The 256,283-nt window shown below is 37.2% G+C and overlaps 7 protein-coding genes and 1 long non-coding RNA gene across 12 annotated transcripts in view; 5 read left to right on the top strand and 3 right to left on the bottom strand.

Annotated features, from left to right (window-relative positions):
* Window positions 1-39,917: 39,917 nt before the first annotated feature.
* Window positions 39,918-44,999, bottom strand: calca (calcitonin/calcitonin-related polypeptide, alpha). 3 transcript variants are annotated; one of them, XM_066700896.1, is made up of 5 exons: window positions 44,904-44,999; window positions 43,898-43,989; window positions 43,025-43,159; window positions 41,017-41,204; window positions 39,918-40,454 (listed from the first exon to the last, which is right to left on the bottom strand). In XM_066700896.1, the coding sequence occupies exons 2-4, from the start codon at window positions 43,981-43,983 to the stop codon at window positions 41,042-41,044; spliced, it is 384 nt and encodes a 127-aa protein (XP_066556993.1). In that variant the 5' UTR covers window positions 43,984-43,989; window positions 44,904-44,999; the 3' UTR covers window positions 39,918-40,454; window positions 41,017-41,041. The 3 variants fall into 3 exon arrangements, with proteins under 3 accessions (XP_066556993.1, XP_066556994.1, XP_066556992.1); XM_066700897.1 differs by having other exon boundaries at window positions 41,017-41,201; XM_066700895.1 differs by lacking the exons at window positions 39,918-40,454; window positions 41,017-41,204 and adding an exon at window positions 41,716-42,334.
* Window positions 45,000-51,431: 6,432 nt separating this feature from the next.
* cyp2r1 (cytochrome P450, family 2, subfamily R, polypeptide 1) lies at window positions 51,432-56,279 on the top strand. Its single transcript, XM_066700894.1, has 5 exons — window positions 51,432-51,729; window positions 52,244-52,385; window positions 52,919-53,551; window positions 53,847-54,176; window positions 54,663-56,279. Exons 1-5 carry the CDS (start codon window positions 51,493-51,495, stop codon window positions 54,842-54,844), a joined length of 1,524 nt encoding a protein of 507 aa, XP_066556991.1. The 5' UTR covers window positions 51,432-51,492; the 3' UTR covers window positions 54,845-56,279.
* Window positions 56,280-61,786: 5,507 nt separating this feature from the next.
* pde3b (phosphodiesterase 3B) lies at window positions 61,787-124,182 on the bottom strand. Of its 3 annotated transcripts, none has more exons than XM_066700890.1 (16): window positions 123,111-124,182; window positions 78,362-78,412; window positions 74,229-74,477; window positions 73,659-73,804; window positions 71,906-72,012; window positions 70,827-71,040; window positions 70,443-70,534; window positions 69,618-69,769; window positions 68,832-68,966; window positions 68,244-68,355; window positions 68,007-68,120; window positions 65,309-65,508; window positions 64,426-64,629; window positions 64,095-64,256; window positions 63,648-63,885; window positions 61,787-62,483 (listed from the first exon to the last, which is right to left on the bottom strand). In XM_066700890.1, the coding sequence occupies exons 1-16, from the start codon at window positions 124,011-124,013 to the stop codon at window positions 62,278-62,280; spliced, it is 3,285 nt and encodes a 1,094-aa protein (XP_066556987.1). In that variant the 5' UTR covers window positions 124,014-124,182; the 3' UTR covers window positions 61,787-62,277. The 3 variants fall into 3 exon arrangements, with proteins under 3 accessions (XP_066556987.1, XP_066556988.1, XP_066556989.1); XM_066700891.1 differs by having other exon boundaries at window positions 70,485-70,534; XM_066700892.1 differs by having other exon boundaries at window positions 123,498-124,182.
* An 866-nt stretch (window positions 124,183-125,048) lies between these two features.
* psma1 (proteasome 20S subunit alpha 1) lies at window positions 125,049-130,613 on the top strand. Its single transcript, XM_066700893.1, has 10 exons — window positions 125,049-125,162; window positions 127,131-127,175; window positions 127,535-127,636; window positions 127,987-128,090; window positions 128,195-128,283; window positions 128,627-128,697; window positions 129,079-129,208; window positions 129,300-129,379; window positions 129,715-129,819; window positions 130,300-130,613. Exons 1-10 carry the CDS (start codon window positions 125,160-125,162, stop codon window positions 130,357-130,359), a joined length of 789 nt encoding a protein of 262 aa, XP_066556990.1. The 5' UTR covers window positions 125,049-125,159; the 3' UTR covers window positions 130,360-130,613.
* Window positions 130,614-133,900: 3,287 nt separating this feature from the next.
* copb1 (COPI coat complex subunit beta 1) lies at window positions 133,901-147,961 on the top strand. The gene is made up of 22 exons (XM_066700888.1): window positions 133,901-134,046; window positions 135,232-135,384; window positions 135,640-135,869; window positions 136,191-136,360; window positions 137,856-137,970; window positions 138,194-138,286; window positions 138,412-138,549; window positions 138,778-138,897; window positions 139,292-139,399; window positions 139,493-139,639; window positions 141,496-141,641; window positions 141,789-141,885; window positions 142,086-142,246; window positions 142,715-142,835; window positions 143,321-143,548; window positions 143,742-143,921; window positions 144,662-144,806; window positions 144,963-145,082; window positions 145,211-145,356; window positions 145,846-145,935; window positions 147,127-147,282; window positions 147,608-147,961. Exons 2-22 carry the CDS (start codon window positions 135,294-135,296, stop codon window positions 147,665-147,667), a joined length of 2,862 nt encoding a protein of 953 aa, XP_066556985.1. The 5' UTR covers window positions 133,901-134,046; window positions 135,232-135,293; the 3' UTR covers window positions 147,668-147,961.
* An 8,850-nt stretch (window positions 147,962-156,811) lies between these two features.
* Window positions 156,812-199,177, top strand: rras2 (RAS related 2). The gene is made up of 6 exons (XM_066700887.1): window positions 156,812-157,206; window positions 191,834-191,921; window positions 192,349-192,451; window positions 194,573-194,681; window positions 196,049-196,167; window positions 196,859-199,177. Exons 1-6 carry the CDS (start codon window positions 157,105-157,107, stop codon window positions 196,944-196,946), a joined length of 609 nt encoding a protein of 202 aa, XP_066556984.1. The 5' UTR covers window positions 156,812-157,104; the 3' UTR covers window positions 196,947-199,177.
* Window positions 199,178-202,597: 3,420 nt separating this feature from the next.
* Window positions 202,598-203,994, bottom strand: LOC136747745 (uncharacterized). The gene is made up of 2 exons (XR_010816539.1): window positions 203,604-203,994; window positions 202,598-202,797 (listed from the first exon to the last, which is right to left on the bottom strand). It is a non-coding gene; the product is annotated as an uncharacterized LOC136747745 (long non-coding RNA).
* An 18,763-nt stretch (window positions 203,995-222,757) lies between these two features.
* The window catches only part of tub (TUB bipartite transcription factor), a 91,762-nt gene continuing 58,236 nt past the window's right edge, over window positions 222,758-256,283 (top strand). The window contains exon 1 of the mRNA XM_066700884.1: window positions 222,758-223,227. Coding sequence (XP_066556981.1) covers window positions 223,172-223,227 — 56 coding nt within the window. The 5' untranslated portion in view covers window positions 222,758-223,171. The remainder of the gene's footprint in view (window positions 223,228-256,283) is intronic.

The following is a 256,283-nucleotide window of genomic DNA, read 5'->3' as shown; positions in this document are numbered from 1 at the left end:
TTAAAAGAACATATTTCTCACTTTGCTTATAATTTGGGCTGCTAGTCTTATAACAAGGCATTTTAAACTCCAACACACAAAAATGTCTGCTTCAATACTTCAAACTATATTTTGCATAGATGCATAGAAGGCAGTATTATATAGACAACAATCATTTCTAGTTGAAATTTTCCAACCTTATTATGAGAATGGGAAATGGTGTCAATCAAAACAGATTTTTGCATTTCATCAAGATTCAAGAAAACATGACATGTTTGTTTTTGGTAGCTTAGACACACACAAGGCACAGTAAGAATACACTTTTAAAATGATCTTGTCTAGAGAACACAAGGCAATATAAAAAAACACATGACGGCAAATGTGGACAGTGTTTTTTCTATGATTTGGTTTTCAATGAAAACCAGAAAATACTAAATCCCATTCATAATTGAATTAAAGAGACTGAGAAAAAATATTGAAAAAGGGACTTTCCAGCCTTATAACCACAATAAGGTACCACATTCATTTCAAACAAGTAGAAGTTCAAATAAAAACATGTACAAAGGTCTCGAGCAATTTTCTTTCAACTGCGTAGGTATCTCCAATTTCCCTAAATTACCTGGAAATGCTAACTCTACAGGGCCTGTTGCTTTCATTTGTATTGTTTCATGCAACACCTCCATGACCGCACAGCAGAGAAGTGGTAAACAAACACACACAGCAAAATGAAATTGACCAGACATTAGTCAAGAGAACCATCTCAAAGCTTCTCTTTTACCTTTAGTGAATAGGATGACAGCCTGGGCTGCTATTCATTGCTATCATTTACCAAGAGCTGAGTGGGGATGGCACTCGGAGCACATCTGATATAAATGGCGATGGGAAATATCCCATGCATAATTCATGAGGGCATTCAGGTTCACAGGTTCAAATACCTATTGCAGAATCTCCTACTCTATGTTTTTGGTTGTGAAATATCAAATTAAAAAAGAACAATGGCACAAGTGGAATATTCTGGTAATGAGTCCTATTGATGAGGAAGTCATGTATCCTATGTTAATTGTGATGCTTCTAAAACAAAAGGAAAATATATATTTTCTAAATGTCATGCTGGACTAATTATACCAAATTGCTTTTGTTCAGATCTGAGCGTGTTAAGTTTATTGGAAACTTGTCTTTGAAGAGGATATGGTATTCTGCACAAGCCCACATCATTTGTACATGATTTTGTTATTAAATTCAGAAAAGTACAGCACTGAAGTATCAGTGATTTTCAATCAATTTCTCTCTCTAACATTATTTATAGTTAGTAGAAATTGCATTTCAAGCACCCTGTTTACATTCGTATCTTAGTTCTTTCCCAAGCTGAATGATGATAAAGATATAAAATTATGCAATAACGATAATCGTTATAAAAACATATTTAGTACATTGTGCCAGCATTAACACTTCATCAACCGTTTGACTTCAATTATGTCACTTTTTTATCAATTAACATCCTAAAGCTTTCACTTGTACAACTATATAGGTTTGACTGCATGTCTTAGTTGAAAAATAATTTGCATTACATATTAAAATTAAAACAAAACAGTCAAAAAAACATTTAACTAAATTAAATCTTTGATTACAAAAGATCCTCTCTAGGAATAAAAGTTTATTGGTAAAGTAGTATAACATCCCTGTTGTTCATTGAAAATTGTTATCAAGCAATCTGAGAATGTAGTTTCAGTTATTTATTTTACAAATTGTATGGTTGGCTATGTTATGTTACGTTTTGTTTAAGAAATGTGTACTGAATAACTGTTAAACAGCTTTTACATAGCTTATAACAGTTACAAAACATGTTAAATTGCTATAGATAGTATGTGGTTGTTTTAATGAGAAACATGAGTCCCACTCAACAATGCCAGAGAAAGACAACATATTCCCCAACATATTACCACACAACTGTTCAAAATACTTTATTTTGATGGAAGTTTATTTATTTTCTTAAAAAGCAGGTAATGACTTTGGAAAAGAACACATCAATGTAGAGAAGACTTAAGAATATTAAAACAAGGCAATACATGCTGATAGAACTGCTGACAAGTGCTTGCCAATTAATTCCCAAGAGGCCGATGATGCAGCAGCCAGAGTGATTATAATTGTCTCTTGCTCTGCTAGCGCTGACTGTTTCGAAAAAGAGCCACAGAACAGTAATTGCTAAAAGACAACTACCTAGGTCTGCCTCCGGTGCCCAAGCGATAGGGGCCACTGCATCTCACCCCGGATTGAAAATTAATTACTTTATTATCCAGGCGGATGGAGGATGTTAAAGTTCATGTGTCTTAATTGCCCATCGTTTGTTGCACAAGCCCTAGCAAGGGCTCATTCTGTCCTATGATTTCTCCCGATAACGAACCACGCTACAGTCATTTGTAATGGAGAATGGCGTATCCAATGCAAAACAGAGGTTAGGATTTTCTTGTTTCTAATGTCACTGAACAGCACCTATTGCAGATAACATCTTTGGGTTTGTTTGATGGTTAAAAATGCATGCATAAATAAATAAATAAATAAATACCTTGAATAAGTTTTAAATTAATTTTTAAATATATAGCTAATTGTTTTTATTCTAGAAGACAGCGAGTTTTCCTATACCTTTAAACATTTCACATCACGAAAGCATTGCTCTGTACTACAGAAACTATTTTTATTCACGAGCCACAGAATAGTGTTTTCAAACAGTGGACAGGATACATATTTTTATATTCATCAATTCAAAAAGACAACAGCTGGGCTTATTATTGTAAACTGAGACGTGAAGACGTGCTGTTTCTCACCTCTTATATTCTGCAGAATTACAATCTATACAAGCTATTACTGCATAAAGTGTTAACACTAGAGTTCAACAGTGAAAGAATCAGCGCCATAATTTATGAAATCAATGCCAGGACACTTTGCCTGTTGCAGTTCAGGCTTTTGCTAAATTATATAAAATAAATGTGAAGAACAGAGGAATGTACCAATCGTTATACTTTCTCAAATATATTAAATATAAACCTACTGTACTGCAAAACATGGTAAACATTTGCAAATTAATGTTATCCTTCCTCTTCATAGGAGGCAATGATGCTATCCCATCCCACCCCACCCTGCCTTGGAATTTTAATTGCTTGTTTAATTTAAATCACATTTGCATTAAATCAAATGTGAAATTCATAGAAGCCTTTATGAAATTAAATTAATAAATATACTCTGCATTGAGCCTTGAGGAGTTTATATTAAGGGAAGATATGGAATATTTATATTCCCATAGACAGGATCAAAGACAGTTCAGTTTTAAAAACTGAGCTGAAGTCACTAAGGATAAACACAAATGCAATACGGAGCACACAGAACTGGATGTATTACACTTAACCAGGCCTGTTTGAGGATGACACTGTGCCACAACATCTGTTAAAACAGTAATACAATTCACCACTTGTTAGAACATGTAATTCCATTCCATGAAACGAGGCAGCGCTCCAGAGATATTGATTTTACATTTGGAGGACATGCCTGCACTACAGATTCAGGAAAAACCACATGGGAAACCAGTCAGCACAGAGCTGCAGAATTGGAGTTTGGTCATAAATTAGTAATAATTGTACTAATTAAAATAAAAACATACATACATAAACAAGAAAAGGACACAGTCAACTTGTTTAATGAGGTCTGCTTGCTTTGCACATGAACTGTGCTATGCACTGGATAGGAAGCATCACAAAAGCCACTGCTTAGGAGAGCACATATTTAGGTCATATTAGGGACCAAGCGTGACAGCATAAAACTGCTGACGTGTCATTTACTCACCTGTACCAGAGTCAACAGGTGTGGGCAGCAATGTAATGCTATCCCTTAGTATGAATAAGATATGTTGCCAGGCAATGCCTTGTGTCACATGGAAAAAGACTAGACTACAGATGGAAACTGCCATGTGTTTCACTCCCCATTCAAACCTTTTTAAATGTGAGCTCACATGAAATCAAAGAGTTTGGTGGGAATGCAGAAATTTGTATCCAGCAGGGGGTAGTGTCTCCTGCATTACTATGATGCTGGATGAATGATCCCTCAACCACAGTTACCAGATAAACTCTCTTTTCACTTGCAGAATGTTTAAAAGTAAGAAATTCTATGCATGAAAATGCTCCAGACCTTTAGGCATGTACAAAAAGTATATAAACTGGAACTGATTCATTTTGAGCATTATCATTTACAAAAAGTCAAAGGCAGAATACAAATTCCTGTTGTCAGCATGCCAGATGCCCATTTAGCTGCTTTTCTCAAAATAGTAAATGCCCATTCACTACTAACAGAAATTGAACAAGTAATATAGTCTAAGCAACCTTTAAAAAAACATGTAGTTTCAGAAGTTGTCCAAAGTTTTATTCCCAATATTGTCATCACATTAAGAAGCAGAAAGAAATCAGGATCAGTAATGGAGAAGCAAGGTTTTTTAATTTTTCTGTCAGAATAAGGAATACGCTGACAGTAACTAAGATGGCTTCTTATTCTAAAATGTTTAAAGGGGAGCAGCTGAAAAAAGCTTTTGCCTTCTACATAAAAACCCTTCCCTCAAATGTATCTTACAGGGACTCACAAAATTGCTGCTGAAGAACCCTATTATGTCCTGCACTAGGATATATGCTTATTGTATTTTGCACTTTTTGTATTTTATAACTCTTTGGAAATTATTCTTGTGAAAAACGTATTCTTGTGAATCCTGGTTAAGGCTCTCTACCAAAGAAATAAATAACAATAATTACAAAGTAAAATGAAGTATTTTAAAAAGAAAACCCTGCAATATAAGAACATCAAAAAATAGTTTCTTTGGTGGAGTTGATATGCAACACACTTTTGGATCAAGAACTGAACCTGAGAGTTGTTAACCTCCAATAAAGGCACATTCAATAGTCAAAATTACATATTTGTGGATAAGAAAAGTATGTTGTATATACAGATGTTAATATACTGTTGCTTGTGTACAAAAACATACAACATACTTGTCTTATCCATAAAGGCTGATGATGATGATAGTGAGATATATATGATATATAAATATAGATAACCAGGGCAGGTAAAGTCAAGAGAGCAAAAAATCCCTGACAGAAGATAAACATGTATGCTTCAGAGTGTGTGTGGACAGATGTACAGTGACCACCTGGTCCCACTCATGCAAAAAAAGTGCTGTTTACACTGGGAATCCTAATTGTTCTTTATGTTTGGGGGTAAATTTGTATTTCATCATGAGCGCAAATAAAAGTTCATTTTGATTTTCCCTGAAGAGCAAAAGATGAATTATTTCCAAAGAAAGTACAGTTTATATTTACAGGCGATAGTGCTCATTTTATATGTTACACGCCAACTGAATTATTTTTCGATAAAATATAGTGAGAGGGGACAAATTATTTTAAACATGCCTTTCAGAAGAAATATTTAAAACATCCAATCAATAATAGTGATCAAAACTCTCTGAAAGGCACAGTTTTCTGTATAGAAATGTAAAGGGTATGAGATCAGCCCCTGGTTCAATCAATAAAAAAGGCTTCTTTGAATACTCTCTTTATGACTGTGTAACATTTTTATTTCCAACTGAAAAAGTCAGGTCCTTGGAGAGAATCTAAAATTAGGCTTTTGCTTGCATGCATTAAGCAACAATTACGAGTATTTGTCTAAGTATAAGCAAATGTATTCATCATTCTAGCCTTTGTTACAGGTAAAACTTGAAATCAATTCAATTTTAAATTTCTACATTTTATAAGGTCAGGCTGACATCTATTATCTGGTATCATGCCAAAGCATCCATTTAATTTACTATAAACAACCAAGTAGGAGAAAAAAGACCAATGTGAAAAATTGATTTTAGGACCTGGGTACGTCTTGTTTAAGGAAAAATTATTTGTAAAAATAATGTTTTATTTTATGCTGCTGATCTCAACAAGACTGTGGCACTAAAATAACTCCACCATTAACAGAAACTGAAGCAATCTGAAGGCTGCAGAGGTGCCATGAAAGCAGATACAGGAAATACTTACAGTCACTTTATTTAACTCTACCCACATTATTAAATTATTATTTCACTGGACCCATATTCTCATCAAATACATCAATAGTGGTTGCTTTGCTAACAGTAGTTACTTTACATTCTGTTCTGTTTTTCCACAATAATAATCATCATGTTAACTATAAAAGCATATTTAATCTTTATTTATTTTATATTTCTAAATGAATGGCAGATGTACCTAGGAGAAAACACACCTTACAACACTCTATTGAGGGATGCACACTTCACATAACCCTGAACATTTGATAAACAACAGAATAACAGGAGCGCGCCCCAGGCTTAATGAAAACCATATAGAAGGGTTGTGATTTCTCAGAGTTGGAAAATGAAATCCTTTGAAAACAGCTTGCAGGGAAATATGTACAACTTTATTAAAACAGGAGTTCAGTGGGAAAAACTAGAGCCAACCCTAATTGACTGAATTCAACATCCTGAAAGTACTCCTATTTGAGCCCCTTATCACACCGAAAGTATGCCATAATACTTACACAATTTGCTTAACAGAAAAAGCTTAACTTTGAACAGTTACATTCTTCAACAATTATATTAAGGGAGATTTTTTTTCCTTCCTTCTTTTAAAATTAATAAAAATAAATGTGTTAATGAAAGGTGGTGTTGTGTGTGTGAAAATGGAGAAGTAATTTATTGGTGAGATACCTACTGCATACCTACTGATCCTTCATTGACCTGAATTGTGATGCATGTTTCTTAAACAAAGTGAGATATATCATTCTAGAAATACATATATTTATGAATTATCCCCAAGCTGAAATACCAAAATTACTATTTATAAAGAAAAAGTTGTCCCCTGTCATACAGATATAAAACCATAATCTGTGTCTAGCAGGTATGGAGACTTGATACTTATTAATGTCACTTAAGTAAATAGCAAAATGAAGCCAGCCCAGTACTTAGCCACATGAAAATACTGCAGCAAAATAATGAGTCCAATTTAATTAATGGAAAGAATGATTCCTGAAAAAATATCAAAATTAATTAAATGCTCAGCTGTCTGTAAATAGACATTTGAAAATACAGGGTTAGTACAGGAAAGTCAGCTAATACATTAATTACACCAAATTAAAGACTATATCCATATGAAAAAATCTCTTATTTGCATTACTATTACAGACTTATTGCTAACAGAAGAATATTTCTGACATATTTTGCCTTTAAGCTTTCACTTAAAGTTAATCAGATCAAGACCTCTGAGTTTACAAAATTGATTTTGTAAGTGAAGTAATGAAAGGAGTTACATGAGTAGACACCTCCATACTCAGTCTGTAGGCCGTCTATAATGCACCTCGTATTCAAAAGAAAAGTACATTGGCTTGTTGACTTTAGTGGGTAATAAAGAAGGTCTATAAGATTCTGCAATCATTTCATTCACTTGGGTGTCTGCTGGGTCTAGTAAATACAAAATAAATGGTCTGACACCCACTTAATGACAACTACGTGCAAAACATGACATCAAGTAGGCCTCTTAAGGCACCTGAACGTACCATGAGAGAGGGAGAGTGGACTTATCTAATGACTGAATTCATTAAAAATCACAAAACAAGATGGATGTTCCCTTGAGAAACACTGCTGGATAGTACATTCCTGTGTATTCCTGTAATGGAAGCTGCTGCAATACTGCTTAATGGGAATCCACATGGGCTGTTTTGGACCTGAGATGCTGTGGCAATGTTGCAGGACTATCAATGTTAACAGGCCATTAGTAGTGAATTAATCTCCAACCATTTCACAGTATAGTGTCACACCTTAAAATAAAAGTAGTGTCATCAGTCTAGCTAAAGCACAAGTATCAAAAATCTGCCAAAAAAATTTAAGCAAGAAATAACAAATGCCTTTTCCCCCATCACTGCATTTAATTGCAAAGCACCAGGTTACTGATCTAAACAGCATACGCAATTTCTACTTTGCATATGTTCGCATTTTCTCATTCTCTGCTGTATTTCCTGAGTTCCTGAAGTACATATGATTATAGCACATCAGATCCAATCAAAGCCCTTACACAATTTTATCCTTAACCTCCTAATCAACAATATCTGTCAGCCCCATTCACAATAACAGCAGTGTTAACCATAAGGCATGTTAAGATACATAGAAGGGAGTTCTTGGAGGATATTACTTGCTTGGCATTTCAATGCAAATAAATATACCATGTAATGTAGTAGCCCATTCAAAAGGGTATTACCCCCACCTCTACAGATCCTAAACACTCAGACAATTATTTCCTCTGCTGATCATGAAGGGTGAAAAAGTGTAGTTTGATCTTTAAAGGAAGTTGACTTTCCCCACCACAGTTTAATTTGTCCTGCCACAGTTTCAGAATGAAGCCGAAATATGTTTGTACTCTTTGTAATAAACATCAAAGATCACTATGTTTTGCACAGATATGCATGACAGATATTTTGATTTGATAATTCCACAGCTCTTGTCCATGACTATTTAAATATTCATCCACCCCCCCATTCAAAATATGACATACATTAAATGCAAAATAATGCAATGTGACATTTGTTGCAATTGCAAAAAGTTCTGAACTTCATTTTTAAATACTTACCTAACACAACAAAACTTTGTTAAATAAACATTAGTCTATGTAAAAATACCATCCTATTAGAAGACGTATGGAAATGGCATAATAGCAGCAGCAATGCAGTCCTGTCAACTCGCACGCATCTCGTGTCAGACTCTCATATTATTATTGTTTCCTGACATTATCACAACATTTTATTGTCATGATTTCAAATAGTCACTAATAGTAACTATAAAGGATGTGACTATTTGTTTATAAATATTTTGCAATTACAGCTGAAACTGACCGACAAAAAAGTTTTTCGTTCATTTTTTATTAATTAAATTTTCATTCAAAATAGCAATGTGAGCTGCAACAAAAATGCCTTAACATTAGCATCCTGGTGTCAATGTTTTCTGGTCATAACAGCGAAATACAAAATGTATTAATCTATCTATCTAGCTAATGTATACAATCTACTTAAGTAAACAATTTACTTTTCCACGTTTCCAAAGCACACTCAACATAGCGCCTATAGACTCAGACTGCTGGTCTATGTTCAAAAACATAGCTGTGTGTTCGAGTGCCAGTCAATACAAAATAAATAGCAATAGTTGGCTGTGTGTGTAACTCAATAATATTAATGTGTTTGTTCCTCTTTCCTTTTAGGTGGGAAAACATACCAGCTGTAGATTTGTGGTAGTTTAATTGCACTGCATATATTGTACACTAAACAGTGTTTTCATTTTCAGTTTCAATACTTGGTTGCAAATCCTTTGCAGTCAACGACTGCCTGAAGTCTGGAACCCATAGACTGCAGCTGTCTTTAGCTCCTGCTTGTTCTTGGGGTGTTTTGCCTTAGAAATCAAAACAGACCAATCAGAGAGATAGCAAAAGCATTAGGTGTGACCAAATCAAGTATTTGGTACATTCTTAAAAAGAAAGAATGCACTGGTGAGCTCAGGAACACCAAAAGGCCTGGAAGACCACAGAAAAACAACTGTGGTGGATGACAGAAGAATTAGTTCCCTGGTGAAGAAAAACCCCTTCACAACAGTTGGCCAGATCAAGAACACCCTCCAGGAGGTAGGTGTATCTGTGTCAAAGTCAACAATCAAGAGAAGACTTCACCAGAGTAAATTCAGATGTAAGATGTAAAAAGGGAAACAGGAAGACCAGATTAGAGTTGGCCAAAAAACATCTAAAAAGCCCTGTACAGTACAGATGAGACAAAGATCAACTTGTATCAGAATGATGGGAAGAGAAGAGTATGGAGAAGGGAAGGAACTGCTCATAATCCGATCCATGTTATGGCATGGGCATGTATGGCTGCCAAGGGAACTGGTTCCCTTGTATTTATTGATGTGACTGCTGACAAAAGCAGCAGGATGAATTCTGAATTCTATATTTTCTGCTCAGATTCAGCCAAAGGCTTCAAAACTCATTGGACGGCACTTCACAGTGCAGATGGACAATGACCCGACCATACTGTGGAAGCAACCCAAAACTTTTTTAAGGCGAAGAAGTAGAATGTTCTGCAATAGCCAAGTCAATCACCTGACCTGAATCCAGTTGAGCATGCATTTCAAAACGCCCCCCGGAAAAAAACAGGAACTAAAGACAGCTGCAGTGCAGGCCTGGCAGAGCATCACCAGGGAAGAAACCCAGCATTTGGTGATGTCTATGGGTTCCAGACTTCAGGCAGTCATTGACTGCTAAGGATTTGCAACCAAGTATTGAAACTCACAATTTAATTCATGATTATGTTTGTTTGTCCAATTACTTTTGAGCCCTTTAAATTGGGGGGACCACATATAAAAATTGGTGAAATTCCTATACCATTCACCCAATTTGGATGTAACTAACCTCAAATTAAAGATGAAAGTCTTAAAGCACATCTTGATTGTTTCCTTTCAAATCCATTGTGGTGGCATACAGAGCCAAAATGATGACAATTGTGTCACTTTCCAAATATTTATGGACCTAACTGTATCTGTGTAAGCATTACTGTGAATCTCCTTTTCAATCCCCAGGATAATTAAGTGTTCAAATGCAGGATGCAAACTTTGCCACTGATGTGTGTGCCCACCCCAGATATTTTTGTTTTCTTCTTCTCATTAATTTACTGCAATGGAATGAAAACACTTTAAACAAAACAGTACAACACATGACAGCTTTTACTTCAGTGGCTCAAGCATCTTAAAGTTGATACAATTGCATGGGTTTATGATTGGATTGTTTACAAACATTCTTCACGGATCTAGCCTATTTTCCTCTCCAAGTGCACCAGATTGATGCATTTTACTGTTAAAATGTACAACATTTTCTAATGGGGGGGCATGCCCCCGGACCCCCCCTAGAGGGTTCAGGTTCCCCCACCACAGTTTTCCAAAATCCTGTGGGAAACACTAATACAAACATTTCCAGCAAAGCGGTTACAAATCTCTGATCAAAGCAGAAAGGGCCAACATTTTAGCAGGAACAGCAGTCCTGTAGGTTTTCTTTTGTTCAACTTTGAAAGACAGAAAGGAATAGAAATGAACCCTGCACACTTTAACCATATGGCTTGCTTGTAAAATATTCCAGCATGATATATTGAGAGCAGTGCAGCCACGCACCTGCATTCGGTCTCTCACAATACTGATGTTTTTCACACTACAGAGTTGTTTCTCCTGGAGGAGCACGTTGTCTTTCAATTCTCAGTATCTAGCTGTGACTTGTATACTCTTGTATACTCTAAATATATGTCAAAAAATTGATCAGCTACCAAACTGTATATTACAAATGTGAGGTAACCAAAAACAAACAAAACAAAAAAACACATCTAACCACAAGGATTAACACCGAATTACTCATATTTTGTAGATTTTTATATTCAAAACCTACTTTTGTGTTATTGTACTATCTAACAGTTCTGAGTGATAAAAATGGGAAAATGTTAACATACATACTGCACATTTTGCAAATAAGGGGAATGACATGCCTTCTCCCTAACAGTTTTGGATGTCAGATTTGGAGGTTCAAAAACATCTGTCTTCCAGATGTTCTTTCATCCTTCAGGAGGACCCAACAGGTCTACCACACATGAATCAGTGTCTGTCTTTGTTCCACTTTATTCTCTGGCTTCATCTTGGAATGTGTATTCTTAGCTTCTGTAATTGTCTGTGTAGCTTTACTTCTTTAATGTCAGCTCAGTCAGTTATACAGAATAACAAGGAGGAGGAAAAAAAGTCTCTTTCTCCCATGATCTACCATAAACTGATCTGTGCCTAGTGTGAATCACATAAAAGAAAAGGAGAATCCATTAGCTCACATCTCCCAGATAAAAGTGAAATCCACAGTAAGATTTTGAATGTTCAGGCTTTCAGCTATGCCTTTTAAAGACGTGTGAACTCTTTCAAAGATATGATTTTGGGCTTCTATCGATGGCAAAATCGAGAAAAAGCCATCATCACATAGATAACAATCTGCAACATAGTTACCATTTTCATGCATTATCATGAAGACACAAAATGTGTTGCTACTGTTTTCCCATTTTATTAGACAAAGCTTCCAAACAAAACAAATAAAAAAACAAAATCAGTACAGCTTTTTCCTGTACCTATTCTTAGATAGCATTGGTCTTGATCTATGTGCTGTCTCTAGCTGTGAGGTACATGACATTATCTAGCCTCCTTGTAATAAATCACTGCCTGTCAATAAACTGTGCATAAATGTGCGCTATTTCTATATTAATAAGCTGGGAGTCATCCCTTAATGTTGCTCAGGTATTACTGTATACAGAAATGATTAAATAGGATATTACTTACCGTTGAGGTGGTTTTGCCACAAAATTAATACGGCTGCTGTTCTGAGAGGCTGCCATGATTTCTAGGTGTAGACCACTTTGACATAGTACCTACAAATTCAAAGAAACAGCATATCAATAATATCAGTGACAGACTGGTATACTACAGACTGAACAGAACAGTCTCTGGTATACCCAGTCAAATACGTACCTTCTTGTTGTTGAGATTTATTTCCGCAACAATTCATAATTCGTTGTCTTACATGCTTTCAATATGAAAGATTAAATTCCTTTCTTGTAAGATAATACTTAAAAGACATTTTTCAAAGGTACATTTATGCGTCTCCACTTTAATTAAAAACTGTAACAAATAGCACTTAAATGGTTTATGTGTGTGCTTGTAATCAGTGAACTGTTCCAGCTTTAATTAAGATCCTTTCTTGTTTTGGGTTTTCTTTTGGGGGAAATTGGGAGGGGAGTTACTAAAGACATTTATGTTTCAGATCCCTAACGCTGCCATTTTTAACAAAGGACAACCAGAAAAAATAGAATATCTTATTACTAAAAGACTCTCTACTGCCCAGCTAATCATGCACCTAAAGTTTGAATGAAAACATAATTAATACTATTACTACTACTAATAATAATAATAACACAATAATTTGAAAAGATTTGTGTATCATCAATCTCAAATTTTGACTGTCTTGTTTAAAATGGATGTCATTGCACAATTATCATTCCTAAGAATAATAATAAAACACAATATAAACTACTGCTCAAAAGTTTGGGGTCCTTGTTTTTGAAAGAAAAGCATATTTTTTGTCCATTAAAATAACATAAAATTGATCAGAAATACAGTGTAGACATTGTTAATGTTGTAAATGACTGTTGCGAACGGCTAATTTGTAATGGAATATCTACATAGGCGTACAGAGGCCCATTATCAGCTACCTTCAGTCCTGTGTTCCAATGGCACGTTGTGTTTGCTAATCCAAGTTTATCATTTTAAAAGGTTAACTGATCATTAGAAAACCCAATTGCAATTATGTTAGCACAGATGAAAACTGTTGTGCTCATTAAAGAAGCAATAAAACTGGCCTTCTTTAGACTAGAGCATCAGCAATTGTGGGTTAGATTACAGGCTCAAAATGGCCAGAAACAAAGAACTTTCTTCTGAAACTCATCAGTCTATTCTTGTTCTGAGAAATGGAGGCTATTCCATGCAAGAAACTGAAGATCTCGTACAGCGGTGTGTACTACTCCCTTCACAGAACAGCACAGACTGGCTCTAACCAGAATAGAAAGAGGAGTGGGAGGCCCCGGTGCACAACTGAGCAAGAAGACAAAAACATTAGAGTGTCTAGTTTGAGAAACAGTCGTCTCACAGGTCCTCAACTGGCAGCTTCATTAAATAGTACCTGCAAAACACCAGTCTCAATAAAAAGAAAAGATTAAGATGGGCAAAATAAAAGTTTGAGGTGTTCGGATCACAAAGAAGAAAATTCGGATCCTTTCTGATTGGAGACAATTTCCTCCTACAACAGGACAGTGACCCAAAGCACAGCTCCAAACTATGCAAAAACTATTTAGGGAAGAAGCAGTCAGCTGGTATTCTGTCTATAATGGAGTGGCCAGCACAGTCACCGGATCTCAACCCTATTGAGCTGTTGTGGGAGCAGCTTGACCGTATGGTACGTAAGAAGTGCCCATGAAGCCAATCCAACTTATGGGAGGTGCTTCAGGAAGCATGGGGTGAAATCTCTTCAGAATTACCTCAACAAATTGACAACTATAATGCCAAAGGTCTACAAGGCTGTAATTACTGCAAATGGAGGATTCTTTGACGAAAGCAAAGCTTGAAGGACACAATTATTATTTCAATTAAAAATCATTATTTCTAACCTTGTCAATTACTATATTTCCTATTAATTTCTAAGTGACCCCAAACTTTACAGTAGTATATATTTACTGGAACCACATTGTGATACTGTAATTTAGAAGAGTAAAACAGGAAATTTAGCAAAACAATTTAAGAATACTGAAAGCTCTCCAAAAAAACCATAAAACCATACTCTACTGCAGTGCGATACATGCAACATTTAAACGTGATGTCTGCTAATGGCACTAATGCTTTCAAACATTATGTTAGTGTATCTTCATGTAAAAGATGCTTCCTCTTGCATTCCACAATGCACTGGCCGGACATGTTCACAAACAGATCAGTCACAGGTTATAGTATTAAAAATGTATAAACTGAACGCGGGAAAAAAAATGTAATCAGCTAGAGTATATGGACATTTTTTAATGTGTTTTAATTCCAGACTATAAGGCAACAACATTTTGAAAGTTGTAGGCCTAGACTTTCTACAGGCACACACATACATGTATATATTATAATGCTCATTTGCTTGTAATTGGTTTGTAATTACCCTTTTCCCTCCTCATAAATTCTACAGCATGATAGTAGATCAAGCTGTTAATGGTTTAGGCATATCTTACACTGCAGCTTGATACTACAGTGCTACTCAGGAAGCCACACAACCGCCACACAAGTGCAGTTTTATAAAGGATGTGTTACAGATGAATTGGTGAATATATTCAAGGATGATTACAAACACAAACTTGGCATCTTTATTTCTTTAGTGTGTACATGCACCGGCCTTTCCAGATTCATGCATTTTTATCCAATTTGTTCTAATAATAAGGAATGCTGAGCAAGCAATTTATGACGTGTGCATACAGTCCTTCACGATTTATTAGTGTCAGAAAATTGTCTTGTTTGGTTGTTGTTTTTTTTTACCCCTCTTGTAATTCAATTATTAAAAAACATTATTTTAAAATAGTTGCAGCAAGTGTCTTGTAAGCCAGTAGAATAATATTTCTTATCTTCTACATTTTTTTGGCCAGCTGCCATTCAATGACTGCACACTTTGAAAAAAGAAAATAAAAAAAAGCTTGACGCTCTTAAGTGCCGGTGACTTTATTCAGCATTCTTTATTGATGGGTCCCATTTAGATTATTCCATTTTAAAACCTCCAAAGCATTAGGGTTGTGACTTATTCACATCCATTTAGCTAATGATTCCCTGCTGTGGTGAAACTAAATGATTGCTATTTACAGTAAATTATTCAATTAGTATTGGCAAGTACAGAAGCTAACTTTTACTGCCCAAGTGTGATGAAATAAAACTTTTCCCCCATTTTTGTAAGATGGTATCATTTGCTATGCCAAGTGTACAACTGAATATATAATTAAAAACAATACAGTTTCTGATACACACAGTACTGTATATATAAAAGGCAGCACAGAGAGTAAGTTAATGCCCATCCTAACTGAGGTGGTGGAAGGCTGTAATGTATACATTGATCTCCCTACATTGTGTACATTAGTTTAATAGTGCAAGTGACTGGATATATATCTATACTGGCTAGCTAGTGTGATAATAACTTCTATAGCACTGTGTATCCACAACACAATGCTCATTCACATTATTCACGTTGTCATTGCCATAGATTGACTCCCACGCTGCGTGTGTTTGTTATGCTGTAGTTATAATTTTCGCCCTTTTAAACTGCATTGACTTCAGTGCTTCTCAGCTGTCCTCATTTTGGTTCAATACGCTATGTATTGCATTGGCCCAGTGTGACATATCTAAGATAACGTAGGTGGGGAAACGGGAGCCACTGTATCACCTGCATCACAGCTCCAATGTACCTCAGTAATAAGTGGCTTCAGGAGGCGTTTCACAAAAATCAACTGTATTGTACTGGGAAAAGTGGAATTTAAAACTCAGTACTGTGATACAGTGTTCGTCAAGTCTTCATTACTGGAAATCTTTAGCTAACTATAATAAATATGAAGGGAAATACAGGAGCATTGTATGTACACACCATTTTCGTAAGATTACCAAGATATTTAAAACATTGCTCATGAATCACAATTCAATTAATAATTTCCTTTAAAAACAAGCACACAATGTAGAAACTGTACATGTTGTGAAGGCTGATTCTACTGCTGTGGTGGTGAAATTAAGGAAGACAGCTGTCGTAGGTTTACCGAGGCCCATTAGACTTTGGCTGCATAGCTGTCAAGACTGATCTTTGCCATTAAAGATACAAAGCTCACGAAACCTTTTCTAAAAACAAAATTTGAAATCAAGATGGGTATTAAGATTTGCTATTAAATCTCTCCTATATATTTATGCTGTTGTTTGATTATTTTATTACCGAAAGCAATAGACATACTGCTGATAGTTTTAATTGAATAGTATTTTCTATGTCATGTACTACACCTTTCCATGCTGGATTAAAAAGGAGATACAAAAACTTAAGCAGAAGACCCAGTGCTAAATTAAACCTGAGAAAAGGCCCTTAACAAGTAAGTGGAATTACTGCTCTCCCAGTCAGCTTTTTGCCCACCATGTTATATTCAAGTATTTGCCAATACCTTGATTCACAATGTATTTTAATAGCAGGAGTATTGTGTCCGTTGGAATGATGTCAGTGCTGGAACTCAAAAATGTCTCTATCTTTCATTATCTTTATTTCAGACCAAACTGATAAACCTCTTTATACTAATTAATTTGTGTAAACTATTTTCCATCCTGAAATTTCAAAATTGTGAATGGATGTCTGGTAAGTTTAAATCAAAGCATGATGTATTCCATTTTAAGTTGAGGGGTCCAATATTTCCTGTACTAGGCAGGGTATTTGACCTCACATTAGTGGGTTAGATGTTGGTGTCTTTACATAAACACACATGATAGGCCTTTGTGGCCAGAAGGGATCTCCATTACAAGATAATGATAAAATGATATGACTGCCACCAGAATTCACTATTATCTGACTCTGAAGACAATGGAATATGTAGTGTCCCCCTGCACTACTGTCTGGTTAAGGAAATGCCCATTGATCTGCACCCATAATAGCACATTCATATAGGGAAAGTCCAGTTCACAACATAAGGAAAATTTAGTCAGATACAAGAACACGTCAACTTCAAAAACCGAGAAATATTTCTATTAAGACTAACTTCAATTCTAAAGAGACATGTCGTTCCAATACAACTTTCAAAAGTCCACCTGGAGTTCTTGCACATTTAAAACCTTCATGAACGGGGAGCACATTGTTGTATGGATTAAACAGTTTTGTAAATCTATCTCCAACTAAGTCTTTCAAGTTACATTTCCTTGCTGCCAATGAATGTGGCTTGTATCCATTTGTTTTTATTTTTTTGGGGGGAGGGGGATATATTCTGTTGAGGAGCCACAGAAGCCATTTCAACTGATTAAGAAAGGATTACACTTCTGGCTTTTATCCACAGGTGGTCCAGTGCATGGCTGGTTGTATTGGATTTGGCCGAGTAACTCAAAACCTTTTTGTGCCTAACTGACACTACTAAAAATGCTGTAAGTGGTGAAACACACAAAGGACCTCTTTCTGTCCCCTGATAAAGTGCATCTTGTTTGTAGCTTTATGGTTATACAATTGCAGTACACATATGATGTGTTTTTAACATAATAAACATATTTTTTCATTATGACTTGAGTTTTTGGATTCGAACCAGGTCAGTCTGTCAGCTCTATAAATCTCTGTGGTCTAATATCTTTCAGGTCCCTGATGTAATGCATCTCACAATCAGTCTGACGCCTCTTGTACCATTCATCAGTGGAGCTATCAAGCAGTGATAACTAATTCACTGTAATGTGAAGTCTTTGATTGCAAAGGGTCCTGAACCACATAGCAAATTGTTTTTGAATAACCTTTATGAGCTTCCACTCATAATGAAAAGTTATGCTTCTAAACACAAACTTGCACATAGATACTTTAAATAATCCTCCTGTTCAGATGACATAACTGTAGTCAAAAGTATTCATGCCCATGATTTGAAATAATTGTATTCAGTGATACATTTAATCAACATTGTTATTTAAATTAAGCTTCTGTATATATAATTTATTATCAGCATTTCTAGACTTCATCTGAAAACTATTTTCTAGACAGAATAAGGGTTCTACATATAGTTTAATTAAGGGTGCGAATATGATCTGTTTATCTGTATAGAAGCAACTGATGCAACTGATGCAACTTACATAGTTATTTCATGAAAAATTGTATTAAGCACTAAAACTTATGCCAGGATATAAGAAAAACCATTGAACTTGAATCGATAGAGGAAGGATGTACTTATTTCAGATTTATTGTGTTATAAACCAAGTTTAGAGCAACTAGCAACTTTCTTTTGAAAGACAAACATTTTTTCTCTCCCTACATTACACTATGTGCAGCTGGTTTAATAAAATAAATACTATCTATAGCCCAGCAGGTTTTAATCATCCTAGTGAAAGCCAGCATGTTTAAAAAATAAAAAGTCTCCCTTTACTAGCCCTAATCTGGAAAAGACAATATGCTCAGGATCGGACCAGAAGTAGGACACATGTTTTCTGCTCCTCTGAAATGTGTTCCAGTTCACATGGCAGGACTAGTCTCACTCAATAACAAACCTATGGAAAACAGTGACGGCTGCAAAACCAAACCATGTTAATATTACCCACTAAACCTTATAGGTTAGGTCTTTCTTCTTAATGTAATCTTCTTGATGTATTTAAATTAATAAGATCTTATTTACATACAGAGTTCATAAGATGCCCTTAGAGTATCCATGAAATTGAAAGCACATTCAGTAGTACACACAATAACCAGACTGCCAGGAAGAAGAGATTGAACGCAGAGATCTCACTGACCGTCTGTACACAAGATGAAAAGTTCTTCATTTTGCCAAAGAAGATAGCTTTGAAACAGACTGGAGATCTACTGGATGTACCATGTTCATACCGGCACACAAACACCAATTGTCCATGTCAGTCAATGTAGTAGTAAGTAGTCATCAACTCACACTGTAACTACACTGTTGATGCACAAACCCTGAATGCATTTCCAGACAATGCTCGAGACGTTATACTGTCTATGGAGAAAGTAATTGCTCACACCACACAACATGGTTAATAATAATACATTTTTTAAGACTTGGTGGGGGGAAATAAAATAATTTTAAGGATCCTTATAAAGCTGCTGCCTAGACACAGATCTTGAAGGCTGAAGCTAAAATTACAAGGGAATTCTGCCTTCATAAAAATGTTTGCTTCTCCCTATTGGGTTGTCAAGCACAATAAAGTAACAGTTTACCAAATAAGCACAACTCGATATCACAGAAGGTAGAAAGCACGAGGCAAGTTACCATGTTGCAATAGCACAATTTCTCCCTCTTTTCCATGGGTACTTTCATGTTCAATACTAGGTACTTAACACAATCTGGCCTTTCCCAGACCTGACGAGTCTTGGCACCCCTTGGTTGTAGCACAGAAAGAAGCCACCTGATAAAGCATTCTCATAGCACAGATAAAAACTGAATCAGCGTGTATGATAAGGCAACCAGACTGTATCAATTACAAACATATCTCATATATAAAACTGCAATAGCCCTTGTAATGGTGTAATTCTGAACTGCAATCTAACCAGCTACCTATACATTCCCTATATTTTCTGACATACATCCTAAAGTTTTTGCTGTCATGTGGTTTTAATAAATTTATCCTTTTAAATGTAAAAGTTATTAATTATTATTAACCAGAATATGTAGCTTTCATTTTAAATGTCATTAAATCAGGGTGGTGTCTGTAAACAGTCAATACACAATAAACAGTGTGTTATAACTAAACGCACTCCTACATGGAAAATGAGTCATTTACTGTGATAGAGAATGTGTTCGATGCAAAACTACCAGATATTTCATTTAATTAGTTTGATTTTATGTGAGCACACATGCACCTATAGATTGAGTTTGTCGGACTATATATTTGGTAATATTATATAGGCCCTACTGATTTTGTTTTAATCAAAGAAATTGAACTCTCACATTTGTTACTCAATGCAATAGTATGTCTTTATGCTTGTATATTTATAATGTATACATTTCATTCACTCTTCTCTTCGATTGCACTGCTATTCAGTGTCACAATTAAATGAAATATTCAATTCTGAATACCAGCCTTTTCTAGTCACTGATGAACTGCCCACCTTTAACATTGCTAGAAAGCATAACTCACCATTTCCTCAATGCTCCAGATGTTTTCAGTTGGGTTCTAGGTCTACCTAGCACATTGAGTAGAAGCAGAATGCCGTCACTTGGATGTTCAAGAGATTAGAGGACACTACTGTCACTGTGTTGAAGCACAGGTTATGTTTGATTATTTTTGCCTCTGTGATAACAGAATATAAGACCTGATCCCAAGGTTGCTGTAGCACTGTAATGTTCGTCCACAGGCAAGAACATTTCATAGCCAGATCAGACCAACAATAGTTATGTTTAACGGAAGAAGTCAAGGGAACACATAAGGCAATTTTCATATTCCACATTCCACTCCTACACAACACAGGCCGCCTGAATATGCCCACTGTGTTCACTGAAAGAAACAGGACAGCAGTTCCACATATTAGTTGTTATGAGGGGAAAAAGACTCAAGTGAAAAGAAAAAGAAAATCTAAAAAAGCAATTTTTCAATAGTGTTCCATAAAATAATAAGAACATTCTAACCAAAATGCTCAGCTTTGTTTTAAGATGCTCAAAATCTACACATGGTACATTCAGACATCGCAAAACCAAGCATCATCTTCAATTTCTTTGGTTTCCTTTAAATATATGTTAATTTTTTTATAGGATGAGTCCCACTAATGACCTTTACCAGTTTGTTGAGCTAGCAAAGCTTCAATCACACACTGGCCTGAGAAAATCTTTAGAACAGTTCTTGAGTGACATGAAAATGAAAAACACATATGTTAAATCTAACAGTGTAAAGAAGCTTTTAAAACCTGTTCAACCAAACAACAACAGTCTGCAACAGTCAGATGAAGAGGCAAAGATTCACATGATAATGGAGGAGCTACAATAAACAATATCTTGTTCCTTTTCAAATCAATAAGGATTTTTTAGATATGCATCATGCATCTGGTGATAACCGTTGCACAGGAGGAGAGTGTAAATAAAATGATTAAGTATGCTTCTTAGTTATTTGTATAAAATAACTATGTAACTACAGTTATATACAAACTTGCATATTATATTTATACAGTATGTCCTTTACATTTACAATGAATATGAATAGATTTCCACACAAAGTACCTGGTGTTGCTAACAATATTTAAAAAACAACATTAAAATAGCAGCATGGCATGTTTTATTTATTTTTTAACCACCCACCATTTGGCTTGAAGCTGGCCTGTCATATACTTAATAATAAAAGAATCTCCTCAATCATTTTAGACATTTCTGTGGAAGAGAGAGAATGCACTTTGGAAAAGATGACAGCATATAGAAATCCTGAGTTATATATATATATATATATATATATATATATATATATATATATATATATATATATATATATAATCTTTACAAACAAGTATTGATAGCACAATAACAATTCTGGTATACACAGCAACCACACATTTGAAATATGTATTTTGTTAATAGTAATCAAGGTTCTCTCTGAGCCCTTTCGTTTCAATAGTATAATGGTTGATCCTGCTGGAAATTATACAAGCCCCTTCTGAGTATTTTGGGGCAAAGAGGTTTACATCAAATAAGTTTCCGAGAATCCAGGACCTGTCACAGGCTGTTCTAGTTCAGACTAGAAATTAGTCAAACAATGACACATTGTGCACAGCATTGATGGTGGTTAGAAATTAACAGTGATGTATGTTTATCACCCTGCAGCTACAGCTGTTAAGCAGCAAAAAGACTAGAAACACAACCTTAAAAGAAAAAAAAAGAAAAAGGGACAAAGTAACATGAAATGACTCATTACAATGAGTGCAGAGAGGTTAATTAACAAATCCTCTTACATGATGAGATACATTTCACCCATATGAAAGAAGGACATAGAGCGAGGTAGCAATCATCAGGGATAGGTGCTTTAGAAATGACATTGGTGGATTTGAAAGGTAAAAGAAAAATGCGAGACAGAAGTGAGAACGTCAGGAGGAGAGAATGAGTGGGGAGATGGTGTAAGGGAATGACTTACATGAGGTACAGAGTGGGAGTTGAACAGGGACTGAAGTGTCAAATATAAGGGGATAGAAAATTCATAAAACACAGAGGGAAAGGAAGAAAAAGGAAGGAGAGCAAGGCAGGAAGAATGAACAATGGGGGAGATGGAAGGGCTGTGAAGAGACAGGTGAGAGAAGCTGACAAAGAGAAGGAGATGGAAGGGGCAATTAGCAATGACTTAGCGAAACAGGTGAAAAGGTTGAGTGACAAAAGGAAAACTGTGGGCCCAATTCAATTCTCTGGCAGAACATAGCCATGGTGTAGGTAGCTGTAGGTGGGTGTAGGTATAGGTAGCACTGTGTAGTAGTGGTTAGGGCTCTGGACTCATGACTGGAAGGTTGTGGGTTCAAATCCTAGAACAGTGCTGTTGTATCCTTGAGCAAGGTACTTCACTTAGATTGCTCCAGTAAAATGCCCAGCTGTATAAATGGGTACAAACGTAAGTTTCCCTGGATAAGAGTGTCAGCTAAATGACAAACATAATAATGGTGTGGTGAAAAGACTGCAGGATGTCTAGGAGATTCACTTGGGCCACAAGTGGCCAGAGAAGCCTTTAAATACTCAGAAATATAAATGCTGTTATTATTATTTTGGGAGGCAACTGTGTCTCTGATATAAAAGATAATGAGTAAATAGATTACCTTCCATATAAAATGCCTATAAAATGCCTGTGGAATACTTTTTTCCAATAACCAGACAATGTTCCTACTGTACTTTCTTCCAGCATTTATTCACTTCTTGAGGCCAAGGACTGTTATGTTATGGATGACTCCCAGCAAGAAGATCCTGCTACTTGTTACTAGCAATTTGATATCCCTTAGATGGATGACATTTTCCAACCTAATTTAATAAAAACAACTTTGATAATATGCTTCTCATTCTTCATTAATGTCATACATTAAAGTAACTACCTCTTCAGATCCTGAACACATTGTTTATATATTTTTACCAAAGGGGCACTGAAGTAAATCTGTCTGACCTGTCTTTTCTGTGATCTCATTTTTAGACTGAAATTTTTCCAAATCCCCTTTCAAAAGGGTCTCCATCCATCCGCTAATTGATAACTTGTGGTTCACTCTCTAGCAAACCACAAATGGAAAGATTCACTTGTATGGTCACGCCAGCGAGATGGTGGTGTACCAGAAATGTGAAACATCCCAGCCTGTGTAGATTAGGTTCCTTCCAAAATTCATGTCTGCAAATATTCAACATTCCTTTGCATAGGCTAGGCTATATGTTATTACTTTATGTATGCAATACATCAGACAACTTTGACTGGGAAAGTGTACTGCCAAAGACCTAATGAGTGGCCAGAGCTGTGCATTCATTCACAGCTTTAATGATGAGGCCAATACAACATAACATAATTTACCAATCCCATGATTCCCCTGTTGCAAGAACTCTTGCCGCCCACAACTGGGTCATCAATATATCCTCACCAGTTTCGTAAAGTTGGCAACCTTTAACAAACCACCTTCACTCCTCTCACATCAGACAAACTACACAATTAACAGAACTGGGAATTCCAGTACATATCACAATCAATTGTATATGTCAAGAAACACTCTGCTTTTGAAACAGTTAACACATTGTCAGAAAAGAGAGTAAATACTCTGCTTCCTAATGTGCTGCCATCTCTGACACATTGCAGACATGTGGTTAATTGTTTAATACATGAGAGGAGAGCCGAAGAGCAAAATAAAGTATATACAAGCTAACCATCTAAAAGCAACAAGCTTCTTTCTTAGTTAAAAGCAACAACATAACGTTTAGATTATGAAGGGTTTTATAAACCAGCAAGATCTTAAAATACAACAAATATACAACTGACAAAGGGAAGCTGATCACAAACCTCAGAGCTGGCTTACATACATTTCATAGAACTACTCTGGTTGCAAATGACACAATGTAAATCATATATCTCTGAGAAACAAGACAAACCACCCCTTTCACTTTCAACATTTTATCAATGTATAATATTAGTTGAGGAAACAGAGAATGCACATAACCTGTAAAGCACAGACGGTTCCAAACTTTTATGTCAACTTTCAGTCATCAGTGCTCATAAGAATATCCTAATTGTCCAATTGCAGCATGGATGCACATCAGTTTGAAGCCCTGGGCTCCTCATAAGAGTTTTGTGATGCTGAGTAACAGAAAAAAGCATTTACAAGATCTCACTATCTTACTATGGTAGTGTTATAGACTGATGTGACTTAAGTCTCTCTTAGAATTGTTATACCAACTCCCAACTGAGCAATAATATAAGGAGAAGAAAAAGTGCTCCTCACATGTTGTAAGGTTCCTTGTCATGTCCATCAAAGAAGAAAACATACTGAATACAATTCATATTTGAATCCTCCCCGGAAAAAATGAAACAAACCAACCTCGAGCTCAGAGTCTGCAGCTGGGCAGTACTGATGTCAAAGAAAGGTAAGGTAGTTGTACCTTACTTTACAAATTAATCAGAAGGCTGTCCTGCCTTGTAAAGTGATAGTAGGTTTACCTGACACCGACCCCCCCCGGGAATTCTACTAATGTATGCAAGGAGTTGCTGAATAATGAAGGAGGAGAAAGAAAATCGCCTTGCAGATGGTCAGTCTTATCCAAATATTCAAATAAATGAAATGTCTACAATTAGTAAAACAATGGTAGTGGGTGCTCTTGAAAGGTGAAAAACAAAACCACAAATAACAAAACACTGCAATATTTTAATGGCCCAGGGGCAGGTGTGGGCAGCTGCAGGAACAACTGTTGAAAGTTCTCTCAACAATTACTTGAAATTGATGTATTCCCTTACACATATCTTGCACATTCAGTAGTTATTAAATTTGACATTTGCATGTGTAACAGTTGGGCACATTGCAAGGAGGAAATTAAAAAGCCCACGGGATTGGAAATAAAAACTGTTTTCACTAAACCACAGTGCACCTTTCTAAACCTTGCCTGATTTTTTCATATACTGCAATATAAGCAATACAGATATGACCAATATGCATCTAAGATTTAACTCAACAAGTTAGGAATTTATAGGTCACTAAATCTGCAATGGTAATTTTCGAAATGTTGACATAGTGCTGTAGTATTTGCACATATTAACAATATCACTTAGCCCGGCTTCCAAGCCATTTTCGAAGGACTGAGATGCCTTTGCCCATGTGAAAATGCCCTAGAATCCTAACAATGCTGGTATTTATAGGTTGTTATGTACATATAAAATGTTCAAATGCCCAAAAAGGACATTTTCTTAGAATTCTACCTGATGTACTAGAAAGAACCATCAGGGTACCATCAGATCGAGAATAGACGAGAAGGTTAAAATTAAACTGCAGAATTGGGTCATTGCAGAACTTCTGGGAATTGTATTCCCATTTTGGTAGGTCTTTCACATTGAAAAAAAATAAAATCTTTACAGCTAGAGTACCAAATACAATAAATAGAGAAAGTACATTTGGTAAATATGAGGGTTTTATATTTTCCAAAATCTAGGAATGAATTAATCCAATAGCTTTCACAATTATAGGTTTTATCCTTAAAAATCATCTTAATTAAGACATCTGTTTGCAGCCTATAACTTAACAAAATCTAGTTTTTTTCAAATTACTTGAAAATGGCAATCTTACATAGCCTACACAGTAGGAATATATACCTGACCTAAAAAGAAAGCATTCTAAATACATAACTCAGAGAAGCTACAGTGTTTACTTAGAGATACATAGATTTATTTGTGTGTTGATGTAGTATGCCAAACCTACTTTCTAATCGCTTTATATCTCTTATTATCACTTATTAACTATTAACTTTATCACCCTGGTATGCACATATCTATATACTATGTATCATTTGAATTATGTTTTTTGGTTTTACAGATTTAAACTCTTTGTTATCAGTTCCAATCAAATCCATATACTGACATGGACTACTAGGCTAACATACATTTGATTGAAATGATGACTGAAATCAAGAAAGTCAATTTATTATAGTGTATAAAGAAACATAGAATATTAATTAGGAATTAATTAAACTGCCGCTGTGACTGACTAATCAAGGAATGAAAGTACTTTAAATATTTAAATATACTTTTGACTACCTCTGGAAACAAACTGAAGTTGCACACCAAGCGCATCTGGAGCATATCAAATATAAAACTTCAGCACTTCAGTATTGCTGTTTGGCAAGCTGCAATTGAATGGGGGCGACTTCAAATAACTTTCAACCAACTCTCAGAAGTCAGTGAAAACAAAGACACTGGAAGCTGAGGAAGAAAGGTCAAACAAACGAGAACTGCTAACATGGCAATTAGTAGATATAAGAGCCCCTGTGAAGTATTGAGGCACATGACACATATCCCAAAGGCACTGGGAAGTGGCTATGCCACATTTCTAATACATTTCAAAGCACACATATAGCAGGATGCAAAGCAGGTAACCTTGAGAAATAAGATGTTTAACAGCTTATCAATTAATACCTTTTCATTTCTGCAATGTCTCATCACAGTCCTCTAAATATACAGGTGAAAAAATATATCATCCAAATTGTAGTCTAGAGAAACCAAATTTGTGTACAGTATATTTAGATTTGTCTGGCAAACTCAGTAAATAAAAGAAGACGTCTAGATAGATAAAATATTAGGTCTGTAATATATTTTCTTCGGCATTGATTATTTTGGTCTATCCACTGCCATTTTAGTTCATATCAAAATGTAACTTTACACTGTAAAGTTAAATGGCTGGGCCACTGACTAGCTGGCTGCCTCGTTATTTGTATCATTATGTCCACTGGCCAACATTTCTATTCTGGGTCGGCAGATAAACCTCAGCAATTTGCATGAAAAACATGTATATCACTTGTCTTTCCAGTCTAAGCATTGACTAGATCAGAGACACCGCACTCAGTATAATCCAAAGAGTGCAACACTAATGGTATTTACCCGTAATGTTTAAATTACTTTGGTATCTAACTGCCTTTTAACTGCACTTTCTTTGTGTCAGAACTGCACTGATAAAGTACTTCCTGGACACCACTCTTTCACCCTAATAGAGTAAGGTCATGACGGCAAATTAGAATAGAGAAATCACTTAGTGCATTTGTGTACTTGAGAAGCTTCTGCCTGAAAGTACCAAATTAAGCACACAGAGACCAATTAATAACTATAAGGCTCAAAAAGACATGATATTACCTGTTTCTGATTTTGACAAAATTAACACAATCGTGCAAAAGAGTTTTGGAATGTTACAACATACCATTTTGACATGGTGGAAGAAATGAATGCTAAACCACTACATCTTTTATTAGTGAAAATATCAGAACTCCATGATCTACCTCCAAAAAATAAGTTAAAAGGTCAAGCTTTGAAGGCTTAAAATATTCAGCATGAGAGGAATACTGCTGCATATCTAGCCAAAGCCATGTTTTAAGGCCTGGCCCAACTTTGTTTCATATATCATTAGCTGAATTATAATGCACCTCTGTTCTCAACTATTATGTTACATATATAACCCCTTCCTGTAATGAGGGTCAACAGCTGTAAGTCTGAGTACAGCGACTGCTGGCAGTGCAGGTTGCTATGGAAATACAGAAAGGAATGTTTTGGAAACTGTCGCAGAACGTGTTATTAATCTTTTGAAGCCGGCTCAAAGTTGCCATCATGAAATTCTGACAAGTTCAGTCAGCATGAATTTGAAAGTTTTTCATAGGAACTATTTTTTGCAGTTTTAGCTTTTTCATAACTTACTGAACAATGACCTTTTTATTCTGAACCTAATGAGGCAGTGTAAACTGAGAAAAGTGTTGAATTTGTAAATGTTGTAAAGGAGGACAATAAGGTAAAATTAATTTTGAAGCAGATTTAAAAAAAGAGATTTGTTTTAATATTTATTTTAATGATAAACAATACTTAATGCAATTTGATCAGATTCAATATTTACTTGATTAACCTCTTTTTTTATTCAACATACATAACCTGGAAATTTAAGAGCACTAAATGTTTTTCTGAGAAGAAGAATGGATATTCCATAGTCCTCTCTGTGTCAACAGACATCAAACCACTACAAAGAGGAGGGGAAAATAATACAAATGATCTGTATAATAGATACTCCTACTGCTGAAGGAAGAGCTAACTCATATGTGTAGAGAACTGCAGTACATGTACAAAGCCATGGGGACACGCCTTTTGGTGAAAGATGGTTTGGTTGCTCATAATTATCCTAAGCTATAAAAACATGCATCAGCCCTTAGGCCACTACTGCTGCCAAAGCAACTTGTGGTTCAGCCCTGACAGTCTAATAACTTAGAGTGGCTGCTGGGGTGTCGCATTATCTTGTGAAAATGCAGAACTAAATGATGCACACTATTTAAATCATATTGACATGCCTGGGTCTGGAGCCAGCCTGGTGAAGGAAATTAAACTGATTGCTCAGTTCCATGACCAAAAAGGGACTCCTTGGAATCCAAGGGGATTGAGCCCATAGCCTGTTGCTTTTAATTAGGGCTTATATTCTCAATCAAAATACACACGTCCTCAGCCTAGCGGAGATGTACAGGTGAGTAAAAACATTAGCAGTGTCACAGAGGAACTCCCTAATTAAAGAGCTGCACAATTAAAACAGCAGTGGAATGCAAAGATGCGCAGCCTATAATAGTTCCTGTTTAGCCTTTAGCCATCTGCCTGTCATATGTTACACATATATAAATAAGAAACAGAGCATTTATGGTTACACTGTCATACAGGTTAGATATTCTGTAGTGTTAGTAGCTTACAAGCACAGGGATGTGCACAGGGATACCTGGCTGAAGAGATTAAAAAAAAAACACAAAATATTATGTTCCTTGCCAGCAGACAATATCAAGCACAGCACTGTAATCGGCAGCTAAAAAAAAATGTATTCGGCTGCAATATAAAAAACAAAGAGTCTTTTTGGAGAACACAAAAGAGAAATCAGATACCAAGAGCTCTTTTCATGCATATGCTCAGCTGTAAGTCCTAAACAGTGCCACATTCACAGTGGAGCAGCTCCCTTTCCATCTGCGTCTCACCCACTGCAGCACATATCATTAGTGGTGGATCTCTATTCCAAGACATTTACTGAAAGGGAGTGCCACATACACAAACAACTTTACAGGCCAGGCTAGCATCTGCGACTCCATTCAGCAATAACAAAATTAAAGTCTTGCTCATAACGTAATCAGATGCATCATTGATTGGATACTGATGCATAACATTTTGCAACCTGTGCAGATAAACACTGATAAACACTGATGTCATAATACAGAAGATTATAGGTATCTGGACAACTGTAGTCACAACAACGACAAAATGCTGCAGTCATTTCTCTGTGAATAGAGCAGTAATGGACTCTGGGCTTTGTGCAGCACATGCATCACGTTCATGAACTCAAAGAAGCAAACATGTTTACAAAACCTACTGCAAAAGGAGGCTAGTATTGTATAGCACTCATGGTTATTGTTTATGATTACATGTAAAGTATACTCGCATTATAGAAATAAGGTATATGAAAGGCTATTACAATTTTGCTTCCTGTATATTAGTCACCTGTACTTTGTTAACAGTGTTTAATGGGGGTTATCAGAAATGTAGTTATTCTAGGCTACAGTATATATTATTTCCACTCTCGTACAAGAACAGAGTATTTAGTGAAAGCAGTCCTTTAAAATTATCCTAAAAGTTCAAACAATGTGCTGACACATAGCATACAACATTTACAAAACTCAACAATGTAATTACAGTTACTGTAAATCAAGTTAACATGAGGCATAAGATTGATTTACAGGAAATCTTCAATTAATAAGCAATTCTAGTAAAGTGCTACAAAGAACAATACTGTTGTAAACTGACATAATTCTACAAATTCTGAGCACTTTCAGTGGACTCTTAATAAGTATGAGCACCTGATGTATATACCGTGCGCACAACAGATTAGGAAACTGCGCCTGTACTGATGACACACACGTCCAAAAGTGTACTTCAGCAACACATTACAAGTTCTAAAAGAACACAGAGTTTTCAGCCTACATCAGATAAAATAGCAACATTTGGTAAACTCACCCAAAGATTTGCCTTGGTTTCATAGATTAAAAGTTCCCACAGATTTCATTAGAGCCACGGAAACCTAGCATAGTGTTGTAATGTTTCTACAGATCCGTCTGATTTCTCTAACACACTGGAGTTTACTTAAAGTCTAAAATGACCTTAGGATTTTTTCTTTTGAGTAAAGACCACATCCTTCTGTCAGTCAAGCAGTGCATAGTTTCAGCTGGGCTACAGTCCAAACAGACATGAAACTATTCTATTTTTGTCTACCATCTGAGCAGAAAGACTGTATTTTTAAGGATTCTGTGGTCAAGCATGTAATTGCACAGTGACCAGTTATGGTCAAATGTAATTGTAGACTTCATTGAATCTTAGTAAATTGCCAACAGTACAAGGTAAATAACTTTTAAGTGCAAGAAAAAAAGTACAAACCACATAAATAAATGTGGAACTAAAATCCAGATGTGTAACAGAAGGCGGGGGGGGGGCAGCATTAAACACAGAACTGCCACCACAGCAGATCTACTGCCTACACTCGGCTGCAGTGAAAACATACATTAGCCTTTGCAAGAATACAAATAATAGTTAAAAAAATAAGTTTTAAGAAGTTTAAAGATTGTTTTAAGTTTTATTATTTGTGGATGATTTTTACCACGTGAGTATCATGGTGTCTTATTTCAGTGCAGCCCTGGAAACACTATCTTCTGGAAAAATGAAACAGCGCAAACCACTATGGGTGGTTTGAATTACTGAGAAACACATGGAGCACTTAAGTGGGCTTTATTGTGCTTACTCCACACAGTCATCCGACAAATTATTTAGTTAGAAAAAGCATACATGTAAACACTTTTTTCCTAAATAGATAGTGGGAAAGAGATGCACCTTGATGTTGTAAGTAAGGAAAAGCAACCGGAACGAACACAACATCCCGAACTCTCAGCTATGACGCAGGGAATCAAAACGTTGAGGTCTAATTTAAATGGACAGGCTGAGAACTGGGCAATGTAATTCACTACAGGGTTTAATATAGTGCATATCCCCTCCTCTGGTAAAAGAAAAGTTTGCGGTCAGTAATTCTCATACAGTTTTATTTCCGATTTAAATTAACCCCTAGTATGCAGACAGAATTCACGGCTCTTCAACGTGATCTAATGGTTTGTGGCAGATGCATATGAAAACATATGCAAGATACCAATTCTTAACAATAAACCATTTTGTTCCCCTGAAGACCAAGGTATCATTTTAATTTCTGCATGGTCTCATGGTCTTCTGGAGATCATGAAGCAGCCAATTCTGTTCTGCTCCCCCACATTTTGTTCATCATATTCTAGTTTACTTATTAGATAATGTGCATAGAACTAGAAACACAAAGGGTATTATATCATGCTAATAGTTTCTGCTTATACATGTGTTCAGAAACTGCATCTTAAACAGCATATACAATCATTTTGTGTCACATTAAAAAAAAGTAATTGATTAAATTAACAAGCCTACATTTTAGAGGACAAAGAAGAAGAAAAAGGCAAAAGAATATATGTACGGCAAGTAGGATTATTTTCACACTGCCATCTAATGGATGGTTGATATAACACTTTAAGCACTGTTAATAACACACATTCCACCGAATTAAAGACTGGACAACCCAGGAGGGCCCAAATCCTTCAGGTTTCATAGACGTTTTCATTCAACAAAGACCACTCCATTAATTTTGATTATTTCAGGTGATGATTGGTTCACTAAAGTAACCACAGAACGACTGAACCAGAAGATTTTTATATAAGGGAAATTAAAAGCATTTTAAAGGGGTACAATTTTGTGAAACCAAGTGCTTTAAGTTAATTGGCAAAGTATACCACTTTGCAGTTGTATTCTAGGGTCCTTTCCCATTCATTGTCATACTGATTTGCTAAAGCATGCACTTCAGTGGAGTGCTGAAGTACAAGTTCAAGTATATTGTTAAAATAAATGCATTACTTACATGTAGAGTGAATATTACCTGCTGACCTTTAATATGTATGAATTACAATTACCATTAATAAACTCGCTGCATTTGTCAATTACCTCTTTAAAAGCATCAGAACTTAACATTTCTATATTACTCATGGGAAAACAAAATGTAAAAGGATAACTGATTATACGAAGAAGTGTTTTTTTAATGCATAATGATGTCAACCATTGTCAACCATGTACAAATATGGAAGATAAACACTATTTAAAATAAACCCAAAGTGGCTCCCAAATGTATGTTTATATTACAAACGTATGATGCACCTTTTTTAGATATACAGCTATATTTGAATATAATATATGCCAAAGGAAATGTACCTCTTCAGCTCAAATTATGTTTGTTTTCATATACTGAGATTCCTCAGTACCAAATTAAAAAAAGATTTGGGATATATGCTTACCATACCATAAAGCTTATCATACCGTCAATATGTACCAAAACATGCATGTTTTTCTTGGGACCCTGGAACCATTGTCTGCTGGAATCCTTACTTTCCAATTACACACCTGGTATAAAATAAGAAAAACATTACAGGAACTAATTTGTTATAGGTGTGTCAAATCCTTTTTAAAATGGTACATTTCCTCTATCATAGTGAAGAAATTCCATAAAAATGAGTAGTGTGCTTGAATCCAGGAATCTGGACCTACAAAGGTGTTGTATGTTTTACATTGTTGTACTGCAAGATTATTTTTTTTTCTAAATGTGCTATTAACTCATATCCAACACAGAGCCCTGCAGCTTTAAAAGAAGCAGCCCCTAACACAGTAGAATCATGGTCCAGTTTTCCAGCAACACATCCAGATCTATAGGCTTAATATCATCCCGTGGAATTAATGTTTTCCTATAGCCTTGCTTTACCTATTATTATTTATTTATTTATTTATTTATTAGCAGACACCCTTGTCTAGGGTGACCTACAAAATATAAGAGCAATACAAAGTGCAATAATACAGTACAGTTACCTACCACACACCACTATGTTTGTAACTGTTCTGCTTTGAGCTGGGTTTTATGTTGCACACATTATTTACATATCAAGCTGTCTCATTTCAATATGGCAGAGTTCTGCCTAACATAGGGCTTCTCAGTGGGGAAAATCCTATTAAACACTACTACCATTGCTGATGCACTATATTCATTACATTGTCTCTCATATGTTCTGTTTAAATGAACATCAATACTATGGTTAAACCATTTAAGCCTCCAACAATCTATTCAATATTTTCCTCATGCCACTTGTAGTTTAAATTTGATAGTTTACAAATGTTCCCTCATCTACCAAGAGTTCCCCACATATGATCCATTGTACAATCCATCCAATTTCCACCTGTAGTTCAGAGCAAAACTGGAACAGGTAGGGTTAACATTCGTAGCTGGCCTGGTAGTTTAGATCATGAAAAAATTACAGCACACGCTATAACAATGCTCTTGTTAACTTTGCCTGCAGTTTAACTGTGATTGAATCCACCCACAAGTCTCAAGCAGAGCAGTGGCTTATCAGCAGTGAAGAGAAAGACTGGGAAATGTGCACCATTTATGAATGACTGTTTTCACATTCGTTGTGTATGACCATGTAAAGCAAAGGTTATACTAGAACACCTACTTCCCACGTTATCTAAAGAGACATTATCAGTTTTGCCTGTACAAATAATGGTGTGTAGGATAATTACATTAATTACATGAGCACACATACCCAGGTTTAAAGGATGCATTTACAGGCTGCTTATTTTCATGCAAGTGGTCTTTTCTGGACATTTATTCGAAAACAACAAACAAACAAAACAGCCAGTGTAATTCCAGGCCCAATTATTTTGCAGGAGAGAAGCAATCCCCTTCATGATTGCCTTGTTCAACAAAACAAGACATTGTTTTAAGTACACCCTAACATTTAACTTTACAAAATCTATTATTCAAAATTTCAGATTTTGTATTTCATTTTATTCTGGACAAAATAATAATAAAAAAAGAATTTCTCTCTCCTTAATGTGTCTTTGTGAATACTTACACAATTTGACGTTTCGTTAACGACGTACAATGAGGGAAAAAAGTATTTGATCCCCTGCTGATTTTGTACGTTTGCCCACTGACAAAGAAATGATCAGTCTATAATTGTAATGGTAGGTGTATTTTAACAGTGAGAGACAGAATAACAACAAAAAAATCCAGAAAAATGCATTTCAAAAAAGTTATAAATTGATTTGCATGTTAATGAGGGAAATAAGTATCTGACCCCTTTGACTTAGTACTTGGTGGCAAAACCCTTGTTGGCAATCACAGAGGTCAGACGTTTCTTGTAGTTGGCCACCAGGTTTGCACACATCTCAGGAGGGATTTTGTCCCACTCCTCTTTGCAGCTCGATTTTGGTCTCATCTGACCACAACACTTTCACCCAGTTCTCCTCTGAATCATTCAGATGTTCATTGGCAAACTTCAGACGGGCCTGTACATGTGCTTTCTTGAGCAGGGGGACCTTGCAGGCGCTGCAGGATTTCAGTCCTTCACGGCATAGTGTTACCAATTGTTTTCTTGGTGACTATGGTCCCAGCTGCCTTGAGATCATTAACAAGATCCTCCCGTGTAGTTCTGGGCTGATTCCTCACCGTTCTCATAATCATTGAAACTCCACGAGGTGAGATCTTGCATGGAGCCCCAGACAGAGGGAGACTGACAGTTATTTTGCGTTTCTTCCATTTGCGAATAATCGCACCAACTGTTGTCACCTTCTCACCAAGCTGCTTGGCGATGGTCTTGTAGCCCATTCCAGCCTTGTGTAGGTCTACAATCTTGTCCCTGACATCCTTGGACAGCTCTTTGGTCTTGGTCATGGTGGAGAGTTTGGAATCTGATTGATTGATTGCTTCTGTGGACAGGTGTCTTTTATACAGGTAACGAGCTGAGATTAGGAGCTCTCCCTTTAAGAAAGTGCTCCTAATCTCAGCTCGTTACCTGTATAAAAGACACCTGGGAGCCAGAAATCTTGCTGATTGATAGGGGATCAAATACTTATTTCCCTCATTAACATGCAAATCAATTTATAACTTTTTTGAAATGCGTTTTTCTGGATTGTTTTGTTGTTATTATGACTCTCACTGTTAAAATACACCTACCATTAAAATTATAGACTGATCATTTCTTTGTCAGTGGGCAAACGTACAAAATCAGCAGGGGATCAAATTCTTTTTTCCCTCACTGTATTTGGAAAATGTTGTGTTGTTGTTATTAAAGTTTCTGCAGAAAAGGTGCAGTGATAAGCGGTTTCCTCATTAGACGATTGATGATGACATATGCCAATAAATCGATCAGCCAGAGAGACCATTATTGGGTCCTATTGACAGTCACTGGGGAAGCGATCTGAGTCGTTAATTGCATTATTAGTTGATTGATTACAAAATTAAACAATACCGTATTGGTACAAAAACGTATTACAGAAATATGGATAAATACAATATTGTGAGATTATATACACTTATCTAAAGGATTATTAGGAACACCGTACTAATACTGTGTTTGACCCCCTTTCGCCTTCAGAACTGCCTTAATTCCACTTGGCATTGATTCAACAAGGTGCTGAAAGCATTCTTTAGAAATGTTGGCCCATATTGATAGGATAGCATCTTGCAGTTGATGGAGATTTGTGGGATGCACATCCAGGGCACGAAGCTCCCGTTCCACCACATCCCAAAGATGCTCTATTGGGTTGAGTACTGGTGACTGTGTGGGGCCAGTTTAGTACAGTGAACTCATTGTCATGTTCAAGAAACCAATTTGAAATGATTCGACCTTTGTGACATGGTGCATTATCCTGCTGGAAGTAGCCATCAGAGGATGGGAACATGGTGGTCATAAAGGGATGGACATGGTCAGAAACAATGCTCAGGTAGGCCGTGGCATTTAAACGCTGCCCAATTGGCACTAAGGGGCCTAAAGTGTGCCAAGAAAACATCCCCCACACCATTACACCACCACCACCAGCCTGCACAGTGGTAACAAGGCATGATGGATCCATGTTCTCATTCTGTTTATGCCAAATTCTGACTCTACCATCTGAATGTCTCAACAGAAATCGAGACTCATCAGACCAGGCAACATTTTTCCAGTCTTCAACTGTCCAATTTTGGTGAGCTTGTGCAAATTGTAGCCTCTTTTTCCTATTTGTAGTGGAGATGAGTGGTACCCGGTGGGGTCTTCTGCTGTTGTAGCCCATCCGCCTCAAGGTTGTACGTGTTGTGGCTTCACAAATGCTTTGCTGCATACCTCGGTTGTAACGAGTGGTTATTTCAGTCAAAGTTGCTCTTCTATCAGCTTGAATCAGTCGGCCCATTCTCCTCTGACCTCTAGCATCAACAAGGCATTTTCGCCCACAGGACTGCTGCATACTGGATGTTTTTCCCTTTTCACACCATTCTTTGTAAACCCTAGAAATGGTTGTGCGTGAAAATCCCAGTAACTGAGCAGATTGTGAAATACTCAGACCGGCCCGTCTGGCACCAACAACCATGCCACGCTCAAAATTGCTTAAATCACCTTTCTTTCCCATTCAGACATTCAGTTTGGAGTTCAGGAGATTGTCTTGACCAGGACCACACCCCTAAATGCACTGAAGCAACTGCCATGTGATTGGTTGGTTAGATAATTGCATTAATGAGAAATTGAACAGGTGTTCCTAATAATCCTTTAGGCGAGTGTATATATATATATATATATATATATATATATATGTCCTATAGCATATACGATTACAAAATACTTTGATTTCTGTTCGTTAGCTGGGTTCATTGGCTGTGTGGGTGAGTTTGTGCTGGTACACTGAACACACTATTCATATGTATAATTTGCATTAATTAGGCTAAATGCTAAGAAGCTAAAAACATACAGACTTCCATTAAAGAAAATCTTAACAATTGCGCAGTCAGCATAAACATCAGTGTAAATGTTTCCAGTAGCCTAGGCCGGTGTTTGAGGTGTTTTTGATCATTGTTAAGTATCAAAATATTTCTGTTTGGTGGTAGTGCAAAAAAGGCACAAGAACTGTCTGAACTGTATTGATATCCCCATCACCTTAACCCTACTTGGTGCACTTCGCTTTGTCAGCATATATTATGCACCCATGAGAGGGGTTCACTCTGAGACCTGCTGCCATAGAGTGACATACATATAAATACATGCATGAACTTACATGGCCCTCTCTGCTCATTTAAATGTCTCGTCTCATAGTCTCCAGAATTTGCGAGTAAGCACGTCATTTGGGAAACAGCCAATGAACTTCCACCCTCAGCAGTGATACGTTTTTGCCATCATTGATATGTGTATTTGCTGATTAAAGTACAGTAGTCCTGAATCCTACTACCGTTATTAGGTTTATAAAGCAATGCAGATATAGTTGTAGTGCTTGTGTGTGGGTGTGGGTGTGTTTTCATGGGGGTGGAAGCAACTATGTCTAAGTTTCACATTTCATAATAATATTGTTTCATTTATCTGTACACTTCTAACACAACCCAAACTGCACCACTTGAAATGAAAATGTAAGGATCAAATCTCAATTTCTCATCTTTAAATCTATCTTTGGTGATGTAATTAGGCAAGCAGCTATCCGAGGTTACAGGACAATGTATTACCTCATTATTTCAGCTTGGAGAAAATATGTTCTAATGTACTCAATTAAAATGTGATTCATTATATATCTAGTTTAATAGTCTACACTCAAAAAAACATTTTAGAGAATTGATTTACTTTCATAGGCTATATTTAGTAAATAACAATGTAACATTTAAACAGATAAAAAACATCAACAACAACACACACACAGATACCATTTTCATTTTGCTTCATCCATTTTTCATAATGTAATTTACTTCATACCAACTTCATAGACAAGGTGTATGAAAAAGAGAGCATGTATATATATGAGTGGATTTAACTGACCTTTTGATAAGGCTATAGATATGAAGGAAAACATGTATATGTTTATCAAGTGATTTGAAATAATCACTAACTTGGATAAAATGAAATCTTTCCAACATTTTATTCTGAAATTAGTAGAGGTATCTTTCAGTCAGTTTCTTCAGGGAACTATGCTGCAATGTGTCTGGGCATGAGGATTTCACATTTTCTTTTGTAAAGGTACTTATACTTGGTGCAGACTGCACAACCAGACCACATTATCCCTGTGGTATGCCATGAGTGTATTTGAATCTGCAAATATGAATGTAAGAAGTCGAAAAACAACTCAAACTGTTTCTGAACCTGCAGTGTAAAGTTGCTTGCATATTTGTCCACTGTAAACATTACACCTCTCCATCATCTTAAGCAGGGCAGGGGGATATTGTGTATTAATGGAATCTTTTGTTCTTTGGTTTTCTGTAACTAGAATATCTAGCTGTCTTGTTTTTGCCGTATGACTACTTCGCAGTTAAGTCGCAGTTAAAGTGTTTAAGGGATATATTGACCATAACCTAATCATTTTCTTGCATTGGTGCATCATTTAAAAATTACCTGAAATGTAATAATAATAATAATAATAATAATAATAATAATAATAATAATAATAATAATAATAATAATAATAAATTAGCTGCATTTTTACAATGCTTTTCATCCTGAAATCACTTTAAAATGAAAAGTTGTAATGTGGTATCAGAATTTGGCTGGCACACAACAGAACAGTCTTTCTTTCTTTCTTTCTTGCTAGCTTTTTGCTGCATTCTGTAGCATGCCATACACATATTAATCTGCTCCAGTCTGAATCGAACTACAAGTCATTTTAATCACCAGTCTCAGCCAATACAGTATATTAGCAATGACAATGAGAAACAGTAAAGATCTGGGCCAATAACTTAATGTTTTGTTGAAGGCTTTTAAATTAGCATTAGTTCCAGGACATTTGACATTCTCATATTTTTGTGTTTTGTCTGCTAAAAGTTATTAAACCAATGAATCAGGCTAAGTGAATTATGGAGTTAGAGAGGCACTTTGTGGACGTGCAGAAACTTTAATGGTCATATAGTGCCAAAGAGTTCAAGTCTAGTCTGCTAGCACCCCTACAAAGCAAAATCATTCCAGATTGCTTTCAGTTTGGATTAGGGCACCAAGTGTTACTGTAGGCATTTCAATTTTTCAAGGGGTGCACCAGGAAACAGTCATTGTGTGGACTGTGATCTATCCAGATTGGTGTTGCAATAAACCCACAGCTGCAAAAGTTGAGGGGAATAGTTACATTTCCTTCAGTTCACAATGACCCTTCAATTTGATTTGACACCAAGATGCTTACTAGAGAATTAGACCACGTGTCTGAATGCAAGTCACTTCAATCACACAACACTTCACTGCAGCTCTACTGCCATCCTTCTCTAAATAAAACAAGTATCCCAACCCAAATGTATCTAAAATACATTTTAATCTTGCTGAAATTCACAATTGTTACAATATTGAGTTGTCGATTATTTTTTCTTTTTTCTTTTAACATACTGTACAATCATGTTATGTAAAGTGTTTTACATCAAGGCACAAGACACAGCCATAAACAGGGAAGCCTTGAGGCAGAATTTTAATGTACTCCCCGAGGTTCTGCAGAGCGCTGTTGAGACAAATTTGAGTAGCGTGGATCACATTGTACATATGTACTCTATGCCAAAGGATAAATAAATAACCAGTGCTATTTTGTTTTTATTTGAAATAGATTTGCATATAAAAATTAATAGATTTTTGAATTCAGGATTTTTCTTTGTCATATACACAACAGAGGTGCTCTATGTTTCTCTTCGCCAAAAGCAAAATAAATATTAATAACATCAGGAAGATGAGAAGTCAATCCTATGGTCTGTAGGCCATTCTTCTATTAAGTACGAGAGTCTGGAGACATGAGTTTCATTTTCCCAAAAGAAATGTAATGCGGCGTTGTGGAGTAGTGTCATTCTCTGCAAGAGAAAGAAATACACAACAATCAATCCGATGAACATTCCTGGCACCTCACCTGCCTTTTATATTTAAAGCAGGGATAAAAGAAATAACAGCCCTGTTACAAGCCATAGCAAAAACACTATCATGTTGTCTGTTTAATTGCTACTTTTGATAAATTGTATGTCTCTTTTATAATAATTATGTGAGGTTCTGTGTTCTATTTAAAAAAAATAACATCGGTTACAGAAAAACAGGTCTGTCTGCATACTGCTCATATTTATTTATGAATTTGTAATGTAGTACCTGAAGTAGGAACATTAGCACCTGTATTTTTTTTTTTTTCCTTTGGTTTATCTATGATGCCATAGTGGCCACAAAAACCCTCACAGACACACACTCACTGAGGAGGAGGGAGAGAGAGGGATTGAGAAAGGGTGCAGGCAAAAAGACAAGCAGAGTGGAGAGACAATGAGTGACGAAGAAACGGTTACAGGATATGGGAGAGAAACAGTGTGTGTTTGAGAGAGAGAAAGAGAGAAACATCAAGAGATAGAGAGAACAATCCATTGATCAATTCACCGTATCCCTGAAGGTCATTCAAAATTTACAGCTGAATGTTTCTCCTTCGTCTTCCAAACGCCTTGGAGCCCACGTTGGTTGGTACGAAGTTGCTGTTGCCAATGCCTCCTGATCTGCTTAAGAAATCTGCCAGGCGGTGAGTGACACATGTAGCTGTGTTGCAGGCTCGTTTCTGTGCTGTAACGCTGCTTTAGAAAAGGCAAAAGAGGAATTAATTGTGTACACTGTAGTATCATATTCAAATACTACATCTAAAGCATGTATGCAATCCAATACAGATGTATTTTTTATTATTATAATATTAATGTTTTACATTTCCTTGTTTAAACTACAGAGGAATACAGCAAAATAGGACATGATTATAGATTAAAATGCAATGCTATAAATCACATTAAATTACATTTTTAAATAAAAGGCATTGCTCATGTTAAATTGAATGATAACAATATAAGTAATAAATCTTACCTTTACCATGATGATTTAGATTATCTATTTTGTAAATCTAGTCTGAAATGTAACTATTTGCTACACCAACTGAATCAAATTAAGGCAGAGGATAAAGCATCTGACTGATTTTTAAAAAAGATTTTAAAGAAAAGTAGCTTGATTTTATTTTACTGCTAATGCATAGAATTAGAACAGTTTGTTTTTCAGAAAAGTCTGCATATTGTCTTTTTACTCAAATAAAAGAGAAAGAAGTTTCCTGGTAGAAAAATAAGTTTATTAAACAAGAAACATAGTCACGCATGAAAGAAGCATTTATTATTATTTATATTGTAATTCATATTATTATTATTACTATAATTGTTGTTATTACCAGAGAAGTCAAGCTATATTAAGGTATCTGAGAAAGAAAAAAAAACATATCCCCTGAAAAAAACAATTATTTGAAATTAAACTTAATGTTATATGTTATTATCTTTTTCATTTAATGTTATATATGACCAGTATCATTCTCTGCCAGAAAAGGGATTAAATAGAAAAGAAAGCCAAATAAGATCTGCAATCAGGGTTTATATAAATTCAATCAAGCAAGGTAATTCCACATGCAATCAAGATGGGAAAAAACAAACAAATGGGAGGGGGGGTTTAGGAGAGAGAGGAAGGAAGGTAGGTTTCTTAGATGCTTTCAAAAGTTTCTCCATAGTTTGCATAGCGTTCACTTTCCAGCCCATTCGCAATGCTTCTCTTCTTGCCCGGTGTGCCTGCTCCAACATCAGTGCGGGGGAAAGTTTGCAATTTGTGCAATTCCTGCGATAGTTTGCCAAGGACACAAGTACTCAGATTGGAGCAGCGCTTGGAAATAGGTCTATCCAGGCTGTAGAAAAAGACATGCAGAAACAAACTCATAACAATAATGACATGCAAACACGTGCTTCCTCAGTTTTCCTGTCAGAAAAAAACTCTACCCCTTATCCCAGGCATAAACCATGCATCATTTTCCTTGTAAAACTACACATTTTTACATATCATTTAAAAAATGCATGTCTAACAACAAAAGGAAAGGAAGGTTCAACAATCATGCCTTTTTCCACCTCAAACTCAAAGTTTGAGTACAATAAACATAACATTTCTTCCATCATGCACACCATTCACCTTGGAATAAGTAAGATCATGCATCCATGCCCTCTGGCATTCTCTACTTAATGCTTTCCACAGGCAAACAGGCTCTGCTACATTTGCTGGTTAAATAAATAAATAAAAATATAACTATTCCATGCAAAAAGTAAATTGGCACAGAGAAATGAACTGCATTAATTTTATCCCATCCATTTACATCATTAAATTGTCTTGGTTGTGATCACATACCTCTGTCTCTTGAATATTTTTATGAAAAACCTGTAGAACTGACTGCTTTAGGCTGTTTTGCAGGACTGCACATAATAGCAAAGAATAACGGTGAACAAGTTCACTTGTTAATCAAATATTGACCTCACTGGGGTTTAAGCTTTAAGAAAAACAAGAATGTCTTCAAATTGTTAGAAAAGACCTATAAAGTGGTATGTACCTATTTCCATCATTCACTTGTTGCTCCAGTTCTTCTGCTGTCATTTGCACAAACTCTTTTACTAAAGCATTGAGTAACCTCCGGGCTTCATAGTCGCTGAGAGTGACATGATCTGTCATTGACTCTAACCCAGGTCTGTAGGCAAAGAGTTAACAATAATGATTAGAATTGTGGAGCATTATCACCTTAAGGTTAAAAATAGCACTTTCATGGATAATGTTGTTAATGCTAAAAAGCACTGACTCCAACTAAAAGGGACATCAGCCAACATCACAACAATCTGCTAAAAGTGTTCCTTTTAAATAGTTGAAAGGTAGCCAAGTTACAATTTATGGGAAAATCAATACTGTAGTAAGAACTTTTTTTATATATATAAATAACCTCACTGAATTAAATTCCATAAATGCCATTCCAAGCTTTTTTATGCTTTAGCAAAGTGCACTCGCCTCAAATTGGCTTAAAAGAAAAACACACACACACACACACACACACACACACACACACACTTATATAAGGCTACGACATAAGGCTAAGACATTTCAATATAAACGTTTTTTTATACAATTTTTTGGCTGGATGGCAGTTGCTAATCTGTAGAGTGTGAATTTAAAACACATAAGATACATAATATATCTGCCTCTTTCTGGGGGTGGGGGGCAGGATTATCAATATATTTTATACCTCTCACTGCTACATTTGTAAGGGCTTGGAATTACAAGCAGGCTCAAATATAAGTAGCTATTGTATTCTCTTGACAAATAATAGGTTATGCAAATGGTAGCATCTTAGCCTTGGAAGAAGAAAGATTCTAGAGGTGAGGAAATCGAGTGTTTTTTTGTCTACTTCAATAGCATAGCATATACTGCCTCTCACCTGGCTGGAGCTGCTTGCGAGCTGTACATCTGACATATGACCAAGGCGTATGCGACAAGGAAAGCAGAGATCTTCAACATAACCATGGTCCCCTAAAGAGGAGATATAGTCACATGCATTTCATAGGAAAATACCACAATTGAATCATCAGATCCTAAATCACAAATCAGAAAGGCTTCTGAGCGGCTCTTTAAAAGCTCTGTTGACAAACTATCAAACATTTGAAATCACACATTATTATGCTTTATATTAAGTTGAATATTATGTCTGCATTTTCAATGGTAAGTCTAAGGAAAACATAAAACCATAATAAGGAAGCTGGCTTAAATTTAAAATGTGAGTAAGAATATCCTTCCGATAACTTACTGTTCATCCATTAATCTGTAGCTTTTCAGATGGTTTGCAAACAAATGGCACTTAAAAATGTAATGGTCTTCATATTATTTGAAGACGTCCCTTTCATATGAGCTGTGGACACTTTATAGCTGTAAAACATAGCAATGTGTCTTTTGCTGTTCCCCCAAATTCACTGAGAAAGAGGGGGATTCTAACAGTCCCTTGCATTTTATGATGCTAACAAGAATAGTACATTACATTAGTAGTATCATCAAGATTATTGATTGCTGAAAGCCTCCCCCAGGGATTATGTGCATTACTTTAATGAACTGCAGGCAGCTTTCTCAGGAAGTGAAGACTATCTGAAATATCTCTCCTTGACAATCCACCCAAATATGCTTCTCTTCTATAGATACACAAGAACTGACCATACACTGCCACACCAAATGGATAGACCTTTCTCTCCATAACATAATCTCATAATTTGAGTAATACATCGCACATGAACCTAACCTGCAGTTTTTAAATAACACGGTTGACAATATAAGATGGGTTTGTCAAACAACATCTTATCAGGTTAGATATAAAGAGCAAGGAACTGCGAATTGATACAGTACATCTAATAGACAACAACAGTTTATAAAAAGCTCAAACAAAATGCTGATCTTACCTTTAGTGTTGGATCTTTCTCTGAACAAACGGGTGAAGTTGACTTCTTTCAACTGGTAGACCAACTCTTGATTCTGTTGTATGGAGCTTAGGTGCACATCCCTATATATCTACCACTAGGGTTTGTGTATCCTCTGTGTAGGTGTTTAATTATCATTGGCCAGCCAACCACAGCCATCAGCTGTAGAAGCCAGCCAATCAGCAAACGTCCCTTGGATCTGGCACTCTAATAAGGGATATGGCACTCCAATTACGTCATTCTTTAGTCACTAAGTGCTCCATTCACAAAATCTGCCAGTCATTTGGACCATTTGATATCTAAATTTGCATTGAGGTCATTAATTAAACAAGAGCAAATCAAATGAACGGCCATGGAAATCATCCCGGGCAATAAATATTTTATAAGCTTCCAAAAAAGTAACATTGTATGCTATTTTTCAAATGCCAAATCAATACGCACTGGCTGCAGAACTTGCTAGTAGAGCCATCTGCTGTGGAGAGTAGCACATTGCACAACCTACTAGTCTTACACTTTCTTACTCGCAGCAGGTACCGGCAGGCTGGTTTGTTTGAAGCCACAGTATTTTAGTATCACTATAAAAAATACTGTTCAGTATATTATATATAAATGTATGAAATATCTGTAATTAAAACCAGCAAAAAGAAGAGAAATGTAATTTGCTTTGTTTCCCCTTTATCTGGCTGAGATAAAAAGTATAGAGCAATATTAGGCTGCATTTTGGCAATTACAAAAATGTAAATGTAAATGTAAATATTTTACATAAAGGTGATGCTGTTTTGCTGTAAAGAGGAAATAAATTGATTGTTATTTGTGCTTAAGTAACAGCTGAAAACTGAGACAGAAAAAACAGAGAAATTTGAAATACATTAAAAGTATTATTAAAATTAATAATAATAACAGTAATATCTTCACTTTCTAATCCTGACCAACCCCAAAAGCACATCAAAAAAACAAGCCTGTGATAATATCAAAACCAATTACAAAACTCTTTGTCGTGTGGTATCATCTAATTCCCTTTACTTTTCATTATTGGGAAGAGTATCATAAAGCATTCCAGGAGAAAGGCTTCCTCTGCGTCACAGAAAAACCCCATTAGTGTGGATGAGCCTTTTAGTGCTATTGAACTAAGCAGTAGGCAGATGACAGAACTAGTAAATCACATGAACTGGACAAAGGCAGACTTCCAGGCTCTGCACTGGGAGAGATGTAAACTGCGGAGGTGTATACCAATTAGTTCCTTTATTTTTATTTACATGCAGTCAAGCTGTACCTATGTTTTTCCTCCGGGAACTGCCGCAGGGAGTAAATACCAGCCCAGATTTGGTAGGATTTTATTTCCCCCCCCCCCCCGCCCAAATGTTCTGGTAGGCAATGCACAGTGGGCTGTAATACATTAAGCAATGTTAGCATTTCTTTTTTTAAATTCAGTTGTAAATCAGCAAGTGTTCCTGGAAAAACTGAGTAATTAAAATTACAGGACATTGGAATAAAGTCTACTCATAACTGTGAATGAGGTGGGAGCTAATAACTAGTCTTCTTCAGAGTTACAGCAGAATTAATGGCAAAACGTGACAGTCCATACACCACTTAAAGGCTTTATAAATATGTTTCTGTCAATTAAAAATAATGAATCAACACATATATTGTATTATTTAATCAAATGCTGAAGACTTCATAGAGTAATTTTAATATATACAGTATATATTCTTAGTATAAAATTAGATATATGTATTGAGGGGAAAAGTCCCAATATTCCTATTTCTTTTATTTTTGTGGGTGGGCAGGGAGAACAGTGAGAAGGCTGTATATCTCAATGAAACATATTACATCTGGGACATTTTAAAGATGATATTGATATGATATAAGGATGGTAAGTCAATACTGTAACCTTTAGAAACTATTCTTGTTGAGTTACCTTCTGCCCACCCACCCTTGTGTAAATTATTGCATAGGACAGTTAAAGATTTTCCAATTGCAATTTGCTGTCAGAGGGTTATGAACTGACAAACAAATATGCAGAGAGAATTTGGATGTTAAAATCTATAGTTGTACAATACAAACATACATACAAGAGAAAAGGAAATAATTAATTAATGAAATAGACAGTATATAAAAATAAGGAATGCAAGTATAGCAGTTATAATTATACAGACTCCTTTGACTTTAATTTTAACAAATGAGTACTTTTTGTCTCTAAAATTGTCTCTAAAGTCTTGAGACGCTCAGTAGTCTACGCACTATTTTGTCATTGCTGACACTGCTATAGTATTTGAAATATCTTTTAAAACAAATATTACCATTATGTATAGATAATATAGTAAATAAATAAATACAATTAAAATATATTATTAAATGCTATGCTATAGTATCATCAATCTGAAGTGCATTATTGTCAGAAAGTTATTAAATTGCTAACCTTCTTCAAAGATTGCCAGTTGTTTAATTACTTTATAAACTCCTGGTCTTTTAAAAAATACAAGAAATTCAAATGATTGATTTGTACCTATTGGTATTCGTCAAAATTACTAATCAGTCCAGTGTGCACATATGCTTTGTGTATTGTATTTCTTCCATCAGTTGAAAGTGTTTAACATGTGTGCACCTGCAGACTGGAGCTCCACTGGGATTAATTTTCTCTTAACCCAAACACACAGCTTAAATGGAGAAAAATGTCTTACTAAACCTGTTCTTTAACACAAGAGATCATTAGACATTTGTCTACGTTTCTCTGATAAACACAACTCACTTCGAATACAAAAAGTTGTATTTGCTTAGTCTCAATTTATCCATGTGCTGGGAAACATGAAGAGGATTTGATTTTAGATTCTGGTATAACACATCATAGGTCTATCTAAGTAAATGTTAATACTAATTTAAACAGTCAACATTTAATATTCCCTTTATATAAACTGCAGTGTACGACTGTTGTCTCCTTTATTTTATAGTTGTGGGATAGTCTTTCTCTCTGGAACAAAAGGTTGCGAGTCCAGTTTAGCAGACATTGTGAACAATGAAGTAACTATTAGCTTAGTTTAAATTAAATCAAAACAATCTCAAAACTAAAAATTACAAACACAAATTCTTTGGAAATAATGTAATACAAAATATACTAATACTAAATAATATTGATATACATTTGGCAGAAACAAAATTGTCAGTAAAAGATAGCCTTTTCAAATCAGTGTCTTTCTTGAGGCAAAGCATTTCAAGTAACTGATTTCCCCATTCCTCTGTGTAACCCAAACTGTGCTTTCTTACTTAAACCTGGGACTAGGGAACCCTCTTAGGGAATATTGGAGATATGTTGAATCAATGCATTTCTCAGGTTAATCATTTTGTTTCTAAACCTAAGTTAAGGGGCATTTGCAACTCACCTGAAGTAGGACTTCATAAGTGCCCTCCTGGAAGCAAGGGTATGGAAAATGTAGCACTATGGTTTCAGAGATCCATTTATCACCATTAGTGCTCTCTATTTGTCTGGAAATTGAATCTGGAGCCAGGGCAGCTACATAGCTGTATCGTTATTTAGGCAGCAGGATAAGTGTAGCCACAGTAAGCAAATGTTATTGTTTATGATTTATAGTAAATAAAACAATAGGCAATGAAGTCATAGTGAACCAATAACCATTTCTCTACTTTCATTTATGTGATATCAATCTATTTTCAAATTGCAGGTGGATAGTTCTTACTCATTGCACTTCACTTCTTTGTAGTTAAAATGCCATCATTTCCTTTTGCTGTGTAGACATGCTGGGAAATGTATTGCTTTTTCAAAATAATATACTTCCTGTAAACATTACAAGAACTGAGTCTTGGATCTGAGGTTGGCTAGCAACGTCTCCTTTGAAACTTGTGGATCTCTTTAAAGCTCTTCTATTTTCCTTTAACTATGCACTATTAGCATTATGCTTTGAAGTAGCGACATCTGTTAATAAAAAAATCTCTAAAGTAAACAATTCTGAATGGATGCATTTATTTCTAGTAAAAGTGATCAAGTACCTTGGGACCTACTTTATTTCTTAGTAAAAATACAGTCCTAGGTTATGCAGACTTTAAATCGAATTTAAACATAAGAAAAATATAAGTAAGAAAAAAGAACACTGTTTGTTAAAGTTATAAAAGCTAAATGCCAGCTGGCTTGGCGTTAAAGATATGCAGCACAGTAAATAGTTATCTGTGCTAATGAGGAACAATCTCAAAGAAAGTCAGTGAACAGGAAATTTAACAAAATCTGTTTGCATGCCAAAGGGAACGCGATAAAGCTTACTTTCACCAGGGGGGTTCGTTAACATTTCCACCGTCCTGCCCAGGAGAATAGTGAATCAATCAAAAACAATAGGTCAGGATTTTGAGAGGAAGGGAAGTAGGGTGAAACAAGAGGGGGGGGGAAAGTACTTTTACTAAACTCTGTCTTCACATTTTGGCATAATTTCAGGGATTCAATAGTAGTTTATTAATGCTGTTCAAATCTAGCGGTATTTTTAGAAGGTTAAGTGGGATGCAATTAAGACAAGTGGCCTGCTGCCAGCCACTGCAATTACTTACATGTTTCAGCTAACAAGGCTTGAGAAATCCAGCTATAAATTTAAGTTTTAGTGCATTGAGTGACCAGTAAAAGACACTGTACACACATGGACAAAATTAAAGTTTTGTAGTCTATGTTAAGTAGATAAATCAGTAGACTTGTTTGCCTGCCTTAAAACAGAGACCATATAATGATACCCTTGGGGCTAAAAGACACTGCAGTCCTTACATTCTACCAATAATATGTCACAGCCAGTTGGCAGTGAAGAATATATCTGAATGTCAAGAAAAAAAAATGCAGTGTGGAAGAAATTGAAATACTATTTCAATAAGATGTTCTATGGGCTGTACTGTGAGAAATGGTTTATGAGTTCCTAGACTTGGTTTCATACTTGTAAAGTCAGTTGTACGATCAGACTTGCCAAAGATCTCAAAATAACCTATTAAACCAAATAAATGGACTAAAACCTGCAGGGATTTTTTTCCAGCAGATCCTAGTCCTGTCAAATATATTTTCTACTTAACTGCAGACAAAGAGAGGTACTTTAACATATACTGCAATCTGAATAAGGAAGACATATGGCCGTTTTGTAGACACTGAAATGAAGCCATATCGTAAATGCTTGGTTTGTACTGAGTCACTGAAAATTGAGTCGATTCCAAAGCATACTCTTGTCAGTCATTTAACCATCCTTTATAGGGAAATTGAAAACAGAAAATCATCTTTATTTAAATAACACATTCAATCATTCAGCACTATTCATCACTGACCCTGGCTATGGGAGTTGAGCGTTGGATGGCCAATGGACTGACCTACAGTTTTTCAAAACAGGTCAGAAAACACCATCATGTGAACATGAAGGAAGTGCGCTTCTCTCAATTTTACCCTTTATTTTACCCAATATATGTATCCGGTTCATCATATTTGTACATCAGTGGATGAAAAGCCCTAGGCCTATAAATAAGGTTCATTTAAATGACATCCAAGCTAGCTATTCCCCCTTCAAAATCCATCACTTCTCATTGACAATTACATTTTTCTCATAAGATCTCAATCAATTGAAAAGAAGAAGAAAACACCATACTGAAGAATCCTTTTATTTTCTCAGCTCCATAAGGAAATTAAAGTAAAGCCAAAAGACTGCACTGAAATATGGAGGAGGTGTTGGTATTTCGATGGGAAATGTTTACAGTAAAATTATGGAAACATGTTTTGTTAAATCATATTTGGAAAAAATGTAAATGATTTGTTAACATTGCGAAGTCTGCAAATACATAATTGTAAACAGGTTTATGACAGCATGTTAACACCTTATGGAGGTTAATATCAATTATTATTCTTTAGGCTGTACATTAAATATTTAGCAGAATATTAAAAAATAAAATAAAAAATAAAAAAACGTTTTATTGATGTGTTTAATAATGATATATGTATAGATATTACTCTTGTGTATGAACAAATAGGCTACAAAGATATCTGGCTAAATATCAACAAATAAACGTATTTTTAAATGTATAATAATACATTTCCGATTGAACAGTTAGAAAAAATGTATTTGAACAACGGCAGTTTGGTTACTCTTACGTACGTTTAACGGTTGCAGAAAAAAATAATGTATATGGTCATGATTACATCCAGAAAAAGGTGTGGCATAACGTTTAGCACCAGTAGCGCACCAGTAGCGCGTCCTGATCCTATACAGGACTATGAAGAAAACACCGACAATTGTTTTCATAATTCATATTCATAAAACACAACATATGTGACTCTTTACAAATGAATGTCATTATTACAGTTTCGTAGTCCAGCCGTTTAAGCAGCAGCTCTTTCTCAAAGCTCCCTCCCGGAACGGGCTGCGCTGGGCTGCGCTGGGCTGCGCTGGGCTGCGCTGGGCTGCGCTGGGCTGCGCTGGGCTGCGCTGGGCTGCGCTGGGCTGCGCTGGGCTGCGCTGGGCTGCGGCCTGTAGGCGGCTCCGCGCAATAATGTCACCTTTTGTTTTGTGAAGGGAGCGAAGTTGCGCTTTGAGTGCACAGCACGTTGAACATGATGCCCAGCGGGTTGGCAGCTGTCCTGCCACTGTCACCCCACCAGGTTTGCGCCGCTTTAGGCAGTTCGGTCATTACTTTTGTCTCTTTCCTGCTGATCCGGCAACTTGTGAAGCAGAGGAGACCCAGAGGTTTCCCCCCGGGGCCGACGCCGCTGCCTCTCATTGGGAATATCCTGTCTCTGGCCTCGGAGCCGCATGTCTACATGAAGAAACAAAGTGAAACCTACGGACAGGTAGAGCTTTAGACACGGCAACCATGAATGTACTGCACATTATGCTTTCATCTAGCAAGACAGTAGCACGGGCACGTCCAGGGGAAGTGTTGCATTAATCTCACACACAGTCCTTCTACCACGCAATATTGAGAAAGAAGGACATGCATAGTATGTGCTTTTGGTTCCATATTGAGGTTCTCGTTTCTGACACACAATTGAAAAGTTATTTGTTGTAATGTTCCCGGAGCTACAGCGTGGACACAACACACATTTTCTTTCTAAAGTGTGTCAAAGGTTAACCCAAAGGCGATCAAATTCATTTGTGTTCTCAAATTGCACCATCTTACTAATACTTAGTAACACAGCAGTTTTGGCATGTGAAATGCGCCCAGGCACTCTGAAATTAGAAGTGCTGAGTCTGCTCCTAACTTGGCTGTGTCACTGCAAGCTCTTAAAACTCTTCATAGAACAGCAGTCATTTCCCTTCATTCATTCTGGCATTTATTGATTGTTATTATTTTCTTTATTTCAGATTTTTAGTCTTGATCTGGGTGGCATATCAACAGTTATACTTAATGGTTATGATGCCATTAAAGAGTGTCTTTTACACCAGAGTGAAGTTTTTGCTGATAGGCCCTCACTGCCCTTATTTATAAAGATGACAAAAATGGGAGGTATGTGGGAATTGTTCTGTTTTCTGGTCCAATACACATTTTTGTGACATTTCTCTCTGTCTATTAAAAAAATTAACTTACATGGAACCCTCTGCTGTTTGTAAGCACTAACATTGTCCTTATTTGAGTGTTATTTCAAACCAGCTGTTTTCGAGACACATAAAACATGATTTGAACTGTTACACTTGTGTTCTATTTCTAAAACTGACCTATTGGTACAAAGGTTAGAATTGATTCCTGTTAAAAAATACGGTGCTATTTAAGAGTGAACAGGTGACATTTTAAATTAAGCTTACAAAAATAAATCAATGCATGTAATAATGATTAACTCAGAGTGCTGCTCTTTCCTTATGCAATCAGATCAGTGTTACTTTAGATCTAAAGGAATGATATACATATCTGTGAAGCCTCTTTTGTTTTATAACAAACTTTGCACTACCTTAATAATTGAAATTGCTCCATTGGGCTAACAGTGGTAATAGTTACCGCTATTAAAGTTAAATTATTGATTCATGCCTCTTTGTGTGTTGTAGGTCTTCTTAATTGTAAATATGGTCGGGGTTGGATTGAACATCGCAAGCTGGCCGTCAACAGTCTACGATACTTCGGCTACGGCCAAAAGACTTTTGAGAACAAAATCTCTGAAGAGTGTATGGTTTTTGTCGATGCTATCGACAAACACAAAGGAAAGCCTTTCAACCCGAAGCACCTGGTGACCAATGCAGTGTCCAACATAACCAACCTCATCATCTTTGGAGAACGCTTCACGTACGATGACACAGAGTTTCAGCAGATGATTGAAATATTTAGTGAGAACATAGAACTGGCAGCTAGCGGCTGGGCCTTTCTCTACAATGCGTTTCCTTGGATCAGGATTCTCCCCTTCGGAAAGCATCAGAAGTTGTTCCGCAACGCTGCCGAGGTGTATGACTTTCTGCTGCGGATAATCGAGCGCTTCTCTCAGAACAGAGTGAGTCAGTCACCGCGACACTACATCGACGTCTATTTTGATGAGATGGAGCAGAACGCGAGCGATACGGCGGCCTCATACTCAAAGGAAAATTTAATATTCTCAGTGGGTGAACTCATTATTGCCGGAACAGAAACGACAACGAACGCAATACGCTGGGCGATGCTCTACATGGCTCTTTACCCAAACATCCAAGGTGAGCGATGGCTGTCTGACAACCCACACTATGGAAGGAAAACAACCACATGATTTGATGAGAAGCTGCTGTGCAGGTTTTCAGCAACACAGAATGATGTTACCTACAAGTGTATAAATTGCAACATATTTTAATTATTTCTATCTAAATGAGTAAGATCATTAATCTCTTACAACAGTTCAGAAAGCAAATGGAGTTGTGATGGGTATTACATGCATTATTCATGACATACCAATTACAGTGGGCTAAGAGCAACTAGTAACCCGATTGTTTTTCCTTGTGTCTCTCTTTCCAGATAAGGTGCAGAAAGAAATAGACAGTGTTGTTGGCAACAACAAGCCTCCTTCTTTGGAAGACAAGCCCAGGATGCCGTATACTGAAGCCGTGCTGCACGAGGTCTTGCGCCTCTGTAACATCGCTCCTCTGGGCATCTTCCGCGCCACTTCTGAAGATGCTGTGGTTAGAGGATACTCCATTCCTCGGGGGACCACTGTGATAACCAATCTGTACTCTGTTCACTTTGATGAAAAATACTGGAGCAGTCCCGAGCAGTTCAGTCCGGAGAGATTCTTGGACTGTCATGGACACTTCATGAAGAGAGAGGCATTTGTACCATTTTCATTAGGCAAGTGTACCTTTAGATATTGATTAATATTGTTGAAAATCACCCTCCTGCCTCCCAAATCATGTTTTATAATAACAAAGCTTGACTTGAAAACATCAACCCAGAATAATGACAGTTATGGGATGAAAGCATATTCAAACACCCCTTTTATGCTTTTGTACTAACTTAATGTTATTACAAAATGATCAAATGTATTAAAAGAGCATCCAGCTAAAAACACTTACTACAGTATGAGATGTAGTAATTTAAAAGTCAATTACATGAATTTCCTGGGGAGAGAGTTTAATTCACAGAGCAAGTAACCAGAGCTAGCATACATCAAACTATACGGCCTTGTGCTCTACTGCAGCAAGTTGGAAATCCCTTCCAACAGTAGGCTCCCAGCCAGCGACTGCTTTGGTATTTTTATCCCATACTGTTTTTGTGTGCCTCTCGGGAATATTGGTGTCTTTAAATATTTTTTGTTGTGTGTGTTTTCATTTCCAGGAAGAAGGCACTGTCTCGGGGAACAACTTGCTAAGATGGAGATGTTCCTTTTCTTCACAACATTGCTTCAAAGGTTTTACCTTCAGTTTCCACAAGGATCTGTGCCCAACCTCACACCTAAACTGGGCATGACATTACAGCCTCACCCGTATCTCATCTGTGCCCTCAGAAGGTGGAAATAAAGAAAATATCTCCATGTGAAAAACGATTGCAGTTACAAATAAACTGCATGAAAAAGAAACTAACTAAATGAGACCATTTTCAACTTAGCCAGATGTGCCTTTCAGAGGACTCTCTCAGAGGTGTTTGTATAGTACTTTAAAAACAAAACTTTACACAAGCTAACAGCAGCACAACAGCCTCTCTTATGGAGAAGCAAAACAAGCCATTCCAAGCTAGTTGCACTTCCAAGGCCTTATAAGGAAAAATAAAAAGGTTTTGAGTAGATACTGAAAGAAACTGATACAATGAAAATGATTGATACCAGGTTCAGATAAGTTTGTAAGGTCCTTTAAAACAGAATACTTCAGTAAACTCATTCAGATGTTTGTGCTGTAAGGAAAAGGAAGTGTTCAGGTTCACAAGGAGGAGACTCTTCCATTGGCTGTGTCACTTCATGTTACATTGGACTGCTTGTCATCCATCAGTTAAATGTTAACTGGAATGTAAATTACTGCACAAAGTCAGGTCCGCACGAGGGTTAACTGGCAATAAACAGGATTTTGAACAGTTTAGTAGGCCATAGACTTTAGTCCATTTCAGAGACTACAGTTTTGTTGATGTATAGGCAGACTTGAAAATGCTGTGTATGTAACTGTTATGTTAATTCCTTTAATATATTTGTATAAATATTTTTGTATTAAGAATAGTAGCTTTAGAAACACTAATGTTAGAACAATGTAAAGATGTCCTCAGTACTGTGGTCACTCAGAACTGTCTTTATGTTCAACTTTTTTATTAGAATTTGCTAGTGTTGTAAATGGTTATTCTCTGGGCACAAATAAGAAAGCAGTGTCCCTAAAAAATAAGTGTGCTTTGTTTCATTTTTTAAATGATGTTTGAACAAGTCGCACCCAAAGTAGACACTTAATGACTTAATTGTTGATTTCACTGTATGGTGTATTTGAGACCACTCTTGTCATCTACCATTAAATGTATTCGCATTTTATAATGCATCAGGGCATTGATGTCAATTAAAATCACCAATACTTTCTCTATTCACATTATGCTGTAGTTTGTCTCTAAGTGCATTGCTGATATTAACATATATAACAGGCACCTCATGAAAATTTCCAGTAAAGCCTCTGTATTCATTTTTTATTGAGCATCAAGAGCATAACTAACATAAAAAACCTAATAAATTGTCCAGTAATTTTATAAACGTTTGCCTAATAATGGATGACACTCTGTAATGGGAATGAATTAGTAGTCTGTCTAACACACCCTTCCAATTGAAAGTCAGACTATTGAATATATCTGTGGAGGCACAGAGGATTAAATTGACTTAGTTGATTTCTATATCAATACAAGTATTTTAACTAAGTTCCTGGTCGTTTTCTTGAAAAATCATCCCGGTTTAATTTCTTAGGTCATTTGTGGAGAGCCAAAAAGTGCAAATTGATCAAAATATTGAAAAGGTAACAGAAACACATTAAAAACCTGTGACTTACTGCATTAAGACTGAGTTGTGCAACAGGAGTGAATTCAAAGGCATGCACACAAGTGTTATATAAGATCACCTATACCTAGATTAACAGGTTTGGTCAGAAGCACAGAGCAGATGAACAAGATTAATAATCCTGGGGTGTGGTCAGTATTTCTCTCTCCTGTTGGCTTGCTTCATGGTCCTGTGGGTCAGTTTTAATTTCAGATTTGACAAATTATCAAAGGAAGCCAAAATGATCAACAACAGGTGCACTCCAAAAAGCAGTTTTAATACTTGTTTGGAAACCAGCAGCATGTTTCCCAATTAAATCTTTATTTAGGTTTGTTCTGTTGAAATGTCTTGAAACTTGTGTGTATGGTTTTATTTATGTATTACAGAAACCATGTTCACCTAAGATATTGCTCCAAAGAAATGTAAAATGCAGAGCAGACCAGGTGGAAGAATGAATGAGTACTGACCTTCTTAAATTCCCCAAGGTGCTTCTGTTGCGTCTTTCACTTTTCCTCAGGTTTCAAGACCTATATGATAAACTGAGTATGCGATCGGGGAGTCTCATCCGTTTTATGTCATTTTGAGCAGGCACCGCAAAAGAAAGAGACGACTAATTAGAGAAACATTATTTATCGTTCCACAAAATGGAAAAACGTTTGAAATATATAGCGCAAATTTGAATTAGAGTTAAAAAAAAAAAAGTTCATAAGATTATTGTTAATGAATGTTCACAGAGTCTTGCATACTTTGATTATCCAGCTGGAGTTAAGCACCAGACAGTCGGACAGGATTCTATCTTGAATGCCTAGAATCATCAGACAAAGATGTTTCTTGTCAATACTGTTACTAATCATAATTTGTAACATATTGGGCCTCTATGTTCTCCTTGGGGGAGATGTAACTGTTGACAGGAAAGTCTCAAAGGAAGCCTTTCCTTATGAAAGAATATGTAAAAGCTAAAGTATGAGATCATCCTTTTATGTTTGCAAAATTAAATGCTTTATATACCGGATATACACCATACACTAAAAGTTCTGAAGGTATTCAATCCAAAAATGGAAATGTCGGCTTATAAACAAAATATATTTGTAAAAAATATATATATATTTGTACAAATTTGTTCACCAAAATAAATAAATGTGTGTATTTAGTAATCATTGCTTTAATTTGCAAATCCTTTAAGTTTCACACATCTTTAAAGGATATTATCAGGGGCTAAAAATAAAAGCATTATTCCTTTTCATGTCCTTTGAATTTGTCTGGTCTGCCAATTTACCTAGGTTTCTCTGTCCAATAGCAGGGCCAAGTGATTGTAATAGGCTATGGCACTTGCCTGTGATCAATACGAAAACATTCTAGTTGTTAGACACTGTGGTTAGTAAATTAGAAGTTATTTAATATGACATTGTATCAGGATTCATATCAAACAAAATGCACCCCACCCCCCTAAGTAGTCTAGGTTTCATGTCACAATACAAATGTTCACTAGTGGCACTGCAAGAGCCTTTTAATGGCCTGTATCAAAATCCTCATCTTGATTAAAGGGGATTTCAGGTAAACAATTAAGAATAGAGGCCAGATTTATGGACACACTCCCACAATCCTATCTTCCACACAATGTAAAGCAATGGTATCAGGATTATAGTCTCTGCATGCGACTACAGGGTAGAAGTCTGTTACATAGGATTACACTAGGTACTTTGAGATAAAAGACTTAAGTTAAAATCTTAAAAATCTGTGTTTTATTCTAGACTATTGTGGGTGAAGACAACTGTTAATGATTATCGATATTGAATTTGAACTAAACTGCCAATAAATTTATAGTTTCTATAATGTTTTGAATTATAATCTTAATATTTCTTCAAAAACATGTTCTGGGCAGACAATTGTTATAGGTTGTTTTCAGGTTTTCTTTTCCCCACTCCACCTCACCCCCATTTAACACAAAGTGAAAATGTCTATTAGTAAAGAGCAAGAAATAGCAAACAAACAAACAGAAAACCAGCACGTTGTTTATCCAGGTGAAAGCAAATGTAACGAAAACCCTTGCATATACAGCATGTTACTCTGAGAAGATAAAAATAAATAAATGATAAAACCTGGGCGACTGATTTTGTTGTATCACACAACTTGGAAACAAGGCAATTTTGGGAAATTATTGCAATAAGCAGCCATGTAAACTGAATCATCATCATTCATTCTCAAATCTAGATCACTTTGAAATGTAAACTGTAAAGAGAAAAATGGAAACATCATCCAAACTACATGAAAAAAATATTATTTTTGTAAAAAACAAAACAAAGTTGATTACTCAATAACTACTCCCTTTTGAGTTCATCCACAGGAAGCAGGATGTGCGTAAACCCAACTGCACAGTGAATCACTTACTCTCAAAAAGTGGAATCACCCATAATACTGCATACTGTAACAACCCCAGCTCATATATATATATGTGTGTGTGTGTGTGTGTGTGATTCTCAGTTACCCTAATATATTAGGTGCAGGAAATCAATGTATTTTCAATCATGTGATGAGTAATACATATTGATTGCCGTACTGTTGTTTAAGATTGCTGATGAAATTCTTGGCTCTTCTCCAGGAAATCTGCTTCTCCAATAGACAAGAAATACTTAAGCTGCAGCATTAAGTATTGCAATGCACAGTCAATCATGTCCTACTCACTGCCTTTAAAATATAGGGTCGCACAAAACAAAGGGAAAAAACTAATTGCAACTGAAATATAAATATTTGTTGTTTGTTTCTCAGTGGCTGGGTGGAAAATGTAATCATGGTCAACACTTTATTACTTCGAGAGGTTTCTGTGAAAGGTTCGAGTCAACTTGACTTTTCTAAACATGCAGGGCTTTTGAGGGGGGGTTCATTCAGTGCAATCTAGCTTACAGTTAACAGAATCAGCGTTATCAGTTCCAGTTGCTGATATCAAATCTGGAGAGTGGAATGGTGATTCAATGGATAATAGGTATTACCCCCATGTGCCTTGGACTGCAGTTTTTATTACACTGTGTTTGGGTACTCTGGGCTCAGACCTGCATTTTGGTTCATCCTGTAACTACCTTGTCAGAATTATGAGGGGTGGCTAATGTCTGATAACCAATAACATTACCACACACGCAAACACAGATACACACACATGCGCATATTCACAAAATAAAAACAAACCAAAAAAAGTTTAAGGGTGGTTCACAAAGAAATGTAATCTGAGAAAGTATAGGTATTTTAGGGATGGTGTTTTATGACAACTATAAATAACAATAAAACTGTAAAAATGATTTTCCCCACACATTTCATAAGATTGAATGGTTACAACTGACATACATATCTAGATGCTACATAAAAGGTGACAACCATTCATAAATGTATTCATGACAAGAACATTCGAGAAGACTGTGGTATATGATACTGCACAGTGATTAGTCAATAAACAATTAGCCTTACGATATAACGAGCAAGAGAACTGGAAAACAGGAAATAGCTGAGGGTTCAGAAATGTACTGTGTCGTACTCAATAAGCCAAACTGCAGCAGAAAGGTTGTGTTATACAAAGTAAAAGTGTAACACTAAATTCTCCTTACTGCCAAGTGAACTAAATCTGCACTGGTCAAATTTGCAATTGATACATTTAATTTATGTATTAGACATTTTTCAAGTGTTTTTTGTTTTTTCCATTTCGCTAAATAGCTTGAATTTATTACTGAGAAATGCAACATGGGAGCACAACCAGGCTTTGTTATGTACTCTGGGGGGGAAATGTTTGGCACCAAGAGTGTGTATTAAATAAGTGGTTATGATTAGGGATGTGAAGACGTTGTACCCAGACAAAAACAGAAAAAAAGATCCCACAGCTCCTGTTATGCAGATTTTACATCTGTAAATAGTATTAGATAAAAACTCTGGAAATTGGAGGATAATTAACATTTTTCTATGTACAATATATGTCAGCCACATGTATAAAACAGATGAATTCTGATACAGTTGATTATTTAAAAAAATATGCAGATATTTTTCTGTGCAGAGATTAAACACTTGTTTGGTAGTAAAAGGTGCACATTATATATGTGTATGTGTGTGTGTATATATATGTGTGTGTATATATATGTGTGTGTATATATATATATATATATATATATATATATATATATATACACACATATATATGTATATATCCACATATATACGTAAATACATACACAATAGCTTGATTTAGACTGCCTGCATGAGAACTTTCATATCTCCAGACTGGATTAAAATTATGTGAAAGAGCTGTGCATGCACTAATGTTGCAAACTCCTGCACAAAGATAAGTCTCACTGTTTTCTGTGGAATGTCTAGAGTTCCTACTTTTGAGAAAAATATAACTATTTATTATTTGTTCTGCCAAAATGTGATATGATGAAAACGTAACCACGCATATGTTGATTTCCTGGGGAAAGGCTAGAAAGCTACTGAATACATAGGTTGGCCTTGGTGTATGTTTGGCAAATAATATATTTGTGAAAATACTGGTGCTTGTAGAATAAGAAACAAAATCAGTGGGTTTTTAAGAATGTGTCTGTTAAAATAATGATAAACACAACTGAAAATATCTAATCCTATTCCAATACATGAACAACCTTGTTTATTCAATGTACGCTTTTATTTTTGCTACATTGCAACATACTGTATCAAAATATCACTTTCAGTAATGTTCCTCTGTTTGGGATTCTCTCAGAAAATAAATACAAAACTCTTAAAATACAGCTTTGGGGGGTGGAGGGTGGGGGGGATCAACACTAGTTAAATCCACCTCTTGATTTATTCAATAATTTAATGGAGGTGAATTTGGATATGTAGAACTGTTTGTTGCAAATGTTCCGTACAAAGAATAAAAACGGTTATTATTAGTTTTTCTTTTAACTTTACAAGAGTATAAGAAATCATTATGACTTCATGAGTTTAACTCTTGCAAAAAAGCTATTAATCTAAATGTGAATCCTGAGTAACAGTGAAAAAATATATATATTAAAATAAAAAAGGAAAAACATCCCTTCATTGGAACAGTTTTCCTGTTCTGTATGCTATGTGGTAAACAACAATGGATATTTCCCAGTTGATTTAGTTGATTGGCCACTGTGCATTCCTGAAAAAAATACAGAAAATAAAAAACAAACAAGGCAGGTTTTACACAACAATAAAAGGCATCAAAAATGATGCAGGTGAAATCTTTTGTTTTCAGTCAAAACGTCAGAACGTGAACATGTTCTAATGATGCTGTCTGCTTTTACAGTCACCAGCGTTCAGGAAAAATCTGTGCAGATACTGTTTCTGTTGTCATTTGTTAGAGAAACCAAGGTTCATATACACTCTGCAGTGCAGTGTTCAGTACTAGTTTCAGACAGGCACATATATATATATATATATATATATATATATATATATATATATATATATATATATATAATGATTCTGTAATGATGGTGAGTCTGAATGAGTCTCAGAATCACGTACATTTCCATATTTGAACTGTTCACTTTGGTAACTGGTGTTGAAGGGCTTCATTTTTTTATATATATATAATTTATAGTACCTCATGGAAAGTAAGCGCTCTGTGTTCAACAAGGCAGCATCACAGCTAGGTAACTTTATATCATGGAAGGCATTCCTGCCCTTACTTCATGTTATACAAGCTTTTATAATAATTAATATTATTCTTTTAAAGTATGTTTTCGGGTTGTTGTTTTTTTTACGTTTTTTTTTTTATTATTATTTCCATGGGGTGAAAGTGCATAGGAGTGGGGTTCCCACTGTACCAGTGAGAATCCGCTCACAGTATTAAGGCCTTTTCAATGTGACATGAAATGCATCAGTGTCTGGTGCCGGCACAGTGACAATTCAGTGTGTGTCACAGGGGGGCCAGCGGGGCTCCCCCGGGCAGGAGACGTCGCTCTGGTCTTCTGCCGGCTACTGTCTCTCCTCCTCCTCCGCCTCCTCCTCGATCACCTGGATCTCATCGGACGTCTGAGGTAAAGATGAGCTCTCTGTCTGTTGCTTATTCAGTTCTGCTTTGCTTTTCTCCTCCTCCTCGATGGTCTTCTTCCACACTTTGTGGTTTTCCGTCAAGTGGTGCATGATGTTACAGAACAGCCGTCGCCTGGTCTTTCTCCTTTCTGCATCAAAGCATCACACAGGAAAAGGTTAATTAATAGCGGAGTGACTGACCGTCATGCAAACTGGCTAACACTTCAGGAGCATGTCTTATTTTTAGCTTCTGAATATTTTCTACACATCTTCCAGAAAGGGAGCAAGTTTGAAACAAATCAGAAGCACATTTCCGTTTGTTCTTCTTGGAAATACATAGCCTAATATATTATCCTTAAACATATTCTTAATTTGTATTATTTTAATCTTATTGTGCCAGGTTTTTAATACTTATATATATATATATATATATATAATACAGCATTCTTTTACACATTGTATAATTAACAGTGTAGTAGACATTTAAAAAAAAACTTGCATTTAATGGTTGATTTAAAGCATTGAGAATTTGGTCTTGAAGAGGTTAGTAAAAGGGATTCTCTTTCTGTCTTTCGATTTGCAATTGAAAACAAATGCAGTGAAAGTATGGTATCTGTAGAAATAGAAATACTGGGAACAAATGAATGTACACAACTTTTGTTTCAATCCACAAGTGGGATTCGCACAAAAAAATCTTATAGTTTTAAAACCAGATTACTTATTAAACTCTGTACTAAGCCATGAGCTCATTATGGGGATCACTTACAATGCAATTAAACCTTAACTTGGAACCAAGAAGTCAGCTCCCAGCCAAATCTCCCAGTGTTAATGATTTAGCTTGTTAGACCACATATTTTGCTGGCTAGATACAAACAGTACTTAATTTGTAAATCCGAAGGTGCCGGAACGCAAAGTGTATCACGATCAAAAAACTTGACGGGGGGAGGGGGGGATGCGACGGTAAATAAAACATAAGAGGGGGTTTGCGGCAGGATCGGCGTAAATACGTACTGGAACACAGACACTCAAAACCCAAGATCCGGAAAGATCCGGCACAAATTAAGCACTGAATACAAATTACATTATACCTAATCACACAAATCAGACCTGCAATTGTTAATGGCTTTACAGTGCTTTACATTTAGCAAAATGCAACAAAAATGCAATAATGCAAGAGTGTAAAGTGTTTTTGTTTTTAGAAACCAAGCACGGCATCTTGCATCGTGGAAAGTTCAACTGCCTCAACGGTCTCAACTGCAGGGTGAGAAACACTGCGTCAGTTTACTTGGGACAGATTTACTAATCACTCGTACTTGGTTCTAGATCATCTTCCAGGTCATCATCTTCAGTTTCAGTATCTTCTCCGTCTTCGTCCTCCTCGGAGCACTCTTCGTCAATCCAGTGTCCTGGCAGGAGGCCTGCAGCGTCGTAGGAGTTGCAGAGCGGGCCCACGATGTGAGTGATGAACGACTCCTGCAGCTTGGCCAGCTGGGGCGAGGAGCGGTCCATGAATGGGCTGATCGGTAAGCCAAGGTTTGCCTCTTCATCACCCTGAAACAATGTCCAGAAGGAAGTGACTCGAGCAGTTTAGAAACTGACAAACCACCCAGCGAGTACAACAGATGTCTGTTCATGGGCTCAAGCCATTTCTTTGAATCAATTTAATCAATTTTTGAGATAACTATATGGACTATGTTACAAAAGTCAGAGAACATGTTACATTCATAGTTTTTTCTTAATTTGAACAGTTTTACACACACCTGCTCATAAAATTCATTGACGATGCCTTCTGTCCATTTCAAGTGTAATTCCCGACCTTTCGCTGGACCATTGATGTCGGCCAGTTTAATGCACACTTGGCAGACAAGTAGGCGGTCGTTTTCATTTGTCCAGTCAATCCCTGGACTGTTCACATCATTAACCTATTTCATGCAGGAAAAAACAAAAACATGCATTTACACATCTATGTATGTACCTAACTCTGTACTCTTAATCACATTTGTTTCTACACCTATTCAGGTACAACTTCTGTTTTCAATAGCATTTTGATAATTGCTGAGAAGTTGTGCCCTTCTTGCTGTCATCACCTACCTTAGCGTTGAATTCTGCCAGGAAATCAAAATGCTTCTTTAGATCTGTGGCTAAGATGGCTTCAATCACAAGGAAACGAAAGCGTTTAAACTCCACGTGATCCAGGTTTGAAAGGAAGTTGAACTCAGGCTGGGACAGATAGAGGCTCCAAGCCGAAGCTGCGTGATGATTTTCCAGGACTGACCTGTCATTGTATAGAACAGCCTGGTGGAAAGACAATAACAAACAAAAAAACAGGTCTGAGGTTTCATCTCCAACCACTAAATCTAGCTTTTATTATTCACAACAAGGATCCAAAAGCAAGTTAAAGGAACACCACAGATGAACCAAGAAATGCCATTCACTGAAATGCTGATCACTATACCTGTATATTTTCCAAAATATTCTAATAATAAAAAAATGGCCTTACAAATTAGGGTTCAAGAGACTTCATAGAAAATGTCTACGCCCTTTTATCAGAGGATAAATACTTCTGTTTGTTCTATCTCTCTCTCAAAGAAGATCAAATGAATATACACTTTCTTCATGAATAAAATATGCTTTTAGCTGTTTGTTATTTCTGCCAGGCCTGAAATTAAACATGTCTACCAAGTTAATTAAGGTACTATGTGTATGCATGTGCATGTCTTTCAAAAGAGTTTCCGCGAAAGGTTTCATATACATTTTAAAATATATTTTTCAAAAAAATACCTTATGATTTAATGCCTGGTCAGTGAGTTACCAAACCCAAAGCCACTCGAATTAAAGCAGTTATTAAATCAAGTAAAAGTTTAAATTCACTAAACAGTAACTTCAGAACGAAAGATGGATACTTTCCACTGTTGGTGATTATAATTGCAGCTGACTGTACTGTGCATTTCAGCATGTGGTTACAAACACATACCTGGGGTGCATTAGTGGCTACAAGGAAAGCGTTGGTACGCCCAGGGTGATCGTAATCATGCATCGCAGCTGCTACATATAGTGCCATGAGTTCAAGAGCAGGAATATTCCACGAAAGGCAGCCATAGTTGTCGTCTGAGACAGAACAGCTTTTAGAAGACGCGTAGGCCACTCTGCCCGGCGAAATCCCACTGTCCGAGTCTAGCAAAATACAAAAGCGTTAATCTCATCCACACTCATATGTTTGTAATTTGAGAACAAATGCTAAAACAGAAACACAATACATATTTCAAATTTAAAAAAAAATAAGAAATGCACACACGTATATATATTTATAAATTTAGACATACACACACACACTCACACATGTGTGCACAGTAATTTTAACCTGAAAACTCCCCTAAAACTGCTTAATGGATAACACTATATTCCTGCTGTACAGAGATGATTGCTTTCAGTGCAGGATTTGGAATCCATAAATATACTGTATTCGCTCTTCCTTAAAATGGCCCGGGGCACTACACCTTTAAACTACTTATCATCTCAATAGATCGCACTGCAGCTTGAATTAGTCAAGGAGTGACTCAGGCAGGGCTCCATTAAAAAAATTAAAATAGCCATCCGCAGAGTTAAAATAAGCCTGAAACATGCTGAGCTCAGCAGCAACAACAGATCTCAATCACAATGGAGGATTTCTTATCTAATGGCAGCTACTCCTTTGGCACAAGAGGTAGATCAGTCAGCAGAGGTTTTTAAATTAATTTTCTATGGATCAAGGGTACATCAAATATCATTAACAAAAACAGACTTAGAATTTTCCGTTCTTAACCAAACTGAGCCAGCCAGACTGCATACTGCGTAACACAAGTGTCTAAAACCAAACCATGATACAAACAGGAAAATACATGAATTAAAACCCACAGGAATACGATGTATGTTTATATATGTATGCTCACATATCTTTTCAGAGTCCAGCTTAGGAGAAAAAAAACTGTATTATGGGTAATTAGTTCATTTTTTATGATGCCAACGTCAATGGTGGCAATATACACTACCGTTCAAGTTTGGGGTCACTTAGAATTTTTTTTTTTTTCATGAAAACATACATGAAATTAGTTTGAATAGGAAATACAGTCATTGAGAAGGTTAGAAATAATGATTTTTCATTTAAATAATAATTATGTCCTTCAAACTTTGCTTTCGTCAAAGAATGCTCCATTTGCAGCAATTACAGCCTTGCAGACCTTTGGCATTCTAGTTGTCAAGTTGTTGAGGTAATTCTGAAGAGATTTCACCCCATGCTTCCTGAAGCACCTCCCACTAGTTGGATTGGCTTGATGGGCACTTCTTATGTACCATACGGTCAAGCTGCTCCCACAACAGCTCAATAGGGTTGAGATCGGGTGACTGTGCTGGCCACTTATAGAGAGAATACCAGCTGACTGCTTCTTCCCTAAATAGTTCTTGCATAGTTTTGAGCTGTGCTTTGGGTCATTGTCCTGTTGTAGAAGGAAATTGGCTCCAATCAAGCTCCGTCCACAGGGTATGGCATGGCATTGCAAAATGGAGTGATAGCCTTCCTTCTTCAAGATCCCTTTTACCCTGTACAAATCTCCCACTTTACCAGCACCAAAGCACCCCCAGACCATCACATTGCCTCCACCATGCTTGACAGATGGTGTCAAGCACTCCTCCAGCATCTTTTCATTTGGTTTGCATCTCACGAATGTTCTTCTTTGTGATCCGAACACCTCAAACTTAGATTCGTCTGTACATAACACTTTTTTCCAATCTTCCTCTGTCCAGTGTCAGTGTTCTTTTGCCTTAATCTTTTTCTTCTTAATCTTAATCTTTTCTTTTTATAGGCCAGTCTGAGATATGGCTTTTTCTTTGCAACTCTGCCTAGAAGGACAGCATGCCAGAGTCGCCTCTTCACTGTTGATGTTGAGACTGGTGTTTTGCAGGTACTATTTAATGAAGCTGCCAGTTGAGGACCTGTGAGGCGTCCGTTTCTCAAACTAGACACTCTAATGTTTTTGTCTTCTTGCTCAGTTGTGCACCGGGGCCTCCCACTCCTCTTTCTATTCTGGTTAGAGCCAGTTTGCATGTTCTGTGAAGGGAGTAGTACACAACACTCTACGAGATCTTCAGTTTCAGAAGAAAGTTCTTTGTTTCTGGCCATTTTGGGCCTGTAATCGAACCCACAATTGCTGATGCTCCAGATACTCAACTAGTCTAAAGAAGGCCAGTTTTATTGCTTCATTAATCAGCACAACAGTTTTCAGCTGTGCTAACATAATTGCAAAAGGATTTTCTAATGATCAATTAGCCTTTTAAAATGACAAACACAACGTGCCATTGGAACACAGGACTGATGGTTGCTGATAATGGGCCTCTGTACGCCTTTGTAGATATTCTATTACAAATCAGCCGTTTCCAGCTGCAACAGTCATTTACAACATTAACAATGTCTACACAATCTGATGTTATTTTAATGGACAAAAAAATGCTTTTCTTTTGCAAACAAGGACATTTCTGAGTGACCCCAAACTTTTGAACGGTAGTGTATGTAATGTGCCAGCTTGTCAAATACAGAAAGCAACAAAAGCACAGCTGGAAAGAAACGTAAAAATTAATGTACAATTTGAAAGCCCAGCCCTATCAATGGTGTAGAAGGGGGCCACAAACTGAGAGGTTACCTGTGTCACTCCCAGTCACATGCTCATTGTGGATTTGCTGGAATCCAGGGATGGGCCGCGTGGTCAGGTACCACACCGCATGGAGAACGTCCGTGGCGTGAACGCGATTGTGATCTGTGTAGGGATGACATTATTCACAGCCTCAGAAACCTTGGATTTCTCCAGAGAGTCATCTTGACCAAATTACAAAGAAATGTGTCAAATATGCATGTATATGTATATGAAAATAAAACTCACAAGGAATGTCCCGGTAGCCATTCTCAAGTGCACAGAAGTAGGACATGAACTCGTGGACAGGAATCTTAAAGATTTCAAATAAACCTGTGTCCTGGAACAAGGTGTAACTAACCTGGAAATGTACACGATAAAACTGATTTTATTACATTTATATACAATTATAAACACACACACACATATATAGCTTTATAATTAAACACAAAGAGCATTCTAAATTCCTGATTCTAGTGCCCATACCAAAACAAAAACTGAATAATTGACATGACACCTAACATTGCAGTCATTGTACAGTAGTAGTAAACGCCTACATATTAAAATATCTGCAACACTGAAAAACATACACCTTTAAATTAATGTATATTCCTGCAAGAATCAACGGTTATGGAATTGGGTCACTGCTTTATCCCCTTTACATAATACTTTTTGTTTTTTTAAATTAACAAATCTAGGGCAGAGCACATGTGATGACAAGCGATATGCTGACCGTTGAATCTGACCCAAATTTCATGCTGTGAGTAAAGAACTACAGGTCATTACCCTTGATTCAAAACTACACAAAACCGAGAATGTATCTGGTATTGAACTTACAAAGCTGAGGATTCTCCCCGTTTTTCCTCCGGTTTTGTCTACCAGGTCGAAGATGGGAAAATTCCAATTGTTGATTCTCTCCATTAGAGCATCATGGTCCTCGAGCAAAGGATCCAACACAAGGTCCTGGCCAGCCTGAGGAACACAACACAAGATCTGACATTTAAGGATTCTGCAAAGCCAGGCTAAAAATGAGTACAATGAAAAAGATGATCCAGCTGCATCTACAGCCCACCACAGTGGTCTCCAGACTTAGGACAAATACTAACTACTGATATGCTGCATTTCCCAGACAAATAAAATCCTATTAATATAATGAACAAGCCCATTAATAAATCATCTTCAAAGATAAACACTTCAAAAAATAGATATATATTTGTCTCAACAATGAAAGATTGTGCCTCCTCTCCCGGGATGGGACCTTAGTGCAGGCACATCTGTGAAAAGGATTAAACAAAATAACTTCATAATGTACATCATTGAATGTACAACATAGCTCGGCTGTGCAATGTTATGACACAACTCAGCTTCCCCCCCCCACTGAACTTGTGAAAATCAAGTGCTATCTTATTCCGCTAAGCATATTTGCAATTATAATATGTAGCACAAAACTCAGCGCCCTCTGTCATTTTTATATAGAAAGTAGATGCATTAAAATAAAAGAGAATGCTTATGTTATCCACTTCACCTGGAGTGATTTTGATTAAAGTGCCTTGTTTAACAGCCCAGGGGCAAAAAAAAAAAGAAAAAAAGGCCATCGAGCAGTGTAACCCGTTATTATCCTACCTCGGTCTCCTGACACAGCTGGGCCTGAGTTGGCTGTTGCTCTGTGTCAGTGTCGTTCGTGTTGCCCGGCTCTCTTATGACCGGACACTGTTCCCGCTGCGTTTCTCCGTCTCTCTCGAGAGCAACATCTCTTGTGCTGTCAGTTACTTCAGCTGTGCAAAGAAAGACATGTGGCCTTGGAACTTGGGCTGAAACGTTAATTCATGTATTTATTTATATATTAATATATTAATTGTACCATAAGGATATGCTGCCCAGTCCGTCAGAGATCCCCAGTTTTCTACTACTTGGTGCCTCTAACCCAACCAATTTAGTCATTTGTTACAGTGATAGATTTCACACGTCCCCTCAAAACCTTTTAAAACATTACTGTGGAAATCACTACTTCAAAATATTCAGTTTGCATTACAGAAGAATCTGACCCCACCAAATACGTAATTTATATACTGTATGTTATTGATATTCTCTATAGCACTCAGGTCTCAAATGCACACAACAGAGGAATTATAAAAACAGTGGTCTGTGTTTTATATAAACAGAAACTAAATCACAAAATATACATTACCAGTGCAAAAGCACTAAGAAACTATAGCACGGCCTCTTTAACTTTGACCAGCCTTTGCATGATTTAGCTGCCTCCCACAGTACACTGCTCCCAGTCCCAGACTGTGTTAAACTCCTGCTCCTGATCAGTTTCCAAGACCCGCAGTTTGGCCATTCAGGCACTTTCATATGTCATGTTTAATTTCAGGTCAAGATTAAACTTGTCCTTTTCAGGAAATGGCTGGTCTGAGATCATAGTATTAATGGGCCTTGAAACCTTACCTGGTCGCCTGCGCTGAAATTCTGCAGTAGACAGTAAATTACCTTCTGCGCACTCGGCACTGGGAATTGTTTTCAAGATCTGACGCCCACAACTGAAACATAATAGAATTAAAGATGTGAGAAAGCAGATACAGAATACATCTGGTGGTTACAATAAATGTACCAAGGAGGTGAATTTCACATCAAAAAGGTATAAAAGAGTATATATAATTGTTAATCTCCATTTGTCAGCTGTTTGGGGGGTGAAAACCTGACAACACATCTCAGGGTAAAAACACCCAGCTAAGAAGAGTGAATTTCTCTGGAAGGGACGGTCTTTGATCAGCTTGTCCCGAGTGTTGAGGGCCACAGTTGAGGTTGTGAGGGCCACAATGGAGGTCGTACCTGGTGCAGACAGGAATGCTGGAAGTCCTGATCTGCGGCTGGAAGTCTGGGGAGCTCAGTGTGTATCCCAGGGGCTTGTGCAGGTTGACACTGGGCTTGGTGAGAAAATCGGCCGTGTCGGGGAACTCCACAGGGGAGCGCATCACCGAGGGCCCAACGCCTGCAGTTGGGCTGTGGCTCGGGGAGTTCACTGGGCTCAGGCTGGGGGATGTGCCTGAAAGCACAGATACAGAAGTGTAAAAATCCTCTCTGCATACATATCAATGCATATCGACCAGTTTAGGCATTTGTGATAACAGGAAGATGTTATCAATCATATATATTTTATTTATGTGTGACATCAAGTGAAAATGTTAAAATGGCAATGGACCAGACACACTGCAAAAATAACAGACCAAAGACAGATAAAAGAAGCTAAAGACTGGATCCCAAGAGAGGAAAAAAGACCTAGAAGATGGCCACATAAAAGATCGGAAGATCAAATAAGCAGAATTGCTGGTGTGACCTGGAAAAGGCCTTCATCCAGTCGATCAATAAAGGCTGATGATGATGATACATAGGCTATATATATATATATACACACATATATATATATATATATATATATATATATATATATATATATATATATATATATATATATACACACACACACACATAGTTATCTGTCTGAGCCTCAGTGTAATATCTCTTAAATTGTGCTGAACACCTCTGTGAAGACTAGGTACAATGTCTATGTCAGATTATTTCCCATGTTGGTCAAGGAAGAAAGTACAGTACAGATATTGTGCAGCTGGCAGTGAAGAAGAGTCTCTCTGGAGTCATTCCTATAGTCAGGACAGCACACCATTAATTAGAACATCTCCTCTTCTCAAGAGCGAATCAAATCATTCATAAGGCCTGTTCTTTGGTCTACATTACATATTTACAGCTATTTTTCAGTCACTTTTCAACTAAAGCAGCAGCATTCAAACAGATATTGTTTGGCAAGAGTTTCACTGCTGTGGAGGGAGGGACCACAAAGCCTACTGTGTGCCCGGCTGTAGGACTGTCGATTGAAATGGCGGTCCTGTCCATACCTGCTCTCCGGGGACCCATATGATATGTCAGCGTCACAGAGGAGGATCTCTGCTTTGGGATTGTCAGGAGATTTGCATTTGAAGGTCCATTTGGCTGGGACCCTTGGCTTAAAAAAACAACAACAAAACAAAACACAAAAAGAAGGAAATCAGTTTATGCAATTCCTTAAGTTGGACTCAGTTAAACATAACCATGTACACTGATCATTCCTAGAGTTCAACCACCATCTTGCTCTGGTCTTATCACTTTATTGAAGCCTACATTGGAACAATGCAAGAGACCACTTCCAATTCATACATCAGAAAAATAATTTAATGAAGTTGGCCTGAGCAAGGCCCTTAACTCTGTGTCCTTTAATTAAGACTGGTTTATTTTTTAATGGGTTTCAACATAAAGAGACTGATAATTTAAATTACATTTCAGGCCCTATTTTGGTCCACATAAAAGCATATAAGGAAATGGTCAGTCAAAAGCACAAATGGATCTAAAGCTATTAGAATATGTTAGTAAGAGGCTGATAACTATATTAAATTACATATCCAAACAATATATATATCATACATGTAAAGGAAATACTTTTCATGTCATCAACAGTGGGACCAGGTATTAACTAATTGAATCAAGTTTCATAAACTAAGAGAATAGTAATACAAATACCTTGATTCAATTCTGATAATTAGAACACATTAAGGAGAAGCAGAATATTTTTTCACTGCATGAATAGTGTTCTTTAATTATTATTATTATTATTATCACTGAATTTACAAATACTGCATTCGGTATGAATTATGTGAGATTATACTGAATATCAAACATTATCCAATAAAAATATACTGCTAGAAATAATGACATCAACAGAATTACCTTTATAACAGATTCTCAGCATGTGTAAACAAGGAAGAGCTTCAGACGTCATGCAAAATCAGCTCTTATGCTTCATAATAAAATACAAGTTATGGAAAATCTCCTAACTGAAAAGTTTTCAATCCATTTCATCAAAGTAATTGCTTTAAAAAAACACAAATGTACAAGAGCTGCCTAACCATCCCTCCAGAGACTAAGAATCATAGAACATTATTTTTAGAGAAGGCCAAGTGAGTCATCTAAGCATTTTGCAGCCACTAAGGTATTTTATGATCATGGTTTGTGAAGCATTACTTTTTTCTTCTGTTAAAAGTCTGCCATCTAGTGGGAGAATGAAGCATTGCGTATTGTGTTGCAAAAGAGGAATCTCGAGATCACTCCTGTGATTTAATTCAAACATATACGAATGCCTGGAGTGTATAGTTATCCTTCGAGATACGCCAGGGTTGCGTTCCTGGGAAACGTGAATATGAGAACCACACAACTCGAGGAGCATTATTACATAGCAAACAATATGTGTTACTCTGACACCATATTTTATACACCCCTATTACACTAATAGGTAACAAAATGAAAGAGTTACAAACTCATATACAGTGAATATTTATTCAACAATATAACATAAAAAGACGTATTAAATATATTTATGTATTAGAACAAACGCGTGGTGGCATATATATGCGAATGTCACACATTTCAAAATTAATTCTCCTGCTTGGATGTCCATTTATAATTCACGTTGAAGTGAAAATGTCATATCTCGAATCTGTGTATCTCGAGGGATTGCTGTATCTATAAATTGTTCTTTCCATATCTATTTGAAACCCACTGAGACAGTGTACGTATTCAGAACCCCCTCACAGTTCAGGTAGTGAATATGTTGCTCACCTTGTAGTAGTAAATTCTTGATGAGGTCTTTTTCCATTATTGCGTTCCCACCGGGATGTTGTGGACTCCAGAGGTGGTAAGGTGGAGGAGGTCGCCGAGCTCCGGCGCAGCTGTGGGGTGGGCAGACTGTTCCTGCTGCTCATCCCCTGAGTCGAGGAAACAACAACAAACCCCTGACCTTATTAACCCGCAAACACCAGCCAACTAAAAAGCTTAAAAAGCTTGTGGCCAGAGCTAAGAACACAAATGGATCTTCTCCCAGTGGTTTGAACCTGCAAATTAAACTACAGCACTTACAAGAAACCTTAATGTATTCACTGGATTTTCTGCAAACAATTTATAATAATGGACTGCCAGTTAGTTCTGTCTGCCCTGCTAATTCACGTACGTCAGGCAACTTATAACAATAGTTTCAGATATTATTCTTTAACAGTAGAACTTTCACCCAATGGTGCACAACCTCAAGACCTCTAATGCACAACACAGGTATGTGAGAATATAGTATAAACAAAGTGACAACCACTCTGGTTCGGGCAGGACTCGGCTCTGAATGGCAGCATGACCTCCCACCTTATGAAGCTTCCTTTCTCCTTTCTCTGAGGGATCGTCCATTTCGGTGCATGGGTAGAACCCCGGGAAGGGTGTGAATGGGTTGACGCGGGGCCGACATGACCCCGAGAACGTCCCCATCAAGCTGCTGACGCTGCGCAGTGAAGAGATGACTTGAGGAGACAGAGAGGAGTCCATTAGCAAGTCTGACACCAGATTACGAGCTTCATTGATGACCGAGAGATCCACTCCATTCCCACTCCCAGCACCCTGCCATAAAACAGACAAAACAAAAAAAAAAAAACTGTTAGTTAATAATTTTGTATATACACACAATAGCTCATCAGTAGCTAAAATAACATCAGGCAGTCTAAGATTAGTAAAGACAGACTGTGAAACTAGGCAATAGCTTCTCTGTATATTCATTTACTTTAACAACCACAGAATATTAGTTTGAAATTGCAAAGGAAAAATTTAACACAATGCAACCTATAAATAGGGCATACGTCTCTGAGAGATGGCCCCTTTTCAGATCTGTTTTATGGAATCTGAAGATAATGCTACTTCAAGCAAGTTGCTCAATTCATGAGGTGATATGATATCTCACAGGTCAGTAAATTAAAGCAAAGAGAAGTGCTTCAGCTGCTGTTTTGTCCCATTTGGTGTGTGATTCATAGCAATCAATCCAGGCACAGGCAAGGCTTAATGAAGAATATGTAAGTATTCCTGCAAACTACCTTCCCCCAATTGTATAGGTAAGTGTGTGGATATTCATGCCTCCCTGTGTGCGACACGGGCTAGTGCAGGCTGACTTGTGAAACTGCTTCTTACAAGACACTTGAGCAAATAGAGATATTGGTTAATTGCTCAGGATGTGTGACACTATCACACGGAGAAGGACATCATATTTTGTAGATTTTCAGTTTCCACTGGAGTTGGGACACATAAGAGCTGTCAAAGACCTAGCTTAAAAGCTAACACGGAGCATGCGAGTGCAGGGCTGCCCGGACCTTTTAAGAGAAAAGTCTTTGTCTTTTTTGGTTTTTGGTTGTTGTTTATTCCAGTATTAATCTACACTCACCTAAAGGATTATTAGGAACACCTGTTCAATTTCTCATTAATGCAATTATCTAACCAACCAATCACATGGCAGTTGCTTCAATGCATTTAGGGGTGTGGTCCTGGTCAAGACAATCTCCTGAACTCCAAACTGAATGGCTGAATGGGAAAGAAAGGTGATTTAAGCAATTTTGAGCGTGGCATGGTTGTTGGTGCCAGACAGGCCGGTCTGAGTATTTCACAATCTGCTCACTTACTGGGATTTTCACGCACAACCATTTCTAGGGTTTACAAAGAATGGTGTGAAAAGGGAAAAACATCCAGTATGCGGCAGTCCTGTGGGCGAAAATGCCTTGTTGATGCTAGAGGTCAGAGGAGAATGGGCCGACTGATTCAAGCTGATAGAAGAGCAACTTTGACTGAAATAACCACTCGTTACAACCGAGGTATGCAGCAAAGCATTTGTGAAGCCACAACACGTACAACCTTGAGGCGGATGGGCTACAACAGCAGAAGACCCCACCGGGTACCACTCATCTCCACTACAAATAGGAAAAAGAGGCTACAATTTGCACAAGCTCACCAAAATTGGACAGTTGAAGACTGGAAAAATGTTGCCTGGTCTGATGAGTCTCGATTTCTGTTGAGACATTCAGATGGTAGAGTCAGAATTTGGCGTAAACAGAATGAGAACATGGATCCATCATGCCTTGTTACCACTGTGCAGGCTGGTGGTGGTGGTGTAATGGTGTGGGGGATGTTTTCTTGGCACACTTTAGGCCCCTTAGTGCCAATTGGGCATTGTTTAAATGCCACGGCCTACCTGAGCATTGTTTCTGACCATGTCCATCCCTTTATGACCACCATGTACCCATCCTCTGATGGCTACTTCCAGCAGGATAATGCACCATGTCACAAAGGTCGAATCATTTCAAATTGGTTTCTTGAACATGACAATGAGTTCACTGTACTAAACTGGCCCCCACAGTCACCAGATCTCAACCCAATAGAGCATCTTTGGGATGTGGTGGAACGGGAGCTTCGTGCCCTGGATGTGCATCCCACAAATCTCCATCAACTGCAAGATGCTATCCTATCAATATGGGCCAACATTTCTAAAGAATGCTTTCAGCACCTTGTTGAATCAATGCCACGTACAATTAAGGCAGTTCTGAAGGCGAAAGGGGGTCAAACACAGTATTAGTATGGTGTTCCTAATAATCCTTTAGGTGAGTGTATATCAGATCGTTCAACCAACAAATTAAGAAGCTTGCGGCATTAAAGAATTATAATCTGTGACAAATGTTTGACTTTGTGATCTTGTTGCTGAGTTTTGGATCACTTAAAAGCACAATATCTACATTCATCTAGCATTTTAGTGTCCATTATTTATTTATTTATTTATTTATTTCTTGGCAGATGCCCTTATCCAGGGTGACTTACAATCCATCTGTGGTGTCTCATCTGTGACACAATCAACACAAAGCTTGATCCTGGGAGGTTGGTGATAATTGTGTGCTCTGACTGTCCATTTTTGTGACGATTGTGATAATTGTTAGACTGCTCTGGCCATTCACACTGAGCAACTGAGTACAGGCAGACAGGATTAATCTAGGGGGGTGTCATTTTTATCTCAATCTTGAACCTTTTTCTTTGTTAAAACACACACAGAGGTTCAACCAATTTATATAGATGATCCTAGAAAATGCAGCCTCTAACCTCCTTTTAAAAACAATATCAAATAAACTGTACAACAAAAACTAGAAAAGAAACATACACACACTTTAATTCATTCCATTTCATTAAAAAATAAATCCGCTGAGTCTCTCATCTCCTATTTTATAAAAGGGGAAGTGTTTATTTATTACGGCCCCATATTAAACATTCAAAGCATGCAGTTCCCCAGAACGTGATCTCACAAAGTGTGCTCATAAAAATAAAGCAGGCAATAGTTTTACAGCCAGCATTTAGATTGATCAGTTTGTGACAGATCGGAGGCGTCACGCGTCGCAGCCCGCGCTACCAAGTGACGCTGCCTTTACGCACGGTCTCCAGTGCCCTGCTAATTAATTTAACCACTTCCGAGATGCTCCCATGTCAGACTTTAAACCTGGATTTGTCAAAGATGAGGAGGAAAGTACACAGTGCTGTTCATTAAAAAAGGCTATAAAAATGACCTGAGCTGCAGATGATTGCACATGCATTACAGTTCGTCCTGTTTTTGTTTCACCTACATTGTTAACACAGTGCTTACTGGATGTCTGAGGTGTTAATTTTATAGCTATGATGTCAGTAGATGGATCCAGAATCATGTCCAGCTGTAGATTATGTAAAAAATCACCTGTACAAAATGGTAGTTATTTTAAGGAGTACCTTTGTGTAATTATTTATGAAAAAAATATTTTACATATTAAAATGGTTGAAGCATCCTTATACTACTCATTGTGTACAGATACACACACAGACATACTTACATACATAAACACACACACATATATATAATGCATTTTTAAATTGTGAATATTTGAGCATTCTGTTGGAAATGGAGACATCTAGGGTTCTTACAAAGCTATAGCAAATAAAAGTTCTATACACTAGTAAGACGAGTCCAAGTGGTTTGTTGATCTTGAAAATGTTTCTACATGCATTAGTTAAAAAAAGTTTGGGATTCGTTCTGCAGTTTCTAAATTGTGTGCTTATCTGCAATGTGGTCATTTGCTGCCTGTAAATGATCTGCAAGTGTACTTCGATTTTAGCTGTCTTGACCACAGTTCAAGGACGGTTTTGCCAGTTTGTCAGTTGGCTAGTTTGGAATTTCACGTTATAATTGTTCAAGCACATTACTGCCTGAACAGCCATGTGTGTGATACTGTTAGCAATGTGGTCATAGTTTGGTTCAAAGACCAAATATAGACAGTTGCACCTAATTTGTGAGCTTGTTTGCGAGCGGAGATGTGTGACACAAAACCAAATGTAAGAACAAATGTGTTTCTTGGTTACCTACATTATGTTTCACAATTTCAAAGAGGTTCAGACTGTGAAAAACAAATGCTTAAGAGTTTATAGTGGGGATGCAAACTCACAGCTGAACTTACCTGATACTGAGGTTTATACCATTGCTTCAGGTCCCAGTCCCAAAGAATCATCTGTCAAAGAGAAAGGCAGATAATTGAGGTAAAGCCTAACATACTATGGGCCTCCATTATGGACTTGAGCTTGCTAGGATTGTGTGATGGAATAGGATGTAATTGTTCAGCATTGTGTCATTGCCATGTCTTTAACAGGGTGTACAAGTTGGGCAGTGTGAAAGAGGAAGCTAATCCTCTCTTACATTGTTTACAGTGCAAGGCTGATACTATGCTATAGAAAAGTACATGGTGTAATAAATATCTGTACACTATATATAGCCACACAGAAACCAACACACTTTCAAAAATTACAACACTCCCCTCTCCCCAACCTAATTTGCATAATTCCATTTTCTATATTTGATGGTGCCATAATTCATAATTTCTAATTATTTTTCCTTTAATATTCCAGGATTTCTACCAAAAGATATTTAGTGAAAACAAATGGAACTTGCAGATTTTTGCATTTATATTGACTTTCTGGCAGAGAATTCAATATGTAATTTATTTATTATTTTGTTTTAAAGTTTAAACAAAAAAAACAAAAACAAAATCAGCTTTATATAGCTTAATTTCTCTGATAATACAGCAGCAAATATAAAAAATCTAAATAGAGGCACATAGAAAAACATATAGGCCTAAATTACAAAGCAGTAACAGACAAAAAAAAAAAGTAGTAGAAATAATTGATATACTGGTATATATAAATTATTTTAGTCTGAATGTATTATGATTTGTCACTGTGACATTCACTGTGCTACACACGTTAATGGCTGTTGTACATATTAAGGAACTTTCCAGCAAACCGCAATGTTTATAGCATAGAATTGTAATTTTACAGAACAATAGATCAAGATCAAGGTCTCTAAGTTTATGATGGAAGCTGAACACACAGCGGCGGAAGGTGGAATGCCGTACAGTAAGGAACAGTTCATCTATGTGTTTTCACACTCGCTCTTTCACTTCGATTTTGCTTGGCAGAGGCATGTGTAAAGTGAGTGACAGACTGCGAGGGAGCAAAGATCTCTTATCTATCACGCGACCAAACGAAAAGCAAACCAAACAGCAGACAGATTCTCCCACGCTGACAGCACGCCTGCTTGTGCTAAGTCCAGCTTTTCCAGGCAAACATCAAAGAACTTTACTGACCAGCAGCCAAATGTACATCTGCTAAGTCTGAGCATGGACACTTTTAACTGGTTGGAAGTCCAAAGGTCAGTTAGGTCATATTTCTAAACACCACAGTGAGTGACTGCTATAATCCTTTTTTATTCTTGCCATAAAAAATGAAGACCTGGTTAAAATTGTTTGACCTCACTGATACACAGTAGCTTTGTCACAATTCCCTTCTACAGTGCACATATTAATGCGTATCTGTCTTTTGAAATAACAATTACCTGTTTTTTAACCTGTTCAGTATGCTGATTAATGAAAGTGAATAAAAGGAAATGGAAATATAAACATACATACTTGTGTTGTGGGCAGCAGCATTTAGAAGGAAGGGAGTTCAAGGAAAGAAACAGCTCTGAGGAGAACATTTGTTTTCCTTCCATCCAGAGTAGAGCACAGGATATATCAGACAAGTCAACTAAGGCCAACACAAATATTAATGATCTGTTTGTATTTATATGTTGAACTTTCTAGGATTTCATTGGTACCATGATAATTTCTGCATCATGACAAGCACAGAATTAAAAACAGAAACTGAAGAAAGTTTGGTCATGATACATTTTTGGGAGAAATTCTGTTTTGATCACTATAATGTAAGCTGTCTTGTGCATGCACTACAGGGAGATGAAAAGTCGGAGTCTCACAATGTGAAACATGCCATGATTCAGGTTTAGGGCTATAAGCTAGAAGTTCATACTTCAAATGAATTTCTACAATTACATGCCGTTTCATATGTGGCAAAAAAGCTGAAAAGTGCTTTCTAACTATTCAATAAGCTTTGTGGTGAATACTGGATGAGTGACTCTCCATTACAAGGCGTTGTGCCACGGGGAGGAGTGAAGCCAGGACACAGACCTAAAGAGCAAAGGTCAAACCTGGACTTGAGTTCAGTCGATTGTCACCCATCTGCTATTGATTACTATAGTGTATGGTTTATTATTTTTCTTAAAAATAAAAAAGACTCAGGCTGAATCAGCAAACATTGATACATAAGTATAGTCTAATAAAGAAAATGTATGAATTGTTTTGTTTACGAATCCTTGTTTTTTTTATTTCAATTGAAGGGTGTTCATATTTGAACTATTACTGTGTGTTCTTTGCTTCTCTACCTCCATACATCTGTCCATGACCCAAATAGTACAGTGAAACGCACATAACAATATTTCACTATACACTATATTCAAGTGAGTTATCTCCAGAACTTTCCTTGCATGTATTAAGCTAAACTTTCAAAAGACTACATTCTATTTCTTTTCACATTGACTACTGCGCTAAACTTTTTAGTTGAACAAGATGAAAAGCCACACTTACGCTTTTGCACAAAAAACATAGAAAACCACGGAAACCACACTGAAACGTCAACAACAGGGTTGTGAGATCTTATCAGGCATAATTACGTCAATTGGGTTTATTTTCACGTTATCTGTGCAGACAGAAAACTCTCAAAACATGAGGCCTCTCAAACAGTGCTGGTATTATGCTTCACAAAAGAAAGGCCAAATGCTTTGACTTTTTTAACATGCTTTTTTTTTTATATACTTTTGATGTCTGAAATTTAAAAGATTCTCATTGAAGGCTGCAGAAACGGACGTCCTCGTGAATTAATGTGAAGAATAATTCAAGACTTTGTGTATCGAGCAGTTTCACACTCATGAGACTATGTTTTATTGATGTATTTTTCTAAATGTTACAGAAACATACGAGACAGAAATGTACACTGTGAACTGTACTAAACTAAAGCATATCAGCTTTAAGAAATGGATTAGGCCTATAATGTATATGACTAATTATACAGAACAGCATTTTTTTTTCTTCACACAGGATTTATTTAATTTTGTAAAAACACAGGACGATTGTAAGGCACATAAATATTTTAACCTACTAATGAAAGTCTTTTAAAACAAGTCTTATGCAACAAGGTATTTTATTCTAAACACTACCACAAGATGGCATACAATGTCTAAAGGGAAATGGAGATACGGTACTATGTTCTGTCTCCATCCCGACAGCCTTTTCAAACGAAAAGCATTAAAACATAACAGCTTCAAAGAACACCTATCATCATGTTTTTGCTGTTTCTGCATATTTATTAATTGCATTGATTTATTTTTGTCAAAACATCATCAAATCATATTTTATTTTTGTAAATTCAGTAGTGTCTTTAAAAAAAAACATCCCTGTACCCTGTCTTGTGAGACCATTCATTCTGCTTGTTCTAATTTTCCATAAACATTAAATTAAATACATTTTAAGAATAACAAAAAAACTGAAAATTCCAAATACAAAAAAAAAGGACTTAATGGTGAATTTCTGTTTAGACACTGAGTTTTTAATTTGCAGATTGCTACGGTCTGTCATTTAGGAGATGGTCATTTAGCATGTAAACTCCTTAGCCTCCCTAATATTTACAGTATGTTAATTGTGCATCATTACATAACTATAGGAGTATAAAATAAATATTCCAGTAAATTATATGTATGATTGAAATGGAGGATTTCAATCTATAGCCTACAATTAGTCTCAACGACATGGATCTAATGTCCATATCCAAAACATATGTTCCTGTTCTACATAAACTGTAGCCACTCACTGCCCACTTGTGGCAAAGCTCCATACATATGAAAAATTAATTCAAGAAAATGTTTATATATTTTTTCCCTCTTCTTACTGATAAACATCCCAAATACACTGTCCAGAATATGTCTCATCTTACAATTGTCTCTAAAGCAGTGAGTCAAGTGCAAGTTAATGCACAGAATAAAGCTCTTGAACAATGTGTTCCCTTGAATGAAAAGCACACACTTCATTTGTTAGATTTCTTTCTGTCCTGATCATTCATGTAACTTTTACAAAATATGCACACTTACATGCATACTTAGACAATGATGAAATACAACAACTGTTGTGTTGAATGAACAACATACCTCGAATTACACCCTAAACAGTTTGACCACCCACTGTTTATGCTTGTCCTTTTATTTTTCAAAGTGAATCAAAAGTCAGTTAAAACATTTGTCATGTGCTATTTCAGTTGTGTAGATCCATAAAAAAGCAGTCGTTTTTTTTTTGTTTTTTTTTAGATTAGATGAGGTTTCATTGATCAAATGAAAATGATTGGTTTTGCGATCAGCATTAATTTGACACTGCTAGGCATTAGTTCAGTAAATAAGCATTTCCATGACAACCCAGCATAGAATTAAGCAATGATACAAACACCATGGCAACTTGATGCCAGGATTGAGGGGGTGGATGCAAGGAGCTCTCCTGGTTGTGGTGCTCACCACACATTTGACATATGATTATTTTACTTTCTAAACTAGCTTACATCATAGCATAAACACAATTCAGTTGTAATGAAGTAAAAATAAATCTATAACCGGAGACATTATGAGAGACTGTGCTATCCTACAATAATTATATAAGTTGTTACAAAGTCAATAAAGTATGTGTCGCTATTATTATAATAGTTGTAAAATTACTGCTACTACAACTTCAGTATGTGTAGATGCTTGCTGTTCTTAAACTGCTGCAAGAACAATTTAGTTCACTTTGCATTCTCTTTGCCGGGTAAACAAAATCTCTTGAGAAGGTTAAGTCTCCTGCGTAATGGGAAACATTCTTCAAATTCCTGTAGAGGTTACTGCAAGTGGATCCCTCTGGATCCTATTTGAGATTTGTTACCTCACTCGGTGTTCAGCCGCAACACTGAAACATTTGCAAAGCCCAGGCGTCACGTCGGGCAGCGTCGAGTGCAGAGGATATATCTTATTCTTTCTGGGAATGATTACCTCAGGGAGCATAATGGGAAAGCGAATTCCTGGGAACACACACACAAATACATTCTTCAGCTGAGCATGGCCAGGACAACACAAATGGCTGACCACTCAATGTACATTTTCTAAACAGCCAGAGTTCAGTCCTTTCACACACAACGATTTAGGATTTGTAAATCACTATTTATAATTTTCTTATCACAACTGGGTAATAGACAACACTAAACAGCACTTGCCAAGACAAGACAGATGATGGTGAAATACACATATACAATACTTCTATCTGTTCATCACCTGCAACCCATTAAACAGCCCTTAAAATCTGTCACGTCTCATCTTCGCTGTGTCCAGATCAAACCCTTCCCCCCTTTCACTGAATAGTGAAATATTTACTAACAGAGTGAGTATTGTTTTTTACATTTATTTTTAAAGAAAATCACATTCAGTATTCCGTACTAATAAATTACATAATGCTGTGAAATGACTGATTCTTTTGAGCTTCTTCCTTAGTCCGAGAGCTGTACTTACACTTTCTGTAAAAAGAGTGCTGTACCAGGCTAGATAAATTACTTCCATTCACGCCCAGAACAGGATCAAACTTAATGCCAGGTCTGCCTTTGCCATGTTCTTTCATGACAACACAGAAAGACAAGCTGACTCGCACTGTCCTGGGCTATTATGTTATCCCAGACACACAGATTACTCACAGATATAACTTATTAGCATATTTGAAAGAAACCTATTGATGAATGGACACATTTAAGATCTGCAAAGTGCCGTCATTTTCAATTTTGTTTTCCAAGCAAAACCAAACATGAGACATTTTCTTAAATCACCAGTTCAGTGGAAGAACATGTAGCTCATCTTACCACGGTTTAATAATGAACCGAACATACTGAACACATTTGTCTGCTGTCCATCAGTAGCACTGTGCTCAGTGTGTTTGACGCTTGAAATGTGCCGACACTTCGGTTTGCAAAGGATGCCGTCTACTAGTCTTAATGCAGGTATAAGGTTTTCTTTTCTGAAACTGACCCCTTATGTTTTAAGGTTATATTTCCACAGTTGTAAAGCTTCTGTGTGGAGAGGAATATGCCAGAGGTTTTCATCAATTAGTGACCAGGGCTGAGTGTGTGTTTCATTGCTGTTTCAAACAGGTTGCAGTATGTGGGTCTAATTACAGGCTAGCCAAGAAAAAGGGGAACTTGACCAAAGCATCCACTGTAAACAAGCACAATATAATAATAAGATTTTATATATATATAATTTTTTTTGCAAGCAGATTTGTGGGCAAATATGTAATTTTTTTAACAAGGAAACATCAATGTCTGTAATTTTATCTTACATAACATGATTCACTTATCAGCTGTATAAACAAAATATATATGACAGTGATAAAATGTTTACAGCATGGGTGTTTGAAAAAGGCAGTACTATCTGCAAAGCACTGTTCAAATAAATCTGGACCTTGGGAGTGGTCCGAGCAATGCAAACTCTTCACTGATGTTCAGAGTTTCCCATCAAGTTTAATGAGCCACTGTGATACGATAGCGTGTACATAGAGGAGGATTACACAGCTCTATTCACTATCGTGTCATGAAAAAGCAACCAAAGATAAGCAAGCAAAAACACTGTTGTAAAGAACTAAACAAGGCCATCCAAAGCTGTAATAGTAACAAAACAAATGACAGCTGAGCTTTACCATAACATTGCTATGGTACTTTCCTTCACAGTTTACAGTGAACACTGGCTTGTCTAAACAAATGTTTTGGATTTATATTTGATTAAATACAAGTATATTCAATTGCAAGAAAAAGTCAAAACACAGTACTACACTTATTAGACATGTCCCTGCCACCTCAGCCTGATTACCTATTTTAAACCTCTATCTGACACAATTTATTGCATTCTGCCAACATACTGTTCACTACACCTGATTAACTGGTTCTGGTATAAAAGAAAATGAAAACTGTGTGGAAACTAATGATCAGCACGATTCCATGGATGAAATACAAGAAGACTGCATCTTTCAATTTAAGTCAATCTATTTCCCCAACAGTTGTCACAAAAGTGAACTTTAGTTGTAATGACCAGGTCTCAGAGCCATAAGCGAACACTGGTAGATTGTATTTATCAAATACGTTTCTCTTCAGGCAAATGGGTAGATTTGCTTTCAGTAGCATGCTGTTTCTTCCAAGTGTACTTCATCCCATTTTCACTCTTCTTATGATGTCATCCATTAGATCTCCATCTGCATTGATTTGACATAACTTTTGACTTCATCAAGTATCTTTAGATCTACTTATATTTTGGTCTTGTTCAAGTTAATTTTGAGTGCAGTTTTCTTACTTGCATCCAAGAGTTCTTGGATTTGAAGCTGCAAGTCTTCAGGAATTTTTGCAAAGATGACGATATCATCTGCAAATCTTAGGTTGTTCACGTAAGCTCTGTTTATCTCGATTCCTTTTTCTTTGCAGTTCAAAGCCTTAAACATGTCTTCAAGTGTCACCTTGAAGAGTTTTGGAAAGATTGTGTCTCCTTTACGTACTCCTTTTCAGATCTTGATCAGTGTCTTGGTGGAGTCGGATTGTTGATGTTGCATGGTTGTAGATATATCTAATAAGATTTATGTACGTTTCATCAATGTTTAGATTTCTTACAGCCCTGATGACTTAGTTTGTATATGAGTAAGGGGCCTCCATTTAACAATCTGTTTTGCAGCTCTGGTAATCAAATGCAGAAATGGTGATTTCAAGGAATTATAAAGTCATTTGAATGTTTAAAGTAACTTCCGATAATATTTTCCAGCCCGGATGTGCGTTCACAATGACCGATGATGATGATGATGATGATGATGATGATGATGGTGCAGGAGTATCAGAAACACTTTTTGGTGGTGGTGTAGTATGTTTGTTTTAGTTTCCCAGATGTCAAGCAGTTCTTTGCATGAGAAACAGATGCTTCATTTTCCATGAGAGAGGCACGGAATATGGGTCTCTTGGCAAACACTTAACCTAGACAGCGTGCCGTTTGGCACATCTGAACCCTGATTTGACTTAACACAAAGCCCCACCTGTGCTTTAGTGACAAAATACCAAAATACCATAATGCTCCTGTGGGATAGTTATGAACATTATCAAGCACATGGAAAAATTCTTGGAGCAGAACAGTGGACATCTTGTGGACCCATGTGTCTTTTCACACCTACTCTTCAGTTTTCTATTCAGGTGTTACTGAGGGCACTGTATTTTAAAATCCAAAACATTCACTTAGTCATTCGTCGGTCGGTTTGTTTCAGTGGCCTTTTTAGTAAGGCTGTACAGAGCTATGAGAAAACAAAATAAAATGTAGATGTTTCCCTTTCAGGTTTGTATAATTTGCTTTGTGATTCTTATAGTTGCACTTTATCATCAGGAAATACTTTGGCTTTGGAAACTTAAATAACAAAGGCTTTACAATTTGTAAAAGAAGATATATACACAAGAGCTGAAGAACGACCTTTCCTCTTCCCCTCTGTGGTAAACCACAACATTTGTGAAATGAAGACATTAGGGCAGTGTGCTTAATATACGTTAAATGGAAACAGGCAAGTTATATGTAGTTTCTGTTCTGGTTTCAATAAAGGAAAGGGTCACTCTCAAAACCAATGGAAATATTAGAACCTGTGTGAAGAGTTTAGTGCTACAATAATTTCCCCTTGAATGTTAATGTCCTCTAAGGACATAAAGTTCATAGCCCACACATGCCCAGAATGATCACAATAACTATATCATAACTATGATCAAATACTTCAGAATACAGACATTTGTAAGAAAATCCTAGGCACAGGAAATGTATAATTTAGAGAATTCAGTCCTCTGGATAAGAGTATGTGTCATCTTGACTTTATGCTTCCAACTTCTTCTCAAAGCATTTTACACCCATAGAACACCCAAAGAAAACACAAAACAATATAGTAGCACTACATAATGCATTTAATCTCTTCTGTGTCTTCGGCTCCTCAACAGCCATTGTTCGATTTTTTGAACGCCACATTCCAAAATCATGAGTTATACAAAAATGCCAGCATTTTGTCACTGTGCCAGTAAAGGCCCTGATTAGAGATAGAAAATAAAAAAAACATGGTATTTGTTAAGTAAAATATAAAGCAGGCTATGTTTCAGAGGCAGAGAGGAACATGGAACTGTAAATTCTGTTTTGATTCTGTTTATACTGTACAAAAAGTTTCAAAGCCTGTAGGCGTACATTTACTTTGGGGGGGGGGGGGGTTGTTTGGGTCAAAGTTTCTCCTAGATGAAAGAAAGTATCTGTGTGTTTTTAATCACATCTTGATATAGCTATCCATAGTTGTCTCACATGGTGGTGTGGAGTCATATGCATAACTCACAAAAAGAGTCATGTGAACGAGTCCCAAAACTCTAATGGAAAAAATTGGATGAAGCCAAGTGTTTGCTGACCAGGCCGAGGGTCCCTGCTGACTACCGAGAGGACATAGACAGGTGTGGATACAGTCACTGCTGCCCCTGGGGCACACCAGCACCGCCTCCTACACAGGGATCACTGGCTATACACGTCCATTCTTACTGCCAATAAAACTATTCCTTTGTGTTTAATTCAAGGATTTTTTTTTTTTGTACTATATAAAAACAGGTTAAACATCCTTTACAACTTGTTTTCAAGTTAGAAACATACTACAATTAAAAGAAACATATAACATTCCGACACTAAATGTATAATAAGAACATAGCATGGCAGGATATGGTTCGGTAATATTTCCTTGAAAAGACACACAACAAAGTTTTTATTTTTTTTTAATATATGTATATATAGATACAAACATATACACACACTCCATCCTTTGGAGTAATATGATGAATAAAAACAGAGAGCGATAAAATTCCTACAGGACTGTAGACTTAGTCAGACTTCACTCATCTAGAGAGTACAACAGTTAAACAACAAGACTGCGAGCCAAAACAGCTCCTCGGTCTGTACGGAGCGGGTCAGACCGGAGGTATGCAGAGTGCTGTAAAAATGAAGGTCTAAAAGTCTGCCGTAAGGAGAGCAGCAGCAACATTCAAATTTATGGCTCATCTCCTTCAGGCCACCTGCCTCAAACCAAAACAGCTGCTAATGACGCAAGCCGGGATGACAGCCAACCTGGCGCGCATACAGCTGAATACCCTGGAGGGTAATTAATAAGTCACAAAGAGTTCTCAATTATACAAGCATCTCTGAAGCCTTGACCAGGACGACGAATATAGCTTTTTTCTTTTCATTTCTTTTTTCCTCATCCCCCTCCCAACATATTATTTTTAAGATCCAAACTGAGGGCACACATAAACACAGAGCCAACTACAACAGCTCTGACGCAGTGGGAGGCTTCCTCTTTCTAGTGACTTCCTCTGAATAAAGATGAACACATGAAATACTTTTTTTTTGGGGGGGTGCTTCATAACCTGAATTCGATCTGGTAATGCAGTAAATCCATACTGGAAATGTTGTGCTGTATTGTGGAGGAAGTACAATTCCTATTTTATTATACATATAATTTTCCCCTTCCTAGAACAAACCCACTTCCTCATGTTTAACTTTGCGCCTAATGAAAACAAATATGACTGGGGTTCTAGAATATAATTAAGTAATTGAAACCTAGTATTCCAATATTATCAGTTTTGAATCAGTTTTAAAGTAAACTTTGTTCTTGGTGCTAGCCCTAGAAAAACTGTCCCATAGTTCCAATATATTTCATTTTTTTTTAACTGAGTGATTAATAGGAATATCACTACAAGGGTCTTATTGTGGAGGCTGAGAGATGCTGAAAAACAATACAGAACTGAAACCCAAGGTTTGGCCAAATAGCTGTCATCTTTCACTGCAGTAAATGCAAGAACAGAGACAACACCTGAAAGACAAATTCTCAGAGGTCCCCTCACTATTCACATATATTAATTTGCATGTTTATGTGGTTATCAAGATTGAGATTGAGAAAGTTATAATAAGCACAGGTGACACAGGATATGAAAACAAAAGAGGACAGTGAAATGCAAATATTTGCATCTCATTTCTGTTAGGTAGCTTATAGAGAAGATTTACCAGATTTCAAGAATGGAAATTATGGCCAGGTGAACTGTAATGACGAATGTGTGAAACTGCAACGTGTTTGCAACTGTTTGCTTGTAGCGTAGCATGAGTGATGTCCTTGCTACTGCTTCATGTCTTCCAGTAGTCATATTTATTCAACAACAGCACAGCATCGGTCTTTTCTTGGCTTGACTGGAGTGCAATGTTTATATCAGATCAGAGGATCAGACCACGGGCTCTAATAGTTTTACGTCATGCTCACTATTCACACAGTATACAGTATTGCAACACTCTGCCCATTTGCATCAGCTGCTGTTGGATTCACTATATAATGGCATTATATCTTTCTACTTTTTCTTGTTAAACTATAAATTACATTGAGACATTTCCAGTTCCATGTATTCTCATGAAAACAAGTTGTTGCATGTTAGTCAAATTGGAAAAAACCATAAGTCATATAAATAATAATAATATTAATAATAACAACTTTTCAAAAGACTGAAGCAATAACATTACTGTAAGAATTATGTGACAGTTTATTAAAATCAGTTTAGAAACACACAAAGGTACTTCTGTATTTTATAAGTGACCTTTGTGACTGTAAACAGAAGCTGTAACATTTAAGACCATCAGAATAGTTTTGGAGATTTAATGAATTCCAACAACAGCCCCTTCACTGGCAACACGCAGCACATTAAAAAAAAAAAAAGGTAGCTGTGAACTGACTGACGTTAAACATGCTGTAATAAGAATGTGGAGCACTTTCTTTAAATCACTTCACAAACTGTCAGTCTTGCTTCTTGTGCTCGGTGTTACTTTTCCTGGCGTGGTGCCAGACTGAAAAGAGCTAGCATAATGACAAACACGTGTTTGCAGGAAAAACAAAAATGCCACAAGCTGAGGAAGGTCAACACTATTACGTCAGAAATGAACTTTATCCCACAATGGCACATGTCAAACTCAGACGCCCTGAGTTACCATTCCGCAGCTTTCAGGCCACAATATTCAAAGAAGAGCATCACCAAGGGCTGCAAGTTACAGCTACAAACAAAACAAAACAGGAGATGTGTGTATTGAAATTTTGCATATTTGTTTAAAAATAGATTACAGAGGAAGTTCGTGCATAAAAAATAAAGCAAACTGAAATGTTGTGTAATTTAGTGCTGCTACCTTTAATTTTTCTAATGGGGGAGGGTTTAAAAATAAAAAAAAGGTTACAGAAAAAGCTTAAACATTTACACTTTTAAGTCTGTGTACCTAAATGCCTCAGACAAATGCCCTGAAAAGTCTAGCTCCAACAATCCAGTGTCAGTACAATAAAAACAAAGTCTCCTTTATGTGACACACACAAGTGCACACCATATCTACTTCCGTAACTGGACATCCACATCCAAGTGTGTGATGAATCAGTTTAAAGCTTTTAAATACAGTGAACAAGCTTTACTGCAGTTTTGTTCCAGTGCAAAGCCATGCACACAGATGTTTCCTTATGTGATAGATAAGTCTTCTCATGTTTCAGAGGCAAAAACGTTACTTCACTCCAGAGTGTAGGGGAAATATAGTCACTTTTATTTGTCGATTGAAGTGCATTAATTGTTTTTAAAACCCTCTTCTGTACAAGCATGTTGAGTATAATTCATATCAACGCAGCTGTACATTAAAGAAAGAAAGTCTCTAAGCCTTATCAGCAATGGGATCAGTTTTGTTTAACAACCTTATCAATTATATATGTGTTGAAAAAGGCTTTGCTTAATAGTATGCACCTTGCCAGTTAGCTTATGTTTATGGTAAAGCGCACAAACTGCAGTGTAATTTATTTGACAGAGAAAAGACATCGCAGTAAATGGTAAATCATCTTCTATATAATTGCAAGTTGCAAACTGTTTTTCATAAATGTTAAGTTTTATGCATTCTTTAAATGTAAAAGATGATATGCACAGTACTGTTATGGACAATATCATTATTATATAAACTAGACTAATTGTGGGTTAGATACCAATCTTGATAAGGAAAAAATATATATGATTATTGCTCTCTAACCTGTCAATATTATTCTAAGAATAAGTCAGACTTTTTTCATAAGCTGAAATTTATATGGAGATAATTTATGAGCAGGGGGAAAAACAACAACAAAAAAACAAATGTTAAGTTCCTCTTCAGAGGGGCTCCTTAAAGGCTGCAATATGAACTTACTCCTACCCAATTGTGAAATTTTTCTAGTACAATCTGATTAATCTACCTTTCTTGTTCTTGTGCCAGTGCAAGCAAATCCAAAGAGGAGCTCATCATAACGTAACCACATTTTTATGTTAAAACAGCGATGAACTAGCAAAAAAAATAAAACAGGATGAATTACACAGATTAGTTTCAGTGTCCTTACAGTTTAAAATCATCCATGTTGGAAGGAGACCAATTACTTGGGTATTTAGGAAACCAACATGGGGGTGGGGTGCAAGTACAGATCATCCAAACACAACTCCAAAGGGTCAACAAACGTCAGGCTTTTTCGTTTCAGAATTTAAAGCATCCGTAAATTTCCCAAACCCTAATTACTTTGAAGTAGTTATGGATATTCTATTTTTAGCTTTTTTTAGTTTTTTCCTTTACTATTTTGGGAGATTTTCGTGACTGTAGTGAAGTAAGTAATATTTTATAATCCATTTAATGGAGAGAGACTTGTCAATACATTCTACAAACGGGATTTCTATAACGGTTTCAGTTTCCTGCACATGGTACCAGCTCTGAGGAGTGCCATGGGCCTTTAACAGTACACAACAGTGTATACCTGATATGGATACTCTTTGAGATCCTGGAAATTTGCAGCCTTGTAAGGGAACATCTGGCATTATCAAGGAATCGGAGCTGTCACTTCATATAAACAGACCAGTGCTGTGCAGCCCACGAACTCCAGCCAATAACAAGTATGTGAATAGCTTTAGAGAGGGAGCACAACTGCCATTCACCAGGAAAGCTCTGAAAAATAGCCTGTTGACAAGTAAATCATTTACAAACAAATGCCCAACACTGGCCCCAGGCATAACATATTCTAATACAATTATTTAAACTGTCACTTGTTTTAAGCTCCAGTATGCTACATTTGGCATTGAGCCTAATGCATTCGGATTTTGCATTTTATAATTGTATAGTGATTGTGAAGCCACCTGCAATGGTGATACACACATTTAAAAAGTCATATGAAAAAGTGACGTCATGCCTTGATTTAAAAAACAAAAAATTATTTTACTACAAGTCATACTCTGGCATCCCTGGCGTTAGTTGCTTTTTAAACTTGCTACATTTTTGGCCTTGCTACAGTAAATAGAAAATGACGTCAGGATGTTTGAAACTAGATCTGGTTTCAAACACATCATTGAAAGATCCTTCCAGTCTCAGAATCTCAGCATTACAACCTCCATTCATATCCTGACCAATCATTAAACATGTCTAAGACATCCCATAACACTACACCTAGAAGCTACATTATTGTCTGATGTCACCGAAGAGTCAAACCACGCCACTAAGTAGCAAAGGAAGCCTCCATAAGCTTCATGGTCTCTTATAAACTGCCAACAGCAACAACACTCTGTCCACCTGGTTTTTACTATGTACCATAATTTCCAGCAATGTTCGCTGGCCAACATGCCCAGCCTCAAAGGGAAAAAAAATACCCTTTTGCCAACTAGCTTGCGGTCACAAGTAGGTTTGAATTATAAACTGCATCTACATTTATTTTTTCCAGAAAGTTACACATTGAAAGATTAATTCACATTCCAAAATGCAGGATTTCATCAGCTATATGGTTTATAATGAATAAATAATTTGAACCGATTAAGTATAGATGTACAGTTCAAAATGTACAGTTCATGGTAGTAGCATTGGGCTCCCGATGTCAAACACATAATCTGAACATGACAGTGTAGAGAGGTGGGGGGGGACAAACATAAATGCTTGCAGGATCTAGGTGGGGAGTTTCCAGAGGGGACATTCTTGGGTTGGTCTGCTTCAGATTGGTTGCCTTGCTTTGCATAGATTAAACTACAAGGGAGGCCAAAATTATATCACAATATTGCAAATGTGCTGACCTACATGAAAGCTTGCTAGAGCAATATTTAAATGTTAAATTCTGTATTGAAACCATATGAATTGACACTGATGTGCATTAAGGGTGGGCTTTTATTTCAGGAATGCAATGTCTAAATGTTTTTATAAGTATTCCACTGTGATATACTGTACCATATTCCCCATACCTTAGGACAGTCAGATGAAAATGTCCTAAAATAACTGACCACAGCTAGCACCATGAAATTGACATAGAAGATAGTCACCAGATGGTAACAGCCATTGACAGACACAGGCTGTTTAATCATTAATCATGTTAATCTCAATGCTGTTCAATGGTGGGTAGGTTTCAATTCTGCTTTCCAACACAACTTTCTATGAAACTTAAGTTTTATATTTTATATACAATTTTATATTTTTATTATTTTATTATTCATTAGTATATGTATTCTAAAATAAATGTTTAATGGTGTGATTATCAGTGGGTGCTGATGTTCTGTGGAAGCAAAATAAGCTGATCCCCAGAGCCAGCATTACACTTCAGCCATCAGCACCAGGCCGAAGGGTATCTACATCATCAGACGGGAGGACACTTAAGAGGTTGGAGATACAGATGGATTTCTCACATTCAGATGGATCACATTAGGTTACTGTAAAGGTAAGTAATTAGTTATCTTGGGGAACACTGGGTTAAAGTCAGCATTATGTTTTAATATCTAGTCTCATTATGGAAATCATTAAGCAGCTTTAAATATTTTTTGGACTTTTGTTTTCCAGCAAAATCAAAATAATTTGATCAAAAATGTCACACTGGAAATATTGATCTGGATGGTGTTACGCAGGGCTCTCTACTTTCTTTAATCTAGATACATGAATATTAACATGGAAAACAAAGACTTGCCTGCATTCCTTACCTTTTGGAAGGCAATCAATCTAACTTCCAGGAACACAAGCTTAACTACACCAGCAAAAATTATCGTCAGAAAGATTTAGGGCCAGACCACATGTTCTTGTCGGTCATCACACCAGCACTGCGGCATGAGATGCAAGCGTTAACGTTTTTTCCTGTGAAATTAATAAGATCGCTTAGATAATGCTGACCTACATTTGCTCACATTAGAGTTATTGAATTAGTACATCAGAAGTGGTGGCAGAATATGGTGCAGAATACTGTTTGGAAGAACTCAAACGTTTGAGTAAGAGATTTCTCAAGGCCGGTTTCATTTTAAAAAAAAATAGGTTGTTCAGTACTATAGTCTTGGCAAAAGCAAATCTTTAAGTTACTCTAGAGATGGTTTTCTTCCTAAAGATGCAGGAAATATGAAAGGGAAAAATGCTATCGTACATGGCTGATTTAGTCAGATTTGTTTTGAGCATTACAAAATAATTTAAAAATGTAAATCTGATGCCAGTTTAAAGCACAATAAGTTATTTTTATGTAACGTCATAAAAAAGTATTTGTCTGGCAGCTAACATTTTGATATCGGTGTTGTTCCGTTATTTCAATGTTTACTGCATCTAATGAACAGGACACAGTACTGCTATTTTTCCGTTCCGTGCTACCAAAAGGAAAACGGAAACATATACAGAATTTCACACGGAAATTAAAATTACACCTCATCAATAGAAATTAAATTAAGTCTAGAGAGAAATAAGACATGTTAATTTGCAAATAATCAGTTTGATTGTTCGGGAGTAATTCCACCTCAAAACATTCACACACTATGATAGTCCTCCACTGCCAAATCTAAGAACATGGGAGAAGCCAGACATTCACTCAGAGCAGTAATTGAGAACTTGGAAACTCTCTTTTTAAAAGGCGCCCAAAATAATGTATGAAATGCACAGGTAGAACGCCTCTAGACAAGTTTTAATGCTTGTATAGCAGACATGTCCCCTGTGCCCTCATCAGGATTACATAATATTAAAGTGACAGTCAAGTCTTTCAATTTCACAACAGTGTCTAGCAGTGTTTTATGGACACAATCCATTACTCTACCTCATCTTTTCCCTTTGCTAATAATGTTGTTCTAGTTCTGCACTGAATTAATCATAAATAGGTTGTGGGAAGAATACATTAATTTTGATATGATTCAAATTTACCAACATAACATCACATTCATACCTGCTGTATAACCACTGTGACTAATCACTCCTATAAATGTATTCATACACCAGCCTCACTTAAAACAGAAAGTATTAGGATCCTTATCATTTTAATATACTACAAAACCAATGAGGTGTCTGCAGGACAAAAAAGTAACCAGTGTTGCAATAAAGAATCAAATAAACTTGCCACGGACACAAATTAATTCACAGAATGCATGAGCTACTCTTGTGACCAAGTGTCTGGAGGCAGAACAGAAGTATTTAATAAGGAATGCAACATTTACAAAATGTAAATGCCGTAAGGAAAGAAAGGAAAAAATAACTGAATACACAAACATAAATAAAATGTTGAAAATGGGACAAAAAACATGTTTTCTATTTTTTTCCCCAGAGAAAGGGGGTGGGACTAGGCATTTTGTCAAGTACTCCCATGGGGACAGTAATTATCATCATTCAGGAAAGAGAAATATGACTTAGAAAACAAAGAACCTATTTGCTCTTCCTTACCACAACAGAAGTAATTTAGGTGTTTATATTTTTCACTGAAAGCCTTCACATGCTTTAACTAATAGCACTGGTAACTGGCCCACCTCATGCTAATGACATAAAGGCTACATAATGGATTTTCCAGCCTCAACTTGGATTGAATGCGTCCTTCATTTATACAAACAGCCACCTAGTCTCAGCTGTTTGTATACTCACTGTGCAATCTAATCACAAAGCAATCTAAAGAAGAGCATAAACAAAATTTACACAACAAAAATATTTTGTTTCTTTTCTGGACTTAGAGCAGGAGGGACAAACCTTTCCAATAAATGTATTTGCTTTGTTTTTGTTTGCGTTTTCTTAGACTGTTTTGCACTACTTTTTGCTTATAAAAATACCAATAAGCTCCTTCAGAGATCTTGGGTGTTTCTGCAGTTTTAACATTATACATAATCAGTGATTTAACTTGTAATTTTGCACTGTAATAATAATTGCACTGTAATTTGTAAATTGGAATTTGTAATGTTTTATGCCTTGAACTTCACTGTATTGTGCTTATATTTTGTAAGTTGCCCTGGATAAGGGCGTCTGCTAAGACATAAATAATAATAATAATAATAATAATAATAATAATAATAATAATAATATTTTAAAGTACCTTTTACAAAATAATAATCAATCCCAAAGAAAGCTGCAGTAGCTTTTAAGGCTAAATTAAATTAAAGACAAGAAAGAAAATGCCTTGGGTGGAGAGGATTTTATTAGCATACAAGGGCACTAGTCATTATCACATCATGTCAACACTGGAGACGATTCCATTACTAGTTATAAAAAATTCAATACCACATCATCTCAAGCTAAAAAAAAAAAAAAAAAAAGAATGCCCAAGATGCAAGATGGCGGTGGGTAAAAACAATACTACCTCAGAAAGTACAGGAGAGCTGTATTGAAAGCTGATACTGATGTTAATCATGCTTAAAATGTAGCACAAAGCATGAAGAAATGCTTTTGCAAACAGGATTTAAATGTATGTACTGGAGGCCTAATTTGCTGTTGTATAAAGAAAAAAATGAAGAATCCCCTTGCATCTCTCCCATCCGATTCCTCTCGTTTGTTCGTTTCTACCCCACAGATTGTTTTAGTTTTTCTCCTTTGATGCAAAAAGGGTGCTGATGGCACCTCAGAGTAAATGTCACAGTGTATAGTCGCCTTTTGCTCTTTCCCATCATGCTTTTATAAACACACACATGCCCCATTTATCTTATCTCCATTTGGGAGCACTAGTTAAACATATGCTGACAATTTGTGCTCTTTATATACTTACCAACCATCTACTCAGAAAGGGGGGGGGGATGTCAAGAATGCTCTTGGATAACTTCAGCTTCTCTGTATCACTTTGGATACATAAACCAAAGATTTTCATTATGCCATTATCAAATGTTATCATAATTTAAATATAAAAGCACAAGCCCAAAGATATTACCCAGGCAGTCTTTTCTAACAAAAGGAAAAATCCAACTATATTTGCCAAAAAGTAACAATATTTGTATATTCTTCAGCGCTGGAAGGTACAATAGCTGGCAGCCACCCATGTACTGGCAATTAAATAATGTTAAGTGGAGCACGACCTTGATTTAAAGGTCAATGCAAATATAAATAAAACAAAATTGACATTTGCATCTCTTTTTATAGCTCTTTAATTCTGTTAAACTGAAAGGGGGTTATTGGATCAGAAGTTACATAAACACAGATTATAAGAATCTATTTGAAAGAAACCAAGAGCAGAACAGGTGTTCTCCACAAATCTGTTACAGATAAACACTGCTTAAATCATTCTGCTTGATTTCATGTGACATACAAGCCTCTTGTAAGCAAAATCAAAAGCACACTGATAATCACGTTAACTTTGGGAACTCTAAAAACACAGACACTATAAATGTAAGGTTTTCATCCAACTTCAGGTCATTTTTCTTATTTTTTTTTCTATTTGCTCACCTTGGTGAAGATTGGACGTGCACTGAAACTGCAATTTTTTGGGGTGTGTTTTCACATCAGTCATTTGTAACAAAAAACAAATCTTTGTAGAAAAAAATCAAAAAGCTGTCAGAGCGATCTGTATAAGAGGTGTATAAAAGATGATTCAAGTTCAATACGTCTTTCCGCTTTCTTTGTTTTTCGGTATTGAGACAGATCAAAGTTTCAACAAGGTCATTTTTCTGAGAAAGACAGACAATGGTTTAAATATTTCTTATTACCTTTCTCGTGTTTCACTTGCTTTGTGTGCATCAAACCATAAATAAGCAAAAATGCATATTAAATCACGGCTTTACTGAGGTGGTTTATAATGACAATGATGAACTGATGCATTTTGTAAACTGCAGCTTATGCTAATGAAACTTGGTGCAAACCTGTGCTATGGGAGGGGGGGTAAGCTCTCCAGCAGTGAAAAGGAAATGGAGTTAGTTAGCTGGTTTTTTTAAGGTAGGCTGAAATTAAGCATCTGTCAACATTGTTCAGAACATTTAGTGTGCATTTATAGGTGTATGGTTCAAAGTGCACAGGGCATGTGTTTTATTTCTCTCCATTTTAATTCCCACTCCCTCCAGTGTCAGGGGTGATTTCAGTGAATGGCTGGACTTATCCTTTTTATATTTAGTTACTTAGTTAGTTATTGGGGGGTCAGCTTGGAGGTGCGCCCACAGTGAATGCACTCCTCGAAGAGCATTGGAAACGCACTGCCCTGAACACAAGTTGCCAAAATCAAATGGCTGAGAGCTTGCCAAGCTCCCTGATTGATCGCATCAGGTGTGGGACTCCAGGTTCAGCACTCTCTCTGGCCATATTCGATGTCAGTGTCTTGATGGGAGAACTCCAGTTAATCAAGTCAGAGGAAGTGTGGTAGAGTACTCCTAATCCACCAGACCGCAATCACATGATTCACACACAGTACAGCACATTGCATTGCACATTGTTTTATACTTTTTTCAGCGCATACTATTCAAACATTTTTATATGCCGATTCACCTCCCAGGTTTGACTGATAGATCTTAGATCCCAACTAGAAGCAAACTGATCACCAAATAATCTGAAAACGTTAAGACACAGAAATAATACTCCTGCTAGATAACGGGTTGATCCACGTCAGGTTTTATGACCAGCAGGCTCTTATACAAATTGTACTGGCGGAGCATGAAAAGCAATATTTTATATTTTTTCTGCAGCAATGAGAGAAATCTTCTCTCAAGCTCTAATCCTGTAAGAGCTATCAACATTTCACACAACAGCTGGTACTACTCTACGTGTACCAGAAAATGTAGACACATGGCATTATAGTACATTTAAGTGCATGCTAATGGATCAAACCAATGATTACAAATGATACAAACATGATTCGGGGGACAAGTTTTTGCATCCATCTTTAGCTCCATTCAAGCATGTGAAAGAGAGGCCATCTGACATATTATAATGAGTGACAGTAAAACCTGCAGTCATAACCAGCACATTTTAACTGCAGCTTGAAACTGGGCTCCTACGTTAAATGTTGTTATATAAGTCTACTCTGTAGAAGACCAATTGTTACCAGACAAAACATATTTCAAAAGTTTTTGCGACCACGCTCTTTTTTCCCCTTAATGTAAATTAGTATGTTTATATTTGTCGTATCTTTGATAATCTGTAGACACATTTTTTCCAACTTGACCAAGAAAAACATGCTGATTTAAAAGCAGCATGTGACATAATAATGTAGCAACTTAGACTAGGATTTAACCTCTTAGGAATGATCTTGCAGGGAAACATTACATGTATGACTGTCTCTTTATATTGACATTGGAGCAATGATTACATATTATATATGTAGTTGTTGTAAATGTAAGTATGTTGTAGAAGTTGAATAAAAAGATGCCTGGAATTAATTTATTACACACACACTTATAAACCTGATGTGAACATTATAAATATCACACACAAAATAAATGTGTGTGTGTATATATATATATAGATTATAACATTTAAATATTCAACTCATTCAAAAATATTTAGTTTGCTTTTTCACGAAGTCTGCAAATTAGAAGATACATATTCAAATAAAAACAGATGCATTAAGAATAAGCCCTAATGTAAAACTTTCATACAGGAAGCACTACCTCACTATACTTCATACAATATAACACTAATAGAAAATTACATAATATGGTCACTGTAATTTTTCTATCTTGATATATACATTTACAGTATATCAAGAACATATATAAATACCCTAGTTTTTATACATGAAGTATCATAGCTTTATATATAAGGTATACAATATGCACTCAAATTTACATGGCCCACTGCAAAATGAATGTATCACCACATAATCTAATAATAAACAAAACCACTGAATGATGTGCTATTCCTAAAAAATGTGTAATAAAAGTATACATAGACCTATAACACAAAAATCCAGTAGTTTCTTTCTGTTAAATAGTTTCTTTACTACTTTATCAATTACATAGATATATTTTCTAGATGCGTCTTTGAACATTTCAACAGCAAAAGAAGCAAGGTGACCGTGAACTGTTTTCATTACACAACAGTTAGAAGAATTCGGAGCTAAAATACAGCGTCTATGAGCCGCATATTCAGACGAGTGATTGATTTTTTTCCCTTCTGCAAAATCTCACTTACGTCATAGATTTTGAAGAAGGGGGGAGGGATTACGGTGGGGGAGTGTGTGTGTGTGTGGAAAAGGGGGGTTGTGGGGGTTGTTGGTTGGCAAGGTTGATTAGAGAGCACTTTTGCAAGATTTAAACCTAGTAACTCTTGATCGGGCGTAAGAAGGGTAAAATTGTGCATGTTTCTAGAGACAACACCTTTCAAGATTATTTAGAGAGCAGCTATCCTTGGACACTGAAGTTTAGGTTTTCATGGCAATGACTAATAGTGCTTCATAGTTTTGCCCTTTTCAGTGGGGTCTGCCCTTAGCAGCTAAACACACAAACCTTCTTCTGTAGCAGGGACTGACGTCAGCAGTTGCCTAGTAACAGACTTTTGGTGTAAAAGTGGTGGTGCCGACACTGTTTTAAATTGAGAGAGAGAGACAGTAGGCAAGCGTGAAAGCTTTAAAGGAACAAAAGTTTCTTCAGTATCTCACACTATCGTTTAAAAAAGTATCCCAAAAAAGCATGAGCGGGACTAAGAGTCTATCCAGGCATTAACATTAAAAAAAGCAAATCTAAAGAATGTATGAACAAATAATAAACTTTTAACCTTTTAGAGATCCTTCAACAGAAGAAGAAAATCCCCTTCAGACAACACTGAAAATCTTGGCAGGGAGCTCAAATGCACATAATGCAGGTAAAAGTCAAGAATTAACATTACAAAAATGATAAACAAATTATAAACAAATAAGAGGTTGAAGGGAACTGCCAGCTGCTGTACTACCAAAGGAAACAAACAGATATTTTGTAATTCCACATCAAATGCATTGTTGAAACATATACTTGAATAAGAAAATAAATCAGTTTAAAATGCTACAAAATAATATTTCTTGTGAGAAAAATGCCCAAAGTCACTAATAGCTAAATACTGAAAACCTGTTAATATATGAAAATAATGCTTGTGTGTGTGTGGGTGGAGGCTAATTTAGAAAAATAGAAATAAGAAAAAGTAAAATAACAACAGAAATTACCAGTTACCTCCAGGAAAAAAAAAAAAGTCTGCACAGTATACTCAGGTTGTGCAATAAGACAACGTATTAGGCAACAGGCAGCAATGTGCTTTAAATGTCAGAGATAAATCTAAAACTGCTTTTCACCTTTGCAGTGTATACAAACACTGGTCTAAATATTGTTTCTGTAGTATCATGGCTACACATAAAGTTTAACTGCAGTGTGGGGATCTGATTCCAGCAAAGAAATATCCTCTACCGTTCTAACTGCACATTTCAGCACCTGGGAATTGTGAAACAATAAGTATGTTTTCAGAAAACTGGTCTTTTACCCTTGAGAGTCGAATTTGTCATAATAATAATACAAAACATAAGAATTCACCTTTTTAAATTGTCTGTTAGCTTATATATAGCTTCAGTAAAAACAATGCTACAAACAAAATGTGTATGAACCTTCTTTTCCCCAGAAGAAAAATCCTGAAACCGAAAACTCTAACTCAATAGCTTGGGCTATTTTCTGCGTGATTCTTAACAATTAACAAAAACAATAGTTAATGCAATAGGTTATACATGACATGAGCAAAGGTCATGCACAATATTTAATCACAGCTGTGGCCAATTCAAGCACTAACTCTGCTCTGGTATACATTAATCTATCCAAATCCTGTGTAATGTTAGATTTTAAGGTTCCACTGCAATGTGTTCAAAAGCAGGAACTGTGCAGCAATTACACTTGAACAGCCACTGTGTAACTAAGAAGAAACAAACACTGTAGGACTTTTCTGAAAAAGGATTGGAGTTTAAAAACAGATAGGTTAGTCAGTCTATTATAGAAAAATTGACATCTTATCCATGTATTCTAATGTTGATATGTTGGCTCTATGATCTTTTAATAAAATAAACTGATAAGAGCTGTTAAAACTACAATTCAGTTTTTTTAATTTGTCAGCAAATTACATTTAATATGTAACCTCTTTTCTAAATCGCTGAAGTTATGTAGTGCTTCAAAGTTAATTAGATGGCAGTTTTTTTTGTAATCTCAGTAGGGGATTCTTGTAATGAGTCATAATTGTTTTACTAGCAAAGGGTTTCAAAGAGACAGGATGACAAAGTATACAATCCAATAAATAGAAAGTCCTTAAACCCATGTAAATTGAAATATATGTAAATTTAAAAATACAATTAAATGTATGTACATACATACATTATATACAGCTCTGGGAAACGTTAAGAGACCACTTAACATTGATTTCTGAACTTGGAGTGGTCTCTTAATTTTTTCCAGAGCTGTATAATATATATATATATATGCACACATATATATATACATACACATAATTTCTTAATTATAATGATAGTTTATTAGGTTTAAATTATTTCAAACTTTATTTTTCAATTATTCGATTTTAAAATGTTATTGTTATGTTATGTTATTTTTTTAATGAACACAGTTGTGGCTGTGAATACAAAGCTGGGCTCCATGTGAAAGTTTGCACAGCTATTAATCAAACATTAAATTGTGAACATAATATAAAATAAAGTGAATAAAATAAAATGAAAATTATCACTGTAAATGCTTTTTAGAACAAAACAAAAATGAAAAAACACAAGAGTTAACAAGAGTTATATATATATATATATATACACATATACATATATTTTATCTATGAAGGTGAAGAAATACTTGTTATAGACCCCATATAATCTTCTGGATGCGATCAGATCCAAAGAATAAGCTGTGTATATTACGTAATACTGACATATGTTCCTGAATGATTTTTCATCCGTTTGCCTTGTTCATTAGGGATGGGGAATAAATGTTTTCGAAATACTATCCTAACTGACCATCTGTTTTTTAGCACCTGCTGAAAAAAAACATTATGACCTAAACGTATTGAAAAAAAATTAAATACAAAAAAGGTAGATGATCGCCTAAGACCACCGTAAGATTTCAGGAATCAAACACACATTCTTACTAAGCCTGCCTCTAGTAATAATAATAATAATAATAATAATAATAATAATAATAATAATTAAATAACATGATATTCTCACTCTCTAGAACAGCTATGCATTTACATAATCAAAGCTGAGCCTTATAAAAGTGAAAGATCACTCCTTTCCACCCCCACCCTAAGACAAACTTTGTTAAACAGACAATATATTACTTAATACGTACATAGAGGTAATAGTTTCAACATGGACTTAAAAGGTAGCAGCTTTCTTGAATGTTTAAACTGTTCAGAACCTTATGGAGCAATAATCCTTTGAGATAAGCCATGCAGAAAATCTGTGCTGTGCTTAAATGAATGAAATGTGCTGATTCGACAGCAGGAGAGCAGACCTGGGGGGCCTCCAACAGCTGCCAGGCTGATACCTCCATGTCAGTGAGTGTCCTCTCTTTGCAATATGACTCCAAAAACGCACATCCACTGCATGTGCTGCAAAGAACGGCACATTGGGAAACCTGAGAATGTATATATGCAATCCAATAAGCATTGCCTTCATGCCTTTTTAAATGCAATCAATTAAATATTGAATAGAATACTCTGTGTCCCATAATTTTATATATAAGAAAATGTGTATGAATATATACAAATATTATATATTTTTACTGTAAAATTAAAAAGCTACTATTGCCATGTTTTAATGTAAACATTAATATTACAGACAAATAGACACTTCTATCACAATAGCACATGCACATCCTCCAGTTATGTGATACCAGCCTCCATGAAATGTTAATTTAAAGCAAAAATGCAAACCCATCACAGCGATGCATAAGAAACGCTGATGCTGATGGATAAGGGGAAAAAAAACAATTTCAGCTGAGTTCTGAGTGCTTTTCAAAGGACAGCAAGTGGCAGCTTTGTCTGACTTTTCCCCACTTCGCCTGCACACTCCTTATTAACAAAAAATAGCATTACCTATAGGTGTAAACAGAACGATTTTAATTAAAATACATACGATTTTTTGATGATGCATTATATCTTCAGTTATTTTTGTATATGGTCTAAATCATCTACCACTAGGTTACATAAACAAAAGTCTTAATATTGGAAAATTTTTACAATACAGTGTGTTTCCTACATGGACCAAAAACAAGTTCTATTAACAAACCATCAAGCACTACTGTAGTAATGTTAAAATTGAATATCATCACTCCAGAGATTATGAAATGCTCTCATTAGTAAGATGTAAATGAAACTCATCACCTATGGTGTAAGGTTGTTAATGATGCATGGGAAAAGGCTTATACATTTCCGTTAAGAACTTTTCAGAGACAAAACCAGTTTTGCCAGCAAATTGATTGGTCACAGCATAACCCAATAGCTGCCTTCAAGTTAAGTTCCTAAATGCTTGATACAAGTACAAACACTTTCCCACAAATTCAACAACCTACACCCAGAAAACGTATTACTCCATTCCTACAGCACGTTATATGAAAAATAATATAAATAAGTTAAGAACACACTCACATATATGATGTAGGCTACTAATACTGATTTACAGAACCAATCACACAATTTTTCACTCATGTAACCATTATTTACTCTTGCATTACTCAATTTAGTCACAGAATTGAGTTTTAATACTGCACAAGAACAGCTGATTAGCAAATGTACAGCCATCTCACTGATTTTAATTGAAATCACAAAAGAAAAATGTTGCATCAAGAGAAACATTACCTGAATTGAATGGGGGGGGGGGGGGAATACTGTGTCACACAACACAACAATAACGCAATAAATATCTGTGCATATGAAATAGAATATCTTAAGCCGCTACAGTGGCCAGCCTTGAATTTCTTGTCTGCAAGTCTGTAAGGGTCCTGTTTGAGGTCACTTTTCTTTGCTGTCAGCTACTGCAGTTGAGCTTAGCCCTGCAAAGCTATCATCAAAAATAAAGAGCTGCAAGCTAATTGCTGGTGATCATGACGCAAACAGTTTCCAAGGCAACAGCCAGAGTTCTGGAGTGCTCGCTCCAGCATTTCCTCATCTGTTTGCACTCACACCAGCAGTCTGACAATGCAGTCACTGCATCCTGTTTCAGTCTGTAGCCAGCCAAACACAAAACACACTGCACAGCTTAACCCCTTCCACAACTGCTGCCTCCACAACAACTTGCAGAACAAGGACCCAAAGCAAGGGGATGCGATGAGAATCAGTTTGTCAACAGCAGGAACTTTTGATATATTTAAACAAACACACACACACACAAACATATGCATATATGTGTTACCATTTTACATTAGTGCAGTATGTTTCTTATTAAGCCAATGGAATATTGGAATTTTAAGGCACACTAGCAAGAGGGTTTCTAGTCATCTTCAAAGCTGACTAGACACAGGTGTATACAAACCACATTTTTTCTTTCTTTTTAACTTTATATATATATATATATATATATATATATATATATATATATATATATATATATCCTTAGTGCATGGTGAAATATATTGCAGTAAAATAAATGGACACATGTATAGAGAAATGTAACACCATTATTATGCATAAGAATACAGCAAAGTATGGCATATTGTGAACACCTCAAATAAAGCCAAGTGTTAATGCATTCATACACATTTAATCCTGCAGGGAACTAGAGAAGACCTTCCTAACTAAAACTGATTGTACACAGTGCAATAGATGCCCATCTTCTTTTTTTCTGTCAGCCCTTTCCTGTTTACACTTAAATAATCCTCATAAATTGAATTAATTTCATAAACTCCTAAGAAAAAAATATCTAGTCCTGTTTCTACCTTCATAGTCAATCCGATCCAATCCCTAAATTAGAAATGAATGTCAACAAAAAAGTACTTTGATGTTCTTAGTTTCTTCATTATAATAATTAATTTATTGGTCATAGATCATATTATTTGACTATATGTACAGTTTACTTCCAAGACTTAAACTATACCAATAATTCTTATTAATCGGTAATGCCTTTATTCAAAAAGTAAATATATTTGATCCTACTTCTAACAATTCTAGTCTAATTTATATGTGTGTGTGTGTGTGTGTGTGTGTGTGTGTGTGTGTATTAGTATATTTGATATATTATACAGGCATAGCACCATACAATTAATTAAAAATGTACAAATATGAAATGAAATACCAGGATGCATTGAAGCTGGAGTCAGAACAATATACAATTTTAAACTATGATATCATAATATGATATTTACATATTTAAATTATATTTAAATCATAATAAAAATTGCACAGTGCATCTCTGTATGGCAGACAATGAGACATTTGTTTACGAGTTAGATTCATTCCAGAGTTTGACAATAAAACATTAATGCCAGCCTGGGTAAGATAATCTGTTAAGAAATAAAATATAATAATTAAATTGTAAAAAGAATGTCAGAAACAAGAGTTTTCTATAAAAAAAAATAGATCAACGGATAATGTAATATCAATAGAAAGGAACACACATCAAAATGTATTCGAATAATCTATTAATTTAACTATGGGCACCACTGTAACAGTACTGTACAACTGGTGAATTTAAGGAGGAAGGGATGCAGTCTGTGAATGTACTTTTATGTTCCAGCTTTTTTCATCTGAGTAGAGCTGAAGGCAGTCACCAAATTCTACAGGGCAATAAGTAAAATCTAGGTTTTTTTTTTTTTTCCGTTTTTTTTGCAGTCACACTCATGCACGTCACTATTAAGTGACGTCAATGTTATATCATTCCACATGGCTTTACAGCAGGAGAACGTGACAACTGAAGGTTTCTCGGCTTACACTGCAGCCGAGTGCTGAAACCACATATTTATTAGTTAGTTAAGAGCATTAGTTACCCCTGGTTGCTTCACCAAACACCAGAGAGAATGCATCCATAAGACAAGGTTTAGTTTCAATGGTTTAACACTTGCCTACCAAAATTACACTAGAAATCCCTAATGGATTGAGAATGTGTAGGAGTATGCAGCTCAATATTCTTCAATAGACAGATTCTGTCAAATATTTTACTGCAGCTGATTTTCACTAACAAATTGACCAAATGCAAAAATATATTTTATAGCAATGGATAAGTACAACATATATTTAACAGTTACTACAGTAGCTGGGAAACCTTTAATATACTTTTACCTAGTTAAGACTGCATATCACAATTAATCATAGTTGAAGACTAGTTACTGGAAGGCAGTTACACCTACATAGTAATTTTAATTGTCAGGCAAGTAACATATAATTTAACAATGCATGGATTGTGAAAATAATGTAGTTTTTCCAGTTTCCAGAATATTGTCAGTCAATATAGTCAGAGAATATGAATAAATCATACGTTGACTGAGTGCAATAGACATACCATTAACACGTTACACAATTGCATTTTGAAATATTTTAAAAAGTCAGTTTCAGAAACCTTTTGTGAGCTGATTTAGATTATATATATATATATATATATATATATATACACTCACCTAAAGGATTATTAGGAACACCATACTAATACTGTGTTTGACCCCCTTTCGCCTTCAGAACTGCCTTAATTCTACGTGGCATTGATTCAACAAGGTGCTGAAAGCATTCTTTAGAAATGTTGGCCCATATTGATAGGATAGCATCTTGCAGTTGATGGAGATTTGTGGGATGCACATCCAGGGCACGAAGCTCCCGTTCCACCACATCCCAAAGATGCTCTATTGGGTTGAGATCTGGTGACTGTGGGGGCCAGTTTAGTACAGTGAACTCATTGTCATGTTCAAGAAACCAATTTGAAATGATTCGACCTTTGTGACATGGTGCATTATCCTGCTGGAAGTAGCCATCAGAGGATGGGTACATGGTGGTCATAAAGGGATGGACATGGTCAGAAACAATGCTCAGGTAGGCCGTGGCATTTAAACGATGCCCAATTGGCACTAAGGGGCCTAAAGTGTGCCAAGAAAACATCCCCCACACCATTACACCACCACCACCAGCCTGCACAGTGGTAACAAGGCATGATGGATCCATGTTCTCATTCTGTTTACGCCAAATTCTGACTCTACCATCTGAATGTCTCAACAGAAATCGAGACTCATCAGACCAGGCAACATTTTTCCAGTCTTCAACTGTCCAATTTTGGTGAGCTTGTGCAAATTGTAGCCTCTTCTTCCTATTTGTAGTGGAGATGAGTGGTACCCGGTTGGGTCTTCTGCTGCTGTGGCTTCACAAATGCTTTGCTGCATACCTCGGTTGTAACGAGTGGTTATTTCAGTCAAAGTTGCTCTTCTATCAGCTTGAATCAGTCGGTCCATTCTCCTCTGACCTCTAGCATCAACAAGGCATTTTCGCCCACAGGACTGCCGCATACTGGATGTTTTTCCCTTTTCACACCATTCTTTGTAAACCCTAGAAATGGTTGTGCGTGAAAATCCCAGTAACTGAGCAGATTGTGAAATACTCAGACCGGCCCGTCTGGCACCAACAACCATGCCACGCTCAAAATTGCTTAAATCACCTTTCTTTCCCATTCAGACATTCAGTTTGGAGTTCAGGAGATTGTCTTGACCAGGACCACACCCCTAAATGCATTGAAGCAACTGCCATGTGATTGGTTGGTTAGATAATTGCATTAATGAGAAATTGAACAGGTGTTCCTAATAATCCTTTAGGTGAGTGTATATATATATATATATTTTCAGTCACAACCCAAGGTATATAGTTTCTGTTAGATATTTTTAACACTTTTGTCCTATTACTTTCATTTTGCATGTGGTCCACAAAGATTAGGTGAAAAAATACCTTTTAAAAAGGGGCAGGGCCCCCTGTCATGAGACAAATTGCACAATATACCACAGAGATGCAAGTTCCCAAACGATCCCTTTAAAGGTTACATGCTGTGGGCTGGTCTCATCACTCAAACAGCACTTTCTCCAGAGTACTTCCTCCATTTTTTTAATTTGCATTTTTTCCCTTCCACATTTGTCAATCCAGGAATATTATTATTCTATTCAGGATTACAATTCCAGGAAACATTAAAAGAGTATTTTATAATTGTTGTTTTTTTAATTAAATGTAATGTAATGAAAAATTGATTTTGTTTACTCAGGTGTCTGGTGTATTTATTGTATAGCTCAAAGCTGACATGGGGTTTGCTGCTCTTACTGACCATTTTAAAATATTTTATACTCTCCCAGTAGTGATTAAAAGCAAATAAGTCCAAGTGTAGCCTAACTAGACATGATCAAACCTTTTGACAGAACCTTGTTATAAGATTTAATGGCTATCAGCATAATCATAAACTTTATGATAAAGTGTCTGTTTCAAAACAAGATTGGGTTTGGAGCCACCAAGTGCAACAGGGATATCTCTCTCCAGCACTGTAACACATACACTACACCAGTATGGGCTGAAGACGTCTACCCGAGAATAGTCAAATCCTTCCATGTTCCTTTATTCAGGGCCCATTACTGCTTAAGCTCATCAGAGTAAAAGAGAATCAGAACTAACAGTGGGAACATTTTAATACTAAATTAATTAGGGATCAAGGTTCATCAGAGACACTTTTCTCGGGCTGTTAAGCAGGTCACAGGCACATCCCCACCAGCAGTGGGGAAGCATCAGTTTACACACCAGCAAGATCCAAGAGAGTACTTGAACTGTATGAAGAATTTAATTACAGGATATTTTTATATTAGCGAGATGTTAACAATTCAGATCTTTTTCATATGGGCAAAGAGTGCATTCTCCTCCATAAGAAAATTAAATCATGACATGACAGTCTCAGTAGTAGTTTATTAATGTATTTTTTTATACTGTAAACTTAGTGCAATGTATTCATTGCTCAGTACTGTTTTCAGGCAAACATTTAGAATGGTAATATGAGCAAAATTATTTTTAAGACAAATGTTTGTATCATTAGTTTTTATTAAGCTCCTTTTTTGGTGCTTCTATTATTTAAGATTCTTTTCCAGTGCCAAGCAATGATTTAAACTTATCAGAGAGACTTTGAATCCTGTCTGTGTGTGGATGAGGGTTTGCAAGTTACAGTCACTGCATGTTCCCAGATTAGGAGTATACATTTTTATGAGCATCATGGGAAAATGAAAAGGAGAAAAACATTAGAAAGCTTTTTTTTTTTTTTTTTTTTTATTGTTCTCCCATAACATTTCCATTTTGGGGCTGAACTGTGCTGTTGCCACTTCCTGCTCCAACTAGAGTGTATCTTTTGATTATCAAGTCTTCATTAATCTCCCCTTGTCTCTTTCTTCCTGTTGTGAAGTTATGATTCAAAAGGGTAACCAAAAAAAGGCTAAATTCCTTGCTGAAGTTATAACCCACTATTTTCTACTTCCTCCAATCAGTAAGCATAATTATTGTTTTCCCCAACACAAAGTGCAAAGTGTTCTGAACATTAAAATGACCCAACTGCCAATGGATAACCACATATTTTCAGACATACACATGCAATACACATACAATGGCTCCCATGAGTAGATCTGTATAAATTCCAAATCTATGGAAACCAAATTTATTTGATATGCAAGATCTGATGTATTAAAAGAATGGGAACAATATTTGCTGTTTAATGGTTTGCTTGTGTTTTTGACTATATAGAGGAAGACTAATTTGTGGTAATTGCTTTCACCTATGTTTGTGGTTCCAGACCATTTTTATTAAACAGATGCTTAGGTTTTCAAGTGTCTACTAGCAGTAGTAGTAGTAATAGCAGGTAGCCGAATTATACAAAAAAATATTTGTATGCAATTGTATGTTGTCGTCCATCAATATGTTGGGTTGTTGTATTTTTTTACCTTTATTAACTAAAATGCACTGATCATAACCATGCACTTTTATTTTTTATATTGTTTATTTCACTCAAGTAAGCTTGTGAATGAAAAGGCAACTTCAAAAAAATGTCCCTCAAAAATATGAAGGGTTTAGTTTAACACTTTTCAAGTAAAATTTCTACTTTCAAACAAGCTAATTAATTCCCATTAATCAAATTACACTGCAGGTCTAGCGCCTGGAAAACCTATAAATATTAATTCAGCAGCAGTTACATTCTCTGAATTATGGGATTCCATCTCAGTCATTTATTTATTTAAACCAAAGCTTTAAAAATCCTAGTCCATTTTCAGCTATAAAAGGCTTTTTATGGTTCAACGCTTTCTAAAAAAAAGGTAGTGATAGGTTCTGTAAAGCATGCGTGTTCTATCATTTGTTTATAAAAACAGAACTTTACCAGTGCTCTGTACTCTGGGGACTAAGGAACACATCTAGCATAGTATGTATGGATAGCACAATAGAAACTTCCTGGAAAGGTGCTCTACAAGTAGCAATTAAAAACAGTTGTTTATTTACAAACCCTAACTTAACTTAGGGCCGGATTAAATCAAAACTTTGACCCACCCGCTAATAGAAAACTACAGAACTGTACTCATTTTTAGTAAGATGGCAATTTCCTCTAATCATAAATGTAACCGCTATGATGTACAGGTTTGTAGTTTGCTATTAGCGGGTGGATCAAAGTTTTGGTTTAATCCAGCCCTTAGTCTAGATGTCCCAGAACTTCCAAACATGTGAAAAGAAACAAGACACAGCTAGCAAACTTAAGACAAAAATTCCATCAGTTGTAAAAGACAGCTACAGCAACATTAGCATGACACATGCAGAGATTAGGAGAAATCTATAGTAGGACCAATATATAGCATATATGCCTACTGTGTATATTTCAAATAATTTTACATGTATCTGTAGATTTACATCTCCATATTTTTCCAGATTATGTGTATGAACATACTTAATAAACTGTTTAAATTTTAAGGAGCTGCCGAACTGTGCTAATTCGTTAAGAATATAAACTGAGTTCAATAGGCTGCTTTCTTGTGGTTCAGATCACTTGAAACCATGAGGATCCAGGTTCAAAACCTGGCTAAGCCACCAACTCACTCCATGACCCTGAGCAAGTCACTTAACCTCTATGTGATTTGTTCCGTTACAGAACGTGAAAACACAGCTCCTATTTTAAGTGGCTCTTCTGATGGATAGATTCACTCACTCTGTAAAGGGCTGTGCAAATGGAGACATTATCATTATTAAAACCTAACATCCATATTTTTAAAGTCTCACATATGTTACACCATTTTAATTTTAAATTTATTTTGAAAAGTCTATTTTGTATATTGCTTTGGCTTAGGGACTATTTTTGGTGTTGTAATTAATAATTTACAGGATCCAGATTGATAGTTCTCATGGACTAGTTTGAGGAACATCATATTGTGAGATGCATTTATTAAAAAGTTATTTTGAGTATCAGAAATGCCTGCTGTTTCTTTTAGTGAGCCTTTATTAAGATTAAAAGTAAAACACAGCATATAATGGACACACAAGGAAGTATTTAGAAAATTGAAATTGTTAAACAAATATCCATGCACGCTTATAAGTTTGTTTTCTCTCCTGTAATGACTTATGCTGGAAATATCTGAATCACTATTTTGTAACTTCAAGTCACTGCAAACAGAAAGAAGACAATATATGGCTCTAATGTCCATTGAAAGAAGACAACACCATCAACACTACTTTGAGACAAGAGATAAAGGAATCACTTTCAGCAGTGAAAGTCAACAGGAGCTTGAGGATGTATTAGAAGCCAAATGTCCCATACAGCACTTTGGTTTTCTTTTCCTTGTTTGACTAGTACTTACATATGAAAGATGTTATGATGTTAAAACTGCTTAATTAGTCTTGAGGCCTATTTCCACAATGATTAGTTCAGTTGTAGAAGGGATTCTCATATCAGGTCAGAGAGATTTTGATTGGAATCAGGGATGTTAAAGATGTGTTCCCATACAACACATCCCAGTTTTATTAATTTACATTAACAAGGCAACCAATGTTGCCATTTACCTAAAGTAAAATTAAAGTTTTTAGGAATGCTAATGCGATTCTGTTTGTTGCAAAGAAATTAACAAACCTGCTGTGTGGCCCATACCACACTCCATAAATGTAGATTTATGCATATTATGCAATTGCTTTGTTTAAAAAAAAAAGTTGTATAATACAGACCTGTTTAAAGTAAAATTAAAAGTATATTATTGAGAACTATTAGCTATATATAGGTTTGAAATTCAATTATGCTGAAAAATATTATGTTGGACATTCTAATATTTCAGCAAGATATATTCTATATGGTAATCTGAAACTCAAATCACAGTATGAGCAGTAAGCAACACATAAAGGGTTAATTTTTAGAGGGTTATCAGATATTTTTATAAAATGTGTTGTCTGTCACATAAATGGACAGAAATACAAACTGATGCAAAATTGCTGATTACCTGACAACATAGTTCAACATATTCAATAAACTCTTTCTCAGCTAGTACCACAAACACAATATATGCGTAAGAACTGTGGAACAACAGTAGTTTCTGGCTAGATTCCAAGTCATGAATAAGACTGTATTTTAGCTCATAAATCAGTCTGGTGTTTATGTCTGCAGCAGTTGTAAGGGTTATAATTCTGAGCAGAGAAGGAAAAACAGGTCTACAGGTGAGAAAAAGTATTCAGATTTGAAAGTTTCTGGAACATTGTTTATACAGCTATGATGACTGATAACTTTTTTCTTTTTAAACAATGTCCAGTCAATGCTTATTTTTTACTGTAAGTTTTAGCAGGTTTTGTAGCAGATTTAGGTGTAAGTGCTTGTAACATGGGTCCTTAAAGGCTGAATCCAAATGTGTGCATTGCATACTGTAATGCAGCTATTCAGTGAAGCATGTTCATTGAACTGGCCAATAGTAAATATCCTCTAAAACAAAAGGACTTCACAAGCAAATGGAACTGGTCCCTGACATCAATGTGGCACTGACGTGTGAGAACGTATTTGCCATTAGTTGCTAGGATTTAATCTGCCCGTTTGCCTTATAACCTGTTATATTTACAAACTTTCAGTGTAATGTCAACTACCTTTCATTTTAAACAAAAAACAGTTAATGAGCATGATTCAGTCAAGTTCTGTATGTATGGTATCCATCAAAAAAACTGAACAAGATAGTACTGCCTATCATAATCACTATTAACCAGATATTTTCAGACTCGCTTTTACTGTGAAGCAAATAAGATTAAAGGTTTATTTGTTTTGTTTGGGTTTCAACCACTTGCATGATAAATGTCTATAAATATTTCAAACCACAAGCACACTGAACAGGGATTACTATGATTTGCAATCAAGCATTAGTTAAAATATTGCACAGTGCAGTAATCTGTCTGTTGTCCTGCATTCTGACAAACGTATTACATACAGATGCTAGAAAATAAAATATATATATAGCTCTACATCAATGCATTAAAGCAAAGATAAAAAGCCTAACATACAAGACTGCCTGATGTACTCTGTCATGCTGTAAAGGAGCTGAAATCTTTATTAACTGCATTTTTTCAATGCGATCTTCAGCTGAACTGTGTATCAAGCAAAGGAACCTCTACAGGTCAGTGTGAAAGTTTGGAAAGGGGGAGTATTCTGGTACACACAACAGTGTTCATACAGTAATACATTTAAATAGAAGAGAGCTTTGCCCTGGCTACCTTATAATGCTAAACCATTTCTGTACCCTTGCCCTTTGAGTAGTGGCCTCCTGTACTGTGGGGAGACAATTATCTGAGAAACAGGTTCAATGTACTTTCACCTATCAATCACAGAGTAGGACCATATTATCACATGACTGGTCAAAACAGTGCAACAACACAGCAAAGTCTTTAATTTGATTGTTCAGCATAAAGATGCATTCTTATTTAAAGTATGTTGTAATTCTCTACAAAGGTATACACAGGCAAAATGTTTTTTTTTTTCTATTTTAATTGTATATGTCCTTGCTTGTGCACACTTATATCCAACTAATTTTTTGCTTCAAAATATTCAGGTAGATCACCATACAATACCAAGCTTGCAGTGGACACATACAAGCGCATTTACTCTAATAATCATGTGATTGGTCAACTTCACTCCTTTCAAAATTATAGCTTGTTTACTAAATTTACATCAAATATAATTTTAGTAGAGGATGATTATATATCAATCTAATAAAATCAACTTGTTAACAAAAACAGAGAAAATAAAAAAGATGACAATAATTGGATAATAGAGTAGCCTGGATAATAATACAAAATAGTCCTGAAACATTGTATACATTTGTTCTAAGTATAACATACTATCCTTTCCTTAATTACATTTCTGTATAGAAACATTAGGTAGAATTTCAGCAACTGAATTTATTAATTATATGTATCACTCATTAAACTAAATGAGTTTTGCAAGTTTCTGGTTTTGCCAAACCAATAGTTAGGGTGAAACAGAGGTGTGGAGGGGTAGAGCTGTTGCATTACTTATTACATGTAACACATTACTGACTTTGTATTAAGAGGTTTGTATTCAGACACTGTTTACATGTTATGAAATAAAACTGTTCTACTTTTATTATTAAATTCAATTACAAGATTCTCTAATCTGAAATATTAAATATGAATCCATGTTAAGTAGAAAGTTAGTGTGGATAGTTGTTAAACTTTTGTAGGCCTGCTAACTGATTTCCCTGTTCAAATGTGTTGATGTAATGTTTCACATTGTCGGATTTTAATTACCTGTCAATGTTAGTTTGATGTACTAACAAGTACATTTGCCTTTAAGGAAGGTTAAGCAGCATTTGGCCTTAACTATATATTATATATTATACAAATATATATATACACTCACCTAAAGGATTATTAGGAACACCTGTTCAATTTCTCATTAATGCAGTTATCTAACCAACCAATCACATGGCAGTTGCTTCAATGCATTTAGGGGTGTGGTCCTGGTCAAGACAATCTCCTGAACTCCAAACTGAATGTCTGAATGGGAAAGAGAGGTGATTTAAGCAATTTTGAGCGTGGCATGGTTGTTGGTGCCAGACGGGCCGGTCTGAGTATTTCACAATCTGCTCAGTTACTGGGATTTTCACGCACAACCATTTCTAGGGTTTACAAAGAATGGTGTGAAAAGGGAAAAACATCCAGTATGCGGCAGTCCTGTGGGCAAAAATGCCTTGTTGATGCTAGAGGTCAGAGGAGAATGGACCGACTGATTCAAGCTGATAGAAGAGCAACTTTGACTGAAATAACCACTCGTTACAACCGAGGTATGCAGCAAAGCATTTGTGAAGCCACAACACGTACAACCTTGAGGCGGATGGGCTACAACAGCAGAAGACCCCACCGGGTACCACTCATCTCCACTACAAATAGGAAAAAGAGGCTACAATTTGCACAAGCTCACCAAAATTGGACAGTTGAAGACTGTAAAAATGTTGCCTGGTCTGATGAGTCTCGATTTCTGTTGAGACATTCAAATGGTAGAGTCAGAATTTGGCGTAAACAGAATGAGAACATGGATCCATCATGCCTTGTTACCACTGTGCAGGCTGGTGGTGGTGGTGTAATGGTGTGGGGGATGTTTTCTTGGCACACTTTAGGCCCAACTGGGCATCGTTTAAATGCCACGGCCTACCTGAGCATTGTTTCTGACCATGTCCATCCCTTTATGACCACCATGTACCCATCCTCTGATGGCTACTTCCAGCAGGATAATGCACCATGTCACAAAGGTCGAATCATTTCAAATTGGTTTCTTGAACATGACAATGAGTTCACTGTACTAAACTGGCCCCCACAGTCACCAGATCTCAACCCAATAGAGCATCTTTGGGATGTGGTGGAACGGGAGCTTCGTGCCCTGGATGTGCATCCCACAAATCTCCATCAACTGCAAGATGCTATCCTATCAATATGGGCCAACATTTCTAAAGAATGCTTTCAGCACCTTGTTGAATCAATGCCACGTAGAATTAAGGCAGTTCTGAAGGCGAAAGGGGGTCAAACACAGTATTAGTACGGTGTTCCTAATAATCCTTTAGGTGAGTGTATATTATATATTATACATATATATATATATATATATATATATATATATATAAGCTATGCATTATGTGTTTGATACCATTCTTGATACCATTATCTTGGTCTTCTGGTAGAACAGTTGTACTCCTTTCTTTAAGTAATTATTTGAGAATGCAAAATGAAGCATGCTTTTTCACAATAATGCTATTCTTACAAACATTAAATGTTCAGTGCTCTCCTTACACTCAGGTCTGAGAAAAAAATAGGTCTATACTGCCTTGAAAATGGAAAGCAAACACCTTACTAGGTTAGAAGTACAATGAAGCCATATTTCCGTTAAAGAAATAAGAACATTCTACATTAGTTTTCTTTATTTTTTTTCCTAAAATCAGAAAACGCAAAAAAAACTTTCCTTCAAACAATTCTGAGACACTAATTAAAATATTACATTAAAAGCAACAAACAGTTTCACAAACAAAGCAAATGTATATGTCAGCACATACACAAAACACCTTTCATAAGAATCTCCATGCATTGGTCATCCCCATTATAAAAAGAAGGTGTGGTATAATCATTTAAAAAGGTTACAAAATTCCTGAAGAAGAAAAGAAAAACCAAATGCTGCATAGGCGCTAGACATATAGCCCAGACTCAAAGGGATTAATGTTATCTCCTCTTTAATCACCTATAGTAGTGGTTTTTGTGCATATACCGTCATTCAAATCACAACTCTCAAAAGCAGGTTGTGTTCTCCTAGTGCTGAAAACACTACAGTAGTCGATGAGAGAAACAGCCCACAGAAGGAAATGTGTTGGCATCTGAAACCTCAGCTGTGCTTCTCAATGCATTACTCACCTGAATAAAAAGGTCAAAATCACTAATCAAGCATGTAGTAGGGCGTTAAAAAAAATTCCAGCTTCTCATTCATAACTAAAGTAAATTACCTTGGTCTGTTGTTACTTTCTGTACCAAGTGTTTCTGCCCCAAAGGCAGTGGGAGCTCTGAATGAATATAAAAATATATTTCAGACCTATGCAATACAATGGAACTCATGAATTACTTTAAAGACGTATTTTAAACTGCACATCAAAATAAAACAAATGCATACATCCCTTGCTTGAATTTTACAAAGGAGAACAAGTGTGTGTATGTGTCTGTTATGAACAGGAACAGTTGAGATATATTAAAATATACATGTTTATGTGAAGTCTTATTTATACAAAAATATATATTGTACCTCACCTTTTGCAGAAAGGGATTAGTAATATGTGATAGATACACCAATACCACAATATCCTTTTACAACCATTTTGATTAAATATTGTGTTCTTCTGTAATTATAAGTAATATGTAGAAGCTGCTAACAGTTTACATGTGTATACAACATTTCAGTCGAACCTGGACTATAAGTAGCCCTCAATGACAAGGATGAGTACAACCATATTGAAAGAGGGCTTACATGCTCTTAAAGGAACTCGGACTGTAATCATCACTTGAATTGCACAAACACTGATGTAAACAAAAGCAATGGTTTAAACTACATAAATTAAGTGATATATATATATATAAAACAAAAGGAACTCAGAACTACAGTACAATGAAACACTGCTTGGTGTAGAAAGTAAGCTGCGATCACAGGTTATAATCCTTGACCCCAAAGGCTACCAGTTCTGTTTAGGAACCACAGGGGAGCTTACCACTGTCACACTGCTCCCACTGGTTAAGGAAACAAAATTGGATGATAGGGAGGAACATCCTCCTGAGATCAATAACTGTGCAATATCAATATCTTTCATTGGCTGACAGAGCAGATCTGTTTAGACAGCAAAATCCAAGAATGTTCTTCCCATCTTTGCTGTTCCACCGCAAAGGTACAATTTACAGACAAAAGGAGCTCAGTCTATGAAATAGTCAGGTAACCCAGTTAAATTGTAAAGAAATATATATTTTAAAATAGGCATTTGCAGAAACTAAAATATATCACTTTCTTCACTATGCATTACAACTGTTTGATATATTCTACAGTTATGAAGGCACTCTTAGCAATGTTAAAAGGCACTAATGACTTTGATCTACATTTCAAACAGTTTTAAACCTTAGGTTGTTCTACAGATTTTCATTTTCACAAAACGCAGTAATTGCCTCTGGTACTAGCAAATGCAGTCATGGATTATTTTAAAATAACGTGATCTAGCCAGGAGCCTATTTGTGTACTTGATTCCACAACAGAATTCAGACAGCTAAGGATTATTTGGTAAACCAGTTAAAGACATAAGAGCTGTATATTGTATTGTATAGGAAGGTACCAGATAACAAGTTTATGCCACTGGGGAAACATTGTTAAGACTACAGAAAACAAAAAATACTATCTGAGTTTTTAATTGAAAGAAAAACAAACTGAAATAAGTACAGCAAGTCCTGTCAAAAGGTTTACAAAAAATGTTGAATAGATGCAGCTTTGCAATACTTTGTCATGTCTTAAAGGTAAGCCAGGTTAAACCAAACAAGTCCATCACCAGGTGATATGCAATAAAAGTTTTGTGAGTATAGAGCAGTAGCTTAGATAAAGTGCTATTTTACTTCATACGAACATATCCCTGTCACACTTGCCTGCTAATCCAAATTTCCCATGTCTCCAACACACAAGAAAGAAATTGCAATATTAAAAATAATTTACCTAGGCATAGTCATAGCAACAGCTCTGTGCAATATGTTTCAACTGAAGTATTACTGTGACCTTTGGGGTGACAATGAGGAGTAAACCACAAAAGTTGCAATTCTGACAGTGACTAGAATCAGCCATCAGGTCTAGAACTAATCAAACGCAGTAATTCCTGGGCATTTCTACACATTATGTTTTACGGAAAAGTTATAACTGAAACGACCTGGTGTTTCAAATGATAAAAACAAGAACAAATATAAGTTAAATCATTGCTAGTCTTTTTGTGTTTATGTAGTTTTGTTCTGTTTGTTTTAATACTGATGTGTTAATAATTTTCATACAACAGATTTCTTATTTTAAGAAACAGTGAAGTTTCTTTTAAAGGTCAAACCAAGGCCAAAATCCTTCTTTAGAGATTTTTTTATTTTTTATCAAATTGTCTATGTTTTTTTGGTCTTTGTATTATTGTAAACAACATTTTTTTTTAATTTAGTAAAGTGCATCTAAAAACAACCAAGGTACATATCACATTATGAATATAAAATAAAATATCTCCACAGAATTACTCCAAAAAAATGTATGTTCACGTTCTCATGCAAACAAAACTCTGATTTAAAATGCATAGCCCACTGATTCACTCACTTCAAACTTTTTCAATATGTTGTTTTTGCAAAATGCACAAGCAAACTAAATGTATTTCCTATGTTAAAAAGGTTTTACTCTCTGTGGAAAAGGGGACACTTGGTGGGTGATGTTTCAAATAAGAATAGTAAGATTAGTACATATGTATTTAATATGCTACACAAAAGAGCAGATATGAAGGGGCCTGACAAATTCACAACCTGAACTATCAATATGTATAATATTAATTCAATATTTGTAATCTAACATAAGTTAATACTAATGTTTTTTGGCACAATGTTAAAATAAATGACCACAGTGCAAATCCACCACCCGAGCCATTTACTTTCAATAAGTATTACTGATACACTCCCTTACCCCCTTCCCTGCTCATAATTTTTGCAATAAAACTAGTGCACTAGCTCAGTCCCTTTTGAAGGCTTATGACAGGGACTTCAAACAGAGACCTTGTCCCAAGATTATACCAACTTATTATTTCACATAAAAAAGTAATCTAAAAGGTAGAACATGAATTATAAAATACAAATTGTAAATCCTAACAATAAATACACTGCACTGGAGATGGGCAGATAAATTAATGTGTCTAGTACATGATAACCTCTACTTGAGTCAAATAAAACGTTTTATTTATAACTTTTTAATATTGTAATTGTTGGAAGATAAGATGATGGACTCGGGATAAATCTTTATCAAGCCATGTGATCAAAAATAAAAGGCAAAATTATAGAAACATAAAATTGACTTTCCTCGACATTTCTCACTTACTGTGACCTCAAATAAAACTGTATAAATGGAGCTCTTAAACAGGTACAGTACAGACTGAATGTAAAAAGCAGATCTAGCATTGAAATATTGATTTTGACGAGATTGTATATATATTGTATCATATGAATATATATAATATTGTTCTTTTCTTGGGGTGTTTTTTTTCTCTTCATATCTTATAAAGTTACTTTTGCTGACGAGGTTTTACGTGCATCAGTATATGTCATAATTATAATAATAATAATAATAATAATAATAATAATAATAATAATAATAATGTGATTCAAAAATAATACATTCAGAGGTTCAATCTTACCAATTAAAACAAAACAAATAATACGTGTATATGGAAAACTAACCATGTTTTAATGCGCCAAAGCATTCAAAGTAAATTATAATACCGGTACAAAATGTGTTTAAAAATACATTAATAAATAAAGTGAACAGCATGAAAGGCCAAGCTGCAATTTAAAAAACTAAATAAATAATGCTAATGACAATAACCACGCTCCGCATTTAGCAATTTCATTAAACTGAATTTGTATTTATGTATTGCAAATATCAGCGACCTCATGTTATTATACGTATTAGATTATTGCCATTATTATTAATGTTTAACATATAAAGCACAGTATTCATGATTTGTTGACGACACCTTATTCATAGCTCAACAATGCAAAATATCCCCCGACAGCGGGATAACAATGTTGGACATTGTATCATTAAAATGTTTCCCCATTTGAAAATCGTCAGGCTACAATGTGACCTAAACTTAAAGAATTGTAATGTATGTATTCAAATTAAGGATAAATCAAATGTAACTTTGTACTAAACACGTAAATAAATTCGATAAAGCTGTAAAACTGAAAAGTTTTTAGAAATTACATGTGCATGGCTGTATCTTCTGTCATAGAAAAAGACATAATTGTATTCAGCTGGAAGATGGAACACCTCTGTTTATTTCACAATAAATCTAGCAAACTAACTGCTGTTTCAACACAAGATAAAGTCTGATCATATTACATGAGAAACACAAACAAACACTGTAACATCACAATTATGTGTTTGAGATAGAAAACTCTTACCCTTAGGCCTAAATTGTACAGCTAAACACCATACAACTTGCGGTGAAGTAAACAAGCTCATCCTTTCCAGTGTGGAGTAAACTTTAAAGTGGGCTGCAGATATTAAGGTTAGAGGGGCAATGTGTAAACGTGTGAGTTTGTAAACTATATTACATGTTCTCTTACAAATGCATGTAACGGTTACTAAAACCTCGGTGTCCTGTGTTTATACAGCACGGCACAATACAGGACGTCCTACAGATTCATATTGTGTTTCCTATAAGCCTCCCATCGTGGCCCTGATGCACACTCGTGTGTCCAGCCGCTGTGTTGTGTTTGGAAGCACTGGCATGGCATGGCTATCTTTGGTGACCTACCTGTTCCCTGGAAATACAAGGCAATGAGGGTCTCCTGGGCATTTTACAACTGCCATAATAACTTGTTGAGGTTTCTCCCAATGAAACACAACTGGACCTTCTCCTGGGTCTGATCACAGGCACTTTCTCCTCAACGTTTGGGATCCTGTGTGGCGTTTCCCTGGGTGGGTAATAATGATCAAAACAGAGCGCCAGGAGAGAGCCAGCTACCCCTGCCAAGCCAGCCAACAGTGGTCTCAGAGCCGGGGGCAGGCAGCCCAGGCTGGTGAAGGAAACGACCCAGACCAGGCTCGCGAAAACCAAGATCAGGACACTGTATTTCAGTTTCAAAGTGGGGATCAGTGTCAGTAAGCCCACACAGCCCAACACAAAGAGCAATCTGCCCACCATTTGCATCTGGTGCTGATCGTCTTCCCATTGCAACAACTGCAACACCAAGAAATCCCCCAGGTAGCATGATGCTGGCAGCGACACCAGCCAGCATCTGTAACTTTCCCTCTTTTTCCTCCTCAGGTAAAATGTTAAAAAGAAGAATGCACAGCCTATGCTAAACAGGGGACTGACGGATTGTGAAAAGCCCAGCAAAAACGACTGCAAAGTCCGCAGAAGCAGCAAAGAGCTCAGTCCACTTTGCAGGCTTCTGGAGATCAGTAGAGAAACCGCAAAAACTGCGAATGCACCAAAGTAAAGAGCCGAGGCTCGAAATCGTTTTGAACCTATTAAATCCGCATTGCAAAACCTGCAGACGTTAAATAAAAAGCCCCTTTGGTGGTCCTGTTTTAAAGGGGTGACGCAGCTCTTCACATAGCCGTTCCTGAAGCTCTCTGTGCTGTTTGCATTACCAACCCCTTCGTGGTGTTTGATTTTACTGTGCAAAACCTCTCCTTCTTCCCTCACAGCCATGTTTTCAACTGTATATCCTTTTATTCCGTTAAAAGTTGGCTTTCCCCCCCTTTTTTCTCTCGCCGTATTATTGTATTATTACATGACAGCAAACGCGGTCCATGGTCACTCAAACGTACTCGAGCATTTTGGGTAAAAGGAAAAGAAGGTAAAAATGTTGTTTTTTTTCACGAAGTTGGACTCAATGTCGCCTCCCAGATGTCACAACCTGCAGTACTGGTTAGTAATTCGGAGTGGAGGAAGCTCTGCAGCCCCGGGAACAACATGGCTCGTAATGCAGGGCAACTAGATCAGATACAACACGCGTACAGCTGCATAGAAGACATGCATGCAAATATACACCAAGTTTAAACTCAGTCAGAGCGAAAATAAACACGTTTTTGCAATTGGCTGCTGACTGGTAAACGTTTTGCAGTGTTTTAATTGTGTCTTTCAGCACATTTGGGAACCGGATACTACAGACTGACTTTATTTCGATGTAACAACAGGGGAAATCAAAAATAAAAATACATAGCCAGGTCTTCCTTTTGGTTATGCAGCAGCCAACAATTACAATCGGAAGGGAATGTACAATAAAATAACGCACTGATCACTTGTGTGTTACTAAGTGAAACGATGGTCTGTACAAGGGAGATATTTTTTATTTTTAAGGTTTTTAGGTATGTCTTTATGGTGATTAGTTTTGTGTACGTGAGAGCACTTTCGATATGACACTTTGCAACAGCCGATTAACTTTTTGCTTCCCCCCCTCTACCAATTATTATTTTTTCTTTCAAATTAAATTATTCTAAAGAATAATTAAAATTAAATTATGAATTATCCTTAGAGATCCTGCTGTATTCCCTGGAACTCCTTCAATCGATGCAATCCAGTCTCCTTATTCAAATCCTCGATGTGAAAAAGCATAATGAATAACAGAACAAAAGAGTGTAACGCAATATATGTGTTAAAGAACAGACCTTACGGCCTCTGCAGACAGTGGGGGCTGTTCCCCAGTTTATCGATGCTCTTTCTTTTGACATAAACGTGCAGCACATTTCTGCGATCCATTGCTTTTCCTTACGCGTCCCGCCGCTCAAGGGAAAAGCAAACGATCGTCCGAATCATTGTTTAGTGTTGCAGAGCAAGCAGCGGCAAGAATAGGAGATGGTGAGAATGAAATACAATTACCTTCTTCTGTCTTTTTAATTTTGTATATGTGTGTATTTTACAAATATAGATATGTATAATACTGAATCTGGTGAAATATCGACTGAGATATTGATATGGTATGTTACAAATAAGTTACTCGTTGAGACGGACAACATGGGGGATGGGAGAGTGAGTAAGCGTTTACTACACAGACCGGGTGGAAATTCAAATAATTAATATTTATATTTAACTGCGTTTCTGTTACACATTATGTATTTTTGTGCGGGGATATTATATAACGAATCCTAACCTATAAAGACATAAGGTCTGGAGTTTATTTGATTATAGGCCTATATGTAATGTGTACCAGTATCCACCGGGCTGTACCTATTTAGGCCTTTGCCAATGTGATGATGGTTTATAACTTTTGGCTGTCATACAGTACTTTAAATTGTTTGCATTCACGGCCAGTTTTAAGGTTTAAATACACATAGTTTTAAGTGATGTCTTAGCGCTAAGTTGTAAAATATTTTATTGAAATATTTCGTATGGCTGAACGTTTTACTTTCGTTTTCATTCTAGTATAGTTTTAAGATGCGTTCGCTGGTTTATTAATTCCTATAACAAAAGCAAACCATACTTTTGAAGAAAAAATCCAGTTTCACATCGTGGATGATCAATGTTTGTTTCTCATCAAATTGGAGAAGGTTCAATAAGTTGCAATTTCTGAACTTAAATACAGATATTAGTTAACCAATTGTTTTGAAGTCCTCACCGTGGGATAGTAATTGAACAACACATTTGCCTGCATCTCATTTTATATAGAAGACAAACATGGCACAAAATAATGGTTCAGTCTTATTAGAGAGGCATTTTAGTTCTCCCTTATAACAAAAATAAAACAATGGAGACGTATTCCCTTATGCAAAGTGCATTATGCAGAAATGTTAAAAATCAAGTGTGTACTCCCTCTTTTCAGCCACTACCTAAATAATAAGACTTGAATTAAAAGTAATGCCAGCCATGTTTAAAAGAACCCCTGTTTTGTTTCTGTAGCTGTGCATAGCACTGGCAGAACATGAGCAGGGGGGATACTTCGTGATGGGAGCCTTTGACAGCATCCCAGAGGTGCATGGTCACATCTGTGCTGCCCACTGTAGTTGATGACTGATGTTGAGGAGCATGACAAGTGCCTCTCAGTACTCCTCTGTAATAGATGTACACCATGCTTTGGAGGAAACATGCGACGGTCATCACCATGCTGTATTTGTGCCCCATTGTCAGGGTTCAGTGTCCAAACACTTATTAGCATTCTGTTGGTTTTTGATATAGAACACATATATGAGGTTGTTTCAGCTTCTCTTAAACTAGCATTAATTTCTAAAAGAATGCCAGCAGATTTAACCAGTATTTTGTAGAATTAACATTGCCTTCTTCCTGTATCCCTTTTGCATCTTAATCTGCCCCCCCCCCCCCCCCCCAAGAGATTCAATTTAAGGCTCTACCTGTTAATGTGGGTCATGCCTCCTCTTGTGTATGTGTGCACTTTTCTGCAGCTACTGCTAGTCCATTGCAAGAAAACTATAGGATACATATTATTAACCATGCATCTTGGCCATAGTAAATAATTTGTACCTGAGAAGTGGCATATGAGATGCAACTTAGTAAAAAGAAAACCATCAGAACAGCTGATGACCGACAAGACTGGTCATTATTTATGCATGAGAAATGTTATACTTTGCTGAATATAGCAAAGGTTGCATGCAGTCACAGTGTTTTGGAGAGTTAACACAGTGAGTTCCTGTTGAGTTCTAAGACTGATTTCATACTTCTCACCATCTGCGGCTACATAATGCAGAGTGCAGAAAATGCAGTAAGTAATTCAAACAGCGATGTGATGGTCTGTATACTGTTACAGCATTAAATTGTTAGTCAAAAGTAGTGGAACAAGTGATTTACTTCCAAATGCATTTTGTTTTCTTCTAGTTCCGTAACCAGTATGACAATGATGTCACTGTTTGGAGTCCTCAGGTAAGAGCTTTGTTTTCAGCTATATGTTATTATGTATTTGGTGTTCAAATCTGCACCAGGAAAAGTAAAGTAAGCTTTATTCCTCACTTTTTTTTTATCTGTATAGGTATTGTCAGATATGCATGACATATCCAAAATTTGAAGATGTAAACCTAGTCCTTGTTTTGTTTTTCAGCTTGCCTTTCTGAAATCAACTTTTTATTTTTATTTTCAAGTTCAAGCTAGAGAATGTTTGTCATGCCTGGACTGCTTTGGTTGTTTTGCAAGGCTGTCAGTGTTGTTATAAAGGCATTGTAAAAGATGTTCATAATGTCTGCTAAAGAGTGAATAAATATGCTGTGGTTCTGTTTGCTACGCAGGGACGTATCCATCAGATTGAATATGCTATGGAGGCAGTGAAACAGGGATCAGCCACTGTGGGGCTTAAGTCAAAGTCCCATGCTGTCCTTGTGGCTTTAAAGGTATGGGTTTATGCACTGATGGTTGGCTTGAAATGATGGCTTGTCAATGCTGTTACAATGGAAAAGCTTTTAATAACTTTGCCATAAGAGAACCTTTGTTGCAGATGGTAGGAAATAGTTGTATAGATGGAAATGTTAAACACCTGTCGCTAGTTATGAAACCTAGACCTGTTTATTGTTACCCCAAGTAAGGTTAACCAAGAGGCATTTAAAATGGGGATATATTGCAGGGGATTTGTTTAGAACTGGTATGATTTCAAAACGTATTGTACATGTGTAAAAATGACTTGTCTCAAGGTTATATAGTACTGTTCATTATAGACCACTGACATTGTATTTGTCTGTTGCAGAGAGCACAGTCTGAGCTAGCTGCGCACCAGAAGAAAATTCTTCACGTTGACAGCCATGTGGGCATTTCCATCGCAGGTCTCACTGCTGATGCAAGACTTCTTTGGTTTGTTCAGATTAGTAGAATACCTATTTTATGTAGTTATACATTTAAAAAATAATATATTATTCTGATTGTCTTATGTCTTCCCTCTTATTTGGTTTAATCAGTAACTTCATGCGTCAAGAGTGTCTGGATTCGAGGTTTGTGTTTGACCGGCCTCTTCCTGTCTCTCGCCTGGTGTCTCTGATTGGAAGCAGTATCCTTTCCAGATAATGCAGGTCTATTTCTAAAGCCAAAGTGAATTGCTGTCTGTCAAACAGGGATTTTTTTGAAATTGTTGAAGATAGTATGTAAGTTTTCTGATGTCACTGAGCATTTGTAAGTATTTTAAAATAATACAAAAATAAAGGAAGACTTATTGCTGTGAAAAGTGTATCCACATGTGAGTGTTTACCTAAGTATATTGTAGATCTTTTTTCCCTAGTGTTTATCTGAAATTAGCCCAATTTGTAATGATTACATACTGCATTGTTCTACGGCACTGGTTAGTTGTTTTGTCATTTAAAACCAAAAGGAGCCTTTCCTGACCTGCTTCTCAGAAACCCAGATTCCCACTCAGCGATATGGCAGGAGACCATATGGTGTGGGATTGCTCATCGCTGGCTTTGATGTAAGTTCTCAAGAAAAATGTGCAGTCAACATTAAACCAGTGGCCTGTAAAGTAAAATACAACAATTGAACTATAAAAGGATAAAACACAACATTTGTATTTAAATAGTTTTTTAAGATCCCTTTGGAAGTATAAAGTGTGCTCCTCTGTTTTATACATATATTTAAAGTTTTAGACAATGTGCTTGATTTATTATTAAGGCTGAGTGGAAATCTCAGTTCATCTGAATGACTTATCCTAATATCTTTAGGGGATTCACCAGGGTGATCCCACTATCTAACAACTGACATCTAGAATGTGTTAGATATGTGTGTCCTGTTAATGTAAGGAGCATTACAGAAGGTCACCTACCAGTCCTGGCATTTGATTTGTGTTTTCCAGGACATGGGCCCTCACATATTCCAGACATGTCCTTCAGCCAACTATTTTGACTGTAAAGCCATGTCCATTGGAGCCCGATCCCAGTCAGCTCGCACTTACCTGGAGAGACACATGGAGAAATTCCTTGACTGTGAGTGTGAAAAGGAAATTCGACTAGATTTTTATTATTTATTTATTGTTTAAACCTCACTGTAATAACATTTTATTTATTTATTTTGAAGGCAATTTGAATGAGTTGGTCCAGCATGGTCTGCGAGCTTTAAGAGAGACCCTACCTGCTGAACAGGACCTAACAACCAAGGTAAAGGCTTTCTATAAAGATTTGTCAAACCTAAATTAGAATCTGGTGCTTCAGATTATGAAAGTCCTGATCAATCCTGAAACCACTTATGATTTGGGACATAATGCATGCATATGAAATTGTCACATGTTTTTTAGCAATTTTAGCAGAGGGTTATTTCATGAATTGTAGGATTGTGCAGCTTGAATCTCAACTTGGTGTTGGATTCTAAATGTGAGTAAGTTGGACCAAATGCCCACTTTTACAAGTCCCCGAAATGTTACTGTGAATTGAATGCTATTCGTGTAGGAATTCTGTACTCCAAGACGGTGATCACATGGCCTTTTCCTTTGTAGAATGTGTCCATTGGCATCGTTGGCAAGGAAATGGAGTTCACTATCTACGATGACGATGATGTTGCCCCATTCCTTGAGGGCCTTGAAGAGAGACCCCAGAGAAAGGTAGACTTACACACATGGGGAAAATCAACAAATACAGTAACAGTCGCATGAAAACCATTCCTGGGCTGTGGTTAAGCTCTTCCTTTTCCGAGCTAAAAAGGCCTTCTTTCCCTCTTTGTGTCCTAAAGTTTCAGTTTAATGCAAGACATCTATGTCACTGTTGCCATGTCAGTTTTATAGTAGTGGTGAATGTCTATGAAAAACGGTAAATATACACATATAGCTATTGAACAGGTCTTATTGAGTCAGACCAATTGAAGGTATTACACATTGGTCAGGATTGGTTTCTTTAAGGCAGAATGAGAACTTGTATTGCAGTTTAAAAAAATCTATGCAATTATTCTGTAGTAAAAAATACCTTTATTTTGTCAAGTTGATTTTATGTATTTATTTCCAATGTTTAAATATTTTGAAAAGGTTATTTCATGTAAATCTTTTTTTGTTGTATCACCAACACTTGAACTTGCTGTGATTTTGTAGATTGCACCACCTGCTGAAGAACCTGCTGTAGAGAAAGCTGAGGAGCCCATGGAGCACTGATCTGGGGACATGTCTGCCAAACAGCTGATGATGAAAAGCTCTTAATCTGTGACATACCTATTGTCAGTCTTTGACAAATGCATCCTGAAACCATAACAAAACCTTTAGGTGGGCAAAAAGAAGTTGTAAGAAAGCCATTTACCATGATATTTACTTTTTGTTTTCTACAAGGACTGTAGTTATATTCTGCTTTTCTATATGAACCAACTTTAGAATGAATAAAAAAATAATAAAAATGTGTTTTCCCTAAATGATTCAGATTGTAATGTTTTTTGTTTGTTTTTTTACACTTAAGTGTTCAGTTTAAAAAGAGCTGCTTTCAATACAAATAAAGGAAGTGTTGTACCTGTGAACAGCTTATTTCTAAGAGAATACTCTGAAGAGCTCTTTCAACTTCACTATCGATGTAAGGGTCTTGTGTAAAAGGTGCATTTTGTGCTGCATTAAGCACTGAAGGATCCTGAAATCTTTTCAAGAGCTACTGGACAGCACTTTGTTTTTGAAAGAATAGTGCTAGCAACTGACGAAATGGAACCCAGAAGCCACAGCTCTTGTATGTTAAAGTAAAAACTAGTTTTTGATTTAACTAATACTGTGAGGATATATTGCTTTGAGATTATGTCAAAGGGAAATTTCATGGTTTTAATGAAACAGTCTCCTGGTATATTACAACTAGAGGCCAGGTAAGGAATCTGGTTTTGCAGTGTTTTAGATAATCATTGAGAGATCTCGCTGAGGGGAGTATTATAGTAATTCCCATAGAATGGGGTGTATAGCTGTGTATTAATTACTTGGGACATTCTAAAGAAGACTGGAATTAAAATGAAGGTAAGATTAACCATGACCAGATTTTTTTTGTAATGTTGAATTAACAGCTATGAATAAAATGTATACACTGCACTAAGGTATTTCTTTAGGCATGTTAATGTTCTGCAGTGTATTGTAATGTGCTATTAGATCACTTTTTCTTTCCACAACTGCACTGCATAAGGCTTTACCTGTATAGTGAACTCTTATCAATTAATTAGAGGAATCCACATTTGTTGGAGATCATCGTTTTGAAATTAACACAATGACTTGCTGAAGAATGCAAATTTGAAATGCCAGCTAAGTTGTATTATTTATTGAAATGGGATTTGTCAGTAACTGCCTGAGCAGGCCCTGCACTTAGAGTATACATGTCTGTTTTGCTATGGAAAGCTAAACTTTGGGATATTGATTTTGAGTGTTACTAAGTCAAGGCTGCAGTGCATTGAAGGACACAGCGGCAAGAAGGTGTAATCAGATAGCCTGAGATTGAACTTTCAGCCACGGTTAATGTTAATTTAGGTGAGATCTCAAAAGAGCTGATGCTGCATACAGGGGTCATGCTGTATAAGTGCTTAGGCAAACTCTCCAAAGATCATACCTTTATATACATAACAAAAATGTATGGTTCCTTGAAAACCATTCTCATTTTATTTTAAAATGTAAACGTTTGTAGGATTAAAGTTAGGGTATAAAAATACTTCCGATTCCAGTGTGTGCAGCACCATTTTTAATACTTTTTTCTGAAGTTCCAACCCATCTCTGTTATGCACAATGTTCATAAAACAATTAATTATAATACTATTCTAATTGAAACTATATGCTGATAATTCATTTAAGCTATAAGAAGGAGAACAAACCCCTATTACTAAATTGTATATTTTACATTAACCAAAATGCTACCTCATTTTAAACAGAATGCTAAGATGAAATGCACATGAAGTAACTAAATCTATTACACTGAAAGTATTTAATATTTAGTATTTAATATACCCAAGTGCTTGCATTTTACCTTACTATTCAAGACACTGTGTGTATATTGGACACAATCACTACATTAGACTTTGGTAGAGTATGTGAGTAAACAAGATGCTTATGTAACGGGGGACAATAAATCTTTGACATTCAGTAATTTTCTAGGATAATTTATCAGTTGCCCTGTCTTAAATTGTATATATTGCACTTTTTGTATTATCTCATATTTTTTCAGTGTCTGCCTGTATAATTTTCTTTCATTAGAGTTGGTTTCTTAGAGCTTTATTTCCACAGCTGGAAAAGTAGTTTGAACCCTGGCAAAAGACATAACAAATGTCACTATGAAATGTCTCTTGTAACTTACAGATCAAGGCACCAAATGACACTTCAGAAAACTAATAATAATAATGATTATTATGAAGCACCCAAGCTATTGTTGCCATATACACAGTGTCTCTCAGCTCAGCTGTGGAAGACTAACTCCTTTAGATTTGTCATAGCCCTCTTGGTGGCCTCCCTGTCTGGTACCCTTCTCACCCGAATACTCAATTTTTGAAGACCGCCTGATCTAGGCAGATTCACAGTTGTACCATATTCTCTCAATTTCTTAATAATGGACTTTACTGTGCTCTGGGGGATATTCAATGCCTTGGAAATGTTCTTTTATCCTACCCACTTGGTGCTTTTGAAGAACCTGATTCTGGATTTGCATTACCTGTTCCTTCAACTTCACGATGTAGTTTTTGGTAGGAATTGTACTAACCAACTGTGGGACCTCCTAGAGACAGATGTATTTAACCTGAAGTCATGTGACACACCTTAATTGCACAGAGGTGGACTCCATTTGACTAATTACGTGACTGCTAAAGACAATTGGTTTCACCACAGCTCAATCAGGTGTGTCATAGAAAAGGGGGTGAATACTTATGCATTAAAGTATTTTCTGTTTTGTATTTGTAATTAATTTAGAACAATTTGCAGATTATATTTTTCACTTTGATATTATGGACATTTTCTGTGTTGATCAGTTGCAAAAACTCCTGATTAAATCCATTCTGATGTCATGTTGTAACAATGAAATGTGGAAAAGTCCAAGGGGGGTGAATACTTTTGAGAGCCACTGTAACTAGTGCAGGTAATCCTATCTTCTGTGAGGTAATTTTAAAAATATATGCACATTTTTTAAATTATTATTATTATTATTATTATTATTATTATTATTATATAAAATGATGGTAACATTGGTCATCCCACTTGTAATATACAGTATGTTATTAAGCCAATATACTGTAGACTACAAAATGAATGGTAAAACTACAGTCCCCTTTGCAATAGCTCCCTATTGTTGAAGCAGTATTCTACTACACTTCATTGCTAGCCCCTTCAGTAACATTCATAATAATAATAATAATAATAATAATAATAATAATAATAATAATAATAATAATAATGTTTATATTATTATGTCCAGTTATTAACTGACGCCACAGTTCTTACGGGACACATACCTAACTTGGTACAGCAGTGTGTGCTTTTAACGTATATGATCAATACTTAATTATCTATAATCGATTAAAATAATAGTTAAACATGTAATTGACACAGAAAGTGGACAGAAAGCGCTTCAGTTCAAATTTTCCATCGTGTTCCACTTCTGCTCAGCTCATACAACACGGTCTGCAGGACTTACACCAGACTACTGCAGATCAAAACGAGTTAGTATGTACCCTCGCCTTAGTTCGTCGTGTTTGTCCCTCTTCGCTTCCCGTAGTATTGATGTGGCTCGCAGACTGGAGTTCCACGTCACCGGGCTGTTCCAGCGTTCAGCAGCTGGGGAGCCGGAGTAAGGCTGAGGCACAGAGGCAAAGACAGCGGACACAACGGGATATAAACCTAAACTGAAAGGTAATACATATTTCATCATATAAATATTTTGCATACGTTATCTAATACAACCTTTCTAATGGCCATAGCTATAAATGTTAAAACAAATCATCTTATGCCGTTTAGATGTTTTAATTGACGCTCTGCTAGGAGGCTCGCTGAAGTTCCGACAGGCACAAGAGAACAGGACAACAATACCCGGGCGAGCCGTGTGGGCATTAGGAAAGCTGGGTATATCAAAAACCAGACAGTGTGTGCATGTATCAGTTCACATCTCCGCGCTTCTTTCGTAATCCCAAGTTGTTTCTGTATTGAACGATTTTGAGAGCTGTTGAGGTGGCTACTTCCTGAGGCCTGTTGATTAGGCCAGACCTCTAGATTTTGAGGTAAAATGTACTGATAGATCAAGCAACCGTAGACATACTTCATTATCTAATTCGCAACCATATCAAGTGTCAAATTAAGTAAAATGTTCGTTTTCGACCAATCATAACGTTGCGGTGCAGCGGTTACTGTACTACTTCAATGGATTTGTGTTTAACATGGGTTGTGCTTCAGCTGGACAAATAAGTTACTAACACCTTTTGTGTAAGTACTGGTTCAGCAACTTAATTTGTTGTCATCACACCATTATTTTTTGTATTAGGTGATCATCTCTTTGTTTTATATAACTAGTTGGCTGCCTAGCTCGCGTACTGAAATATGAATGGCACAAAATTAAATTTGTTTATACATTTGTGTTAGAATTATATATATGTATATGAAGTCGTTTTGTGACGTCCTAAGTCTATGCATCTGGCTTTGACATGATCAAGTCTCCGACCTGTAGTCTACACAGTGATGTCCTTGTCATTACTTAGACATCCACCTGCCAACGTGGATGGACGTAAGGTTACGTTATTGATGTACAGTGCAGTCATTGTTGTACGTTGAGACATACACTTCGAAGTTTTTCAGGCATAGTTTGCATCTCCTTTAAAATGTCATTCAGTACATGTATGATTTATGATTTAGACTTTAAGTCATCGGGTTCATTTGCAATAAATCTTACAGGTGCTTGGTATTCTCTTCTCTGAGACACAATGATTTTTGCTTGTCTGTCTTAATTTTTTTCCAGTGTAAACATATATTTGTGCATCTTTGTAATTATTTTATGTATGTATGTGTATGTATTTATTCATCGATTATTTTGTTTAATTGTTATAGAGTTTCATCAAAACCAGATTCTCATTGGAGGTACCTGCTGGGTAATATTAACAGCTGGCACAATGACCGCTGCAGAAAATGTGTGTTATACCCTGATTAATGTTCCGATGGACTCGGAACCTCCATCAGAAATAAGTCTGAAAACAGACCTAGGTGAGTACTATTAGACTTATTTTATTGAAAGGTAAATGTAAAAAATGTCAACATGCCATCTGATATCCAAAATGATTTGCTAAACATTATATAGGCCTATTGGTTTTACCGGTGGAAGTAAAGCACACCTCTAAATCATACTATTATTTTTTGTTACCCGGCCACTGATATTTTGTCAGCAGCGATCTGTTTGTGATCTGTGCTTTGGTGAAAGAAGTTCTATTTAATGTTGATGTGTGGGGCTTTTTTCCTTAGAAAAAGGAGATATCAAGGCCAAGACTGAGGCCTTGAAGAAGGTCATCATTATGATTTTGAATGGTGAGAAGCTGCCTGGCCTGCTGATGACCATCATTCGCTTCGTGCTGCCTCTGCAAGACCACACCATTAAGAAGCTGCTGCTTGTCTTCTGGGAGATCGTTCCCAAGACCACACCAGATGGCAAACTGCTGCAGGAGATGATCCTCGTCTGTGATGCTTACAGGAAGGTAGTGCTTTGACCTTCTTATAAGCCATGCACTAGATATGTGAGATGTAGGCATTTTTTTCTTTTTGGTTATAGAATAGAATAAGGTTTGCTTTGTTGGATCATTAGGATGTGTGAGAATTGCCATAGAAACTTTGCATACCCACACATCCTTGAATTTTTTTAGGCACATTGCAGAAAATGTGTTATATTTTAACCAATAAAATGTGATTAATATTTCTTCCATGTAGTTCCACAACCCATTTGAATCACATCTTATTCAAAAGTTTTTAGGTGTTTTTGGGTCATCCACAATACTGATTGGACTGATTGGTGTTTATAGGACTTGCAGCATCCCAATGAATTCATCCGGGGGTCCACGCTGCGTTTCCTTTGTAAGCTGAAGGAGTCTGAGCTGCTCGAGCCATTGATGCCAGCGATTCGCGCATGCCTGGAGCACCGGCATAGCTACGTGCGCAGAAATGCCGTCTTGGCCATTTACACCATTTACAGGTATGCAGGTCTGACGGGTTTTCATGCCGGGACCTCTGTCAATATAGTGTGTGTGTTTGTGTAGGGGGTTGTTCATTAAATGAAATCTAGGAGAAGTGCATGTTCTTTAACACTAGAAGCGCCAACATTTCGAACTACCTACAAGCGCCAAAGCCGGTCATTGTAACCGATAGCTCTTTAACAGCTGTGATATGACAATCAAAGGCAAACCATCATATAAAACTCAGAAGTTTTATTCATGAACTTCAAATCCAACATTTACATAGCACAAGTGTAGTATTTAAATTGAAATATGATCATAAAACATAAAACATGCTATAAATAACGCACTTTTTTCTAAATGCACACACTGCAGTCAAAAAATGAATAACTATATAGCCTCCAATAAGCAAAAAGCTCAAAAATGGCATACAATAAGAGAATGAAACAAGTGTAAACGTAAATATTGGGATAATACTCAAAAGCAATATCTTATAGTTCAAAAATAACTATTGCATTTATCAAAACATAATTGTACACAAGTAAACATTTTCAACGTCGTGTAAACTTTGTTTTCAACATACACTGCTTTTATTCACTGTAGCTTTGTATTTCAAGAAGGAATTTCCTATATATGTATATAGCCTGACAGCTCGTTACAGTCCACACAGGACTTTCTCCACTTTCTCCAAGTTTCTCCACTTTCCCTGCATGAGCATGAACCTCACACTGCATTTTGACAGCCCTCTCCAGGTGAACACTTTTACTCCACGAATATATAGAATCGCAATAAATGCTCCTCCACTGATAATGTCCGTGAATCATTATTTTGCATGCAATGTGCCCGTGCTATTGCACTCTGTACTGCAGTAGCAATCGCGTATTGATCAGTAGAGTAAAAGCACTTGGTGCCATTTGGACCTGGCGTTTCACTCAAAGCGTTTTCACACCACTGGCACAAACCCACGAATGATCTGTCATTCGCAGTATTGCTGATGCCCCTGAATCAGTCATGTTCATATACACGGCATTTCCAAAACGAGCTCTCTTCAATCTCCGTTTCCAATCCATGTTTAGCTGACTACAGCTGTAAGAAAACGCCTGTAATGCTGTACAATGTGTGTGTTTTTCAAGCACATGAAAGACTGTAGACAGGTAGAGATCGCCAGACTGACTCTATTGTAAAGGACAGGCAGGATTATATATTATATTTGAGTTATAATGTATTTAAATGACCGGTCAAAATTACACGATTTTGGCTATTCTAGGTAAATGTGTTTATAACTTATTTATTTTCGTGTTTATCCAGCTAAAACACTGTAGGCATGTTTAATACATATATTTAGGAAAAGTCACGAACGGGTATGCGCAGTGTATTTAGGAACACAGAATAATTCAAATTTTAATAACCAAATCGGTCAAATTGAACGGCTTGGTGCTTCTAGTGTTAATAAAGTGAGGTGTTGTGCCCTTTATGGAATTGGCCTGCATTTACTGTGATTTTCAATTCCTGTAGAAACTTTGAAAATTTGATTCCTGATGCCCCTGAGCTGATCCATGATTTCTTGGTAAACGAGAAAGATGCCAGCTGTAAGAGAAATGCTTTCATGATGCTTATCCATGCTGACCAGGTACATTTTCATTATTTTAATCTTTTAAAATGTAGCTGATTGATTAACCTATGTGGTGATTTCTCAGCCATGTTAAGTGTGAGAGAAGGTAATGCAGAAAAAACAAATGCACACTGACTATTTAATGTTACATTAAGGTAAATCATATATAGCTGACCAAAACTCATGAAACTGCTAGTAATTAATTAATTATATAATAATTTAAAAATTCTTTCTTCTTTAGGACAGAGCCTTGGATTATCTCAGTACGTGCATTGATCAGGTTCAGACATTTGGAGACATTCTTCAGCTGGTGATTGTGGAGCTCATTTACAAGGTAAAGATGTTACAACTGCTCGAGTCATCATTTCACTTGCACCCTCACGCTCTGTTGCTTTGTGATCACCCCCTGGTTCCAGACATTTCTTTCTGACTGCAGTGTCGTGTGTGTTCTCTGTGCAGGTGTGCCATGCCAACCCCTCGGAGCGAGCGCGATTCATCCGCTGTATTTACAACCTCCTGCAGTCCTCAAGTCCGGCAGTAAAATACGAGGCAGCAGGCACATTAGTGACACTCTCCAGTGCACCGACTGCTATTAAGGTATGGTTTCATAAGCACTACAGTAAAATTTAAAATTTGCAAGAAATGTTCATTGTCGGTGAGACCCTGGAGGTTAGCAGAAGTGTCAGTGTTTCTTTGTATGAATTTGATAACCAGTCTTCCATATCTCTTTGTTTTAACCTTGAAGCCTTCATTCTGTTGAGTATGTTTTAAATGCAAGCTTTAATATAGGAAGTTTATTTAATTGTGTGCGGTTGTATTTTCCAGGCTGCTGCTCAGTGCTATATCGATCTGATCATTAAGGAGAGCGATAACAATGTGAAACTGATTGTGTTGGATCGTCTTATTGAGCTTAAGGAACACCCTACCCATGAGCGAGTACTTCAGGTAAAACGTTTTAACTTGGATCCCATATTAAATTGTCATTCTTTCTTAAATTCTTTCAATGAATTTTTATAATCAGACCTTGGGAGTCAGACCTTACAGCTGTTTAATCCCTATGTGTCTGCTAAACCACGTTATTCTGGCAACAAGTGTTGGTGCATCTAGAACGGTTTCATGGTGAGATTATGAACATCCTCACACTGGGAAGAAAAAGTGGTGCAGTAATTAGTGTATATTAAAATATTTAAATCACTCTTTATGCACAAATGAAGTAACACTTTTTCACCACACAATACTTAAAATACAAAAGACCATTTCTCCTATAGCAATGGTATGAAATGCACATGTCCTTGATTAATCCAGTTTTATTTATTTCTTGTCGATTGATCTTTTTCAGGATCTTGTTATGGACATCCTCCGTGTGCTGGCTACTCCAGACTTAGAAGTGCGCAAGAAGACCCTGCAGCTTGCGTTGGATCTGGTTTCCTCCCGTAATGTAGAAGAGGTCCGAGTCCTCATTTGCCTTAATTGTTTTCTGCCCTTCTGTAATTACACCTGATTTCCAGGTTCTAACTGTCTGTATTCATGCCCATTGCAGCTTGTGATCGTTCTAAAGAAGGAGGTGATCAAAACCAATAACGTAACTGAACATGAAGATACTGACAAGTACCGACAGCTCCTCGTTCGGACCCTACACTCCTGTAGTGTCCGCTTCCCAGATATGGCCGCAAACGTTATTCCTGTTGTGAGTAGTTTCCTTTTTCTTTTCTGGAACCTTGCAGAACACAAAGCCGGCTTTCATAAAGGACGTATAAATCTCAATAAATAAATAATTCCCCCCATTGATAATGTTTAACGATCGTTATTCTTATGTTTGGTTATTGTTAGTGTAAGTCTTGCCATTAGGTTTAATCTGTATTTTTTTGTATGTATAATGGTTCATTCTAGCTATATGAATATTATACAGTGAGGGATAAAAGTATTTGATCCCCTGCTGATTTTGTATGTTTGCCCACTGAAAAAGAAATGATCAGTCTATAATTTTAATGGTAGGTGTATTTTAACAGTGAGAGACAGAATAACAACAAACAAAAATCCAGAAAAACGCATTTCAAAAAAGTTATAAATTGATTTGCATGTTAATGAGGGAAATAAGTATTTGATCCCCTATCAATCAGCAAGATTTCTGGCTCCCAGGTGTCTTTTATACAGGTAACGAGCTGAGATTAGGAGCACTCTCTTAAAGGGATCAATCAATCGGATTCCAAACTCTCCACCATGGCCAAGACTAAAGAGCTGTCCAAGGATGTCAGGGACAAGATTGTAGACCTACACAAGGCTGGAATGGGCTACAAGACCATCGCCAAGCAGCTTGGTGAGAAGGTGACAACAGCTGGTGCAATTATTCGCAAATGGAAGAAACACAAAATAACTGTCAGTCTCCCTCAGTCTGGGGCTCCATGCAAGATTTCACCTCGTGGAGTTTCAATGATCATGAGAACGGTGAGGAATCAGCCCAGAACTACACGAGAGGATCTTGTTAATGATCTCAAGGCAGCTGGGACCATAGTCACCAAGAAAACAATTGGTAACACACTACGCCGTTACGGACTGAAATCTTGCAGCGCCCGCAAGGTCCCCCTGCTCAAGAAAGCACATGTACAGGCCCGTCTGAAGTTTGCCAACATCTGAATGATTCAGAGGAGAACTGGGTGAAAGTGTTGTGGTCAGATGATACCAAAATCGAGCTCTTTGGCATCAACTCAACTCGCCGTGTTTGGAGGAGGAGGAATGACCCCAAGAACACCATCCCCACCATCAAACATGGAGGTGGAAACATTATGCTTTGGGGGTGTTTTTCTGCTAAGGGGACAGGACAACTGCACCGCATCAAAGGGACGATGGACGGGGCCATGTACCGTCAAATCTTGGGTGAGAACCTCTTTCCCTCAGCCAGGGCATTGAAAATGGGTCGTGGATGGGTATTCCAACATGACAATGACCCAAAACACACAGCCAAGGCAACAAAGGAGTGGCTCAAGAAGAAGCACATTAAGGTCCTGGAGTGGCCTAGCCAGTCTCCAGACCTTAATCCCATAGAAAATCTTTGGAGGGAGCTGAAGGTTCGAGTTGCCAAACGTCAGCCTCGAAACCTTAATGACTTGGAGAGGATCTGCAAAGAGGAGTGGGACAAAATCCCTCCTGAGATGTGTGCAAACCTGGTGGCCAACTACAAGAAACGTCTGACCTCTGTGATTGCCAACAAGGGTTTTGCCACCAAGTACTAAGTCGAAGGGGTCAAATACTTATTTCCCTCATTAACATGCAAATCAATTTATAACTTTTTTGAAATGCGTTTTTCTGTATTTTTTTGCTGTTATTCTGTCTCTCACTGTTAAAATACACCTACCATTAAAATTATAGACTGATCATTTCTTTGTCAGTGGGCAAACGTACAAAATCAGCAGGGGATCAAATTCTTTTTTCCCTCACTGTAAATGGCTGTGCAGTTTTTGATCTTCATTTTGACAGGTTAAGCAGCTGCCCTATTGAAATGGAATATACAGCTGTGTGACCCTCATCTCTTCCTCTGTGTGTTAGTTGATGGAGTTTCTGAGCGACAACAACGAGGCGGCCGCAGCAGACGTGCTGGAGTTTGTACGAGAGGCTGTCCAGAGGTTTGAGAATCTGAGACCGCTGATCACCGAGAAGATGCTGGAAGTCTTTCACGCGATCAAGGCCGTCAAGTAAGAATCTGCAGTTTGGCTTTGCGAGGATGCACTGCCTCTGTAGGCCGACTGGTGTTTGCGTTTTGTCTATTTATATCGCTATATCGAACACCCCGCTCTTATTCGTTGTATGTGTTTGAATGCGTTTCTTCTTGCTCTCCCCAGGATTTACAGGGGTGCTCTTTGGATTCTTGGAGAATACTGCTGCACCAAGGAAGACATTCAGAATGTGATGACAGAGGTGCGGAGGTCTTTGGGAGAGGTAGGTCTGAGGTTCTTCGTTTTACTCTTGCCATCTGAATGTAGTGCTGTGCTGGCGGATGGTAGCAGTAATCTGAGTGTTGATAATCATTAGCTATTACAGAAATTGGTTATACAAAGTGAAAATAATGGCAGATTTCAGCTAATAATTATAATCGTAAACTAGATGGTAACTATACCTGGTCTGTTCATTTGCTACAGATCCCAATAGTGGAGAATGAGATCAAGAAAGAAACTGGTGAAGTCAAAGCAGAAGAGGAAGTTACAGCAGCGCCCACTCAGAAGCTGGTGACAGAGATGGGCACCTACGCCACCCAGAGTGCCCTCAGCACCTCCCGACCATCCAAAAAGGAAGAGGACAGGTACAGAAACGTCAGAAACCGTGCAATAAGGGAATCTTCTCCAGTCTGTAACGGGGATGTTTTTTTAGAGTCTTAAACCTGAGGTTTGGGTGGAGGACAACCACATTCACGCACAACCCAACTTCCGCATACCCAAGCATGAGTTTCCGGCAATACACACACATTCCCAGCATTCATTGCTTTGCATCCCTCTTCCACTCCAAACACCACCTTTGCAGCAGCTCCTTAGCTCATTCAATCAAGTCGTGCATTGTCCTCATGGCCAGGTCATTGTTTCCTTAGTCAAGCGAGTCTAGACCAAAATACACTATTTAACTTTAACTACATAGGTCCCTTGGGGTTGTTTAAACTCCTGAACAAGAAGGCTGGTGTTTCATGTTGCTCGCCATGTGAGACGATTAATTATATGTTTTGAATCCTAATTTTGTCAAAACATATGGAGTACTCATTGTTGTTTTTGTTTTGTAGACCACCTTTGCGGGGATTTTTAATGGACGGAGATTTCTTTGTTGCCGCCTCCTTGGCAACAACTCTCACGAAGCTGGCTCTGCGATACGTTGCCATTGTGACAGATAAACGGAAGCAAAACGTAAGTGTGACTGCACCTGTGGTTACAATCGTCAAGACTAAGGTTCCATTACGTTTAAGATGGTACGCCACATGGGATACAGACCCATGTCTTGGGGTATGGATGCATTTCCTGAATAGGATTTTGACAAGATCTGATCTGTGCTCCTCTGTACAGAAAGCTGTGGAAATGTTATTGGTCATTTTATTTGTGATGTCTTTGTGAGTCATTTCTATTTCTTCTTTAGCCTTTTGGGGAAAATACAAAAAAACAGCTACCTAGACCTTGGTGTTCTTGTTTTTGTTTGGAAGATGTGCAATGATTGTGAAACTGAAGAGAAGGTTAAAGGAGTGGTACAAAGTTAAAACTGCAAGGTGTTTACATAGTTGCGAACCATTGTTTAGTTGTGCCTATGACCGTGCCTTATCCCCTCTTCTTTTCCCAAGGTGTTGCTGTGAACCTTATAATTATTCTTCCCCGATCTAACACAAGCCGTGTCTTTCCAGTCCTTTGTTGCCGAGGCGATGCTGATCATGGCCACAGTACTGCATCTGGGCAAGTCCTCTCTCCCCAAGAAGCCCATCACCGATGATGACGTGGACCGGATCTCTCTGTGCCTCAAGGTCTTATCCGAGTGCTCCCCCCTCATGAACGACATCTTCAATAAAGAGTGCAGGAAATCCCTGTCCCACATGCTGTCCGCTAAAATGGAGGAGGAGAAGCTTTCTCAGAAGGTGAGGGCGACCGTTCCCTCCCCACTTGACCGCCAGTCAGTGTTAGAGCTCTCAAACTGCATGTCTATATTCTACATGAAATAAAGTACAGAATGAGGTTAATGTTGCAATTTTGATGAAATGTACTATTTGCGTGTCTAGAGAGAGAGGGAGCGCAAGTGTATATATATCATTTATTTTATTAACCCCACAGAAAGAGTCCGAGAAGCGAAACGTGACCGTGCAGGCCGACGACCCCATCTCCTTCATGCAGCTCACACCCAAGAACGAGATGACGTCCAAAGAGGACCAGTTCCAGCTCAGCCTGCTGGCAGCCATGGGCAACACGCAGAGGAAAGAGGCAGCTGACCCCCTGTCATCCAAACTCAATAAGGTACTGCTGTGGCCTGGCACCATGTCACACCATTTTCTACTGTGTACCTAGATTTGTGCATTGGAGAGATACAGTATTTCCTCTTACGAGATTTGTACAGGAAGTTGGGCAATTGACATTTCCATTGTTGCCATTAGATGGTGCTTTTGGATAATAATTGCTCCACATTGGAGTTTTAAGGCTCTTATCAGTGTCTCAGGACTGGAGGAGAGTACTATGACTTGCATTTTGTATTGTTTTGGTAAAAACGAAAATAAAAATATAATGATGTGACACCTTGTTTTGGTAAACACTGGTTTTATTATTTAAAAATAAAATAAAAAGCAAGACATGACATTTGCAAAATATCTGTTCATTTTTAATTTCTACACATTTCTGATGGGATTTTCTTTTTAAATCAAAGCTAGCTGTGCAGTGTTTTTAATTGGCTTGAAAGAGAGCGCATGAAAATTATGACCCAATAAATAAATAAAAGGATTAAGTTATAAAAAATGTAATCAAGCATCTGCTGGAATCTGTGAGTTCTGTTTTGTAGATCCTTTCATTGTCTGCTATGTCAAAAGAGAAATTGTCAGAGCAGCAACTGTAGGTATATAGGTATGGATGGCCATCTTCAAACAGACAGACCATTACCAAACTCGGTCTACGTCAGCGTTTGTGACTAGAGTGTGTTTGAGGTGTGTGCCGTCCTCCCAGGAGAGTGTGCTGCTAATGAGATCATGTTGTCTGTTGTGTTGCAGGTCACCCAGCTGACAGGCTTCTCTGACCCAGTCTATGCGGAAGCCTATGTCCATGTTAATCAGTATGACATTGTACTGGACGTGCTTGTTGTCAACCAGACCAATGACACTCTACAGAACTGCACTCTAGAATTAGCTACACTGGGTAAAGTAATTTTATTGCATCGCAGCTTTTTATGTTATGTCTTTAAATGATTCCAGCTAAGAAAAGCAAATCCTTTCAATACTGAACTAAAGTGTGTATTTGTAGATGGGTCTGCTGTGTTATACTGATCATCTCCACATTTAATTAACCCGATAGGTGACTTGAAGCTAGTGGAAAAACCTTCGCCTCTCACACTGGCGCCACACGATTTTGCAAACATTAAGGCCAACGTGAAGGTGGCTTCAACAGAGAATGGCATCATTTTCGGTAACATAGGTAAGAATGTTTTGTAGAAGACGGTTGCTGCTGAAGTTCCTTTATCTTCGGACTTCAATTTAAAAATATATTTACAAGGGGGTTTTAAACTGACAAGTTTCTCCTTCCCCTCCCTTCTCTGTTTTTAGTTTATGATGTTTCTGGAGCTGCCAGTGACCGAAACTGTGTTGTCCTGAGTGATATTCACATAGACATCATGGACTATATTCAGCCGGCCTCATGCACAGATGCTGAGTTCCGACAGATGTGGGCAGAGTTTGAATGGGAGAACAAGGTAAGAAGGAACTGCTTTAGGGACAGACAGGGTTTTGTCTGGATGGGCCTTCATATCCCATGTCTGAGTGTCTCATCCTTGACCACAATTGCTTTTGTTATGCTGACATATATCTTTACCAGGAGCTTCTCGTTAACCTATAGAGGACTAAACAGCATGTGAAACCACATATTAATTGAATGTGTGCCTGGATAAATGCTCTTCTCAAGAACAAAGAGTCTGCTGGAGAAGATTGTGTGATGGAGTCAGTGTTCATGGTTGTAACTGATAATTCATAGCCATACCAGATGACAAAGCTTGGCTTGCAAGGCACGGCCAGAATAAAATGCCCAGTTTTTGTTACTTAAATCCTGCAAGAGAATATGATTCTTGAGGGGTGTGTTATTATATTTGGCCAGCATGTTTAGATTTTCAGCATTATTTCTATTTGTATGTCATTTGAAATTGTATATGTACTTATGAAAGTTTAGTAACAGTCATCCCTTTTAGGTGACGGTTAACACAAACATCATAGATCTGAACGAGTATCTGCATCATATCCTGAAATCGACCAATATGAAATGTCTGACTCCAGAAAAGGTAATGTATTAATATCCATATCAACCTTTTTTTTTTTTTTTTTTTAAACACGTTTTGTTTCTTAAATACTGTTAAACTTTCAATACTCACCGGGTCTCAAATAGCAGCCGGTCTCCAATACTCGCTGGGTTGATTTGCATAATAATGTAAATAAAAGCTGGTCTTTAATAAATGCTGTGTGTCACTATTTGGTGCGTTAGGTACGACGCAGTATGTACGTGCAACCAACCAAGCAGTGACAATATCCACAATAAACCATGCCGTCTCGTGCTTTACTGCTGTTACAAAACAGACTTCACAGTGTTTTATAAATAAAGGAAAAGGAAATCGATATAGTTTTTAAGATGCATTAACACACTTGAAAGGACCTCCCACAACATATTTACGTGAACTGTTGTTTAGTTTTTGCATCTTTCTTGTTTTCAGTAAATCTATATACCGTATATTAATTAAAACACCATCACGTGTTTTTATTAATTTCTCGCTTATATATGTGTGTGTATGTATGTATGTATGTGTATAGTGAGAAATTAATAAAAACACATATATTGTTGTATATTTGTATTGCTATGAATTGTAGTGATTGAACTTACTGTCAGTTGTGACATAAACAATGCATTAATTAAGTATGATGTTGATGGTTTAAAGTGTATTTCCACAGTTTTGTTGAAGTGCTTTTTGTTTATTTAGCGAGAGTTCACAGTGTATCACAGTGTAGACTGCTAACAGAATTACCTGTATCTTGTTTTCAATCCAGTGTATAGTTCACCATACATTGAATGTGATGTGTTTGCATCTTTGGAAGCAAATTATTAAAAAATAATAATGAAAAAAAGAAATACATAAAAGCCTGGCCTATTAGTACTTCTACAATGAAGCAATGTTTCCAGGCTCTTCTTACCCTGCATGAGTCCGCAGTGTCTTTTTGTTTAATATAAATGCCGGTCTCCGATTGACGCCGGGGCCTCTTGCAGTTATTTGGAATAAATGTCAGGGGCGTTTAATTGAGGTTTTACGGTATATTCAATTTTACAGCATAGTTTCAGCACAATGACGAATAATTAAATGATGATGATGATCTATGTATACGCATGACAGACTGATTTTTACCTTCTCAGTGTATATGTAATGACGGTGTAAATGTCAGTTATGCACACAGAGCCTTAATTTGTGTTGACACTCTCTTGTCAGGCTCTCTCTGGGTTCTGTGGCTTCATGGCTGCCAATCTGTATGCCCGCTCCATCTTTGGAGAGGATGCACTCGCCAACGTCAGCATTGAGAAACCCATCCACCTGGGCCCAGACGCTCCAGTCAGTGGGCACATCCGCATCCGGGCTAAGAGCCAGGTAGGAATTGTATGTCCCGGCAGGTGTTCAGACCTTAAAATGTTGTTGACACTAAATGCGTTGTTGGTCAATGTCTGAACAGGACCCTGTGACACTCTGAGAGTATTTTTTGGTGATTATGAATGCAAGATGCATGAAGATCCTCCTGTGTCCCATTTAATTTCTACATTATAGTAACACTGTGTAAGGTTGGATGTATTCTAGAGGTGACCAGGAATCCAGCTGTTTGACTGAAGAAGAGTAATATCTTGAAGTTTGAGAAGGTTTAGTAGGGTGCTGCTTTTAATTAGTGTTTTCTAAACAGTGTCTCATTTTTTCATTGCAGGGAATGGCGCTCAGTCTGGGAGACAAGATCAACCTTTCTCAGAAAAAAAGTAATGCATAAATAAAAATATTAAATAAATGCAACTTTTTCAGCTGATAGGCAAGATTCACCTATACCTGTTGTGGCTAGTCAATTTTAAGCGTCTTTTCTATTGCTTGTCCTCCACTGATATTAGGAAAGAGAGTGCGTTGTTGCTGAAGACTCCAGTGCTGTTTAATGTTTCAGTCCGGGATTTCACACTTTCATTGTGAGGCCCCGTCCTCAGCAGCCTGTTTGTCATGTAAAGGATGTTTATGGTTCATCTCTAATTTACACTAAGCATTTAACCATATAATAAAGATATATAACATTTGATTGTGTTGTCACTGTTCATTAAACTTCTGAGAATATTGAGACAGGTTTTTTTTTTTTTTTTTTTTAACAATCATGTACTACATATCTGATTCTTGTAATGGGAGTGATATCGTAAAATCCACATTGACAAATGTTGTATCTTTCAACTCCCATTAAATCTTTTTTAAATCTATTGCCATTAAATGCACTTACTTTGTCTGATGTTTCATCACTTTACTTTTATTAAACCAATTTTTATTTTTTTATAAAGGACATAAATTATTGGAAATGCTTTCGTGTAGTTTTACAAATATATGTATATATTTACATACACCTTTTTGGTAATTACAGTTAAGACAATTCTTTAAATCTAAAATATGTTACATTCTAAACCACAAGTCATAAGTGTTAATAATAAAGTGCTTTCTGGTGAAAGCTGAGGAATTTCAGGAATTCCTTTTCATCTGTCACATGCTTTTCAGATGACTTTAAAGTTTTAAGATTCTGCAGTTGATCATAGAATTGTAAATGATTGTTAGAAAGATGGTTTTGGTGTGATAACTGGAATAGGATTGGTTATCATCGGTCCGGTCCATTGGGCCAAATTATCCTTAGGCCAGTTATCTCTGGACCAGTATACTTCCTGTACAGACTAGAATTGGTTTAAAAAATAAAGGCATAAACCATTAACAGAAATATTGTAGGACAATCAATCCAAAGCAGATGTGTACTTTTGCAATACCAATAGGATAAAGCACTACGCATATTATGGGTTGTTAGTAAATCTAGTTTTTCATCTGTTTGGTGCATAGTCAGACTTACTTTATAACAGATTTGTAATCATCTTACTTGTTGCTACCACCCAATTGAAAACTGAATAGTGTAGTTCCCCATTCCATTCTGTAAAGGTATCAGCTCGATGTCATGGAAAATGTGTATGTGTATGAGTCAGATCAGCTCACAGCCTCCACTATTCTAAATATGTTCACTTTTTTTTCTTTTTCCTCTCTGGTCTAAAGGCTGAAGTGGAACTTGCATCCAGGGCTCAAGATAGAAATTATTAAAATATACAGATTAAACTTGTCAGTTCTACATTGTGTATTTTCTCTTTTTACTACTGTTTTAGATTTATTTTTGCTTGTGATTAGCACTCAACACTGAGCTCTGGACATCTCTCCCTGACTACAGACTAGCTACAGAGCTGGCAGCTGAAAACCAGCTTGCCCCACAAATCAGTCCTTACCACCCATCAATGTGAACTTTGATCTAAGGACAATTTAAGGATTTGCCATATTTTTACATTTAGTATATATGTCACAATTTCCTCTACAGATATTTACCATGGGTAAAAGTGAATCAAATACCATACTAATGATACAGCCCCTTAAGAACAATAAAAAAAGTGAAGGCAATTTGCAATCCTCATTTGATTTCCATTAGCTAATTGAATAAAGAATACCATGCAGTATAATTATAGAATAGTATAATTACAACATTGCAGTTTGTCTTTAAGTATCCAGTGCACATTTTATTCCACTTTATTTGTATTCAGAGAAGTCTTGTTAAGAACATAAGCATAAGTGTTGAAATGCCTCTTGCCCTGTGCTTTATGGAAGTCCTTAAGTGGTGGATGGTGTGATCTCATGTGCCATATGCTCCCTGTTCCAGCAGGGTTAGTTATTGCATCCAGGCTGATTGCCTCCAGAGGTCAAAGCACTGTCTGAAGACAACACAATTTGCATAGTGATTTGCAAGATGTACACCATGGGAACATTCCACTTTAAAGAAGTGAACACGTCTAATTCTAGACTTCATTACCAGCCCTGTCTCTGCAGTTCTACTGTTATATTATGATTGCTGTTGCACGTTCCTACTCTGTGTGCATTGCTTCTATTATGGGTTACTTAGGCATCCAAAGCTTTGCCGACTTGATGTATTACCAGTGCAATTTGATTCAGAACATCCTTCAATTATTTGAGAGCTACCTTAACTTTAGCCTGGTAATCAGTCTGTATGAAAACACACACACCTCTTCGATAATTTTTGGCAGTTAATGTGGGTGTTTTATTAAACCGAAAAGGGAAACGACAGTTCCTTTCTCTAAATTAGCCCTTTGTGGTGTGATGTGATTTATACGGAAATCAGACGGGCTGCAAATGGGGAACCTGCATGCGAGTAACAGTGAGAGAGGGCTTCTGATGCCAGCTAACCCTGAAGCATGAAATTGGCTTAACCAGAGGTTTAGCCAAAACCTTTTCACTAAATGGGGGAGAGAGTTCGTCACATGCATTGGTATTGTAGATATTTCTGAATAATGTGCAGAAGATTGGAGTACTTAGCTGATTGAATAAAACTGCCTGTTTCAATACAAAACTGAATCTGAAAGTTGACTTAAAACATGTTTTTGTGTTAAGATATGAATCCTCCATTGAGGACACTTCTAATGCACCCCAATCATTACTCTTGTTTGTAAAAACCCTTTTAGAGTTTGAGAATCATTACACTTCTGGTGTGCTTGATTTTTCTTTTTCCACCCAAAGAGAAAACAAAATGAATTTCATAGATGAGCCAGATCCTGTCTTTCCTAATTACAAATAATGAAATCACAGAAGTTAGCTGCGTCCTTACAAAATAAAGTTACAATAGCAGGCTGGAATGTTGCCAGTTCTCAAGGACAACATTCAGCAATGTGTCATTGCTTCCGCTGCTCATAAATATCTGCTTTAGGATGATTGAGCTCTGTAGTTAATTGGATACCAGAGGAGAAAATGAATAATAATAATACAAAATAATCATAGTGCTTTATTGAATGTTCAGAAAACTTAAGAAAATAAACAGCAGGGGGAACGTAGCTTCAATTGAAAATCCCTATTCTGTTTCTGAGCTTCACCACACAAATGTAGGTTACATGTCTTCAGTCTGTTTTTCCTCTTTGTGAAAGGCATCCTCTGTGGAATAGATGATTTCAAAGGCTCAAAGGAGCCAAGTGCCTTTATATAGAAATTTTGAATTACAGCTATGTTTTGCTTAAAGATTTTTAATTTACATCACTTGATAACATGTATTTTTTTTTAACTCATACGTTTGCTGCATTTGATTTAACACTTACATTTGCCATGTCCGTCTTTTGTTATGATTATTTATTTATTTATTAATTTGATAATGTATAATGTTAATTAAATATATGTCATTGTTGTGCAATGAAAAGTAAAATAAATATCAAATACTACTGCAGAAATGGCTTTGAGATCTAAGTTTAAAGGGTTTCTTTTTGTCTTTTCCTCTTTCCATCACCTATTACAAATTACGTTTGCACCACATTGTATCACACACAGAGAACATGGTCATATAGCTATGGGAATGGCACATGAATGAAGACTGAAAGATGCAAAGTGCAGAGGTTGTAACATCACAGAACTTATTCAGATTTTTTGGTTTAAAAATAATTATCTCTTACAAAGCAACTTAATACTTATTAATACTTTCTTCTTTCTTAAATAAATAATTTATAAGAGAAAGACCAGCACTGAACCTGTTCAGAATATTTATGATTTGAGTCTTTGCTACTTTTGCTGAGCATTCCTACTCTTCTTCCACACCCTTATTTGCCTGTTTGAGGAACAGGATGAAGGCTACTGTGATAAAGAAGAACACCAAAGATACACTGCAAGCACTCATTTAAAGAATTATCTGGTTGCATTGTCCAAATATCCCATATAAAATAGAAAGAATTGTTCTGAAATAAATCACCTAATGGACTTTGATAAGTGTTTCAGACAAAAATACTAATAACTTTTTACCAGTCACAATAATCTGAATTCTATTTAGATGTCTGAAAATGTTTAATAAGATTTTGCAACTCACAATTTGAATTAAAAAAAGACTCAAAGGATTATGTAATTTATAATATCCTATTGAAAATGTTTTGTGTTTTCATGCACTGTTTTTGCACATCCTTAATGAGATAGTATGTGTGAATGTGTTTCTATAACAATGTGTCTGCTTTTGTTTTTCATGACAGGGGGGCTTTGAAAACTCTCCCGGAGCTGTGCTCCCCTCCCTCAGCTGTTCTGGGAGGCCGTGGTTTTAGAAGGTAACTAGGGAATCTGAGTTAATTGAAATTCTTGGAATGCCAAACGCTCTGCATTACAGTGTGGGAGTCAATTGGAATCTCTTCATTCAGCAAATCCAAAAGCTAGCAAGGGATTTCAAGCATTGAGGGAAAAAAGCCCCTATAAATAGTTTTAAAACTGTTGAAACAAGCATAGATAAAAGTGTAAGCATTGTGGAGGAATCATTTTATTTTGGGCTGAAGGTCTGCCAGTGAGGTTAAAAAGACTTTCTGTGACTGAAACCACTGACGTGTACAATAAATAAATAAATCGGAAATTGCCTCAGAGAGAGAAAAAAGCCTTGAAAGAAAGCCCACTGTTCAAGTTCAAGGCTATGATTTTTCGGGCAAATGCAGACGACAGGCCATAGCGGTTCAAGCCCACATTGAGTCTTTCCAGACACTGCCGCAAAGACTGACCTTCCCAATTCTCAGAGGCTCTGGAAATCTCGCTGCTGTTGGGCTGTCAACATGAGCAGCATTACAGTAATGCGCGAGAGCCCGTCACAAGCTCCTTATTCTAACAACAGTCAACAGTGTGAGACATAACAGTCAGGGCTGGAATAATAGCTGAAGGGGATTGCGAGTCCCTCAGCTGTGAAAACAGGCAACAGGAATAACACACAACCGAGCCCTCCTGTGTCTATATCACTGTGGAACTTCTGCTGTAGTGCCGTGTGGGTGAATACAATCGTGACAAAACCTTGAACTGCCAAAAATGGTCCTAAATTGGTTTACATCATGTAATTCATTATAACAGTTTTATGACAATTTTATCTTTTTAGATCATGTGATACACATAGGGCAATATTCATAAAACATTTAACTGGCCAGCACCTGCTCATGTATTTCATGTAAAGGCAGGCAATTAAGTTGTAAAGTGGCATACTAATCAGTCCGTATAGGTAGTTTAAATATTTGGTTTTGTATGTTTTTCACAAACATGATGCTGTTACCAGAATGTAACTTATTGTGAGACTGCTTGAGAAGAAGACAATACTTAATTAGAAGCACAAGTAACTGTATCATGACATATTAATATTCCATTCATGGCCCACAGGAGAAAGCTACAGTATGTACTTTTCACAGAGCGAGGCCATTTAGCGTTCACTGTTTAGAGTCAGACATTAAATCATTAGCAAAATGCTTCAGTAGGTGCACACAGTCAGTATCTCTCCTGAAAGATATAATTTATACTGCACTGAAACAGTATAGTTATTTGCACTCTGATAGCATTAGCTGCAGCAGCAAGGTAAAATAATCTCTCAGTAATTACACAGGCCTGCAGAGTGATGGGGATGGTGAACAAGACGAGTCTTCAAAGAAAGATCAGAAGTAGAGAGCCACTGCGCTGTATATCAGCCACTGTAATGATAGAGAAGCAAATTCAAGTAAATCCAGAATAATCTGATTATGTATTATGTACTGCTGCATCTGCCACAAGAAGAAAGAATTAAAGGTCAGCATCTGAAATTTGGTGTGTTTCATTTTCCCTGTGCTTTAAAACAAACATGTTGAATAGATTGCATGCCTTTCTAATGCACTATTTTATTTTATTTTTTTAGAATGCATGTATTTATGAATTTTAGAGGAATCCTTCAACATATTTTTTACCTGTAATCATGCCCTTTATTACAGCTCTTGTCAGTGTGGCGCACGGATTAGAACTCACAGAATTTCAGTGAGGAATAAAGATCAGGCAGGCAGTCAATGATGGCAGACCAGGCAAAACAATCTGTCAAAAGAGCTGAAAATTAACTGGATATCTGGTTCTGGATACAAAAAGGAATTATCCAACATCCACCCAGGGGTCTACAAGTATGTCCACTATAGACAGATCCAACAATAACACAGGTGAAGACAGAGAGGTGGCATCAGAAGCCCAAAAACAATTGGAAGTGTGGATTAGAAGCATGTGATGAACCCTGCTTCACACTGTCTGCTGCAGATGGGAGAGTTTGAGTAAAGGCAAACTAGTCCTATTCTCATACTGTTGGGTTGTGATTGTGTTCTATCTCGTTCAATTAAAAAGTGTAAGATCAGATACTCTGGAAAGATTGATAAAATGCCTGATAATTAACAGCTTACAAGTTCTAGTTATCTGACCAATTTTCTTATGGCTGATAAGAGGCTACACCAACAGAGCTGGCAGTTTACAGTCCTGTGCCAGGATCTGTGTATACCCCTGCTCATAACTTATTTTGTATTTTGACAAAATTAGCAAGTATACTAATGGGTAAAGGATTGATAGGGCGCAAATAACTTAAAGTATCAGCTGAGCTGTCCTTTCTGGGGAAGTATGAATCATAAATTGTATTAAGAGGTACATTGAGATTTCATGGCCTTAATGCATTACATTATAGTAAAATAATATGAAATTGGATTACATTTGTATGCATAATTCATCCATTTATTTGGTTCTATTAATTTATAGCCATGTGTATTTTAGTTATATTAAACCTCACCTCCCCCTCCCCAAAACTGCCCACAGTTTTTTTGTGTGCTTGGTTGAAAACAGCTATATAACAAATACACCAATATTTGTGTGTAAAGCTTCCCTGTTCAAATGACTCATACGCAGAGATGCAAATAATATTTGTGTATTTTTTGTCAAGGCACATTTAGTACCAGTTATTCATAAAAATATAAAATGAGTATTATACAAAGGGGTTACATTGTGTACACAGTGATATCCAGTACAGTAGTAATTACATTTTGGAGCCCTGCCTAAAGTGATTATGTGTATGTGTCAAAGTGCATTTCCGATTCTTAAACTGTGAGCATTATACAGAGAATCCTTCTGCTCTCTACATTTTCCTTTTAAAGGAAAAACATTTTTCTGTTTATCTCCAGTTTGTGATAACCTGCTTTCAAGAATATCAAGACCTTGTTTTTTTACCAGCTTTCAGGCTTCTTTGACACATATAATTAAGTACCAGTGCACTTCAAAGAGATTGTACCATGGGATCGTAACATAACCTGAGAGCGTCTTAAAGAAAGGCAGAGTACATTTTATGTACAATAGAAACCCCCCTTCATCATAATGGCATTATAAACCTAAAACAAGCCAATGTAATCATATAAGAAAATACATTAATATAATGTATAAGCCTAACCGATTAATAGTGTTCGTGGAGATTTTCTGTTCTGTTGATTCCACAAAAGTTTGCAACACAGGCGCAGATGCAATGGTTGCATCTACCCATTCAACTCCCAAGTGATACCACTGTGCCAAAATAGAAAAACCACAAACAAATGCATGCAAAAGAACAAAACAAACAAAAGAAGAGTTGCCTTTTCCTAGTGGTATATTTAGAGTCTGAGGAAATGTGTAATTGGAGAACTCTTGCTAACAATGTGAAGCGGGTCAAGTAGCGCATTATGTCCGAATCACATCTGGATCAATCAGGGTCTGCCAGCACTCTACCATGCTTCCAGTTGGCTAACCAGAGATAGCTTATTCAAATCATAAACAGACATTCTGGCACCCGAAGGCTGTTGCTAATTTTGACTTCTTGATTCAAGTGAACAAATGTTTCACAGATGATCATTCCCACAACGTTCCCTGGGTAATTTCACAATGGTGGTTATAGAAACAGACACTAAAAGCAATTGGCAATTGGTCAGGAAAAAAGGCATGTGACGAGCAGTGTTATTAATGTACAGTAAGTCATGAATGAGCACTAATTACCATTAATTATGACAGTAAGGAGAGGAGTAATCCCAGAATTATATTGTGAAAATTAAACTGATAACCAGTTTTTGGAATATTATATTATTATTATATTATTATATATGAACACTTAAATTTCTACCTACCATGCCATGGGCTATGTATACAGGCATTTAAGCATTAATATGTGTAAATATATAATATCATAAGCTTTAGACTTTTATAGAAAAATGCTACAGGTCTGTCTTTGGATATCTGTGTTACCTTTGTAAATGTGGAAGCAAGGCTAGCACTTTCCACCAGTAAAAGTTGAATTGAATAAAAACACTAATGACCAGAACATTTTGCTTTGAAAATTAAAAAACACTTCCATAATGTGAAAAGAAGCAAAGTACATTAAACCCTTTCGCATGACAACACTTGGACATGCCAACTGTCCTCCCAAATTTTCAAGCAAGTATAATCTTATATAATACATCAGGCACTGTCATTTGTTACCCAAAGACACTTTTAGATGAGAGTTGTAACAGAAACAAAAAACAGTCTTGGGCATCTTTATGAGCTCATTGTAAGTTTCTTATTTCGGTTTTTATAAATTTGTTTTTAATTATTCCAGTTTAATTTATGTATGTATTTATTGAGAGGTATTTATTGTGTTATAGTGTTAAATCAACCTGATCTTACTAGAAAAGCATCCACTTGGCAGGTTATGGTAAAAGAATGTGTTATATTTTGCCTTTTACTCTGCTACCTGTATTGTGTTGCATAAAGTGTGATGTGCTGGAAGAGAGACATACATATAACATAATTATTATACGCAGCTTATATTATTAATAAGCTTAAATATATGTTAACGCTTAGACTTTATTTCCATTGTATGAAATGTTTCACAATGATATATCAAACAATGCTGAATAGTAATAATAATGATACATGTCACCATACAAAATAAAATAATAAGGACATTGTGCAGAGAACTTCAAAAAGAAATCAAACTTTTTTTTCCCCTTTCTAATTATTTACATACACGTCATACATATTCATAAATGCATGAAGACCGAAGAAGGGCCCCTAGCGACGGCCATTTGTAGTAACTGATTCCCCCCTATCTGTGTCACATTTCGGCAAGCCGCTGCAGTTGGGAGTGATTTCACAGGAGGGCGTGTGGATTGACTAGACAGACGCACTCTTGTTGAAAAAGAAAGACATCTGATCATTTTTTTCGGCCGGATTAAGGATTGTCTTTCCTCCAGAAGACACACCGACCTGTGCGGCTGTAGCTTTCCTTCCGAAGCAGCGCGTCTACGGCAGGCCTGTCAAGCAGTGGGTGTTCGTTCGCTGGCGAGCAGGCGGCGGCGAGAGCGCTACAGTGCGTCCGCGATGGCAGGCTGGAAGGACGGCTCGGTGCAGGAGAAGTACCGGCTGGTTGTGGTGGGAGGCGGTGGCGTCGGGAAGTCAGCCTTAACTATCCAATTCATCCAGGTCAGTAAACAGCCATGGCGCTTCTGTAGGGGGGGCACACACTTGCGGGAAAAAGCGGGGATCAGATCTATTATGATGATGGTGGCTTAGGCCTTCATACTAGTAAATGTGAAAGATTGATTTTGTTTGGGGTTCAAAAAGAGGGGTGGTCGGGTTACACGAAGGTGCAACATGACGGGGAGGACTTCTCTCGATTCTTGAAGGGAATGACTTTGAAGGTTTTTTTTTTTAAATCTCCCCTCCATGTATGTTCTTCTGTGCTAAATAGGTGTTAATAATAATAATAATAATGTATGTTGAAATGCAGCTGTGAAAACCCTGCGCCTGGGTTGGAGTTTGCACAGGGACAGAAATCTGAGCACAAGCCTCCTTCCATTAACTGAGCCGCTGCCCTGTAGAACAGATCACTTCATTTTCTGAACAATATCCCCCACTTGAATGGTTCAACACTGATACCTTTGAAGAAGAAGTGAAGGGATTTGATTTAAAGTTGTTCTCAACTAGTTTGCGTGACTTTTTCACGTCAACCATCGCAGTTGCTAATTCAGGGTGGATCTCTCTCTCTCTCTCAGGAATCTTAACCTTTGGAAAAACAGAAAAACATTTGCCCTGCGGTGTTACTTCTTGTGTAAACACTTTTCCAAACCAGAAGTCCGATCTGATTGATCCGTAGCCTTGAATGCCTTTTTCTTCTTCTAGATTTTGTACAGTGTAACACCCTTACGTTACAATGTTACACAATTCGTTGATATGGTGAAGTGAAGGTTGGATACGCAATTTCAGTGGGTTGGGATAGATTTAATGCTATGATCTTGGAAGGCAAACAGAGTTGTTGTCTTTTACACACTGCATTTGCGGACAATCTGGATTTTATACGAAACCGTTTTACGCGTAAATTCGCCATTTGTTAACGTTAGAGTAACACCCCCACTTTCAAGCCTTTGAAACTGAAGCAGAAATTAATAGGCGCCACACCCGGTATAGAAACCCTTAACTTGAGGCTAGTTTTGCACTTGGAGGCACCAGATGCTTCAAAATATATTCTGAGTAATTAAAATATTTCGAAAATGTGAATTTGCAATAAAGCCGAAATACAGCGTTTAAGAATAACATTGGTATATTGAATGCATTACATTTCCCAGAATATACACATTCTGCTTGTGGTCTTGAAGTTGAATGTAACAGATATTCGCCACAGACTTTGCATACTATTTTGATGAGCATTTTTATCGACGGCATACTGTAATAACTAAACCTCTGGTAGAGAGGTTCCCCAACACCAAGCAATGCTTTCTTGAATACTTCTTTAGGGGCAGGGTATCCTGTTAAAAGCACACCCATCATGCAAGTTGTGCAGTAACAATGACTTGGCTCTTTGAATCGTCAGTTGTAGGACAATGTTAAAAGCAGCTGTACTTTTGGGAACAGCTGTGGCAGGAGCAGCTTCTCCCCAGTTGTCATTCATTGCCTGGTCACAGATACAGCAAATGCCAACAGATCACCACTTGTCCCAACAATCTTCCCAACACTTAAAGAAACGTATATATATATGAGCTCATTTAGCCTTCACATGCTTTACAAGATGCACAAGGAATGTCACTTTAGAAAACAGTTTTCTTTTTTGTATCTTGAATGGGGATGTAGCCACCCTGTGTGTTGTTTGGTTTTAAGAACCTCTTTAACTTTGTTGGAATAATTTTAGTAAATGAAGACACAAGCTCAGTTTTAGTGAGTGTTTCCTTATGAAAGTAATTAGTTTAAAACATTTAGTCCACCAATCTGGTTAAATAAGACCTATGTAAATAATAAATGACTGGAGGAATTAAACTTGGCAGTGAAAGACCGGAAAACAGGTAGACCCTCCGCCCTATATTATATCAGGATTGTGAGTATAATAGGTTTTTTGTAATCCCGTTAAATTTACACCATGGATATTAGCAGGATTGGGTTACAGAGCTGTGGTTGGTCTAGTAGACGTTTACAGTCTGATAGGACATTATAGCAGCTCTGTGCTTGAAGTACTTATTGCATAATGCAGAACCCTCTGTTCAACTTCCCGGCTATATGGAGGATTTTCAGTTTTATTTGATATTGTATGTGCTGTCACTTGGAGTTGTGTCTCTTGCATTGAAAGTGTGCAGCCCATAGTTGCTGCCTTTGAGATTATTGGTTAATGTTTAATGTGCGTGGGTAATGGAAAGGGGTTTAATAAAAAAAAAAAAAAAAAAAAAGCATTTAATCATTGTAATATCTGTAGGTCTGAGACGTGAAATGGAATCATAGATAGGGCTGTACTTGCATATCTTTAAGACTGAATCTCATTGTTTCACCAGCTCCTTGAGTAATTCAAATAGATAACAATCGCACTCTCAGCATTCAACACTGAACATTTTGCAATACAATTCATAATCCTACAAACTGATCAAATTGGAAAAGTGCATTAAGTTTAGGGCAGGTGAAATCATCCCATTAAAGACAGATTTGTAAACCTAAAGGAGGCATTAAATCATAAAAAAGTGTGTGTGTGTGTATATATAACATCTAAATAGCTTTAAAACTAAATAAGTAAATCTTCACTGAATGAATATTTATTTTAATTTCTATATTTTCATCTTAGATTATTATATTTTTTTATTCCTTTTAAAATCTTGAAGTAGATGCACAGCATTATTATACCATGTGGGCCTATTTCTACACAAGCTTTCATGTGTGCAAATGCTTTTGGTTTTAAATCCAGCCTAGATGAAAATTAAATTACTTTTAATGTACATGCATACTAATGTATGCAGATAATATGAACAGGAAAGGGGAGATAATGTTGGAGTGTATTAAAAACACTAAACACTAAAATGGAAAGCTTGGTTGGAGCTGTTGATAGACTGTAGAGCTGTTTGTGTTTGTAAATTAATGATATAGTGGCAGTATTGAATAATGCAGCAATTACGTAATCTTTTACCAAAATAAGCAGATTCAGAGGTAGTAAAATATCACTTTAATCTTTAAAGGGATTTTTGAGTGGTGTCGGTACAACATGCATTTAACCCTAAACATTGCAGTGTTGGCCTTTATGGGTACATTTCAGATGTATTTAATGAATTGTAATATGTTAAATGCCGGATTGTTGGCATGCAATTTGCTGGTTGCTGCCAGGGGTTGGTTAGGATTAAGATTGGTCAGGTTTACCATGCAACAGCCTAAGCTGCGTTTTACCAGGCTGGTGAGCCTGCAGTGCTATCAGTGAGATCTGATTCATTCCCTCCAACAATCTTCAATCTCTATTGCTTGTGCTGTGGACTTGTAGTGATTAGAGAAGCTGATGACTTGTCAGTGCTTATTTCAGACAGTGGGTATATGTTGTCTTCATCTTTTTTCTGTTATGAGGTTTGAAATATTGACCTGGATTGATTTATGTTGGTCATTCAAGATCGGCAGGGTATGAAAAAAGAGGAAACATAGCAATTCTAAATAATAAAGCTGATGGAAGTGTATAATTGATGGATTTCTTTACTTTCATGTAAATCCTTATTCCATTCCTTATATAAAATGCCTGTCTTGGGATTTCTATATAGCCTAATGTTCATGTAAGGTAAACGTGGCTTTGTATTTCTTGATGCATATTTTGTTATTGGCCTGCTACAAAATGGGTTAGATGTTTTGTAGCATTTAAAAGCTTTCTTGCTGTTCTGTTCTGTAAGATGCACTAAATCAATTGTTTGAGGAAACAATGCCATGACTACATTTGTTAGATATTCATATTTTCCAAATCACAACACCTATATATATTTATTTTAATCTGTGACTGAAATTTCAGTTAAATCCTGAATTTATATCAACCAGGGTTTAATGAGTTATTTTAGGGTAACAACAATCAAAAGCAAAAATGTGTTCTCTGGAAAGTGAAGTCACTTCATAGTCACCATTCATTCTCTAAGGATTTCTTAGATAAGCATAAAGCTGGGGGAAATGTGAGTCACAGTGCCTATGGTATGTTATCATTACTAGACATAAATGTTAAGGGGAAGGCATGAGGCATTTCAATGACAGAATCAAGGCACCGCAGTTCAGGAAACAGAGCATTGAATGACACTTTAGATTCATTTTTTGAGCGAGAGCAATAGTTAGGCCTAATTTATGCTTTGATAATATTATTTTTCCTTTTTTGTGTTTCTTTTAAGCAATACAGAAATTTCATTTAAAAAATACTCTAGTTTATATAAAATGTATGTATGTAGGAGTGCATGTCTTTTTTTTTTTTAATCAGAATACCCTGATTCCCAGAATTCCCATGTGATTACATCTTTTGAAAACTAGCTTGTGTAGAATGCAGATTGTAGAGGCATAGGTATACATGTGATCTAGAAATATCATGTCTTCCAAGAAACACCCCACTCTTCATTCCGTGTGGCTTCTTAGGCTTCTACAGGTTCAGGGTGTTAATCTGTTTTACATCAGTCTTCCATTGTGATGGATGGGCAGCAGCCACTCTGGGCTTGTGTTGTGAAACGGAGCGGATCGCTTTGATAGCTTGTGGGTCAGAGAGCACATGCATTTGTATCTGTGTCCTTCTGTGTGCATGGGGGTCATAGTAGTGAGCCAAGTTTAATAAGTGGTCATTCCAAATTGGGGTGATTTTAATATTTATTTTTTCAATGGGAACAGCTCTTTTGGAAGTGATTTTAGTGTACTCCTCTAGTACTCTAGCAGTATGCACAATTTCCGAATGAAATTAAATTGCAGAGAAGAGTGAAAACAATGGTTAAGGGTTAAAAAAGGTTAAGATTCCAGTTCTATTTAACTAGCTCAGATTGAAGCCCTGTTCTTTGCTTATAGTCTGTGTTTTGTGTTCCATGTGGTGCTCCTCAGAATTGTGGGTCTTGATTTGCTACTTGTATTGAATTATTGTACTAATAGGTAATCAAAGAGTAGTGGCAATAAGTCAAACATTTCCACTGGTCTGACACATTTTCACATTACAAGTATCAAATGCCATAGTATAAAACCTCTTCTTTACAATGATGAGTGGTAAACATTTTTTTTTTATATATAATTCATTGAACAAATGACCCAATGTATTGAATTAGACCTATGAGAGATACCCTGGAAGTGTTGTCAAATACCTACACTTTTAAAATTTCTCTTAGTACTCGATGTGGTTATTTTGTTTCTCTTTTCCCCAGGAAACTGTTTCTTTTGAATAGCCTTCCCACTCCCACATAATATCCTTTCCTGGCTGTACTTGCAGAGGGTGGTTTTGATTATTAAGATGTGAGGTCATATATGAAGCATTCTGCACTGTGGAGTAATTTAATAAATATAGATCCTAAGTAACTGAGCTTGTTTTGGGGCGTGTGTAGACAAGGTGCCCCATAGGTGTTGAGTATTTCCAGGAGGGGGATTGTGACCATATGGAGATGGGTGAAAATGATTGTGCCTCCCTTTGCTGAACCTTTTGTGAATCTTTTTTCTTCTTAGCACCAGCTTGAGGGATCTGTTATAACTATACCTGTTTATTACACTTGTCCTTTACAGTTGTGAAAAAGGTATTTCAGAAAAACGTGTGAATTAATTTAATTTCACAAGTTTTTTTATTTTGACCAAATGTTGAAGCAGATAAAAAAAAAAATAATAATATTTTGTAAGAGATATGACCCTAGTAGTACTTACTTGTATTTATTGGGTAATGATTTTCATATACGTACAAATATAAATGTGTGAATATGTAAATACTCTCTATACAAACTCCTACACAAACGTTTGACAATAGTTTTAGTCTTTGCACTTTGACATAAGCAGACCACCATATATCAGTAGTAGTAGCTTCATGTGTTTCTTTACACACTACCAGTTGTTGTGGCCCAGATTGCAGTACCCTCCACCCCCCCCACCCCAGTGATGTGCCATGACCTGGCCACTCACCAAACATGAGCCTCATTGAGCATGTGTGGGCTGTCCTCGAATGATCCCTACAGACCAGTTTCTTCAAATCCTGGTGCTCCCTTGTCCATATTCCCTGTATAGGGCAACAGGCAAAAAACTACAGCACCACTAGTGTTTATCCCACTCCTAAAATTCCCTAAAATATGTGCTCATTAATCACCAAGGTTTGTAAAGCAATATTCATATGTATAATACATGTTTTTGGAAAAAAACTAAAAGAAAAAACACCTTGTGAATACACAAAAGTAAAGGTATTGTTGGACAATCCTTCACTGCTCTCCTTTAAAGTGTTAATTGCTTTATGCCTCATTTTTATATTGACTACTTTTTGACAATTGCTTAATATCCAAACACATTTTTCATTATGCAAATGACTTCATGCTTTTGGAATTGTGAATCTGAAAATGTGCTCCTTTTACTAGCAAATGTGACTAGAAATGCAATATGATTTATACCAAGTGTATGTAAGTAACATTCAGAACTTTATCAGTGCAGGGAAGTTAAGTTTTTCCACGGCACAATCTAAGTTTATTTAACACATTGGTACTGTGGCATTATAAATGTGTATTGGAGCATAATAGTATTCATTCATTTAAATCCAATCAGAACAACATGGGCTTTTTTTGTCTGTTTGCTGTCTTGATGTAAACTTTGAAGCCTGCTGTTGTTCATGTGCAACCTCTTCTTGGAGTAGCTTGTGAAAATACTGTTGCCCACATTAGTGAAACTTCAGATTTACAGGTACCAACAGTGCTTTGTTGATTAGTTTTTTTTTTTTTTTTTTAAGTAGCCTTTTATACACCACTCTTGAATGAGGGGGCTGATTTAAATATTTTTAACAAGGTTTGAAAGGGAGTTTGTTTCCAGTTACTGGCAATTGCTTTGACGGGGAGAGTATTGGCATTGTCCTCCATTTCAAACAGAGACACCTGTGGATTTCTCTGAATCTTGGCAATGAGACAGAAATTTCTAATGAATTTCATTATAGTGAAAGTGAAGCAGCATATATTTTTTTTAATAGTTCCTCTTCAATCCATTTAATGGCCCATTTCCTGTGCCATGGCTGCATTTTTGGTTTTATTGAATGTTTCTTGGCAAACTACAATATCATGTAATATTTTATATATAAATTATACAAACATGTTGTGCAAATCTCTGGGATGATGACATGATGAAAATATGTAGCATCATGATGGGTGTAGTCTTTGAGCTCATGGTTAGCACAACCTGTCATTTGAGCAATGTTTGCTTGTTTAATTTGGAATGAGCAATTTCCCACCTTCTCCCACCAAGTTGTATCCCCTGCTAATTGGGAATCGGGTCTTCTTGTAACTCTCATACAGACACCATAGAGACGCATACACGTCCTCCCAAAATGTGCATGCTCATGCCAAATGCTTCTTCTTTCACTGTAATCACCGGGCTGTAGCATCGCAGACCGGATGTAGACCACTCAGACTGATAACACTGTTGCCTCAACCAGTGCCATAGACAAACTACAGGTAAAGTTAGTGTTACAAACCAAGGAAGCACTGACAGAACTCAAACCCACACCACTACAGTCTCCTTTGCAAACTGCATGCTTCTCCTTGGGGCTCAGTCCTACATATGGTCACATATATCTGGACCACAGGACCCAGTCTTCCTTCTGTACTGAGACCTTCACCTTTTCTGCCCTTTGGAGTCTTCAGAATTGTTTTAATGACAGGATATCCCATACAACTTGCTAACATATATTTTGTTCTAATGGACAAGTGAAACATCCCTCGTAGGCCAAGTTGACCGCTATAAAATGTTTTTAAACCTTTTCAAAAACAATTCTTGGAATTTTTCACAGTTTACTGATATCGGTGCTTTGCTTATGCAACAGAGATCCCCAGAGGCGGTCTATTATGGTTTTACCCATAAGCCCTTCGCTAGCTCATTCTGTTTGATAGCTGAAGATTTTCTTTTGATTTCTTTTTACTTTATCACGGAGTTGGAAGTTAATAATTTAATTTCTAACCTCCCTGTTCTCCTTGAGTTAAACCAAATAACAGACAAATAAAAGAGAAAGTGAAGGAAAGACACCCATTCTGAGACAATACTTAAAATCATTTTGTAAAATACTCTTCCTCAAGGACATTCAAAGGCATTATCTGGAAAGTAATTTGCATGTTTAGACTAAAGATATATCCAAGGTACACTTTAAACGTGTCATGGAGCCGAGGGGAAAAAAGAGGAATGATTCTCAAGTTTCTTTTAAATCTATGAATGGAAGTATCAAAAGTATGTTCAATTAGCATATTAAATTGTATGGTTTTCATGGCTTCTGAAGTCTCAGGTTTACACATTTATAGTTGTACTTCTGGGAGGTGCCAGTAGAATGTGGTTCACGGCAGATTTTCAACATTTATGTGTAAACAGACCTAGCCGTTAAGAAGCCTTGTGCTGATAACATCTATGCCTTGATCCTTTGTTGTCAAACTGTTCATTAGAATACAAAGCATCTGAAAAGCACACACACCTCATCTTGTACTTGGAGAATGCAACCAATATCAAAAGAGTAGTAGTATTAGTGATTGGTAATTTTAATTTTTGTTAAATGAGCTTTTAAATGTCCATTTAAGAACATCTGGAGAACCCTGTGTACCCAGACACTAGTACGGATCTCCTCTGTATCTTATGACTGTGCATTACAGTCATAGTTACTTTGTGTAAAACACCCATGACTGCAGGAATAACTACACCTTAAAAATAAATATTTATTTAATTACTTTTTAGAAATATAGCATAACATTCTGTGTGAATAGAGGCTCTGGTCCACAAATATTGGCTTAATAATATTACTATTATTATTATTATTATTATTATTATTATTATTATTATTATTATTATTATTATTATAATAATAATAATAAATTATTATTATTTTAAAAAATGGCACAGTATGTTTTATTGGCTAGAGCAGCTTTGTGCCCATATATAAACTGACTTACAGTGCTGATTGTTTAAATGTGTTTTGTTAATTTTGGTGTTTGACAGCAGTCTGCAGAAATATGTGTAATTCGTTTGGAGAGTGCCAGTGTCCTGGAGGAAACTGATTGAATTTACAGTAGCTTCCAAAGGCTTGTTTGGAGAGAAATCGCAGTGCTTACAAAGGCAGAGGTCACAGACGTCTGTTTAAGAGGCCTCTATGTGGCGCGCCGGGAAGCTCAATCTGTGTTTGGATTTGTGACTTTAAGTTCAGTGCAGTGTCCTATGCCCTCTGTAATTTATTTTCCCACCACAATTGCACATTTTCCAGGGAATTGGTAAAACTTCTCTCCAAATAATGAGAGCTGAAATCACAGTTGCTCTGTGTCCAACGGGTAGCTGGCAGGATGCCACAGAAGGAAGGACTTTGTCAGTCTTGAGTATTACTTTCCAGACTCGGGGGAGGTCATTTCAGATGCCTTTTTCCTTCTTATGCCTAGTCATGCACTGCCATGTCATGCCTTCCTACTGGGCTTTCCTGAAAGAGGGATATCTCAGGGGCCCGTTTTGGTCTTTTCCAATGGCTAGAAAGGCAAAATGAGCCCCTGTTTACCTTGGGTGCTCTACACATACCTACATTCGTGAACATTAGCAGTAGCCAATACATGGAGTGGATGCTGGAGTGAAATGGTGCCCTTACATCTGGCAGTTATATTAGTTAGATCTCTTGTGATTATGCTTATTAAATGGAAATGACTCTGTAGCTAAGTAAGGAGATTAAAGAAGAATTAAAAAGCATACAAACTCGTCTAATTTTTCCTAGCATTTAAGAATCTTGTAAAATGAATTTGGCAAGATATTGTATTTTAAAAAGACCAAGATGTAAATGGAAGCTTCAGGTCTTACTTTTTCAGCTCCTGCATTCAGTGTGTTTTTATGAATATACAGCTCCGGAAAAAATTGAAACCACTTAACATTGATTTCTGAACTTGGTGGTCTCTTAATTTTTCCCAGAGCTGTATTCGTTTGTGTGCATTTTGTGTTTCCATTTTGTGTTCTTATTTCACATGAGAAGTCTTTAACCTGTTGGTTTTTCCTTTCCGTGAGGTGTTTAATATTACAACCATCAGTCTTGGAAATTATTTTTTTATAGTTAGTTTTATGACGAAGAGACTAGGCTTCATTAACACAATACTACTGAATGTTTGTACCTTCTGAAGAAGCTTGATATTTATTTTTTATTTTTTTCCTTTTTCCTTTGTTCTTTCAGTTTTGCTACCCGCCTTTTTTCATTTCTGTTGTCGCTTCAGGTTTACTTGTGTGGCTTTGAGGGGAAAAAAAAAAGAAAGCTAAAATTTCATTTGAGGTATCCTGTTTACACAAGTATAATGCAGGAAGAAACAGTGTCTGTGACAACCTGCAGTGTAGATTTGTCCTTTTTTCTCTTACAAAATACTCTTTTAATTGTGCTTCCTTGGCTATAGAATAAAATGTGTTGTTTATCTAATTGTACAAATGGTCCAATATCTTTAATTCCAAAGTAATAGAAAAAAACAATTATAAAACTACAAATGTTGTACCTTGCTGAATACAACGTGCGGTCTTCTGCTTTATTTAGTGGCTTGCTTTCTCTGACTGCCACTAGTTTTTTTTCAGATTCAGAAAGCCTTATGTCTCAGAGCTTTGTAAGAGCCAACCATGTTTGATTTCAGCCAAGTGTTTGTACTAATGTTCATTTAATCACATTTTAGCATGAACCTGAACACATTAAAATGAAGTGTCTTGCCTCGGGCTTTGTAACATTTAATGGTTGCTGAATAATGAACATACACTGTGCACTTACAAGCAGAGAGAACTGACATCTGTTGTATCTTCCAAATGATAACCAATGTCTTTTAGAGATAAAATAAAATAAAATAAATAAATAAAAAAATGTAATTATCCCCAATGTTTTTTCATTTTTTCCCCCTGGGAGATGCACGGGGAAGTGAGTGGAACAACATATAACTGTTTTTCCATGCTATCTGCTGGTGTGTGTCATTAAACCTACAAAATGGTAATTCGGCTGAACAGGATGTGTCTTTCCTTCGGCTTGTTTCTGTAAGCAATGCTTTTTATGCGGTACACTGAGGAATGGGCAAATGTGGACAGTTTTGTATTGTCTTGTATTCTTACTATTCAACAGTCCTATTTCTAGGCTTACCCTCTTGGTGTTCCTCATTCCATTATTACGTGTCTTTTTAAGTTCTTAGCTGATATAGAGGACTTCATGCTAGATGAAGACATGAATTTTTGTGAAGAGCATGATTTACTGAGGATGTTCTTCAGAGATGAAGCTATGCCTTGTCTTTTGTGCTTTGCCCTGTAAAGCACAATACTGAGGCTTGATGTGCACTATAACCTGGACTTCTCTGAAGTGGTGAGGTCGGCACACAAACCTTCTGCTTCAGTAGACAATCATGGCTGCTCAATGTCAGTGGCTGCCTGTGTTTTCTTTCCTTTTCTCTTTTCTTTTTTGTTGAAAAGCAGAATTAAGCAGGAACACAGCATGTCTGCTTCCCAGACTGACAGCTACTCAAACTCTTTACAGATGTTCAGATCAGCCTCCTTCCTGCCCACCCCGGCCTTGTCAGAAACTGCTGCGAGATTTCTCATGATTTCATCGGTTTTAGCCAGATATCACGTTTTGGATCGGGGGAAGTGCACTCATGCGTCTAATTCATTCAGTTTGTCAGATGATTTCCACAAGCTTGACTGTTCCTGCCCTGCAGACACTCAGTCGTGTAACAGGACACTGCGCATAAATCGTTGTGCAGCCACCCAGCTGGGTTACGCTTACACCCCAGCATCACGATCTCATGAAGGCTGACACCGGTAGATCGCAGATGGATCAATCGGGCCTTTCCCGAATTGGAAGGCTTCGCTTTATCCTGAACAAAAATGGCTCTGTGTTGACCGTGAGCAGCACCTAGCCTTGTAACGGAGAGGGGAAACCTGTTTTGACCTGTTGTGCTTAAAACTAGTACTGATATGCCACCAATGTGTGCGTTAAGAAGCTTAACAAAAATATACAGTGTGTATACTCAATAACATATGAAATATTAACATTTTATTTTTTAGTATTATTATTTTAGTAGTATTAAAAGTGTATTAAAGTATTAAAAACTATCATTCTGGTAGTCCGAGATATTTATTGAAACCACTAAATTCAAGTCCCTAGATGTTAATCTATCTTCTATCGGCATACAGCGTCAGTGCCCATTCTGCGACTTTATTTCGATAGGAAGCACAGCTGAAATTAAAGCTGCTACATCCTCTGTGGCATCCAGCGTATCTAGCTAGTGGTGGTATGCTCACTGGGTCTTTCAGCTGCCAGAGGTATTAACCGGTTTTGCAGAAGCACTGAGCAAGCAACAATCATTGTTTGGTGGAAATCTGTCTGCTGTGCACATCTGGTCTGCAAGAACGCATCTACTAGAAATGGTACCCAAAGACTGTATGTTGCTGCCTTCCCATTAATGTGAGTTAAAGTAAAGCTGCAAATAAAAATAAAATAAAAAATGTAGTTTGGGAAATGGCAATTCTAAACAATTGGAATATGGTCATAAAATCAAATGAATTTGCTTGTTATTTCATTATTCCCGAAGTTCACTACAGAAGCTAGCATTTTATTACTTCTGTTGTTGCAGATACAAGTCTAGCCTAATGGACTGAAAGAGTAACCAGTCATGTAGATTGAAGAATGAAGAAATATGTTCTGTTGTCTGAAACTGATTCTCTCTTTCATTTCTTAAAGAGGAAAATAATGTATTTTCTGAAACGTGGCCATCTGTAATGTAAACTGTTAACAAGGTGCATATATTAAAATACTGATTTGCACATGGTGCATAAAGCTGACAAGCAAAATGTCTTGAGAGGTGGGGGGTACAATATGTTGCAGGCTAACTTGGCAACCTTTGTTCGTATCTGCGTGAATCAGCTGTGAAATGTTGTTGATGGCAGATACTTTGCTGATTACATGGAGAAAGGCTGAATTCTAAAAACGCCCACCACCAGGCACTGAGAATGGACTGCTTGTTTTATTACATGGTAACTTGTATTGCATAAAAGGATTAATTAGGTCTCAGTGTTGTGATTGCAGCTCTCCCTCTGTCTTGAATAATCAGCCTGTAGATGTAGTTGTCCATAAAGGAATGTCGCAACATATCAACTCAGTAACCTTCCATAATTCAGTCAGACAATCCCTGGGAAGAGTCTTGCTATTTGATCTTGAACTCCAGTCGATCTCTACAGGGGAGAGCAGTACCTTACAAACTTCTGGATATTAAACTATTCCTAAGTTAAATAGGGGTGTCTGTTTGATTTACTTTATTTCATGGCTTTAGGTTGAAGTGATTGTAATTTATACATAAATCTCCTATTCTGAATGATCTGAAGTCTTAAGATTCTGAATTGACTATCTTGTGAATTTGTATGCTCCTAGGGCATGGATTGGCCTGATGCTACTATTGATGTAGCTATAATACATATACAATAGTGTGCTCCTCTAATTGCGAATATACAAAGTGCTGTAAACAAAGGGTGCTCTTGCAGTGAATAAATAAGCCCGCTGACTAACAAGTATTATTGAATAATTGTAATTCTTTCCTTGCCTGCTGTGTTCTCTGGCCAGCTTTAAGTTCATACAAACACTACTTATTGTGAATCCAGAATAATGTTCTGAATCTTTAATGCACTTTCACAATTTTTTTTGTTATACCATCTCCATATTGCTCCAGCAGGGCTAGTAGGTTCAAACCTGGACTAGTAGACCAAATGGAACAAATCTGAATCATGAACATATATATTCTGATAATGTGCTTTTTGATTAATTATATCTTGCAGTTAATTTAATGTAGCTTTCTATTCATTTTATCAATCAAGAATTCAGAAACGTGAACAACAATATAATCTTATTTCAAAAGGGAGTCATGTGCTTCCTGCTCGTTTCCAGTTTCTACTATTTCTGAATTCAGAACCTGTTCATGTGATACAAGAGAAAGCATGACCTTTACTTCACCATTAAAACCCTTTGAAGTTTGCCATGTCCAACGGGTTGTGCTGTTTGAAGTTGTATAAATATCAGTATCACCTTAAATTACACGTGCTATTTCTTTACATTTCCTACTTTGATTTATAACTATGGTGTTATGCATTAAACTAATTTCAGTTTTAAAGGGATTAGGCATAAGCAACATGATTTAATAAGGAGCTTAATAGAAGGTTAGGTGTGGTGAAGCAGAGAACCAACTCTGAGTGGCGTTTTGAAACATGACTGATATTATTAGAATCTAACAATCTTAAACAAAATAGCATTTTATAATAATTAGCACAACCAATTTATTCCCAACAATATAAAATGAATTAAAAATGTAAATCAGCAACTCGGACTTATTTGTGGCTTATTTTAATATATTGATGCCTGATCAGATAATTCACACAAGTATATGATGATATTCAGTTTTCAGTTGCTTATTTCAACATTAGCTAGACTACATAGTTGAGCCAACACCCTTTGCTGAAGAAAAATATTTACTTCATACAGATGCTTTCTATATAATAATTAATTCAATTATCTTTGCCGATCTTTATAATGACCTGAATTTTAAGACCCATTCTTATCCTTAGACCGGGAGTCCGGGGACAGTTATTTAATAGAATTGCGATTAGGGTAGTATGCCACAGGAAATGTGATTTCCATTCCGGACACCTGTTTATTCTCTGGCATTTGTGGATAGCAAACAAACTGAATTTCAAAGAATCCTGCCTTAAGCAATACAAAAATCAAACCTGCTGGATAGATAATTTTGGAATAGACTGACTTAGAGAGATCCAGCTCACACTAGCTCAGAAAACACAACAATAATGTCTTCAGCCCATATGTTCTTGTTTTGTTTTCATTATCTCTGCAACCTTTCTTTGTCCTTTCTGTGCAGCAATGTCACAGCAATAGCGGAGATAAAGAAACTCTTTCTGCCCCCACCTGAAGTGCTGGTCCGAGCAAAGAAGATTTCTTGCTTTTTCCATGAATTATGAAAGAAAATTTTCTCACTTATTTTTTACAGTTAATTTAGTTTAAAGGTGAAGTAAAAAAAAAAAATTTCAAAAATCTGTGCAGGTTTTACCAAATTGTACTTCCAGTTGTAAAAAGAAAACTAAAACAAATTTCTTGTTACTGCATTTTTGAAATAATATCCTTTGTCAGACACCTGATTGCACTGCTTCAGAAAGACATACTGAAGTATAAGGGTTGTTTCTGTAACCATTTTCAGAAGAGAAAACGTCAAATGACATAAAAATTTCCCTTCTCTCTCTTTGCCAGACTTGAAAGCTCTTTGTGGTGAACTGTTGCTAGTTGTATTATGAGTATATTGTTGTTTTTAAATGGTGACACCCCCTGGAAAGAAACGGCAACTTGTCTTGCCTGTTTCTAATGTGGTCAACTCCAAGCTATGCTAAGACCTGTTTTTTAGTAGTTAGGGGCTTTCTGTAAAGTTTTAGTGAACGATTTTCTGTAATCAGTAGGGAAAAAACTGCCAGGTGGATTAATTTGTTTTACACTTCTACAATCTTTCAGTTGCTTAATCATTTCTGCTTAAATATATGTACACTTTAGTTTTCGTCATCTCCCTGGCAAAATCAATTAATAAATCTTCAGGCATGGCACATTTTACTTTTTAGTAGGGCCAAAATTATCATTACACAACACCATTACTCTGATGAAGGCACTCATGTATTATTAGTATACTTCTAACATTTTTAGCTATGTGACACAGCCTGAACAAGTGGGTGGCCTGTCTGCTTAAAAAGGCCCAGGGAGACCCTGCATACGAGAACAAGAAGTATAGCCTAAATTATAAGGAAATGCAAGCCCTTGAATAATAGTGATTACCCATGGAGCAAAGAGTTGGTATGAAGCCAAAGTTAGGAGATTATCACGACGAATAGTGTTTTTAACAGCAGGTATATTCATTGTTTACTGTTGGCCAGCTTCAAATTCAAAACAGAGAACACAGTCAAGCCATATAGTAATTAAAAGCTGTTAAACCTGTTTAGTGAATGGTAAAACATGACTCATAATAAGTGATTAGTCCAGTACAAAGCAGCTGTAGCAGCTTTTCATGCAATAATGTTCAGGAAAATGCAGCAACTAGTGTGGAAAAAAATAACAAACACAAAATATGCTAATTTACATAAAAACGATCAATGCAAAGACAGTATTTCCCTTCTAGTATTATTTTTTGCCTATTGTTAAAAACAGGAAAGGAACCGATAAGCATTTGACTTTGTTTGCAATTGAAATTTAAGGAAAGTAGTATCCCATTGAATTTAATAGTTTAAATTTAATTTACTGTAAGTGTAGATGTGAAATTGTAAATTAGAAAACAAGGGTGTCAGGTGAGTCTGCTGAAATAGTGTATTGATCTGTTTTTTGTGTGTGTGTGTGTGTGTGTGTGTATGTGTGTGTGTGTGTATATATATATATATATATATATATATATATATATATATATATATATATATATATATATATATATATATATATATATATATATATTGGTAGTTTCAGGTCCTTGTGATGTCATAGTCTTGTTTGCTTAGCTTGAACTGCTTGAAGTTTGGCAATGGGATACACTCTGCAGTGCCACAAGGTATTCATAAATGGCTAGCTTCCATCACAGTTAGTTCTACATATGGAAGAAATGGATACACATCTTCTTTCTGGCATGGATAATGTGAATTAGTGGCAAGAATACTATGTTTGTGACTTGATATTTGAAACGGAGATGTAATCGGTTTTTGCCCAGTGCTTTGTAGCGTGAATAGAAAAGCATGGTTTAGTCTTTGGCAAGGCTGTTGTTTTAGGCTTCTGCTGTGAACTAGGCCAAGTTTTATCTCACTGGAAAACTGAGATTTTTTTTAATTTACCTTAATGAAGTTTGAGCAAGGCTGTAAAAACTAACACTTTTTTTGTGTGTGTGAATCATCTCAATGATGATTTGGGATCAGAATATGTTCCTCCTGTCTTTTAAAGGCATTCTGTTTTGTATGTGTTTGTTTGCTGTTATTCTGCATCATATTACGAAGATCCGCAGAAGAATTCTATGAAGACAACCTTTGTGTTTTCTTTGATAATCCCCTTTTAACATTAGCTGCAGCAGATGCATTTTTCATTATGACAGGAGTCTGTATCAGTCAACATATCTCAGTTTCATAAACAATAAAATGGGGATAAAAATTAGTCATCATGTGTTCTGCTCATAAATCACACTGATTTACATTAATCTTCTAACCACATACATTGTATTATTATTTAATAAAATGTGGAGAAGCAATAACACATCTTTTAATTAATTAAATAAAGCAAACAAGATAATGCTTTTTGTTGTTCTTACCTACTTTTACAAAATGCCATCAACAATGTATACATGTATTATACATTATACAAAAACTGTTTTTTAGCCTCAGTTAACCATTGTCTAGAAGCTACTAAAAGTCAACTATTAACTTATTTTTATGTATTTAATTGTTATAGTCTTTACAAATATTTTGTAGATCTTCCAAACGTCAATTTACAATAACCTGCTACCTTTGAAAGTCAGACTTCTGATTGTTGATGAGAATGTTGGAGGAACTTGAATGTAAATGGAGTAAAAACAGGGCTGAAAGTGGTATAGCAGTTATTGTATAAGATGGTGTTGTCACTGAATAGCTGATGTCTTGATAATTTTGCGAAAGTAGGGGCAAAGGTAGCCTTGCGCTGTAGTCAGTGTCTATTAAATATGGGTCAAAGACTATGACTGTGTGTTAATGAAGCCGTCAGCTGTCATAGAGCCAGTTGGTTTAAGGGCAGGTTCAAACAGCTGACTTCATTTAAAACCAGTGAAGCCGAACACCTGTTGTTCCAAAACATCCCCCCCACCCCACCCCCCTCCAAGCAATTTTATTTTTATTATTGCAGCAACACTTTAAATAGATTAATCCCACGTGTGCCAGTACAATAGTGGCTTTGTATACTTACATGTTTGGTGAAGTAGTGTAACTTGAACTATCCTGCCTGGCTTTGTTGGCGTTTAAGAGGAACAATAGCTTTGTAAAGCTCTTTGCATGCTACTGTGTATATTGGTTCAATTCCATTGGGTTTATTTTGCTGTCCATCAGAGATCTACGCCAGTAAGAAGTGATGTCTTATAATCTTGTGTCGTTCCTGTTGAGATTGCTGTGAGTAAGCAGCATGAAGTGCTATACTATACCTTTTTAGTGCTAAACTATTAAAGGTGATCAATATGATCAATAAGTAGCACTGACTCGAAGATTACAGTATGAGGCTGCCTTAAATACAGTACTATTTCTTTATTAAATACTTCTAAAAGTATAACAAGTATCACTGCAGTGATTAAAGACTCTGACATACCAAGAATGCGTGTCTTGCTGACCTGATTTGACCAGATTTGCTGATGGCTCAAAGGATGACCACATTTGTTATTATGAAACCAAAGAGTCACATACTTAACAAATGGCAACCATACTGGATTGTACCTTATGCAGTAATGTCAAGAAAATCTGAAGTTTTTGTAACATCTGAACAGTTCAAAATGCTTAGTTATCCATTTCTTATCTCAGGTGACTCATTTTCAGCTTTGTTTCAATTAGAGCTAGCTATGGGAGGCACTAATCTGAAGACATACCTAATTGTTATTAGGCCTAATTGTTGTCAGGACAATCCTCTGGAGAGTAAAGTCCATTTCTGGGAGCCAAAGGAGTTTTATTTTCTGTAGCTTCCCCTTTATCTAGTTTATGTGCGAAATCTAATCCAATTTGAATTATATTTCCTATATTTAATACGGTGTTGCTGGCGGGCATATTAAGTTAAAGGACAGAATGTGGGAGATGTACCTACATTAAAGCTTATTTATGAGCAATAGAACATCACAGTAATAGAATTTGCAGTTCTTGTACTCTGACTACTAACCTAAAACCTAATGGTGTAGATCTCCAGGGATAAAGCAAGGCCTTTGGTAGCTGTACTGAAAATCGCTACCCGGTAATACAGCCTGCCATCCTGAAAGGATAATATTTTCCCATTAAAACAAAGCTGTTGAGTATTATTGGTCAATTCTGGCACTTTACGATATAGGCTTCTAGTGAGAGTTCCCTCACCATGTATATATAGATCTGATCTTCATAACGCACACGATCACAGAGCAGGGGGTACTCAATATCCTACCTTCTTGTCTGTTCCAGTGCACCTAACTAATATAATTTAATCCATTTACTAATCAAGGAATAAAGCGCTTGGGTCAAATTCCTGCAATGGTATCGAAGAACTGGTTACCATATCTTTATTAATGGAGAGTTTATGTTGGAGCCTCCCTTAAACCACGATTAACAGAAATCCCACCACATGCTGGTTGTGTACGTGCTAAAATAAAAATTAATAACTGCATGCATCACATCCTAATCTGCTACCAGAAATATTGTTGTTTCCCTTATTTTCAACCACTGACAACGGGCTTGTTAATGCTATATGACTTCTGGATTTGTTGTTCATTTTTCAAATTCACTATCGGTTAAGTACAGACAAATACAGGATGTTTGCATTTGAGTGATATCTTTCTATATTACATTAACAACCACCACCTGTTCTCTAGGATCTTGTGTGTAAGAGTTTCCAGTTTGTTTTCTCTGTTTTTTCATGATGGATTAACTTGATCATAACCTGCATTATTATATACTTAATTAAATCTTCCAATTTCCTGTACATTATTTTTGGAGGCACAAGAGAGAGTGCTGTTACTTTCCCCTATATACAATGTAGCAGTGTATTTCTAAATGTTAATCAATGCATGTATTTGTACGTGTTTTTAAGAAAATTATCATAAATCTGCCTAACCATAACTCTCATGAAAAGTAAAACTAAATCTAGTTCAAAGTAATAGTTCAATCCTTAGTGAAACCCATTTTGAAATGCCACATGCCACGTTTATGCATGATTACATGTTTTCGGTCCAGAAATGCAAGTGTTCTTGCCTTGATGGAATCTGTCTTACTAATGCTAATAATAATAATAATAATTATAATAAAATCCCTGATGTGTTTCAAGGACAGATGATGGACCTAAAAACATTTTTGTCTGATTGCAGTGAACATGACACCAGCCAAAATAACATCAATAACCTTTTTGCAAGCCCTTTCACTTGTCTTTCTGCCTCTGACAGCAAAACCATGAAGCTTCAAATAAGTAGCTTAGTTACAATAACACTACCACAATAGACTGGCTTAGTAAGAACTGAAAAAGGGGACTGGAGCTGCTGTGTGTCACATTACCAGTAAGGTCAGTCAGTGTACTGTTATTGAGGTTTTTGTTTGCAGAGCTGTAATTACTCTGATGCAGAGAGCTCTAGAATAATCGGCCGCTTTCTAATCATATCGGGCAATGAAGGGAATACTCAGTCTTGATCAAAAATCCATTTCCGTAATTGCAGGCGAAGCTTGCAGAATGGCACTCTTCATTACTGTAGATTACTGGTGCAGAGATTACTGCTCCACTGTCTACCACACTTTGAAAAAGAAATACTACAAATCCCTAAAGGGAGAATGCATCACATTGATGTAATATCAGTCCAAATGTAATCTGAAAAAGCTCTTGTGTTTGATAGTTTGCTTTGCGTTAAGGGAGTTGTTCCAGGCCGAAGTTTCCTTCTGTTAAATGATAGGAGAGGACGTTGCATCGTAATGGTTTCAACTGTTTTCAAAGTTGTTTTTTCTGAGAGTATTAATTAGAGTGAGGTTGTGTCTACCTGCCTGGTTCATGACACAAAAAAGGAAATTCAGAATGATGTTTAAAAAAAAGTACATTTGTGATATTTTTGAGAAAAGAAAGATAGATGCTATTTAAAAGTAAAAGTACATGGGAGTTCTGAAAGAAAGCAAGGTCTCCTAGTTTGTGAGAGATGCAACATTATATTGTGTGTCCTGCAAACCAGCACCAAGTGAGGGCCAATAGGATTCTTAGGGGATTGAAGTCCCACCTTTTGTGTGGAGCTGCTTGGTATACTTGCACAAATAGTTCCTCAGGCAGGGGAACAGAGAGCTCCTGAAGGGGTAGATCACTTCAGCTTAATCATGGGGCTGTTTGCAACTGCATTCATCATAATTGCAGGGCATTAATACACATGCAACCAAATACAATGCATGTTAAACAAATTAATTGAGAGGTATGTTAAAATACAGTATACACTGTTGAAATGTTTTTTTTGCCTGCAGCCACAGCTACTCTCAAATGACTGTGTAGGCAGTTTTCTATTTCTCTCGGGTAGGGGGTGCTTTTAGAGTATGCAACATTACCCATAGCAGGACCATGAGTGTTTAGGGATCATGTCTGTCACAGACTGATCACCTGATACAACTTCATTTTCACATCACTTTCAGTATTAGGTGAGTCATTCCACTGATCTGCAGCACATTTAATTACCTGATTACAAATGTCGTCGTCCCCATTCTGTCTATAATGTCCCTAATGAAAAACTCTTGAATAATTGTTTTCCATCAGCATGTTTGTTATTATTATGAAAATGTACATTGTAGCTTAATACCCAGTGGCTGAAGAATACAAATAAGGCACTTTACTTTACTTTTGTATGTTGTATACAGAAATGGAAAGGGTACAAAAATATTTTTCCAGGATTTCTTTTTCCTTTCAAATCCTTTAATCTCAGATTACGTCGCCACTGCTGGTCAAATGCTTTGTACAGAAATATCTTTGCTTACTATATAAAAGAGTACAAAGCTGGCACCACAGAAACTAATGGAGGCCAAAGGTCATGTCTGTCAGCAGGTTAGGCACTTTGAGAGCTATCTGTGCGGCTCCGTGCTCTTTTATCGCCGGCCTTTGATGTGACCACCTGACTGTTTTCAAACACAGATAGGGTCTCCAAAATAACCTGATCTTTAGCTGCTTGTTTGAAATTGTAATCGTAGCACTGTTCAATGGGGATGGCGACTCACGGCATCCACTCTTTCACAAACAGCTTGACACAGAAACGATCCCATTGCAAGGGCCACACAGCATGTACTGTCTAAGTCAAAGTATGCTAATGTGATGATAATATGGCACAAAAGCTGAACAACCACTGGGATTTTCACTTAATGCGCAGCAGAGCAATGTACTCTATACTTCCCCAATATCATTTTTTTTTCCTTCTTTTTTTTTTGTGTCACTGTATTTGTAAGGCATTTATTCCTGTTCTTCAGGATGTGGTGTGCTTTGGGGCCCTGTCCAGGAAAAATATAATAAAATAAGAGTACAAGCTCTTTGGCATTTCTGTTCCTGATTACATCATAGGGTCATTAATACTGTGTTACCTATTCAGTGATATGTGGGTAATTGTGGTGTGTTTTTTTTTTTTTTTTTTTGGGTGGGGTGGGGGGGGAGATTTTAGAGACGTATAGCAAAACAACAGGGAGAAGTCTTTAAATCTATGATGTTCAACGTAACGTTAAATTGAGCCCTTCCTTGTGACTTTCCACTCCTGTCTCTCCCTTGGCTCAGCATGCTTCTGCCTGATGCACTAACGCCAAATAAGGCTTAACCTGTGCTCGGTTGTTATACAAGACGTATTCTTCCATTCAGGACCTTTTATGTTCAGTTTGAGCAATACTGGAAGCTGCTTGTGCTGCCAGCAGATGTGCAATGTAAATCAGGCCTTGAGTGCTAGAGCAATTAAAGGCAAATGAAAGCAACAGGTAGTGTTTCATTGGTGCTCCTCCATAAATAACACATCTTCCCTTGAGGTGGAGTTCTGTGGGCTAGTTGAGACACCGTGCATCACGGAAAAGCTCAGGATTAGGTGAAAGGTTATGCTATTAAGAAATCAAAGTGCTTTAATTTGGAAAAATCAGGTAATGGTTTTAGAAGGTTCCCTTACATTTTATACTCTGTGTATGTATATATATTTTTTCCGTAGCCGTGATATCTTCCATTTGGAAAGTATTCTCTCCAGTTATCAGATATTGCATTTCTTATATTCGTTTTAATCCCATTTCCAGCACAGCACCATTTATGAACAAAACAAGGCTCTTCATTTACACTATAGCCTATCGCAGACCTAATTTATAACCAGAGGTCCCGCTTCTACTGCGGTTACTGCAGTCCTTGTCCCACCATGAACCACAGAACAAGCTCACTGAAAAACACCTTCCATTTATTTCACAAACGAGAGCTTTGTATTGCTGTACATAAAAATGACTGATTTGTATGCAAAAGCAGATTTGTAATGTATTAGGTAACCAGGACTCAGATGGATAATTCATCTTCATAATACACCAGTCATATTTTTAGATTTTGTCTGAGAAATCAGAACGTTCTTGTAGCAGCGTGCTGTTCCACCTTGCAGAGGTGCGAGTGCTGGATTTGTAGTTTGGAGAGTGGCCAAAGAATTGATTTGCGCCAAGGAGGCACAGTGAAAGGCAGACTTTGTGTGTAGACTTTTTTAAATCAGATTCCATCACGCAGTGACTCACACCTTAGCGAAGCGTCTTAACATATTTTGTGTTGTGTCGTCAGATGGTCTCAAAGCCGCTTGTATTTTGGGAGGCCCTTCAGTGGATCTGAATCACAGCCTCTGTGTCCTTTTTTGTAACATATAGGGGCAGGGAGGTAGATCTCTCTGAAAGCCTGTCGACGCTGCCAAGCAGGACTGAGTCATGGCAGACGCTCTATAAATCCAATGTAATGACAAATTCCAGGGTGACACCTGACTGACTGTGTGAAGTCAACAACCAGTGTAAATGGCAGCCTGTGCTTTTATTTTCACATTGTCCCAGCCATGCAGTGCAAAGTGTCTCTTGGCTTTCAGGAAAAATAAATATGCTAATACTGGAAGGCTGGTTTTGAGGATTTAGTACAGGAAAAAGTTTAAAATATTTAGTTTGCAGTGTAAAATATGTGTTTAAAAAAACATGTGGATGAGGGCTAGTTTTAGATATAGATATAAAGATGTACATGTAGATATAAATGATTGCATTATGGATTATTCACATTGCAGTAATGTTTTACCCGTACCAGTCATTTTATAATGCAGTTTTGTTGGTTGTGAGTTGCCTGGCATGAAATAATAACATATTAAATAAACCCACACTTTTCATTGAGATGTAAGTGTTGTAGGATACATGTTGTGGTTAATGGGGGAGCACTGGAGAACCAAACCTTGACATTGGAACGGCAGGGTGTTTTTGGTTAGCAACATTGCACACAGTGGTCACTGCTGTGATGGATTCATTCGGTGTGCTTTAATTTCCGGATGCACCACCAGGTATTAATGATAATAAGATTAGTGCCTAGACAACCTTCCCCGTCTGCCTTGTATTCATTCATAAGCAGCCTATTCTTTTTGTGCAGTGTTGCTTAAAGTCCCAACCCTTTACAATGGTAATTAGAGTAGGCTGAGGAAAAGGTTTATCTAAAGTTAAAGTTTAATAGACATTTACATAAGAAACCCTTATCACAGATCAAAGAAAGGCCCCACATTTTAAATGGCATGTGGTCAGAAATGCTTGGAATTCCTAAATATTTTCCTAAATATTTGGCCTTTTAAGTACAAAGCTCAAGTTTGAACTTTAAGATTGAAAAGTGCTACAGAGGTCTAAGTGAACAAGTGGCAGAATAAAGACCATTTCAGAACCACAAAATGAAGACGTGACCTGTCTTCCACACATTAAATACACAAATGGGTTAAACAGAAACCCATTACTGTAATCTTCCATACTTAGGAATGGGATAAGTATTGGGCTTAATTGGGTCACTTCCCCTATGTACCATATAAGCCCACTTGCTCTTTTATTTTGAAATAAAATTAAAGGATGATTTGTACCACAGCAAATGCACAGTTGTTACTGTCATGTTACTTCTTATTTGGTGTCAGTCACATTGTTTTGCTCTTGAGTTATTTATGACTGTGTGCTGCCACTGTGCAGCAGCATTTTTAGAAGTCTCCCCAAAACTTTGCTTTATGAGGTGCCCTCCCAATAAGCCATTTGTCTTGAATTTGGTGACCGGAGCAAGCGCAGGACACTGGCAGAATGATGGTCACACAGATAGATGCAGTAGAACAACAAAAATTGAGAAACTGTTGATGACCATAGTAAATCAAAACATTTTAGAAGCTTCTTCTGATAATTTTTTTTTTGTAATGTTCTATCAATTATTATAATCTACAAATGTAGCTGTGTTTGTAATATGGGCTTAAAAGGAACAGCGCCCTTGAAATGCCTATTAGCACATGGCTTGAATGCAGAATAATTATTGAATTTGTTCTACCAACAATAATAAACATGATCGAAGTCGTAAAAAATGTATTTTATTTGTTATAAAGAAATTACATGTTTACATTAACTCTATAAAACATTATTGAGGTTCATTTCCCATGGATCACTGTTCTGAATAAGCCCAGAAACCATTGTACCTCATATAAAAAATTGTATTAATATTACTCAGAATACATCCTTTTCATTCATGAACTTAACTACTTACCTTATTTTCATTATGGGGACAAAATGGGTAGGCAGAGAGAAAATTATAGGGACTGCAATAACATGATGGAAGCTTGCTGGGAATTTCGTGCGGATCATGGATGGACAGAGAAGAATAATTTAGTATTCTTAGAGTAGAGTATTTTGATAAGTTATTTTTGTCAACGATCTCTGACATGGGACTGCCAAGCATCACAATTTTTGACAATTGTGCCTCAGATATTTCCCTGGCACTTGGCACCAGAGAAAATGGAGTTCTGCTTCTCCGGCTACCATCTCACCTCACCCACATCCTCCACCCACTGGACTGTGACTGTGTTTGGTGAAGTCAAAAGTAGGGATGCACCGATATGAAAATTCTGGGCCGATATTCATATAACAACATTGGCCGATCCTGATACCAATATTTTCCTATTATTTATTGACCTGTAGAACGAGAGCAGGACCGGGGGGAACTGTATTGCAGTCCATGTGTGTCATTCGTATTTTGTTAACGGTACAAGAGTCGAACAAATCGGATGCTTAGTTAGATGCAATAAAAGCAGCACCATCAGATAGAAATATCGGTCAGAAATATCGTCCATTTTAAAGCAATTGGCCGATAGGCAATATAGTAATTTTACTGATCGGTGCATTCCTAGTCAAAAGGTAATGGAGGAAAAAGAACTGCACTGCCATACCCATGTTAGCAGGGACACAATTTTAAAGGAGGAATTACCTGCAAAACTAGATGTGCTTTCCATGGCTCTCAAGCCAGAGAACATCATCGGTGGCTTTGAGAGCACTGGAATATTACCTGTGAGCCAGAGCCGGGTAGACAGACAAGTGTCCACTGTGGGCTTATTTGGGACACGTGGGCTTAATGGGTACATATGTACCTTATAAGGTCACTCTGGACTTTTCACGTTTGTAATTAAGTTAATTTAATTTAGTCAATTTATGACAAATTCTACCACAAGTGTTTAGATGAGAGATTAATCTTTGATTTAATACCTACTTTATTTGGGAAGCAATTCACATATCGATAAGAAAACATGTGGTGGGCTTAATTGGGTCACTTCCCTTAAGTTTTAGCTGGTACTTTCATGGGTAACTTCTAAAATGTCGCCACAAAATAGGCAGACCACTGTGCTGTGCTTTTAATTAAAATCCCCCTTTTGTTTAGTCTCACAATGTCTGTTGGCAGTCGTGTGCTTTGTAACATCATCTTTATTAACCATCCTCCAGGAAAGTAGAGTACCTTTCAATACACAAGGAAGGGATTCTGAAGACATGATGCTCATTCCTGACTTTAGACTCAATTTAACTTGTGAGTCATCTCCAGGAGCAGGGAAAGCTTTTCGCCAGACTCTCATCGACTAAGGAAAAGGCTAAACCACAGTATGTAACATCTGAAGAGGAAACGATTAGCAGGCTCTCTTCGAAGGAACGCAAGTGTAATTGTTTCCGGGGAATTTGGAGGGTTCATTTGGTCTTGCTTTGTAACCGTGAAGTAGTCACTGGAATTCATGTCAATAAGTTCACTACTCTGAACTGCTGCAGTTTAGATCATAAATGGATCACATTCATTAGAAAAACTTTTTTCCCACCTCAGTGCAAATCTTTGAAGAGCTGCTCAGTCAAATGTTTGAAAAGATTTGAGGGCATAGACTGGCAACATGCCATCTTTACCTCAAGATCCTTGTCACATGTATTAAAAGGCTTTGCCGTTTCACGACTACCGTCTTCCAGTAAAATCCGAACCTGCAGTCATTTTCCAAAGTGCACATTTTGCATGTTTTCACCCCTAGAAGACAGAAAATACAATGAGGGTCAAGCAATTACTTTTGTAAAGTATCTGAAAATAGGGAATAGATAAGTTTGTGAGTTTTTTTTTTAATTTATAAGTAGTAAACAAAACCTGTTTAATTTTTTTAAGGTATATGTTCTTACCAATGTTAGTCTCAAAAATATTGTTATCCTGTAATTGGAAATGGCAAACAATTCTAAATGGTTTAGTTCCACCAATATGTGAAAAGGACTAATGTAGCATTCCAGTGAATGGCATTTCTAAACATGGGCAACGCCCCCCACTCATTTACTTATGTATTATATATTTATGTATGTTTGCAGGCAGAAGGTAGAACATCTTTGCCTTTCTGCTTCTTTGCTTCTGATTTAAAAGTTACGGATAAGGTAGGATTTCAATACTTGGTGTTAATCTCTTACAGGTGAGTGACACATTCAGCTCAGGTTTGATGCAAAAAAGCTTAAAAGAATTACAGTTGCCAAGAGCATGTGTTCATCTTTACACACTTACATGTCATCGACCAAATAAATTAGGATAGTCTTTTGACGGATTTATGATGTTTAACAAAACATAAAACCATTCGTTATTTCTAATTCTCATTTAAATATTGTAAACCCTTCTTCTTCAACTTCTATGGTTGGTTTAGGAGGAGTTAATTAGATTATATATTGGACACAATGGTGTGTAAATAACTTATCACCACAGAGATTCACAAGCTAGGAAAAGGTTAGATTTGGGGAACTGATAATCAACTATAATGTCCCTGTATTGTTTTGATAAGGTGGTCATTTAAATGTTTTATATTGTGTGCAAATCTACGTTTTATAATCAGTGTAATTACCGGAAATTACACCAATCTGTCGGTGGCTCTTCCATTGGTTTGTTTTTCTCCCCCTATGCACAGACCTCAGTTGTAGTTGCCCTGCTGTTGTCTTATTCTCTGAGATACACTCTCAGAGTTTGGGTACAAGTTTGGCCAACGGGTTGTTTTTGATCCTAAAAGTGACTGAGAGATTCTGCTTGAATCTCAGCTCCACTTTGGAATAAAGTCCTGGAGCACTGGGCCTAGTTTCTTTAGGCATGTCTGTAGTAACATGTAGTTAATCCCAATGGTTTTATATAAATTACTTTGTTGACTTAATGGGTGTTTAACTGTAAATTATTCTTCCATTACTTTCCTGCTAATTGATTTATTGTTTTCATGTTGTGTCCCTTAAGGCTCGTCTGGGGAACCATCTCCTCAGACACGGTTCTTAAAAGAGTTGACTGGGGATAGTAAGATGGAGGGGGGGCAGATTTAATGAATGTGAGGGTTCTGGGACAACACTACTTTAATTTGATGGTTGGCAAAGTGCCTGTTTAAGTGGGATCACCTGCCAGGCATTGTAGTGCCAAGCCTTCATGAAAATCCTTACCATGCCTGGGCTGAGCTGAATGTGGTTAAAGCACACAGTAGTCTAAAGGCAGAACAGCACACCCAAGAAAATACTGAGCAACCTCAGTGTACCATTAGCTCCTGTAGATCTAGGCTTGTACATTGCTTTCAAACGGCACTGTTGCTGTGTCAGCTTTAAGAGGAAGTGACAGAACAGAACTGATATTAGAAACCTGCATCTGTGTGCACAATTTCTCCCACTTTTTCCCCATTAATCTTGATTTTCGTGTTAGATGCTCCCTTGATTTTAAAATGAGATTCAGTCAATTTGTAGGAGATGTGTGGGATACAATGAAATGTAAAAGAGGTTAGGCTTATTAATCCTGGACATTTTATATATAACGCACCATGTAATTTTTTTTTTTCCAATATGTCAAGGAAGACTTTGGTAATAGTCTTTTGAGAATGCATATGATATACTTTATTAATCCCACCTCCCCTTTGCTTCCTTCTACATTGATCAGTGATTGAGGCTTTCAGGTTATTCACAAGAGCTCATTGTGCATCTTCTGATTACGGTGTCCTTTAATTTTTTTTCCATACATAAAAATGGAAATGTTTATTTCAGTCTGATAGTGGTCACTTCTGAGAAGTGAATGGCAGTAGAAAATATAAGCTATTTTGGATTATGTTTTTCCATTAAAAAAAGACGAAGTAATGATTGCACTGAAAGTACTGTATCATGAAGCTTTTATCTAAAATGGTTTTATCTATCTGTCATAGTTCAGCACCCAGCTATTGGTAAGTGTATTTTCAGGCTCTATTATCAGTCTCTGTGTACAGTGAGGGGAAAAAAGTATTTGATCCCCTGCTGATTTTGTACGTCTGCCCACTGACAAAGAAATTATCAGTCTATAATTTTAATGGTAGGTGTATTTTAACAGTGAGAGACAGAATAACAACAAAAAAATCCAGAAAAACGCATTTCAAAAAAGTTATAAATTGATTTGCATGTTAATGATCCCCTATCAATCGGCAAGATTTCTGGCTCCCAGGTGTCTTTTATACAGGTAACGAGCTGAGATTAGGAGCACTTTCTTAAAGGGAGTGCTCCTAATCTCAGCTCGTTACCTGTATAAAAGACACCTGTCCACAGAAGCAATCAATCAATCAATCAGATTCCAAACTCTCCACCATGGCCAAGACCAAAGAGCTGTCCAAGGATGTCAGGGACAAGATTGTAGACCTACACAAGGCTGGAATGGGCTACAAGACCATCGCCAAGCAGCTTGGTGAGAAGGTGACAACAGTTGGTGCGATTATTCGCAAATGGAAGAAACACAAAATAACTGTCAGTCTCCCTCGGTCTGGGACTCCATGCAAGATCTCACCTCGTGGAGTTTCAATGGTCATGAGAACGGTGAGGAATCAGCCCAGAACTACACGGGAGGATCTTGTTAATGATCTCAAGGCAGCTGGGACCATAGTCACCAAGAAAACAATTGGTAACACACTACGCCGCGAAGGACTGAAATCCTGCAGCGCCCGCAAGGTCCCCCTGTTCAAGAAAGCACTTGTACAGGCCCGTCTGAAGTTTGCCAATGAACATCTGAATGATTCAGAGGAGAACTGGGTGAAAGTGTTGTGGTCAGATGAGACCAAAATCGAGCTCTTTGGCATCAACTCAACTTGCCCTGTTTGGAGGAGGAGGAATGACCCCAAGAACACCATCCCCACCGTCAAACATGGAGGTGGAAACATTATGCTTTGGGGGTGTTTTTCTGCTAAGTGGACAGGACAACTGCACCGCATCAAAGGGACGATGGACGGGGCCATGTACCGTCAAATCTTGGGTGAGAACCTCCTTCCCTCAGCCAGGGCATTGAAAATGGGTCGTGGATGGGTATTCCAGCATGACAATGACCCAAAACACACAGCCAAGGCAACAAAGGAGTGGCTCAAGAAGAAGCACATTAAGGTCCTGGAGTGGCCTAGCCAGTCTCCAGACCTTAATCCCATAGAAAATCTGTGGAGGGAGCTGAAGGTTCGAGTTGCCAAACGTCAGCCTCGAAACCTTAATGACTTGGAGAGGATCTGCAAAGAGGAGTGGGACAAAATCCCTCCTGAGATGTGTGCAAACCTGGTGGCCAACTACAAGAAACGTCTGACCTCTGTGATTGCCAACAAGGGTTTTACCACCAAGTACTAAGTCGAAGGGGTCAAATACTTATTTCCCTCATTAACATGCAAATCAATTTATAACTTTTTTTGAAATGCGTTTTTCTGGATTTGTTTGCTGTTATTCTGTCTCTCACTGTTAAAATACACCTACCATTAATATTATAGACTGATCATTTCTTTGTCAGTGGACAAACATACAAAATCAGCAGGGGATCAAATACTTTTGTTCCCTCACTGTATATATATTTATATTTTCAGGCCCCGGTATCAGTGTTTGTGTATATATTTATAGAGAGAGATGTCTGTGTATATATGGCTATATGGCTATGTTTTTGTATATCCTTATATAGAACTGTGCGTACTGACAGGTTTACAGATTTTAAATGTTTTGTTTATTTGTATTTATTTTAAATTGTTTCTCTAAAACGTAGAATAAGATGTAGGCTAGGTGCTGTAGAACTGAATTCATTGCTAACCTTGGATTAGAAAAAAGAAAAGAAGTTCACCTTATCACGTTAATGTAAGGAAGTGGGTGCATCATGCAAGCATTGACTTTATTGCACGCCTACATACCCATTGAGTTATGATCCTGGCTTAACCATAAATCTTTGCATAATTTTATAACCAAGTTTCAATGCTTTTTTGCGTCTGTATACACTTATACAAAGTTAAATGAAAGTTCACATAACTTAAACTTCCCAGATGGCCAAGAGGGAATAGCCCCTCTATGACATCATCATTCAGGAGGCTATGGTTGGCTAGCTGCCCTGTGTGTGGGTGGAGCTTCCTTCCTCTTATCCTGACTGGAGCTTGTTCCACCTAGAGCCATCAGAGACCTATACTGTTTTGTGCTTTTGGCTGAGGTTTGCTTGATTTTTGAGCAGGCTGTCTAGACTACAGTACATTTTCAAGAATAATGTACAGTATTACTAATCACTGGATTTCTTAAGCTCCTCTCTTATTCATTTGATTTGATTGACTTTTAAAATGCTTTGCCTGGTCTTGCACGACTGAGTCCTTCAAGGTCGCCTGTCTGTTCACGTTGATTTCCCTGAGTCAAGCAGTGAGGGGTTTCAGATTCAGTTACTGTGCTGTGAGTCCTGTTATCAGCCTGTTCAAGGGCAGATGACCCTTATTTTGTCTAGTCACATACTTGTAGAAGTATTGTCTTTTCCTCTTTTGAACTGAAAATTAATATCATACAGAATACAGGTGACCAGTGATATCGGGAAGCATGTGGGTGTTTACACTGACTCAAGGCAGCACAGAAAAAAACAGGGGAAAGTGTGTGAGTGTGAGTGTGTGTACAAGTTTTACTTGAAAGGACATTCAAGATTGGACTGTTTGTCATGGATAATTGAGCAGTGTTTCTCTGTGCAACATTAGGGTTGGATTAGGCTTCGTTCAGAAGCTCAAAACAGCTATTTTTAGAACTTGCAGAAACTTTCAGTTTTTTGGTTATAACCTAAAAATATATTTACAGAATTCACATTGCTTTTCTTTTTGTGAATGGACTGACAAGGGAGGGGGTAGGCGACAGAAGTGGATTAAATAGCTTGAAATAAATGACAAAGCCCAATTTGAATATTTTAGACTTTCAATTCCTCCTGGAGACATGACTGGAGTTGGTGCCTCAATGTGAAGCATGAGTGATTTGGAAAGCATTGGTCAATCACATGCAGTACAAATGATCTGTTAGAGATTATAAATATATTTAACAAACAGATTTTTATTTTATTTGTGTGTGTGTGTGTGTGGATGTATGTATATATATGTGTGTGTGTGTGTGTGTGTGTGTGTGTGTATATATATATCTATATATCTATATATATATATATATATATATAGAGATATAGATATAGATATAGATATAGATATATCTAGATATCTATATACACTCACCTATAGGATTATTAGGAACACCTGTTCAATTTCTCATCAATGCAATTATCTAACCAACCAATCACATGGCAGTTGCTTCAATGCATTTAGGGGTGTGGTCCTGGTCAAGACAATCTCCTGAGCTCCAAACTGAATGTCTGAATGGGAAAGAAAGGTGATTTAAGCAATTTTGAGCGTGGCATGGTTGTTGGTGCCAGACGGGCCGGTCTGAGTATTTCACAATCTGCTCAGTTACTGGGATTTTCACGCACAACCATTTCTAGGGTTTACAAAGAATGGTGTGAAAAGGGAAAAACATCCAGTATGTGGCAGTCCTGTGGGCGAAAATGCCTTGTTGATGCTAGAGGTCAGAGGAGAATGGGCCGACTGATTCAAGCTGATAGAAGAGCAACTTTGACTGAAATAACCACTCGTTACAACCGAGGTATGCAGCAAAGCATTTGTGAAGCCACAACACGTACAACCTTGAGGCGGATGGGCTACAACAGCAGAAGACCCCACCGGGTACCACTCATCTCCACTACAAATAGGAAAAAGAGGCTACAATTTGCACAAGCTCACCAAAATTGGACAGTTGAAGACTGGAAAAATGTTGCCTGGTCTGATGAGTCTCGATTTCTGTTGAGACATTCAGATGGTAGAGTCAGAATTTGGCGTGAACAGAATGAGAACATGGATCCATCATGCCTTGTTACCACTGTGCAGGCTGGTGGTGGTGGTGTAATGGTGTGGGGGATGTTTTCTTGGCACACTTTAGGCCCCGTAGTGCCAATTGGGCATCGTTTAAATGCCACGGCCTACCTGAGCATTGTTTCTGACCATGTCCATCCCTTTATGACCACCATGTACCCATCCTCTGATGGCTACTTCCAGCAGGATAATGCACCATGTCACAAAGGTTGAATCATTTCAAATTGGTTTCTTGAACATGACAATGAGTTCACTGTACTAAACTGGCCCCCACAGTCACCAGATCTCAACCCAATAGAGCATCTTTGGGATGTGGTGGAACGGGAGCTTCGTGCCCTGGATGTGCATCCCACAAATCTCCATCAACTGCAAGATGCTATCCTATCAATATGGGCCAACATTTCTAAAGAATGCTTTCAGCACCTTGTTGAATCAATGCCACGTAGAATTAAGGCAGTTCTGAAGGCGAAAGGGGGTCAAACACAGTATTAGTATGGTGTTCCTAATAATCCATTAGGTGAGTGTATATCTAGATATAGATATAGATATAGATATAAAGATCTCAAGTTATTTAAACTAAACGTTTGTTGGATTCATTCTGATATGCTGATATCCATCTGATGTACTAAACCTAAATGCCTACAAGATAAGTAGAGGAGTTTGATCCAGAACAGCTTCCTGTAGCTGTATGGCCAAAAGGAAGAGGAAGAAATGAAAACTAATGTGTTTGAATGAAGAATATATCCCGAAGTGATATGTTGCTGGAAGTTTCCCCTGTTAATTCTCAGCTGATGAATTTGAATGGTGCAGAAGTCAGGCCAATGGCAAATACAAAATGTATTATATTAAGAAGACTAGGGACATCATTTGTGTTATTGTTATGGTCAAAAGGCCAATATCATTTTACATTAAAAATAATGTTTTAACTTAAAATATGTAAACTGACTCCCTTTATCAAAAGTTTTATTAATTTGTTAGGAAATGGTTTGTTTTGTGTGTTTCAGGCAGTTGTAAGATGCACTGTTTATCCAGGCTCCCAGAGACGAAAGCCATCCAATTATTGTAAAGTCTTCCATTTAACCTTCTGGCTTTCATGGTGTTTGTTGTTATTTCGCCTCAAAACATCCTAAAGTGCATTAACAATTACTTTCACAAAAACAACTATGAAGGGGAGCTCCCTGTTTTAAGACCTGCTGTAATAGTAATTTTTTCTTTTCTTTCTCTTGCAGTCCTACTTCGTCACAGATTATGACCCTACGATTGAAGATTCATACACAAAACAGTGTGTCATAGATGAAAGAGCTGCTCGTCTGGACAGTAAGTGCTATGTCGATGAGATGCACAAACACGACCATCCCTGCTCTAGACCATACATGGAAAAACTTTCACATTCATGTTTGTAAAGTGTGAACTGTCGTCTTGGTTCAAATTGAGGTTTTCAGCTAGGGGAGAAAACCACCGTACAGAACCATGTGCGGAATGCTTGAATATCTTCCAAGACTTCCAGATAACTGTAATGTAATATATAACAAAGGTTTCCTGAGAAATTAGCTGACCTGCAGCTATATGTGTGTGCAGTACAATTTCTCCCAATTATGGGCTTGTTAGTATTTTTTTTATGCTGTCAGGACAAGTTCGTGTTTACTAGCCCCAAATCGAGAACTGGTTATAATTTTGTTCTGCCATTTTGCGTTGTTTTTGTGTGTGCTGTGGTTGACTAGAGGGGCTTCCCTTTTGTTGTCAGTCCTAGACACAGCGGGACAGGAAGAGTTTGGAGCCATGCGAGAACAATACATGCGGACAGGCGAGGGTTTCCTGCTCGTGTTCTCCGTCACCGATAGAGGAAGGTGAGTGGGGAAACGGCGTCCACGTGTAGCCTCTCACCACCTTCATCGCTCTCTCGCTCTTACAGATTCTTTCTCTCGCTCTCTTGCACCCCCCCCTCCTCTCTTTCTTTTTCTTTCTCGGTGTGTGCACTAACACTACCAAGTCTTTTCCAAACAAAACAAGCCTAAGAGTTCAAAATAGCCAATTAATGGGTCCTGTGGGTGGAAATATCTGGCCCTTCTTGAGATTGAGTTTCTATTTCACCCTCATCAATCCCCCCCCCCCCCAAAGTGTTGACCCACCTTATTTTGTCTTAATTCAACATGCATCATGACTCCTGTCACTTTCACTTTCATTTGAGTCACTAAGTGGTTGCCTGAATGGAGCTGTACAGGCAGCTGTGAAGGGAATTCAGTTTAATTCAATTAGGTTTACCTGTGGCTGGCTGATCACAGTCTTCTCAGCCATTTGCAGAAATAGCCTCTCTGATCAAGGGAGAGATTTCCTGCGTCTCTGGACAGGTGTACTGTGTTCCACCGATTTTGTATTTTTTAGAGCTACACATTACTTTATGATGTGTGAAGACTCTAGATTCAATGTCAATCCAGAAGCTTGAATTTTCTTCTTTCTGGCGGGACAATTTGAAGAAAACAACAAAATCCTTGTTAAAGTCCTCTGAGGATTTTCTCCCCTTTTTCGTCTTCCTTAACGTTACAGTACAGCAGTGCAATCTGTATTACCATAGAAAGAAAAAAACCTTGTGCTTTAATAATATTTAATCAAGATTTGATTAATCTCTCCTTCCTAGGTGTATGTTATGGACTTTGACTTTAGACTTTACAGTTTGTTTTGTTAAGATGCTGCGCAGCCGTTGTCTGGATTCGGTTCCTGTTTTGACGGAAATGTTTAGTTTACTCTTCAGGAGTCGCTTCATAGTTATGGAATCCAATTTAATATAGAGCACAGAATGAAACCTGAAAGAAAAGGAAGCTGCACATCTTCAAAGAAATCCAATCCTCTCCTTTGTAGGATGGCCAGAGAGAGAGTTCAGACGCCATGGTGTTTTTCGTATACTTTCACTCAACAGGCTAACCCAATCCCTTCCTCGGGAGGCTTTCCTTGTCCTTGTTCAGTACTTCTGTGCTGTCACAGTGTGATTAAAAAAAATACTTCCAGCTGACCGAATCCAAAGGAAGAGGTTTAATTAATGTGGCTGTGGCTAGATTCCACTGACATTTTCAGGCTGTGGAAAAACCCTGTGAAGAGACAGGAGAGAGTATTCGCCTTTTCCTAAATGCCCTTAAAAGCTTACCAGTAGACGGGCCATATTACTGAATTGTAAACTGTTTACATTGTAGTAGTGTAGGAGTAGTTCTGTGTGTGGGGTTGTGGATGTGTTTACATATTACACACACAAACATTACATTAATAAATATGTATAGGGGTATAGTGGTTCATATATGAGAATTAGTTTGTCTAAAGTAAGATTGTGCAATGTTGTATTTAAAATAATAGTTTTGTGTATTAATCAAAACCTAAAATGTAATCTTTAGTTTGATGCCAATATTGTAATGTTAATTTCCTGTACTTCACAGTTTTACAGTTTCAGCACTGTGATAACGGTACCCGCATTCATCCAAACAAAGAAATTTAAAACATTATGACTTAGCTGACTGGACTCAACACTCAAAAACGCAGCCACAGCACTGTCTGGTGTTTCTTTCTATATAAGGTTTAGAACCGCAATGCCCCCTCGTAAGTGCATTGTAACACAAGTTACATCATCCGCTCCGTTGCCCAACAGTCGAGTGCCAGTGGAATCTAGTCTTATCAGTCTGAACGCACTCCCATTTCGTTCACTGCAAAACACTCTTGTCAAGACTCTTCCCATACATTTTTCCAGGCAAAAGGCAAAAGACACATCTCACAGCTCTTGAGTTTACATTCCCAGAGAATGAAGTATCAGTAGTGAAGTAATGAGTACATGTGGTGCCCCCTTGTGGAAAATTGGCAGACTTGTTTAACTCTTGTGCATATGCTAATGTGATTTGTACCTTCACTGAAATGGGTGAATTTCTTTACTGATGATGCGTCACTCTATTCACAACCCGCTAACCTGTATCCTTTGTATGTATCTTTAGTTTTGAAGAAATCTACAAATTCCAAAGACAGATACTTAGAGTAAAAGACCGTGATGAGTTTCCCATGATCCTGGTTGGGAACAAAGCTGATTTGGAGCTCCAGAGACAGGTGAGTGTAATAGAGGCGTTATTGAAGTGACTGGCTCAGAAGTCCACTCCAGCTGCCCCCACAATTTTTTTTTTTTTTTTAATTTTTATATATACAGTGCCTTGCAAAGGATTTTTACCCCCTACCAAAAATTTCACATTGAATTTCAAATAATGCAAACCAATTTTCAGAATTATTTTTTAATTCAAAAATCAAATGACCTGCAGGCTGTTTACTGTATACAACAGGCCGGAGCTTTTGTACTCTCACTCTCTCTCAGGTTGCCATCTTGTGGAGAGAAGAGATGTCTTCAAATCAAATGGTTGAAACCAGATACCAATGTGAAAAGATAGCATTGTCTTGATTTACAACAATAAAGCAAGACCTGGTGGGCATATATTCTTGTAAACAGAATGACAATAAACAACAAATGTCCTTCACCTCCGTGAAGTTGGCACCCCATGTGTTCAGAATATGAATCGAAATATATGCATTCGTTTGTGCTGCATTTTTGCTGGTTTGTGCTGCAAAAATAGTTTGTGCCGGTATGGTTCCCGAGATATTAAGATTATATTTTATGAGCTGTGACGTCACTCAGCACCCCATCAACCTCCAAATCGTGCCAAAATAATCTTTCATTTGTGCTACGTCCGTGCTGGTTTGTGCCGTTAAAAGAAACATTTGTGCTATTTTATTTCTCAAGTTATTAAGCGATAAAAAATAGTTTGTACCAACATGTTTCTTGAGATATTACACATTATATTTGAATCACTTAACAGTGATCTCTGTCCTTTATGCTATGATTGTGCTGATTTGTGCTGTAAAATGCACAGGCTCTGTATGCCACTTCTTTGACCCAGAGCTTCTGTTTGTGGAATTGTTAAAATCAGTCCACATTAAATTCTGTTCATTCCTCATTGTTTCCAAACCCACCGTTTAAAACTGTGAAGTCAGTGAGGCCTGCTCTGTTGTGTAGTCCATTGTGGACTGGACTCTACTGTGTGGAGCAACATGTACCTCCAGAACTCACTCCAGAGACTCTCCAGCAGAGGGCAGTCATGCTCAAGCCATTTCAGTCCATCGATTTGAATCCTTTGCATCTTAGTTTTCTTTAAAAAGGACATATTATTCACCACGTGAATCGCAGCATCCTGTAGCGAAGTGAAGACGCTGTTTTTCTGATTTTGCAAGAGGAGGCAGGTGTAACCATCCCACATTGGTGGGTATTACGTGGAAAGGGATTATGCTATTAAATCCTGTACTAGTGGAGAACCGGTACCACAAGGTGCTTGAAGTGTCATGCCCTAGTTCACAGTGATCAGAGGAGTGGCACTGTTCCTAATGTGATTGATCCTGAAACCATTTCCCCCCTTTCTGCTCTTTCTCAGGTGACACAAGAGGAAGGCCAGCAGCTAGCAAGGCAACTCAAAGTAACGTACATGGAGGCATCTGCTAAAGTCCGAATGAACGTAGACCAAGCCTTTCACGAACTGGTTAGAGTAATAAGGTGGGATTTGTTTTGATTAAAAACCATAACTGTATGGAAACATATTTATCGTCTTGTTAACAACCACAACATCAACAAAACAATATTTGCAGCCCAAAACAAAACCAATCCTCATAGGAGTGGTTTCCATATGACTCCATGGTTAGTTGAATACTTACTGATTTTATAATTGCCTGGGATAACATGGGATAACTTTAACGTTAAATCTTTGCTAAATGAATTACTGTTGCACTGCAATTATACCACAAATGAAGGCTGATTTAAAATATCAGTATAACCGACTTAATTTGCCTTCATTATTTTGTTGTTGGCAGTTATTAATACATTAAAGTCAGTGTTTATCTCTTGGGAATTAATAACAGATTGCATATGAACACTAACATGCAGGTCCTCCCCTGATCAAACCTGTAACCTTGATCACAGCTTAACTCGGCAACAGTAATAGATGAACAGCTGATTTACATGTTAAAGCCTTGCAGTTTAAGTGTTGAAACTTTTAAATCCTGCCCTGTCTCAAAGGGAAGAGTATTCTGAAGGTTAGATGATTTTGCCAATATTTTTAAACTGAAATAAATCGTACTTCTCAGATTACATGTACATTTGTTTATGACAACCAGGGCAGCATAAGTTAGAAATGCCTTTATAACACCGTCACTATCATGGCCTTGTTTTCTCCATTTGACTCTTCCAGAAAGTTCCAAGAGCAAGAGTGCCCTCCCTCTCCTGAACCCACACGCAAAGAGAAGGACAAGAGTGGCTGCCATTGTGTGATTGTCTGAGTGGGTCATTCATTTCAGTTCACAACCAGCTGCTGTCACCAGTCCCTACTCCTGCCTTCTGACATCACATCCTGTGTCAATCAGTACTGCCTTCTATACCTGCATGACTTACAAGAACGGTCACTGTGACAGCCTTATTCCACGTCGATGGCTCTGTACAGATCTAAAGGAAGAACCAAGGCAACTCAAAAAGAAGAATAACAAAACTAACGAAAAAGAAATAACACAAATGAAACCCAACACTAAGGCTGCTTCTTAAACCGCAAAATAATTCCATTTTTGTATTTTGAAGGACTTTTTTTGACTTGTAGTGACGTTTGTACATTTGACGAGACAGAAATCTGGAATGTAGATGGGGAAAAAAAAAAAATTAGCTGCAGGTATTTCTGCCTTATGGAGTGAGGTGTTCTAATCAAGCTTCTTGTATGTCGTGCCATTTGGTTTTACTTTAACGTGCTGATCACCTACTGTAGATAACTGAAATTCGCTGTGATTGAAAATATATTTCTAATGAATTAAATTGCCTACGTACAGTGAGTAAGGAAAGGCAGACATTGTGCCAGGTTTGACAAGTGTATTATATATATTAGTGTGTGTGTGTGTGTATATGTACGTACGTACATGCCTGTATGTATGTATATGTGAGTGTGTGTGTGTGTGTGTGTATATACACGTATAAAAACACACACACACACACGTGTGTATATATATATATATAAAAAAAAACTAAAAGAGTGCTGATTTTCAGTAAAATTTTTGGCGAATGTATCCATTTCATTTCTTGGGATGCTGCAGTTTGTTTTGGTGGCCAAATCCAGCCAGTCTACTGTATCTGTAAACATTATTTCTCTTTCTAAATTGGCTAAGCAGGAGATTGGTCCTAAGAAATCCAATGACATTCAAATCTGAAGGGCCTGGGGCCTTTATTTGTACTTCTCTAGGGTTATGTTTCCATTGACATTGTTGACCTCAGGTTGGCCAAATCAAAAATCCAACTTCCATGTTCAAATTAGCAAGTGAATAGCACACTGTGCATATTGTGAAATCTCAGAATTGTTATTAAGGAAGCTGAAAATAATCGATCAGGTCTTGGTCCCATTAAGAAATAAGGTTGCCCAGGGTTTCTTTCTTGTTCATGCCCTGTAGTAACTGTGAAAACCATAACCAACTTAAGTTTAGACCAGCTTTTGTGGAATATCATTTTATTTCCTGTGGAAACCAGCCCTATCATGAGAAGTTAGCACTGACCACCTGATGTACACAACAGTGTTTTTTAGCTTGGTATTAGTTACCATTGGGGAAAGTCAGAATTGACATCCTTTTAAGACAGCCCCAGAGGTTTGATTGGCCTAATCTGGTCTGGAAGGCAAATTCTTCGAACTTGGTTGTGAGGATCATTCCCCCGTGTTTCTGTCACAAGCCCAGAGAGTGCGGACCCACTGGGCTGTCCTGGGTGGCTGTTTCTTTTAGCCCCATGTGTTCATCACTCATGAGGGTTCACATCACTATTAAGAGATTTCACAGTTTGTTTTGTCTTCCTTTTTGATGTGAGTATTTCTGGATAAGGGATACAAAGAAACTATTGTAGTTTTTTGTTTTATCTTCATGTAATATAAGAAAAAAAAAAAAAAAAAGGATATGATCCTTCCTTTGATGGAGATGATTAAATGTTTTTTGCTATATACTTTTATACATTATTTTCTTATCAGACTAGTTAACAAGTATTTTTATATGTTTGTAAGCGAATATGCTCTCACAGCATAACTTGTGTATATGTAAAGACGAGTATTTAATTCTCACGGTTTGCTTTTAACTGACAAGACTGTAGGCCAACGTTGCCAAACTGTGGTCAAGAACATTGTTTCTGATGCCTAGGTCTCACTTGGAATTGTCCAGCCACACCTGGGCCCTCGCTAGCCAAATGAACCTATGTTTGTCAGATTTAATCTATCCCTGTTTCTCTGACTCTCCATTACTAGACCAGTCTGTGTTTGCTTGAACAAGAGCCCGTTCAGAAATTCCTCCTCATTTGGTTTGACTGTGGATGATCCATCAATTCTGTGTCCTATAGATTGTCATACATGTTCAAGGGACGATTGTGTTCCACCCTTTTGGAGTAACGAAGAGTAGCGCATGACTCTTCTCCGTTTATTATCTATTCCATGACATGTTTTATGATCTTCTACCCCTGTATAGCTTCTGGTGCTATAATAAAAACATAATTAAGCCAATTGAAATGGTCACTGATCAAATTTGTATGGTTAAAGTTTTACCCTTCGTCCTTTTTCTGGCACTTTTGGATAAATGTTCCTCTTTAGTTCTCTTAACTGTAAATCCTTCATTTTGAGTGGACCTGCTCATTGTATGGTAAGTATATCCTGGATTATTGTATTATTGCTTTTGCTGTTTGCTTGTGTTTTAGAGCTATAAGTGAATTATAATCCATCTGTAATTCTTATTTTTCAAATGTCAAAATGTACGTTACAAAGTCAGGTGTCGGGATCCACAGGGCAGCAATTAATCGTTGAATGAATTTCAAAGAATGTACACCAGAACATTTCTTCACAATCCTCTAAAAAGAGTGCTTCAACATCAATCTTCAGCAGAACCAAGCAAGCCTGCACTGGGGTAGAAGCTGGCAATGACGTCTACAGACGTCTACTAACACGCTGTCAGGAGAACACACCTTGACTAGAAGAGGAACATATTGATTTTTGGATGCAGCAGGGGTGTCTTGGGATCAGTTTAAGCAAGCAATGTGACACTTAACAGGTTTACAGGTGAAACTGCTGTGCTGTGTAGGATACAGATTAAACAACCCCCCGATTAAATCAGAAAAAGTTAATGTTTACAGACCTTGGGCTCCAGTCAGACCTCTCATTTTATCGGAACCGAAGAGGGAGGGTGTGCTTCATTGGAGGAATCATTCTGGATGGGTTGAATCTGTAAACAATGGAAAAAATCTATAAATAGAACAGTGGCCATGAAGCGTAGATTGTTAATCTTAGGTTTGGAAACAATACGTTTTAGATTTTTTGGTTTCCATTTTTAAAGATGTAACCAATTGGGTCACTAGCATTCAGATGCTGAAAATGTCAAGGCCAATGCACTTTATTCATTTTCATTACCGGAGAAACTTTTAATGTGGAGCCATTGGTGACCGACTCGTGTGCTTTTGTGTCTACTGAAATAATAAATACTCTTTTGTGGTGATAATATACATGTTCCGTCTCGCATCATTTTTTCTTCCTCTCTAGCATTTATTCACAATTTTAAAACCTAGTTCAGTTTATCCTGTTGTTTGAAGCAATTTACGAGAAGGTATTTGGAATTAGAGCTGGTATTTTGATTTCCTTATACTCTGTGAAGGTATGTGCCATCCCAAACCCACCCCCTGATTCTACAGCATCAGCACATCACAGTGCCATTACATCAAAGAAATGTAATACATGTTTATTCGTTTTTACAGTTGTTCTGTGTATTTACCATAGTGTTTTTCACATAGTTGGTGTTTTAATTTTCCGCTAGAAAATTCGGATTTTCACGCGCAGCTGAGCCGCTGACACAATACTGAATGCCAGGGCAAAAAAATAAATTAAAAAATGAGTGTTTTACTGCACCCCTGTAAACCAATAGAATGTCTTTTTGAAAGCTGTGATGCATATAAGAATCTTTTTTCTGCATTTGAGAATCTATCATTTTAGTTAGTGTTTATTCTTGTCATGACTGAAGATTACAGTATACTATGGTATTACTGAAAAGTAAATATAAATTGCTGTTCAAAATTCACAATAGTAACTAAAATATGGAAAATAAAGTAAATGATTGGACATTGGCAATCAAATAGTGTCTCCAAATGACAAGAAAGCTCAGATCACAGTGACAATTCTAACTAAAATGAGAATGGAAAAAAAAAAGTGATGGATAAAACCAAAACTAAATGATAGAAATTATTTCAAATCCTACATCATGTTTTGGCTATGATTTGTATTGGAATACTTTTAACCTGTGCTGTAAATAAATTTAGCTTTAGAGGGCAGTTTTAAATACATTTTTTTTTTTTTTTATCACACGGCCATCCCTGATGGAAGAAAAAGCAGAGATGCTGTGCTTCCTACACTATAATCTGCCACTGTTGGATCGCCAGTATTGAGCACTGAGGAGGACTTGTGAACCTGAGGAAACCTAATGTGTGTAAAATGCTAATTTAAGGTAGGCATAAAGTAGAATGTGCATATATTTCTATTCATGTGTGCAATTGTTCAAATACCTTGTTATTTGTTCTAATGTGTAGAACATGTACTAATTTATATATTTTTTTGCAATGTTTGATTTGTGGTTGTTATTTATGATGATAATTAATGGTGACAAAATAACTTGAAGTTTATTGTTCAAATGTAAACAAATCCTGCCTTCAGTGCATAAATGTAAATATCGGCATATATTATCGGTATACCGGTAATACCAGTATCGGTATTGGACCCAAAAAACCTGTATGGGTGGGGCTCTACTGATTATGTGGAGATTACATTTTTTAGAAAACAATTTTATATTAATTCGGGAGAAAAACAAAACTGCACTTCACTGTAAATTTAGAGTATACATGATGTTGAAATGTATTTAAAATGTGCTGATTAAATAATGAGCAGTAATTTGCTTTATAATTAGCAGTGAGACCAGATGCTTTCTGATTATGTTCCAGAAAATTCCATGTGGAGTTCATGGAGCAACAGAACTCGGGATTCACTTGAAGGATTTATTGCCTGTTACAAAATGCGCTGTATATCCAACTGCCCTTCATCAGAAAATCTATCCAGCCTTTAATTAAATTAATCAAACAGTACCCCATGATGTAATCATGATGTAGTCCATGAAGGTTGAAAAATGGCTACTCTTTGATCTTGGAATGATCTTCAGGTCCACTCAAGGCTCACTTCCACGTTCTTCAGAGAACTGCTGCATGAAATTCTCATCCTGGTTTGCCAGTGAAACTGAGGTAGATGGATGAAAGCATAGTGGGTGGACTGGGTTCACTGCTGGATGACATGTTCTACATTTTTCCTGGCTCTAAATTATGAATGAATGAAAAGTGAAAAGCCAGCCAGAGCCAGTTCTCAGACTCCAAGGTGAGAAAGGCATCTCTGTTATAGGGACTGGCATTCATTTTTAAATCTATTTCCAATTTATCAATTATAATGATGAGTCGCAACTGACCCACAAAGGGCATTGAGTTCAGCCTAAATGGCCTGCTAGGACATGACATGGTGAATCCTTGGCATAATATCTGGTAATTATGTGCGTGAGAGGGTTATTTTTCACTAAGTGACAGTGCGTGACTATAAAGCAAGTTAAGTTGAATGGCTTGTTTGGAGAACAATTGCAGCTCTTAATGCAGTGGTTCCCAATGCTGGTCCTGGAAAACCCCCTACCCTGCTGGTTTTCTTCTTCAATATAAGAGCATTATAAAAGTGCAATAATGCAGTACAGATCAAAACATAATTTCACGGTCAACATGCAAAGGAAGATATACAGGTAATACATCCTAGATTGTAATTGCTAGTAAGTGCATACAAGATCTGCAGTCATAGCTAAGGGGAAGGGGGCATAGGGGAAATCAAAATAAACATGAGTACTAGTAATGCAAAAGCAAGTAGTATGATGAAAATGTTTTATAAAGTGAAATTTTACAGGAGAGCTGAGCATCACAGGGGAATAAACAACTAAATTACAAGTACTGTCTGAAAAGATGTTTCTTGAGTAATCGCTGGAAGGTGCTCAGGGACTCCGCTGTCCTGACTTCGGTGGGAAGGTCATTCCACCATTTAGGGGCCAGGGAAGAGAAGGAGCGGCTCTGTAGGAATGGGAGTAGAGAGGAGGCAGAGTTAGTCTTCTGGCAATGGAAGACTGGAGAGGTCTGGAGGGGATGTACGGAGAGATGAGGGTCTGAAGGTAGCTCGGTGCAGTCTGGTTGAGACAACAGTAGGCGAGAGTCAATGTCTTGAACTGGATATGAGTCGAGATCGGGAGCCAGTGGAGGGAGCAGAGCAGTGGAGTAGCGTGTGCGAATCAGGGCAGAGAGAATATCAGATGAGCCGCAGAGTTCTGGATGAGCTGGAGCAGCGGGTAGTATTTGCAGGCAGGCCTACCAGGAGGGAGAGGACCAGAGACTGGACAAGCAGCTGAGTGGAGTAGTCATTGAGGAAGAGTTGGTAATTAGGGATATTTTGCTTAGGAAGAATCTGCAGGTGAGTGTCAGCTTGGTGATGTGCTGAGTGTAGGAGAACGCAGGATCGAGGGTGACTCCTAGGTTCTGAGCAGAAGAAGAGGGAGAGAGTGTCATAGATTCTAAGGGCATTGAGATGGAGAGATCAGCAGAAGATGAAGAGAAGGGGGGGAATAGGAGGTCAGATTTGGAGAGGTTGAGCTTGAAGTGATATGAGTGCATCCAGGCGGAAATAGCAGACAAACAGGAAGTGATCCGAGAGGGGATGAGGGGGTCAGAAGAGGGAAAATATCTGTTCGTCATCTTCATAGAAATGGTAGGAGAAACCATGGGATGCGATGAGGGGGCCCAGAGGGCATGTGTAGAGAGAGGGAGATCAACGGTGTCAATCGCCGTGGAGAGATCAAGGAGGATTAGTACTGAGGAGAGCCTACCTGAGCATGGTTGAGTGAGTCAGTGACTGCTAGGAGAGCAGTCTTGGTGGAGAGAGCTGTGCGGAAGTCCAGAGCAGCTGGATGTTTGGACATCTTCCTTATGTGTTCAGCGGTGCACAGAGTGGATTGGGCTGAGCTGAAGATGAAGGAGATCCAGGGCTGTGGAGAGGAGGGGCGGACAGGACGAGACGTGAGAGGACAGAGAGAATCAAGGAAGGAGGTGAGGGAGGAGAACAAAATGGAAGTAGCACAGTTAAGACAAATGGGAAAAACAGTCAATAGAAGGTAAGGGACTGAGAGCAGTGGAGGCAATGATGGAGGTGGGGACAAAGTGGAGATTAAGGTGAAAGGTGACCATGGGAGTGGGTGGTGGGGTGGTGGGGTGGTGGGGTTGGGGGGCTAGAGAAAGGGAGAAAGAGTTGAAGTGGTGGTCAGAGATGTCTTAGATTTGACTTTTTAAATTGTGATATAAAGGAGTTGGTTCTTTATACATTTCTATAATTAACTTAAAACCAATACTGTTTAAAATAATTAAATAAGAAAATTATTAGTTCAATTAAGGGATCAATTAAGTAACTCGGTTGGAACAAAAACCAGCAGAGTAGGGGGTCCTCGTGCAGGGTTGGGAACCCCTGCCCTAATGAACAGTCCTTCAGCTTTCAGTTTTGCTTTTGGTTGGTATAATTTTATAAAGGAACAATATGATGCCATTATCTTCGTCAGTTTGTATGGAAAGCATTTAGACATGTCACCAATTTTCAATGTCAGGTTTGTTCAGATCTTGTTTAACCTGGTGAACACTGTAATGGTAATAAAAATAAGTTATTCCTCATTAGGAAACTTAACATTTGATGGGAAAGTTACTTTGATGCTTGTAAATAGCAAATCTATTTCACAGTCTGTTGTAAGGAGGAGTGCTAATCAAAGTGAGTTTTAGTGTAAGTCTCCTATTTCTGTATTTATTATGTAAAGGCAAGTTATAAAACTCACCAGAATCCTAAGCACATACTTACATGCTCTAAGCTACAAATGTATAAAGTTCATTATTTTGTTTAATCATTTAAAAATATGTTTGCTGTTATGATGGCCACTAATCACAAAATTACCAACCTAGAGGCAACAAATATGTATTATTTTATTTGTGTAATATGTAGTGTGATGTTTTAAAACAGATATTGAAGCTGAAATGTTTTTTCCCTTACAAAATGTTGAATTGATTATGCATGAAAAGAAATCCTCCTTGTTCTGCTTACTAATACACCTTTCAAAGTCAGCTTTTAATGACTGTGCTTAAGCGTATGCAGCATCCAATAATGCCGAAGCACTTCGTAAGCTTTCCTCACAGGTTGCGTTTGAATTCCACAGCATTGATTGCTTGGATAGAGAAAGCCTTGTGGAAAGACAGTTTCAATGCGTGGCAGATCTGCAAAGTGGGCAGCACCTGAGATCTAGGGTCTGTGTGGAGGGGCAATACATGGCTCTGAATTACTGCACCATATTTCCTAGGTGCGTTTTGTTTCATACTACCTTTAAGCAGCTCTGGCTTAATTGTGTTTCCTCTCAAACACGCTCGGTAGCACTCGGAGACTGATCGGGTGAAAGCCTAATAGGTCCCTGTGAAACACTGCATCATAGAGAATTCCTGAGGGAATTGTTCTGTGATTCAAATCATCTAGGCTTGGAGGAATTTGCCTAACGATTACCAATCATGTGTGCTACTATATTAGTACGACATTTGAGGTACCTTGTTTGGAATAAAAAAAATAATGTATTTATTTATGCACGCATGTATGTATTTTATAATTATGCTGAAAGAATACTGGTGGCATATAAAAAGTGTGACCTTGTGTGGATTAACACTGAATGTAAAAAAACCACTGATTTTGTTATATACAGCAGTTGTGTTCAAGAGGATATATAAAAATGCAGTGTCTGACAGTTCAAATGGCCTTAATGAATGTGGCTATGCATTTTGTTCAGGTTTTTCTCAGTTTCATATTCTTTACATTCTTCTGTTTTAATTATTCACTGTTCAGTGTATAACTTATTACAATCGGTTATATTCTGCATTTCTTGTTAAAGTATGCTATGTACACTGTTTTCAGCTGTGTTTTGAGGCTTACAGCAAGGCTGTCATGTAACTGCTTTAAATTCAAGGCTGTGGGCCGGCGTAGTTATAACCTGGTGGTGACTGATTGTAGTGAGATCAAAATGAAGACTAGAATGACCTTGACCACAGATGAGGTAAATTACAACAGACTAATCCTATCCCCTTCTCAACTGTTGCAAGAACATGTAGCATAGACACATACCTACCTACATATACATTATTATTATTATTATTATTATTATTATTATTATTATTATTATTATTATTATTATTTCTTGGCAGATGCCCTTATCCAGGGCGACTTTCAACATAAGTGCAATAAAAAGTGCAAGAATACAGTTAAGTACAAGGCATCAAACATTACAAATTCAAATTTACATTAAACAAAGCAATTCAACATTTTACAACTTCCAATTTATACAGTTAAGTACAGTAAGTGCGGACATACATCCTGGAAAGTAAAGCTAAGTGCCGTCAAGATGTAAGGTCACAGTCAAGGGTTACGGGAAAGGGAGCAAGGAGGAAATCAATCAATAATGCAAGAAGCATAATAAAATGCTAAGAAGTGCTATCTAATGGGGATTAAAAGGACTAATATTACAAGAGGAGTTCCTCAAAGTGTTCCTTCCACCTATCAACAATCTCCCCAGTAGTGGACATTGTTTCCCAACCCTTGCTAAGAACAGCTTGGGCTCAGTCCCACTGTTCCCTCCTAAAGTGCTGAATGGTTTGCCAGAACAACTTTGAAGCCGTCCAATAGTCATTCTCCATGGCCTCTCCAAACTCCTCTCATACCCGAGTTTTTGCTTTGGTGACCTCTACTGCTGTAGCCCTCTTGGCCAGCCAGTACCTCTCAATAGACTCCGGAGACCTATGCATGAGCATCGCTCGGAAGGCCTCCTTCTTCGCCTTGACAGCTTCCCTCACCACTGGTGTCCACCAGTGGGTCCTAGGGTTGCCACTTTGACAGGCACCAACCACCTTCATGCCACAGCTTGTTGCGGCCGCCTGCACAATTGAGGTCTTCAACAAGGTCTGTTCAGACTCAATGTCCTTGACCTCACTTGGGATACAGGAGAAATTTGTCCGGAGGTGGGAGTTGAAATCTTTCCTCACTCATCAGCCAGACGTTCCCAGCAGGCTCTCACTGCTTGTTTGCGTCTCCAAGGTCTATCCGGCTGACATCCCGTTCATTGGATCCAACTCGCCACCAAGTGGTGATCAGTTGACAGCTCCGCCCCTCTCTTCACCCGAGTGTCCAAAACATATGGCCTTAGGTCCGATGATACAACTATAAAGTCAATCATTGACCTTTGGCCCAAGGTGCTCTGGTACCAAGCACACTTATGAGCATCCTTGTGCTCGAACATGGTGTTTGTTATGGACAATCCATGACTAGCACAGAAGTCCAATAACTCACCACTCAGGTTCAGATCAGGGAGGCTGTTCCTCCCAATCACCCCCCTCCAAGTATCTCCATCATTCCCTACGTGAGTATTGAAGTCTCCTAATAAGACTACAGAGTCAGTAAGCTGCACCCTATCGAGCACCATACCCACCATCTCCAAGAAGGCCGAATACTCTGAACTGCTGTTCAGCACATAAGCACTGACAACAGTCAAAGTTTTCCTCTCTGAGAGGCGAAGCCTCATCGAGGCAACCCTCTCGTCTATAGGGACAAACTCCAACTGTGCAGCACCCAGGCTGGGACTTGTGAGTATCCCCACACTCGCCTGGGGCTGCTCATGCAGGTCCACTCCGGAGTAGGAGAGAGACCACCCCTGATCGAGGAGTTTGGTTCCAGAGCCAATGCTATACATGGAGGTGAGACCAACTATATCTAGTCGGTACCTTTCCACCTCCTCCACAAGTTCCGTCTCTTTCCCCACCAGTGACGTGACATTCCACGTCCCACAAGCCAGTCTCCATCGTCAATGTTCAGTCTGTCTAGGTCCATCGCTACCGCTGCCAATCTGGCATCGTACCTGACCCCCACCCTTCGCCTTGTGGGTGGTGGGCCCACAAGGCTACTCTACACAGCCATTTCAGGGTGAGCCCAACCAGATTACAGAGGCTGCCTGGCCACCAGCCGCTCTCCGACGAACACCACCCCCAGGCCTGGCTTCAGGGGTGGGTCCCGGTATCCTTGTTCCGGTCGAGGTTCTCTTGGTCTTTATAGTCACCATCATGAGGGTCTTTGGGTGGATCGCTATTATTCTGGAGTACTACCCTCCAGACAACATAGTTCCAAGGTTCACAAGATCACACAAGCCCTTCCACCATGACAAGATTACGATCCTAGTAAGGGTGATATATAGACATACAGCTCCGGAAAAAATTAAGAGACCACTGCAAAATGATCAGTTTTTCTGGTTTTACTATTTATAGGTATGTATTTGGGTAAAATGGACATTTTGGTTTTATTCAATATCTGCTGACAACATTTCTCCCAAATTCCAAATAAAAATATGAATGAAATGGAACGGCTGCCATACATGTAGAGATGCTGATTTAAGAAAAATTTGCACTGGTCTCTTATTTTTTCCAGAGCTGTATATATACACAGATCAGCCATAACATTATGACCACCTTGTGTAGGTCCCCCTTTTGCACCAAAAACAGCCCTGACCCATCATGGCATGGACTCCACTAGACCTCTGAAGGTGTGCTGTGGTATCTGGCACCAAGACGTTAGCAGCAGATCCTTTAAGTCCTGTAAGTTGAGAGGTAGGGCCTACATGGATCGGACTTGTTTGTCCAGTACATCCCACAGATGCTCGATTGGATTGAGATCTGGGGAATTTGGAGGCCAAGACAACACCTTGAACTCTTGATTCATCAGACCAGGCCACCTTCTTCCATTGCTCCGTGGTCCAGTTCTGATGCTCACGTGCCCATTGTAGGCATTTTCGGCAGTGGTCAGGGGTCAGCTTGGGCACCCTGACTGGTCTGTGGCTACGCAGCCCCATACGCAAAAAACTGCGATGCACTGTGTGTTCTGACACCTTTCTATCAGAACCAGTGTTTGGGAACCACTGATGTAGAAGATATGGTAATAGTTTGACTATAAAAGTGTCCTGGATACATTCAAAAGTAGTGCATGTCTTGAGGGCATTAGCAGTTTAAGTATTTCATCAAAGTGCTGCACTGCAACAAGTATATTTATATCCAATCCATACATCCCATGCTGCTCAATTAAACTGTACTCTAAATATATTTTGTGGATGTTAGGTAAAAATAACATAACTGTATGATGCGACTATTAAATATGCATACATTTTCCCAAAATTATAGATTTGTTTTATTTTTTCATGATTTACAAAGGATTTTAAAAGCTTCTCTCAATTCTATATGAACCATATTCTATTCATCTTGCTTTTGCAGACCATGATTTGGTAAACTGAACCTGGCTCAATTAATATTTATTGATTCACTCATGAGGATTTGGAAGGCAGATTCCCCCTTTTTGAATAGATTTATCACAGACTCTATAGTTTGTTTAACACTACAAAGCCCAGGGATTATTTTTTTAGCACATATCTTAATGGGTACAGCTGCATAACCCAAGCTAAGGAACAACCTTGTGTAGTAACCACAAAGAAACTATGGGGAAAAATACAAATAACCTTGATGCACAGAATACCCAGACCCTGTACCCCACTCTGTATATATAATACGTATTAAACAGTAGGACTGTGGCTCCATTCTGGAAAGGTGTAGAATGGAGATCACTGCTGCTGTTCCCAGCTGTTGGCGCTCAAGTTTCGCTGCCTTGCTGTGTACATAGTTCCTTGGTCAGCAGGTCTGTGGCCCGCTCTGTCTGTGTGCCATAGAGCAAGAGTCCGCTGCTGCTGCCGTCAGTGGTAACCACGTGAGCAGGCTCTCGTGTTCTGCTGTGTATATAGTTCATTTGTCAACACAGTAGAGCTCATGTGTCCCTACATTAGACGGTCTAACTAGCAGGCGTCGATTGCTCCTGTGTTCCATGGGTGGCTCATGAGTTCATTCCTGCGCTCCATTGTGTATATAGTTCGTTGGCTATTCTGATGACTAGCCGGTTGTGTCTTATGTTGTGCCTTTCAGTGGGTCTGTGGCCCCATTCCTATGGCATCAGGGGTCCACTGCCATGATATGTGCGGAGGCCGCACAAATTGCTTGATTGCCTGTGCCAGACATTGTGCAAGTAGATTACGGCCTTGCTCCTAGCTGCACTAGTAGAGCAGCCGGCCTTGCTATTGCAAGTGGAGGGCGTGACAGTTAACCTCTGTAGCCCCGCTTTGTATATGCTGATTATAGACAGTTCCTGGTAAGAGCGTGACTGTGGTCCTCACTCCTGGGCAGCCCAGGTGTGGCCCTACAGGGCCCCCTGAGGTTACTGTCTGGAGTTGTGTTGCTGAGGCCCCTAGCGGTACACCTCGGGGCAGGCTCCCTTATCAGCTCGCTGCCTCTTCCCTTGCGACGGTTTTGTTATACAGTAACCCCTCCCCCTTGGGCAGTGCTTCCGACTTGAAAGATAACGATAGGTTGCGAATGCAACCCCAGTTATCTGAAAAAGGAAGCACTGCCCAAGGGTTGCAAGGTCGCACGGGAGTCCTAGCTCCCGGCAAAAGAGGACGAACTTGCACTGACGTCACATCTTATAGAACAGGAAGTGGGAAGGGACCTGTTCTGAGTGATGAGCACAGGGGCCAAATGGCAGCTTTGATAGAGTACGTTTTCGATCGGTTTCCTACGGTAGTGCACAGAAACCCCTCCCCTTTGGGCAGTGCTTCCTTTCTCAGATAACTGGGGTTGCATTCGCAACCTATCATTTTACTATAGTACAGTACAGAAGTAAAGTACTAGTCACTTACTAGGGTAATACTGTGTGTCTTATTACTGATACCCTTGTCATTAACAACTGAGCTACCTAGCCCCCTTTCATGCACAGATTCCTCCATTGTCTTGTAAAACTGGGTCACTTTACTCTTAAATGCTTGCTTGTTTAATCACCATGTAAAATGTGTGTAACGACACATTTTAAACATCATTACATAATAGAATTTCAAATAGACATTTTGAATGCAAGAGGCTTACTGTAAATTACTTTGAATAAATGCACAGCACTTGCCTTTATCCTCTGGCTAAAGTTTCAGGAAGAAATCCAGCAATAGCAATGAGAAGGATGCGGTTACAAATGAGGACAGTGCACTGGGGGAGTTTTGATCCAGAAGAATACCATTCCTGCTAAGCTTAACCATGTCAGTCACAGTGTGTATGTTTTCCTGACGTGGGCAATATGGAATAAAATCCTTAGAAAAATAAATAAACTGTACCTTGTATACACCAGCGTTTTCTCTTTTGGTAAAAAAAAAAAAAAAATCTAGTCTCTAATTGCTTTTGCTTGCCTGGATTTGTATTGGATTTTTTTAGTCCATTGAACCTGAAATCCAGGGTTTGCCCCACAACTCCCCATGTTGCTGTGAATCATGCCTAAACTGAGGCCTACAGCAGCCTCTTTATTATGGTTTGTCATTAACAAAACCCTGTTAGTTCCATGTACTCCATTGCACTTTAAGGGTGGCTGGAATTATTTTCTTTTCTTTGTGGCTCCAAACCAACAACATTAATTCCACCCCAACATAATAGATCATAATTGATTTCCTGACAGTGATTTTCAAACCTCGAATGGTAGCGACAATCCATAACCCTTCTTTCTGTGCTTCATCAAACAAATTAGATAAAATGGCTCAACCAGATACATTCCTCTGTTTGTTGTAGAGTCCTGTTTGAGAGTATTACCAGAGTGTTTTCAAACTCAAAGCATTTCTGACACTAGAATGCTGACGTGTATAAACATGTCATCTTCTGGCATATTTGTATTGCAGAAAGATAGATGATAATAAATTACGCCACTTCATATACAGCCACAGTGTGCTTTTTTGTTTGTGGACCTTATATTAATTCTTCTTTTTGGTTTTACTCCTAGAAGTAAGATTGCAGGGAGTGGATTACTATAGGTGTGTTGTTACTGTACAATATAGCATTCAGCAAAATTAGAGAGAGAGGGAAAAATAGGCATTTCAAATCATTTTTATTTGGATGCTTAAGTTGGATCAATTTACAGCTGCCTGCTGCTTTTTCTGGACTCATTATTCAAATCTCTTGCTAGTAATTCTGTTTGTGTTCTCATATTAGATTTCTCCACCGCCTCCTTTAACTGTTTGGCATCTTTGTCTCAGACTTTGGGCCTCAGTTTATTTACTTAGGTTTGGATTTTGCATGCCTCAGGAGTTCTCTGCAAAGGCTGCCAATTTTCCCTATTCTCTCATAACAATGTGTCATTGAGTCAATTGACACTGGTGCTAGCTTTAGGAAGTAAGCAGATCCAGCACTCTGGTGAGATCCATGTCTCCTCAGTATCCTCTTTGATGGATCTCTGTTTGCAGCTGGCAAGGAATGACTCTTAGGAAAGCATTCATTCTATTAAGCCTTTGAACCGATGTCATTATGTTCTTCCCAGCGAGTGTTCCCCAATGTAAGACTTCATTCATTTATTCAGATTTTCCTTAATTTGTTCCTCTTTTTTGTATATATGAACACAACATGTTGATTTTTAGATAACGTCCAGCTGTAAGACGCTTCGCTCTATGTTCAGGGAGGAAGGAACAGATATAATTGACAATCACCCTTTTCTACCAATCTACCAGACAAACAGTGCTTTTGTTTCTGTCTTGTGTGACACTGTTTAGTGACTTTCAGCTTATTTTTGAGTTCACCACCAGTACTTTGCACAGTGTGATTGTTCCCACAAGGAAAAATGATTTCTCCTCTACCCGCCTGGATTTGATTGTTTTCTGAAAGAGAAAAACAGCTGTAGAGGTTACAAGTCTACAGGAAATTCCTCTATCTTCTAAACATTTCCAGCTATATACACTAAGTCTATATACACTAAACAATGTTTTATTGACATTGAAAGGAAACCATTAGTTATTTTTTTACTTTTCATTTTTCCTGTTCAAGTGAAGGTGCACTGTATCTTGTAGTGCTAAGGGTTCCATGTCAGGTACACCTTCTGAGTATCTTATCTATACAGTGACAAACCCACCATAAATACTGCTCTGATGAGGCAGGGGAACCTGACATGCCGCCACACCTAGGCCAGTCACATAACCATAACAGAGATTTGTACACCATGAGCCCTGTTACAGTGTGATTGCACTCCACACATGTAAATATTTTTGTTAGATATTTTTTTTAGTAAACACTGGTAAATTATCAGCTCAGCTGGTCCATTAATAATGCATCATGTTTTGCTGCTAGACTTTCACCTCCGAAGCCTGGTCTTATTCTTGATACTGGAAAGTGATTGAGGTTTGATGGCATTAGCCAACCTCCAAATGCTAATCCCCCCCAAAACACACACACACACACACACACACTCCCCATCCCCTTACATCCTATTCATAGCAATCAGACATCCACACTAAAGCACTGTGTGGAGAGTGTATGCAAAATTGTTCCCACTATCCAAATGATAAGCAGTTGGCTCATGTATCCAGTATTGAGGCAGTGGCCTAGTACTCCTGCAGTCTTTCTAGATGAAAGGCTTTGTGCAGCTGCAATCACGCTGCCTTTCTGCATCTCCTCAGCACTTAGCCCAGTCTTCCTTTTCTTTGTTTTCATCATTTACCTCTGTGGTAAAAAAGGACAAGTGGACGGTTGTTGAATTTCTGCTGAGGAGCACTAATAGAGGAGATTTAACTGGTTCCTCTCAGGTGGATAACGAGCAGCCATCATCCGAACATCAGGACATGTAATAAGCGAAAGTGAATGGTGGCTAACAGTTGTGATGAACTGCACAGTCAGCTTTCACAATGTTGAAATCAATACCAATGGATTAATTAATTAATTAATTAGTCTCAAACTTTGATATGTCATAGAAAAAGAAACACAATAGCTTAAAACTATGACCTTTCAGATGCAATGGCCTTGGTCAGGTGTCCACTAGAGCAGTGATTCCCAATCCTGGTCCTGGGGATCCAGTGTCTTGCTAATTTTTGATCCACCCTCAATTAACTAAAATCTTAATTGAACTAATATTTTGCTTTATTTGAATTTGGGAAACTAATATACTTTTGTATTCAACCTGATGTCTCCAACATTCACATACTAATCTTGCCCTTTACTTTGTGTCAGGAAAGAGTAACCATGTAGATAAAATGATGAAGACAGGCAAGCATAAAGGACCATCCAACAGATATCGTTAGACAACATACATTTCCAGGAGGTGTTGTTGAAAACGAATATACAGCACATGTGATATATGTAGCAAACATGATTGACTATCATGCAAATGCCTTCATGATCTAACCGAAGGCCCTTCCAAACATCGTGACAAGCTAGTGAAGAAACCTGTATAATATTTTATATTAATATTATGATGATTATAATTAAAACTGTATTGATCAGTCAACTGTATTAATTGTTAAGCAAGCAAACGCTAACCAGACTGTTTTGCCAGAGCTGACATGATAAACTGCCTCTCAGTGTCTATTTTTGGGTTTCCTGTTTTTTCTCTCAAGGCTGGAGATATCACACTGTATTGATTGGTGACCTTATTGTCCATTGTTAGGAAACCCTGTTTATCACATGCAAAAAGTCCAATCTCATGAAAACATCTGTTTGTTGATGAGGAACCAATGGTCATAAGGCCAGCTCAAAAATGTATAAAACCTATGACAGAACTTGTAAACCTTGGATACTCAACTGAGGTTGGGGTCTTCCATGCTGGCATGCCAATAAATATATTATTTTCTATACTTTGAAAGCCTGCTTCTTTTAAAAAGGGTTAAACACTTGTAACTGCGTTAAAGGAAATATGTTTTTGTTTTAGCATTTTATATCTAATAACATTGTTATATAAGTATATTTATTGATACAGCTGGTTCCTGATCTGACCAAAAACAGATCAATATAGAAAATTGTAGGAGAAAGAGTAGGGTCTTCAGAAAGTCAATGAGGTGGCTGTAGAGGGCTTTGCCAGATTTTGAGCTTGAGAATAACTGTTTCAAGAATACCGTAAAACTTCCAATACTCTCTGGGTCTGAAATAGCAGCCGATCTCCAATAGTCACCCAGGTTGATTTGCATAATCATGTAATCATGTAATCTAATAAACATCAGTTTACGAATCTTTCTTGTTTTCAGTAAATATATATACTGTATATTAATTAAAAAAAAAACACCATCACGTGCGTTTTTATTAATGTATTTCTCACTTTAACTATATACACTCACCTAAAGGATTATTAGGAACACCTGTTCAATTTCTCATTAATGCAATTATCTAACCAACCAATCACATGGCAGTTGCTTCAATGCGTTTAGGGGTGTGGTCCTGGTCAAGACAATCTCCTGAACTCCAAACTGAATGTCTGAATGGGAAAGAAAGGTGATTTAAGCAATTTTGAGCGTGGCATGGTTGTTGGTGCCAGACGGCTGGTCTGAGTATTTCACAATCTGCTCAGTTACTGGGATTTTCACGCACAACCATTTCTAGGGTTTACAAAGAATGGTGTGAAAAGGGAAAAACATCCAGTATGCGGCAGTCCTGTGGGCGAAAATGCCTTGTTGATGCTAGAGGTCAGAGGAGAATGGGCCGACTGATTCAAGCTGATAGAAGAGCAACGTTGACTGAAATAACCACTCGTTACAACCGAGGTATGCAGCAAAGCATTTGTGAAGCCACAACACGTACAACCTTGAGGCGGATGGGCTACAACAGCAGAAGACCCCACCGGGTACCACTCATCTCCACTACAAAGAGGAAAAAGAGGCTACAATTTGCACAAGCTCACCAAAATTGGACAGTTGAAGACTGGAAAAATGTTGCCTGGTCTGATGAGTCTCGATTTCTGTTGAGACATTCAGATGGTAGAGTCAGAATTTGGCGTAAACAGAATGAGAACATGGATCCATCATGCCTTGTTACCACTGTGCAGGCTGGTGGTGGTGGTGTAATGGTGTGGGGGATGTTTTCTTGGCACACTTTAGGCCCCTTAGTGCCAATTGGGCATCGTTTAAATGCCACGGCCTACCTGAGCATTGTTTCTGACCATGTCCATCCCTTTATGACCACCATGTACCCATCCTCTGATGGCTACTTCCAGCAGGATAATGCACCATGTCACAAAGGTCCAATCATTTCAAATTGGTTTCTTGAACATGACAATGAGTTCACTGTACTAAACTGGCCCCCACAGTCACCAGATCTCAACCCAATAGAGCATCTTTGGGATGTGGTGGAACGGGAGCTTCGTGCCCTGGATGTGCATCCCACAAATCTCCATCAACTGCAAGATGCTGTCCTATCAATATGGGCCAACATTTCTAAAGAATGCTTTCAGCACCTTGTTGAATCAATGCCACGTAGAATTAAGGCAGTTCTGAAGGCGAAAGGGGGTCAAACACAGTATTAGTATGGTGTTCCTAATAATCCTTTAGGTGAGGGTATATATATGTATAGCTGTATATTTGTATTGCTGTTACTTGTAGTGATTGAACTAACGCAATTGCAACAAAAACAATGCATTAATGAAATATAATGTTGATGGTTTGGTTTAAAGCGTATTTCCAAAGTTTTGTTGAAGTGCTTTTTGTTTATTTAGCGAGAGTTCAAAGTATATTGCTTTAGATTTATTGGGCATTGGTCTTTCTTCTGGGATAGATGGGACCTGTACAAACTGGACTGTCTAAACATAAGGGTGGGCTAATGGGTAAAGCATATGTGCAGAGAAATTGAGAATCCTTTAAACTAGGAACCAGGGGGGCAGGGAGCTCTGACATTGGAAAATGTACCACTAAGGAAAGTTTTTGGAGGGAAACTACTAGTAGGAAAGTCCTGAAATGTTTGTACCTCAATGCCAGGAGTGTAAGGAACAAGTTGTTAGACCTAGAAACCACAGTGCTGGCGTGTGACTATGACTAGGAGTGACAGAAACATGACTTACAGAAAATGATGGAGTTGAAAGGATACACACAGTTTAGGAGAGACAGGCAAAATCGAAGAGGGGGTGGGGTAGCATTATATGTCAGAAATGACATTGAGGCAGAAGAACTCAAAGTAGTTCCTAGTAACGAAACAAAATCTTTGTTGGTTAAACTTTTGAATAAGAGATCCGGAGGATCAGATATTCAGAACAATGATCCATTGTCCAATGTAATCAGGATTGCATGTAGCAAGGATGTGGCTGTTATAATGGGGGATTTGAATTTCCCAAACATAGACTGGGAAAGCCCAGTTGGGACTACAGATGCAGAAATAGAAATGGTTGAGATGGTAAATGACTGCTTTCTAACTAAATTTGTTAGGGAACCAACCAGAGAGCATGCAAGATAGAGTCAGATGGACAGTAGTTAGAGAACCAATGGCAAACTGTGATCACAATATGGTTAGCTTTCAGGCATACTTCCAAAAAACAAGGACCAAGTCTAAAACAATGATCTACAATTTTAGAAAAGCAAACCCTGAAGGTATGAGGTGGCACTTAGAAGAGTTAGACTGGAGCACACTGGGTATAGATTCAGTGGAAAACGGATGGTTATATTTTAAGAATATACTACTTGAGGCTCAGGAGACAATTTTACCAAAATTTAGCGAATTGAGGACCAGAAAACAGTGGCAAAAATGGTTTAATAGAAGTATGCAAAAAAATAATAATAGAAAGAAAATGTATAGCAAAATTACAGACCAATCAGTCTCACGTGCATTACTTGTAAAATGTTAGATAAAATTATTAGACAAAATAGAGCATCTTAATGAAAACCGTATTCTTGGATATAGTCAACATGGGTTTAGACGAGGCAGATCATGTCTTACTAATCTATTCGAGTTCTTTGCAACTGCATGCAACTGCAGCTGTAGATCATGTGAAAGCATAATACTTAGATTTTCAAAAAGCTTTTGATAAGTGTACACCACACCAAAGACTGGTCCTCAAAATGGAAGCTGTAGGTATTCAGGGTAATGTAAGTACATGGATTATGAACTGGCTGATGTATAGGAAACAGAGGGTGTCAATTAGAGGAGTTGCTTCTAATTGGAGTGAGGTTATTAGTGGAGTTCCACAGGGATCAGTATTAGGGACTTTGCTTTTTCTAATCTTATGATCTGGACTCTGGGATAGTTGGAAACCTGTCAAATTTGCAGATGATACTAAAATAGGTGGCTCAGCAGATACAATTTCGGCAGCACAGGTTATTCAAAGGGACTTAATATTCAGTTGTGGACTGACACCTGGCAGATGAAATTCCATTTGGACAAGTGCAAGGTATTACATGCAGGTACATGTAGGGAAGAAATGTTAAGACTGTACAATGCACTAGTTAGAGCTCATCTGGATACTGTGCACAGTTCTGGGCTCCACACTTCAAGAAAGATATTGCGGCTCTAGAGGCAGTTCAGAGGAGAGCAACCAGACTTATTCCAGGTCTGAAGAGAATGTCCTACTGAGAGACTGAGGAACTGAACCTTTTCACCCTGGAACAGAGGAGACTACGTGGGGACTTGATTCAAGTCTTCAAAATCATGAAAGGCATCGACCACATCAAACCAGAGGAGCTTTTCCAGATCAGCAGGGACACACGCACCTGGGGACACAAATGGAAATTGGGCTACAAGGCATTCAAGACAGAAAACAGGAGACACTTCTTCACACAGAGAGTTGTTACAATCTGGAACAAACTCCCCAGCGATGTGGCTGATGCTGAAAGTTTGGGAACATTTAAAAATAGACTGGATAGGATCCTTGGATCACTTAGTTATTAATGGACACCAAACGAGCATGATGGGTCAAATGGCCTTCTCTCATTTGTAATGTAATTCATATGAATGATTTTTTGCATCTTTGGAAATCAAATTTAAAAATGATCATTCAAAATAATATTAATAAAATCCAGGACTATTATCCTACTTCTACACTGAAGCAATTTTTCCAGGCTCTTACAATGGATGAGTCCACAATGTCTTTTTATATATGAATGTTTAATACAAACACCTACAATTGCCGGTCTCCAATTGACGATGGGGCTTCTTGCAGTTATTTGGAATAAATGAGTGTGAATAAATGCTGTGAAGTAAGAATGCTTTCAAAAATAGACATGTTAATAGATTATATTTATCAATTAACTAAATGCAAAGTGAGTGAACAGAGACAAATCTACATCAAATCCATATTTGGTGTGACCACCCTTTGCCTTCAAAACAGCATCAATTCTTTTAGGTACACTTGCACAAAGTTAGGGATTGTGTAGGCATATATCAGGTGTAAGATTAAACAATTATACCAAACAGGTGCTAATGATCATCAATTCAATATGTAGGTTGAAACACAATCATTAACTGAAACAGAAACAGCTGTGTAGGAGGAATAAAACTGGGTGAGGAACAGCCAAACTCAGCTAACAGTCTACTGTCAAAAGTCATACCCCATTTCAAGACAGCACAGCAACAAGACACAAGGTAGTTATTCTGCATCAGCAAGGTCTCTCCCAGGCAGACATTTCAAGGCAGACGGGGGTTTCCAGATGTTTCCAGATGTGCTGTCCAAGCTCTTTTGAAGAAGCACAAAGAAATGGGCAACATTGAGGACTGTAGACGTAGTGATCGGCCAAGGAAACTTACTGCAGCAGATGAAAGACATCATGCTTACTTCCCTTTGCAATCGGAAGATGTCCAGCAGTGCCATCAGCTCAGAATTGGCAGAAAACAGTGGGACCCTGGTACACCCATCTACTGTCTGGAGAAGTCTGGTCAGAAGTGGCCTTCATGGAAGACCTGCGGCCAAAAAGCTATACCTCTGATGTGGCAACAAGGCCGAGCGACTCAACTGTGCATGAAAACACAGAAAGGACACAGGTGCAGAAAAATGGCAGCAGGTGCTCTGGACTGATAAGTCAAAATTTGAAATTTGGCTGTAGCAGAAGGCAGTTTGTTCACCCAAGGGCTTGAGAGGGGTACTTGGATGAGTGTCTACAGGTAAGTGAAGCATGGTGGAGACTGCATTTCTGCAAATGGAGTTGGGGATTTGGTCAGAATGAATGGTCTCCTCAATGCTGAGAAGTACAGGCAGATACTTATCCATTATGCAATATCATCAGGGAGGCATCTGATTGGCCCCAAATGTATTCTGCAGCATGACAATGACCCCAAACATACAGCAACAGTCATTTAGAACTATCTTCAGCATAAAGATTGTTCTTCCTTCTCTCTTTTCCCTTTGTTCTCCATGTGCTTTTAAATAATTCTCCCCAAGTGCATTCAATTATCCCATTAAACCCATCAGATAATAACCAATTACAGTCTCAAGAGGCTCTACCAAGATGGCCACCTTGTCTTCAGCCTCCTTTCCCAAGATGGTGTGCACCTTCCTCAACGCTCAGGGTCCCAGACCATGGAATGGGATTGAAATCCCATTACATTAACCTGGATAAGGTTTAGTTCTGAATTAAATGTGTAACAATCAATGAAAAGACTGGAACATATCTATATCTAGTTTGTATTGTAGGTATTCTGTGTTAATAAAACATATTAATGTATCTAAGCACAGGAAAAAGCTTATTAATTGGTATTAGTCACCCACATCACTATTCAACACTTACAAATGTCTGTAAATGATCCATGTTCCAGTTTGGACATGAAGTAAATTGCTTTGCAGGTCAACACATTTCTAAATGTTTAACAGCACAGGCAAAATATGTATAGATATTATCAGATTAGTTATTCTTGTGTAATGATAATTAAAAGGACCTTCATCACCTTATGCTGTATATAGTTAAGAACCGTGAGGTCCATCATAAACACAAGGGATCATTTAAGAACCCTTTTTCATCATGATTGCAGTTGATTTAAGATACATTTAAGGTTCTTTAATGACCCTTGTTTGTAAGGAACCTTGGTAAAGGGTTCTAATAAGAACCTTTAAGGGTTCCTCCACAGTATCAACCATGGGAACCCAAAAAGGTTCTTATTAGAACCTTTACTTCTTAGAGTGCAGTAACAATGAGGGAGTTAGAGAGTGTACACTGTTATCTGGTTTATGTTTGTAGCCATTTTCTGTTTAAACGAACCCTTTAATGAAAATAAACTAATGAAAAACCCAACGCTTCTAAATAGAACCGCTAAAGATCCTTAACTTTTTAGAGTGTGTGTGTGATTTCCTCTGACTTTTGTTTAACACAATGTTTCAGGTGTATTTCCATGAACGTTTCATTATCCAGTTTAATCGTCTACTCTGGTTAAAACAATAAGGCCTCAATTTGTTTACACGACCTGTCTTCCTCCACCTTAAGATCTCATTTAAGTTCTCGAGTTAATTTATCTTTTTCTTCTTTTCCCCATCTCCCTCCCACAATCTTGCAGACAGCTCCCTTTCATTTTTTACATTTCTTAGTGCCACTGCCAGCAGATCTCCCAGGAGCACCAATGTGGCCCTGTGATATATCCCCTCACATCTGCCTCTCAATTTTCTTTTCTCTCTGCCATCTTTGAAAAATGTTACATAAGATGCAGAATGTGTCCTGTCTGGAATTAAAGGGGAAACATGTTGAACTGAGACAATAAGAAAGAAGGAAAGCACTTAGAGAAAGAGGCATCTGTTTGATTCCTCCAACTAGATACATATTAGATTTGAAAAGAAGAGCGTATTGAATGCATTACCTTGCACTCCTGTGTGTATTTGATTATTTATTTATATTTTAGATGAAAGACGAAATAAGAGCACTGAATGCTGAAATTCCTGAAGCAATAAAAACTAACAATCATAAACAAAAAACATGAGGCAAATGTTTAAAACTATTAAAGTGTATGTTATAAAAAGTCTTAATAATCTGCTTCAGTATAGAGAGGTCTTTGAAGCTTTCAGCTCATTCCATTAGGTGAAGTCTAGAGTCTAGAGTTTGTTTCTCTGTCGATATTGGCCCAACCACCTCACACCTGCTTGTCTGTCAAACACATTTGCCCAGTCCTCTGCTCATGATTGACTGACACTCAAGACTTGTGGACAGAAGGTATTTGGGTCACGATTCCAGGCTCTGCAAGAACTGGCGTCTTTCATAATCCCCTGTCTCAATGTCTGAATTAGCTTCCTACCTCTGCCTTTCACTATTTAAGAGCACTTGATGTACAGGCTTTCATTACATAAAAGAAACGCTGATGAAGGGGTACTGAAGGTTTACATTTCCTTGCAAGAAAAAAAAAGGTCATCAAAATTTTGTCCACAGACATTTTAACTGCAACTGTACTTTGACATGTCATGCAACGTGATGAAAGGGATTGGTTTTCACATGAGAATCACCTAAGCATGTTGCCTGCACCAAACCTACATTCTGTAAATGTGAAAAGAAAGACATCAGGTTTTGAAACTGATGCACAGTCCTGCTCATTTGCCTCCACCTGAACCCTATTTGAAATGTAACAGGGTGGTAAAACACAAGACTGTATAAACACACTCAAGAGATGGGGACTATTGGGCATAAATAGAAGGGAATAATGTGAGGTAGAGTGGCTGAGTGCTTATAGTATCTGCAGGTGCTATTCAGTGCTATATTGATATGAATAGTTAGTTGCATGCCAGCAAAACATCTGTACATCAAGAAGGTCGTTAGGCAACATTGTAAATCTTCCTGTCTTAGTTCTATTTTAGTACAACAGCCAGGTGTTATTGACTTTAAATTAAAAACTCAACCTGCAGTCTGTTACAATAACTTGTATCCTAAGTGTCACAATGTCCTGTCAAGTCTGACCACAGAAACAATCAGCTGATTCACTTTTCTTGGAATGAAGTCCGCATTTCAAGCTTTCCAGACACATCATGTATTTAAACAGCCACCTAAAAACACATCCAAAACAATAAGAGAAGTGTTTCATTACACTGTGCTCGCAGGGAAGGTTTGCTTCAAGTCTTGTATGGGAAGAAGGACTGGGGTCACAGCCAGGGAAGCGGTGATTGGCTAAGATGGGAGTGGATGATGTAAAAAGAAATGGCGCTGTAGCTATGGTAACAGGAATAAATAAAGAAGCCATGCAGTGCAACACTAGTATCTATTTGATAGGAAAGAAAATATGCATGTTTTGCTTCTCAGGGTAGGTTGAAGACAGACATTTAAATCTAAAATGCCTTCAAGGGACTTTCCTAGTTATGACCATTGCTGCACTTGCAATAATGTGCATCAACACCTGCAGTGAGTTGACTTCCCTTCCCCCCTCAGATGGTACAGCCCTCACATTGAGAAGCAAACTAAATCAGTTTCAGTGCATCTTCATTTTCGCAGCGAAGAAGTAGGCATTTGGGTTGCAGTTGCGGAAAAGCGGATGCAATCGATAGAGACAAAGCAGCCCGGCTTTTAAAGAGGCCGACGTTTCATTCTCCCCAAGCCTTTGCAGAGAGGGGTCACTGAGACACAGTTGCGCCGCAGCGATCATGGATGGAGTCAGCAGCAACAGGACCATGTCTTACAGCCGCTGGAGTTATGACAGGTACCTCTTTCTTGTGTTTCCCCCTGTGTTTGTTTTAAATGGGATTTCATGCAACAGCAGATTATATTTTATTAGAAGTAAACGGTCATAATTGCAGTACTGTGGTAAGAAATGAAACGCTTACATATCCACCGGGCTTCATGTCTGCTGCATGACAATAATGTAATCAATATACGAAAATAAATCAAACTGACAAGTGCACCAGGTGAATATCAATCCTAACAAGTGCGTCTATCATTGACCACATGGCTTCAGTACAGGTATTTCGCAGTAAAGACAGTGGCTACAATTATAGCAGCACCAACGTTTTTAAGTGTCGTTGATTCATTTTATTAATGTATGCATTCATTTATGTACCGGTTTCTGAGATGATTTCATACAGCTGAACTATTTGAAAAAGTAAAATTCCAGAAAAGGTGTCACCTATAAAAAAAAAAAAAAAAGCCAAACACATTTTTAAAGTAATATATCCTATGTTAATTTGAGAGGTAGGAATATTATTTTGTATTGTTGTGCTGGAAAAACAAACACACGAACAAATCCTGTTGTCGATATGAGTGGGATATTACATATGACGAGACGAGGCCTGCTACAATGTGTGCGGACAGTACTGTGACTTTGTTATCTATATTGGAAAGAGGAAATCATGGATTCAGGTCTGATTAATGCAACCTTGAAGTTTTTTTGCCGGCGTGGAAAGCTCATTTGTTTACCTGTAGGGATCATTTGTTTCCATATCGTTACTTGTATTGGTATGGACATTTCAATATTGATTTTAAAATGTGATTGGGTAGGTCAACATGAAGTATTGCATCGTTTTTTGGGCATTTCTAAAACATGCAACTCATTTAATTCTATCCATTTCTGCTATATTGCTATATTGGGGTGTTACTTTAATGTTGTACTTTGTAATACTGGGTAACACAACGGATACCTGCTGCATTTTGTCCTTTCTTTTGAATGATTGTTTTTTCTGTGCCACGCATATAACAACAACAAAAAACCCAAAACGTTTACATTCCTGAGGTTTCCACGTCCTTCCATTGTTCAGCATCTGTTACATTTCATTACCAAAACACCAGCGTCATCCATTCAGTGTTGGTGCTCTCCTTGGTGTGCGTTTTGGTGTTGGAAACCATAAGAATTTGCCTTTCCTGTGCTCTTCCACCAGTCAATAATGTCTGATGATAGGAATTCAATATGTGTAACTTGTGATCCTGAGGCATTTTCAAGATTGTATTGGATGAGGCATCGCTTCAGAGCATTTCTCCTAATCCTAAAGAGGCTCAGAGCTCCCAGGATGTTTATTTCTGTGGAATGATCTGCTTTCTGATCAACTGTTTGTAAACTGCCGCATAAATACTGCTCATGTGCAAGCTCTGGTTATGAAATGTATCAATTGGGTGGTCTGTGCTTCAGTATGCTGTGTGTGATTCAACTGTTAATTCAAGGCAGTAAATTCATCATAATAGGCTCAGTGATGTGCAAACAAAAGGGCAATGGGAGTATTGGTAGGCAGTAAGTTGTGCTTGTTCACATTATCATAGCAGTCATTCCCATGTTAATATTCCAGGGCCATACCAGCGGAAAGGAAGTGATTGGATTTGTACACGAGTAAAACCAGCCTTACTGACACAGCCTTGGAAATCTGTACCCTGAGATCAAATTGGATTTCACCCTTTTGGCTTGTCTGCACAAGTGGTATAATTAATAGTAGTTTCATGCATTCATATTTTTCATTAATGCAAAGACAGTTAAGTGGATCACAAGGGCCCTGTTTCTGTTTATTCTAGAATCCTCTCTCTTGGTAATAGGAAAACTTTTAAATATGCTTGCTTCACTGCACTATATGCAATTTAAATAAATTTATATTATTTATTTATTTATTTATGTATGCCCTGTTGCTGATAAATCAGAATTGGTATTTGCACTGTTAAATATCTTCAGGGTTTATTTTAAAGCATTTGCACTCCAAACAGAGTTGAATTCAATGATATTCTTGTGAATTAACATACGACTGAGGCAGTACTGCAGAGGAACATTCGTGTGTTGAAAATGCAGAGAATACATGGTTATGTGCAATAGCAATACAATGTTACACTACTGTACTGTTAATGATTATGAACTTTCTGTAGAAAAGAGGAATGGTTCATGTAGAGTGGAGTGGCTTGTATAGCTGAAATGGAAAATGGGATCACTTTACTTTCTTTGTTTAAAAAAAAGATTCATCGCCATCACCACAAGCTATATTACTAACTTATTTTTTCCTTCAAAGGTTTGCTGAAGTTTGATAGACCATGCCAAAGAACACCTGCTCTCAAAACTGTGATGACTGAATTCATATTATACCGACAAAAAGGTGTTAAATGTGATTCATGGTGTCCCTTGGCTCATGAGTACAGTGCAATCAAATGTAAAAAAACAACACCAAACAAATAGCACAGAAAAACTGCATCCTTGTCAAGCTTTGTTTCCTGTTTTGCTGTGTAAGTAATATTCTGTTACATTTATCAGTAAACCACTAGCTGTTATAATGAAGTTTCCTGAGCAAACAGACTAACTGAATTAAACTTGCTCACAATAAAATAATTTTCAAGGACATTTACGATTGCAAAGCAGCCTTATTATCTTGTTTTAATGTTTATTTGTTGCATGATTATTTATTAATAGCATTGTTTAAATTTCACAGCTGCTTTGAGAGTATGTAGTGCCTTTTCCTTACTGCCACAAGCCAAAGTTCTTTATGATTTCCTGTAGCTTCCCCCTGCTAGGAATTGCATGCGAAGTAAATAAGAGTACCAGGATATTCTCACCTTAACAAAAGGTCAGTTTGAGGCACAAATGAAGAGATTTGTATTACATTCAATTATTTTGTTATGAAATATTAGTGGTTCCATTTGGGTTTTAAAATAAATGTACTTTGTTTTTATGAGTATAAAATAAATATAATGTACTAATTATGCAACTAGTTGCACATCAAGATAAGGGTATCACATCTTAATGTAAGATGCACCTTGGTTATGTTTTGTTTTTCCTTCCACAAATTGGATTGCCTTACTTGAAAATGGAGTCACTAGTGCTTTTGTGCTCTGTATTACAATCTCTCATTTGTTAAACTTTTATATATTCAAGGTAGGATACAGAAGTGACTATTTGCTAGTTTTCGTTTTTCTTTTAAATTTGGATCTTTGACAGTATTAAATTATGAATCGTAACTGTACAGATTTCTATCAGTTTATTTATTCAGCTATAAAATCCTGTTAGCACTGTGAAGGCATAGGATTGGCAGCTCTTCTTATTCAAAATGTGAGAAACCGGCAGTTTAAACAAACCCCTCTATGGTTTTTAAAATACGCAAAATATGATCTCATATTGTATTAATGTATTCTGAACTGTTCTTAAGTCTGTTAAGTTGAAAACCACTTGGTCGGCTTCCCATTGCATATATTACCAACGATAACAGAAACTGATGATGATAAATATCGCCATTAGCCAAACAATTTATCAGTAGCTGCTCCTGCACTTTTGAGAAGGACATTTGTGCCCTATATAGAGAGGAGATTTATTCTGGTAATGTGGAGTATGTAGCCCATGTAATACAGCATTGTTTCAAACAATTTTGCACATTTTCAATTAAATTATTCATAAAAACATAATATACTTCAGTCTTTGAAAGAAATGTACAACATCAACAACCTATTGGATCTACCTCTCTATATTTAAGTTATAAAGAAATCAACTGAGAATTTTATGAGAATATATAACAGTTTTATGTTTGATGATACAATGCAGCAAGCAGTAGTTTATGAAGAAGGAATTCCCTGCCCTATGACACATTATACAGCATCTATTAAGTTACATTAATAAGTTTTTCCCCTCAATTGATATAGGGCTGCATACCTCAGTGTAACAGCAAGTTAAATATCTTATTTAAATATCTTTGAGGACACTTTTTCACAGTTTGGGCCCAACTGTGTTACAGCACATGGGTGAGGGAATGATAAATGTACTGTTTCTTCTTATTCTGCCAAGCCAGGAGTGATGGCTTGTACTCGGCTGTTTTATATCATTCGCAGGGATCAGGTGCTTGGTAAATAATCAGGTGATAACAAGAAATTGAAATATTTTCTGCCTTTTCCCATCTTCTAAACAGCAGATGCTATGACTGTTCGCTCTGAGATGTAATCAATCTTCAGCAATTAAGTAGATGGAGATGAAATGGTGCATAGCAATATGAAATGAACGTTCTTTTGAAAAGGAAGAAAACTAAGGAGCCACAAACAAAGCATTGACGAGGGGTAATGAAGCTAACAGTGTGGAACGGTACAAAATCACTAGTAGCATGTTATTGAATATAGTTGATGGTATTCACGATTAAGACTGTGTAATACTATAGCAGGAGAGTAATAAGTACTTATTTACAACATAAACTTGAGTATAAAAGCAACATTATTAGTGAAATATTGTTCCTTTTTCACAGAAACAATCATGATTTGTAGCGCTTGTATTAATGTAACTGTAGATCCAGCCTGCTGAATGTCATAGGAGAAAAGAGTATGCAGAGGTCCAGATCTTCAATTCAAGTTATGCTGTTGACATTAATTTGTTGTGATGTGATCATACTCATATGTTTATTTGCCTTGTGTTTATCTCCTTTAAATACTGGGTTTAAAAAAAAAAAAAAAGCCTCCCGTGAATGAATTTGATTGTGGTCTCTCCAAGTCTTATCACATTACAGAAAACATTTTATGATGTGGTTTATAGCTACATTCATTAAAGTGGTAGTTGTGTGTGAGAGATACATTGACACATTAACCTCATTCCTCTCTTTTACAGCTTCCCATAGAGATGCTGCTGTTTCTTGGCAAGCCCGCCAAAAGCTTTTCCATCAATTCTCCTTTTTCATCTTTCAACTGAGAATGTATGTATGCCAGAGACACTCATTCCAGCGTTTAATGTTTACTGTGCTTAATGAAAGTCGTATTATGCTGCCCATGAGCACTAACACATCTTTAACATGGTGCCATTGACTTGATACCTAGTGTTTGTGGTTTTGCCAGCAAGTTTATCCAGTTGTAAATTATGAGTTACCTGTTGCTGTGGTTTATGTTAATTTCTGAAGACAAAATAGTTTTTACTGCAGAGCAGACATCCACAGAGTCTGGCAGCACCATCTCAAAAGCCAACACAAATCCAACCCTAGCCTTCTGAACTCTCCAACTAATGAATAAAACTGTAGCACGTCTTAAGAGCCACAATCACAGTTTCGATGTGGTATGGTAAGTCGCATTTTGTATAGCGCGCTCTGACACATTACTGATTACAATTTGCAACTCTGAGCTCAATCCAATCATGATTACAGGTATTGTTGGGCAAAGAGCCCATGCAAATGCAAATGTGAAATTAGCAATGCATGTTCCACATCTGTCTGTGGAAATGTGTTGCTGATCAAAGTCACAACTATGTTAAATATGTGTGTGATGTTAATGTTTTATTATGATGGCTTATCAGCATTAAAAGGTCAGCAGAGTCCTATTTTCTTTTAAATTGGTTATAAACCATAAACCCGCTATTGTCTTTATGGAGTTAAGATTATATCGGTAAGGGAGTTTGCTAAGAAGTAATATATTATATTATATTAATATAGGTTTCTTTACCGCTTCATATTCTTTACCTTTATTGTTAATGACTCATAGCAACCACCAATCATGCAGTATAGGGGGAGAGGGAGTGGTGTCTGTAATCTATCATGATTTATTGCACTTTGTATTGCTCTTATATTTTGTAAGTTGCCATGGACAAGAGCATCTGCTAAGAAATAAATAGTAATAATAATAATGATGATTAGGCACAAACATTTTAAAGCCTTCAGTGACGATTCTGCATGATGGACATTTATAATGTATCAATTGTTAATGTTAGAGCTTGAGGATGCAAACATTACACAGTCTTTATACTAATAAAATATATATGAATACAGTTGACTAGACCAAGAGAGTTTGACTTCAGTGTTATTGTTTGAGGCAGAGAAAACAATTTTCTTTCGCTTGATCTTGGAAAATGTCCTCTCGGGGCTGGGCCTGGGCATTTGCTGAAGCTGTGAGGTCACCTGTGCACATTAGTCTGATTTAGAAACTTGCTGTTGTGTATCTCTTAAATCACAGTGGAGTACATTAGGTTATGAAATTGGGAAATAGCCAAAGAAACTGAATTATCAAATGTAATAAACTACGACATTATGATTTTAAGGACTTGTGAAAAGTGGTTTGAGAGTCACTCCTCACATAGCAAGCTCACACAAGACACTTTTCTGCTAGGGCTGCATTGAGACCTCAATAATCTTATACTGAGAAGAATGACAACTTCCAGTTCGTCTAACTGGGATCATTTGCCTTAATGGGCCTATGCAGTATTAGTCTTCAAATTACGTGACATGCATTGCAGTGAAATTGATCATTACGAAACCTTTCTATAAAGAAATATTGAACAAAATAAATTCAAAATGAGTCCCCCCCCCATCCCCTGATTTATGAATATCATAAGAAGATGGGTTCATTGCTGTAGGCTACCATGTAAGTAAGTATTAGTATGTCATTGATCTTTTAAAATAATAATTTCCTGGAAATGAGTGTTTGTTCTTCTCTGACCTTTCCAGGAGCAGGGAAATAAATGGCAGAAGTGAGTCAGGTTTAATACAGAGAAAAACATGCTCACATTTTAAAATGTCTGTTATTAAAGGCTAGGAAAATAACAATATTCCCAAGTGCAAGTGCCACAGCTGCTGAAATTTTAGATGCTGGATCTTTGCTGTTGTTAATTTAAAATGTTATCTTTGTCATCTCCTTCATGGTTAGACATATACCCCTGCTGTGCTTCTCCTTTAAGGCTTCACTGAAACAGCTCTGTAATCATGCTGGTTTTCATTGTTACCGCAGATTTAATAAAGTATTTAGCAGTTTTTCACAGCCTTCATTTGGAGGGTCTGTTCTAGAGTCACACATTGTACATTGGGAAGGTAGACTTTATTGCATTTATCTTTTTTTTTTTTTTTTTTATTGCCACTCATGGTACAGAAAAGTCTATCATGTATATTTTTCATTTTCTGTTTTCCTATTATTATTTATTTGTTTGTTTATTTAGTTATTTATTTATTTTCGGGGAAGAATAATTAAAGTTATGGATCAAGTCAAACCCTGTTCATTCTCTTTGTTTTCCTGCACTTTTCTTAAGCGTTCAGACATCTTTGAAGCTGGCCCTAAGGAAAGGATATTTCATATGAAGGTCTACTTGAAGATGATTGTACTTATTATTTTTCTTTTTAGCTGCCAGTGATGCTACAGAGTTGTTTTTATTTATTGTTTAGGTGTTTTTAGGAATCATTCATACCCCTCAAGGCATTTGAGTTATCAATTAATTTAATCTGAGGCTGATCAGTCCCTCACCTGTTCTCTGAATGTTTTTGTGCAGTAATAGAGAGCAGGCACACACATCTTTTAACTGCTGGGAGCCACCTCATGACTGACATTTGGGAAGGCTTTCTGAAACATGATGCCTTTAGTGTGACCCACATTTGATGGTTTGGAACAGTTGTCTTGGTTCTGATATCTGTGATTACAGTGCATGCTACTGCAATACACAATTGACTGAAATAACAGTGATGCTCTCCATGTAAGGTCAGTTCTGGCTGTAGAAGACTAATAGTTGACTAAAGGAATTTGACTCTGAAGGTATTACTGTGAAAGCTGTTGGATGAGGTATAAATGGTGAATTTGTTTAGTTTTGAGAATGACAGTTAGCTTAATTGTCCTCACTCAGCCATTGTATACATAAGATATGGACTAGGTATTTAAATTAAGCAAAAGCTATTTAGAATGATAAAAAAGCATTGCATATAGTTTATACATCGTTCAGATATACATTCTCTAGATTAACTGTTACATTTCTGTTTATGTGTCTGTTTACTACCCCAAAAAATCCAATTATGTGCGATGAACTAACCAAGATAAAACTACCATTAGAAAATAACAGACCTAGAAAGACGAACGAGAGATATAAATGGCAGCTCAGCCACTGGTATTCCTGCTGAGCTGAGAGATGTAGCAATCAGAGCATGTTTGGCAGATAGCAGTAGGTTGAATAGCCTGCAGTCACACTGGTAACTGGTTATAAGTTGTGTCTATTCTCTGGAGATAATTGAATAAAAGTACTGGAAATGGAAAAAACCCAATTATTATTATTATTATTATTATGTATTTATTATCAGCAGCCTTATGATACAAATACAAAATGACAGAGTAAACCGATTTTGAACAGGAAAATAATCTTCTGTAATTAAATAAAATAAGGAGGTTGCACATGTGATATGTTTGGGTATTAATATATGAAAGCAATTCCTAAAATTACCAGGTGTATAATAATGTACAGCAATGAGACTAAAAGAGCCACACATATATGAAAGGCATATATTATTAGATGACTAAACCTGTGATATTTTTTTCTCCCACACATGAGATCTACACATGTAGGCTACTAGTTGTGGGTTGTGGTGTTGCTCTGTCTCTGATCTATTTGTACATTAATTTTGTTTTGTAGTTTGTCATACTATATGGTTATGAAAGCCGTTTATTGCATAAAGCATTGTTTTGCTATAATTCTGCTGTTTTATTACTAATACTATTGCTTTGATAGTTTTTCTTTTTTAAGCTTCAATGTAATGCGACAGAGGATTGCATTTCCAATTAAAAGTGATTAACCTGTAATTTCAGTCATTTCTCATAATAATCCTTTTCAAGGGGTGTTCTGTATCTTACTAATGAAAGGGAATGTGAAATTTGCCACCCTTTTTTTCAAGTTAACTTGGAATGAACTTTACTACTATCACTAATGAAACAAATGTAATATCGTGGTAAAGAAGGAGACATAGTTAGTGGTATTTTATTTAGTAAAACCATTAATTGTGCATGGTGTTTTGCTCTGCTGTGAACATTCATGCAATCTCTCTCCTGCCCTCTGAAATGGCACCTCGGGACATTAGTACGTTGGTTCAGAGCTGATGCCAGGCCACCTGTGGTTTCTCAAAGGAGAAATAAAAAAGAAAAAAAAATCCTTAAAGTGATATAATGACAAGAACCACACTAAGTGATTAGTGTCCTGCAGTGCGCAGCCTGGCAGGGTGCCACATGAGCCTGGTATGGCATTTCAAATGGGATTTTTTTTTTTTTTTTTTTTCGCCTTTCTGTTCTACCCACTAGCTTCTTAATTCAAAGGGCATTTTTAAGTCACCAGCATTGCACAGCATTGACATTTTCTTCCTTTTGGCTGGCAACCGATTTATCAGCCTGCATTGATTTATCAGAGGTAATTAAATATAGCTGCCTTAAAAAGCCAGATGTAGTGTAGTTCAAAATGTTCAGGAATATTGTCACTGTGAGAAGAAAAGTAGCCCTTGTTTTGAAGTAAATCTGAGACTAGACCTAATATGGTTACCTGTATATTTTGAGCACTACTGACTATTAATCTACTCACTACTAATTTTCTTTAAAAAATAATATGACCATGTGCAAATTGAATGCTGCTGTGAATGACATCTGTCGTAAGGCATCTCACTGAAACCGTTCTAATGATTTTTTGACACTTTCCTGAGTTTCCAGCAGGGGAGTTCGTAGCCACATTGTGAAGGAGAAATGCGTATCTGTACCATTTACAGAGAGAGGATAGTCTCTTGCTCCCAGCTGTCTCCACAGTGAACACATTCATTGTTGCCACAGTCAATATTCTCGGCACACACCGCGAAGGATGTGAGGAGCAGGAGGGAAGTAGATGCTTAGACTGGAGTATGAGCCGCTCACTCCGTGTCATGTAGGAGCCTGGAAGAGGGGGCACATTTGACAGGAATGGCTGTGGTTTTCAGTGACAAATACAAAATCATAATCTTACTGTGCCATTAGGGGAATGAGTACTGAGTTTAATGGATTGATTTTACTGATTATGTTGTATTAAGCTTTGGTAATGTGAATCAAAAAGACAGAAGACTCATCATAAGACAGTAGCGGCTTTATTGAACTTATCTGGACGGTTATTGACTCCCCGAATAAACAGCCAATGCCTGTGAGTCCCATCTTCAGTGCACCCAACCTAATCTCACCATGCGGTTCCTCTAATGTCAGTGGAGTGGAAGTCCTGGACACACGATTGACCTCCCAATCAGTTTTATTCATTCAAATAATACATATATACATCTATTTAATTCAGCTGATAAGACCAAATTGTAGTGCAGTTGTTCCTTAGGCTCAGAATTCAGCAACCTGTTCTTACCATTGGCCTACTTCTGGATTGCTATAAAAAAATATTGCCCACTTTGCATTGTATGGCAGATTGGGCCCTTCACGTCCTTTGATTAACCCTTTGACTTCAACAGAATTGAAGTGAAAGTTCCTGTGAAGTAATTGGTACAAGAGTTTGTATGGAGAGTGATAATGAAGTTGTCCACACTGGTGTAAATCTGACGTGTGATGCAGTGCGCTGCATCACAGTAATGTAATGCCCTGGCCCATAATCCTGACATTATTTCAGTTATTCCCTTTGTCCCCTTTGATCTATTAATTTTTGCTTGGGCCCGCACTTACAGATCAATTACCTTAATATTGAGGCAAGCTTTTCTCCCTGGTGAGTTAAATAGCATACTAATTCTCAAAGTGTAAATATGCAAAGCACTTAATTCAAGGTAGCAATAAAAGTGAGATCTATAGAGGCACATAAAAATGCCTGTTGCCTTTATATTATTTCACTGTACCGGTTGGAATTTGAATTATACTGTTTATATAATCAGTCACCTTGACGACACAGGAGTGGCCAGAGATATCATACAGTCCTTCTCTGATAATCCAAATTGGCTTCAAAATGCCGAGACAGTCAGTGAGCTGCTTGTGAATCTCTCTGAAGGGGAGATAGGAATTTCTTAAATTAACAATTAATCCACTTTCCAGTTTTCTTCTACTCCACACTGGTCACAGAGAAACATGTATTACCAGGTTTTGTTTTGTCACACAGCAGTCAGATGTCCTCTCCCCCACTTATGCTTCAGCTCTTGGAAGATGTGTCGCTCTCCCTGATCCCAGCCATTTGTCATACAAAAAAAAACAACTATTCTCACTCTGAATTCTGGCTCCTGGTGAGCTGGAAGTATATGAATTTAGTATGTGTTTTGTAGCTTTTAATGCAGTGCTTTGAGGTAACATTTACTTACATTTACATCTCCCCAAGAGATGGTAGGCCATATGCACTACAACTTGCAAAGAGTGAAAATTGGCCAGATTCGTGGCAGTGTTTTTGTCAAAATGGCTCCTATAACATGGTTCATGTAAAAATGCGTAAGGGGTTATTTCTATACCTCGTATTCATTTTTTAATATGTGAGGTGTGCTGTGGCTACCTTGCAAAGGACACTATACCAAATAAAAATGGATTGATTTTGATTTATATAAAACCTTTATAATGTCATTACCCACATGTACCTTTTATTGGAAAAGTCTGAATGCTGGCCTAGTGTAGCATTTGAAGTTGGACTCCAGGCTTGAACTGCCATTTCATGCACATTACTGAGCAACTGAGCTAAACAGCTGGTCTTCTGATATGAAGGATTTGCAACCAGGGGAGAGAAATCAAAGCTACTGTACTCGATGAGCTGTGTTGCACTCCATAGATCCCACCACTAACCTTGTACCATGAGTTTTGCTAGTTTCACCCCATGTTGTATGAATACCAATAGGTTGGGATTAGAAGACATTGGCCTCGCTATTAGAGTCATCCTGCCTAAATTGAAACACATATGCCATATGAAAAGACTCTGTTCTTATTTTACAGGCTTGAGAATTTGAGCTCTTGGAGTTTGGAGATCATTAGGTTAGAGTGTATGTCAGAAAACAAACAAATGCAAAAACAAACATACACGCTTCCTGCAGGCCTACCACCGTCCCCTCTGTGTGAGAAGTGCTTAAACAGTTTAAATTAACGGAAATAGGCATTGAAATGCAACCGTTGGACAGCTCATTTAAATTATTCATGACTTGAACTGAAAAATAATGTTCTTTCAATTCATCCATCCTTAAGTATAAAGTAACAGCATCAAATTTTAATATGGAAACCCTAGGCAGCGCAAAATAATAAAAAATAAAATAATGAATCCTTATGAAATACTAATAAAATCCGTATTAGAATTGCAGCATTGCTGACACTATCTAAATTATTCTGTGAAAAGAGATTAGGTTTTTGATGTCCTGATATAGCAAAGTCTAGTTCACTGGAACTGTTGGAGATTTTATTGTGTGACCAAAGCTACCTGCAGCTTAGTCCTCACTTGTCAATGTTTTAACCCCAACGTTTGAAAGGAAAGGTGGTTTGGCCTAATCAAGGCGATGTTTCTCATTGTTAGAACTGGACTGTACAGGATTTGTTTTAGTTTTTTTAAACATATAGTGTAGTTGGATGTAGTTTCGTGAACCCCACTTGCATTTCACAGTGTGTCACTTCAGATTAATAGCACAGGAGTCAGTTCTGCCTGAACTGATGACTTACCTTTATAAAAAACGCAAACAGATGTTATCAATTTTAGCAGCAAAGAATCATAACATGATGGAATGTAAGTCTTATAGCATTTACCCTTATAAAATACAGTGCAGTTGGGATGTTGCATTTGAATCAATGTATTTAATTTATTTAATCTCTTTTTATAAACATTTACACATTTTATAAACAGTCTGGACGATATTGGCTTTATTATCAAATGTATTCCAATTTAATACGAGTGTTTATACCACTGAAACAACGCAAGGTGTTGAACAGCCAGTTTTGCTGGTTAGTTGTGTTGTTGAAACACTTGCATTGCTGTCAACTCTCCCATATTTCAGGGGAGACTCCAGTAATTCGACCCCCTCCCCAGACAGCTCCTATAATATAATTGCGTCTGTATTTCTCCAGTGAATCAAATCAATTATATGTGCAAGTAAAATCAAAACCTCAGACCAATACTCCAGAGTGTCAGATTTGAATACAGCTGTCATTCTGTACATCTGATTGTATATATTCTTCCTAGTGAACTGTGCACCATTTCATATACTTTTCTGTGTGTTTTACACGCCTTGTTAGTAATGTTACACCTATAGTTAGTAATGTTTCTACAAAAAGGATGGTTGATCAATTGTGTTCTGTTTTGCAGATAAACTCCAGACTGTATGACTATGTTACTGGATATATTCAGAAACCTTTATTTTATGGTTTGCTTAAGCTATTTCGTAATTATTTGACATGTTTTGCATTCGTCAGGTATCAAATTGATCATCTTTTGATTATAATGTTTTGTGTTCAGTTTTAATTTAATTAACTCTTAAATAATCCATGCTATGCAATCCTAGCTGAACCTGTTTTTAATTAAAGGTAATATGATCTCCTTTTTGTATAGTTCTGTGCTTTCCTACATTAGTATTACATTTTTTAGTTCTATATTGTGTGAATGTGTGATATTTACAGTTTCTTAAGAAAACACATTTTTTTGCGACAGATAGCTATTAATGTTCTCTTTTAAGAAAGAAAATGTTGCCACTTAAAGTTATCAAAGTCAATTGAAAAGAAGGAAAAGTTGGTGGTACTGTAGTATGTAGCCTATACTACGGTGGCCCCAAAGTGCTAAACGCAAATGCAAAAGGAAGAACGCAACTGCGAAAAGAAGAACACAATAACAAAATATATATATTTTTTATTACGGAATTACGTCATCTAGAGTCCTACCAATAGAAAACGTGTCCCGCCTCTTCATCCCCCAACCGCGTTATTTCGAAATTATGGGCAAGCTACACGCCCACTCAGGACTGAAGTGCTGCCATTGGTCAGTGTTCTCTTCTGTGCTGTCTGTGCACAAGAGAAGCGCTCAATTTAAAGTATACGTATTGATGCAGATCTGGAAATCAGACGGCTCCTGGAATTACAATTATTTTTAATGTAACTCTTGCTTCATTTATTAAAACACACAAAAAAAAATGAATATATATATTGACACTCTTGACTGTAAACTTTTTACAGGGCAGTATAATTAGAAGTGGAGGTGCACTGTATAGAGCGACAAATGTAGGTCCTGTAGTCTAGTTTAATATCTCGACCAATACCTATATTTGTTAATATAGAATGCAAAAATACCAGCTCTGGGACTAGAAATAATCAAAAATAAACACTGTGCAAACAGAGAACTTAAGTCACATTAATTGCACCAGTTATGTGTGTGTGAGTGTGTGTGTGTGTTTCCTGTACAGTGCTTACAGTGAAATCATATGTGAATCATACTGTCATCATATGTATTAAATGTATGTACACACACAGACCCACATATGCACACACAGTATTGTCTGAACTGTAACGTTTTAGTGTTCGGCTAATAAAAGCATGATCTTCATTTAATGTGAAATCATAAAAAATAAATAGTTTTGTTTTTGCATTCTACCGTTTGTTTTTGTTTTTCTTTTTGCAGTTGCGTTCTTCCTTTTGCAATTGCGCTTTTCTTTTTGCATTTGTGTTCTGCACTTCAGGGCCACCGTACTATACCTTCTCATGCTAAGAATGAATACCTTGCAGTATGATTGACTTCTTTTTACACTAAAAATAGTTTTAGAGGTCTTATATTGGCAAAATGCATATTTGAAAAATATATTTTTAAAGATAATAATGAAAACAGATTGTGAATGTCACATTGTACATCTGATTGTGTCTGGAGTTTCATGACTGTCAGTGTAGCTGCATCTGTATGCCCAGAAGCTTTTTTGTTTTGAATACAGACTCATGCAGTTTCACTCACTCCTGCTCGATTTTCTTGCCTTTTGAGTGTTTCCAATTTGCACAAGATTGTCGACTGAGGCTAAACTGAAAGTACCAACTAATCTCTCCTGTGACCCCGGCTGGATTTGAAAGCTGGAGTTAAACTGATCTCTATCACCACAGGCACTGAAACACTGACCATAATGGGAAAGCAGCACAGCCTGTGCGAATGGATCTGTGGATGGTTTTAAGCCCCTAGTTTAGTACACCTGGGAACAGTCACATAAAGAACATACTGTGCATTGACTGTATCTATGTTTCTGTGCATCCATCTGTTTATCTAGTTGACGACTGTATTTTCAGTGATCCTATTGATCCTATTGGACAGAAGAAAAGGAGGACTTGGCCAGTTAAAAAAACAAGGGCAAAACAAACTGCATGCCTGTGATTTCTAGAATAGAAAATTAAAGCACACATAGTGCCCGCAGACACAACAGCAATGATCCTCTTAACATTTGGTGACTAATGATGCCCCTTAGAAATGGAATTAAAGGTGGCATTAGTCATCGTTGTAGATTGTCTCGGCCTCCTGAAGTACTATATTACACTTGCTCTGTGGTATCCGGTTAAGATTGTAGTTTTGATTCTGAAATCATATACTTTAAGCTACTTATTTTTATTTTTATAAAAACCTGCTTCCTCATATTCATTACTTTAGTTAGTTACAGGGCCGGTGTACCTTTAGTTTTTCTTCAGAACAGACCCCACACCACAGAACAATCGTTGCAAAGTATGTCACGAAGAAAGGTTAGAATGATAATTAGTTCCAGATACTATAACCAAACCAGAACAACAGACCGAAGATACAGCAATAGTAGCTGCCATGTGTAGAGTAGTAAATATTGAATAGTAGCTTCCCACCATAATGCACTGTAATTTATTGCCTTATTATAATTGGACAGTTGGACAACTACATATCACTCCAACATTTTTCAAATCTCGAAGGTTAACTAAACAATAAACATACGCTTCACATTTGATTGAGGAGCTCTGAACATGGGTGTCTGGCGTGCATTCATATTATGAGAAACCACATTAAAGGCACAGTCAAAGTTAAGAAGGCTTATTCTACATATACACCATCCCTTACAAAAGATGTGGTAATGATTTATTACTTTTCCCATTCAGGATACAACACTCCACCACAGTGCTTCATCTGAAGAGACTCGGGGGTGGCCCTGTTGATGTAAGGGAGATGTAAAGAGTTTAAAATTTAATTCAGTATGAATCACTGATCATGCACCAGCAACTGCATTAATATTTAAGGGCTGCAGCTTGTATTGACAAGTGGAACTAATGAAAAGCTGAGTAGTTGAACCCTTTTGTAAGAGCATAACAGTGGCAGACGTATGGCAGACTACATGGTCTTTTGTCCTGGCCTGGGCTGTTAGTACATTATCTGTTGACCTGTTATCTGTGATTTGGGGGTGAAATCCTGTAAATGATGTAGCTGTTGATAGAATTTGTGTTTTGAAAGCTTTAGCTGTGAAATCAATAAAGGGGAAAAAAAAGATTCCTTGCTTGAATAACTGTATAAAAAAACTCAAGCAGTGTAGCAGTGAAACCAAGATTGACCTCAAACCTGATGTCACATACTTCAAACTGGAAGTTGCCTTTTTTTGTCTGAATGTACTGACATGCTTTCAGAACCATTATATTTGTGCAAATCATGTAATTTGAGAGATGTTATAATTTAACTTTTCCCTTTTTGGATATTAATATTAACCAAACCATGATCACTGATTAATTGTATGTCATTTTATGCAATTTCACATAACAAGAGAATAAATAAATCAATAAGTAACTTTACATATCAAAATAATAAACTTTTCCACATATTAGTCAGTTGAATTTTGAATAGTTTCACCTGATCCTTATAGAGAAAATCAGATTAAAAACTCACCTTTAAACTGAGTTTCCACCCTTTCGTATTATAATTGTGTGGCTAATCTATAGCAGTATACACACCACATATAAGCAGTATAAGGTATAAATACCACTTATTCTTCCCAATAAACACTGCACATCTTTCTTACATTGTATCGTGATGTAGCATTGAAAGTGCACCATGTGTCCTGTGTAAAGTGCTTAATTGTTCACTGATCTGTGAAATGCACACAACTCTTTTAATGGTTTCTAATTCTGAACACCACAAAGTGCCACTGCAATACAATCAATTCAGCCCGAACCTGAAGGGCCCTTCAGTGGCAATACTGAAGAATTTCCTTGCTCACATTCATGAATACTCAAACCTACACTCACCTAAAGGATTATTAGGAACACCATACTAATACTGTGTTTGACCCCCTTTCGTCTTCAGAACTGCCTTAATTCTGCGTGGCATTGATTCAACAAGGTGCTGAAAGCATTCTTTAGAAATGTTGGCCCATATTGATAGGATAGCATCTTGCAGTTGATGGAGATTTGTGGGATGCACATCCAGGGCACGAAGCTCCCGTTCCACCACATCCCAAAGATGCTCTATTGGGTTGAGATCTGGTGACTGTGGGGGCCAGTTTAGTACAGTGAACTCATTGTCATGTTCAAGAAACCAATTTGAAATGATTGGACCTTTGTGACATGGTGCATTATCCTGCTGGAAGTAGCCATCAGAGGATGGGTACATGGTGGTCATAAAGGGATGGACATGGTCAGAAACAATGCTCAGGTAGGCCGTGGCATTTAAACGATGCCCAATTGGCACTAAGGGGCCTAAAGTGTGCCAAGAAAACATCCCCCACACCATTACACCACCACCACCAGCCTGCACAGTGGTAACAAGGCATGATGGATCCATGTTCTCATTCTGTTTACGCCAAATTCTGACTCTACCATCTGAATGTCTCAACAGAAATCGAGACTCATCAGACCAGGCAACATTTTTCCAGTCTTCAACTGTCCAATTTTGGTGAGCTTGTGCAAATTGTAGCCTCTTTTTCCTATTTGTAGTGGAGATGAGTGGTACCCGGTGGGGTCTTCTGCTGTTGTAGCCCATCCGCCTCAAGGTTGTACGTGTTGTGGCTTCACAAATGCTTTGCTGCATACCTCGGTTGTAACGAGTGGTTATTTCAGTCAAAGTTGCTCTTCTATCAGCTTGAATCTGTCGGCCCATTCTCCTCTGACCTCCAGCATCAACAAGGCATTTTCGCCCACAGGACTGCCGCATACTGGATGTTTTTACCTTTTCACACCATTCTTTGTAAACCCTAGAAATGGTTGTGCGTGAAAATCCCAGTAACTGAGCAGATTGTGAAATACTCAGACCGGCCCGTCTGGCACCAACAACCATGCCACGCTCAAAATTGCTTAAATCACCTTTCTTTCCCATTCAGACATTCAGTTTGGAGTTCAGGAGATTGTCTTGACCAGGACCACACCCCTAAATGCATTGAAGCAACTGTCATGTGATTGGTTGGTTAGATAATTGCATTAATGAGAAATTGAACAGGTGTTCCTAATAATCCTTTAGGTGAGTGTATAATCATAATAATAAAATCATAATTCTGTTAATGCAACATTTCTACTGTTCTGTAATAGTCAACTATTTGCCAGTATTACTTTGTGTATATTGCTTGGTTTCTTGTGGTTTGGCTTTCTTTTTAGTTTTACTTTTAAAATGTATATCCATCCATTGCATCAGTTATCTCTTTCAGTTTTCTGCATCTTGTTTCCTTTGGTGTCTGCCTGACACACAGTCTCATTTTGTTTGTGATGGGGATAGGGCAAGTTATTTCAGATCATTTTTGATGATTTTGTTAACAAATGTTTTAGATGGATTGCACATGCCAAACTCCATTTAAATGCCCGGTTCACTATTTGAAGCTCAGGGACACTATCACAATAGCAGCTTGCTGAATAAGACTTAATTTGGGTCTTGGGGGAATAGCAGTGGCTGTGGTGTGTTTCCAACCTGCAGAAGCTGGCTCTGTGAGTTATTAGTCTTTTTTTCATCAGGTAATTTATGTCTGCAGTCAGGAGATTTTTTTAATTCAAAGCCTGCTGTTTTATGGAATATTTACTGTCGATTTCAACTAAATAAGTTCTTTTGGAGATGCATCACATTTGGCTGCATACTCGTCTCCACCATCAATCCTGACACTTGGAATACTTGACAATTTCATCAATTAGCATTAGCTGAGCTCCTCTGTTTTGCTGGTTAGTCTAAACCAGCATTGTCCTCCAACTGGGTAGCATTCAAGAGCACTGCCTTTTTCTCCTGTTTGGCCGTGGTCAGCAAGCCTAATGAGATTCCTCCATGCTTTGTGCTAAAGAGCTCATTAAATCAGGCCCTTAGGTCTGCCCTAGAGATCTATTTTAATAATTTCTGAAACCATAAATAATTTACCACTAAGCCAGGATGCTTGAAAGTGAGAAAGGACAAATGTACTGCAGGTGCACAAACAGTGTTCCTGTTTTTTTTTTTTCAATCCACTTGAAATACAAAGCTTTTTAAATGTAGCTTGTACGCACTATCGAGCATGTTCACTCTGAGCTAGATCAGGCAGCTGCTTTCAGGAGACGTGCTATGTGACAAAAGCAGGCTTCTCTCTCAGAGGAGCAGGTGGGCTCGTGGAGGCTGCCTTGAGTCACACAGCTGACAGGTCAGGTGTTCAGGCAATAGAAATTGCAGTTTTCAACCACACAAACTGTAAAATAGGTACTTCACACGACAGAACTGGCAGTAGTACACATTGCAGTAGCTGTTATTTTCTGTGCTAGAATGTGTCAGTTGTATAGCAAAACAATTGATACACCTAATGTGCAATAGGTGCATTTGCCTTTCGACAGTTTTGCAGTGTGCGAACAGTGTTTTATAGATAATATTGCACTGTCAGTTCAAACAAAGAGAAACGTTGAAGGTGTCTTTCTCTTGTATTTTGAAGATATCGTCAGCCTTGGTATAATACAATTGTGACAGTTATTGGGCTGTAATTTATGAGTTTGTTGACTCTCCTGTGTCTCTAATCCTTCAGGTGTGAAATTGGGATCAATAGTCTGAATTGGCTCTCCTAGGGTCCAACTTAACTGCCCTAATAATTCACCTGCTACATATTATATGTGACCAAATTCAACCCAATGTCAACTGAATTTGACATTCAAAAGCTATTTTGTAATACTGTGCTTTGTTTAAAGTCCTGGAAAATAAAATTGATACATTATAATTTGACTGTGATAAATAATAATACAAAAAACACAGTCAAACCTCCTTTCAAACCACTTAAATAATGAAAAATACTTGCGACCGATGTATGCTCATTACCAAAATGAGTGGGACTTAATTTATTGCTTGATAGATCATCCTGAGATAAGAGGTTTCTGTCAAGAATCTCAGCGGCTGCCAATGGAGCACTTTATCCCAACACCACAGTATAGTGAATACACTAAATGTTTTGTGTTTACCTTCGTATAAATTAAAATTTGAATTGCTTTTAAATAAAGACTTGTATTAAAGACTTGAGTGCAATTAAATTGGTAAATCGATGTAAAATAAATGAATATTTCACAGAAATCAAGATCACCTTTTTTTTTTTTTCAGCTATGGCAGTTTGTTTTGGCGATGGCATTTCTCACTGTTGACGTTGTCTCTACTTATGTTTCGTATCTCTCCTCTTCAGTCAGGATTGTGACAGCTAGTCAAGATTGTGACCTGGCTGCCAACTGCAAATTCCATACTTGGAGCCCGATGGGAGCTTTCCATTGGATAGATGCAAGAAGCCCCTGGCATGAAAAAACACTGTCATCTAGTGACTTGCTTGTAATGTTTTGATCAGAGAGCAGGTAGAAAGTTTTGATAGTTTGATAGTTATAGGCCTAATTTGAATTATGTATATATATATATTTTTATATATTTGTCAAGGTAGGAATTGTGGACTATATTTTCCATAGAGACACGGTTTTCCATGTGCATGGTATGATATATAACAAAATGTATTAATAATAGTCATTTTCTGGAATTTGATGATCAATGGAAACAATGTGGAACACTGCTATCTATGGTATTTTAAAGTAGCTCTAGTATTTGTTATGATAATTGCTATAACCAGTCAGAATAATAGGCAGCATTTAAATCAATCTGTAGCCTTCTGGGTGGAATGGCTTTTCAATTTCTTCTTTGGAGTTGGCCACTTAAAACTGATGGATCTATTTCCAGTTTTATTGAGGGACTCTTCTATCAATACAGCTTTTAAAAGATCCTTTTATAATCCTTTTAAGAAATGAGTTGTCTATCTCAATCCAATAAATGAATTATATCATATCGCCTCTTTATGTTGGACACATCCTTTCCATCATTTCAGGTGAGAGAACGTTGTTTACTTGGTTAAGTAGCTCGATGTCTGGAAGGCCCTGTGGTGAGTCCGATCACGTCAGACCTGATCTTAATTACCCAGCCCAGAGTCCCCTCTGTAAAGGGCACATGTAATGAAGGCTAATAAAACTTGGCGAAGCGCACACCAAACTCTAATTAAAACCAAATCAAAACATGTTGAGTCACAGACAGTGCGCTGTACTAGGGTACTTTTTAATATGTTAGGCTTCGTACACAAGGGGATCTTCTGGAACTTTCTTGCAATATATATCTTATACGCAATATAACAGTATTCCTCCTGCCAGTTTTGGGCCTTTAGCCAATTTGTTTTTTTTCCTACGTTGTGAATGCATTTGCCTTTGGTATATTTTTGCCTCCTGTCCTATTACTGTCTTTAATGCACTGTTAATTCAAGGTGGTTAGCATGCTTTAAAACCCAAGAGATTGCAGTCCATTTAATTCTCAATCATATCTTCAGAACAAGATGATAGTACTTTCTTAATCGCTTTGAATTTGAAACGTTCAGACCGACTGCCTCAGTTTTGGTGGTGGTCACCCCACATAGAAGTCGAGATAACACTTGTGGCATGTCTGACAGACTGCAGATTACAAGGTGACCTTCATTTTGACAAAGGTCTTGCATCACTGTAAAATACTGTTTACCATTTGAGTTAGACAGCTTTCTCATGAACGTACAGCCTTGATTTTATTGTTTGTTTCCCATCCATTTCCGGCCCCCTCATCGAAGCACTTACTTTAGACCTCTAAATCGGAGTCGGCAAATATAAAAAAAAAAGGTGCCTCCGTACTCGATGAACTCGGAAACCTTTTCCAGTGTAGATATTTATGAGATCATTTCTTTGACATTGCACTTGCATATAAAATACAGAGTAACAGCATTGTCATCCTATTTATTTGTGGACACCTCAGTGTGGTAATCTGATCCTGCGTGAAAAGGCTGTCATCTTCCCAGCTTGAGAAAGTGTGCCGGGCCAGTACAGCTGAACTTTTGCAGAGTTTGAGCTGGCATAACTAGCTGAATTTGTCATTGAAGTTCCCTTGAGAAAATGTTGACTTTTCCATTATTTCATTTTTATCAACTTTATTATTATTGAACTGATGTTTAGTTCCATCTTCACTGTAAAACTGATTCTAATTGTCTACTGCTGCCTCTTTTACTGTTTACAAATAATGAGTTGTCCTTTCTGGTATATTGGCGATATACATGGGCTGCTGTCTGTAAACTGCATCCATGCTGTTCATGAATACATAAGAGGGAAGACGCTTTATAGCAATATCTACTTGTCTGTTTCAATTTTTTCAGTTATTTCTTCAAAGTTATTGTTATTTCCCTGTAGTTGCTGAGGTCTGTTTGCCCAGGATAAGCTGAAAATAATAAAATAAGATATTTGCTTTAGATCTAATTTATATGTGTAAATTTAAAACTGTGGGAAATAGGAAACAAAACAACCCCTGGGCAATCTGTAGAAATAAACGGCCTTAATTAAGATGATTTTCTCAGTTTAAACAAATAACATGCGGCTTCTTCATTATGTTAATGTTCTTTGCCAGCTAATAGTGCTATGAGAGAGGAAGTCCCTCTTATTGCATTGGTCTTGGTTGGCATCCCTCCTTCGTACAAGCCATAAGTCTTGTATGAAAACGATTTCTCATTTTGCCTCTTTTGCCAATTTTACTTCAATCTCACTACACACCTTATTTAGTATTCTGGTCTGCTACAGGAGGCGTCATGTGCAGAAAGCTAAAATACAGGTATGACGTTATGGTCAAATTCCTGTCCTAGACACACTAACATCGACTGACAGACTCACTAGTTCCAGTAACAATGAATCAATATCAAAAGTCTTAAAATTAAAGGCACAGTTTAGGAGATATGAGAAATGCAAATGCAGATGTTCTTTGCCTAATGGTTTTCTCTCAACTGGCACATTATTTCAGCCATCACAGTAACTATTGTGAGCCTATGCAGCCCGTTGCTATGGCAAAAAAACCTTTGTGGAAATAGGAGCTGACAGGGGCGATCCTCGCAGCTGGAAAAACCTTTATTGAATCATTCATTCTCACAGAAAGGAGGACACAGCTTCACTAAATCTTATTTTGTTTTAATCTCCACTAAACGATTCATATATTTACAAATCTGAAATGTGTTGAGATCTAAGACAAACCACAGTAGAAGGAAACTACTACTTTCATGACCTGCTCTGATCCCCTGACCTCAGTTCTGTAGAAAACCTTGTAATTGAGCCAAAACATGTTGTACTTGTATACCATGAGCATCTGAGGGCTTGCTTTTGACTGATAAAGATGCAAACGCAGAATGTGGGTGAAAGCTTAAATTCTCAGGCATAGAACATGTATCCTTACTCTTCTGGGGGACAAGTGATGTTTCTAGCAGACAGCTGGTTGCATCACCCATTGCAGCATTAATTTCTCCACAGACACAATGGAAAATTACACGGCTGAGGCTTCATAGGACTTTCTTCTTTTCCCTTTTGGCCACTGGCTTCTCTGAACCAATTGAGTTATATTTACCCACTAGAGTGTTAATGCGGGACTGTTTGCCATTAGTACAGTAGCCCATAGTCATGTGTGCTCTGCGGTGCTGTGCTGTTTAGGTAATCGAATCTTCAATCGATGCAGAATTCATAGAAAATCTTCTGTAGGGAAGCCTTAAACACACACACGCACACACATATATATAGTGGTTGTAGGAAGTGTTGTGTTGTGTTAAAACTTGAAATGTTTGCATTTAAATGGGATTTCCCCTTTGATTTACATAACCTACTCCACACTTTCAATGTGGGGAAGAATTGGGGGGTATAAAAAAAATCAAGGCTTCATTAAATAAGTATTAACCCCCTTTGCAACCAGTTGCCTTCAGAATTTAAAAAAAAAAAGTTGAATGGAGTCCATCTGATTTCAGATTAAAAACACCTGTCTCTGTAAATTCCCACAGTTAGTGTAGTGCAGCCAAAGCTTGGATACTACCATTACCTCTACAGTGTGTTGTGTAAATAAACAACAAAAATCTAATTTTAATGCATCAAAATGTCAGATTGTAACACATCAAAATGTGAAAGGGGGGTGGAAATTTCCTATAGTCACTGTATATATAAATGCATACATGTTTGCAGAGATAATGTTAAACATAATTAAAAGTAGTATAAACTAAATTTGTATGTATTAACACAAAATTACATTATTTCATTATCTTAAATAAGCTGTAATTTATAACTATATTTATATCCAATGAGCATAATATGCCTACCAGTAACTGTATTGATAATATCCACAAAATAAACCTGAACAAGCATTGATCAGTGGTGTTCTGTAAGCTTCATTTGAAATGTAATAGCGCCCTCATGTTGTTAGATAGGAGAAATGCATTGTATTCAAATGTGACTATTGGCAAAATATTGAGTATTACAAACAGATCTTTTTTGTAAGAAATTACAGCCTGGTTACCAATGTTTACCATTGGATTAATGTAATCCTTCATTTCAGATATCAAGAACTGATTTTTTTATAATAATAATAATAATATATATGTAATTTGATAACCGTATTGGTACTTTATTGATATCAAAATGCAGTTCTTGATTTCAACAATGTAATTGTTCAATGTAATGAAACTGAATTGTTGGTATCAAGAATACAATTTCTGATATTAATCATTTAATTGCTGATATAAAAAATGTATTGTATCAACAATTTATTTTTAAATGAAGGAAATTACATCAGGTTTATATTTTATATGCCTGATCACGCTATGTAGATGCATTATGCTGTGCATTAATTTAACATTTGCATACCTTAATTAAATTGACCCATTGTTCTGCTAAAGAAAACAGATATCTCTCTGTTTTTAATGGGAATCTTTCCAAACAAGTTAGGCTATTTTATAGCACAACCGCAGAATTCTGTCTGTGCTTTTTTTTTTTTTTTTTTTTAAGCATTTTGATGTATTTAGCAGCAATTTAAAAGGCATTATCCTCCAGTCACAAACAAGGCAAATGGAGATGAGTACTTGTTGTAATGAGGGCTTTGGGCCTGATTCAGCAAAAACTGTATTACTGTCTCATGACCTTTATATTCAATTAAGCAAACTTGGAATAGTACCTCTGCGAAATCAGATAAACATGGCATGACATTACTGCACTGGTATATAATTTTGTCTGACATTTCTTTAAGAAATTGTCATCTTTGACAACTCACATCTGTTCAGAACGTTGTGTGCAGTCTGGGTCCTTGACAAGTTAACAATTACCTCTTAAATTTCAAGCAGGGAACATTCTAATTTAAGAAACCAAAATGCAGACTGTGCATACAGACGTGAAATTAAAATATAAATTACAGTGTGACAATGGTAACAACTTCCAGCGATACGAGATCGTGTCTGAGATTTTTCGGCTCTGCTATTTCAGATTCATTTGTTTGTTGTTTTGGTTACAGCAATTAGGCCCCAGTTGCTATAGTGATGCAGGAAAGGGTGCTACTGTGTTTGTTTGTTACTTGTAAAATATTTGTTTTAAAGTTAATCTGAACAGAAACAGTGATTTTTAGAAATAAATAAATATATAAATAATCTTGTTTAATATTATCAATTAATTGTATGCGTGAACCAAGCATTGTCTTTTTTCTCACAGCTGTAGTGGGTGATTTTAAATAGCTTGTGCTTTAGTAGGATGCTTGACTAGACCTTTTTAGTCATTTTTATTCATATGCATTATATCATTTCAATCCTTGAAGAACTGCAAAACACAAGATTTAGATTTGAGGCAGAAGTGCACTACACATAGCATGCAATCTACCTTCAAATTGAAGGCTTCAGGAAAATACTGCTTTATGCAGTGACATTTGTTAATAATAGAACTGCAACAATATATATTTTTTGTTTCTATAAATACATATTCACTCTCTATATATTAAATATTATGAACCTAAAATGTGTAATATGTGGAGGCTCCCCCTCCACCCCCCAGTTTTAAAAAAGACTGGCCACTTTATTCTGTGTTCTCCACTAGGTGGCGCTCCATGTAGAATCAGACACTGCAGTGTATCTGGGGAATAAGTGACGAATGCAATGGCTGTCATCCTTTGAAGATCAGTGAAGGCTGGCTAGGTATCGTGTAGATTCATGACTGCCCACTGTGCTGCTGTTATCTTAAATGCTGATGTGTGGTATTAGTGAAATCACAGCAGGTGTGAGTAAATCACGGTCATTTGGAACAAAGACTATTTTGATCTGCATTAAAGAATTATACTGAACAAAATGTTTTGGTCTATTGAGCCAGAGTTTTAATTGTGTGCCTTTTGAAGGATCACCTACTATTGAAAATTTTTATATTGTGCTTTGAGGTGGGTTAAGTTTTTGTTAATATCCATTTCTTAGCTCGTTGACAGGTTAATTGAAAATTAAGTATATACAGACAATCAGTAGAGAGCAGCAGGGCAGTGAATTTCTGGGAATCATTTACAAAATTACCTCCTCTGCTGTAGTAGACTTCAGTAGTAATTATGTTCCTTAGAAGCAAAAGTTTTAAAAATGTATACAGCTTTTAATGTATGTATTTTTATTTTTAATAAAACCCACTGGCATAGCAAGAAAAAGGGAACCTTCTAAATTCCTTTTCAATAATATATAAAGAAATGTTGCTTTATACACACCGGCACACAGAAAACCAGATCCACATACACAGAGATCTGCAGTTTGAGAGCCATGGTACCTGGACTGTTAAATGTATAGGGATGCCAATAACTTAGGTGTCTTAAAAAATAATTGCATTACATTTTGGCTGGCTTGATTCTCTTATTGAACCCCAATGATTAGATATGTTCTAGTTAAGGCAAAGAACAAAGTCAATGATTTGTTATTCTGAGACATTGTTAAGGGAAATGTGTTTGTTGATCCGAGACCAGTAATTTTTGTACCATTGTTGTTGTTTTCTTGTTGTTGTTTTTTTTTTTTTCCCCACTTCATTCCCCACTGTTCAATTATAAAATGCTATTTGTTTTGATGTCAAATGAGCATTAGAGAGACAAATTCAATCATGGGGCTTTTGAAGAGATTTGTGTCCTTGCCAATCTTGTTTGTTTTTTGTGAAACATCTACGGGAAAATTTAATTGCCCAGTTTTGTTCTTCATTTTGTGACAAAAAAAAAGGAGAGAATACACCAATCAATTCCAGCCATTATGTGATCACAATGATGCTTTGCCCTGTGCTGCCATGGTAACATTTATAGAATAGTACCTGCCTGCTGTTTTTCTATGAACAATTTCCATAGTAACCCATAATAAGAAACATCTTTCAAGGAACAAAATAAATACACCGAAATGAAATTCTTTAATCCAAATGTCGAAAGACTACAATGGAGTATTCCCCTGTTTATTTATTATAAGTGTAGCTTCAGATAATATGAGTGTGATGTCCAATTTCTCTTCAATTATTTTTCCTACCATAGTGGTCTAATCCAAAACTACGTATTCAAATGATTTAGCCATAAATTACAGAGTGAATCAAGTGCTGAGTAAATGTTTTGCACTCTTGGAAAATGAAAAATAAATATGAAAAAATAGCTCTGCAGTATTAGTCAATCTACACACTATGCGGACCTTTACTTTAAAGCTGGAAAGCGTTCCATTTAAAGGAAGCAAATGGGAGAGACAAGGCATGTTCCTGCCGGGTGCTGCTGTGTTCAGGGCTCTGCCTAAAATCATGAAAAGCAATGCATGCCCCCGAATAAAAAAAGAAGCACCAGACATTGTCACGTAGCGTGTGATGTGGGAGCATGCATCAAAAGTTGTTTCCTCCGATAGATTCAGAGCACAGACATGTTCAAATTGACAGCCCCTAGAAGGCAACTTCATTTGACAAGCTGCGGCCTACATGTGGCTTTCCCTGGTGTCAGGGATAAGAACAGAGGAGTTGAAAAGAGTGGACTTAAAAGTGAACTGAGGTCTTAATTGCTTAATTGAATCCTTAAGTGTCCTAACAAAGCAATATACCATTCAATTAAGTAATTAAGACCTAGGTTGGAACAGAAACCAGCAGGGCAGGGGGTACTCCAGGACTGGTTTGAAAACCCCTGGTCTAGATGTTCTTAAACATTTCATGCATGACATTGATGCATTTTAAGAAAACGGGACCAGGTGACAGTATTGAGGACAATCAAGTTAAAATCACTGGATACAATAATTCAATTACCTTGTCACTGCAGACTACCTTGGCCTGTGGCAGATTTGTTTTATAAAGGAAGGAAGGAAGGAACATGCAACATATGTGTATGTATACCTTCTTGTATGAATTCATTGACATTTTTGTAACTGTTTGATTCAGTAAGGTCTCGGTGCTGACAAGGCAGTTAATCTCAGCCTCTCTCAAGAATACTCTGATATTGCTTTATTCAGCCTGACATTTATTATACCATGAAATGTCATCTAAATAATGTTTTATCTAGATGATTGCAATATAGGGTATAACCTTAATATTCTGCATGAAGGCATGGATCTGTTCAGGTTTTGTATTGTTTAACATTCATTAAATATCTATGAGATAAATATTGTGTGGTAGTGAAGGTTTCCAGCAATTACACCTTTTTCCCCATTCTTACATTATAGTGGAAAGTTGAAAATGCATTTTTTATTTTGTCACAAAATAATGTACATTTCAGAGTTACGTACTGTGTTACTACACCCTCTTAAGCATTATTTGGCAGTGTTACGCGCAGCTCCTGTCCATAGAAGTTACACGGTGTTCCTACAATGTGCACATTGTTTGAAAGCTAATTCTATTGGATACCAGCGCGTTTAATTCTAAAACACATCCGATTTACAGTTTCAGTGTTGCCTGCCGTCATTCAGAGCCCGGGAGGTAAACGCACAGTCTTGTTTTGATCAGTAGAATGTCTGGTTGTCAATATCTGAGATTTTGTATTCCTACTCAGACCAAGTATCCCCCCACCCCCCCATTTCAGAATGCAGATGGGGGACATAAATGCAGGGAGAGCCTCAGCTTTCATGGGATACCAAACACTTGGCAAACAACACAACAGTGAAGAGAACACGTGATTAAAGAGAAGCACACGGATCTGGTGCCCTTTAAAGGGTACCAGAGGGGTTTGTCAACTTAAGGGGTTACATTTTGTTAAACAAAATGATTCCATGATGTCTTTATCTCCAATTGTTTATTTGTTCTATGCTTTAAATTCAGAGTACATTGAGACATTAAACTGCGTAAATTTCAATAAAAACTGGAAAAATGTAGGTGTTCTAAAACTTTTGACCGGCAATGTTGTGTGTGTGTGTGTGTGTGTGTGTGTGTGTGTGTGTGTGTGTGTGTGTAATAAATGTATATTTATATATATTTTTTCCCACTACATAAATTAAAAGAATGTTCCTCCATTTTGTTTTAGTAACTTGAAATGTTGACATGAAGTTCAGTCTGAAGGGTGAGATTGTTTTCACAGCTGCATAGTTGTTTGCTTTTTAATCACATTCACCGGCACACATTGACTTTGGCAATGTGGAGAGCTAAATGTAATTATTATCCATTAGAAGCCACATACCCAGCCTCTGTTTGCATGCAGGAAACCTTGGCACTCAGTGTGGTGCAGATGGATTGCGGTACGTTTGCTATTTGGCCTTCATAATGTACACATTCCTTTGGCATATGGCTACTGTGTTGGTCAATAGTAGCTTTGCAGATTTCATTACAAGTAGTTGGCTGTATGGCTGCTACAGTATAAAGAAGTCTATATCAGGAATCAGGCTGGCAGGGTGTCTCAGTATTGTCTTGCAGTAAGTACGTAATTGGGCTGCTCCGTGTGGTCACATACAGGGCCCAGTCAGACCAGGATCTGTAGGTATGTGTAGGCAGGCATCCTTGGTGTTTCATTTTGATCTTGTATTTTTGAATGATCGTGTCCCCAGTGTATTTATCATATCATTATAACAGTGTCCTTTCACATTCTGGACCTGGGCTCCAGGCCAGCTGGCTGGGGTAATTGACAGATGAAAGGTGCCAGTGCAGGTGAGTCGGAAGAGTGCATTATGTTTCTAAGATCTAAGAAAAGCTGGCAGGGGCTATGAAATAGTGTCCATGGAAATAAATGACCTTCGGAGTTTATAAGTTGCACTCTATCCCCAGCTAACCTGTGTCTTTCTGGCAACGTTGTGAGTGGTTGTAGTTTGGTGGTATTTTGGTTGTGACAAATTTGGCATGAGGAAAATGCTTTAAAAATGTATTACCTTGATGACCACAAAATGTAATTCACTACGTATACAAATCACAAATCTATTATTTTGTATGTATACATGAAGTATATGTTATTTTTTAATTTAACTGCATTTTGATATTTGTGAGTATTTTTTTCCCTCTGAAATTTTATAGTGATATAAATGTAATTCTTTTATAATCTATTTTGTAAGGTTTTTACCCAATCTCTGATTTACACATTTATGTCACAGCCACATTATATTGTTCTGTATTCATGTTGTTCCAATGCTAATCTTGTAAGGCAAATTGAGAACTACAGGGAAATTTGGCTGTGCACATTTATGGTCATGAAGAATAATGTGAGTATGGATGCAGCGGATCCCGGAGATGCTGTGTGTTCAAGTGGAATTTGCTTAGATGTATAATTTAGTTTTCAAATATTAAAACGGGCATTTGTGGTTCTGTGAATACGTTTTTAAATATGGCTTTTGAATCCGATTGACAAGCTTAGCTGCCTAATGTCTGTAATACACTGCAGGAACCAAATACAAGTTCATATGTTCTATGATTTAGTTATTAGAACTGAATATTAAGGAGCTGAGAATGGGAACAAGAAATAGCTTCTATTAAAGGATAGTTGTGCTTTGTTCCTTAATAATGTAAGCTCTGCATTAGCTCAGACCACAAGCAATTAATATTGTGACGGTTCTTGTATTACACATTTACATTAAAGTAACCGAGTGTGAGCTGTGGATAGAAGTAGCATTGACCTTAAACAATAACTTCAAATACTTTACAAAGACTCTTGGCTTGATAGTGGGTTATTTTAAACCTCAAATAACTCGCACTCAATATCTGGATTATAACATCAGTGTGCTTTACCTGATTATTTTTAGAGAATGATGAATTACCTTTTCTGTAACAAATTAATCTTGCATCTTCCATTCGTTTCTTCTAACAAGTATTTCAAATACACTGCGATTTGACATTAAATGCATATTCAACATTTCAATAAAGCAAATTATCAAAACAACCAGGATTAGGACACAATTGTACCACCTGCTTCCTTTTGTATAAAAAGCATTTATAAACATCTATCCTTAACCCTGTTTTTACGGTTTTTAATCCAAAAACTTATCTTACTGCTGACAATGTAAAAAGAGATCAATTTCACTTTTCTATCCCTTTTCCAGCCCTTTCCCTTGTCTGTCTAACTGGAAAGAGCACTATTTCCCTGACCCCCTACACAGTGTTGTGTTTATCAGTAGCCCTCTTTTGCCTTCCTCCTCTCACATCAGCCCTGAGGTGGGAGTTTACATTGGACTGGGAACATAGTTGTCAGTCATCCCACATTTTTATTTTGGAGGTGGTATACTGTACACACTTTAACATGGAAGACAAGCAAGCAATATAATTGTTTCACCACTAATATGTCAGTTTCAGAAACTATGCGAAGTCCATTACAATATTATTAGTACACAAACAAGGCAGGGGTGTGAAGTCTAGTACACTAAACTGAGCATGCCGGGCTTTGATGTACAGCAGATAATTTAGTTTTTTATGCCATTAGGAATGACATAGCCAACACTTTGTCCCACTACTGATACAATTTTCCCTTTTCATACCTAACCGGAGTTTCCGTGTTTTGTCACACACAAGTCAAGGAAACGTATTCTTGGCATTTTAACCTGACAATCCATGCACATATTGAGTCACAGGTCCATCTTTTACTCCTCCCCTCCTTACTGCTGTTGTCAAGGCCTGATGAAAGTCTTAATCTATAATGCTGAACAGTTAAGTCCAGTAAGTGGATGCAATGAGAAATTTCACTCTTCACATTTATGCAAGCCCATTACAGAGGAGACCAAGGCTGCAGCAATTACCTGAGTCCCAATTAATTCATACAATTGATAACAACTGCAGGAATAAAATAGATACAATATAGGCTAACAATATACTTCATTGTTGCCAGATTGTAAATTAAATTGAACTGTGTTTTTTGGTGGTGTTTGTTGTATGCTGTGCCCCAATAAGTATTTGTAATGATTTCCATCACTCTTGTGGTTTGCCATTGGTTCTCAATGCTATGTTCTGCAGACTGCAAAGCAAAATAGCTTATTTTGTAGAGTGACAGGATGATACGTGTTGGAAGTCATTTTTCGCAAGGTCATGATAACGGATGATTGACTTCCTCATTTAAAAAAAAAAAAAAAGTATCCTCAGTATTTTTCTTCCCCAGTATTTCGTAATCCCCAGCTTGAATATCCACCCCCTCTGTCAGTGTCAGCTGAGCAAGGCTGAAGGGATCAACATGGGTCCTGCAACCTCCTACAGTGTTTGTACAGGTAATGGACATTTTTGAAAAGTAATGGAATTTTAAAGTGATGTAAAATTTACAAAAACACTTAAACGTTTTAGAAAAGCAATGGAACTGCATACTTCATAGAGAGAGAGAGAGAGAGAGAGAGAGAGAGAGAGAGAGAGAGAGAGAGAGAAATGCATTTCCTGTATGCATGACTGAGGAACATTTGTGTTTGATAGTAAGAGCAGTATAGGAACTTCAGTTTATGTGCTTGCCTTTTCTAGCACCTGGAACTAGTAGTAACTTGGGAATTATATACACTCACCTAAAGGATTATTAGGAACGCCATACTA

The sequence above is a fragment of the Amia ocellicauda genome, chromosome 4 (assembly GCF_036373705.1).
Source record: "Amia ocellicauda isolate fAmiCal2 chromosome 4, fAmiCal2.hap1, whole genome shotgun sequence".
NCBI lineage: Eukaryota > Metazoa > Chordata > Actinopteri > Amiiformes > Amiidae > Amia > Amia ocellicauda.
The sequence above is the reverse complement of the archived record's forward strand: the minus strand, read 5'-3'. Positions and strand labels throughout refer to the sequence as shown.

Bases quoted from the DNA above. Each gene is read 5' to 3' on its own strand.
- calca (XM_066700895.1), bottom strand. From the start codon at position 43,983: ATGGTTATGTTGAAGATCTCTGCTTTCCTTGTCGCATACGCCTTGGTC. The intron at 43,160-43,897 runs GTGAGAGGCAGT...CTTTGCCTACAG, and splicing joins TCGCAAGCAGCTCCAGCCAG to ACCTGGGTTAGAGTCAATGA. The intron at 42,335-43,024 runs GTACATACCACT...CTTTTTCTACAG, and splicing joins CAAGTGAATGATGGAAATAG to CCTGGATAGACCTATTTCCA.
- cyp2r1 (XM_066700894.1), top strand. From the start codon at position 51,493: ATGATGCCCAGCGGGTTGGCAGCTGTCCTGCCACTGTCACCCCACCAG. The intron at 51,730-52,243 runs GTAGAGCTTTAG...TCTTTATTTCAG, and splicing joins AAAGTGAAACCTACGGACAG to ATTTTTAGTCTTGATCTGGG. The intron at 52,386-52,918 runs GTATGTGGGAAT...TGTGTGTTGTAG, and splicing joins AAAGATGACAAAAATGGGAG to GTCTTCTTAATTGTAAATAT.
- pde3b (XM_066700890.1), bottom strand. From the start codon at position 124,013: ATGGCTGTGAGGGAAGAAGGAGAGGTTTTGCACAGTAAAATCAAACAC. The intron at 71,041-71,905 runs GTATGGACAGGA...CTGTGCTTTCAG, and splicing joins TATGGGTCCCCGGAGAGCAG to GCACATCCCCCAGCCTGAGC. The intron at 68,356-68,831 runs GTAAGTTCAATA...GTACATTTCCAG, and splicing joins CGGGGAGAATCCTCAGCTTT to GTTAGTTACACCTTGTTCCA.
- psma1 (XM_066700893.1), top strand. The intron at 128,284-128,626 runs GTATCCTTTCCA...CCTGCTTCTCAG, and splicing joins GGTGTCTCTGATTGGAAGCA to AAACCCAGATTCCCACTCAG. The intron at 129,380-129,714 runs GTAAAGGCTTTC...TTTCCTTTGTAG, and splicing joins AACAGGACCTAACAACCAAG to AATGTGTCCATTGGCATCGT.
- copb1 (XM_066700888.1), top strand. From the start codon at position 135,294: ATGACCGCTGCAGAAAATGTGTGTTATACCCTGATTAATGTTCCGATG. The intron at 137,971-138,193 runs GTACATTTTCAT...TTTCTTCTTTAG, and splicing joins TGCTTATCCATGCTGACCAG to GACAGAGCCTTGGATTATCT. The intron at 141,642-141,788 runs GTAAGAATCTGC...TGCTCTCCCCAG, and splicing joins CACGCGATCAAGGCCGTCAA to GATTTACAGGGGTGCTCTTT.
- rras2 (XM_066700887.1), top strand. From the start codon at position 157,105: ATGGCAGGCTGGAAGGACGGCTCGGTGCAGGAGAAGTACCGGCTGGTT. The intron at 157,207-191,833 runs GTCAGTAAACAG...TTTCTCTTGCAG, and splicing joins TAACTATCCAATTCATCCAG to TCCTACTTCGTCACAGATTA. The intron at 192,452-194,572 runs GTGAGTGGGGAA...ATGTATCTTTAG, and splicing joins TCCGTCACCGATAGAGGAAG to TTTTGAAGAAATCTACAAAT.